General features: G+C 42.1%; 6 protein-coding genes and 1 long non-coding RNA gene across 9 annotated transcripts; all 7 read left to right on the forward strand.

Moving 5' to 3' along the window:
* Window positions 1-23957: 23957 nt before the first annotated feature.
* Window positions 23958-24748, forward strand: LOC146273462 (uncharacterized). The gene is made up of 3 exons (XR_014766697.1): window positions 23958-24100; window positions 24416-24484; window positions 24576-24748. It is a non-coding gene; the product is annotated as an uncharacterized LOC146273462 (long non-coding RNA).
* A 24373-nt stretch (window positions 24749-49121) lies between these two features.
* Window positions 49122-100818, forward strand: cntn2 (contactin 2). Its single transcript, XM_084704697.1, has 23 exons — window positions 49122-49203; window positions 68053-68225; window positions 72126-72267; window positions 73080-73252; window positions 73571-73666; window positions 73983-74195; window positions 74466-74568; window positions 77881-78062; window positions 78829-78965; window positions 81488-81617; window positions 82018-82168; window positions 83126-83253; window positions 83430-83605; window positions 84513-84633; window positions 85148-85306; window positions 85390-85539; window positions 88010-88080; window positions 88265-88499; window positions 88745-88860; window positions 91422-91608; window positions 92633-92745; window positions 99179-99347; window positions 100579-100818. The coding sequence occupies exons 2-23, from the start codon at window positions 68171-68173 to the stop codon at window positions 100686-100688; spliced, it is 3117 nt and encodes a 1038-aa protein (XP_084560823.1). The 5' UTR covers window positions 49122-49203; window positions 68053-68170; the 3' UTR covers window positions 100689-100818.
* Window positions 100819-103508: 2690 nt separating this feature from the next.
* Window positions 103509-108960, forward strand: chia.1 (chitinase, acidic.1). The gene is made up of 11 exons (XM_084704696.1): window positions 103509-103548; window positions 103802-103831; window positions 104021-104225; window positions 104393-104449; window positions 104641-104806; window positions 104941-105065; window positions 105226-105349; window positions 105499-105681; window positions 105767-105883; window positions 107270-107396; window positions 108669-108960. The coding sequence occupies exons 1-11, from the start codon at window positions 103524-103526 to the stop codon at window positions 108875-108877; spliced, it is 1368 nt and encodes a 455-aa protein (XP_084560822.1). The 5' UTR covers window positions 103509-103523; the 3' UTR covers window positions 108878-108960.
* A 3781-nt stretch (window positions 108961-112741) lies between these two features.
* Window positions 112742-116791, forward strand: chia.2 (chitinase, acidic.2). The gene is made up of 11 exons (XM_084704309.1): window positions 112742-112766; window positions 112909-112935; window positions 113087-113291; window positions 113431-113487; window positions 113572-113737; window positions 115286-115410; window positions 115567-115690; window positions 115842-116024; window positions 116106-116222; window positions 116336-116468; window positions 116544-116791. Exons 1-11 carry the CDS (start codon window positions 112742-112744, stop codon window positions 116789-116791), a joined length of 1410 nt encoding a protein of 469 aa, XP_084560435.1.
* A 10680-nt stretch (window positions 116792-127471) lies between these two features.
* On the forward strand, window positions 127472-152885 carry LOC146273466 (chitinase-3-like protein 1). Its single transcript, XM_084706084.1, has 11 exons — window positions 127472-127553; window positions 127898-127921; window positions 128239-128443; window positions 128641-128697; window positions 128913-129078; window positions 143851-143975; window positions 144077-144191; window positions 144393-144575; window positions 151808-151924; window positions 152027-152159; window positions 152275-152885. The coding sequence occupies exons 1-11, from the start codon at window positions 127472-127474 to the stop codon at window positions 152673-152675; spliced, it is 1608 nt and encodes a 535-aa protein (XP_084562210.1). The 3' UTR covers window positions 152676-152885.
* Window positions 152886-185328: 32443 nt separating this feature from the next.
* Window positions 185329-210238, forward strand: zc3h11a (zinc finger CCCH-type containing 11A). 3 transcript variants are annotated; one of them, XM_084704082.1, is made up of 20 exons: window positions 185330-185487; window positions 185911-185961; window positions 187397-187468; window positions 187720-188042; window positions 188211-188330; window positions 192614-192737; window positions 193417-193605; window positions 193717-193773; window positions 194039-194119; window positions 194254-194361; window positions 195438-195512; window positions 195610-195705; window positions 198531-198593; window positions 204585-205094; window positions 205267-205337; window positions 205603-205773; window positions 205916-206240; window positions 206382-206539; window positions 206629-206771; window positions 208564-210238. In XM_084704082.1, exons 4-20 carry the CDS (start codon window positions 187989-187991, stop codon window positions 208742-208744), a joined length of 2526 nt encoding a protein of 841 aa, XP_084560208.1. In that variant the 5' UTR covers window positions 185330-185487; window positions 185911-185961; window positions 187397-187468; window positions 187720-187988; the 3' UTR covers window positions 208745-210238. The 3 variants fall into 3 exon arrangements, with proteins under 3 accessions (XP_084560209.1, XP_084560210.1, XP_084560208.1); XM_084704083.1 differs by having other exon boundaries at window positions 185329-185487; window positions 185911-187468; window positions 195622-195705; XM_084704084.1 differs by lacking the exon at window positions 198531-198593 and having other exon boundaries at window positions 185329-185487; window positions 185911-187468.
* A 2077-nt stretch (window positions 210239-212315) lies between these two features.
* On the forward strand, window positions 212316-215433 carry LOC146273468 (uncharacterized). The gene is made up of 2 exons (XM_084706218.1): window positions 212316-212547; window positions 213031-215433. Exons 1-2 carry the CDS (start codon window positions 212367-212369, stop codon window positions 213945-213947), a joined length of 1098 nt encoding a protein of 365 aa, XP_084562344.1. The 5' UTR covers window positions 212316-212366; the 3' UTR covers window positions 213948-215433.
* The last annotated feature ends 48831 nt before the right edge of the window (window positions 215434-264264 follow it).

The following is a 264264-nucleotide window of genomic DNA, read 5'->3' on the forward strand; positions in this document are numbered from 1 at the left end:
CAGTCCCACGCTAGTCATGCGTCAGTCCCACGCTAGTCATGCGTTAATCACATGCCAGATGTGTCCACCTCGCCCTAGAACACTTTAAGGATTAGAATGTTCAGAGAACGTTGACCAGAACATTATGGTGTGACTTGGCCTTAAGCATGTCAAACTTATTCAGTTATATCTTATCCACCTTTCGGTTCCCACAGTATCTTCCATAATTTTCATATCACTCGTATTTACACTCTTTCTTTCAGCACTAATTCGACTCATTCAATAATTACCAGGCCCAAACGTAATACGCAGATTTTCTTCACATTTTCTGCAGTTATTCGGACTGAAAATCTGCGGAATTCCGCTAGCCTTCCTGTTCTTATGACGGAGCGACCGAAGATGTTCCACAACCGTTTGACGGCAAATATTGTCGATTGAATGTTGACAGACTTTGCAAAAAAGTATCGATCCATCCTCATAAAGATTGTCTAAAAACTCCCTGGCCCTGCCCAGCCCCGGCTGTAATTTTGGTTGATGAGTTCATTTTTGGCAAACGTTTTAATAATAGACGTAAAATGAGTTGAAAAGTGTATTTACATTTTGCCTCAGACCAATGCGTTCTACTTGAAAATCCGGGACCGGGAAACTCGCTGTTGGCCGTCGTGGAGACTGGGTTCCGGTAGACGACCTGGTCCAGCGTTGGTAGACCGACGATCAGGCAGGTCCTGACAGCTCAAACCCCCCACACCACAGGGGATGTGTGGGGGGGACAGAGAGAGGAGAGCAGGGATTAGAGAATGCCAGGAGCAGCTAACAGTTACAGTCATAGTAGAATGAGATCCCCACCGGTCAAGTGTGGACTAGTGCAGCAATTTAACAGAGCTAAGAGGGTATTTGATGCAGCCCCACACACCAAGACAGCGACAGCCCCCCTTGGTTGGAACATGAAATCTGTTCCGGGGGAAACAACTCTAAAATAGGTTATATTTATACAAATAAGGATGAAAACAACCAGTCCCCCGTTGTCTCCCACTAGTAAACTATAACAATAACAATATACAGCAACGGAACTATAACAGTAACAATATACAATAACAGGTTTACTTTATTTGTAAAATCTACATGGGCAGTGTGAACATAAGCTAAAACTAGAGAGGGGGATTTCTGGGGAAATTGTAGAGTGTGCTTGCTTACTTGCGTTGGTTGCAGGGGTCCCTATTTAAATTACATTTTACAACTGATATTTCTGTATATTTTATATTAAAATGCATATCCTACTTATTATTTATAAAGATTACATAGATTTAAAAGCATATTTTTTTCTGCTCATTTACAACTCAAAATACTAAGAGTGAAGAGTAGAATGAAATAGTTGTCTTCTCATTTCCTCTGCAAGAGGGAATGGTGATCAGCAACCTCATAGTTGAATCAAAACTAATACATTTGGCAGACCGGTGTAAAAATGGACCTAATCTCTATGACTTCACTTACGTCATTGTAAGTTTTTCCCTTCTCGTGATATTTTCAGGCATTTAGCCTACTCATATTGCATTCATTCATTAATAAAGAATCCTCTTTGAAATTTATTTTAACAACGACGTTACCAGCATTTGCTATCTCAGATGGAATCGCGATTCAAATAGTATCATCTGCTAACTGAAAATATGCCCCCCAAAACGTAAATAAGCTTGACATTTATTTAGGGGAAAATCACTCATTCATAAGAATGTCAGTGGTAGCGATCATTGTCAGTAACAAGGCAAAATGCGATATAGCCCTGCTGTGTGGAGAAGCTGCCCCGGTAAATTGTAGGCTACAACTACTACTAGACTGTCTTGATAGCGATTGCGTTGATTGAATTCGATTTAACGTTACTTCCGTTGTACGGTCTAGGCTGAAATGAATTATTTTCATGAACAGATTGAAGTTTAGGCTGTGGCAATGGAGTTCAGGTTAGTAGTCACTAGTCAGATAGTTTCAACTATTGAAAGACTTTTGATTTAAGTAAGGGTAGTGCCGAACATGTGCCGCCATTTGACTTCCTAGTAGGCTACTGTAAACAGCTGTGGAGATGGTTTTTTTAGCTACTAGACTAGGCTGCAGTAGCCTGGCTGCCAGCCCAACTTCTCCCGCCCACAAAAAAATGTGTTCGGGAAGTTGGGTCTGGAGGGTCTCGTATTGGGGACAACTACAGAAAACCCAGAATCGGGATGGACCAATGAAATTGCCAGGGCGGGCCTTATACGATGATGGACAGATGATCAACAACGTCACGAAAGAGCCCTTGGGTTGAATTTGTTTTCAACAAACAACATAATACGTTGCTCTGATTGGTTGTAGGTCTATCCAATTGAGCGTAGAGGCATTTGTTTTACGAGTTCGGTTGAAACACGCTCCGTACTCAAAGCCCAACGGAGAGTTTCCAGACTCATATTCTGACTAGAATTATGAGTATGACAACGTCAGGCTAAGGCTACAGTACAGCGTTGCAGTGAGCTACACTGGTTTGAAACCACAGGTAATTTTAATTTCACCAACAAATCGTTTACTTGTAATCTAATGTCAAAAAAAAATAAATGAACGAACCTTTTGACATCGACGTTGTCTATGTAGTCCAAATATTGACTGAGCCTTAGGGTCGCGAAAATAAACAATAATAATAAATAATGATAAATATATATGTGAGATAACAATGGTTTATGCTCGCCGAGGGCAAGCACACCCCAATTACAATTTAAAAGTTACATGTGATACACACATAGGCAAACGCACACCCCAGGTTTACATAGAAAGTACACACATACTTACCTTTAACAATCATAGAATTGACTAAACAAGAACGTTTTTAATCTAGTTTTAAATGTCGAAACAGTATCAGCCTCCTTAATTGAGACAGGTAATTTGTTCCAGAGAAGAGGTGCTCTATATGATAACGCGCTACCTCCAGCAGTTTTTTCTTAATTTTGGTTATTACCAGATAGCCGGCATTATAGAAAGCATGAACGTTGCAAAATAGTTCCAGACAACAAATTCCAGTGTTTCCAATGTCATATACACTGTTTCAATTGCATATATGTATTGCATTTGTACATTTCCAGTGTACTACCAGAGTGTAAGTGTACGGTGGCCCTGAAGTGCAAATCACTAATATGAGTGCATCCCCCAAATGGGATGACGTGCTCACCTTCCCCCCAATACAAAGACACGCTCCCCCAAATGGGAAACAACATTACATTAACTCGAAAACAAAAAGGGTTGGTACTACACTTAGTCGCTGATTGGATGCAGTAGGCTAACTAATAAGAAATAAGAAATTGATCGACAGAAGTACAAAATGCAATAGCCTGACAGAGTTACGTGCACCCGGACATTTGTTTGGCCATCGAAGAATGTAGCAAATAGTAGGCTACTTATGCAAAAGTATAAATTGCGTGTTAAACGTAAAAATCGATAGCCAAACAACCATTATGGCTTTACATTAGCCTGACGTTGTCATACTCATAATTCAGAATATGCATCTGAAACCGCTCCGTTGGGCTGTGAGTATGGGGCGTGTCTCCACCAAACCCGGAAAAAAATGCCTCTTCGCTAAATTGGATAGACCTACAACCAATCTGAGCAGCCTAATATGCTGTTTGTTGAAAATGAATTCAACCCATTACATTACATTTACATTACATTTATGCATTTAGCAGACGCTTTTATCCAAAGCGACTTCCAAGAGAGAGCATAGGTCACTGATCATAACAACGAGGAAGTCCCAAACATTGCAAGCAGCCAAAACATGAAGCATACATTGTGAAAAAACTAAACAAGTGCCAAAGGGAAGAACCATAAGAGCATGCAGTTATACACGTTACAAATTAAAACAACATGAACCACAAAAAGTGCAAGACTGTACCTGTTGAAGAACAATCAACAGTAAAATATTTCACAGCAAGTACAAGAGTTAACTTCGTAATAACTAACCTACAAGAGCAACGAGTCACTCAATAAGAGTAATTGTGATCCTGGAGGAAACTAACATCAGGTCCAATCAAGCATTCCTAAGTGCCGTCGTACTCCCGGAACAAGTACATCTTGAGCCTTTTCTTGAAGGTGGGGAGACAGTCAGTGTCCCGGGCGGTTTTGAGCGGTGGGACCACCAGGCGGTTGTCTGAAGAAGACCGTAGGTGACAGGTGGGGGCGTAAGGCTGCAGGAGAGACTTGATGTAGTCGGGTGCAGTCCCGTTCACTGCTCGGAACGTCAGTACCAGGGTCTTGAATCTGATGCTGGGTAACATGGGAGCGTCTGGGTAGTTTCTAGACCATACGGGCCGCTGCGTTCTGAATCCTCTGAAGAGGGCGGGTTGCACATGCTGGGAGACCAGCAAGCAGCGAGTTGCAGTAGTCCCAAGCGCTCTTTGGTGACGTGGTTGATTTTGTTACTGTTGATCATCTGTCCATCATCGTATAAAGCCCGCCCTGACAATTGGATTGGTCCGAACAGCTGTTGTTCGGGCATTAGTTTCCTGGACCGAGCAACTCGAGACCGAACTTCCCGACCACATTTTTTTGTGGGCGGGACTAAGTTCGGCTGGCAGCCAGGCGAGCATTTCGTACTTCTGTCGTGGACTATTCGTTTTTTCTTCTGAAAAGTCCTGCTTCCTTCAACTGCGTTTTTAGCATGCGCATACTTATATTGATGTTGTGAAATGTTAACAGCATATCAAAGATTATTTAATAGGAATGTCCCTGATTAAAATAAAGAGTAGTGCAAGTCATGACTCTGAATTGTTAAAGGGGTGATTGACTGGGTTTTTGGGGTATTTCACACTGTTCCTTAAGGTTTTAGAATAAGATATGAATCATTGGTTGGGATAAAAATGGCCTGGGTGCTGTTCTATGCCCCCTGATACATCCAGTGAAATTTTCCCAGGAAAAAACGCTAGGTTTTCTCCTTTTAGGGTATGCTCATGAATATATACATAAGCTGCGCGCTGATTGGTTGGTTTACAACGAGTGAAGCTGCAGAGCAAAGACTCAACATGGCCCTCAGCACTCACTGAAACAACAAAGGTGGAGACTTGAAATAAGATAATGCTATTGTGTCTATAACACTGTTTTCAACAGATTGACTAGATATCATTTCAAATGATTACGTTGTTTCCACTTCTGTTGTCGAAGCAAACAGGAATCGATGGGTAACACTAGCACTACAGCTTAGCAAACAAACTATAGTGATTCAACTCAGCTTTAGTATGCTCTAGCTATCTTGCTGAAAAATAGATCTGGACAAACATGCATATTGAATTGTAGATTTACATAGCATCACTGCTTATTTATTTGAATGAAACACAGTCAGTAACATTAATAAACGTTAGCCCCATTGCCAATAAACTAGGCTAAATCATCACACATTCTACCTATGCTCTTGCATTAGCAAGCTTAACTAGTTTACATGCCTACAGTGTAGGTGTTTTCGCTATCTAGCTGTTCTTGCAAATCAGCATTAATAAAAGCAGATGAGGTGAGCTAGTCTAGCCAACATTGACTAGACAGGCATGGCTGATGTTTGTCTATACCGTAACGTAGAAGATCCCTGTGCAGTTCGACCCCCGACCCATTTGCGCAAACCATTTCACCAAGGACGGGTTTTGAAAACCTGGGACAATGTAAAGCAGGATTTGTTATGAAGCTGTTGTTGAAAAGAAGTGCGTTCCGACCTTATGTTCATCACAACCGCAAGCTTTAGTATGATTTTGTCGGTAACAGTTATTAGCAATGCTAACGTATCCTGTATCTAACACCTGACTTTAGCAATAGGCTAGACTGCTATTGCTTTCTGGCAATTTTTTAGGAAGCTTCCCTTCTAATGCCGAGTCTAGCTAGAGTCATTTGCTAATTAAGGTATGCTGGTGTTTTTTGAAAAAAAAAATGCATTCTACCTATGCTACATACAGGAGACGTTAGCATTGCTAATAGGCTAACTGGTAGCGACAAAATCATACTTACAGCTTGCATTTGAGATGAGCATACTGTTGGAACAGCACCTCTTTTCAGCAACAGCGGCTTAGCAAATCCTTCTTTTAATTGTCCAAGGTTTTCATTCAAAACTGTCTTTGGTAAAATGGTTAGAGCAAATGAATAAATGACTGTAAAACTTCACAGGAATCTTCTCATAGAAAAACATCAGCCATGCCCGTCAACTGTCTGGTTCCTTGGGAAGATTATGAAAAGTGTCAGCCTTCATAGTACAGCCTGGAACACTGCATTTACGATGGTCCATTTTCTATATAGGCCCTACTTTAAAAACTTTCAAACTTTCTCCTTTGTTGTTAGACTCGGCTCCCAAAAAAATTAAATGGGGGGCTTTTTTACACAAGGGGGGCACGCATTTACAAAGCATGTATGAAAGTCAAAATAAGAGCAGACCTGTATATTCTGCAGGAAAGTGTAGCCATCTTGATATTTAATTTATAGCCAATGCCAGTATTTCTTATTTATACTTTAACAAAATTATTTTTTGAGGGGGCACAGCATTCCATTTAGGGGGGCATTGCCGACCCTGTTTGTTGTTCGTGTGGAAGTACACAGAGCAGCTCGCAGCTTAACTAGTGTCTGAGATCCTGGGCCAGAACACCATAGGGCTGGTCTGTATAAATGCTGGCGCATGACAAAGTTGATGAACTTGTGACGTCACAAGTTGCATTGTTTCAAAAGCTAGCGTTTAAAAGTTGCAGTTTCAAAATAGTAGTGAGAAGTGAAATTTTGATAGGAAAGTGGTTTCAATGGACTTTGAGGTTCACTGTATGTCTATTTAACACACCAAACTGTCATTTTTCAACTATGACAAGCAGTGTTGGGTGTAACGCGTTACAGTAGTCAGACTACTTTTGTTAGGTAACAAGTAACTTAACCTGTTACTTATTTAATTGAATGAATCCGTTACTAGTTCCTTGTTCAAACAAGTAACGCGTTTCTTAATTTAGTCTTTTGGTCGAGAGCACTCAGCATGTAGCTAAAAGTCTAGGAAAGTTGAGGCTACTTTTCGCTGGGTACCTACAAAAACGTCTTAATCTGCTAGACAGGTGGGTCCGCCTTCATTCTTTTGGTACGCAGTCTCACGATCCTAATTTACCCGGCGTCTTGGAGTCAACCAGCTAATAGTTATTTAAGACTTGCATGTACAGGCCTGTAATGTCACATTAAATAATGTATTGAACTCAAGCTTGTGTGATGTGTTGTTGTATCGTTCAGTGGTTTCGGTTTAGGATTATATTACAGTAAGTAAAATAGTTTTGTTCAGTACATAAGTGAACACCATTTTGCTAGCATATAGCTTAGCTTTGTTTTGCTCCTAGATTCAAACCTAGCCCTTGTAGAGCTAGCTAACTACTAGACTTCTGCCTGACATTTTACAACATTATTTATTGATTAAAGAGTTTCTTGATTGAAGAACTTCATGCAAATATTGCTTTTCATTATAGTGGATTATTACCTTGATCCATCTTGCTGTATAATGAGGATTGATCATGTTATATGCGAGTGACACTGAATATTCAGTACAGTATGTGCTATTGCTGAGGTCAACCCATCAAATGTGCCTTCTGGGCATAAGAGTGACCGAGGTGAATTGTCTTACATATAAAATACTTTTCTTACTATAACGCAAAAGTAACTTAACTCCTTACTCTCTACAGCAAGTAACTAAGTAACATAACTAGTTACTTAACAAGGAATGTAACTAGTAACTGTAATTAGTTACTTTAAAAAGTAACATTACCCAACACTGATGACAAGGTAAAATCGGTTTTGCAATCAATCGCCCCTTTAACATGTTTCTTCTTTTCTTCCAACCAAAACGATCAACTTCATGATAATGACAGTTACGTGGACCAGGATGGTTGTTTGGCTATTGATTTTTATGTTTCACACGCAATTTATACTTTTGCATAAGTAGTCTACTATTTGCTACATTCTTCGATTGCCAACAAATGTCCTGGTGCACGTAAATCTGTCAGGCTATTGCATTTTGTACTTCTGTCGTACAATTTCTTATTTATTTTTAGTTAGCCTACTGCATCCAATCAGCAACAAAGTGTAGTACCGACCCTTTGCGTTTTGAGTAAATAATGTGTTTTTGAGTTACTGTAATATCGTTTCCGTGTCCAAATAGGTTCAACATGCACCCTCAACTTATTCACATGGCCTCTCATGAATAACGACCCCGTTGAGTGATGTAACCAGGTACCAAGAAGTGTAATTTATGTCCAGGGTGTTTGGACATCCTTATTTGGCAAATGAACCCATACATGTGTTCCACATGTGTGTGTCCCCCCATTTTTGAAGCAACCCAAGAAAGTTACTTCAACCACACAGTTTCTGCCTGAAGTCCATAAAAAGATAAATGGCAATTATGGGGACCATGATTGTCAACATGATCATCTGTTTGTTTGCAAACCAGTTCCAATAGCTGCATCACATTAAACGGACTGCTGAGTGGTTCGTGATGGGATCATCTTCAAAACATATGCACGGTAGATTTAAAGGCATGTTAGAGTGCCCTGATCGATAACGCTATTGATTATCACAACACAGCTCTATTCAAGTGAGGCTTGTGAAGGTCTGTGGTTTATGTGTGCTCATAAAATAAAAAGTCAAGGGGAAGATGGGAGGAAGAGAGAACAGAGCATTTGTCTCTGGAGCTGATCTTGTTGTACATGAAGACATTGAACTAATGCAGACTAATGAAAACTCACAGAAAATGACTATGACCTAGTTTTGATTTGACAAATGATTTATATAACACATAAAAACACATACAAGCAGTTTATAGATCTGCTATGGATGGTGAAATAATATTTATCAAGATGTTATGAATTATTGAAGGTTTTATGTATTCTTATGCATACCCCTTTCAACAAGAGTGTTTTTACCCACCATGAAGATAAACAAAGCACATTGTAATCTCCATGATTTTACAACATCAACTAGGTGGTGCTTCAACTAAGAAAACGTGGAAAATCAAATCTCAAAGTTTTTACAGTCAGAAGCAGATGGACCATATCACATTTGTATAAACTCAAAGGGGGGCATCTGTCAGCAACTAGTCAGTAACAGTGTTGTGTAACACTTGTGAGCATTGGGCTTCTCACTACGCCAATCTATTGATAGAAGGCAATACAAAATGGTACCCACAATGTGTACAAGTTTGTAATAGCCCATTTTCACGTAAAACAATTTGTCCCTTCCAGGCTTAATGTACTCTACTTAAAAGGTAAAAGTGCAAAGCTGGAACAAGTTTGCCGTGTTTTTAGCCTTCATGGCTGCAACTGTACAGTAACTTTAAATGTGTAAGGTAGGCAGTGTGTGTGTCCGTTTGTGCATGTGCGTGTGTTTTTACATGTGTATATGACAAGTAACAGCAGGCTGTGTATGACTCAGTCTACTAGCTACACCAGCTGTGCCTAAAGCTAAAGAATCCTCACACACACACACGTCGTCATGTACAAGTCTTCACACACACATATCCATTGACCATTGAGTGTTCCACAGTTAAGCCAAACTCCCTTCATGTCCCTCCTCCACTCTCTTATTTGCCCCTTTCCCCTAATCACCTGATTGTTGCCACCCTTGTCTTGTCTGTTTTGCTGTCTGTGATGCTTGGATTATCCCTTCTCACTCCCAGTTTGTCGCATTTCCTACTCCCCATTAGAAAGCAAAGGTCTCCCCAGACTTCCCACTAACTGGTGTCGTATCTTGATGTAGCGAGGTCTGCCAGACCACACCGAGCCGACATCCTGCTACACCTGTGGAGTATGAACACACCAAACGCCGATCCAAAGGAACCATAGAGAAGGGGGCTGGATCCCTCCACTCTGCATGTGATGCCCTACTGCTAGCTTACAAGCTTCAAAGGGCTTGCTTGAGACAATGTGTCTCCAAGCAACCATTTGTCTCTCTGTTTGTGGCGGGAATTCAAACAAAGGAACATACACTGTAAAAAAACAAGAACAATCTGGCAGCTAGGACGCCAGATTACACCCATTAAATTACGGTAAAAAATTTTTTTTTCATTAACATTAATTAATTTTCCAGTACCAAAGGTACAAGATATATTTGTAATGTCACATTACAGGCTGTTCCTTGCCGGTAAATCTGACTTTTGAATTGGAGAGGAATATATCTCGTCTAACGTTTATTTTGAAAGACAGGTTTGATCGCCATCTAACAGGACAACATTCACACTTAATGTACCCAAACTACAGACCATCACATTACACATATCAAAACAGAACAAACACAACAACAAAACTCCAAACAATGCTTAGCTATCTAACTAACCTTAAACCTTTAACTCTGTAGCTTTTCAGCTTGCCGCGGGGCATTCTGGGTAACAAGAGCGCCGTTGAAAACGGCTTTGTGAAGTCGGACATTTCAGAGGCTTCTTGTGATTTGCTGCGTTGACGTCAGTCACGGCCAATTAAGCAGTGCCAGTCCTAACACATTCGGCGCCCTAGGCGAGATGTATAAACAGCACCCACCCCCCCTTCCCCCCACCCCATGGTGGCACATGGTGGGCAGTCAAAGGATCTGAGGCCTCATGTATAAAGGATTACGCAACTTCACGGCCAAAACTTGAAAAGTACCTATGCACAGAAATATTCACATAAAACTGGTCGTACACCAGGTCCTGCGCACCTTTCCTTTATAAATTACAATCAACGTGAGATTGACCGCATGTGAACGAGCCACTGACCCGCCTTGCGTCCTCCCATTAATGAATATGCAGATAGACTATAAATGCGCTCCTGAGGTAATTTCTTTGTCTGAATTACTGTATTTCTTTGAATAAACGCCGCTCTCAAATAAACGCTGCACCAAAAATGAATGTTAAACTCTGTTGCGTTTATTCAAAGAAATACGGTGACTGACATCGAGGTTTAGACAACCGAGTGTGAAGACGAGAAAATGTGTCCTGTTTGGCGGCCTGTCATCAGGTATTAGCTACAAAAGAAAGTCGAAGAGTGGAAAACTGTCACTATTTGCGCCCTTTCTTCTATCATCAAATGCAGGCCTATTAGAAGTCACCAGAAGCAATCATAAGAAGATTGGTCATTCAGCCGTTGCTAATTACGCCCCAAAACTATAGAACAAATTACCCATAGATATTAGGGAAGCAAACACACTAGACATTTTTAAAAGTCAGCTTAAAACCTACCTTTTTACCGAAGCATTTAAGTAGTTTTATCTCAGAAGGGTTTTACTACTTTTATTAGTTATATTATTGTTGCTATTTTAATTATTACTTTTATCATATATTATTGTTTTTATTAATTTTATGTAAAGCTCCTTGAGCTACAATTCTTGTATGATATATGCTATATAAATAAAGTCTTACTAACTTACTTCTTGTTTTTAACCTGTATCACTTTGAGATTTAGCTAAATGTAAAGTGCATTACAAATCAAATTATTATAGAGCCATTAATGCTGTGGGTTCAGTGAAGACTATGGCAGAAATCAAGAAGAAATGGTTTGATGTAAAACTTTAAATGAAGAAACGAGTGGTGGCGCATCGTAACAGCATGGCAGCTACAGGGTTGGCGTGACATGCATTTCCTGAGTGATTTTGTCATCTGTTTGACACCCTCAAGTTTAACAGAAGTTATTAAGTGGTGGCGGATTAAACAGAAGGCTATATAGCATTTCCCGTTTTGGCATTTTGATGTGATGATCCACATTAATGATCAAACTTTTATTTTTATGTTTTTTGAATAGTCAACGTCATAAACGTAGTAGTGGGAACTTTATTCTGTAATATTTGGTGAGGTTCGGCACTTTTCAGTTCGAATTTGCCACGTTACAGAGCCAGACAAGACTTTACGGACGGTCTGCACAATATTCGCGTCTGCTCTAAAGTTTCCGTGAGGGCCCGCACATTCTCATGTCAAATAAATCTTTATACATCACAAAGTGTGCGTTAAAACCAGCGTACACAAGCTTTTAGTGCGTACGCAATGTTTGTACATGAGGCCCCTGGTCTCCTGGATAGGCAAACTATCAGACCCTCGCCAGTTCTCCACTGGTGTCCCACAGGGCTCCGTCCTTGGACCCCTCCTCTTCTCTCTGTACACCACCTCACTTGGACCAATCATCACCTCCCATGGTTTCTCCTACCACTGCTACGCTGACGACACGCAGCTGTACCTGTCGTTCCCCTGACCGATCCGGGGATTTCAGCTTGGATTGAGGACTGCCTCGCAGACATCTCCGCCTGAATGACCAAACACCACCTCCAGCTGAACCTCGTCAAAACAGAACTTCTCGTCATCCCGGCCGAACCCTCCATCTGCCACGACCGCTCAATCACCCTGAGATCTGCAACGGTGACCCCTTCATTCTCTGCCAGGAACCTTGGGGTTACCATGGATGACGAGCTCTCCTTCACGGCCCAGATTGCTGCGGTCTCCTGGTCGTGTAGATTCACCCTCTACAACATCCGTAAGATCAGGAGATACCTGTCTGAGCACTCCACCTAGCTGCTTGTCCAAGCACTTGTCCTCTCCAAGTTGGACTACTGCAACCGGCTGCTCGCCAGTCTCCCGGCATGTGCAACCCGCCCTGCTTTGGGGCTATCTTGTTGTTATTATCAGTGACCTATGCACTTTGTAAAGCTCTCTCTTGGAAGTTGCTTTGGATAAAAGCGTCTGCTAAATGAACTAGAGAGGGTACAATTTCTGGAGAATTGTAGGGTGTGCTCGCTTGCTTGCTTCAGTTGCAGATGGGTCCGTTTTCCCTTCTAGTGATATTTTCAAGCACTTAGCCTACTCATATTTAGTACTCATATTGCATAATTTATTAAGAACAGCCTTTGAAACAAGGAACCCCTTTGAGACAAGCTCCTGTAACAACGTTGTCACTGGCGGTATTTCAGATGGAATTGCAATTCAAATAGTACCGTCTGCTAACTGAAAATAAGCCCCCCAAAACGTAAATAAGTTCGATATTAATTTAGGGGGACATGGCTAATTCAAAAGCTGTTTGTTAGAGGCAAGCTAGCTGCCGTTGCTATCCACACCACTGATAGTAGTGGTGAAAGTGCAGGAAATTAGAACGTTTCTTTTGTAAGGGATAATGTATAGTCATGGGCGTTGCCGCAATGTAACTGGGGGGGGTCACGTCCCCCCAACTTAAAAAAAAAAGGTTGTTTGGACCCCCCCATTTTGGATCTAAATGTTATCACAAAAGATTTGAGTTTGTGAAAAAAAGGACACTTCGTTGCGTCGGCGGGGGGGGCTGCTCGTCGTGTATTGCATGCCGCACTATCTGATCAAAATGACAGTTCTCTCTACAGTCAGAGTTTGCGCACGAAGGTGGAACGTAAGGGAGATACAATTTCCTGAACTTTTAAGGGCGTAATAGTTGGTGAAAGACCCAGAGAAACACGAATATCCAACGAGGCAAAATCCCGGACAATTTTTGAATCCCTTCCGGACGCATTTTTTAGGTTTCGAAAAGAGGACATATCCGGGTAAAAGAGGACGTCTGGTCACCCTAATCACTAGGCAATAGCATACTTTATTTACCCATTACAAGTGGAACAGCATTTGTTGATTTCTTAATCTGGGTCTGAAATATGTTGTGCTTTTGGCCGTGTTCAGACCTAGGCGTCTGTTTCAGGCAGAAAGAGATGACAAGTATGTTTTTCCCAAGTAGCTACAAAAGAAATTGCTGGTGTTTTTTTATTGCCATAACAACCGTGAGCTAATCTGGAGTTAACCTTAGCTAACATGCTAGTTTTTCTAACGACTGGGAAAAAAAGAAAGAAAAACCCTTTATTTCAGAATTGTCTTCCAAATTTAACAAGGTTGCTCAACTTGTAATTTTGGCAATTAGTAGCATTTCATTACAACATGTTAGTCTGTAACATGAAGGCAAAACTGATTCAACCATTAAAACCATATATCCTCTGAAAGCTTATACCCTCAGGATGTTATCTAATGAGACAATAGACACGTCCTTCTCTCCATATTAGTATGCTGCCCATGCATAATGAATTCGGTATTGGTAAATGGAATATATGGCTGATGGCCATTTAGGGAAACGGATTAACCCATGTATTTTCTGAAAGCTTACATCCTAAGGATGTGATCTGTGGAAAACACTACAGGTTTGAACACACATTTGACCATTTCTGAACTGTCCAGTCATGCTTTAGGAAGATGCAAATGTTTTATGTAGCCTACTTAATTATTAGGCTTCTAAACCTATACCAATTGTGAGTTTGATACGCTGATAACATGATTTACATCTCAGAAATCTTCATATGAACAATCTACATTAAGCTTATGTCAATTATCAATATGAAAGAATGCTCAATGCATCTCCATGTCTCCTGATATAGCCTAGGTGGTTGAGATTGAGAGTGAGTCAGGCAGGGGCAGCATGCAGCGGCAGTGGAGACAGCTCTGTTGCTGAGGTGAGTGCTGAAAGGTGACTGGTAGATGTCACATTGCTTATTGGGAAATTTAGTTTTCAAAATATTTAAATGTCCAGCCTCTCAGTATATGTATAACAATTATGGTAGTAATAGTTGTGGTAAATGCACCAGAATGTGGGAAATTGCATCCTCATCTTTAAAAAAATTATCCCACTTATTACACGGCTACTTTCCAACTAAAATAACTTAACACAGTGTGTCTTTTTACAATGTATTTGTTACCATTCGTTTTGTTGATCAGCAGAGAAATAGTTCGCCAAAGACGTTGAACTGCCCGGTCCCAACACAAGCTCTTCTCCTGCCTGGCCCCCCAATGGTGGAACCAGCTCCCCACCTCCATCAGGGACACTGACTGTCTCCCCACCTTCAAGAAAAAGCTCAAGACGCACTTGTTCCGGGAGTACAACGGCACTTAAGAATGCTTGGCTGGACTTGTTAGTTAGTTTCCTCCAGGATCACAATGACTCTTATTAAGTGACTCATTGCTCTTTTAGGTTAGATATAACGAAGCTAAGTCTTGTACTCGCTGTGAAATATGTTACTGTTGATTGTCTTCTACAGGTACAGTCCTGAACTTTTGTGGTTCATGTTGTTTTAATTTGTAACTTGTATAACTGCATGCTCTTATGGGTCTTCCCTTTTGGCACTTGTTTAGCTTTTTCACAATGTATGCTTCATGTTTTTGGCTACTTGCAATGTTTGGGACAATCTCGTTGTTATGATCAGTGACCTATGCTCTTTTGTAAAGCTCTCTCTTGGAAGTCGCTTTGGATAAAAGCGTCTGCTAAATGAATAAATGTAAATGTAAACTTCATAGACTTTGAGCATTATTTAGGCTTCAAATCAGCTGACGTCGCTAAGCAACAGAGTACGCTGGGGTTGAAAAGTTACCGGACTACTTGCGGAGTGCTACGAAAGAGGTGAATCCGAGGCAAAAAGGCCTTCCCTTAACAGCGGTCAAATATGCATAGCAACGGTCAAATATGAGAAAATTGTTCACCGCAGAACGTTGGGAAGTCCCATGCAAGTGAATGGAGCATTTCTACAGCATTAAGAACACCCGTGTAATAAGACATAAAAGTTTAGCCATAGCTGTGGCATTGAAGACAGTACTGTAGCCTACTACACTGCCAGTGGACAGGCCGAGTCTGTGACTCTGTGGCTAACGTCAAAACAAGACGCAGTCTCACTCAAATTCCAAGTTTTACACAAATAACAAACTATGCTGACCCGCTGGCTGTCTTCGCAATCGCCATATCTTTAAAACACTGCTGTCCATTTAGATGTTGAATTGACCCTGGTACGAAATTAAGAAAATACACACCAGACGCAGATCGACTGAGTGTCAACACTGTTGTCGCTGCCGCAATCTTCAAAGGAGGCTGACAGGCTCTCATGTAGCAAACAAATCAACGTTTTTACAGCAATATATATTAAAATCTCACCACCTGGCTGTTTTCACAATAGTCATATTGTCATAACATTTCCCTCTTTCAGTTTTTTCGGGTAAAATTGAACTAAAAAATTAGCTACAAAAAATACTACTAAGACGTTTTCTAGCATGGCTGCCGCCTAAAAGACGAGGCAGTCTCACGGGCGACCTGCACTCGCTCAAATTTCAAAGACTGTCACGACCTTAAATCAATAATGCGAGATTGCAGTTCCACTCAATCACTTTCTCTACAAAGCCAAATGGTTGTGATTTTTTGGGGGTGGTATTTTTCACTCGTAATCCAAGCTCCAATTTGCAAGCTAGAAGGTCTCTATCACGTTGTATCCATGCGTCGTTGCTAATGTGTGTTGACGTGGTGACGTAGCTAGCACAGGTTACCCTTCGTCGACAAAAGGCACTTTGTCCCCACAAAAACGTTGTAACCTCCTAAACTGTGCAACGGAACGTAAATCCAAATAAAAGCAACGCAATCGAGACCAAGACGAACCTTTTGACATTGACGTTGTCTATGTAGTCCAAATATTGACTGAGACTTTTGGGCGCGAAAATAAACAATAATAAAAAATACATATATATGTGAGATAACTATGGTTTGTGCTCGCTGAAGGCAAGCACACCCCAATAAATGTAAATGTATAGGGGCAGATGGGGTATGTTCTTCAAGGGGCATCCGGTGAGAAGGGGGGGCAGGGTCTCCAAGGGAATGAGTCCTCAGAACAGAGGTAGTATATCCAAAGGTAACCAGACCAGCTAGTCTGGCTTGTCCTGAAGCTGAGAAGAGTTACAGTCCAAGCATCACCTTATCTCTTATTTTGACACTGCTCTCAAAAGCTAAGTAGCCCATTGTGCTCACACCAGTCCCAGAGTGCCACAAACTCGACTCCCATGTTAGCTTGCTTGACCTCGGCATTCCAGCACGCACACCACAGTGTCACTTTGAAAGAAACATATTGATGCCTGATCCACTCTGTTCTTTAATAAATCAATTGATCACAGTTGGATATATGTTTTAGTATTAAGCATTACACATTTGATTTGGTAGTGATTGGTATAGCAGCATTGATTAGCAGTATAGTTATCATTTTTGACTTCAGTCCAAATTGTATTGCATCCGGGTCGGAGTCCGCCTATTGAGTACCCCCATACTAACCTGTTCTTCTTGTGCCCAGGATCATTGTCTGCCAGTTAGCTCTACCTGCCTGCCAACCCACTGGTCCACAGTCCTGTTTGCTCTTTTGTCAGTCTGCCTGCCTGCAGCCTCTCAACCTCCAGCCTAAACCCCCAATAAAATCACCTTGGACTTACTCCTGCCTGTGTATCTCAGTCCCCCAGGATGTCGCGGGCCTTTTTTGTGATAGTTGCGGGCAACTAGGATTTCATGGGAGCTTTTCCAAAAAGTTGCGATGAAAGTTGCATATATTATTTAATATTTCAACTCTAACTCAATACGGAAGTAGGACAGAAGGGAGAGAGTGAGAGGACACTTCTCGCTCAGTATTGGTTTTTGCAATTGGCTGTCAACGGTTGATGCTGCTGATTGGCGTCTCACTGGCATGTCCCGCCTCCTGCCAGTGGCATGTGCTTCCGATGCCACATGCCAGTTAAAGATTTGACCAGTGTTCACTTTCGACATGACTTTCTACAGGGAAAGTTCACTTTCTACATGAACTAGTTCAGTTTATAGTTCACACATTTTAAAATGAACTGGTTCAGTTCATAGTTCATAATTCAAGATTTTGAACTACATTTACAGCTCCAAAAAATGAACAAGTTCAGTTATTTTTTTCAATGTGTTGCGAACTAAATTTTTCACAAACAAAAGACAATAACACAAAACCCCCTGCCCATGAATCAGAGGGTATCAGAAGTAATGCACGCCCAAACAGCGTCTCACAAGTTCTGACCATGAATCAGATGGGATCAGAACCGGAGAGCAACTTGCAGAAGAAATTGATGCCGCTGAGGTACACATGGACTGTGGAAGTGCGTATGGAGATGTGCGTGTGGGCATGGGAAATTAAGCTGGTAATGGAAAACAGGTTTGTACAAGGGGAAGGTGAGGTGGTGAGCAGTGTGGAGAGACTTAAAGCACTTCCAGGCTGTCCAGTAGGTAAAGAGTGTGAGGGGGGCCAGACCTTGGAGAATGGCGTCTTGGGTGTGGAGTGGGAAGGTGAGTCCGCCTCTGATGCCAAGCATCTGAATTTCTGGAGGGAGAGACGGGAAAGGGAGTCAGCAATGGTGTTGTGGTGACCGGGGATGTGAACCGCTTTGATTATAAACTGGTGTGTCACAGAAAACCAAGTGAGGCGGCGGATGAAGGGCATGGCGGAGATGGAGTCTGAACGGACTTTGATGATCCAGGAAACGACAACAGGGTTGTCAGAGTGAATGAGGATAGATTGGCTTGTCCATTTGTGGCCCCAGCGTAGACTTTGTCAAGTGCAGATGAGGGGGTTTGTGAGGGAGAAGGGTAGAAAAGGAGCTCGGGAGGCCATGGGCAAGAGAATCAGCGGCCGTTGTAGTTGCAACCAAAACCAGAGGAGGAGGTGGCGTCTGTGAACATTTTCACGTTGTGAGGACTGGATACCATTTGTTTGTAGAAGAAGGTGATGCCGAAACAGTGTGACAAAAGGTGGTGCCATAGCTCTAATTCCATGAGCAAGGAGGTATCCAGTGTGATGGTTAGGTGGAGAGACAAATAGAAGGGGCTGCGGGGTTGGTAGGGGCAGAGGAAGTGAGGCGGGAGAAGGCGAAAGGTGTGGGGGGGGGGGGGGGGGGCAGGCGCGGTCCCATTGATGTACCATATTACATTTCAGCCAAACGTGTCAAACCCGGCCATATCTTTAGTTTTCCCCACTGTTCCTCCCTTGGTCCTTGCCTACTTCCCCTGCCTGTCCTCCTGCCCTACCCTGCCTACCTCCCCTGCCTGTCCACCTCCCCTACCCCGTCATTAAATACCTTTTAGATCCCTTCATCCTGAGTGCATTCTCCTTTATTTGGGACCATTTCCTGCTACTCCATAACAAAAATGTTTGCTCTTTGTCATGTACTGAATATGATTCTGTACCTTTAAGGGATACTGGTTATAGGAGAGCAATTAAGACATTCAAGTGCAAAACTGGTGTTTGTGATACGACAAAGATAAAGCCTAATTTATGGAATAAGGTGACTGAGAACTATGAAAGAAAGCACAAACATGACATGTCTTGTTTACAGATAGCTCGTCTCCAGAAATGTTTCCCTCCTCACAGCTGATGAAGAGTTACATAAGTACTTCCATGGAGGACTCAGACCCAGAATATAGATATAAACAACACAGTAGTGTGTTTGTCTCATGACCTTCGAATAGAAATGCAGACAATGTGACTAGAATCTCAAACAGTTTCTGCTGTCGTGTAGTCTCCCTGTGGGGTGAATATCTCCATGCAGACAGACAAGCTGTTGGTGTGTTAATGTAAATTTGTTTGAGCTTACTGCTTGTTTTTCTGTGTGGTGTGTAATGTTGGTTGAATCTACTTGTTTGTTTGTCTGCATCTGTCTGTCTGTCTGTCTGTCTACCCATCTGTCAGTATATCTCTTCCTCACAAATCCCCCCCCCCCCCCCTTTGAACCTATCTGTCAATCTCTATCGGTCTAGCTGACAGCTTATCCATCTATCCATCCACCCAATATCTTATTATTATTTATTTTTTGACCCACCCATCAACTATACCGCCCAAGTTTAGTAGTTTAGGGTAGCCAAATCAAATTACCTTAGACAACAGTATAGATTATTTATAGTTACAAATGCTTCTCTCCACCTTTAACAATTAATCTGTGTTATTTGCTGTTGTTATTTGTAGAGGAGTGGGAATAATAAAGTGGAGGGGAGGGCGCTGTGTAATGTCATTACTGTTCATTTGTCAAGAGTGGGGGGTGGGGAATGTCATGCACCTTTAGCAGAGCCTAAAAGCCACGACTGAGGCCACAGTCACTATCTATCAAGGAGGGGCCTGAATAATTAATGTCACTTAAAGTGTCTGATCAGAGAGGAAGGGGTGGCGGGGGTGGAGAAAAGAAAAAGGAGACATAGACAAAGAGAGAGGCAGACAGAAACACATTAGGTAAATTAAATTCAACATACAAATAGAGAGGGTACAATTTCAGGGTAAATTGTGAGGTATGCTTGCGTCTGTTGCAGATGGGTCAGTTTTTCACTTACATTTTAATACGGATATGTTTGAATATAGATGCCTGAGTTCTAAATATTTCCGACGGTCCCCACAGTGTGAGTTATTTTTCCGAAAACAGGAGCTAGCTAGCTTTTGTTAGCTTCTGGGATAACGTACATAGCATAATATTCGTAGCAATGCTACTACCATGCTCGAGTAACTTGTTAGCCTCCTCATTGGTACATTTGTAAGCTATACTAAACCGTTTGTCCCATAGTATTTGTCTATCGGAAAATATTCCATTGGAATGTGAATGAAATCGCATATGTGCGACGTTACGCTGTGGGGCCTGCATTCGAACAATAACATTTGTGCTACACTACTCTTTAACAGGTTAAATAAGTATGCATACTTATTATTTATGAAGATTGCATAGATTAAAAAGCATACCTTGGTTGCAGCTTATTTACACTTAAAAATACTAAGAGTGAAGTGTAGAATGAAACAGGCTTCTCTTCTCATAGTGTGTCAAAACTAAGAAATTGGGTAATCCTGTGTAATAAGCTAATCACGTTTTTATCCTTCTAGAGATATTTATAAGCATTTATTAATGTTGCATTTTATTATGAAGAACTCCCTTTGAAACAAGCTGATTCCAACAACGTTGACTCTGGCAGTATCTTAAAAGTCCCATGACATAATTTCACTTTAGGAGGTTATTTAACATTAATATGAGTTCCCTAGCCTGCCTTTAGTCCCCCAGTGGCTAGACATTTTTGTAGGTGTAAACCAAGCCCTGGGTAAAATGAAAGCTCAAACGCTCCAATTTGAAAATGTTCCTCTCATGTCGTCATAAGAGGAAAGGTTACCTCCCCTTTCTCTGCTTACCGCCCAGAGAATTTGACCCGCCAATGAGAAAATGAGCTACAACCTGCGAACGCAATATAGGTTTTTCCTCAAGAGACAACATGGCTTGCAAATGACCGAAGGCAGAGACAGAAATGGCACGTCCAAAGGAAAGCTCATTGTGGGACTGCTTGCAGTGGCTGTACTTCTGCAACAAGGCTGAATTTCGGGAAAGAGACTTCAGATACAATATTAGGGGACCACTAAGGCACATATAAAAGCATCCAAAAACAGCATGTCGTGGGACCTTGAATTAAGACGTTTCACAGTCAACACGATAACACTAGAGGGGGGGGGGGGGTTAAATCCACCATCGGAAATTACACTGGGTGTAACCCTGGTACCTAGTCCGTCCTCACAAAACATACACACACACATCGGGCATTAATAATTTCGTTTTGAATCACAGTATATCACTTGTTACCGTGCAGAGGAGCTGTTATCTGGAATTGCAATTCAAACAGGACCATTGTGGCAGACGACAGGGAGAGGTGAGGGGAGTGGTGATTGAGGGCAGGTATCTGGCCGCCCGTTGGATCCACCCCCGAGCCATATAGGGACTTCCTGCTTCAATGAGACAGGCTGTGTCTCGTTGGGGGGTTGATTGTTTGTGGGATGGCCTATAAAATGATGTATGTGACGAATTAAAGTGCCTGATACACAGAAAGTGGACTGGGTGTGCTGAAGTCTTTGTTCCGCTTGTTGTTGTGGAAACCCCACACCCCTTGACTTGCTACATATGGTGGAGAATTCGGGCAATCTTTAAACAAGCTCGAAGACTCAACAAGGCAGAATGGAAGCATTACTGAACCAGTTGGCAGAAGCCAACCTCATACAGCACAGTATGCATTGGGAGCTGCTGGAGGAACAGTGACAGCAGAATGCTCTCCTGCGAGCCGAACTTAGCCAGCTAACAGCCAGAATGGCGGGAGGCCCAGCGGTTTCTCCGCCCAAACCCTACTGAAGCTGACCGAGGCGGACAACATTGAGGCTTATTTCCAAGTGTTTGAAAGGACAGCCTTCAGAGAGGGATGGCCCCAGGAGCAATGGGCTAGCTTATTGGCACCGTTTTTGTCGGGAGCGGCACAGAAGACCTATCAAGATCTAACAGCGGACCAGGCGGCGAATTACGAAGGACTGAAAAAGGAAATAATGCGCCGGTATGGGTACACCCTAATCAGCCGGGCACAAAAAAAATAATGATTGGACTTACAATGCCACAGCATCTCCCAGGTCACAGATGCATGACCTGATCAGGCTGACCAATAGCTGGCTGACTGCTGAACCCCTGACGCTCACGGCCATGGAGAAGGTGGTCATTGACAGGTTTATGCATGCTCTCCTGTATAAGGCAAAAAAAATAGCAAGCCAAGCTAACCCACAGAGTGCAGACAAGCTGGTGGAACTGGTGGAAGGACAGCATGTGGCTTCGGAGGTCCTGCGCAGCGGGCCGCCACGGAAGGTCGATCCGGTGCTCCGCCCAAAAGAGCGAAGAAAAACAGAGGGCCCCGTCGACAACCCGGACCATGCCGTGGCATCCCCAGCAGACCACAAGAGGACAACACACTGGGTCAGTGGGAGTCGTCCCGAAGCTACCAGTACTTATCGGGAGAGATTGCCCGATGTTTCACCAATTGTGGGTCAGTATGTCCAGCGACGTGGGGAACCATGGGAACCCCGAGAGGAGGAAGCAGGAAGCGTGGAGGGGCCACCAGAAAAGGAGGGACGCGAATATGTGGCTTCCAGGAAGTGGACCCCCAGACGGCAACGGCGTCCCTGTCCCAACCTGGCCAGCGCTCTCCAGCAGGTGACGGTGGTGAACGGAAAACCCATTGAAGGGGAACGTCAAATCTCGTACCCACATTTTGCGATAGAGGAAATTGCTGTATCAGGTTGTTAAGGCAAATGAGGAGTTTAGGCAGCTGTTGCTGGTACCTCATCCTTTTGTACAAACTGTCCTACACTTGGCTCACTCACACCTTTTGGGAGCTCATCTAGGAGTGGAGAAGACCCTATACCGGATTAAGGCCTGGTTTTATTGGCCGGGGGTGAAGAGGGCGGTGGAGGATTACTGCCGAAGTTGCCCGAGTGACAGCGGGTGGCACCAAAACCCCACTTCCGTAACCCTTTGGTACCCCTACCAATCGTTTCGGTTCCTTTCAGCAGGATCGCAATGGACCTGGTGGGACCGCTGCCCAAGAGCAACCGAGGGCACCAATACATCCTGGTGGTCCGGGATTACGCCACCAGGGGCCTGTACTACGAATCAAGATCAACATGCTCTGGATTACTTTCAGTTACCCGGCTACGCGAAGCCTAACAATTGCAGTCACGATAAGCGGTACTACGACGGCGGTTATCAACTCACTAACTCAACCCAGATCTTTCCAATCTAGAGACGTGCGCGTTCACATAAAGGGGCGGTGTTTGAACCGTACGTCCAATCGCAAACATGGACGAAACAAGAGCCGCATATTTCACGGAGGAGGAGCAGACAATCTTACAAACTTTGTCTACTCCTCCTGCGTGAAATATTGTAATACAAGCATATCAGGAATACAGACATAATACAGGCAAATTTCAACAAAGTCGCTGCTGCCAAGCTGGAAAAAAATAGCATACGCTGTAAATGCGTAAGCTACATGACTTATTGAAGATGTGACCATAATTACACGGGTGCATTCCACAACGTTAAACTTTTGTTGCTGTATTATTTTAGTTGCAACCCTGCAGTGGCAAACGATCGTGGGAGCAAATGCTAAATAAATATAAAACCATAATTCAAAACGGTAAGTAGCAGTAGGCAATACTTGCACATATTTTAAGGCCAACAAGTACAAGGCTGAATTGCCTGAATTAGTCCCTTTTGTAGGATATTGTATAGCTACAAAAGGCCTATAGAACAATGAAATTGCCTGCAGCCAACAGGAAGAAAAATTAGGCAACTGGTGGCAGCAGGTTGGAAGCCCAGGCCTATGTATGTTTCAAGTAATCTATGTGACCATGTTCATTCAACAATTATTTATGAATATTGTAGGAGTGAAATGTATTACTGTTCTCTGCAGTGACAGGAAATACAGTGGTGTTGCTGCCACCACCCACTGTCGTCCCACTGTGGCATACAGAGGTAACAGTGAAACTAATAGTCATATGCCAGTATGTATGCCATATGTGGTTGCTGAATATGGATCAAATATACCATTTACTTTCTCAAGTGGAGGTCCTAGATGATCAGGAAACTGTGTCTGCCTGCTCATTTTGGGGGTACACCTTTGAGTTTTATTTACCACTTGCAACACAGATGGTGAGAGTGTGTGAACCTGTGACTGAAGTGTCTGTAATGACTTACTAATTGTGGTGGTCTCAACATAAGACACAAGTCCTTAAAGTGCTCATTTCAAATATAACTCAATTGATTACATTTCTATGGTGTTGAACTCAGCAGGAAGAGGAACTTCTTCCTCCCCCTGAGCCTAGGGCCTCCACTTCAAGGCCAAGACAAAGACACAAGGTATAAGCAAAAAACCACAGTAGTCAAATGGACACCTTCAACTTTCTCCAAGTGTGCCTTGCAAAGGGACAATGTTCTTCATTTGTTTCAGGTTGGAGCAGACAGTGTGAGGGCCCTGTATAAAAGAACCCTGGAGCTCGATTATAAGGTTTTTAATTAAAAAAACAAGGCTGGAGACAGAAAAACTGGAATATGAGAAGAGATCGTACACGACTGAACGACACTAAACTTAGTTACACTGACATATTTTTCCTGTTCCGAGGGGAGGGAGAACACATGAGGATGTATTTGTTAAACTTTTGTCTAAGTTTTGATATTTTTATACCTTTTTGTGGCTTTTTTATTGTGCCTTTTGAATCTTTTGTGGGGGTTTTCACCACTTCTCTCTTTCAATGTCCTATTTATTATTTTTGAAAAATGCTATAAAAGTGAATGAAACATAAAAAATCAATGAAAGTAGTGAAATGATCATTTATGTATCACTTGTGAAGAGCTTTGTACAGATACCCATTGTTCTTTTTGGTTTGAAAGGTTTTGGTTGAAAGAAACCCCAATTTCTGATATGGAAATGATTAGAAAATGGGTCAAAGCAACCCAAGGACAAAAGGGTTAAGGGGAGACACAGTGAATAGGGATAACATACAACATGAAACCTCCCAAGTTGATAACTAATAGTATGTCAAATAATGTTTTCATTACTAGTTTCCTGTAAATGTAGGCCTATGTTTAAATGAGCAAATGATGACTTTGTAAAATATGATATTATTTGCCTACATTTCCAGAACAGAAATCAGAACATTGAGTGAAAAATCTCCTTTCATTTTATCAACATATTAGGAGTCCAAAGTTTTTACAAAGGGCACTTTGAATATATATTTTTCATCATAAAATCCGTTCAAAATTGAACCTTGCTCAGGTTCTCCGCATCACCCACACTATAAAACTAGCTACCCGTAGCAAAATAACGAAACGCTATGCATTCAGTCTGTGGGACTGAGTGCACAGCTTCAATGCGTCGCATTGGCAACATACGGCTCAAGAAGCTGGCAATATACGTAATTCCCTCTGCTAAGAATCTATACCTTTCAGAAAGATACTCATGAGGGAATGCAAAAGGGTTTTGTCGGTCTCTAAATGTTTTGGCTCTTCTGAACGCACCTCTCACTACAGTATCAGCGCACCAAGCTGCACAGGATCTACTATGAACGGTGACGACATTATCGTCAAGAATTAGTTAATGGGCGGGGTTTTCATACCGGTTGATCTCTGATCTCCAACTTATCCTGCTCCCGACCAGGTTAGCCGTTCAGCATATGTTACCATGGTGATCTACCCCGGTAACAAGTAATCCACCGTCGTAGTACAGAAAACCCTGGGTTGAACCTGAAGTTACCTCGCTAACGCCAAATCTTGATTCGTAGTACAGGCCCCAGGTATCCAGAAGCCATTCCCCTCCGCACCATGGCTACTAAAGGAATTGCACGTGAGTTAGTGATGCTGTTTTCTCGAGTGGGTATCCCAAACGAGTTGTTAATGGACCAGGGAAGTCCGTTCATGTCACGTATTATGAAAGATCTGTGTAAACTAATGAAGATAACTCAGTTGCGCACCACAGTGTACCACCCACAGACAGATGGGCTGGTTGAGAGGTTCAACCATCATTGAGGTGGACGGACGGAATTGGGATCAGTTATTACCTTACCTGATGTTCTCAGTCCGAGAAGTACCCCAAGCCTCAACAGGGTTCTCTCCCTTTGAACTCCTATATGGGAGACGACCCCGAGGACTTCTGGATCTAGCCATAGAAGCCTGGAAGCAACAACCAACGCCCCATCGAACCATGGTGGAACACGTAGAGGACATGAGGACTCGAATGGCAGCCTTGTGGCCTCTGGTACGGGAACACATGCAGGAGGCTCAAGCACGGGTCTACAACAGAGGGGCCCAACAAAGAGACTTCCAACCCGGGGACAAAGTATTGGTGTTGGTCCCCACCTCAGAATGTACGTTTCTGGCCCAATGGAAGGGCCCATATGAAGTCCTTGAGAAGGTGGGAAAGGTTAACTATCGGGTCAGAAAGCTGGGACGCCGGCCTTTGATTCAGATGTATCATGTGAATTTGTTGAAGTGGAATGCACGTGATGTCCTCTACTCTGTTCCCCCCCCCAAAGGCAATCACGGAGGTACCCATGGGGGACCAGCTAAGCCAGGCCCAGAAGCAGGAGCTGACAGAGTTGGTGGGACGGAACCAGGACGTGTTCTCTAGCGAACCAGGACACACCACTCTGGTACAACACCACATTGTTACTGAACCAGGGAAAGTCGTGAAACTGAGACCATACTGCATACCGGAGGCAAGGAGAGAGGCCGTTAGGATCGAAGTGAACGCAATGATGGAAGCAGGTATCATAAAGGAATCAAATAGTGAGTGGCGCGGTCCCATTGTGTTGGTCATGAAACCAGATGGCTCCATTCGCTTTTGCTCCCCATCCAAGCTGATGGAGCTTGAGAGGGCCTGCAGAGAAAAAAAATTAGAACCTGCCCAATAATAGGTTTGCCATCAGTAGCATCATACCCAAAAAGACTTGAGGCTGTAATTGCTGCCTAAAGTGCTTCAACAAAGTATTAAGCAAAGGCTTGGAATACTTATGTACATGTTATATTTTCGTTCTTGATTTTTGCTAATCTATTAAAACCCTTTTTTACTTTGTCTTACTATGTGGTATTGTGTGTCAATTTTGGTATAAGGCTGTAACATAACAAAATATGGAAAGACGTGAAGCGCTGTGAATACCTTCCGGATGCACTGTAGATAGATTGCATTTCCATTTGAGTTTTGAAATCAAAAGAGCGTGATGGCGATAAGTGTTAATGCAATTGACTTGGGGGTGCTGTTTCACTGCCACATTGAATTTCCAACAATATTGTTTCATTTGAAAAAATAAGTTTAGAGGTGACATAGTAGAAAAGTACCCCAACTGAAGCAGCTGCAGGCATACTTCACATTTTCTTCAGAAATTATACCCCCTCTCATTTGTATTACTATACATTATTTTATTTATTATAGGCACCCTAACTCCTCCCAGTTTTTAAATTACCGCACAAAAGATGTACAAATCAGCATCTTGTTTCGCGTCAGGGCAAACCTTCCTAATAGGGCGGGGTATATAGCAGGGATCCCAGCACAGACGCTCTCGGTGTCCTGCAGCCTCCGCCTCCCCGGCCTCCACCCTTTGTCTGTGTCCTTCTCTTTTCTTCTTTCTCAGGGGGAATGCGTTCGCTGCTCTCTGCCCAGATGTCGAAAGAGTGTCTCAGGAGACGTTGTCTCCGTTGGGTGTGGCAGGGAGCCGCTGCGAGCCCAACCATATGCCAAATCAAATATTACAATAATGTATCGTATCCTGTGAAATAAAGTATCAAGTAAACAACACTACTGAGTCCTCCTGCTTGAACCTTATAGTGTTTTCTCCAAGGTTCTGTTGCACTATTCAGGAAATATTTAAGTTTTTTTAATAAAAAAAAAACATTTACGAAAAAAGATCAAGTGGGGCTGAGGGTTGAGAGTTGGAGACTCCTTGTCATTCTTCATAACTCAGCTTTCCTTAGTCCATCTCTTTCTACACCTTCTTTCCTTCTCTTCTGATCTCATTCTTCCTATATATTTTTTTGTCTAAAAACATTTAACTACTCTGTCATCTCTGCTCTTCCATCCATCCCATTCTCCATCTGTTCCATCCGTCCATCCATCCCTCCATTCCTTCTTCCTCCTGCTCCCCATCTGCCCCCCTCTCTTCTCCTTCCTTTGTTTGTCCCTTTAGCTTCTCTGGTTCCCTTCACATTGACACAGTAGTTGAGAAGCTGAAATTCTGGGGCAGAACAACGCATTGATGTTGATGCTGGTTGAAAGATAAAATTAAAAAGTTAAAAAAGGACTATTCTAAAAGCGATAATGAGGCGACACCACATGCAGCTCTTTGTTGCTTGCTAAATACTTTTCCCCCCTCTTTTACTCTTTCTTTCCTTTGCGCTTTCTTTCCATTGTTGTCATTCCCACCTTTTTCTTGATTTTCAAACTCCTTTTGCTATTTCTATCTCTTTCTCTCTTCAACCATCTTTTCAGAGACCTCGGAAGAGTGACTGTTTAATGAGCTTGCTTGAGCACACAACACACACACTAATAAACACGCACACACACATATACATGGTAGATGCAGACGGATGGTCATTAGCTCACTTGACAGAGATAGGGAGGGGGGGGGGGGTTCCTGTCTGCCTGCCTGGACCTGTGTCAGCCTCTCCTCCCCCCAGCCCCACGGTGCCGCATGGCTAGCGTGGCTCTTCTGAGGCTGGCCAGACAGACAGGCCCCCCTGCTGAGACCCCCTGCCTGTCCCACTGTTAGAGATGTGGATGCTGGCCTGCTAAAATAAGAACATATTTTATTCATTTGGAGGAGGGGGGAACTTTAAATGATCTTTATTAATCATTTAAATATGCAAATCGGCAATGTCCTTGTCACTATGACTTGGATCAGTCTCGTCCAGGGGAGAGGATTGAGTGGATACTCAACAGCTTAATGCATCTGATGTCATTTGGAGTCCCATGTTAGTGTGAGGTTAAACAAAGATCATGCATCACTATGCTTATTCAAAATACAGGGTGGCCGCGGGTACTTCAATCAGTCTTCAAGTCTTCAATCAGTTTTCCTAAAAATAAGGCCTTTAAAAGTATTAAATTGTCTTAAATTCAGATTGGATGGGTCTTAAATTTTTTTGTATCATGTCACTGCAAAAATGCAGGCAATCTGTTCTGCCAGGTAGAATATTTTTTTTGTAGGCTATATGTGCTGTGTTGTCTATGGTTAGGTCAGAGCATAGCCTACTGCGCAGATTTTGATGACGTAAAGCATCGGCAATACAGGTAATACAGCAATGGTTGATAGCCACTCAACTTAGAAACATGGGGAAATGAAAGTTCAATTACAAATGGCTTGAAAAGAACAAGTTTTTGGTTAAGGTTGGTGTCTGGAAATGCTTATGAAGCGAACTGCGTGTCGGAAGAATTTCAAACTTGGGACAGTGGGGAGCATACTTGTCAACATTTGAGTTCCAAAATCCGGGCGACCTCAGAACAGGGGGGGTTCAGAGACAAAGGATGCCAGAGGCAGGCTAAATACTAAAATAAATAAATAAATAAATACATCATTATTAATAAAATAAGCCACATTAAAGTTAAATAAGCCCCACCAGAATAGGAGCTTTGTGTTTGTAAATCGGAATACAGGCCGCACTGGAATATAGGCAACACCGTAAACAGGAACAACGCCACCGCAGCGTCGGCTAACGTTGGGTGGAACAATGAACTCTAAAGTAACCTGTGTAGTGCACTTTCAGTTCATCAAGTATACTTCCTTAAGTACTTCAAAGTATACTTTGGAATACTCTAAAGTAACCTGTGTAGTGCACTTTCAGTTCATGAAGTATACTGCCTAAAGAGGCTCAAAGTATACTTTGCAATACTTTCAAGTGCACTTTCATTTAATGTAAGTACTTTAAGAAGTAAACTTCTGAATATAATTTTCCTGTTACTTACTAATGTATTAAAATGTTTAGGGGCCCCTCAAACGCCTCAGATCTTGAGTCACTTGGCAAGAACGGGGCCCTCGCAACATTTCACTGCAGATTCTTAGCTGCTATTCACTGCGCAAGCGTCAACGTTGCAAGAATCCAGCTGTTCTTACAGTTACAGTTATTTAACTCATGGTTACAATGGTAAACCAGCACAACAATGACAATTACCACGCAACAAAACACTACATTCTAAGCAGACACATTTAAAAAACAAAATTCATGAAGTTACATTTGTATTTCGAACATACGGCAAACTTATCAGCAAATGTTAACACTATTTATCGCCTTGCATCATGGAAATTTACTAGCCAATGAGCCACACTATCTTCATTATTTCACGTTGTTATTTCGTTCTTCATTCAGTTTGACAGTATAACCTTCAAATGCATAATGCAACCCTTCTGTCTGCTTCTTTCTCAAGTAGCTTTTTTCCATTACTCCATTACCTTTTTCAATACTCCAATTGATAATTATTAGTATAAGATTATAGGGCTTCAGAATGTTTTGGTAGTAATTAAGGTTACATCTTCAAAACAAAAAAATGTGCAATGCATAACAGATTTTCATAGACATTAATAATTAGAATGAGATGGATCTAAAAATGTAACCTGTAATGTACTTGAAAATAATTTGGACTGTTTTTGCTATACAATAATAGAAAACGTACATCCTACTCCAAAAGAAATGTATACCATTTTCTGTTTCTAAGCATACTTCTTAAAAGTACATCAAAAGTTAACTATTTTCTAAGTATAGTTCTTACAAAAGTGAACTATTTTCAAAGCATACTTAAAAGAATATCAAAAGTGAACTATTTTTTAAGTATACTTCCTAAAGGTATATCAAAAGTGAACTAAAAGTGTACTATCCATATTTTAGCATACTTATAGTATACTTTAATATACTTCTTTTTTGTAAGGGATACTTTACTGGTAAAAATCAGACAGGCCTTTTTTTACACTTTGGTAAAAAAAAGTGTTGTATTGTCAACTTTAGCGAATGGATTTTATGTAATCTTGATAGATAGTTAGCTAACGCTAACTAGCCAGTGACTTCTGACGTTCCTTGTTATTGCCATTCAGTCAAAACATCAGTTCAAGTTCAGCTGTACCGCAATTTGCGTCATTTTTGATGTGTCATGAAATTTTTGTGAATTCCGTTTTGTCTAATTTTGTTCAGGTAGATTGATTGGTTAAAATGAGTGAATATGTGCCACAAGTGACCCAGACCTTCTAAGATTGTTGTTTGTCAGCCATCAACAGAACAGAAGACTAAAAAAACATTATTTGCAGGCGATGAGGGAGTGAATGTGACCGTGTACCGTGTGTGCGCCGTTGAACAGGGGTGTGTGGCCGGAGAGTAGTTCAGCACAGACTTGACATTTTCTCAGGGATTTTGTTCTTTATTTAAGATAAGGGGAACAATATTTCAAGCAGTGCCAAGAGCCAGTCATGAATTCCCAGCCTAAAATGTCCATGGTGGTGTGTGTGTTTGTCTGTGTTGGGAGGGGGGGGGGGGGGGCACAGGGCCCTACTTGTGTACTGGATCAGAATTTCAAGGGGGGGAGGGAGTAAACCTACCCGCAACAGATGAGGCTCCCGTCTAGAGCTTTTATCTTCAAAACCACCCCCCTCCCCATTTTAACTCAGGGTGGATGGGTCCCAAGGGACTGGACCCATTAACTCCATATCCATTATATCTGGACAGACAGAATATGGGGGAACTGTACCATAAATCCATCAAAGTAGGGGGAAGAAGGGGGGAGATGGTATTCTTGTCAAATGAACAGATATTGGTTCATCTCACCAAGACTGCTTTGTGTGTTTGTGTGTGGGGTACCAAATAATTAAGTCACATGGCTTTGTTGAAGAACAAACATGGTGTATCCAATTGTACCAAGCCAAGACCTACTAAAAAGTATATATTAATCATATCATTCAAGCTACTCCACTGTCTAAATCATAGAAAGTTTAGTTTGAGAGAGTATTTCTCATACCCTCAACAAGTTTGACAGCGCCAACTCTACAGATGAAACATCCTCACAACCAATCTCCTCTTCGTAAGAGAGGAGGCAGCACAGAGAAGCGTATCCAAACTTCTTGGCGTCTGATTATCAGATGAAAGAGAGACTCATGGCCATGACGATTAGCTAAGGCCATGGTGTCGGAGAGCACGCGGCAGACCTCCTTTATTCCAGAGAAAGGTTTTCTTTGAACTCCGACAGCAGAGCTTATATGGAGCTAAGGCCAAATGTTTTGTTAATTCAAAAATAAAATCTATGTTGAAAACTAAAGCTTGACACTGAAAATGTAAGTTTTGGACTAAAACTTGAAAAATAAAACCATGTATTCAAAGAAAAAATAAGTACCAATTCTTTTTCAGGTTGAATAACATTTCGATTAAATTCTGGAATTATTTTGAATAAGTTATTAATTTTCATTTTTCACTTTTATATTTTCACAGTTTCACGTTTCATGTTTTCAGATTGAAAACTTTTTTTACGGCTTAAATTTTTGTTCTTTCAGCTTTTTTTTTTTTTTTTTGACTTTTGGCCCCGATTTTGCGTAGGGGGCGTGGCTTCAACTCAAAGGCGGGTTAGTGAGTGACTAACAAAGAGGCAGAAGACTAGGCAGTCGGCATGGCGTCCGTTTCGCCCACCCAGTCTCATACTTCTGCGGATCTATGACACGGGTTTACACATCTATTTAGCGTGCCATATATACGCCAAATCAGTTTTGCATGCAGTTTATTCGCAAATTCCTCCCATTCATTTCTATCAACAGAAAACGCAGAACTTAATGAACTCTTTATCCATTATACGTCATCATTCAAGGGGCAATTGACTGGGTTTTTTGGGTATTTCACACTGTTCCTTAAGGTCTCCGAATAGGGTATGTAACATTGGTTGGTTTGAAAATGGCCCGGGTGCTCTTCTATGCCCCCTGATAGATCCTCTGAAATGTTCCAGGGAAAAAAACACTAGCTTTTCTCCTTTTAAAGTATGCTCATTAATATTTATATAAGCTGCGCGCGGATTGGTTGGTTTTCAACGAGTGAAGCTGGGGAGCAAAAACACAGCCAACAGCAGCACTCGCTGAAACACCGAAGGTGGAGACTTGAAATAAAAACGCGCAAATAGATGTATTATGTCTACACAACACTATTTTCAACAGATTGACTACATATCATTTGAAATGATAACATTACTTGTTTCCACTTCTGTTGTTGAAGCAAACTGGATTGACTTGGGTGGGTAGAACGTTAGGCTTAGCAACCAAACCATATTGTGATTCAACTCGGCTTCAGTTAGCTAGCTCTAGATAACTTGTTGAAAAATAACCTGACAAAGATCTGGACAAACATGCATCTTTAATTGTAGATTTAAATGACACAGGTTATTTATTTGAATGAAACACAGTCAGGAACATGAAACAACGTTAGCCCCATTGCCAATAAACTAGGCTAAATTATCACACATTCTACCTATGCTCTTGCGTTAGCAAGCTAACCTACTACAGTCTAGGTGTTACTAGTAACAGTTAACTACTAGTAAAGCTAACATATCCTTTATCTAGCACCTGCCTTTCTCCAGTTCTTTCAATTAGATTATCTAGACAGGCGTTAGCAATAAGCCAGACTGCTGTTCGTTTTCTGGCAATTTTTCCGGAAGCTTCCCTTCTAATTCCGACTACAGCTAGTCGGGCTAGAGTTATTTGATGTGTGTAGAAATGTATTTAGCGTTCTACCTAGTATGCTATATACAGGACACGTTAGCATTGCTAATAACTGTTAGCACAACATCATACTGTCCTTACAGCTTGCGGTTGAAATGAGCATACGGTCGGAACAGCGCCTCTTTCCAGGTTCAGCTTCCCAGCAAATCCTGCTTGAAATTGTCCAAGGTTGTCAAAACTGTCTTGGGTGAAATGTTCAGAGCAAATGAATGATTGAGTGTCATACTTTGCCGGGATCTTCTCATTAACAACAGCAGCCATGCCTGTCGAATGTTTGGCTCCTTGGGAAGACTGTGAGTGTTAGCCTTCCCCGTACAGCCTGGAACACAGCATTTACGACCGAGGTCCATTTTCAATATCCTTGTTATAATTCAAAACGTTCTTCTTTGTAATTCCTTATAAGTAGCCTGCACAGAGCAGCGCACAGCTAAACTCGTAACGGAGATAGACGCTACCTTGGGCTGGTCTGGATGTACATTTTGGGGCGTGACAAAGACACAAACCAGAGCCAAAAAGGGGAGTCCCCCGTCCTACGTCACACCGGTGGCTTTGTTGAAAAGCTAGCGTTTTAGAGCCAAATATTTTCTTTTGGAGATTTGCATAGGAAAGAGGTGTCAATGGACTTTGATATTCACTGTATGTTCATTTTACCCACCGAACTGTCGTTATTCAACTATGACAAGGTAAAATCGGTTTAGCAATCAATTGCCCCTTTCAGACTTGGATTTTACGGAAATTCACAATATAGAAGCTTCCAAATGTATTTTTTATATGTTTTTGTTGGGTGATTTTCACTTCAACCACCTTTAAATAACAACCATTAATTATTATTTGCCACCAACACCAAGCAGCATTCTTGTAAACATAAATAAGAAAAAAGATGCTGCACCCCATGACAGCACGAGAATTTAAAAAAATGATATGACTTGAAAATCCACCACCGCGGCACAGCCCCGCAGTAGCGGACTTGCCATCGAGAGCACTGGGAGAAGAATAACGATGGAAAACCAGGCTGAGAAACGTAAGGGTGGGGCTGAACAATTATGAGACAAAAAGACATCACTTTCACTAGACAAGGTACCAATTGAAAAACGGCTGTTTATTTTACATTAAGCTCAACTATTTTGCGCTTAAGTAAAGACCCAATGCTTTGCTACGCGTGCTCGCATCAAGTATCAAACACCCGAACTCGCATCACATCAAACACAGAAGGTGTATGAATTAGCAGGGCAGCAGTGGTGTCGTATACGGGGGTCGGTTCTGGTCGGCCGGTCTGGATCAAAGTCCAGGGCCTATTTCTTCTCCCAGTCCGTCCCTGCCGCCCCGCAACATTAAGCCCCACCCCCCCAGCACCCCCTGATAAAATATGTTGCCGCGGCTATGCACACAGGCAATATAAGGTGTAGTCTATACAGGCCAGGTTCTTGCCAGCTATGGAAGGGTTGGCTCTTGAGATATATATTTTTTTTTTCTGATTTAACTCTTTATAACTAAGGAGAACTATCATCTCAATATTTACCACACACGTCTAATTAGTGATCTCCGTAAAATCCGAGTCTGAATAATGACCCCGTGTCATAGATACGCAGAAATATGACACTAGGTGCGTTCGACATGGACTGACTTTATGCAGCGCCGCAGACGCCTGCTGCCCGGCTGACTTGAAGCTGAGAATGCCATTGGCTGCTTCAAGTCAGCCGGGCTGCAGGCAACGCCAGCGTTGCATGAAGTCGAACACACCTACTGTGTTGGAGGAGTTGAAATTGAGTTGAAGCCACGCCACCTACCCAAATCGGGGCCAAAAGTATTTTTAAATTTGAAGTTTTTTTTTTTTATGAAACAAAAAAAAACTAACAAAAATAAAATAAATAAATTAAGCCATAGAAAAAATAAAAATAATTGGAAAACATGAAATGTGAAACTATATGCAAATATAAAAGTGAAAAATTAAAATTAATTACTTATTCAGAATAATTCCAGAATTTAATTAAAATTGTATCCAACCTGAAAAAAAATTGGTACACTTAATTTTTCTTTGAATACATGGATTTTTCAAGCTTTACACCAAAACTTACGTCAAGCTTTCAACCATAGATTTTGTTTCGAATTAACAAAACATTTGGCCGTGATTTAGCTCCCTAAGATTAACAATATGACTAACAACACTTGGTAATAAATACATAAATGGCATCACAGGCGCTCGTCACTGGTGCCTCTCAGTAAGGAGAGGTTGGACGAGGACTTGAGCGGTCAGGCAAACTGACAAAACATCATACAGTATATTTCCTACAGCTAGAAGTAAAAAAAACTCTGCTTGATCCTTGAGAAACAGAAATGGAGAGAAGTAGAAAGTAAGGCAAACAGTGTGACACAGGAAAAGAGGGGGGCAACAAGTAGACAGTATAATAGAGGAGGAAATTGCACTGTTACAAAAGCAGGATACCACAAAAGACAAAGAATGGAAGATATGCGCTTTACTTTACAGTATACAGTAATGTAAAAAGTATTTGTCATGCTCAGTAAATGCTAATATGCTTAGGGTGTGTACAGAAAGTAAACCAGTCTAATTAAGGACTTAATTAACTACAAAAAATATATTAATCTATATTATGACTCTCAAGACAAGTCAATAGGAGCAGCTTTCAATATGAATTATAAGGATGTCACAATCAGTCATAGTTCAGCGTCAGATAAACCATGGCCTATCCATTCATTAAATGACTGACCGGCCCTAACAAACAGCTAATCTGGTTAACCTCTGAACTAGTTAGAATAAGTAATTCAGCATCCCTAGCAAGCAGCTAATAAGGTTACCCTGTGGACCGGTTAGAATAGGTAACATAGCATGCATTCTCCCCAAAGATTACTGCTAGTGCCGGAATCTTTTTACAGAGGTCCAAAACCTTAAAGTTGTAACTTAACAATACTGGCCTGAGAAACCTCCCTGTAACTCCTCTACCTCTCACAGAGACATTAGAAATTATTTCTGTCTAAACTTGTATTAAGCAGGCACATTTCCACACAAACCATTTATCTATAAAATAAAAACTGTGTATTTCCACACACTTTTCAGTCACACAAATCAGTCTCTGTGCATTTTAATTAAGTCGAGTAAGCCTGCCTTATTTGTTTGGACTCTATTCTGAAGTCACAGTGGTGGGCAGTATAGAACACGACCAGAATTCCAAAAATACTATGCTGTAGCTATTGAAACTTCAGACACACAGACTGTAGGTTTAAAAACTCAGGAGTGTTCATCACAAGCCCTGAGGGCCCCGCCCTACATAGCAAAAAACAGACTAGGCCTATCCACCTTATTCTCAGGAAGTCTACTGTAGAAATTATTGTGGGTGCAACTTCCGGTGAGTAGTGGAAGTTGCGGTTTGCTATACGTTAGGGCCAGCCAGCCGTCAACAGTGATTCTTTCTCAAGTAATTTCAACTGTAATTGAACTAAAACTGGTTTGTGTTTAAACATATGTTGTCATTTATAGTAAAGTATTGTGCGCAATTTGGTTTCACTGCCAACATCCTTAATGTAAGAGGCAAATGCGCAAACTTAGTTGGTGGCAGCGTTAAACAAGCAATGGTTGGCTACACACCTCATGGCGGCCTTATACAAATGTGTGGAATGTTGGCAGTGAAACCAAATTGCGCACAATACTGAGGCAACGCAATCGCAGTGCAAGGGAAGTTCACAAAGCTCCAAGCCAGACAGCATTGCAATTGTGACCACCGACTTCATACTAATAGCTAACTAGATAACCAACATTGTATCTCGCACGAGCATCCTAAGACCTACTTTACTTACGTATTAGATGTTACATGTTGTCGTAATTTCCCATCGGAGATTCAAGCAAGCAGACTTTAATTTTCGAAAACTAGACGCTGATTTAGCCAAACCAGACGTTAATTTTGTGTGGTCTGCTCAACACGTCTCAAAAAGCACACGTTTATTTAGAGGCGTGCTTTGAACGTGTCATGTGGCACGGTTCAATTTGAGGCGAAAAAGACGCCAACTTTGTATGGAAGTCGGCGCAATGGACGCCGTCTTTGCACGCAAAGTCAGCGTTAATTACGCGTGGTTAACACACGGGGCGTCTTAATATTTGCCCACAAGGCCTTCCATACAATTCTAGTCAAAATATGAGTCTGAGAACTCCCCGTTGGGCTGTGGGTATGGGGCGTGTTTCAACCGAACTCGTAAAACAAATGCCTCTTCGCTCAATAGACCTACAACCAATCAGAGCAACTTAATATGTTGTTTGTTGAAAACAAATTCAACCCAAGCGCTCTTTGGTGACGTGGTTGATTACGTTACTGTTGATCATCTGTCCATCATCGTATAAAGCCCGGCCTGAAAATTTGATTGGTTCGGACATTTGATTGTTTTTTCCCCAACCGAGGTTCCCCAGACCCAACTTCCCGACCACATTTTTGTGTGGGCGGGGCTAAGTTGGGCTGGCAGCCAGGCTAACTGTGCACCGGTTGCTTTTCGCTTGGATATAACTTGCGTTCCTGTTGCTTTCAGTGCCGGTCCTAGCACATTGGGTGCCCTGGGCGAGTTTATCACTTGCACCCACCCCCACCCCCCCGGGACAAATACATCTCGTGCCGCCCCCTGCCCTGCCGGCCGCCCCCCGAGAGTACACGGAATGAGGACCGCTACTACCTGGCGACACAAACAACGGAAAAGCAAGCAGGGGTGCCTGCAGCTGCCTGAAGGGGCCGCCAATATGCCAATTCCCCACAAAGTGAAATGACAGATAAAAGAAAACTGTGCAGATTCTTTTTTTTTTATGCTTGTGCGCGGTCCGCCTGTGCCTAAAATCGCCCCTGGTTGCTTTCCTAATTGTATCAATTCTGACTGCACGTCACTGCTGTTGCGTGCTCTTATAAGGAGTTGTTGGGGCGTGTATATATGCTAATTCAGGAGCACGAGGACGCACTTTCAACTTAAGAAAGCTCTTCCAGGGGAGCACAGCTCAGAAAACTTCTGCTGCGTAGGAACACATTTTCAAGCGTTCATGAATTTGGCGGATGTTTTTTTCTTTCGTTGTTTTTGCAACATCATACCAGTAAGATGAGCAGTGGAATTGTTATCCAGTGGATCTAACAGTGTGCACACTAAGCAAGGTTAATTATTATAATTATATAAATCCGAGGATGTCCTTTTATGGCAAGCCGTTTTATCATTTAACCAATGAATTGTTGATATCCATAATTGAATTCTTTATAAACTAAATTCGAATTCTTGATATCCAAAATGCAATTCTGGATATCAAAAATTCGAATTTTGGATATCAAGAATTAATTGGTTAGTTTTAAGTTTAAAACGATTTTGCACGAAAACGGAATTGCAACTTTCAAACGCTATTTTGCCCTGCAAGCCTGCATTTCTTTCAAATAAACACAACATCAACCACAACGATGAACAAACATTAAGATACACAGTACTGCCTTCATCTTTGGTTAGGATACACAGTATTGCCCCCCGTTCTGTTCTAATCTTTACAATATACAGTACTGCTTTTAGACAGTGAAGAAATCACACTGTGAGCCATGTTCTACAAGGCCATAATGCAACACAGGAATTAGCTGGAACAATAACACAATCAGTGTATGTAACATTCTAAGGAGCAGAACTTGAAAACGTACTGAAATCTCACCCACTTTCATGCTTGGCTCAGCGTATATTCAGCGTACTGCTTCACAAAGTTTTTTTGGCTGTGTTTGCAGATTTTTTTTAAGGTGACAGAAAGAGACTTGTATTTGGAGAATGAGAAAAACGAGCACAAGCGACGTGCAATATTCTTGTATTCCTGCCCTCCATCAGGAAACCTCTTGAAAGGATGCAGATCATGAAGAGCATGAAAATAAGACCTACGATCTATACAGGGCATTCATGAAATCTCGGCAGTTCTCTATCTTTTGTGTGTGTTTGTGTGTGTGCAGTTGCATTTCAGTATGAAAGACAGCCCACACAGTGGGAAACCAAGGTGTTGGTGTTGTTTTTTGTTCCGCATGGTTTGGCCCAGGTGTGTGCTGACTTGATACCACCCATCAGACCTGAAACACACACACACACCCAACCGTATGTCTCCTAGGCAGATTGCACTGTTGGCAGTGCCAGCGTATCCACACATGCAGCCCACTAGAGGAGGTTCACTTCTCAGGGTGGAATAAGAGGTTCGACAGTGAGGATCTTTCTGTTCTAGGTCTGCTTGTGACATACACACACTCTCTCTCACACATTAGTGCCAGTCAGTGACGTGCGGTGAGGTTCGTGGCTGGGGAGGCACTGAATCTTTCAAAGTCAGATTTACAAATATATTAATTCAACAAAGCAGCATCAATTCACCATACTGGCTGCTTGCACATTGACTAATGGTTATGATTCACATCCCATATCAGCATTCTTTACGCACGCATATTTGGCCAAAGAAGAGCGTTACATTTATAGAGGCTCAGAGAGAGCGCATTTGCTCCGCATCCTCCGTGTTGTTCATTTACCATCACAATTCATACTCATTCAATAGAAATGGAAGTATATACAGTCCATAACAAAAAGACAAATGTTTTATTCTTTAAAATAACGTAATTTTTTCTCATCTGGTTTTGTATCATTTTGTTATCTTCTTTCTCGTCGTTTAAAGCAAATCTTTTAATTCCGGGCATCAATCTTCCATGATTTATCACTTCCAGTTTTGATTGAAAGTCCAATTCAATTGCACGTGCTTAAGTTGAGCAAAAAAAATAGCGTCTCAGCCCAGTTTGTGTGGGATTGCGCAATACGAGAGGAGGCACAGCTAGTCGCTGCCTCCTTCTACTTCTTCCCCCGTATTTGAACTGGAAAATACACAAATTCAGCGATATTGGCTATAAAAATCATTAGAGTCATCCAATAATTGTATTTCTATCACAGATCAGTGGACAAATTATTATTTTACACTGCCTCCCCTGACCGCACGTCACTGGTGCCAGTGTATGTAGGGGTTTTTATATACAAACTTATGGTTTTAAATCTTATTTACTCTATCATGATTATTGTAAATCGGAGACAAAGGGAGAAAGAGGAGAGGAAGAAGTAAAAGCTGAGAAGGACCTTAGGAGAAGAATCTAGAGAACAATTCTTCACATTCCCTTTCTAACCACACTATTATCTGTAATAAAAAACAATCAGAACACATCTTGTTGAACACACTGTGAAGAGTGAGAATGATCATGAAGGTGCAACTGCAGTCTTTCGCATATGAGAGGTGGGGACAGGATATCTCCTAGCCTATATGTACATGTGAATAAGAAGTTGGTTGAACTCCCTCCTGTTTAGCGGCATAGCTGGCTGTGTTTATAGAGGTGGTCGTTCCGTGCGTGCAGGAGTCAAAGGACCCTGGTTCAAACCCTGTGTGGGCAAGAAAGGGAAGAAGATGCTTCTGATACATTGACAATTAACGTAACGCAACCTGTTACAGACACAGTCTCACAAACACACACTGCATTCTGACTAGGGTTGTCCCCGACTAAGATTTTCTTTGGTCGACCAAAACTCGACTAAGGCGTCTAAAAATCGACTAATCGAACTTATAAACACTTTTTTTTCACAAAAAAACTAAACGTACAAACATTTTCGCGATCTGACTCAATGGCTGCTGGACATTTCAGATTCAGCCGACAATAGCCTACTAATAATAAGACTCGTATCACCAGTCCTGTTGTAACCGAATGCCGATGGTATTTAGTATCTTTTACAATGTACTTCAAATTAAAAATATTGTTTGTTTAACATGCATCAGAGCACGCTTATCACTGCCTGAAAACTTGCAGCATGCGAACTTACGTAGAAGCTGAGTGGGGAACGGTGCAACAGAGAAAGATTTTGTTGTCTTGGCTGGAGAAGATAATGTCATACGATTTGGATGTGATTCTTATAATAGGCATATTCATTTTCCAACCCAGCGCGTTAGCATGAGCAACGTAGGGCTAGGCCAACTTACATTTTTCAGGTGGTAGGTTACATCATATTCGACGTCGAACTATGAAAAATAAACCGTTGTTGGCAGAGTTTGCATTCAATGTTTTTCGAGTCACCCGGTACTTTGTAAATTTATTTTAATGAAATGCTGCCATACCACAGATTTCTTTGCCATTTTGACTAATAACACTGACAAAGTTACCAAACCAAAACAAAGTGCAGATTAACGAATGGGAAAACAGTAACACCTTTTATTTTAAATTATATATTTTTAGAGTTGCTTTATTTGTCTTAAATAATATAATCTACGAATTCTGTAGAACTTCTGTATTAACTTCTTTAATTCAGCAATGATGACACAAGCAGGAATCAGATCTCACACTGCCATACTGCAGCTCAAGTAATAAAATCTAAAAGATTTTCGACCAGAAAATCGACTAGTCGACTGAGTGGGGACAATTCTGACACACATTTGTACTAGTGTGCACACTCACACACATTAGTATTAGTGTGTGGGTCTTTGTTGGGGTTCAGCTGTAAAATGTGAGGTAAAGAGGGAACAGTACCTTCTAAATTATAATTGTTTTCTTTTTTCTAGGATCGGCTTCTTAAACATCCCTCAACAGTGTTAAATCAACTGAATGATTTTTCTAGGGCTTCCCTCTGTCTTCCTTCCTGTATCTGTGAAAGAACATAGTCTGTGACAGTGTGTTGCTGACATGTTTTTTGACAAAGACTAATACCTGCGGGGGCTTTCAGCCCAGTGCTGCTTCTCATCCCTGCCCCAGGATCCAGAGGGGGCCGGGGCTGCTGGCCAGCCACGAGCTGTCATATTTTGGGCTCTGGAAGTCTGCGGCCCACTGTGGAGCTGCTGTGGGGATCCCTAGGCTTGTCCCATGTGGCCCGCTTGTAAACAGAGGTGAGTGACATTGAAGGAGGGAGGGATCCTCAAAGGTCTGGGTTGTAGACATGTCTAGGAAAAAAAGATAGAAACAGAATAAAAACACAAACAAAAAAACAAATATAATAATATATAGATAATTTGCATGCTTTGCAGGGCAGTATATTGCACAGGTATGGAATAAGGGAATGGAAGGGTGTGTATGTGCATGGTGTTTGTGTGTGTTGTGTGCTAGTTTTCTTTACTCATAGAATACACACACATACGCACACATTATAGATAAACCATTTATTGAATCTGACCAAACACAATTTAATTCTGCCCTGAAGGCACACGACAATTCTCCTGTATTTTTGTAGTCTGGGCTGTGTGGTCATTTCTTCATGAAATATTTTCCTTTCCTCTCAACCTAATTCCTTTTCCTCCACCTCTGTCTGGAAGCGAAAATGACATGTTCTCTTTTCCCAATCTTCTAGCCAGTGCTGAGAGGCTAGCAAAACTTTATATTTTCCTAGATTGAAGCTTGCTAGTGTTAGTGTTAGAATCCAAATGGTTGAACAGAATTGATTTCTTTCCCCTACCTAAATGCCTTTTTTGCTCAGTAAATAGGATTGCCCTTGACATGGCCTTCAACATGTGATAGCAATACTGTTAGGTTGGTATAAAAAACAAGTCACCAGAATCATGTTTTACCAGAGAATGACAATGCCACTGCTTAACCTTTCACACTACTGAGACATTTCACACTGAATGAAATATTGCCATTGCATACACAGCATGCTACGACTACATCACAATATACTGGACGGAATCAATGGATAATCCCAGGGCGCTGGCGGAAAGACTTCTCCCCTGGGGCTGGTGCTGAGGCTGCAGCCATCTGTTGCTGGGGAGGAGATTGAGAAGATCAATAGTTGTGATTCCTAATGATGTCTAAAAGGCCTGGAGAAACTGGAGATGTCTCCCAGCCTAGGGGCAGCCCAGGCTGTCACACCTGGCTATCACTCATACTGAGGACCAAGGACACTGAGGACCAGGAACACCTTAGACTGAGGACCAGGGACACTTTCAAACTGAGGACCGGGGACATTTTCAGACTGAGGACCAGGGACACTCAGACAGAGCACCGATGACACTGAGGACCAGGGACACCTTAGACTGAGGACCACTGTCATCACTGTTTTATCATAACACTTTCCAAATTAGCTATCTACCGAATTTCCTGTAACTTCACTTCATTATCTTTACTGACCAGGAAGCGACCGACAAGACACAACCCCTTTCCATGACCCTCTCCCCTCCCAATAATTAACTACAACTGAACAACACAGTCACATGACCCCACATACCCTGCCCACCTTTCAAGCCAACTCATCACAGAGATATTCACTCACTTGGGGCCATGATAGATACCAGTCTGGGACTGGTTATCTGAAGCCCTGGTGGTAGCTAACTAAAGAGATTGCTACTTACTACTATCACTAGACAAGCGATAGAAGAGGAAATCGCTTTGGATAAAAGCATCTGCTAAATGCATAAATGTAAATTATATATCATCTTATTAACTTCAATAAGTACATTATACATTGACTCACATATAGAGTGAATATATTTGACTCTCCAAAGGAATACAGGTGTGGAGATGGTCATTTAATGTGCAGCAGCTGAACACAACCTGCTCACTAAGTAGTCTTTGTGCGATCTTCTTAATATAACCCATGGTCTGCCTTTGGGTCACACCTTTTGCACCACGGCGGAGGGTCACAATAACCCAAAGGCAGCACGTTAAATGAGCTCTAGAAATAAATTGCAGATAAAAATACATTATGGGAAGGTGCGTTACATTTTCCCAACGTGGTTAGGATGGTGTAATCAGTCCATTTGTTTTCAGTGCTTGAGTGCCTGTCAATGTTCGTAAGTGAGGAGAAAGGAGGAAGTGGGGAAGAGGGGGGCATCTGGGCTACGTTCACGGAAGATTTAGGTGAACTTTAAAGAACAAAGCTAAGTACATTGGTTTGAAATTGTTCACCACAGACACATCATTTGACATCGTTTGTTTGGTCATTTCATTGTGTGCGTTGTCACTTAATACATTACCTAACAGTTGAGATCATATGACAGTTGAAGGTCCAGCATGGGTAAGCCTTAAATCTATGAGAAATGCTGTTTCTTTTTTTATTCAATACACTTTAGAAAGATGATAACTTAAATGAACAATAACTTTAAAAATATTATGTTTTAACCACATGCACTCTCTTTATTGTCTTTTTTGTTGATTTTGGTGAAGATTTATGATGGATGTTTAAGCATGTGTCCTCCAGAGAATTATAATGATGAGCTTGCAATTGCAGTAGTGTGAGTGCTTTGGGTGGGGCAAGAATATTGTTACCAGCATAGCCAGTAGGCTTAGTATGTATGTAAACTACCATGAGCCATCTAAACAAACGGGCAGACTAGGGGGAAAAAGTGGCCCGGGAGTTTGACGGCCCACTCAATACAAGGCGAGTGGCCCACTCAGTACACTCGCGTTGCCAACTCAATGTATCGCACTTAATGACCAGTCAGTGGCCTACCTGGAAAAATCCATACACTTAACATTATTTTGGATGATAACAAATAAATGACATCATACATATCTTTTCTTATGTTGAACTTCCGAAATCCGTAAGAACACATTTCAGAAGACACTTCAGAACATTTTTGAAAAATAGGCACCATGAGTGTGACTACAGATCACGAGGAGGAGTATAAAACTCAGTCAGTGATTTTAGACTTCTAATGATCTTAGAGCAAATTATACGTGTTCAAGCTGTGTAATATAGAAAATACTTGGAGGTGCCGGCGATGTAAGATTAGTGATGGAAGTGGGCTGGTATTATGGACCATCCCAACCCCGTCGGCCCACCGGGGATTCCCCCGGTATCCCCGATGGCCAGTCCGCCCCTGTCAACAAAGTGTTAAGTCATGTTTCAGAATAAACTGATTTTCAGATATACTATTACACGTATTTACACATGAGGAGAGTACATTTTTAACAGAGGATGAACAGGTTGTCAATACGTCCTCCAAAAATCATAGCAAATTGTATTTTAGAAGAAGCACTCAGTATAAGTAAGGGATAATGCCCAACGAAGTGTACATTATACCTTATAATGGACGATGCAGAGGCGTGAACCGTCCGACGCGTAGCGGAGGCTTCCGCTGAGTCCATGGTCCTGCTTATACCATGGTCACTTGTAGGGCTGGGCGGTATGACGGTATATACCGTACAACGGTAGAAATGTGTCTACCGGGAGAGATTTGGTTGTACCGTTTCAACCGTGGTATACTTTCATACTATATTTTTGTATTACACGTGTCAATTAAATGTCATATTGTATATAAGCCATCATAAAAATCGCATTCTTGCGATATTTAGAATTGTAGTTTAACTTTTATTTGATTTGCTATTTTCGTTTGACCTTGGAGCACAATTGCATTGGTCTGACAGAATTTTCGATGTGGAGTGTATTTTGTCTAAGCGGACCACATTCATGTTGATGCTAATTAATTATATATTTGATGACCCATTCTGCAGGTAACCAATTTGATTTGTTGTTCAAATTTTATGTCTCCTGTTATAAAATTATTGTTGTAAAATTACACTGGTGGCGTTGCTAGCATTCTTGATCTAGGATGACTAGTAAAGGCTACTGAGAGTGAGGTCATGCTGGGAAATATCAAACTGAGGCTTTAACATATCGACCGAGCTTTAACAAGGTTGATACGCCTAAACCGAAGTTAGATATGGATAGTAAAACTCAGACTGATCGTTTTCGCTCATTTTGAAATTTTTGTCTGAGGGAATTAGGATCGTATTGAGCTGTGAGTAGGTCACCACGCGGATGGTATGACTGCGCTTCAGCCAATCGGAACGCTCGTACTCGTAACTTTATTCTTGTTTTTAACTAAAGTGTTGTCTCATGTGAGGCAGTTGTTTTTGTTTGTAAAAAATAATCGAGTGTGATGATGAAGTATGATATGGTTATTTTGTACCATTTCTTAATTGAATTTACAGAACAATTACTATACCGTGATATATACCGTAACCGTGATATAAAAGTACTCATACCGTGATAGAAGACTTTGGCCATATCGCCCACCCCTAGTCACTTGCCCATTTTTTTTTTTTACAACATCAATTTATATTTTCAGGCATTTTGCAATACACATCTAATGTTTTATAACGTCAGCCAACTCTGATATTTTATAGTCCGCTCAACTCATAGAACCAACACCGGCTTTCCCTTGGCTGAGCTATTAGCCCGAAAGCTAACCTTATGCTAGCAAGATTCAAAGGCAATAACATTGTGTACGTTTGACAAACAGTAAATATAATTTTACAGTATGTTTGACAAGAAGATTAGCTAGCTAACCAGCCATGTCACTATCCCAAAATCAATATCAAGATTTTCACAAACAAAGTATCGGCCATATTTATATTGGCCTACCAGTACCCAGAATGCCCTGCGGCAAGCTGAAAAGCTACTAAGTTAAAGGCATTAGCTTAGTTAAATAAGCATTGTTTGGAGTGTTGTGTTCGTTCTGTTTTGAAATGTGTAATGCTATGGTCTTTAGAGAATTTGAATGTTCACCCTGATTGGGAATGTTGTCTAGTTAGATCGCAAGTCATCAATTGAAGACATTGGTCTGCCTAACGTTAACCGGCGTAACATTGTGGCAGTAACAGTGTTTACATCTGTGTTAGTAGGTATAATAAATAATACCTCCACTGTGTAGCCTACTAGCTTGTACACTGACATTCTAAAATTATACATGGGTTTCTTCTCACACAGATTTGATTTTGTCTTGATTTGCCAATTCCAAAACCTTTCTTTGCTATTAGTTAACATAATATATATGAACATAAATATTATACTGTAAATTTGTAATGTTGTTGGGCAGTCCATTTCTGTGTGATTTCTGCTACCTGTCAAGTCAAATTGGAGTGTTTTTTAGGGTGTGTAAATTCACTTTTTTTGTAAATAAACTATGCACTGTGTTATTTCTGTAACACATAAATACTATTATAAATCCCTGCTTGAGCTTTTTTTCCTAAAAATACTTTGGATGTTCCAGCCCTTATAGAGACAGATTATACTGTATATATTAATGAAAACAGTGACTCAAGACTCTGGACTCTGGACCCCCTGAAGTAGCCTTGGCCACCCCTTGGACACCCCATGTATAAAACTCTAGTTCCGCCACTGGCGGTTACGTGACACTGACAAAGTACATTCAGAAAAGTAACATTTTCAAATAGGTCAAAATAAATATTGAAGTCACCACTTGTTGTAAATAGCCTACAAGTTAGTTTGTTAAAGTCTTTGTAAATGGAGGCTTTGACTCTGTCCCTGTTGTTATGGAAACCTAATCTGCAAAGTTAATATTTTTTAACATGCATTTAGGTTTGGCACAGATATAGTCACATTTATTTAAATGTTTTTCTAATTCACACATAGGCTACTGTACCCAATTTACTCACGAGGTATGTTAAATTGCTAATTAATTAGACCTATTGAGAGCTACACCAGCAAGGTATTAGCACTGATACAGTAGGCTACAAAGGTTTTACATATGGGGACGCACCCTTTATTTATGTACTTTTTTTCAAGCCCTGGAACTCAACCTAGCATGTCTAATCGGGGCCTGTGACATGCTAGTGAGGACCGGGGCCCTGTGTGTTTTGTCTGAGTTGTGCGTCTAGGAGCGCAGGTGCGCAAAGGCGGTGTAATCGCTGTAAGAGGAAATCATTAGGGAAGGTCGGCCGTGGTCCGACGCGACAATGAGATTGTGTGCATATTGTGGCATGAGATGTTCATTAGTGGGGCGTGAAGGGGGAGGGGAGCGTGCTCTGCCCACCCGTTCGGGAGGAGCAGAGAGAAATACACAGAGGGAGAGGGGGGACGCTGATTCCCGAACAAAAATGAGCCACATCCGAGTAGAGGAAAAGCAGGTCACAACAAAAGCAAGGCAAGCTGCTGCCGCTGTGGTTTGTCTTCCTCTAATTGGTAGAATTACAGTTTGAATCTGTTCAGGTTTAAGGGAAAAAGGACATTCGTGAAGGAGCAGGTGCGTGTGAGAAAGGAAAGTGGGATGTTGTGTGTGTGTGTGTGTGTGTGTGTGTGTGTGTGTGTTTGAGAGAGAGAGAGAGATTTTGTGTGGTAAAGCATATCTGAATGCGACAAGAGCTGCATGTGGTAGTAAATTGCGTTGCACAGACGGGTGGTAGGCCAGAAACTGCGCAAGAGGAGAGGGAGGGACAATGACAAAGATCCATCAGATGAGAGACGTTTCTGTTATCTGAATATCCAGTGTACCTTCTCTCACAGGGGTAGCAGCATCAGTCTTGCTTCTTGCGCATGATCAGACGTCCACGCATCCCTTTAACCGGGAGTCAACACATTTCCTTCGGAAGGAGATCCGTTCTCTTCCGCTACATAGAGGTAAGAAAAAACGCGTCTTAATTCCTCTCCCTAAAGTCTAGTATTTAAATGGTCGAGTCCGCAACATTGGTATAAAGTGTTGTTATTCTATTTATCCGTTGGAAGGTGAAACGATGTTGAATGCTCGGCGATTGCTTCATTGAGCGTTATGAAAGGGATCCCCTCTTCCGTTAGCCTATTATTTTTGACGCACTAACTGGGATATAATTATTTGGGGATTATTTGGACCCAGTATTGTTTGGAGGAGGGGGGGGGGGGGGGGGTTCACCCACACTTTAGTCTCCGGGACAAGGGCTGCACTTCTTTCACGCCCATTATTCAGGCTAATTTGTAAAAAGGGAGCTTGTGTTTTGGTATAGTGACTTGTCGTTCGCGAACGACTCGATTATTTTTGAACACATCTTTTAAGTGAACGAAATGAACTGAATCCTCCCCCCAAAAAAGATTTGTTCGGTTGATTCTCCGTCTTCCGCCAACACCTCTTGAAGTCTTTCGCAAACCGATGAACAAACCTAAGAACTGACAGATTTTTGCCCGCAATTCCTTTAGTTTCATCAGTTATTTTAGTTCCTCAAGTTATTTTAGTGTTATGGTTACACATTAGCCTATACGACATACTACATGCATGAATCGAATTAAATTATAGTCTAAGTAACATATTTTAAAATATGTAATAAATTCCCGCCTACAATTGTCTACATAGCAGTCGTGTCAAACACTAGTTTTCCTAGGCATTGGCCAGTGTTGTAAGTCCTGATGTATTGTGCATAAAATCTTAACATCTGGGCAGTAGACACACGGTATTGCTTACCTGCCGAGGGCTATTACAAAAGGGAAGTTAGACAGTACAGGGAAAAATCCATGCTGAAGTAAGACAGACATTCTGATCCTATTATACATCCTAAATGTATAATATTGCACCTCTGTAAATGTCATCCCTGGTTACAACCCTCAGTAGGCCCATGTTTATTAATTAAACACCTTTAGTCACCCCTTCTTCTAACATGTACTAAATACAAGGACCCATGAATAGGTAGCAATTTGGTTATGTCTGTTTTTTTATTCAACACATTTTCATTCCAAGCTTTTAAAGGGCCCTCCCATCATTGGGGTCCTGCATAGTCTGTCCCATTTCTCCCCACACTTCGATGCTCCAGCAATCTATACTATAATTCAAGAAATCTGTGTCTGTGTGTATGTCTGCACGTTTTATAGTGGGATTTTAGTGGGACTTTAGAGGAATGATTTGCTCAAGAACCAGGCACTTTGCAAAGTTGTAATTGTGCAGGTATCTATCTCAGGTTGGCATTTATAATAAAATATAAATCATATAAAATGTATATATATATACAATTTCAAAGGAACGCCCATCACTATTTTGGTGTTGAGCTCTTGGCTATCAATTGACTTGTAGCTTGCCATACTGCTCTGACCCAAAGTCTAGTTCACAGTCTATAGTGAAACCGAACAATGTCCATCTGGCATTAAGCACGGGCAGGTGTTACATGCATTGCAGGTGGTGATTTGAGCTTATGGGCAGGTACTAAAGGCATGCATGTATGTTGTAGGGATTCCATAAAATAATACATTGCCCTGGGACTATTGTGGGAGAAACAGAAAGGACACAACCGCAGAGCCACCACAAGTAACTGATTAGACAGCATGCACTAGCTCGCACTAGCTCGCTTATTTCTTGGACAATCTTACTCTGCACATGCTTGTATCTGTTCCGTGCCCTTATTCAAATCCCTGCACTTAGTATAAGATACTCAGCCATATCCACATGATATCAATTTAACTTACATTGCATGCAAGTATTTTTTAATTACAATTAGTGGTTACTCTAGTAATTGTGCTCTTAGGTGATGTTGAAGGGGGTGATGGAAGGACAGAGTGACAGTGTAGAACGTGCCTGTCGTCTCCTTAACATGTGGATCTGAGGGGTTCTGAGTTTTCTATACTCTCTGGGTGCTAAGGTGTATGGGCCCATGTATATCCACAGATGAACTTTCAGAAAATATGTTTAAAAAAAATAAAATAAAACGATTCAAAGTGCCGCCTATGCTGAAAAGGATCTTTCTGGAAACCTTTCCAGTAAGACCCTTTTCCCACTAACATTGTAAACGGTTATACATTGTACCCTTTTGTTAAGGACATAATTTGTTATTACAGGCTTGTTTTTGTATAGCTTTATCGATGTCTTGTTTTTGCATTTTTAAATTATCTTGCTTTTGAATACTTCAAAGGTTAGCTTCCTTAGCAGCTTTTGCAACACAGTATCAACTGAGTTGTAACAGTTGCTGCCCTCCACACCCTCCCATTTATATTAAGTATGATCCATAGTAGCAGAACAGAACTTGAAACCCTTTATCTGAATTTTCCCGTAGCATAGCCTCATTCACAGTTGGTTTCAGCTTCCTGTCCCCCAGGCCGTCAAGCTCAAAGACCTCCTTATCCTCAACCATGGCTCAAACTGCCATGGTTGGAGCTTGTGTCAGATTGATAAGACGATAAATGGCAGATAGATTTGCTTGGAATTCCTTTGTTCCAGTCCGGATTCTCCCACGTCGATCTATGGGAGGGTTAGGGTTATAGGGAAAAGGGAATATATGTGAGATTTCCAGATAGGGAGATTACATAGTATCCAGCTGTCGGGGACAGGCAGTACATTGGACAGTGGTCTTCTGTCAGTGGCTCAGTGTCAGATGGAGAATGCCAAGATTTCCTGCCATATAAGCCTAATTGTGTTTCAGTTTGATGATAAAGTTTCTGAATTTATGGAGTCAAGTGCATAAAACAAGACCAAAGAAATTTAGAGAGAACATACATGTTGTACTTCATTATAGCATTTCTTCTTAATGCTAGCAAGAGTAATGTGATGTGGATGGCCTTTCATTTGTTTGGAGTGCTTCACAGATTTGCTGTTCCGCTGTCTCCCCCTCCCCCCCTCCCGTGTCTTATTACTCCTCTTGTGAGCTGCATCTACCGCAGCAGGGGCCCTGGCCAGAGGGAGCTCTGCATGGCCGATCCCACTCATTATCGCTGCTGTTGAGATGAATGGATCCTGTGGATCCTCACTCCATCTTTTCACACACACACACACAGCATTTTTCTCTACCCACACACATCTCTCTCTGATTAAAGCTGTCCCACACTTTGTTAATGTGGTGTTACTGAGCGGCCCAGTCCAGTGACATGTGTTCTGCAGAGCCAGCGAGGCAGCAGAGTAGAATAGCGGTGTGAGGCATGACCCCGGATGATTGGCTGTGACCTGTCTAGCTCCCATCTGATCTAGGACTTCCAGGAAGTCAAGGCACATCCTGAAAATTACTGGATCCTGCCTGTTGTGTGTAAGCATGTCATTTATGCATTGATGTGTTTGTAAAAGTATGTATTTTGTAAGTATATGCAGGTCGAACAGAGTGTATAGAGGCTATTAATACATGTGTGTGTGTTGGCTTTAGAGTATGTGTGTGCATGTGTGATTGTGTGTAGGACAGGGTTTGCTGGAAGGGCCTCCGAGTCACGGGACTGTCAAGGTAGCTGATAGTGGCCCAGCAGCGTCAAAGTGCAAATTAAAACTCAGTGAAGCGCTAAAGGAGAACATGTAGCAGACTACTAATGTTGGGACAGAGCTATATGGGGACTGTCACACTGCTAACGTTGAGACAGCTAGCAGGGGATTGTAACACTGCTAATGTTGAGACAGCTAGCTGGGGATTTTAACACTGCTAATGTTCCCTAACGAAAAATAGGTATACTTCAAGTTTAATTTGTAAGTATACTTAGTAGGGAGTCAGGTGGCTGAGCGGTTAGGGAGTCGGACTCGTAATCTGAAGGTTACCGATTCGATTCCCGGCTGTGCAAAATGACGTTGTGTCCTTGGGCAAGGCACTTCACCCTACTTGCCTCGGGGGAATGTCCCTGTACTTACTGTAAGTCGCTCTGGATAAGAGCGTCTGCTAAAATGACTTCTTTTTTTTCAAATTAACCAAGTATAAAAAGTATACCATTATCATGGTACTTAAAGTATCCTAGCAGTGTACTTATTTATATACTTTTTTTGTACCAAGTAAACTGACTTGACCCACTTTTTAGGTCATTTAATACACTTTAAAGTACACTTATTGTGTATTTAAGGTTTACTTTTGAATACTTTGTAGTTCACTTTCAGTTCATGAAGTATACTTCCTAAAGTACTTCAAAGTATGACTTGGAATACTCTAAAGTAACCTGTGTAGTGCACTGTCAGTTCATTAAATATACTTCCTAAAGTACCTCAAAGTATACTTTGAAATACTTTCAAGACAGTGGAAATTATTAGCTGGAAGAAGCTAATTACAGTGTATGCACTCATGTCAAAAAATCCAGCTCTGATCAAATGTAACAGTCATTTAACTCAAGGTTACAATGGTAAACCAGCACAACAATGACAATTATCACGCAACAAAACACTACATTCTAAGCAGACACATTTAAAAAACGAAATTCATGAAGTTACATTTGTATTTTGAACAAACTGCAAATTAATCAGCAGATTTTAACACTATTTACCGCCTTGCATCATGGGAATTGACCAGCCAGTGAGCCACTCTATCTTCATTTTTTCACTGCATTTCAATGCATAATGCAACCCTTCTGCCTGCTTCTTTCTCAAGTAGTTTTTTTTTCTTCTTTCCATTAATACTCCAATTGATAATTATTAGTATAACAGTATAGGGCTTCAAAGTGTTTTGGTAGTAATTAAGATTACAGCTTCAGTACCAAAAAAGATTCAATGTGCAATGCATAATAGATTTTCCTTGACATAAATAATTAGAATATACAAGATGGATTTAAAATGTTTTACCTGTAATATACTTTAAAAGTATTTTGACTGTTTTTGCTTTATAGTAATAGAAAACATACATCCTACTCCAGTTTCTAAGTATACTTCTTAAAAGTATATCAAACTGATTTCAAAGTATATCAACTATTTTCAAAGCATACTTAAAAGTATATCAAAAGTGAACATTTTTCTAAGCATACTTCTTAAAAGTATATCAAACTATTTTCAAAGTATATCAACTATTTTCAAAGCGTACTTAAAAGTATATCAAAAGTGAACTATTTTCTAAGCATACTTTTTAAAAGTATATCAAAAGTGAGCTAAAAGTGTACTATCCATATTTTAGTATACTTATTTTATTTTACTTATTTTTTGAAAGGGTTGAGTCAGCTAGCAGGGTATTGTAACACTGCTAATGTTGAGACAGCTAGCTGGGGATTGTAACGCTGCTAATGTTGAGACAGCTAGCCGGAGATTGTAACACCGCTAATGTTGAGACAGCTAGCTGGGGATTGTAACACTGCTATTGTTGAGACAGCTAGCTGGGGATTGTAACACTGCTCATGTTGAGACAGCTATCTAGGAATTGTAACACTACTAATGTTGAGACAGTTAGCGGGGGACTGTAATACTGCTAATGTTGAGACAGCTAGTTGAGTACTGTAACGCTAATGTTGAGGCTAGCTTGGGACTGCTAATGTTGTGCTAGCCAAAAAACTCACGGCTAACAGATTGCTAGCCCCAGCCAGCTAACTGACTAACACTGGGGCTTTTGCCAAGTCATTGAAAATAGAGGCATAGCTCTAGTCGGATAATCAGAATTTCCAAGGTAGAGCAAGCCAGCTAGGCTTTAAATACTGTTACTGTTAACTGTTACTTGCCAGCTGTTCATTGATTGGGGCAACGCTAGACAACATTTTCTTTGCGAAGGCTAATTCAGTGGCAGACAGTTAATCATTGATAATTTTGAAGTAGCTCAAGCCAGCTAGTGGAGTGTCACCACAGGCCTACAGCTTCACATCAGGAAAAAGCATCAACAACAATAGTGTGGTGAGGGATAGATAGAGATACACAGATTCTGGTTCTGCCTCTTTCACAACAGAAAGAGGCAGAACCAGAGAGAGGGACAGAGAGAGCCCAATGAGCAGAAAAACATACTATAAACAAAGCGAGCAGAAAGAGATTCTGCCAATAAGTGAAAGAAAATGTGTATTTTGATACCTACAGTGGGCATCCACTGTCTAAAATGAGCTGACTTGCCCATGATTGTGAAGAGGACGCAACATTCTCTGCCTGCGCTGTCTTATGTACACTTCATGTTCCAATCACTCTCTCATCTGTGCAGCTGATCTGAAATCATTTAAAAATAATGTAGGCTGCAGGCCAAGCACAGACAGGCCTTCAGCTTTATCAACTCAACACCCTAACCTCATGACCCCTGATTGTGCGAACCCTAACCCTATCTATAAAGAGGCATTCACACCAACGCTAAGTGATGATTTTACGTTAGCATTAAATGAAATCTCATGTGGCTGTTGACAAAGTTTTAAGCTACATGCTGCTAGTTACTAACACCCTAACCCTTCAGCTGCACATTCAGCTTCATAAATAAAATGACATTGGGCCTACATGTTTCAAAAGAAATTCCTGCATCAAAATAAGTATCATGACAGTTTGTATGATTTGGTCATTTATTAACACACTAGCATTGAATTATCACGGCAAACAATTAGTGTAAATGTAAAGTGAAAATAACAAAACTAGTCAGTATGATGACTTGAGCGAATATCATTCACGTTTTACTTACTTAAGCGAAAGGGAATGAGGAAACTGTTTCCTCTACTAAAATATGCGGGACACGTGAAAAATGTATCCATAGACTCGTAGAAAGACCGAGTCTGGAAATGAACGAATCGTTCGTTTCCTCGAGCCACCAGTACAGAGCCTATGCAGGTCACGTGAAAAATTATCCAAAGACTCGTTAGCCTACCCGAAGACCGAGTCAGGAAATGAACAAATCATTTCTGTTTACTACGACAACCTAATGCAACAGTCCCGATGCGCGGCCACGAGAAAATGAACGAATCACTCTTTGAGAGGACTCGTTACTCCCGAGTCCTTGTAAGGATTCGTTCAAAATGAATGAATCGTTCACGAAAGACACATTACTAGTGGAAGGCTACATCATATTCGACGTCGAACTATGAAAAATAAACCGTTGTTGGCAGAGTTTGCATTCAACGTTTTTCGAGTCGCCCAGTACTTTGTAAATGTAGATGTACTTTAAAGAAATGCTCCCATATCACAGATGTATTTGCCATTTTGACTAATAACACCGACAAAGAAGGCTATGGCAGAGTTTGTAGTTCTGCAGCCAACTGTGCTTGTGCCGTGTGCAAAATACCTAAACTAAACAAAGGGCAGATTAACGAAAGGGAAAATAGTAACACCTTTTCTTTAAACTATAGCCTATATTTTTGAGAGTTGCTTTATTTGTCTTAGGCTAAATAATATAATCTACTTTTCTGTAGAACATTTAGTTAATTCAGCAATGATGACACAAGCGGGAATCAGATCAGCTCAACTAAAAAAATCGACCAAGTCGACCAAGAACATATCGACCAGAAAATCGACTAGTTGACTGAGTGGGGACAGCCCTAAAGATTAGACCAGCCAGTGCTCGCGATTCGGTCGGGCGGGTGTATGGGCGGAACCTCTATATCGCGGCTCCACCACCTGATCACTACTGCACAGACTCTGGCTCGAAATGACATCACCACCAGCACAAGATGGCAGCACCTGTATCTGGGATATTTTGGCTTCATTTTTGTACAGTGGGAGGAGGTGGAGATGCGTTGTCCATCTTTTCAATACAGTCCATGATTTGAACCTCTACTATAATGTACTCAGGCATCTACTTATCCATCAAGCAGGTGCTCCGTTAGTTTGCATACTCTTTTATACTGAGCAACAGATGTTGTACACACTTGCAGAACATTTTTAACTCTCCCACGCTATTCCTAACACCCTCATGAAAGCATTGCTTATTCAGAGTGCTTTGTTGGCCAGAGTTACTGGGAGGTCATAAGAAAGTTAACGTTGAAAACTGTAGCAGTGCGATAAAGGAACTGAGAGAACGAGGGAAGTGGGATTTCGGGAGGACAGGAGGTAGAAGAGTAGCCTGGTCCTAACCAGACCCTCGTACATTTCATTTGTACAGAGGGTCTGGGATTGCTCCATTGACAAGCGTTAACTTCCTTGAATGTGGGTCCTCTGTTGAAGTTTAAAACTATTGGATCTGCCCAGAGCCACTCTGATCTGCCATAACCAATCGCAAGCATTCGCCTTAGCCAACTCCTTCACCATTACTGTAACGGAGCTAGCTGCCGTAGCTAGAAAATCAAACTTTTCCCGAACCCTGTGGGGAGGAGGGCCACAACATCACGGCCACCAACAAAACTCAGCAAGGAATGTTCTTGCTGCGGCTTTAACTTATATTCGGCAGCGTTGCCACAACAGCAGAATAGCTTCGCTTGCATCTTTCTCCGCCGCCATTACTGGACTACTCAAACTAGTGCACGACATTAACGTCATTGTTCTCAGCCACTCCCTCTGTTCGCTGATTGGACCTACAAAAAAATTGTTTCTGAAAACCGACTTCAAAGTCAAACTCCCAGACCTAGTACAGAAGCAAAATCCAAATTGAGCGGAAGTACGTAGGAGGGCAGAGACAGGTTAGTAGAAGACAGTCTACCTGTCCCTTTCCTCCTTGTCAATATCTGTCTCTCTGTCCTCGCTCCCTCTCTTGTCCCTTGCTGTTAGATGTGGAAGAGGGGACAGATGAGGAGTGGGGTCAATATTGTCCTGATGGTATTGTATGGGGACCCAGGAGTGGATGTGACCCCTCAGAAAGTCCCTGTGTCTGGGGACGAGGGCCTGAGGGACATAACACCTGGGTTTCTTATCTAAAACCCTGCTGGCCACTGGAAATGTCAGTGAGTTGTCCAACTTTGAAATTGCTGTCTGCACACTTGCAGACTCGCTATCTGATTCATTTATTATTTTGAGACTATAAATGTCCTGAAGTTTGTACGGTATATCTGTGCAAGCTGTGCTGGAGAAACAGTATTTTTAAATGCTTAAACGGTGCTGCAGATTTATCTATGTACCTTTGCAGAAATTGGTTTGACTTTTGGAATACATTCAACAATGTTTATTATAGGCCATCATCCATCAATGGATCACAATCACCCTACAAAATAATGCCATGGTGTTAGAGTGGTGGACTATGGCCCTGCAACACTCCACAGTAAAGTGCTTACTTGCTTCACCTTGCATTGGATTTATAATCGCTAGAGGCTAGCGAAATAGCATCATAGATGGACAATGCCAATCCATTAACGAGAGACTTGGGAGGGAGTGCTGTCCAAGTGGTGGTAATATGGAGAGAAAAAGATATTCAAATTTTTAAAAGGCGGAGGTAGTTTAAGATGCTATACTGTCTAGTTGGCTGTTCTGTGTGTTGTTTCAGTAGATGAGCCTGACATAACCATCTTCCATAGCCTCAACAAGCTGGTTCTGGTGGATGATTATTAGTTTTAAAAGCAAACAGTCAGATGCAGTATTACCTGTCATCTACAACTAAGAAACAACAGCACAGTGGGAGTGTGAGAACGGAAGACAGCCCAGAGATGGACACTCAAAGACAGGGGATCTTATTTCACTGTCTGTACTTCTGAAGTTTTGGTGTAGAGCAGGCATTCTTACAATTGTGTCATTGAAATGTCCTGAACTTCTGTCACCCCCTAAGAAGTGCAGATGCCATTGCCTTGGGTCAGCTGTAACTCATATCCCATCCACTGGCCCTGTGTGGAGCCCTGTTGTTCCTGAGTGGCGGAAAAGAAGCACTCCAGTCAGGGTGGGAGGTTTAATGGATAAAGGTCAGAAGTCAGGGGTCGCAGCATTATACATTTGATGATAAATGCACACAGCCATCCTCACACACACAGACACACACTCATTCATGCACTCATGCACTTAGACAGGCACACACACGACTATGTCTATAAAGTTTGTCCTCCAGTAGAGCGGTTATGTGGAAGCAAGATGTTGAGATTAAGAAGAAAAAGAGAGAGAATGTGTATGTGTGTGCAAGAGAGAGTGAGACTATATTTACGTTATCATAGATATGTTCCATTAACGTGTCTGTTTGAGTGTGTTTGTGTTTGGGAGTTTGCCAAAATGCATGTGTCCTTGTGTGATTCCCTGCTATAAAAGCAGAGTGCTCTTCAGTAAAGAGCTCACTGTTTAACTGGAGCAGAAGGGCTCTCATATCATCTCTGTTGTTTCCCCAATGAACTGTAAACACACACACTTTCATGTCCCTCCTGCACACTATATTTCTCGCTGTCTCTCTTTCTTTCTCTCCCTCTCTCTCTAGTTTGCATTTTCACACAGTATATAATGGGTCTTTCACTGCAGCCCAAGTGTACTCCACAGATGAAGTCACACAGTTGGTATCTACCATCCTAGCTCTCAGTCATCTTCCACATCACTGTTATTTACTCCAGAAGTCACACACTACAAGGACATTGTAAATAACAAATAGCAAAAAATACTTATTTTTTCAGGAAGATGCCACAGTGGCCATCCCTTTTATGATGGACACGGACTATAGTTATTGTTTGATTGGCACTTCTCCCATAAAACTTCCATGATTCTCTATCTGTTTGTGTGTTTGTGTGCATGTTGAGTTTTGTGTCTCAATTATCTTGAGAACCGGGCACTGTATGAAGTCTTTGTCTTACACAGGACCCAAAAACTTGCATGTGAAATTGTTTTGATGAGCTATTCACAAAAAATGTATTTCACCAATACGCTGCCTGAATCAGTCAATCAGTTTTTAATTCAGCAAATCATTTCACAGTATTATTACAAATTTTACCCAACCCTCTTAACTAAAAGCAATACAATATAAAGTGGATACTTTATTATCAGTGTAAATAAGTAACTGTAATGTTCATGAATAAACATGTTTGTTAATAATCCAAGTGGATGTGCAGTAATATCTCTAATTGAACTGTGAAAATGCATGCGCACAAACTCCATCTAAGTTAACACCGAATCAACTAACCAACATCTTAATCACCAGCTGCATCACGGGCAGAAAAAATCTATGGCACTGCACTAGTTGGGCAAATTAAATGTTTTCTGATTGGAAATCTGTTGACTCTGTGAAGGTCGACAAACAGTTATGAGCAAACACAGGCATGAGAGAGAGAAGAAGTGAGAGAACAGGAGATCAAAGAACAGATGACACACACACAATCACAGATTAATGCAATAAGTTTGGTAAGACACACCCACAAACACACATGCACAGACTCAGACACATTAGCATACATACCCCTGGTTTGCTCTGTCCTCAACATCAAGCTCTAAAGGCCCAGTGAGACAAAGCCTACCATTGTGATCTTGACATTTTGATTTTGAAGACATAAATATCAGACCTTGCCCCTGAGCAGTCACTCAAGTACCCCCTAGACACTGTTTTTGTTTGTGTTATTTTCACTACCTTTCCTATCACACCCACTAAAAAGCAAAGCCATGTCAAACTCAATAATGGGTACCACAATTGAAAGGTTTGGTCTAAATCAATCTCTAACAGAGAAAGAAAAAGCTTGTTATTCCCTTTCATGCCAAGTTCAAACTGAGTCAATTCTGGAAGTAGCCCTCTCTCCTGTCTGAGCACAGCTCACTGGAAGAAGTTTGAGTATTTCCTTTGTTTTTACCTTGATGTGTGCCACTGTGTGGAAGGGTTTATGAACAGAATAGTTCATATAACCACCATGACTATCTCCATGTCTCCAATCTCAGATAATGCTAGTTAGGCTTAGGGTTATCACAAGCTATTAAGCTCAATGTACATTAAGCATCAAGCTCACTGGTAAAAAAAAAATCTAATACAAATAAAACACGTTACGAGTTTTTAATGTAAAGTTTGTTAATAATAAAGGTCCAGAGTTGTATGCTGTGCTTTCTGAAGGGTATATTTAGAATAATGGATAAAAGATCGAATCCCCAGGTGAAGACAGCCACCCCTTTTAAAACCTGAATGTTTGCTCTGAATGCAAAATGATCTCTCACTTCGTCTGTTTTTAAAGGTCAAAACTATGAACAGCCTTTTCCACACTCTCGTCTTTTCTGAATGTCAACTTGGCATACATTTACATTTACATTTATTCATTTAGCAGGCGCTTTTATCCAAAGCAACTTCCAAGAGAGAGCTTTACAAAGTGCATAGGTCACTGATAATAACAACAAGATAGCCCCAAAGAATTGCAGGTAGCCAAAACAAGAAGCACACATTGTGAACAACCAAAAAAATAAGTGTCAAAGGGAAGAACCATAAGACCATGTAGTTAAGCAAGTTACAATTAAACAACATGAATCTCTAAGTGCAAGTATACTTGCAGAAAAAGCAAGCAACAGTAAAAATATAAATAAGGTTAACTAAAATTGAATATTTCGCAGCAAATACAACAGTTTAAATCAGTTACCACTAACCAACAAGGGTAAGAAGTCTCTAAGCAAGAGTCATTGTGATCCTTGAGGAAACTAGCATTGGGTTCAGAAAACCATTCCTAAGTACCGTTGTACTCCCGGAACAAGTGCGTCTTGAGAGTGCGTCTCTTGAAGGTGGAGAGACAGTGTCTCTGATGGAGGTGGGGAGTTGATTCCACCACTGGGGAGCCAGGCAGGAGAAGAGCTTGTGTTGGGACCGTGCGGTCTTGAGCGGTGGGACCACCAGGTGGTTGTCTGAAGATGACCGTAGGTGGCGGGTGGGGGTGTAAAGCTGCAGGAGAGATTACCACTGCATAACCACCCTTAATGGAAGTTTTGGATACCTTACCTTGTTTTGGCCATCCATCCACACACAAACACACACATACACCCACACACACACACAGATACACAAACAGGCACACAAAAATCAAATTTACACTCTCATAGATGGCTGGACTGTAGCGGCTCAAAGAGTTTTGGACTGTGGTGTCTCCTAGACGTCTGAACCTCAGTGTCTGTCATAGACACCTGGGGCCTCATGTATAAACATAGCGTACGCACAAAAAGCTTGCGTACGCTGGTTTTCACGCACACTTTGTGATGTATAAAGATTTACTTCACGTGAGAATGTGCGGACCGTCCGCAAAGTCTTGTCTGGCTCTGTAACATGGCAAATTCTAACTGAAAAGTGCCAAAACTCACCAAACATTACAAAATAAAGTTTCCACTACTACGTTTATGATGTTGACTATTCAAAAATCATAAAAATAAAAGTTTGATCATTAATGTGGATGATCACATCAAAATGCCAAAACCCAAAATGGGAAATGCTATATAGCCTTCTGTTTAATCCGCCACCAATTTATAACTTCTGTTAAACTTGAGGGTGTCAAACGAACAACAAAATCACTTGGAAATGCATGTCACGCTAACCCTATAGCTGCCATGCTGTTACAATTCGCCACCACTCGTTTCTTCATTTAAAGTTTTAAATCGGACCATTTCTTCTTAATTTCTACCATGGTCCGGTTCTCTGAACCCACAGCATTTATGGCCCTATAATAATAATAATAATGATTGTATTTGTAATGCACTTTACATTTAGCTACATCTCAAAGTGCTGCAGGTTAAAAACAAGAAAAGGCACCAATAGTGACAGTTTTCCACTCCACCGACTTTCTTTTGTCGCTAATACCTGATAACAGGCCGCCAAACAGGACACATTAGGTACCTTCGACTTCATGCAGCGCCGAAGTCGCCTGCAACCACCTTCAGCCCGGCTGACTTGAGGCAGCCAATGGCAGTCACAGCTTCAAGGCAGCCGGCTGCAGCCGTCTGTCAGCACCGCCGTCACTGCATGAAGTCGAACACACTTATTTTCTCGCCTCCACCTCTGTGGTCAGAACCTCGATCTCACAACAAGTGTCTTTTGTTTAAACTGGTCAAATGCTTTAATTTTCAGCTGTTGTCCAGGTTCCTGACCTGTAAATAATGCATGGCTAGTTTTAGACTGTGTGGGTTTATGTGTGTGTGTGTGTGTGTGTTGCCTCACACTTGGCCAGGCCCCCCGTGTCTGTCTGTACCAGGACTAGACTCATAGAGCATGACACACAGATGGCTTTGCCAACAGTGATGGCATCATCCAGCGTCACGCTGTATGAACCGACAGAGGTGAACTGAGGATCGCCTCTTAAGGGAGATTGTACCTCTCTCAGTTCTTGAACATGATAGTATTGATTCTGCAAAGCAAAACTCTGTAATAAAGAAGGTGAGTAGAGGAGTTTTAGACACTGTTCAGTCTCTGAGCAGCATACCTCCCTGCTTGTAACAAAACTGGTAACAACAACATAAGCTGGTGGGTGTGTGTGTGTTTGCAGATGTTTGTGGGTTTGTGTATGTGTTCAGGTGTGGGTGTGTTTATGCAAATGTGTGTTTGTGTGAGTGTGTATGTTTAGGTGTGTGTGCAGGAGTGTCTTTTGTTATTCCAGACATGGTGGTGTTCTTCCTTTTTCCTTCTCCAAGCTCTGTCTTCAATCGTCTCGATCATTGAATAAACAGAGGTGTATGTGCTTGTGACTGTTTGTGTTTGTGTGTCTGCCACATGTATCTGTGTGTCTGTGTACAATAGAGAAAGATTCAGCTGGATATTAATGTGTGGTGTGTTTGTGTGCTTGTGTGTGTGTGAATGTTTCCCCGTCTTCTGTTTGATGTACACACAGAGAATAGTCGGGCCGTCTCCTGCCCTCATCAACAGAGCAGATTAGGAGATGTCTTTCTAATGCTACAAGTGGGAAACTGTTCAGTTGGATACACACACACTCTCACATAGGTGTGTGTGCGTGTGGTTGTATGTGTGTTTCGTACCATCCTACTTCTGAGAGTCTCCTGCTGGTCAGGGTGTTAGCTGATCAAAAATGTCATAGAAATATGAAGAAGATGTGCAATCCCTCTGACACACACATACAAATAACCATACACACATGCACGCACACACAGGCACGCACACACATGCATATATGCACACACACAAGCACCAACATATATACGACTAAACACCCATACTTGTGGGCACTCACCACCTCCTCTTTCTCTGTGTGTGTGAGAGTGTGTGTGGGCCTGTAGGGAGTTAGGGTCCCATTGGCAGATGTCTGGGCAGTCCTAAAAGCACCATGGCCTCGGGCGCTGCTTTCTTCCATAACGGAGCACAATGGCTGTGAGGTATGTGTGTCTCAGTGCGTGTGTGTCTGTGTGTGTCTGTGTGTCTCTCTATGTGTCTGTGTGTCTCAGTGTGTGTGTCTTTGTGTGTGTGTGTCTCGTGTATGTGTGTGTGTGTGTGTGTGTGTGTGTGTGTGTGTGTGTGTGTGTGTGTTTTTGTAGCAATAGCAGGGAAAGATGGAGACATGGATTCAGGGATGAGTTGGTGGACAATGAAAGAGGGTTTTGAAGAACATAATTTTCTGCCTTGGTGTAAAACTACTCTTCAAAGAGCTAAATGAGGAGGGGGAGGGAGAGGGGATTTTCACCCAATAATCAAACCCCATCTTATCCACTTGACCACAGGGTCCACTCACACACATACACACATCCGGCAGATTTTATTTTGCCTTGATTTAAACCCACTCATCTGCACTGCTGGAGGAGTGTGTTGATAAATGTGGATAGATAAATGAAGGCTTTGTAGTTATACTAACACACTCTACTCAACTGCAGATTAATCGCTGTGTGTGCTTGTTGTGTGCATAAGTAGCAGTCTCAGTATAAAGGATGTATGTGTCAGTATTCTACAGTGTCCTAGTATGGTTTTAAAATGTATTGGTTAAAATACATTAATATGATTATTAATCTTATACTACATTATGGTCCAACCAGGTTGCACTTACTGAACATGATCAAAAGCAGTGAAGACAGTGTTTGTAGAGAGCTTGCAGCAGCTCAGGATGCTGCACGACCAGAGAACAATAGGATATTCTCCTCTGTTCTGCTCCTCCATAGTCCATTAAACTGGAAGATGATTTGATGAGCTTATCTCTCTTCTCTTTCTCCTTCTCTCACTTTATTTGTTTTGCATGCTTTCAGCTCACTCAGTCTCTCACCCTTCGTCTAACTCTCCTTTTAATTGCTTTACTCTATCTCTACTTCTCTTTCCCTCTGTTGCACCACTTAATTCAGTTTAGAGGGTTTTCTCTCTATCTACATCTCCCTCTGCTCCCGCCTCTCTCCTTCCACCCCCTTTTTTCTCTCCCATTCTTTTCTCCCTGCTCTCTCTTTCAGCCTCTTCTCTCTTCCTCTAACCCATTCTCTCTCTTTCTCACTCCTCTCTTTCAACCTACTCTCTCTCTCTCCCACTACCCCTCTGGTATATATAACAGTGTAACAGAGGGAGGGGTATATACCCCCAGTGTAACCCTCAGAGGATGGTATTTACCCCCAGTAGACCCAGTGGAAGGAGCATTTTTCGGTCTCCTCTTTCTCCGTAGGACTCTCTCTCTCTCTTGCCATACAGAGATCCCGCATATCTGCCCTAAAGAAGACCCTCATTTTGCCAGCTTTGCTTATGTGAACTTTCCAAACGAGGCTAGCATAATGCTATTGTGATTTTAGATACTGTAGCATTCCAGCATTCTAGAATCAGAGCTCTGAGGTCAGCGTTGTTGCTGGTAGTACTGCCATGCCAGCTCTTTTTTTACACTTTTGTGGTACAACAATGACCCCCCATTCCGTGTTTGTACCTTTTACACAAAACTGCAAGGCAGTTTAAGGCGCAAAATTCCCTATGTGAAAAAATCTTGTGTCTCTCACTCTGCTCTCCCCCCTTCTCCAATCCCCTCGCAATTTCTCCCCTCTGTCTCTCTCTATTTCTTTCTCTCTCTCCATTAGCATCGCAACATAATTTAGGGATTGTATGGAAAAAGCCAATTGAGGCTGTATGTATGCACACACAATCATGAAATGAGGGAAGACTTCCAACAATACTGTTCACTCCACATGAATAGAAGTTGCAGTGGATGTTAGCAGTTAAAAAAGATAGTTTGTATAGTTTGGATACAGTACATAAATACTTTGTATGTCATTGTATGTGTTTGTTTTTTGACAATCAGGGCCGGCCCAAGCCTTTATGGGGCCTTAAGCAGAATTTATTTGGGGGCCCCTCGGCGTCGCCAAGTATTATTTTTCTTTCTTAATTGCCGTATTTTTTCGATTAAATTTATTACACATCCTTTTTTCCATCATTTTTGGTGTGCCGTTTATTCGAGGGCGGCGTTTAATCGAAGAAATAGGGCTATAGTATTCTAGGCTAGCTGCGCTAGCATGCTAACGTGTTAGTTCGCTACATTAAATGTTCTTAGAACAGTACGGTCTTCTAAATCACCGATTAAGCAACGAATAAATGTCAATGTTAGTTAGACTAGCTAGCGCTCTCATGCTTTTTATTAACGCTGATTTGCAAGGAATGCAAGAACAGATAGATAGCGAAAACACCTATACTACCTACTGTAGCCTGTAAACTAGTTTAGCTTGCTAACGCAAGAGCACCTGCTTCCAGTTCTTTCAATAGATAATCTAGACAGGCGTTAGCAATAGGCTAGAGTCTAGACTGCTATTCATTTTCTGGCTATTTTTTTGGTAAGCTTCCCTTCTAATGCAGCCTAACAGCTAGTCTCTAACTACCTAGCTAGAGTAATTTGCCAAGTAAGGTATTGTGGAATGCGGGGAAAACAGACATGACTCAGGACACAAGAGGCAGAGAGCACGTTGTCAACTTGACAGCTCAAAAGCCCAGATATATTTTCGAACACAGCTACCCGGTCAGACCCATTCAAAACCAGAACCCCCCCCCCTCCTGCTTACCCGCCCTTACAAAAAAGAAGTATATTAAAGTATACTATAAGTATACTAAAAGTACACTTTTACTTCACTTTTGATATACTTTTAAGAAGTATGCTTAGAAAATAGTTCACGTTTAATATACTTTTAAGAAGTATACTTAGAACATAGTTTACTTTTAATATACTTTTAAGTATGCTTTGAAACTAGTTCACTTTTGAATACTGCAAAGCAGCCTGTGTAGTGCACTTTCAAGTATACTTCCTCAAGTACTTCAAAATATACTTTGGAATACTCTAAAGTAGCCTGTGTAGTGCACTTTCAGTTCATCAAGTATACTTCCTCAAGTACTTCAAAGTATACTTTGGAATACTCTAAAGTAGCCTGTGTAGTGCACTTTCAGTTCATGAAGTATACTTCCTAAAGAACCTCAAAGTATACTTTGCAATACTTTCAAGTGCACTTTCATTTAATGTAGGTACGTCAACAAGTAAACTTCTAAATTTAATTTTACTATTATTAAGTAATGTATTAAAATGTTTATGGGCCCCTCAAACGCCTCAGATCTTGAGTCACTTGGTGAGAATACAAAATAAACTTGAAGTATACTTCTTTTTTGTTAGGGCGGTCAGGTAAAAAAAAAAAACTGTACGGTAACCCTCCCTTTCAACCTTTCCACCAATACCCAAACCAGGCTAGACATCTCCCCCAATGAACCAGTAACACTTGAACTTGTGTATACCAGCGTTACAGTACGTTGATGTGATATTTGAAACGTATTTAGCTAACAGTGGACCCCTAGTGCAACACAAGAGAATGTTAATTAAAATGACCTGCTGCTACTAGGTATTTCAGGACATGCTACTCCTACCTTATTTCTGGGGTGGCGTTTATTACACAACGTTCATTTTTGGTGCGGCGTTAGAGCAGCGTTTAATTGAAGAAACATGGTACATTAAACTGTAATTTCATATGCACGTGGGGGCCCTCTGGTGGCCACGGGGGCCCTAAGCAGCCGCTTAGTTCGCTTATGCCTTGGGCCGGCCCTGAATACAATAGTTGGTGTTAAATAAAAAAAAGAAAATAGGAAAGGCTTGTCTCTAACATGTTATTCTGTTTGGGTTCCACAGACCTTTTTTGTGTCTGACTTCTGAAGGGTTTCTGATCCAGTCTCATCCAGTTCTAAAGTGGTTCTTATCCAGCTTGATCCGGTTCTGAAGTGGTTCTGATCCAGTTCTGGTTCTGAAGATGGGTCTGCTGTGCTTACTGGTCCTCAGCTCTGCCACTCTCAGCTATGCTGTTGGTGAGTTATTTCTTCCTTATACACACACACACACACACAATGTGGCAAGCCACCAGAGAGACACAGGGTTGACATGCACACAATTCAAACTCTCTAGGCATTGCTCCTTGCCTCACACCTTTCTCTGTCTCTGACCCCCCTCAGCTCAGCTTTAGTGGACCAGCCTACTGATTTAGTGCGATTTAGTCGCAGCCATGCGGGGCTGCTGTTTAATAAAAACGGTCCCTGGTACTGATAGGGCTAACCCTGGTGCTGGGAGGGCTAACCCTAATCCTCACTCTGGGGATACCACAATACACATACATGCACACACATACAGACACACAGACTCATACACACAAACAAATAGACAGATAGACAAATACACGTACACACACAGGCAGACAGACAAACACACAGGCAGACAGACAGACAGACATCATGCATAATTTGTATTGGGGTTATCAGACTGAAGAGTTGAGGAGGGTGTTGGTGTAAGTGGGTGAAAGGGGTTGAGGATAGTGTTGGTGTGTGTGTGTGTGTGTGTGTTTGTTTGGAGTTGAGGAGCATGTTGGTGTGCCTGGAAAGACTAAGTGGGGTGCTTCACATTTAGGGGACTTGGAAGATTACGATATAATGGTGTTTTTTTTGTCCAGGTGTTGGAAGGGAATATAGATTTTGTGAGTTTTTTATTCCACTCAATGTCTAAACTACGATAATTCAGCAATCTCATCAATGATTGATGGACATGTAGCCTTTGTTGGAATAAACAACCTCAAAAACATTGAGGACTTTTCTCTTTTTTATACTATTTTAAAACGACCCTTAGTCATTGTCGCATTACTCACATATTTTTGTGTTGAGCTCCATGCTTCCTTGGTGGAAGGCAGGTTGGAGACAGAGCTGCTCACAATGAAGGGAGTCAGTTCTCTCTCAGTATACAGAAAGGATGTAACTGGAGTTTAATAGTAAATACACATCTACACACATACACATACACACACCCTGTGACAAACACACTGAGGGCCTCATTTACTAACAAAGTTTACGCTGTGTCTCTTTTTGCGAGTTTGGTAATAGCCCTTGTCCTGCATGTTTTAGATGCTTCCCTGCTCCAACACACCTGATTCGAATTAATGGTCATAGCAGGCTTCTGCAAAGCTGGATAACGACCCATTCATTTGAATCAGGTGTGTTGGACCAGGGAAACATCTAAAACATGCAAGACAGGGGTCCCTGAGTACCAAGGTTAAGAACCCCTGCTCTAAAAGAACAATGGACCCTCCCACAAACGGATATTGAAAGCGCAACTTGCCTGTTCTTGCTCATGTGGCAGGCAATCTGCGATTTTACCTAAGTGTGCCCTGTTTGTAAATAGCCCGCATCGGTTAAGTCAATCTTTGCGAACAATTAACGCCTTAAAACATGTTTTTTCAAGAATTAAATCGAATATCGCATTTTGATTTCATTCTTAGACTAAAGTTTTTTTTCAATCCTGAAACATTTCTGTCTATCATGAAATACTGGTTCATGTCTAATAATATTTATATAATATCAATGATATTTCAATTGCAAGAACAAAAAACAACTGGTATAGTGTAATCATTTGCTGTACAGTAGGCTACTGTGATGGTTCAAGTTCTCCCTCTCTCCTGCCTTATCTCATCAGAGACCTTGTTCTTGGTCTTTCGCTCCCTTGTCCTTCACACCTTCTCCCTTTCCATGCCTCTCTTTTTTCCCCACCAACCTGTCTTCCTTGATCCATGTTTCCACACTTCCAAATCATTCCAAAGCTGTCCTCTTTTGTCTGTTTGGTTATGAGACTAAAAACTGCCAAAAAATGCAGTCAGCTTTGTTTGGAATTATTATATATTTTGCTAATACAATATAGAGTTTTATAATTCAATCTGGCTGCTGCAGAAATGCACAACATTTGCCATCATTTGGTTTTGAATGTTGGTAAAAGTGTGTTAGCATTTGAAAAAATATTCTGCAAATACATAGTGTTTTGAGGGTGGTGGGAGTATGAATGAGAAAAGAGTCCAAGGATTTTGGAGAATGTGGTCATTGAATGCATTTGGTGTGAAAGCAGTGAAAAATGATTCACTGTTTTGTCCACGTACACTTCTGTTTGAAAACGTGACTTCAGTTATGACCAATGTATCAAAGCAATTGGAAAAAACTGTAATTAGCTGCAGAGCCAGAACTCTGGAGAGTGATTTGGATGCTGGCTGGTGGCGCTGTCCCTGGTGCTGAAAGACAGGTTGTTTGAGTGCTGGCTGGTAGTACTGTCCCTGGTGCTGAATGCACCAAGGAGCCTCAATCTCAGTAGGGTTGCAACCCATTCACATAGAGCTACTCACGCGCGCACACACACACACACATATACACACACCCACACACCTATAAATATACTCACATATCTACACACACACATAAACCAGTTATCACTCATCTCTCTCTTTTTCTCTCTCAAATCACATTACATTACATCTAATTCAACTAAACACTAGTGCTGTCAGTTTAACGCGTTATTAACGGCGTTAACGCAAACCCAAATTAACGGCGTCAATTATTTTATCGCGCGATTAACGCTCTTTTTGGCCTAGCAAACTTTGTAGTTTTTTTCACATGCTGTTGCAACAACTACCAACGTTAGAAAAACTACAACACCACACCGTATCTAGCTAGACCGGAAACAAAACAACAGGCACGCCAAACACTCGTTTGGCTTGCGAGCTGGCTAAAGAGTAGTAGCAGAGCCCGTTTACGGATATTAGACATTCTCTGGTAGTAGGCTACGTTTTGAGTGGATGACGAGCGCGAGATGCCGAAATGGATGCCAATAAGATTCTGAATGGAAAGTTTGCTTTTAAAAAGTTGCCAAATGGTTCTATTGACAAGACCAGTGATCTGTGTGTTTTGTCGTTGTAAACTGTGCTATCATCGCAGCACGTCCAGTCTGAAATACCACTTGATGGCCAAGCACACAGCTGATACGAATTCTCTGCCCCCTCGTCAAAGCCAGGCGATTGCAATGTTGTTTTCAATTAAAAAAAATATTTGCACAAAGCAATCCGAACCACTTTTCTATGTTGATAAGAGCATTACAATTTGAAAAAAGATTGGGACAAAAAGAAATCAGGGACATTTAGAATAGATAAAAATGTGCGATTAATTGTGATTAATCGCGAGTTAACTATGACATTAATGCGATTAAATATTTTAATCGTTTGACAGCACTACTAAACACTAATGCAAAGGTTTGCAAACAATCATATTAGTTTAGTCAATTCCACCCTTTTTATATTTGAATGTATTTATGGTCAACTCCAAATCATGATCCATAAGACATTTTTTGTTTGTCACAAAGTTTATAAATGTTATCACTAGTGGTGGGCCGTTATCGGCGTTAACACGCTGCGTTAACGTGAAACTCTTATCGGGCAATAAAACAAATATTGCCGTTAATCTATTCTCAAAGTTGGGTTGGGAGCTGGGTCTATACTACGCAAGCTATGATGATTTTCACCTTGATATTTTAGCGCGGATGCCCGTTCTCAAAGACTTACTTTTAGTAATTATTTGGGTAGCACGCATTCTCTGAATGCCTTCGGCGGAATTCAAATGAGTCATTTTAATCTAGATTATTCTAGATTAACGCCAAGATTGCAGTGAGATTAATCTAGATTTTAAAAATGAATCTATGCCCACCACTAGTTATTACATTTGCTTCCATAAATCTATATTTATATTCCTTCCCTTTCCAATGTGTTCAGCAACTTATCGATACAACGTTTTTGTTTGTGCTATGTGTTCCGAAGCTTTTATTTATGTTTCAGGTAATCTTCAGTGCTAAATTTGGTTTGATGGTTGATGACTGGTTCCTGGCTTCTTTTATGTGATTGTGTGTGTGAGCAGGTGGGGACGTGTGTGTGTCGGGGCACGACAGTGGGCCAGTGTTCGAAGAGCAGCCCAGCAGCGTGGTCTACCCTGAAGGTCTGAAAGAGGTCTCTGTCACGCTCAGCTGTCGGGCCAGGGCCAGCCCCGCAGCCTCCTACAGGTAACCTCACACACATTCTATGACACAGCTCTATAACACACACTCCATAACACGGCTCTAGAACACACATTCTATAACACACAATATAACATAGTTCTATAACACGTCTCTATAACACAAACTCTGTAGCACACACTATAACACTGCTATATAACACATAAAACAGCTCTATAACCCACACATTACATTTACATTACATTTAGTCATTTAGCTGACACCCTTATCCAGAGCGACTTACAGTTAGTACAGGGACATTCCCCCCGGGGCGAGTAGGGTGAAGTGCCCAAGGACACAACGTCATTTTGCACAACCGAGAATCGAATCAACAACCTTTGGATTACTAGCCCAAACCCCTAACCGCTCAGCCACTTGACTCCCTGACACACTATAACACATTTTATAACACACACTCTTTAACACACACAATCTATAGCATACACTATAAAACACTCCACAACACACAGCTCTATAACACACAGCTCTATAATACACAGTTCTGTAACATACTGTTCCATAACACACAGTTCTATACCACATACGTAAGACATTTGTGCAATTTATGTCACCGTTAAATACATGCTGTAACGTAAACATGCTGTAAACATGCTGTCAAACTACTGTCAAACACATGGTGGGATGAAAAACTAAAGCATAGAAACAGTACTGGCAGAGCATACTGTGGATAGGGACAAGAACATGATGAACATAGCTGTGACAAACACAATGTTACATTGTTACAATGTTACATTGTTACAATGTTACACATGCATGTTTCTTAACCATGAACAATGTGTGCCGACTCTACCCACCAGGTGGCGTGTGAATGGTACGGAGGTGGAAGTGGGGGACCCCCGCTTCAGGCTTGTAGCAGGGAACCTGGTGATCAGTGGGCCCCAGAGTGGCCGAGATGGGGGCTCCTACCAGTGTCTGGCAATCAACCGCTGTGGGACCATCGTAAGCCATGCCGCCAACCTCAAGTTTGGCTGTAAGTGAGGACCATGATCCATGTTAAAGGACCATTACCCATTCACAAGAACCATGACCATGAAATGCATAGAATATGTAGATAAAGTGATTTTCTTGTGGGGAATTATATATAATTAACTTTTTCTTCAAGTTTCGAGAAAAGATGTCCCATAAATGAGGACTTTGACCCATTAGCTAGTATATATATTTTAAAATAAATATTTTATTTTTAAATATAATATTTCTAACATTAATAGTATATATATGATTATCATATTATTGTAGATAAAGAGGCTCTGTTCTGGGTGTGTGGATCTTTGTACTGTTTCCTCCCCAGACCTCCAAGACTTTCCTCCAGAGAGCAGAAGCCCTCAGACAGCTACCGAAGGGACGGGGGTCTTCCTGACCTGCCAGCCCCCGGCACACTACCCAGGTACACACACACACATACATAGACACACACACCCTCTTCCTGACCTGTCAGCCCCTGGCACACTACCCAGGTACACACACACATACATAGACACAGACACCCCCTTCCTGACCTGTCAAACCCCGGCACACTACCCAGGTACACACACACATACATAGACACAGACACACCCTTCCGTAAATTCCACCTCTCTTATACACACGTGCCTTCCTGTCTGGTTGTCAAGAATTATGCAGAGTTCAACATTTGAAGCCTCACTGATGTCATCAATGGATAAACACATATTTCCTTCCTCCTTTCTCTCTCCTCTTTTTAGCATTGTCCTACCGCTGGTTTGTTAACGAGTTCCCCAGTTTTGTTCAGCCTGGGGGGGGCAGGGCATTCGTGTCCCAGGTAACGGGGAACCTCTACCTGGCCAGTTCCGTGCCAGCAGACTCTGGGAAATACTTCTGTTTTTCCACCATCACCATGGACATCAGCACCAAGAGCACCTTCAGCAGAGCCACACAGCTCACCATACTTCCTGACGGTACAGTACTGTGTGTGTGTGCGTGTTTGTGAGAGAGAGATGGTGTGTATTTGTGTTTTTGCATATTTGCGTGTGTGATTGTGTGCGAGTGTCCCTGCATGCAAGTTGGGTCTATTTCCTCCATATCCATGCATAACATATTTTCTTATTTCCATAATAACCTTTTGTTTCCTTTCTGTGTGTGGGTGTGTGTGCGTGCATGTATGTGTGCATACATGTGTGTATGAATGTATTTGTGCCTGTGTATAACATTCTGTATCTGTCGCACAGTCAATCCCAGGAAGTCAGCCCCCAGCATCAAAGTCCGTTTCCCCACAGAGACGTACGCCCTCGCTCGCCACACTACACAGCTGGAATGCTTCGCCTACGGAAAGTAAGTTATTTTAAATGAGAACTTTTCTGTTAAAGGACAGGGGCCGGTTGCACAAAACACCTTAAGTTTTTTCCTTAATTATGACACTTAAGGGTACATTTCTCCTTAGCTAGGAGATTTACTTAAGGGGGTTACACAAAATCCCCTAAATGGTTTCTTTAGCTAAGGTGAAACGTTAAGGGATTTACTACATTGAACGTGAGTTCACGGCAGTAAAATTAGACCGTTTCCACGGAGACTGTATTTGTTCAATTGTATCAAAGAACTTATATTGACAAGAAGTGAAAGCCAATAGAACGATCCATTGCAACACCAGTGCCCAGTAGGCTTAGACGTATATATTAATAGACACAGCCAAGGGCGAAATAGTCAATCAAACATTGGGGGGGACAGCTGTGGGACTTTCTGTTGGGCTTATTACCCCCATCTTACCCATATACATTCACTCATAATGTCAATTAAGAGCTTTAAATGTCAGTCTGGTGTCCTGTACCTTAAAACATGAACTACTACTCTGTTAACAATGTCTAACATCTCCAGAAACATACTTTTTTCCAAAGAAATAACGGACGTCAGCTGAAGTCATGTTCATTTTTGGCCACTATAGCCTACTGCGAAATACAAAAGCAACGCAAATCCAGACCTAGCTATTATATATGATAGTTCTAAGTACCGCCTTTTATTAGAGATAACAATTATACCTTTTCATCCTAAGAATTTGACCTTGGTTACAAGGGTAATTCTGGAGTTTCCAAAAGGCCCTTTTAGAAAACGCCTGGATGTACTCTTATAAAAATGTGTCAAATATGAATATATTGTGGTATTATGTTTGACTTTTGATTTGAGTTAGGTAAGGCTTCAACCTGTGGTCCAATTCTGTCTTCCAGCTAATACCTACGATCTCTAGGCCTCTTCAGGCCTTTGTTTTCAAAACAAAATCTAGGCGGAAATAGAATTCCTTGTGTTCAAACTTCTGTTACTCAACACCAGTAGGACTGACAGGGGCCCTAACAACAGGGGAAATCCCTTCACCAGCCAGTGAACTCAACAGTGCACTCAACAATAGGTAGACACAAGACAGCTTACACCCTCTACCAGGAACACCTTACATCATCAGATGTTTAAAAACAGTCCAACTCGGATGTTGTGTATTATTTTCAGGGTTTCCCACAGCATTTTCCAGTTAAGGCGGCCACCTTAAGCAACACACACCTGCCGCCTTAACTACGTCTCCCAAAAAAATATATTAATGCTGTGTTACTCTGTCCTGTTTGCTCCCTTTCATTCCAAACCTTCCCTTCTCTGCAGAATGCATTAGTCTATCGTACAAACGACCCCCCCCCCCTGACTTTTTACAGGGTTTTTGGGGATCACTTACAAGGGGTACCCCATTCAGGGTCAGCCAGTGTCGATTTTAAGTCCCCACTAAACACAAGAGGAAGAGCCAAGATTTACATAAACACTTTCAACATGCTACATATTACGGTATTCGTTGCATTATTATTTTTTTTTTCATATTTCTTTGTGCTTTTTGTAGCGCTGTCAAACGACAATTGCGATTAATCGCATTAATGTCATAGTTAACTCGCGATTAATCACAATTAATCACACATATTTATCTATTATAAATATCCCTTGATTTATTTTTGTCCTATATTTTTTACTAATTTTAATGCTCTTATCAACATGGAAAAGTGGATCGGATTGCTTACTGCAAATGTTTTCATTTTTTATTTAAAACAACATTGCAATCGCCTGGTTTTGACGAGGGGGCGGAGAATTCGCATGAGCTGTGTGCTTAGCCATCAAGTGGTATTTCAGACTGGACGTGCTGCGATGATTGCTCAGTTCACAACGACAAAACACACAGATTACTTTGGTCTTGTCAATGCTGTGTTAATTTTGTCAACGAAAAATGTTTGTTAACAACCTTTTTCCCATAACTAAAACGAGACTAAGACGTGACGAAAATTGATCTTTGAAAATAGAACTGTAACTAAATATATTAACTTTCGTTAACGAGACGAGAATGTTGGTGGTTGACGAAGTCACAGTACTATTTTTCTTCCAATAATTTTATATTTAGATAGATTCCTCCTTTCTGTTTCCTAAACGCGCTCTCATCTCTACTGTTGTCAGTGGCCAATTCTCGTCAAGTCTGTAGGCCAAGTTTCGAGCGAGTTGGAGGCGTGTTCGGGCGAGTTGTATCAACCCGGGCAAGATATGTTGTGCTGCCAAAAAGTACACAGGCAGCACGGCTACTTTAGGTAGTCACCTGAAGAGGCTACATGGTATTTGTGTGGAAACGTCTGCCTCCCCCTCGGCTAGCTCCACCGGGACCCCTTGTAAGAATAGGAAGCTATTCTCCGAGAAACCAATTCCTGTTATGTACGACAAAGTAAGACGAGAGATAGCTGAGTCATTGAGAAAAACCTTAAAGTAGGACATGATTTCAATTTAGTGTGTGGTGTTAAATGACAGTGTTTACAGCAGCTTGTGACTGCCAGTAATAGTTTACCCTTTTTTACATTCTGAGAACACATACAACAGGAAAGAGGCAAGGTCCAAGCCTGATGTTATTTTATCTTTTGTCAGACGCTTTGTTTAATATGTAGAGTAAAACTTTCACTTGTTTAGTTAATTGTGTGTACTTTACCTCTGTAACAGGTGGAAGAAAAATTATAATAAGAATACTGACAAAAACAATAGGTTGTCTCCTACCGGAGGAACCTTAATAATAAGAATACTAACAAGCAGCCGTCGAATAAATAGAGTTCATGTTTAGACTGCAGGACAGTAACCTAACAGAGTGCTATAGGTTTGGGATGGGTTCATTTATCTCCATAAACTCAGCCATGTTGCGGTAAAGAATAAGACATAGGGACCTTAAGTTTTCTTCCTTACTTTGTTTGCGAAGGTCTTTCGTGCAACACTTTAACGAACTTTAAGGGAATCCTTAAGTATACAACCAAGATAAGGAGAAAACTTTAAATACTTCAGGGAACATTTAAGGTGGAGACTTAAGGGTGCTTTGTGCAACCGATTATATTTTTAAGGATACCTTAAATCTTAACTTAAGGTGTTTTGTGCAACCGGCCCCAGGGAACCCGATTCCCATCATAGGCAATGCCAGACATAGCATTTTCACCATATCCTCACCTCATCTACCTCTCATCATATCCTCTCCATCCTTCTCTCTCCTCCCCCTCTCCATCTTTCTCTCTTCTCTCATCCCCCTCTCCATCCTTCTCTCTCATCTCCCTCTCTGTCTTCTTCTCTCCTCACCCACCACCTCCTCTCCCACTCCCCTAGTCCAGTGCCCAAGCTGCGCTGGAGGAAGGTGGACGGCCTGCTGCCCTCCAAGGCAGAGGAGAGCTCTGAGGGCCCTGTCCTCACGCTGCCAGACGTGGCCTTTGATGACGAGGGCATCTACGAGTGCGAGGCTTACAACTCTGAAGGCCTTGACACGCACCAGGGACGCATCACCGTGCAGGGTGAGTGGACAATCAGCACACACATGCAACACATACACGCGTGTATGCTGTGACAGTACACACACAATACACACAGCCACATCACCATCAAACACACACTCACATGTGTACAGTCGAGGCCAAAAGTATGGGAAGCAACATACGTTTTATGTTTGCAAAGGTTGCTAGGCCTTGGCATAAAATGACTGCTAACATAATTTCAGTAAGTCATATGCACTGAGGAAAGTTTGGACTAGTTCAAGCCACGTGAAATCACTCCATCATTCTGATTGGATTTTAAGAGCAGATTGATTGCCGTAAAAGGAGGGATTATTTGCATGTATTAAAAATGTTCTTCCCAAAAAGGCTTAAATACGAAATATGCCTTATGTATTCCAATATTTTATAAAAACTCAATTTTTTTCCTCAAATTCTGAACCAGCAAACTTTGCAAAACATAACATTTGCAGGGTTTCCCACAGAAAATGTGTTGTTTAAGGTGGTAGGGCCGGGTTTGCCGGTGGAGCGGAGGGGGGAGGCGCAAACGTTTTTCCTCCAATGCGTTCTGCAGAGAAGGGAGACTGGTGTTGGTCACAGTTTGGAATGGAAGGGAGAAAACAGGACAACTTTTTTTTCATGACGTAGTATTGCAATGACTGTACATCAGCGTGTGTAAAAGTTGCACGCTGATCATGAACACAGTAGCAGACACACACCACAGATGCATTCTTGAACTTGGGAGCTTGTTCACACACACACACTAACTATTGCTTGTTGTGTGTCCCAGCCCAACCAGAGTGGCTCCAGGTAATGAGTGACTCAGAGGTGGAGATCAGCTCAGAGCTGAGCTGGAGCTGTATTGCTTCAGGCAAGCCCAGACCTTCCATCCGCTGGTTACGCAACGGGCAGCCTCTCAGCACACAGGTATGAACACTCCCTGAACACAATCCCTTCAGCCCCTACTGTACACAGCTGAGCCTTATACAGTCAGGTCCATATTTGGACATTGACAAAATTGTCATCATTTTAGCTCTGTACACTACCACATGGGATTTGAAATTAAACAATCAAGATGTGCTTTAAGTGCAGACTTTCAGATTTAATTTGAGGGTATTTACATCCATGATGTAGGAATAATAAGAATTGTTGTAATGTATGAATTACAACAACTCCCCCCCCTTTTAATGGACCAAAAGTAATTGGACCATCAGCTGTTCTGCTTTTCCATGGCCAGGTGTTTGTTATTTCCTCATTATGTCATTTACAAGGAGCAGATAAAAGGTTTAGAGTTCATTTCAAGTATGGTATTTGTTTTTGGAATCTGTTGCTGTCAACTCTCAATATGAAGTCCAAAGAGATGTCACTGTCAGCAAAGCAAGCCATCATTAGGCTGAAAAATCTTAACAAACCCATCAGAGAGATAGCAGAAACATTAGATGTGGCCAGATAAACTGTTTGGTACATTCTTAAAAAGAAAGAATGCACTGTTGAGCTCAGCAACACCTACAGACCCGGAAGACCACAGAAAACAACTGTGGTGGATGACAGAAGAATTATTTCCCTGGTGAAGAAAAACCCTTCACAGTTGGCCAGGGGTGCGTTTCCCGATAACGATGGATCGTAGCTGTTACGATCAAAATAACAATCCATCGTTATTTCTAACGTGCGTTTCCAGAACATGCTCGTAAGGAGAACCATCGTACGTGTCTCTTAAGTTGCACTTAACAGACACTGTCCATTGTACTGAAATGTAATTCTTCTGATGCAACTTTAAGACTTTAAAATTAAAATGTTAACCAAAATAATTGATGAATGTACACCAAAAATATTTTCTGTCACTACAGAAAACTTTACATTTATTATAGGCTACTTATTTTATTACTTACATGTATTATAGGCTACTTATTTTAGTACTTTTCAATGTAGGCTACATTTTATGATGCTACATGAAGGCAAAGACAATGTGAACGTGCAAACTATGCTGCATCTGAGTTTTAGACTGGTGTCAGGACCCTGTAATCAGCAACACAGGACGCTAAATACCAAGAGGAGGTCTTGAAAATTAAGTGGGCTCGTCTCCAAATTGGGGTGAGGAAAATCTTGTTTGAAGAGATGAAGTTCACAAGGCCCTCCATTTCTGTGCCTATTCTTCTGCCCAATCAACAAGGTTAGGTTACCTACGCCTAAGCATATAATGTTTAATTAAATTATGGCTGAATTGTGTATTGTATCATATATTCAGTGTTGCCTGTCCAATCCTTACATGTTTACCTTATAGATTCATGTGAGGAGCAGGAAGAACAAACTACCATAAAACAACTATTTCTCAAATTACTTGTGCCTTGGTTTTGAACTCTTCTTGGTACTCCACTTTCCATAGGCAAATATAAGTATATGAGTCCTATATTTACTACTTGATTAAACTACAAGGTTAAAAACCATGCATATAAATGGTATCACACATGGCATGTCCCAGCTAGCAGCCTTAATAATTCAATTTACAAATACAAGCATCTCAATTCTACATATTTACTGTCTTATTTTCTAGTGTTGACTATATCTACAATCTTGCATAGGCCATCAGCTTTCCAAGACCATGTTTGCATCATGATATCATGGTGCTCCTGGACTTCATAGAACTTTCACAACGTCTGTTTGTATTGTATTGTATTGTGTTGTCTGTACATAGTCTGTGGTTGTTGTGGTATGAGAGCTGTGAGAGATACCTGAATTTCCCTACGGGATTAATAAAGTATCTATCTATGTATATATATATATCTATCTAGAAGCAGACCTGAAGAGGCTAACAAGGAGGTCCTTTGCACTGACCCCTGAAACCCCACTGGCAGTGTTAGTTCTAGGCCACTGGAAGTTTTTGGGAGGTTCTTGGAGATAGACATGGGCTCTGCAAGGCCTTACTGTCAAGATCTGTGCAAGCTGTCACAACTGCATTACTTTTCCACATCCCAGACCACATCCAATTTCCCACAACCAGAGGTGACAAGTCTGTGGTGCAGAACTTAGACTATCTTCAATGGCTTTTATGATTTTTGTATGAGTTTTCACTCCCTTCAACACTGTGGAGTCCTTCCATGTCCTAGGCGCTACCATCTCCCAACATCAGGCTCGGCTCTGCCACCAGCCTCAACAGTCCACATCAGGATTGTTGTAGAATCTGTAGATTCTGATTATGTGATTGCAGGTAACAGGAATGAAAAACTACTTTTTAATAAGCAAATAAAAGTGAAACCATTGCACACATTGGAGAGGATCTTCTAGCTCCTCTGAGTCCTCTGAGAAAACTTCAGAGAATGTTGATGTCCTGTTCCTTTTCTCCTCTTACATTGTTGACTGCGCCTTATCACAGTTGTGTACCTATGTTACGATCCTGACTTCCTTCAATTTTTCTCTGTCTCCTCTCTTTATCCTTTACCCTTCCACTCCAGGACAGAGTGGAGGTCAACGGAGGTCGTCTGAAAATCCTCAGCCTGTCACTAGAGGATACTGGGATGTACCAGTGTGTTGCTGAGAACAAACATGGCACCATCTTCTCCAATGCCGAGCTCAGGGTGCAAGGTAAAAGTTCACACCCAGCAGAGAATCAAACACATTTGGAACAATAGAGATAATTTATTTGGCTAAATGGTTTTAATTGAATTCTGCTTTATTAGTTCAAGAAATTGAATCTTTCCTGTTTTCCTTCGTTCTCACGTTTTACGTTTAATTAATTTCACTCAATCTTATTTTCTCTCTATTTACTTCCTTTCATCTTAAAATCTTCCAATCCTTTCTCTCTTCAATTCCTTCCCCTTTACTGTCTCCTTACCTTTCCTCCTCTCCTCTCTTCCTCTCTCCTCCTCTCTTTTCTTCCGTATTCCTTTTCCTTTGTCTCCCTCCTCTCTCCTCATCCTCTTCTCCTCCTCTCTTCTCCCATTTTCTCCTCTCCCCTCCTTCTCATCTCTTATCCTGCCCCCAGTCCAGGCCCCAGACTTCAGACGCCACCCGGTGAGAAAGCTTGTGCCGGCAGCTAGAGGGGGCCAGGTGATGATGGAGTGCCGGCCACGCGCCGCCCCCAAACCCACGCTATTCTGGAGCAGAGGCACGGAGCTGCTTACCAACAGCAGCAGGTGGACATATACAGACACGCACCACATCATACCCCACACACCATACCACTTACACCAAATACCACGCTCACACACCACATTTGACAACACAGTGACATACACACACCACATCATACCACACACAGTCACACGCATGCACACCACACTTTACCACACACACACTCTCACACTCACCGTATCATACCATACCAAACACACACACACTTCAACAATGCCATTACAAACCATAACATCAGTGTATGGAGGTTTTGATAGACAGAAAATGTACTATCACAAAGGAAAACATCAAACCCACAACCAGTGTCCTATCGGAATATTGCTGATATTGCCGGCGTAGCTGTGTGTGTCTGTTTCCAAGCATTGTTGAACTGTCAGTAAAATAAGGTCTAAGATATTTTATCTGAAGAGGAGGTGTGTAACATTATACTTTCTTGATGATCCCCTTCAGAAGCAAATGTAAAGGCATTAAGGATGTTTCACCAACAAACAAAAACAACTAAATCTGAAAAATGTCTCTGTTAGCCATGGTGAATTGAAAGTTTGATTATATTTATGCAACAATATGATCTGTCAACACAATATTTTCACACCAAAGAGTAAGTATTTAACATTGTGTTGTCACACAGCTAACAGGTCGATCAATTCAATTTAAAACACTACAGACAGATTTCATGTTTCCTCACTTAAAAACAATGAAGAAACAATTTCTTCCTACAAAGCCTTGTTGAAACATTATGTAGCAGGGTCAGGGTAAACCTGATAGAGTTAGCTAGTTAGCCAGATAGTTTGCTAGATAAGTCGGATAGAGTTTGCTAGATAGTTTGTCAGGTAAAGTTTGTAGAGTTACCCAGATAGAGTTAAACAGATGGAGTAAGTCAGAATGAGCTTGCCAGATATAGTTAGCCAATAAATTACTATCATGAATTCCAGTCTTCATTCTCAAACGTTCTTTCTCAGAGTGACAGTGACTCCAGATGGGCAACTGTGGATTCACAACATTAGCCGTGCCGACGAGGGAAAGTACACCTGCTTTGCTGAGAACTACCTGGGGAAAGCAAATAGCACTGGACACCTGTCTGTCAGAGGTAGGTACTTGCTTAGCCACCCATCTCCACTTCCTCCCCCTACCCTAACCCATCTTCACCTCTTCTTCTCTAACTCTCCCTCTCTTCCTGTAATTGTCCGACAGTGTCTCTATTCCCTATTCTTTGTTTCTCTCTTATCCTTTCAATCAGCTCCCTTTTTCTCACCCACTCCCCAGATGCCACTAAGATCACCCTGGCCCCTTCCAATGCTGACATCAACCAGGGGGACAATGTTACCCTGCAGTGCCATGCCTCGCACGACCCTACCATGGACCTGACCTTCACCTGGGTCCTGAATGGAGCCTTACTGGACCTGGAAGAACCTTCCGGGCCCTACCAACGCATAGAGGGAGTGAGTCAGTTCATAATGGACTGTACCAATATCAAAAAAGGGGGTAGTTATAGACGAAAATGTGTCTGCGACTTAAATGAAAGACCATTGAAGATTGGACAAAAGCAAGTTAAGAAGTGATGATCTCCCTGTACTGACTAAAACTATTATTTCACGAGAAGATAATACACATTTTACAGCCTTTTTCACAAACTGTGAGACTCACAACTGTTTCAACATCTTTATGGCTTGCTTGTATTAAAGTTAGGATGGGTAAGTTTGTAGCAATTTTTGCTAGTTTGAAAGGATTCAAACCAAAATATCCCACCCCCTCCCTTAAAAGCCACTCCTCCAAAACACATGAACTGTCTTGCCTGACTACTGCCGGGTGGCAGACAGACTGAAGTATCCCGTTCAATCAATGGATTCTGTCCGAATGCCGTCCAATATTTAGTGCCGGTCCGACCTTAGTTATTGAACGTGTTTATTACAGTCTTCAATGTTCACAGATATTGGATTTATTTTATGGTCAACCCTTTAGATTTTTTGGTTGCTATCAGGATGTGGAGTTTAATTCAGCAAATGTCAAAAATGTTTCAAACAACATTACCTACCCCTACTCAACATTACCTACCCTGCCTTTAAATGTGATATTTGCCATGGTTGGGACTTTTTTTGTAGTTAGTGCTTTCACTCTAATTTTACAATTACATAAATGTTCAAAGTTAGCTTGGATGAAAAAATGCTATCTTATGAGCTGTCAAATGATAGGAATACCTGGCCCATCATTGTATCTCTTTTTTCTATCTTCCTCCTTTCTTTAAATATTGCCCACCCTTGGTCTACTTTTCCCTATGGAACTTCTCTCTACCTATTTATCTTTTTATCTTAGTCACTATCTCATCCTCTCTCTCTCTCTCACACACAGAAAGAGACGATAGGAGACCTGTTGATAGTGAATGGTCAGCTTGGCCAAGCAGGCCTCTACACCTGCACAGCCCAAACCGTGGTGGACAGTGCCTCTGCCTCTGCTAAACTGGTCATCCGAGGTAGGTCCAGGAGACACCACAGCTCCAACATGCTGCTTGTAGCATGTAGCATTATGACTAGCTCTATTTTTGAGCAAGGCTACGGCTGATTCTTGGACTCGGATTGCTATTACATCAATGCCTAAGCAGTGGGAAATACAAGGTACCAGAGCAGCAGCTAGTTTAGATATGACTCAATGTTTTACTTGTATTTTATTTCACATGGGCTTAAAGCATTAAGGAAAAGATCATCTTGATGAAGGGTTGATTTTAATGACTGTTAGGACTGATGAGACAGTTTAAATGTGAAGCCACGCTAAAGGCAAGGCAACTGTTTTAAACTGCACTTTTCTATGCATTGTACAAAACACATGGGAATACTATCCCCATAGTGTCCATTGTCCCCAAAGGGCAAATTAGGTTCAGTTACAGTCATGATAGGCACCTTTGACAGGCATATTTGTATGAGAATGATCATGTTCTAGTTTCCTGTGACATAAATCTACATGATGGTTCTAATCTCTGGGCTGACCAGGCCCCCCAGGCCCCCCTGGTGGTTTGATTGTGAAGAACGTGGCAGACACGTCGGTAGAACTCCGTTGGAGTCGTGGCTATGACAATCACAGCCCCATCGGCAAGTACGTCATTATGGGCCGCTCTGCCCTCACATCAGGATGGAAGAGGATGAGGACAGGTGAGTGTATGTATGTGATTGGACTTTAATCTTTGACATCTTAAAAATACCAAATTTACCTTACTACCAGTTTGTCCTCTTAGAGCCAACCAACATCGAGGGAAACGCAGAGTCGGCTCGTGTGATTGGTCTGCTGCCCTGGATGGACTATGAGTTCCACGTCATTGCCAGCAACATCCTGGGAAGCGGCGAGCCCAGCATGGCCTCACACACCGTCCGCACCCAGCAAGCAGGTCTGAGGGCACAGGTCACAGGGTCAAGCACACCTCCATATACAGTCATGGCCATAAGTTTGGGCAATTAAATGTTGTGTTTTGCAAAGTTTCCTGGTTCAGTATTTGAGGAAAATGTTTTCACATGTTTCTATATATACTGGAATACATTAAGGCACATTTCATATTTTTTTAAGCTTTTTTGGGAAGAACATTTTCAATGTATGCAAATAGTCCCCTCTTTTACAGCAGTCAATCTGCTCTTAAAATCCAATCAGAATGATGAGTGATTTCACCTGGCTAGAACTAGTAAATCAGGAGAGACCTGTGATGAGTAAAGTGATGTTTATTTACAGAATGATAAATGTACTACAAGTGTTTGGAGCTTAGACCCCATGGGGAATTATTGATCAAAGGGCGCCTGCCCAACATCCGAAGAAGAATTCCCCATGGAGTCCAGACACTGGTGGCGGTGGCGGCAGCCGACAACTCAGCCAGAGGAGTCGAAGAACAGAGACAAGGCACTGGGCGGCGATGGGGAAGTGGAGAGTCGCGCATTGATAGCATGGACAAACTAAACAGAGAGAGAATCGTATTTAAAGGCAACGGATCATAGTGATAGGCTGACAGCTACGAGGAAGAATTTACAGCGTTAATTGATAGATGGGAGCTCTAATCAAACTGAAACCCAGATGACAGCCCGACATAGGAAAGAGGGAAAGAAGAGCGTTCTTAGCGGGGGGAGTAAGTAGTGAAACATTATCGGGTATGCCCGAGTGCAGGGATCGGTCTTGCCTGACTGAACTTGTGCTAAGCTTCATTTCACACTTTCACCTGTGCTGATGATGTGACTTACTAAATTATGTTAGCAGTAATTTTATGCCAATGCCCAGCAACCTTTGCAAACACAAAATGTATGTCGCTCCCAATACTTTTGGCCACGGCTGTAGACCACTAGGGGGAGGCTGGGTAGTACATGATGAATCACACCTCCATATAGGCCACTAGGGGGAGGCTGGGTAGTACAGGATGAATCACACCACCATATAGGCCACTAGGGGGAGGCTGGGTAGTACAGGATGAATCACACCTCCATATAGGCCACTAGGGGGAGGCTGGGTAGTACACGGCATAATCTGTAATAAATATATGCCTATAATGTATGCACCCATGTCTTGAATCTGAGCAGTATTGGAAGGCAGTGGGCGGTTTCCTGGGAGAATAACCTTGAGCACCTCAAGACGGCAGTGTCCTGTATATGCCCAAATATACAGAACCAAGGGCTTTGGTCTAAGGAGATAACAACAAGGGTCTAATGACTAAACCCTAAGGGACACCAGTGGTTACAGTGTATGCTTTAGTCAGTAACTGAAAAGAAAAGATGGAATGTGAGACGAGTAAAGGATACAAGGTTGTCCTCCATTTCTCCTCTGCTGCTTGAAACTGTTCTACAGGGCGGCAGAGACTGGAGCAGGTGGAGATAACAAAGCTGGCCTAGTGGCACGTAGGCAGATAAGGTTGTTCTGAGGGGGGAAGAAGAGAAGGATACAAAAATTGATAAGAAAGAAACAAAAGGATGGTCAAAGACTGTGGCAACAATATAGGTGATTGTCTGCCCTGTGAGTGGGTGAAGACAGAGACAGGGTCAAACGAGGAGAAAATTGTCTCACCCAGGTAACCTGGCTGCCAGAAACTGTATGCCTTCCTCAGGTATAGTGGGACCAGTGATGATTGCCCAGGTGTAGTGGGATCAGGGAAGCTAACCAGTGATGATTAGCCAGGTGTAGTGGGACCAATGAGGATTACCCAGATGTAGTAGCTGATGCCACTCCCACAATTTAGCAATTATCACGTAAACAAAAACACGAATAACACTGACACTATGGAAATGGATCACAACAAGCAATAGGCTACTCTCAATTACTTTATGCTGGGTACACACCACAAGATAATCGGGGTGATTTGGGGCCGATTTCCCCCTTCCGACAATTCTAGGTAATGTCCCGACAATCCTAGGTTATGTCCCGATTATCTACAGATTATTTTATCAGCTTTTTCCATTGGTGTGAGGTGTGTTAAGAGTGACCGAACTTGCTCAGAAGAACGTTGTAGCCTCCCTGATAGCGAATCGTAAATATTAAAAAAGGTAAATCTAGGATTTTTTTCTCCTCATGTTTCTCACATTTTAAAAATCATTAAAAGATTTTAAAAAGATTTTGGTGTGTACTCGGCATTGGTTAAAATTATAAAGGTGTTCAAGTTGTCCACTCTTGAAATTAGACAGACATGTCAGTGTTGGAGGCAAAATGTATAGTGTATAGTGTGCTAGAAATAATTCAGATGCTAGCTTGTGCTAGAGATAATTCAGATGCTAATTGGTACTAAGGACAATTTAGATACTAGCTTGTACTAGAGAATTTAGATGTTTGTAGCAGTTTCCTTTGGTAAAGTGCTTGTGTGACTCTCTTGTTGTGATGCATTTGCTTTCTAGCTCCCACAGTAGCCCCTAGTGGCCTAGGAGGAGGCGGAGGAGACCGCAACGAACTCATCATCACTTGGACTGTGAGTGTGTGGGATCATTGGTATAAGGAATTTGTTTTGCCATTGTGTTGTAATGTGTTGTGTTGTATTGTGTTTGATGTGTGTATGGTGTTAAACTTTAATGCTAATGAAACATAAAATTCTGCACAAAACATTCTGCTGTCCTTTCTTCTATGCAAATGTTCTTCTATGCATCCAATTCTAGCCAATGGCACGGGAGTACCAGAACGGAGATGGCTTTGGATACATCGTGGCCTTCAAGAGGAGGGATGCCGAGGCGTGGACAATGGTGCGTGTGCCCAGTGTGGAGTCTTCTCGCTATGTTTACACCAACCAGAGCCTGTCCCCATACAGCCCCTTCGAGGTGAAGATCAAGGCCTATAACCGGAAAGGAGAAGGCCCTTTCAGCCAGATGGCCTTAGTGTACTCTGCAGAGGAAGGTAAGTCTTTTGGAAAGAGCTAAAAAAAAAAAAGAAAAGAGCTACACATTTAACCATACTTTTATTGTGGTTATTGAAAGTGTCTGATAAGATGTTCAGGACCTATCACACACTGTGCAGTAGTGATGTGTGTTTGTGCACCTATCTCTAATGTGCTTACTCATGGCCCATGCCCTGCCTTCACCCTTCCCTCCTCCCTCTCTCCTTCATCTTCCCTCCTCCTCCCTTCTCCCTCCTGCTTCCAGAACCCACAGTGGCGCCATCTAGCATCAACGCCACAGCACTGACGGCCTTTGAGATCCAGGTGTCCTGGGACCCTGTTCACCACCACAGTTCCCATGGCATCCTGCGGGGCTACGAGGTAGCCCGAAGCCAACACAAGCACCCATTTACACACTTGTGTATGCACACACAAACATACACATATTATCACACAGTGCATACGCATATACACACACACATAAATATACACACACATACTCACACACAGTGCACACACACACTCACACACATATACACAAACACACACAACACATACACACAGTGCAGATACATACACACGCAACACACACAACCATATACTGAGACACACGCGTAGATACACATTCACACACATGCATACTTAAAGACACATATTCACACACACATGCGCACACATACACTTACACACACACATACACACTCATATAACTATGCACTTCCAGAGTTGCTACACTTCCATAGCGTCACACTAACAGTAATAAAATCTAAGTGGGCATGTTGTCATTATGTCTAGATCAATGAGGGGACTGACATCTTTTATCACCTGTTTGAGTTTTAAGCTGATAAAGTTATAAATGTTTGTTGCATGTTGCCACAAGGTAGGGCAAGACATTTATAGTGTTTTACAACCACTTTGACACTCATTTCAAACCTTGATGTCCTTTTTCAAAACTCTAGATACAAAACTCAAAACAGTCATTACTTGTGACACAGACTGTCCTCATGTTCAAAGCATAGCATTGTATGTTCATATCTTTAAAGACTCCTTGGGCATGCAGAATCATTAGTTTATATAACGAATTTATGATGAAATACCATAGGAACATTCACTTAGATGAGGGGTCCCCAAACTACGGTCTATGGCCCGCCCACGCATTTGGACCGGCCCTCTAAACAATGCCAGACAGAATATATATATATATATATAAACATTTAAAAATCAGTTCACACTGATTAACATGCATAAGTAAGTAAATGTTGTGATTTCAATAGCAATGAAAATGAAAAAAGGTCATGACAATGGTAATAATTCTTTTAATAGGCTATATATCCCTTGATATGTATGGATGTACGGTGCAAATTATAAACTAATCTAGCATAATAAATACATTTAAAATCATAATAAAATCTCCACAATAATACTGGTAGTCACTACGCCTCATGTAATTTTCTGGGGACCCCTGACTTAGATCATCCACACACAAGATAGCCTACCCATAGTTTCACCATGTAGTTGTTTGTCCAATCATTAAATATTGTACTTGCTTGCGTCAGTTGCAGATGGGTCAGTTTATTAACTGTACTTTTTACAACTGATATTTCGATTCAAACAGTACAATCTTCTAACTGAAAATATGCCCCCGAGAATGTAAATAAGCTTATTTAGTGGGAAATGGCTAATTCCAAAGAAGTTTGCTGGAAGCGATCATTGTCAGTAACAATGACAAATGCGACCATTTGGTCTCAGTCTAGACCCGTGCGTGGAGAAGCTGACCCGAGCAAGCTAGCTGCTGTTGCTAGCCAAACTTCACTGAGGGGATTGTTTGAATGTGCCGGACATTAAAAACGTTTCTTTTGACATAAAGTTTAGGCTGTGGCATTGAAGACAGCAACGCACCACACAAGCTTAAGTTTAAATACATTATTTAATGTGACATTACTTACTGTACATGCAAGTCTTGAATGGATTAAATGTATGATGCTGTTAGTAAACCATGGCACGATACAATACTTGCTGTGCAACAGTCTTAATAGCACATCTATGCACGTCGTATCTATGCGTCATTGCTAACGTGTGCTGAACTTATGACAAAGGGTTGAACTGAGTTTCCCATTGTGCACATAAGGCACTTTTTGCCACGAAAACGTAACCTGCTAAACTGTGCAACGGAACGTAAATAAAAATACAAGCAACACAATCGCTAACAAGATGAACCGTTTGACACCGGCGTTGTCCATGTTGTCCAAATATTGAGGGATCCTTAGGGGTGGGAAAATAAAGAATAAAGAAGAAAATATACATGACAGAGAAAAATGATTGCGCTCGCAGAAGGCTTGAACCTCGTTATACTGAAACTTTCATGTTCTAAACTTGGAATATTGTTTGTCCGTTTCTATAAAACTATGCATTGTAAGAGTAATGCAACAGTTATTTATCATTTTGAGCTGTAGTATCAATTGACAATTAGATCATTGTAATGTAAGGAAATGACAGACATTTCAGATTTTATGCATGAATAGCCTTTTAAAATGCTAATACTTTGATGTTACTGTAAGTTGTGCCATTTTGAACAGATGATTATAGTTCAGTGTTAGCATTGAAAAATGTGCGTTTTGATCATCAGTTGTGAGTTGTGTGTCTAGAGTTTTGAAAAGGACATCAAGGTTCTGAAATTAGTGTCAAAGTGATTGTAAAAAGCTGTAATAGGGAGCTTCATAGGAAGTTGATAGTAATTATATTAGGGGTCTATCTTATGGCACATAAAATCAAAAGTGCACTTTATAATATTATGGATGTGGAATAGAAGATCAGTTAACTTTTGTGCAAACTGTGTATGTGTGTGTGTGTGCGTATGTGTGTGTGTGTATATGTGTGTGTGTGTGTATACATGCGTGTGTATGTGGGGGCGCATGTACTTGCGTATGTATGGGTGAACACAGATTCGATACTGGAGGCAGCATGAGAGGGAGGCGGCGGCTGACCGAGTGCGGACGGCGGGGCTGGAGATGACAGCCCGTGTGGCGGGGCTCAGACCCAGCACCCGCTACCATGTTGCTGTGCTGGCCTACAACAGCGCTGGGACGGGGCCAGCCTCGCCTCGGGCCACAGTCACCACCAAGAGACCTCGTATGTACCCTCACACATCACTATTACCAGAGTACTTTATCCTCACACCACTATCACAGTATGATCCATACTGGAATGGAGTAGTGATTTGTCGCAATGACGTGAGCACAGGCCATGCAGTGTCACTCTTCCTGATAAAAACAGGAAGAACCCTTTCAGCCAAGGGCCCTGTAGGGTCAAACCACTCCTGGGAGAGGGAGAGCACATTGCAGTTCCTCTGTCAGTTGGGCTTTAGGGTGTAAATAGATTCTTGAGAGCATAAGACACTGTACTTTATGTAATTCCAGCAGACCCCTCCCTGAAAGAAAGAAGTTTACAGTATTGTGAAAATATATTACCAGTAACCAACAAAAATCAACCTTAATAACAGATACATTTCCAAATGAGTTCTCCTTACAGCCTAGGATGGACCTTTGTGCATATCCACACCAATTGTGGCTGGTGACTCAAAAAACTGGGTAGGACAGGAAGAAAACCCACCCATGGCATGTTCCAATAATGCTCTGTAGATCCTATTTTATGATTGGATGGACAGCATGTGAAAACACACTGTATAAGCATTGATTGGTTGTATCCTGGTCATAAATACCATGCGTGTCTATGGAAGGGGGTTAGTCTACCAGTCGCCAAAGTTTTGTATTGAAGTCAATATAACCAAAGGAGACCGGAGGTTAGCTGTCCCCGGAGGTTAGCACCATGGTGCTACCACTGTGCTGTTGAGTTACTTTAGCCCTTCTTTGCAAAAAAGTTTATTTTAATACAATTTTTGGTGGCAAAATAACGTATTTAATCTATAGTTTTATCTTCTTTTTTTCACTATTTGTATTTTATGAGGTTTCCCAGAGGATGACAGTCCTCACCTTTCTCCTCTGAGAAGCCTCCACTGGTCCATAGGCGTATTCGGAAAGTTCCTGAAGGATGTAGCCATGACTGTAGAAGTGCTTGGGTTGATTCTGGCCAAACCAGAATCAGGTTGTTTCATCCTTGTAGCTCAACGTCATGGATGACCTGTGTTTATTTACAGCCCCTAACCGGCCTCCAGGCAATGTGTCCTGGAAAACTGAGGGATCCTGGGTGACGGTGCGCTGGGACCCCGTCCGGGCCCTGCATAACGAGTCAGCCGTGTCCGGATACAAGGTATGTGAGTGTGTTTCTGTGTAGTGTTGTATGTGTGTTTCTCTGTGTCTGTGTAGTCATGTACAGTCAGGTTCATAAATATTTAGACATTGACACAATTTTCATCATTTTGGCTCTGTACACCACCATGGATTCGAAATGAAACAATCAGGATGTGCTTCAAGTGCAGACTTTCAGCTTTAATTTTAGGGTATTTACATCCAAATCAGGTGAGGAGTGTAGGAATTACAACATTACCAAAAGTAATTGGACAATTGGCTGTTCAGCTGTTCCATGGCCAGGTGTGTGTTATGCCCTTGTTAATAACATTTACATTTGTGCATTTAGCAGACGCTTTTATCCAAAGCGACTTCCAAGAGAGTTTTACAAAAGTGCATAGGTCACTGATCATAACAACGAGATAGCCCCAAACATTGCGGGTAGCCAAACATGTAGCATACATTGTGAAACCAAATAAGTCCCAAAAGGAAGAACAATAAGTGTGGTAACACTCCACTTATTACAATTAAACAAGTTAACAAGTTACAATTAAACAGCAGGAACCTCAAAAGTGCAAGTGTGTATCTCACCATCATGACCATTAATCCAACTGTGAGGTCAGGAGCAGGAGTCTTCCATTGACCTCTCATCTGCTGGCCAGGTAAGTAATGCTTCACGAAGGCAGTCCAGAACCTGTCTGCAAGCACCTGAGAATGTCTCCACCTCCAACATCCAAGGCATCTGATTGTGGGTACACCACTTGAGGTAGGGAGATGTCACGCGCCTCATCAACGAGTAGTTAAGTGTAACTGGATCTAAATCGGCAACATTGGCTGAAACGTAGCCGAGGGGTTTGGAATTGAGTATGGACTCGATTTCAATGAGGACAGTCCTGAAAACCTCTTCACTCACAGTTGGGAGCCAATGGTGGGGTGTAAGGCAGCCTGAGTGGATTTCTCGCTCTCATGCGCCACCAAAGTGGGTAGCAGCAGGAGGATTAAAGTGGAATGATATCTGCTGAGGAGCCAGCTGCCGCTGGAGGTCAGGTCCTAAGTTGGTAAAGGCCTCCTTCAACTCCTTCTCACCCCCACGGAAATTGGTTCCCTGATCTGAATATAACTCTGCTGGTTTGCCTCGATGAGCTGTAAACCTCCGATGGGCCATCAAGAAGGAGTCAAGGTCAATGGATGACAGGTCCTCCAAGTGTACAGCTCTTGTGGTGAGACACTTAAAGATTATACCCCTTCTCTGTCCTTCTGGCCTGGTTTGGATCTCCATCGGCAACACTCAACGCATCCGCGCTGGTGACGCTTTACTGCCTCACGGCCTCTTAGGATTCACACCAAGCGTCTCAATTCTGCAAATACTCGTTCAGGTCCAGGGTGACGTAACTTGGCATCGTACTCCTGGATGAGCAACCTTGTGGAAGGGTTACTAGGGTCAAGTATGATAGGGTGGACAGCTGATGGATTGAGTCCCTCCCACTCTAATGACTTTATGGGTTGTGTTGAACTCAGTTGAAAGACACAGGAGATGGCTACTGGATGCCACAGGTTTACCTGCCTTGATGTGTTTGTAATCCTCTGCGATGCTCTTTAGCTGAACATTCCTGAATGCCAGCATCTCCGCAGTCTGATATGTACTAACTGGCGGTTATCCAGACAGGCCAGCTGCCCCATGAAGCTCCTGAGCAAGAGAATCCACCAGCTCCTTTCAGGTCTTAAAGCTAGGCCTGTCCATTCCCTGTAGATTGGAGGTCGTACTTAGCCCACAGAAGGCGGAAAGCTTGAGTTCAGTGGTGTCCTCTGACAGAGTGGTTCAGGGGATGAAGGATTGGACACTTCAGGAGATGACTTTAAGAATTCTGGTCCTTGACGCCATCTGTGAGGCTTCACAAGCTCTTGCAGGGTTTTACCTCTTGTGAGGTAATCTGCCGGATTCCTAGAAGAATTGACATATATCCAGGCCTGGAGATCAGTGAGCCACCCTGGTGCCTACAAATACTTTGAAGCGACATGACTCAGAATGTAGCCAGGTAAGTACTGTGGTTGAATCACTCCAAAGCACCAGGTGGCGGATCTCAAAAGTGAGCTCATTCTTTAGCAGCTTTGCTAAAGAATGCAACCGCAAGTAGGCAACTGATCCGTAAGCCCTTTCAGAAGCATCACAAAAGATGTGTATGTCTCTTTGGTGTCTGGATGATCCATGTCAGCTGGGGCCACTGGGGCATCTAGGAAACTGTATCTGAGGTAGGTATTCAAGCTCAGTTTCCCAGGTATGCCAAGCCGTCAGAAGCTCTTCAGGGATATTGGGGTCATCCCAGTCCCTCTGCTTCTCCCACAGCCACTGGACCAGTACCTTTGCCTGTGTAGTGTAAGGAAGGATAAACCTAAGAGGGTCATACTGACTAGCTAACACACAGTAGAGTTGCGCATGGTGATATCTTGATAGATGATTGGCTTGTGCTTGTAACTGAAGGTGTCAGCATCATATTGCCAGCTAAGCCCTAGCGTTGACTCGTGTGCTTCTGTCTTGTCATGGGCCAGCCACAGCTCCACCTTATCTGATCTGGCATCTGCCGGCAATTGATTGATGACTTCAGGCCAGTTACTGGCCCACTGGTGGATTTCAAAGCCTCAGGAGGACAAGAGGCCTCTTAGACTGTCGATCAACTGCCTTGCTTCCCTGGTAGACAGTTCTGTAAACCGTTGTCTACATAGAAGCACCTGTCTATTGAAAGCCGCTCTTTACTATTGGTCCCGCTGTGGTTAAACACATGTTGCTGCAGTGCATAGGTAGCACAACAGGGGCTGCATGTGGTCCCGCACGGGAGCACCTGCCATTCATTGACCTGCGTTGTTAATTCCCTCCGCATGTTGCCCCAAAGGAAGTGAAGAAGTGGCTTGTCTTCAAGCAGTAACAGCACCTGGTGAAACATGCCTTTGATGTCACCGGTAATGCTGACACTGTGCTCTCTGAACTGCAGAAGGACTCCCAGTAGGGAGGGCCTCAACGGAGGACCAGGCAGAAGAGAATAATTTAGGCTAAGGCCTTTGTACTGAAAGGAGCAGTCGAACACAATCCGTCTTTTCCCATTATGTTGTACCATGTGGTGGGGGATGTACCAGCTCTCATCACCTGCTAGTGTCTAGCGGTAACCTTCTTACAGTACCAGCCACTTCCAACTTCTCTATTTCTGCTTCTGAAGTAGCTGAACTCTCTGGGTCCTTTAGTAGGCGTTTCTCTAAGCCTCTGAGCCGTGGCATTGCAGCCTCCATGTGAACATGGAAGACAGGGAAGTTCTTTCTACGGAGCAATGGGGTGGCGTATCTGAGAACGCCATTGATCTTAACTCAGGTAGTTTTCGAATCAAGCAGGTCAATGGCTTGTTGGTCTTCTCTTGAGCGAGTCACCTGCTTCTCACCTCTAAGTGGCAATGCATCTAGTTGCCAAAGCTTCTCCACATTCCTCTGCAGCTCCACTTCCAAGGGACTGAGTGAAGTGAAGAAACACTGCTGGGGCGATACTTGCAACTCCGTTAGCATAGCTGGACCTGGAGCGTCCAACCAAGCCTTGTCTTAATGGCTGCAGGGCCACCTAGGGCTCCTAGACAAACTTGTTAGACAGGGGTTATCAGGTGAGGGTGGTCTGCCCCAATGAGCAGCATAGGACTTACTCTGTCAAAGGACTGCAGGGGAATGTCCTGGAGGTGCCTAAACTTTGACTTAAGGGTAACGACAGGATACGTGTGAAGACTAAGCAAGACTAAGTCGTTTGGCAGTGAAAGCATCACCAATCACAAAGGCTTTGCTAGGCTGGATGATGGAGGAGACTTCAGATCAGGAGACGTCTACCTTGACACTTACTGCAGGGCTTCTTCAGATTACACTCAGCTGCCTGATGTGATCTCCCACAGCGCCAGCAGCGTCGTTGGTCTTCATCCACTGTATGATCTGGTCTTTATCGATGGACTTAAAGCGATCACACTGGCTCAAGAAGTGCTCCTCAATCTCACAATATGGGCAGTGAGCTTGCAATGTTTTCTTTTTGCCTGTGCTATCTGGCTTCTTTGCTGCTGGCACCGCTGAATGCTTGGCAGAGGTGTCATCAGCACAATGAAGCACCGTAGCTGGATGAAAAGATCTAGAATCATGCGTCTGTGCCTTCTTCCACTTACTGTATGGCTTGGAATTTCTCATACTGGCTTGGCCTTCACTGTCCTGGCATCATGCTTTGTATTGCAGCCATTCCAATAAATCTACCAGGTTGTACCCTGTTCCACATCGCCAAAACATGCGTCTACACAGGAAAACAAAAAAAAACTTGTTTTTTTCTGTATTTCTGAATTACAGGAAATACAGATAGAAAGACAATGGCAACTGTAAATGTATAATTTTACATAAGAATTACAGCCAAATGTTGTTACTTAAAAATACACCAAAATGTCAGTTTTTTATTAATAACATTAATAACATTTTCACGAAAATGTTCTGTTAAAACACATGACTTCACTTTATCAAAACTAGCTATTTCAACAGTTCTCTCTCGTCATCTTCCGCTTGTCCGGGGATCGGGTCGCGGGGGCAACGACCTAAGCAGGGAGGCCCAGGCTTCCCTCTCCCCGGCCACTTCCACCACCTCTTCCTGGGGGACCCCGAGGCGTTCCCAGGCCAGCCGAGTGACATAGTCCCTCCAGCGTGTCCTGGGTCTTCCCCGGGGCCTCTTCCCAGTGGGACGTGCCCGGAACACCTCACCAGGGAGGCGTCCAGGAGGCATCCTAATCAGATGCCCGAGCCACCTCAGCTGGCTCCTCTCGACGCGGAGGAGCAGCGGTTCTACTCTGAGCCCCTCCCGGATGACCGAGCTTCTCACCCTATCTCTAAGGGAGAGCCCGGACACCCTGCGGAGAAAGCTCATTTTGGCCGCTTGTATTCGCGATCTCGTTCTTTCGGTCACTACCCATAGTTCGTGACCATAGGTGAGGGTAGGAACGTAGATCGACTGGTAAATAGAGAGCTTCGCCTTTCGACTCAGCTCCTTCTTCACCACGACGGACCGATGCAGAGCCCGCATCACTGCGGACGCCGCACCGATCCGCCTGTCGACCTCGCGCTCCATTCTTCCCTCACTCGTGAACAAGACCCCGAGATACTTGAACTCCTCCACTTGGTTCAGGATCTCCTCCCCGACCCGGAGATGGCACTCCACCCTTTTCCGGTCGATAACCATGGCCTCAGATTTGGAGGTGCTGATTCGCATCCCAGCCGCTTCACATTCGGTTGCGAACCGCTCCAGTTTCAACAGTTATTTTGCAGATATTTACTTTCATCCCACGGACAAATAACTTAATAACATCATTTTTGGTTTAGACATAGGAACCTTGAATTGTGAACTGAGCTCGGATAGTTGACATCATGCCATCCCAGGATGCACCAGTCAATATCAAAGACTACAAAAGCCTGCAAAAGCTTTTTTGCGGCTATCTCGTTGTTTATGATCATTGACCAATGCACTTATAGTAAAGCTCTATCTTGAAAGTTGCTAAATGAATAAACGTAAAGACCCCAGAGTAGGACGAAGGAAAGTTGATTAGATAGTTGTGTAGTGGCAACACTCCTGTTAACCAGAATGCCCCATGGCAAGCTGAAAAGCTACAGAGTTAAAGGTTTAAATTTAGTTGGATAAGCATTGTTTGGAGTTGTGTTGTTGTGTTCGTTCTGTTTTGATACGTGTCATGTGATGGTCTGTAGTTTGGATACATTAGGTGTTCACCCTGAGTGTGAATGTTGTCCAGTTGTCCAGCCAATCTAACCTGTCTTTTGAAATAACGTGTGGTGAGATATAATCCTTTCCAATTCATACAGCTAGCTGGCGCTACAGGTATAATCCTAAGCGCCGGTAATGTCTGTAGTATTTGGATACTGATTACAGCATCTGTGTGTTGTGCACACGAGTTGCTTTGAATTTTTGATTTGCCGACAGGGAAACGGAAAAGCACTTTAAGGGCCGGAGGCACGGATTGACTATGAGGGGGCTTAGACCGCTTTCCCTGGTGTTGGGAGGCCTGAGCAGGCACAGTCTCTCTTGGGATGCCACAGTGTTCAATTATAAAGATAATATCAATGAATCAAGGTATTGTGCTGTAACATGGCCTTGAACCTGGTACTGAACTGGCAGAACACATAGCATAGCAACACCATAACATCAACAGTGTGTTATGTTCCCATGCCAATGACTTTGTCAGTGGACGTAGTACATGGAAACTAGGGCCTAGATGAAATGGCGCTCATCCACCACTTCAAAGCGTACTGCACCTTCATTAAAGTATGTTAAGTCTGAAATTGTCTTTCTCTTTCTTTTTTGTGTTTCCTTTTTCATGTTTTTTATTTTAATTATTTCTAAAAATGTCTTCTTGTACATCTCTATACTGACCTGTGCTCCTTCCTGTGGCCAGGTCCTGTATAAACACGAGGGCCAGACTGCTCTGAAGGTTCTGGATAAGACCAAGACATCTGTGAGCTTGCCGCTGCCCCAGGACAACGGCTATGTGGTGTTGGAGATCCGGTCCTGGGGGGAGGGGGGCGATGGGGCTGCGCATGAGACCATCGTGTCCCGAGACTCAGGTAGTGAAGTTCATCAGGAATTTGCTTTATTGTGGAGATACATGTTACCTGGCACCATTTAGCCGAGGGTGGACTATCAGGGGGGAATATAGAAAATATTTCAGCTCATTTGGGAAAATACCTTAGCTAGCACCTGATGTTTTGGTGTGTACTGTAACTACAAAGTGCAGTTTCTGTATACATTTGCCACCAATCACCACTCTGAGATCCATTCCTACATAGGTCCTCACTACTGAGTGTCTTCAGGGGCCTGTCTGAACAGAGGGAATTCTCCTACCTCATACTCATTACTGTTCAGGAGTGGTGAAACATCTGTGCTGTGATTGGTCTTACGCATCCGTACGCATTCACATACATTCACAAATACACACACACAAACATACACAGGAGGGCGAGAGGGTTCAGGTACACCTAAGGGGAAATCTACTGGTGTTCATGTGTCCCCGGTCTGTGACAACCACTTTTCTGTCTTACATCTTCAGCGGTCACACTCCACATAGTGCATTACAAAGTAATGTCCAGTTCCCGCAAGTACTTTTGTGTTAAATGCTATCATTTCTACTTTTACTTTGGTTTTGTCAATGTGAGTAAAATGGCCAAATCGTCTTATTTTATTCTGGAAGTACAGACAGCTCAAAGGGCTGTTGGGAGGCTAGCTTGATTAGCGTGTAGTAACACACACCAAGAGCACTGACTGAAACCCAAATATTTGACAAATTAGTGGCTAACTTTACTCTGCAGCTAAACACTGCAACTAACTCTTAATTAACCATGTGTCAGAGCTATGAAAGATGTGCCACTGTCAGTCACAGGTTGCTGGGACTGGTAGCAGTCCTGATACCTTGCAGCTGGGTGGTCACTAGCAACAGCAGTCAGTTACATTTTGTGTGTAGTCAAAGTGTTTCCTTAAGTAGACAGTGTGGACAGTATAACACAAGGTACTCTTAACAGCTACGTAGTCATATAAACAAATATATGTAGTAATTTAAAAACTGTTACAAATAGGGGCTGGAATATCAATAAAACTTATAGCTTGGATGAATGGGGTCTCATATGTGCTGAGATTGGCATTTTTACTGTAACAGGACCATGGCCTGGAGCGGTAGGTGGATAGTTATAGTCCTCTAAGCCGCATATATATATATATATAACAATACAAAATCTAATGTATTGTAAGGACAATGGTTACGAATAAAGAAACAATCTGTCTTCTTGTTTTCTCTGGTAACAGGAACTGGAATGATGGTCCAGAGCCATGTGAGTCCTACTGGGTCCCACCACATGTCTCTCTTGCTCGGTATTACATTCTCCATCTTCACCACTGGTTCACTGGGCCTGTGATCTCAGCCTGACCCTCCTTCCTCCACTTGGAGTACATTTCATAGCCAAAGCCTATGGTCACCCAACTAGATTTTGGGAGTTGGGTTTGGATTTGTATTGCAGGGGATAACGTGTGGGGTAAAGGGATGAGCAAAGGGAGAGTGAGGGGGGGGGGGGGGGGGGAGGTTGCGGAAGGTACACCACCACTAAGTGTCCAACAATAATTTTAATGTTGTTTTTTATAAGAAAATCAATAAATGATTTTTTAAAATTGTGTGAGTGGGAGCTTTCAGCGAGGGGTCAGACTACTTGATTGTGTACTTTTCTGGTGCCCCTGGCCTTATGGGGAGCATGCTAGCAGCTGCCTCTAGCCATCTCCAGTATCCCCTGGCTAGCAGCCAACTGTTTATTACACTTGTAAATACAGTCCTGTAGAGTGGATATCTCAGTATTCATGAACATTTTTTCTCTGCCTTTGTGTGTGTGTTTGTTTGTATGTATTTGTTATTTCCAGCTGTAATTATGGCAGTGTCAAGATTAACTTATGATAGCTTCACTTGCCCAAATGAATGTGTACCTTTTTGAATGATACTGTACAATATACTAGCAAGGTTGTGCAAGGAAAAAAGTATTCATAGTTTTTGGTTTGCACTTTCTTTGTGTCTGCATTGATGACAGCCTTTTGCAATGGGGCTAGTTGCGCAGACTATAAAAACTCAGATAAAGGTAATAATTGCCAAAGGTATCTCAGAGAACAGTGTTATCAGTTTTATTATTACCGGTCTCATTACATGTCCTTTTTTATCAGCATTTTTTCAACATATAAATCATAAAAACAAACTTCACTATGTTTACTCAAGCCACTAGCTATAATTTCTGATGTAACTTGTCATTAATTAACTGTCAGTACCAAGACAACTTCAGTTGAGCTGAAGAATACAACTTTCAGAAACAAACCTTCCTCATGGCCTGATAATAATGATATGGTTGTCACAGCTAATCATCAAACAGTTGTTTGTTAAACTACTTATTTCTTGTTCTTTAACATCTCTAGCACAATTAAGTAGCTCCAATCTTGTGCTTTAAAAGCTCTAGCACAATTAAGTAGTTCCAACCTTGGGTTAAGCTCTAGCTCAATTAAGTAGTTCCTATCTTGTGCTATTGAGCTACTTCATTAAAAAAAATCTGTATTTATATTTCAGACCTTTCATTTGTTGCATGACTTAATGATCAGCACAGAAGTGACTGGTGTGGGAGGAGTCAGGGCAATGGACGTCATTAAGTAATTAATAAAAGTATAAATACACATAATCATATAATTAGTCTTTTGAGTGAGTGGCCTCTTGACCCTGGTACAGTATTGATAAAAACATTAGATCTCACACTAAACATGCATTGTAAAGAGAGAATTCTGTTTTGCCAGATAAAATAAAAATACAACACACTGTTTAGTCAAACATGATACTATTGGATGATTGTTTAGTCACCTCACAAACACTAGTAGGTTTCTTGCTGCTTCACTGTGTGAATTATTGAAAAGGTTCATGGGAAGATTTAAAGGAAGTAATGGAACATTGTTACCTATGTGGGGTTATGTACTTAATGCAGCTTTTCATTTTTGTGTATGTGTATTGTAACCCCATGCCTTTTCTTCTTTCAAGCCTTTTTGCAGAGAGGACAGTTGAGTCACTACCATGCTACTCTGTAGAGGGGACAGTATAGTTAGTACCATGCTAATCTGTAGTGGGGAAGGTATAGTCACTACCATGCTACTCTGTAGAGGGGACAGCAGAGTCAATATCCTACTATGCTACTCTGTAGAGGTGACATTGGAGTCACTACCATGCGATTCTGTAGAGGGGACAGTAGAGTCACTACACTACCATGCTACTCTGTAGAGGGGACAGTAGTTGCTACACTACCATGCTACTCTGTAGAGGGGACATTGAAGTAATTACCATGCTATTCTGTATAGGGGACAGTAGAGTCATTACCATACTACTCTGTACTGTATGTCACCATGCATCTTTACAGAAAGGACACTAGAACCATTACCTTGCTACTGCACCTCTTCAAAGGGAAATCACTGTCCAATCACTGTTTTCAGAATTTTACAGCTAAACTGCGCGGGGATTGTGATTGGCCGGTCCGTCTCTCACTTCCTGGATTTGAAGCAAGTTTGTCTTTGGCCTGAGGATGGCACTTGTCAATATTTAATAAACACCATGGGATTGTATTTAAGAACCACTTGACTGGGTATTTTGTCATTTTTGCAAAAGTGTCTTCATTATGCACTTGGTAGAATGCAATGAAAAAAATCCACAGAAATATTGTATCATGTGAAGCAACGTCTAATGACATTGGTCATTAGCCTTTCAGGTTGGTTGTGAAACACCAGTAGGATCAACACAGCCCTGGTTGTTGGTCTTCTATGAAACCTATCACATCATGAAATCAGCCTAGTCTCTGACTGATTAGTCTTGACTTGCCCTTTGGTACCTATTAGCATTATTAGTGAAGAAGTATAAATCTGCAAGGACACAGAGCAAGCCTGCATTCACCCTTTACCACTGCTTCAGACAGGTAATGTTTTACAGTATGTGAGATAGCTTCTGATAATACAATAGTTAAACACTGAATATCATATTTAGCCATATGTTTTCCTGCATGGAATTTATGTTTTCATAGGTGTATGTACAAACACTAGTTTATGTATGTATCCAAGGATGACATTAATTAACTTTTTGAGGATGTTCAAATTATAACAAATTATTCTTTATTATCCATTTTAGGTGTATCTGATACAGAGGTAAAGTCCGTTGTTACCCAGGTGAATTCTGTTATTATTTCAACAATATGGCAAAACTGAGTCTACTCACAGGTGAGAGCTGATTCATTCACTATTTATTTTATGTTCATATATTTGTTTGTTGTTTGTTTATTTGTGTATTCATGTATTTATTCTTCTGAATTCATGTATGTATGCATTCATACATTCTTTTCATTGTCTACATTTGTTTATTTTTCACTTGTCCAACAGTCTTAACCTAACCCTGTTTCCTCCTCTCCGTCTAACCTATCCCTGTTTTTGCTTTTCCATCAACCCTAACCCTGTTTCTGTTCTGTGTTTACAGCCCTGGGGCTTCTGCTGATGCTGCAGATTGGTAATAACATGGGTCCACACTATTTCATCAGTCCTTTATAAGACGACAGCTGTAATTAGTTAATAATAATCATCATCAATGACGGTTTGAATAATTGCTGATAATGATCACATTTCAGAGCACACCAAAAATAAAAGGGGGAATTACTCAGGTATTCTATGACTAAATAGATGTCCTTTATGCCATCAGCCTCCTCCACCAAACTGGTGTGCCACATGACCAACTGGGCTCAGTACCGACCCGGCTCTGCAAAGTTTGGCCCAGAAAACATAGACCCGTTCCTCTGCACCCATGTCATCTACAACATGGCCACCATCAACAGCTTCAACCAATTAATCCCTGTGGAATGGAATGATGAGACCATGTACAAGGACCTAAACAATCTGAAGAATATGTAAGTGTATTGGTTGTTAAAGATGTAGATTGTAGTTAGGTTATTGCTATCTGTAGTGTTTACAGTTGAGGGGTTACACTCTCGTTTTGTGTCTTCTGATGCACGTGGTGTCTTTCCTGTCTGAAAGCTTTGACTTATGTTCTTTGTCTTGTTCCGTTCTGCTGCAGTAACCCAGTGATGAAGACTCTGCTGTCTGTGGGAGGCACAGTCAATGGAATCAGCCCGTAAATTAAATGAAAAAGTCATTTATTATATTCAAATATGCAAATATTATATACACACAAACATTCACAATACAATACGACAACAGAGCAACATCATTATTTGACTTTGTAAATTGAGTAGCCAAGGATCTTCCACTAAGTTATGTGTTCTGTGTTCACCTGCCCTTAACGGTCCCACTTTGACCATTTAGATTCATCTCCATGGTTTCCAAGCCTGAGAGCCGTGCAGACTTCATTAAGTCCTCCATTAGCTACATACGTGCACACAACTTTGATGGTTTGAATTTGGACTGGCAGTACCCTGGACAGAACGGAAGCCCATCTAGTGACAGGATGAAGTTCACTGATCTTGTCCAGGTTACTTTCTCATTCCCTCTACAACAAGTATTTAATAGCTGTGTTTGTGTTAATCAGATGGGCTCTTTCTGGCACATGATAAAGGACGCAATAAAGGTTGCAAACGTCTTTTTCTTTTACGTTGCCCGTTCCAGGAATTGGGCAAGGCCATTGAAGATGAGGCCAGAGACACCAGGAAGACCCAGCTACTGCTGTCAGCTACTGTTGCAGGCCTCGTCCCCGTCCTCAACACCAGCTACGATGTTCCTGAGATCTCCCGGTACGACCAAGCAAATTAAGAGAAATTGTAACTCACATACAGAAAATGGCCTGAGACAGATTTGAACCCAGGCCCCTACATTAGGCATTTGCATCAATGGTACACACTATTTACCCAGTTGTATCCAATCAAGCAGCTTAGTTGACTATGTTGCCCACAGCCACCTGGACTTCATGAATGTGATGACCTATGACTTCCATGGCCACTGGGAGTCTGCTACTGGACACAACAGTCCTCTGTACAGAAGCAGTGTGGACTCAGGGTCTCACATCGACCACAATGTGGTAAGAGATTCAAGTAAACACACACACACAAAGCCATGCACCATTCACACACGTTCTGAAACTATTACCATATGGCCACGATGGGAGAGGATCACATACAACAATACAACTGGGAAAGAAGATCTTCCTGTTGTTCTGCCCCCCTGCAGGATTCCTCCTTGTCCAAATGGCTGAGTCTGGGTGCCCCTGCTGAGAAGCTGTTGATGGGGTTCCCCACATACGGCCGCACATACCGCCTCACCACCCCCAACCACAGCCTGGGAGCCCCCTCCAAAGGCCCTGCCGACGCCGGCCCTTACACTCGCACCGCTGGCTTCTGGGCCTTCTACGAAGTAAGGAATTGAACCCCCTGACCTCTAAACCGTCCCTTGGTGTTGATGGGCCAATTCAGTAAACTGCAGATTTCTGTATTGCCAGGTGTGCTCCTTCACCTCTAGTGCTACAGTGGACTGGATCCATGAGCAGAAGGTGCCCTACGCCACCCAGGGCAGCGCTTGGGTGGGCTTCGACAACAAGGAGAGCTACGCTGCTAAGGTGCCCACCATATATTAATAGGTCAAAGAATTTGGCAATTGCTCCACAATTAAGTTTAGGAAGACCTCCCTAATGGATGTAAGATATCTTACATCCATTAGGGCGGTCTTCCTAAACTTACACCATATGGACAAAAGTATTTGGAGACCTAATCATCTTCACACATGTAACCCTGATCTGCAGGTGAGACAAACGCTTTAGCAAGGCAAAGTAACAGAGAAAGTTATCAGAGTTGTTGGAGACATGGAGGTAGATTGAGTTGAGAGGAGTAGGTGGTGAGAGAGAGAGAGAGAGAGAGAGAGAGAGAGAGAGAGAGAGAGACAAAAAGAGAGAGACAGAGAGGTGCCTTGAACAGAAATTATTTTAACTTTTGATATGCCTTGGAAAAATGAAATATGAACAGATTTACACTATGTATTCAAGTTAATGACTTGGCAATATGAAATATAACTAGATTTACACTATGTATCCAAGCTAAGTCACATTGTTAAACACAACAGTTAAACTCACAGAAATGAAATTCTAAAGAATCTAAAGAACATTTTTGTGTGTTTTCAGCATTTTAAACTTACACCTAACTTACACCATATGGCCAAAAGTATTTGGAGACCTAATCAGAACACAGACACCTGCTTGCCTCTTCTGGAAAGGCTTTCTAGGTTTGAAGCATTGATATATTCAGCTCCAAGGACATTAGTCAGAGAGGGCATGGGTGTATGCTTAGCTTGCATATGCTGTCAGAATTCATCCCAAAGGTGTTTTATGGGGTTGAGGGTAGGGCTCTGTGTAGGCCAGCAAAAACGTTTCCACAGCAAAGTCGATTAACCATTTTTGTATCGACATACATTTATGGCCTTCCTGCAGAAACAAGAAAGGGCATTCCTCAAGACCCTTTTGGCCAGGGACATGTACAGCAGAGCAATCAGTTCCATATGCTTTTATATTGGGGTTATTTTTACTGAGGGAACCCATCTGAGCACGGGAAGAAGATGCTGCACTCACAAAGGACACCCACAACTTACACATAAAGGCCCGGGAGATAGCCCAACTGAACCCAGGACCTTTTTGCTGCAAGGCGACAGTGCAGTGACGTGGATTCTTTAACTGATTAGTTGTAATTTCAATTAATTGCCAGTGGTGAATGTTAGCAACCAATCTCATTCATTTCTAAGTGTTTGTGTCACTGAGTTAAATTGGTTTAACTAACTTCTCAGTATAAATAGCGTTTATATTTTTGTTTTTCGGATAAAGCAGTGAAAGATGGTCAGTGTGTGTGTGTGAGGTAGACAACTATGGATGAAGCCCTGAGAGGGCTAATGAGGGAGGACACTGACTAGCCAAACAAGGAGATGAGTGACGTGTGCCCCTCCCCTCTTCACTCCTCAGGTCCAATGGCTGAGCACCAACAAACTTGGGGGAGCATCTGTGTGGACGCTGGACCTGGATGACTTTGGAGGATCCTTCTGTGGTGACGGAGCTTACCCTCTGGTCAACCACCTACGGAACTCCTTGGGTAAATGAGCTATAATGGAAAATGTTGGATTCCGGATGGAATATTTCTAAAGTAGAAACTTTTGAAATTAAGAATTTATTAATAATTAACTGTAATGTAATTACAACTGTAAAATGTAATTACATTTACATTACATTTATTCATTTAGTTTTTATCCAAAGTGACTTCCAAGAGAGAGCTTTACAAAAAGTGTATAGATCAATGATCATAAACAACGAGATAGCCCCAAAAGACATTGCGGGAAGCCGAAACATGAGCATCCATTGTGATAAGCAACCAAATGCCAATGGGAAGAAACATAAGAGCAAGTAGTTAAACAAGTTACAAATTAAACAACACGAACCTCAAAAGTGCAAGAGTGTACCTGTAGGAAAGCAAGCAACAATAATATAATTTACAGTGAGTACAAGTAGTTAACTCAGTTATAACTAACCAACAAGTTACAACTAACCAACAAGTGCAACAAGTCCCTTAGTAAGTGTCATTGTGTTCCTGGAGAAAATAAACGAACATTGGATCCAACAAATCTTTCTTGAGTACCGTTGTACTCCCGGGACAAGTGCGTCTTTAGCCTTTTCTTGAAAGTGGGGAGACAGTCAGTATCTCTGATGGAGGTGGGGAGATGATTCCACCATTGGGGGGCCAGACAGGAGAAGAGCTTGGGTTGGGAGCGGGCGCTCTTGAGAGGTGGGACCACCAGACGGTTGTCAGAAGAAGACCGTTGGTGGCAGGTGGGGGTGTAAGGCTGGAGAAACAATCGCTCGGAAGGTCAGTACGAGGGTCTTTAATCTGATACGGGCTGTAATGGGTAGCCAGTGAAGGGAGATGAGGAGCGGGGTGACGTGGGAGCGTCTGGGTAGGTTGAAGAACAGGGGGGTTGCTGCATTCTGAATCCTCTGGAGAAGGCGGGTTGCGCATGCTGGGAGACCGGCAAGAAGCGAGTTGCTGTAGTTCAACTTGGAGAGGACAAGTGCTTGGACGAGCAGCTGGGTGGAATGCTCAAACAAGTATCTCCCGATCTTTCGGATGTTGTAGAGGGTGAATCTACACAACCGAGAGACTGCAGCAATGTCGGCCGTGAGGGAGAGCTTGTCATCCATGGTAACCCCGAGGTTCCTGGCAGAATTATTATAAGGAATTATTATGGCTAGAAAAATGTATTGAATATAAACAACAACATGAACATGTTTTAGAATGCAAGCGATGTCAGGAAGAGTGGGCCGAGGCTGGTCAAGCTGTCCTTCATTCCTCCTCCATCCCCCCTTTCCCCAGGCTTCGCCCCAAAGCCCACCACAACACCAGGCCCCACCACCACAGCTGACCCCATCTCGACCTTCTGCTCTGGACGCCCTGACGGCCTGTATGCCAACGCCGCTGACCAGACCACCTACTTCCAGTGCTTCAGGGGAAACACTTACCTGCACAGCTGTCAGCCTGGCCTGGTCTACTTGGACTCCTGCAAGTGCTGCAACTGGCCCTGACCTAGGAACAACCCATTCATCTGTTAACTAACATTTGGCAAATCCTAAAGCCTAATGAAAGGTTTTATCAGTTGATTTTATATTGGTCTAATGTACTATTAATAAAAATATCCATATTTCATCAAAGGACTGGATCATTAACTGTGCTTTAAGACACCTTATCAAAACTACCCTTATGTAAGAACATGGTGTCTTAAAATGATTCATAAATTCCAGTTGTATAAAAGGATTTATGAAAATGTATTAATAATTTTAAGACATGCATTGTTTGCATACTATGGGTACACTTTAACAACATGCAAGCAATAGATTGGACTTTTCAAGTTGTTTTGGTCACCCTTTATTGAGATGAATTATTTGGTAAATGTGAAATAAACATAAATACTGTAATAAATACATAAGACTAACATAGAATACACATAATATTGTGATGTAAAAAAATATTGTTTTCAGTAGCAATTTATAAAAGCTATGGGTGTAAACAATGGAAATCCAGGACCATTTTGCTATTGCATGTAATTTGAAGAATCTGTTCAAGAAAATGTTCTCCTCTTTAATAGTATATCCTATCATTTTTGAGCACACCAGTGTCAGGCTGTGACTGCCACTTGTATAGTTATGAGACCGAGGGCCTCATTTATCAAGCCGTTTGCGCCTGTTTCCAGGTGTAAATTGTTTGTGGGGTGGAGTGTGTATGATCGCGGAAACATTAAACTATTTCAAAGTGGCAGTGAAAAAAGAAATAAGAAAAGGGAGAAGTTAAGAGAGATATTACCTAAGACAGTAGTTCTCAAACTTTTCACACCCCGTAGCACCTCAGAAAACATTTGACTCTCCAAGTACCACCATTATGACCAACGTTAATATACAGTAGTGTATACCCAATTGGGCTCCAGACAAACTTTTTTTACTAGAGCACTGTAGCCCCTGACTGAAATTTTTTGGAGCGCAAGCAGAAAATTAGGGGTACATCTTATATTGACCTGCAATGTAATTATTAACGTAGAGGGTGGAGTGTGCTTGCGTCGGTTGCGGATGGGTCCGTTTTTTTACAACTGATATACAGCGACGCACGACACAAACTTGAGTTTAAATACATTATTTAATACCGAGGTGAAGTTAGTTTCATATTCGACATTCGTCTCACATTCGGAAGACGCTACTTTGCAGCGTCGAGTTAGGGACCGGGTGAAAATTACCCATACAATTTAGAAAAATTGACATTTATAATATTTGTATTAATATAAAACCTAAAAAAAACAGCAGAGAATTCCAACAATGTCTGACCTACTTCCACACCCTTTACTTTTTCAATAAAACGTTTTTTGAAATGATAGAAAATCGCTAATCTCTGAAAATAGCATGAAATAATTTTTCCAAACTTGTTTCAAAAAATCTCGAATATACACCAGATTATTCTAATAGTATCTGGACTACTTCCACATTCTTTACTTTTTCAATAATGTTTTTTAAAAATGATAGAAAATCGCTAATCTCTGAAAATAGCATGAAATCCTTGATAACCTCAATAACTTTTTCAATCTTGTTTAATATTCATTGATGATTAGCCAGTATAGTACTTTGGTTGTTTAGTCCACGTATCAAACAAGCTTTATCTTTCGCATCAAGAGTTTGTGCTTTGAATAAAATCAAACCCTATTGTTGTTTTAGATTGTTTTAGATGCTTCAAAATGCAATCGACTTGGATTGTGTATGTGTGTTCAAATGTATAAATTGTACTAAGTGAAAAACAGTGGTCATGATTTATCACTCTTAGTCCACAAATGTGGGACCGCAACCAATAAATCATCCTTATCAATACATTATCAATGTCCTGGATCATCATCCAATGTGTAAGCCATTTCATAATTCATGTATTAATGGTGGTCCAAACTCATGATTGTAAATCAGAATGGTACAACAATCAGGTGCATTAAGTTTGTGAGTCCATTCATTATATAATACAAAATAACTCCTCTCTGTACTTTAGATCTATTAAAAACATTATTAGGAGACGTGATTAGGTTCAATGTACAGGCAATACGAGTAAGACGTTAACACTATTCCACTGTTGCCAACTGCCCCTACTAACCACTGTTTACATTGTTATTGACAGATTAGGTTGTTTATCTTGGCCTAAATTGCTGTCATTGTCTAGAGGGATCATAAATTCTTACAGCTTTTGACTTGACAGCACCTATTTATCTTATCCACCTATTTTCCACCTATGATCTTCTTTTTATCTATTCCACCAGCGATGAGGAGATACACTTTTACCTCTCCCTACTCACCTGGATCAACTGTATAAAAACCCAGTCTGCCTGGTCTTCTTTGGTTCTCTCATTACCCAAGGTAAGAAAACAGGCAACTCTTCTTAACCTTTTATTTTTGATTGATCTCTTCAAAAAAAAAAAACTGTCTAAATGGTTTATCTTTTAGCACTGGTGTAGGTTTTAAGACATTTTATGGAGTATTTACTTAACATACAGTATAATGTAGTTTAACTTGTAATAGTAATTTAATTAGTAAATAGTATTTAACAAAAAGTTTAAATAGTTATTTTCTCCTTAAATCTGTATATAAGGATCTTAAACCCTCAATTTTTTATTTTGAGTGCTTTTCTTTGTATGTTATCATTTTACAGATGATTTCCAGACTGCCTAGTATTATTTCGTGATGTATTCCTATAATCCTCTCTCTAAAGGGTTACTATAAATATATGTATGTTTGTTTGTTTTTTTGTCAGTGCAGAGAACTCTTGGAAGTCTAGAAGTAATTCTAGAAAGTAACTCTATAGCTAAATAAAGATAAATGTAAAGGTAAATTTATGTTTAGATGATAGATGCAAACTTTATTGCCACACAACAATGTTGGTGGTATTATTTTGTCATTGTTTGCTCAGTCCAGTTTAGGAGGGGGGAGATTGGGATATGGAAAAAAAATATAGAGAAAAAGTCCAAAGACCTGTTCCATAAAGCGAGTTTACCGAATAAGGCAGACTTATGTCAGTTAGTCTGACTCATTTCTAGTTCATTCGGTTCCATAAAGCTAGCTCAACGTAGGTCGAACTTGGTTACTATGGCAACTTAGGCTGCAAAACTAGTCTGGTCAGGGTCAGGCTAACTGTCAGGCTTACTTAAAGGGAACATCCTTTCTGGAAGAAGTCAAGTGGCCGTGTGCATTGATTTTGCCGTGGTAAATTGTATGATCCATGTTTTACCTCTCGGGCTACTTAAGAATAGGGTGCACAGGCAATTCGCTTGACTACTTAAATCTGACTTGAATTAGTAGGACTGCGTGAGCTGAAATTGGCCTTTATGGAACCGCTTTAGCCCCGCTTGACTTGTTAAGCTAATTCAAGTCTGGTTTGTGACTTTAAGTTCAACTCACTTGAGCGGCCTTTATGGAACAGGCCCCTGGTCAGCTTTGGGAGTTCAGGAGTCTGATAGCAGAAAGGAAGAAGCTGTTATTGAGGCGCGTCATTCCAGCTCGCATAGATCTGTAGCGTCTTCCGACGATAGGGCCGCTTTCTGAACCCGACGATGGTATCGGAGGGGCCTTAATGTCTATGGTCACTCATTGAATGCCCAAATGTGTTCCGACTTCGTGCCGTTGTCTTTCTTCCGCATCTCACTCTCACTCCAACTCTGGTACCTCTTCTGTGCCTTTGTATCTCCACAGGAATATTAAGCAGGGGAGCGCTCACAGCCTGGCATCTTAAAAGCCATGTGACAATCTTATGCCATTTTATGCCATGTAAAATCTAGAAAATCTTTAAATTTACTGAATAATAGCATACCTCTCTGCACTTCACTTTCAGTATCAAACAAAAGGCTTTCTGCCATTAAAAGCTTTGAGATCAAGATGACCAGACTTACAATCCTAGCAGGTAACTGATCTACAAAAGCACAAAATAACAACGCCGCATGGTAACAATGAGTGTTGTCAATGCATTTTATTGTCTCCACATCTGCCTCTATTAGTAGAAGAGTGTAACTCAGATGCTTACTTCTGTTTTCTCTTTGTTACAGGCTTGTGCCTGGTGATGTGCCATCTGGGTAAGTAAAAATTATAATATTAGCATTACTTGCATTAGATGCCAAAATGTTTTACTAGATGCCAAAATGTTAACATTGTTAAAATTATTGCAACCAGTCTTTTCTAAATGTTCTTTAGGCACTGACCTCAGATCTGTTCTTTCCCCCAAAGCAACATCCTCAAAGATGGTTTGTTACTTCACCAACTGGTCCCAGTATAGACCCGGGACGGGGAAGTACATGCCTGCCAATGTGGACCCTTTCCTTTGCACACACCTGATCTACGCCTTTGCTATGATCAACCATGCTAACGAGCTAGTCACCTATGAGTGGAACGATGAGACCCTTTATCAGGCCTTTAATGCTTTGAAACAGAGGTGAGCTACCCTAATCCCTAACACTGTGTTGAGGTGTTTACAACCAGATGCTGCCAGATAGTTTTTCTAATGCTATGTTTCTCTTTGAGTAATGAATGACTTGTTCATCTCCATTGCTCTCGTCTTAACAACTTTTTAGGAACCCACATCTAAAGACTCTGCTGGCTGTTGGTGGGTGGAACTTTGGGTCAACCCAGTGAGTACCATACACAAGTCTCACCTCAATACTGCCACTATTGATGTTGTTTGTGTTTTTTTAGAAACATTTAATTATCTTCAGGTTCTCGATCATGGTTTCCAATGCTGCCAACCGCCAGAAGTTTATCCAGTCATCCATCAGCTTCCTGAGGATGTACGGCTTTGATGGTCTGGACCTGGACTGGGAGTACCCGGGATCACGCGGAAGCCCTCCTGAGGACAAGGAGAGATTCACTGAACTCTGCAAGGTGCGTTCATATGAAATCACACTTTATTTATATTGCGCATTTCTTACCTGAAGGCAACACAATGTGCTTCAGACGGGAAACGGGTGGGGGAGTCAAACACTTATGTTTAACACTAAGAGGGAAGATATTGAGAAGAATTGTCATACAGAACATAATTCTATATACTTCCCTGACCTCTCTGAAATAAGACAATCGAGCACTCTCCTGGAGATAGCGAGGTGCCAATATATAATAAAGCACACACATAGCATGAATTAATACTCCCTCATGAAAAACATGACGTGTTATATAAACAAAAAAATATTAAGTGAATAAATAAAATAAATACAACATTTTACAATGAACGGTAGGTTGAAAATATGTGCATTAAGAGTATATACATTACAAAACACACTAAGCATTTAAAAGTAAACTACTGGAAAATATTGGATTAACAAGAGGCCTTTATACTTACCTGCCTAGAAGTGCCTATATTACCTGAAAAACAAACAGCATTATAGAAAGCAAAAAACATTGAACCGCAAGCTTGTAAAGCTCATAATGCAGCAGAGGTAAAGAGCTAGTGGAAATGCTACTGGCTTGTAAATCCCGCTCAGCAGCAACAGTAAATAGACAGTACAGACCACAAGTAGACAAAGTATCTATCCGCACCGCTGGTTTTTAGATCCCCCTCAGCAGAATGGTGAAATGACACTGAAGACTACGGCATCCCTATCTATGCCGTTTTTTGTTTTTTTGCAACAATACATATTAAAGGGAATAATAGGTGAGATCCAAGAGGTATGTCTTACGATCTCGCTTAAAGGTTTCTACAGTTGTATCCTTTCTTAGAATCTCTGGTATAGAGTATTCCAAAGGCTGGGAGCATAAAACCTGCCTCTCCATATCTCTTGGTCCTGGCCTTTGGAACTGTTCAGTGCCAAAAGACCTCAGGGATCTACCGGGTGCATATCTTGAGAGCTTACCGGAAATATATTCAGGTGCATGACTATGGAGTGATTTATAGACTAGTAAAATCATCTTAAAATCGATTCTGCAATTAACAGGTAACCAGTTAATTACCATTATAAGATTTGTGTGATGTGCACCCTCCGTCTAGTCTTGGTGAGGACTCGTGCAGAAGTATTCTGTATCATCTGAAGTTGACTAATAGCTGTCTTTGGAAGACCAGACAAGAGAGTGTCTGCCTGCTTTTGATAAAAGCACAGTCATCAGTCTTTCAGTGTCAGCCTGGGAGAGAAAGGGTGGCACCATAATATCTCTGTTTTATCTTTATTGAGCTGAAGAAAGTAGTGTGACATCCATTCATTCACATTCATATCAGCCACGCAATTTACCAAACAGTCAATAGAGCTATAATTGTTGGGTGTCATAGAAATATAGAGCTGTGTGTCATCTGCATAGCCATGGTAATTAATGTTGTGCCTCCTAATGACAAGCGTCAACTCTCATCCTGTTTTGTAGTTTTCAGACCCAAAGGTGGTCAATACATGTTCCACACCCTTAAAAAAGCACTAAACCATAATTCTTTGTGGTGTATGTTTGCAGGAGCTCAAGGCCGCCTATATTGCTGAAGCAAAATCTACAAAAAACTCACAGCTGTTGTTCACAGCTGCGGTGTCTGCTGGCAAGGGAACCATTGACGCAGGATATGAAATCTCTGAGATTGCAAAGTGAGTCTAGAGGACAATTTAAATGTCAACATCTCTTGCTATAAGATTTGACTGACAAGTTAATTGCCTGCATCTTTGGAAATTCTGTTCACTTTGCATCCAAACATTATATCTCCTTAGTGGTATACCTTAATATGTCTCTTTGTTAATCTCCAGGTATCTGGACTTCATCAATGTGATGACCTATGACTTCCATGGAACTTGGGAAAAGTTCACAGGACACAACAGCCCCCTGTACCGTGGCGCTCATGACAAAGGAGACCTCATCTACTTCAACACTGTAAGGCAAAAAAAAGCAGAAAAGATGTTCTTATCTCACAATGCTACTACTTAAAATTATTATTAAGTCTCAACCACAACTACTTTATTTTAGCAATCACCAGTCCCCTCTACTCCTGTCTTTCCTTTTCATCCATTTTTTTTATTCTCAGGACTATGCCATGAAGTACTGGAGAGACAAAGGCACCCCAGTTGAGAAGCTGAACATGGGTTTTGCTTCCTATGGTCGCACGTTCCGCCTGACATCTACAGAAAGTGGTGTGGGAGCCTCAGCAAGTGGCCCGGCCTCAGCTGGGCCCTACACACGCGAAGCTGGCTTCTGGTCTTATTACGAGGTAGGAAACTGAATGACTGACACCTATAGTCAATGGATCATGTGGACCACCACTCCAAACTCATAATTTGGTTCTCTTCAGATCTGCAACTTCCTAAAAGACACAAAGATACAATGGATTGAAGACCAAAAAGTTCCCTATGCTACTAAGGGCAACGAGTGGGTAGGATTTGACACCAAGGAGAGTTATGAAATCAAGGCATGTATATCTTGGACATTAACCATATTTGTATTGCTGACAGACTTGCCAGTTCAGGTGAAGGTCTTGCAGATATAACATTTGTCTTTTCTTGTTTCCATGTCATCCTACAGGTTCGCTACATGAAAGACAACAAGTTCGGAGGTGCCTTTGTTTGGGCTCTGGATCTGGATGACTTTGCTGGGCAGTTCTGTGGAGATGGCAACCACCCGCTCCTTGGTCACCTTCGCACCCTCCTGGACATTGGTAAGTCTCTGGGACATTTCGGTCCAACACAGGTCATTGACCACCGCAATTCTCTGAAACAGTTTTGTCTTCCAGAGCTGCCCCCACTGCCTCCCACCACCACCCCCAAGCCTGGTGCTAGCACCACTCGACCAACCACCACTGCCACCACCACCACCCACGCCCCAGGACCGGGATTCTGCAACGGCAAACCCGACGGCCTGTATCCCCACCCAGATGACGCCAGTAGCTTCTACATGTGTGCCGGAGGCATCACCCACATCAGGCCCTGCGGCACTGGCTCTGTTTTCGACGACAGCTGCAAATGCTGCGTTTGGCCCTGAGCATAACAGAAGGGATGGCTGCTACAGCTAGCGTTGATGGTTTTTATATCCTTCATTATCAAACCATGCAAATGTCAGTGTTTTTGACTGATGTCAACTCCGGTGCTAAAGGTTCTGGTAAAAATAAAGTCCTGCTTGAGAAGAAGGTGAATAAGATGCTTTAATCTTGTGCTTCCTTTTAAAGCTTTATATCCTCTTGTTTACTTTTCTGTGTATTTCTTTTTTTTCCTGTAAAACCCACCCACCCAAGTTCCGTATTTTGAACTCACAAAGTTCACAACCGGACAGTTAAACACATTTGTTTTTAAAGGTAGTTAAATTAAATTATGATAAACATCTATTTTGTCCCTAGTCCTTGTGACAACACCTAAAGCATTAACCATTAAGTTTGTCTATGTCTATTAGTGATATGTAAAATTACATTTCCGAATTGGAAATGCAGTATGATGTCAAAGTGCCTTTATATTTTATACTCAAAAGCAATTATGTCTGAATACAGGAATTTGGTGGAAAAAATTATCAAAAAAATGGGCTTTCTTATTTTAACTCTCACGCCTGCTTACCTAGTTTTATCTGGTTATCCAAATAAGGAGAATTTCAGATATATTTTTTTAAACTTTTAAAGTTTAAGTTCCTTGACAATGAGTCTCACACAGCATTTCATACAATATTATAGATATTTATGATAACAATTTAGTGATATTATTATAATAATATATAATACATATATACCAAATAAAAAGAAAACGCAAATGGCAGAAGGGTTATCCCAATGGCAGGGATGCAAACAGCGTGCTTTCATCATTTCAATCATGCAGATCCAAATAGTTTTTTTAGGGGGGGGGGGGGGGGGTCTGATTATAATTGCACCAACAGTAATTATGTATTGCCTCCACCAAACAAGTAAATAGGAAATAAGCAAATTAGTAGTAGCCTATCCTCGCAAGCATGAACCACTGTTTCTTCTTGCTGCGTATCTTTTACTGTCTGCGGTGGGTACTCATTAAACGGACTCCGGTCCGGATCCGGACCGCAATACCAAGACGCAATTCATTGGTGTGTGATTTTGTGCTATAGCCTATATTTTTTCCTAGTAGATGTGTTTTATATCTCCCGTGTCCAATCTTAGGCTCCAATCAGGAGCTGTAATAACTGTAATCACCATGACAACTTACTCACTCAACGTTGGCCATAACCTCTGTGGGTCATGCAGGTTGTGTGTCATTCGCAACAACGCGATCGAATTGCTAACGGTAGCTAGCCTACCTTTTTCTTCTTTCGCAAAAATCATGGCGTGACAAAACCCAGCAAAAAGTTGTTTCCGAAAATCGCAAATTTCAGACAGAATTGACTGGCAAGTACGCATTTGTGTTGCCGGTGGGGAGCACAAAACCGATGTGTTTAATCTGAAATGAGATGGTTGCCCTTGTCAAAAGTGGGAGAGCTAACGTGAAATGTCACTATGACACAAAGCATAGACACTTTGAACAAAATTACCCCCAGAACTCTGGTCTATGGGAGAAAGATGCCCAGGGGCACGGGCACTGTGCCCTCCTAAACCAAAGTCAATTTTGAATAGGAGTCAATGGGAGAGGGAAGGGCCAGAAAAATAAACCATGGTCCATTCCGGACCTTGGAATGAATGGAAATTTGGTGAGTGGACCTTTTGAGTTTCTAACTGAGTACCCCTGTTTTAGGGGAAGCCAAACTTCCCTTGCAGTCTTAAAGAAATCTCCTACTGTCATGGATTTTATTAGGAAGGTGACCAAGGCATAAACAGCTTGGGGCAAGTAGAACAAACTACCTCTCAAAAGTAAGAACCTACAGGCCTTGTCCTCCATTGATCTTGTGGTGATGGGGGCTAAAGCAGTTCCATAAATGCCAAGTAGTCAAGCTAATTGCGCGTGCACCCTATTCTTAAGCAACCCGAGAGGTAAAACATCATACAATCCACCACGGCAAAAGCAATGCACACGGCCATGTGACTTCTTCCAGAAAGAATGTTCCCTGTAAGCTTTGTACTATGACAGCTCCCTCATCCACCGCTTCATACAAATTAAACAACACGCCATGATTGACGTGAACTATAGGCTACGTAGGTTGAGGTCCTTTTTTAGACCTGTATGTGGCGTGTATCAAATCATTGTTCATCATCGTTAAATGCATTAGGCTAAATGTTGTAGCCTATGTAGGCTATTTAAGTTGATTTTCTATCAATGTTGAACAAATTGAACTGATGAGAATAACAAAAAGAGAATATACGTGATAAATCATCGTTTTCCCATTGGGTCAGTGTTACAGGAAGGTCTGGTTAAGCACCAAGCACCTATCAAACGCCTTCTCAGCGTCAAGACTGAGAAGCATTGAAGGAAGAGCAGAGTCTCTTGCTACTGATTGTAAATGTAGAACTCTTCTAATATTATTTGCACCTTGACTGCCCGGTATAAACCCAGGCTAAGATCTTATTCCCTCCATTTTCACCGTGATTGGTGCTTCCTCTGGTGCATTGTATAGATTATTGTAAAAAGTTTGAAATGCCTCTGCCACTTTTAATGGATGTGAAACCTCAGCTAAGGATGTTGGATGCCTTATTTTTGGAACAATGGAACGATTTTCCATCTCATAATATCTTTGGTTTGTATATCTGAGCGCTCCCTCAGCTTTGCGTGTATGTATTTCATCCATTGCAGTCCTACACTCCTGTAGTTGTTTCAATTTTGTCCCCAGTTACTCTATGCTCATGTCCCAATCTTTTTATATTACTTTCCAATTTTTTCTCGCCTTTGCCCCTTCCCAAAGCGTGGAGGGGGATACTGCTCCATTATCATTTATTGTAAAGTATTCTTCTACAGTTTGTTTTAAATGTTCTTGGGTTATCGGGTCTGTTAGCAAAGAAATATTAAATCTCCAGTATTTAAAATGCCTTTTGAAACCCAAGTTCAATTTCAGACTTACTGGGTCATGATCAGATAGCATTATAGGTTCTATAACACATTCCTTAATTGTATGAATGCTCTGCTTTGAAATGCAAATCAGATCAATTCTGGAATATGACCCATGAACCATAGTCAGAAATTTAAAATCTTTTGTTGTTGGATTCTTGGCTCTCCAGCCATTTACAAGCCCCAACTCATCCAACATATGTTTTGCAGCTTTATATTTCCTGCTAGGGGGTCCATGGTCTGTGGGTCATTTGTCTAATTTCGCATTTAAGACACAATTAGTCTCTTCCTAAAATGATGGTACCTTTCTTTAGCTTCCCTTGCCAAGATGGATGCAATGTCCTTAAAAAACAAAGGATCATCTTCATTTGGAGCATAAATATTCATGAGGGTCAGGTCTATCCCACCTATTTTTCCTATGATTGCTTTATACCTGCCCTGAATATCCTTTAGTTCCCTATGTACTGCAAGTTTGCTGGGTCGACTAATCAAAATTGCCACTCCTCTGATATTTGGACAAGATGCATAGAACACCTGCTCCACCCAATCTCTTCTCAATTTCTTGTGTTCAGCCTCATTTAGGTAAGTTTCCTGTATTAACCATATTGAACAACTGAATTTTTTTAACTGAGCTAGAATCTTTTTCCTCTTCATGGGATGATTGCTACCTTTAACATTGTAACTGACAACCCCTAAATCAGACATAAATAATCTTCTTTCTCGTTTTTTTTCCTTCCCCTAAAATCCTGTGTTTAAAATAAAAGGCTTTACTTTAAAAATTACCTGATGTACTTGTGTGAACAGACATGTCAAGAATATAAGAACAAACACATTTAAATTAACCAAATAAACACCTTTGACTTCCAAAAACCCAGCTGGCTGAAGAAATGTGTCTACCAGCCCCTGCGGTATTATAGGCAGAGAGTTGTGACCTCTAACTCTCTGGGGAATATGCACAAAGTGCCAACCAAACCACAAACCAAAGAAGAAAAAAAACTACCTTGTGAGGTTTTTGTCCCATCTTGGGTATTATCATAAAAAATAAAATGGGAGCCTTTCACTCTCCCTTACCTTCAATAACACTCACATCCAGGCCTTTTTTAAATTTTCCAGACCGTGTTCATCCTTCACCGAGAATCAAACACGCCATCTCTGACTTCCCAAGTGCCACCACTACCAGCTACGCCAAAGAAAGCTATTCATTGACGTGGGTGGCCTGTTACATACTTAAGGAGTGAGTTTCACCGATTCACACCGGCTACAGTAGCACCGCTTCTTTCACTGTGTAGTCCAGAAATCTCACAATGATGGAGCGCGGACGTGCGGTGTTGTCTGGTTTTATCCCCGAAGATCTGTGCGCCCTCTCAATGTGCACGTTAATTTCAGGCGGTAGCTGCAGCGTGCCTTCAGGGGCGCCATATAGGGGGGAAAAGGCCCTTAGATTCGTCCTAACTTTTCCCCCCTATATGGCGCCCCTGAAGCACCAAAAACTAGGTAATAACTCATATGAAATTACATTATATACAGGGGTGCACATAAGTGATACGCAGGTACGCATGCGTGACAAAAACCAGGAATGCGTAATGCCACTTGTGTTACGGCACGCCTTTGCGTACTTGACTGATATCATCTAACTTTACACTGTTGGTTGTCAACTATGGTCAGAGATGTCCAAAAATCAACAGACATTCAGCAGCTTCCTTGGCGTTTCGCCATCTACAAAGAAACGCCAACTGGAGCCAGAGCCCCAAAAAATACAAGATGTGCAGCTCTAACGGTGCGTTCACACTGCAGACTTTTTTACCGCTCTGCACCGCCGGCCTTCCCACAGTGCACCACGCTTGGGGGCGTGTCAGACAGATTCATTCAGAGCTGTAGTTCTCTTAAATCACTGTTGTAGTTCGTATAATGTCATGGCAAATGTGCAGACAAAATACAACTTTTACACACATTAAGCAAAAATCCGATATGCATTCTGGATCTGACATGATCTTATCTACAGCACACAATAAGTTATCTTTTTCCACACTTTTTTTAGGGCAAGTGAAAGATTAAATGCCACCCGCACTCTATGTACAGTAACGGGTCTTGTTCCGGCTGGAAAAAAAGATGCATCAGACATAAACGTTGACATGTGTAACCTTTTATTATATTACTCGAAATCTCTGCAAATCAATCGCTAGATTATGACTTGCCACTACACATTCACTGTATGGATAGCGAGTGGCTGCCAGCCAGCATTTCAGCGTTGAATGTCAATCGTGTGCCGGGTGAGCTAGCTAGACTATGCAGCTAGCACAGAAGAAAGTTACGTAATGTGAAAAACTGAATTAAAGTACAAAATACAACACACCAGGGACGCCGACAACCTCAGAAACCCTGCGCCAGGCATAATTATTTTTGTTTACATCTCTGTAATTGAACATAGATGTATCATACAATACTGGGTAAGAAGACACACATACGATGAGTTGATCTTCCATCTTGAAATTGTCAAACCTAGAAATGTTTACCATGACCAACAGTTGCTACGTTACAAGAAACAAGAAACCAACCCGATTGGCCATCGCTGGCTTTTTCACGCTCCTCATTTACATAAAGTTGAGAAAATCCAACTTTCGCCGCCCCACTCGCCTTCCCACAATGGCCTACGCGGGCGTCAACGCCTGGTTTAATTGAAAATGAATGGGAAGCCAACGCCCCGCTCCGCCTGCCCCGCTGCAGTGTGAACGCACCGTAAGATGTGCAGTGGCTTGAAGCTAACGATGATGAGCACACTGAAATGTGGTGCAAGCTTTTGAAAATGACAATCAGGCGAAAGAGACAAATTTAGGCGTTTAGCTCCATAGACTCCCATGCAAAATGCACTCGCTCGCGATCAACCCCAGTGGAACTCTGGTGGAACTGCAGCCAAATTCGGTACAATGGGGTTTAATAGGGAGTGGCAAGGCTCTCCTTAAACAGGCTCTGGCACTAATCACTGACGGTGTTTAGTTGTTGTCAATAGACACGCTAGTCTCCAGAAATAGTGATCACAATGTCGCCTAGTATACATAAATCAGATTTTCAAAAAAGGCCAGAGAAAAAAAAGAGAGAGGAAAGACGACAAAGCAGAGATTTTCAATCTATAACCCAGTTTTTAAGTCTGTGGTATTAACCTGTTGGCTTAATGTCCATAGTGAAATAAGATACAGCCTAGTTGCGCCTACATTTCAGCAACATTTAATCAGTACAGGGAAACGTTTAGCAAGATATTCATATTAAATCATTGTCCAGACTCCCTGCCCCTTTTAGCAGACTTAACAACAGATGAGTCAGCAGCACCCCAGTCTCCCATAACTGTACCCCTCCCTGTCCCAGTGAAGAATGTGAGCAACATGTGTTAACGACATGCCAGTTAGCATCATTCCATGGAGTCTGTGTGGATTTCTGTCTCTCTTGCTCTTTTTACCAGAACAAAAAATACAATTATTTTCTCACATAATGATCATTATGAAATTATAAAAAGATTAACTACTGTCTGTAGTTGATGATGGACAGTTGGAAACAGTGAGTATCTTACCTCAGCCGGCATGTAAATGACAGACAATATTAAAATATTCCAGTTTTATACATTCATTTAGATTGAATTATGGACGTTAAATGCCATCTATAGATACAGACTTTATGATTCCCATCATGAAGGGCAATTAATTTGAGAAACTTGCACACACACACCCAAAAAATTGATCTAATTTATGTAATCAAGTGGTGGTGATACAGAACTGTACGTAATTTGGGTCAATGGTCTGTACTGTTAGTGTCATTTATTTATTATCACAGTATATATGTATATATCACATGCATTCACATGCACAATACATCCTACAGGGCCAGGGCCCTCTCAGGTAGAGCAGATCTAGAAGGAGTGGAAGCAGAAGAAGTGTGGAAGCACATGAGGAAGGGAAAGAAAGTTACAGTGATGATGAGGATGAGAGATGCATGGTGGAAAAAGACAGAAGTCATAAAAAGGATGTTGACCCATGTTTGTGGCCAGCAGATTTGACTGACAGGGACAGGGAGGCTTTTGTGATGGCACTGACCAGCAGAGATGATGATGATGTACACAAGCAGACTTGCTTGTACAAATCACCAGCAGTAAATATTGTGCTAGTATTGAACTACAAGAAGCAAGACAGTTGCAAGCCTTTAATTTGAGTTATGTAAAGCTTTTGATGGGACAGTTAGGTCCTACATTTGTGGAAGCAACAGCTGCGCAGAGGGGGCCCAATTAGATTTTTTTGTCATGGGGCCCAAAATTCCTGGTGGCGCCCTTGCGTGGCTTTAATAGGTTGTTTAACAAATCCAGCCATATCTCCTTTTCCACTTCCTTCAGGGACTTGATAGATTCTCAGATTGTTGCGGTGCATTCGGTTCTGCAAGTCATCACATAGGTCAGTGAGGGCCGCCTCGAGTCTCACCAGGTGCCAGAGCACCCGCTTATGTCGTTGACTAGTGTCTTCAGCTACGCCGACTCTGGTCTCCGTCTCTTCTACCCTCTGTTCAAGTTTCTCCTTCCGTTGTTTTAGATCCATTACCGACGTTCCCAATCTAGACAACGAAGCCTTGGTTTCGGTAAACGACTCCTGATTTTCTTTCCTTAATTTTTTCAGTTCTCAAAGTATCTCCGCCATGTTCATTGCTCCTTCTTCCCCACTAGCTTTGCACGTTAAACAGCGGCCCTTTTTTTCCTTTGGCCTTTTTGGAGATATTTGCTGCTTCCCTGCGTTTCTTGTATCTCTGAACGTGCTCATGTCTTCCTTTATGACTAAACTTGTCCCATTTATCGTCACAATATTATTATGATCTTGCAAACAGCCAAGCCACACCGAATTTTGAGGGAGCTAACAGTCCTTGTGACCTTCTCAAAACATGGCGTCACCGGAAGTCAGAATTTCAGATTTTAACTTAACTTTCCCATTCCAGGGTTGCTGTGAATAAGAAAGGGCACTACTGCTTGGAATGGTCTACTAAAACATTTGCACTATGTTTCCCAGACTGGATGGATTAAGTCTAGTCCGGAACTAAAGGGAGTTTGGTAACATTATACATTGCAAGGGCGTAAGTTCGGTCTCAGCTTTGGTAGGGACACTACTACTACACCAATCTCCACTACCAATTGCAAGACAGCCACCTCAAGGGTTCAGATACCATGGTCCCCCCAGGGTTCAGTCACCATGGAGCCCCCAGGGTTCAGTCATCATGGAGCTCCCTAGTGTTCAGTCACTATGGTGTCCCCCAGGGTTCAGTGCCTTGTCATCTCCTCTTCATTGTGACATTCTTCATTTCCACTGCTGCACTCATGACACTCAACTCTCCTCCAAAACTATCACATCAGGCACTCACTCTATCCTCATCACGTGCCTGGAAGACTTAAAATATTGCATGCATCAGAATCACCTGCCCTAAATCTGAAATTATCAGCGCACATTCTCTCGCCCACTCCCCCCAGACCTTCCGGTTAGTGTTAGCCCTATCCCTAGCTCACGGTTAAACACAGTATTCACTTTAAAATATTACTCACCACCTACAAATACAAAATAAATAAATTTGTTAGCTAGCTGTTGAGTTATTTAAATAGGTTTTCACATGGTAAAAGACAAATAATTAATTGAAACTTTCTTTGAGGGAAAACTAAATGTAATGGAATGTTGTACATGTAATCTTGCTGGCTCTCATTTGATGACAAACAAAACAAGTCTTAATGTAATAGCCAACTCCACGAAGGTACATTATAAAATAAACAATGCAGTGTATAAAAAGTCACCATCCAATGAATGTACTGAAATACATATTATCCCGCCTCAGGTTTTAAAGACAAAGTTGAAATTCCTGTTATCCAGAACAGATCTAAACAGAACTTAGCACACAGAAACGTGTGCTAACATTTCTTAGCAGTTTAGAGGGGAACTGTGCAATGTTCAGGACACATTCTGTTCCTGTTTCTTGTTTCTTATAACCATGCAGTCACAGTGACTGGAGAACAGATAAGTGACAGCATGATGCCAGAAGCACTCAAAGGTGTTACCAAAGGAAGTGACGAGATATGAGGACAGCGTCACCCAACACTACGGAGAGTGGGAGACCTATTCAACAAGAGGACAGGCGGCCTCAAGGCCGGCTCCAGGTTACAAAATACAATACCAGTTTTACATATTGACATAATTCTAGGAGATTTATAGCCTATGCTTTACTGTTGTGGTATTTGAGAGCATTATTTAAAGTTGTGCATGCTTTTATTGATCTATTAATCAATTTCAGATTCAGAAATAGAAAACACTAAATGACCATTACTGAAAATCCAAATCTATTTAAGAGAAAAGCTTAATAAAAAATGGTGGAAAATGAAAAGTAATTATGGTTTAGTGGTACTTGATGTACTGTATGTTATGTACATCATTTTTTTACTGTATATCCATGGGTGAGATGTTGCAAGCATCTCTATGATGAGACCCTGTAGCTGAGGGTGTCTACGTTTAGTGTGACACTCCCTTTGTTTAACCTGTCTTTCCATCTCTGATACTGTGACACCAAAACAGATCACATTTTTCACTGACAATATTAAAAGATGGAGCTACAGTGTCATGTTGGGTTCCCCCTGCTTTTAAAAAGCCCCTTGTGCCCTGGGTGTAAAAGAAAAAATAGGTCACTCTGACACTTTTAAAAATTCAGAGGAAAAAGTGTGGAGCTCTGTTGACTGTATTGTAGTATGCACTTATACACCATGAGAAAATCTGCAGCATATAGAACATCTTACTCATAGGATTATAAATGGCTTTACTTAACAAAATGAAGGCTTCCAAGTTAATTTGACAATATCTGATTATAATGAATTAACTAAACATCTTAGACAACAAATGCATACAATTAACTGAATGCATACATTTTAAAAAAGAAGAAAAAAAATAGAGCATCCTACCTAAAAAATTTTTTTTTTGTGGTGGGCCGTTATCGGCGTTAACGAGCTGCTTTAACGTGAGACTCTTACCGCCGATAAAAAAAATACCGCCGTTAATCTATTCTCAAAATTGGGTTGGGAGCTGCGTCTATTCCATGCAAGCTATGATGACTTTCACCTTGATATTTTAGCGCGGATGTATACCTAGCCGAATTGCACTGTAGGAGGCGAGAACGAGTCTACGAACGTGTGTGTAGCCATGTGTATGAAATTACCACATCAAAAGTGACGTGCTAACATGGATGCAGCTATGGAGCCGCCGGATTTGCTTCAGGGAAAATATATAATAAAGAAGCTTCCCAATGGAAACCTCGACAAGACTAAGGTTGTTTGCACCTTGTGCTATGCAAAATTAGTTTACTGTAGAGTTCCTCCAGTCTCTAATAGGCTACCACCTAAACGCAAAGCATCCCTTAGTTAATGCGTAAGATGCCGGGTCAAGCACTGATGTAGCGCCGGGGAAGAGTCGGCGTCAAACTACTGTTTGAGTGCAACCGAGGCAAGCCCGTCAGCACAGCTCTATCAGCCAAGCTAACTAATTACTTTTAGTCATTCTTTGGGTAGCACATATATTCTGAATGCCTTTGGTGGAAATCAAATGAGCCATTTTAATCTAGAATAATCTAAATTAACGCCAAGATAACAGTGAAATTAATTTTTAAAATTAATCTATGCCCACCACTAGTATTTTTATAATGGTTATTCATGTATTTGCGTACCATCATAAAAAGTATCTCACATATGCTTGATGACACCTCTATAACCTTAACCTATCCCCTGACCTTTACAAAGTCCACTGTTCATTACCTATACTCTGCTATGGGTATGTTTCATGGCCATAATGACACAGTTTTCATTAGGTTTTTCATCATTCTGTAAATTGAGACATCAGTGGGACGTTCCACTGTATGTTTACACTGTCCTCACATTCCTGCCCTCTCCCTCCTTCCCTCCCCTCGCTCTCCTTTATTCCTCCCCTCTCGATCTTTCCCCAGACAATGGGACTTGTTCACTTGCCAAAACACATTGCACAAGAAAGAATAAAAATGAAAGGAGTGATAAAATGTTTAATCTGTGAGTTTTTGTCACTTTTTATATTATGGTATTTTGTGTTCTACATCATTCTACATATTTTGTTCAGTACAGCAGTATATTTGTGTTTTATAGGTCTGAATCTACTCATTAACATGGGTGAGTAACATTCTCTGAATAGTATTGAAGAAATGTATTTTAACTTATTATTGTTTGTGATGAATATCTCAATACAAAGATATACTGTAAAAACCTCACAAGAAAAGGGCTAAGAACAGATTTAGGTTAGCTTTTCAGTTATTTATTTAAGAAAATATTTTTGCTTACTTAATTGTTATTTTAAACTTTTGCCTGAGACTTTTGCACCGTACTGTAAATGCTTAATAATGGTTTGCAGACTTGTATACAATATAAATATATTTATCTGCATGCTTTAGAAACATACTTTTTCATTCATGCTTTTACTTTCTCCTTAGTGACAGCCACCAAACTGGTGTGTTACTTCACTAACTGGTCCCAGTACCGATCTGGAGAAGGTAAATACCTGCCTGAGAACATAGACCCTCACCTGTGCACTCACCTGGTCTTTGCCTTCGCTGTCATTAATTATGCTAACAAGCTTGAAATCTCAGAGTGGAATGACCCAACACTCTACCGGTCCTTCAACAGCCTCAAGACGCGGTAAGAATTTAATTTAATTAACTTAGTTAATGCTGATTCACATGTACCTCTTTGTTTTTATTGGTTAATTTAAACGTTTGTATTATTGTATTTGAATAGATATGCAGTATTAAAAACAGGCACACACAGATATTGTGAACTTTAATATATTGTCTGAAAGTTGGTGACTTCTCTCCCATCTCCCTGAATTTGTGCAGAAACCCCATGCTGAGGACTTTGCTGTCTGTGAGAAAGCACAGTGATGGAGATGCCCAGTGAGCTAGAGCTCTCAGCCTTCCATGCCTTCCCTCCAGAAATAAAACTGGCACACACTTAGCTAGATTCTGTTGCCTTCTACAGTGTACTATTACATATTTCCAGCAGCATCAGTTTTACACATTCTGCTGTACATATTTTGGCGTCATAATTTGTGTTTTTATTTTATGTTTTATGGTTGTTCAGCGTCCAAAAATGTCAATATTTTGCTTAGGTTCTCCATCATGGTTTCCAATGCTGCCAACCGTCAGACGTTTATCCAGTCGTCCATCAGCTTCATGAGGAAGTATGGCTTTGATGGTCTGGACCTGGACTGGGAGTACCCTGGATCGCACGGAAGCCCTCCCGAGGACAAGCAGAGATTCACTGAGCTCTGTAAGGTGCGTTATCTATCACCTCCAGCCACCATCACAGCTAGTGTTGTTTTGGCTGCCTGTTTTAATTTTAGTTTTAGTCTTTGTGTCCAGCTGTCATTTTAGTTTTTATTCATTTTGGTCTAGATTGGTATATTTGGCCAACAAGAGATGCTTAGTACACATGCAGTCAGTCAGGTAGAACTAAGAACCCACTTTATACTCTCTCACAAACAGACACACACACGCTAGTTACACACGTTTGACTCAGACAAGCCAACGTCTTAAGCCAACGTTAAAATGAGACACATTAAGCACAGCCTCATGAATTAGCTCATAATAATAACGCGACTAATCAAGACGAAATAACGTTATAACATTTTGTCTCGTTTTTATTTTGTATACTACATTTAGTCTCGTTTTTATTCATCAACAATATTGCATTATACATTTAATTATTAATCATTGTCACATGACCAGGATTTACGTTGCGTCTCGTCTCATTTTGGTCACTTGATAAAAGGTTCGTTGGCAACAATGTTCAGTCAATTTTCGTTGACGAAAGTGTCGTAAAAAACAGACGTCCTTTTAAAGGAGTAGTAAAAAGTAGCCGGAGGCAAAATATATTTCAATAGCTCAAGGCAGCTTGATGGTTTATTTGGCAAGGCAGATGTGCGTTCTCAAACACATATAGGAGAAGACAAAGACATAAGCCCCAAACTCCCATTATAGCCCAAATGACGATAATTCCCCCGCCCTGGGAACTTCTATGACGGTTTCACACCCACATCCTGCGGGCTTGGTGTTTTGGCTGCTAATGTTGTTGATGAACTTCTACAACAGCTGGAAAAGCCCATTTTGACTCCCCCTCAAATGTCCCAGGCCTCGGTCCTTGAAGCAACACAACTCCACTTCAACTTTTCTCGACCCAAACTATTCCATCCTTTATCACTAGTTCTGGCAACCCTAATTACTTAATATTTCACCATACCGGATGCACCCACTCAGACCCCCTTTTTCCCCGCAGACCCTATCCAATTGATTTAGGATACTTGTCACTGGTTGGACGACAACAACCTATTTTTTACCAGGATCCAGATTCCTTTCTTATGATGAAGTTGGCCTTTTACGTTCCGGTCAAAACATGTTTTGATGAATGTAGTTTTAGGAACTGCGTAGTATCATAACTGCGTAGTAGTCAGCCATTTTAGGCCCATCACTCTGACCTGGTGTAACCCTGCCTGTTACTTGCCTAGCTTTCCCATAATCATTAATTTCCCACGACATACCCTCTGGGGGTTTACCAACCCCCACACAACTTCAGGTAATGATTATGGCAAAGATAAACATAACACGAATATAAAAATGTATTATAAGAAAAATAATTGAATATAGAATAACAAGCTTCAACCTAAAGCGTACCCTTAACCTACAAAAGGAAAATGGTAATATAGAAAAATAGTACTGAAATATAGGGTAACACTTTAGATGAGCTCACCAAATTCATAATTTAATAACCAATTTGTTACTTATTAGTTATGGTTTGTTCACCATTAGTATTTGTTGTTCATACAAAATGTATCATTAGTAAAGCATTAGTAAAGCTAAACCCTAACCAAAACTTAAACCCTATACCCTAGCCCTAAACCCAAACCCTAACTGTGTGAACAAATGCTTTAATAATGATACATTTTGTATAAACAAGAAATAACTAATGGTGAACAAACCATTAACTAATAGGTAACACATTTGGTTAATAAATAATGAATTTGGTGAGCTCATCTAAAGTGTTACCAAAAATAGTAAGTACTAGACACTTAATATACTGTGTTGTGCTGAGTGTGTGTGAATATCCCCTAACTTGTTTGGTCCAAAATATGTGTAGTGTAACTGAGCGTCATTGTTTGGAACAATGCTCAGGTGCTAAGTAAGAGCCCTCATGAGGGATATGTGGTTATAAGCAAAATAAAAAGCAAAATAGAAGTAAAAAACCTTTCTGAACAATCCCTTTGGATGTAAAACAATCACAGTTTCCAAGTTCCCAGGTTCAGTCGTATCTTACTAACAGAACCTTTAAACAAAACAGTTAATGAATAAGGTCAATACTCCAATAGCATCACATACACAATCAACACAGATTGACTTTAACCCACAGTTCTTTATGAACTGAACATATCTTGCACAAGATTTCTGGACTAAAACCATAGATTCAAACCACTTTCTTTGGATAAAACCATGGAATCCCGTCACATTCAATGAGAAGGGCAATCCTTCTCGAACCCTTCATACAATACAAATGAATATAATGAAATGTAGCAGAAATCAAAACACATAAATGTAGTGCGGTGCATCAGAAATCAAAGAAATAACAAAACGATCAAAATGGGACGTCATGCATAACCTGAGTCTCGCAGTTCTGGTGGACAGTAGATTAGGCCTCTTTTCAAACTTCACCCTCCTCAGAGGCCCGATATGCCTCTTCAGCCACAGACCTGACCCTACCTTGCTTTACTCCATTCGCCGCGCTGGGGAGGTCATAGAAACTCAGATACAACTGGGCGTCCAGGTCTGCGAGAAAGTCAGAGTTAGTTTTGTAATTCTATGGCATGGATTACAGCTATGGTGGATGGGCGTTGTGAGACCACCAGGGATCGGAATATAGGAATGCAATAACTCCAACAGCATTATCATTATCAATATACCTAAACAGATCAACACAACTACCCCAACTTTAGCAAACTGAAATCCTCATTTTTCTTCATTAATTTCTTCAGCCCAGAGGAAACAATCTTTCCCATGGCTGGCATTCTCCTTAACCTCCTGTCCGAATGACTTCAGTTTGATCATGGCTCGTGTGAAACTGACATCTGGCAGTGTGATCAGTGCAGCATACTCACCGAGTGCCAGTAGTGCATTTATCTATGTAGGGTATAACCCTCTACTGGTTTTAGTAGATGTAGTTAACACATTCAGCGTTCCTTGTTTATGGTGGTCCATGGAAGAATGGATTCCCAACCTAATACTATCTCATTAGTTTAAACTCTTCAGATATCCCTCCTGGCTGGCTTATTGCATCTGTCACTTTGCCTGACATGTTAGCTTGTTTTAAGCAGCTGGGCCCTTGGAAGGGTTGTCAGGGGTTAGTTCAAACTTTAAAACATCTAGTTACAACTTTCACAACTCCATAGGCAGGTTTAAAGTTACATTGGTTTACTTTTATGGGTTGGCATTAGAAATTACTTTAGTTATATACTCATAGAAACATTGCTGTGCATTCCTTCTTCCGCTACAATCCCCTGGCTCTCACTAACCACCACCTCTTCCAGCCACAATGTGGTAGGAGAAGAGTCAAGCTGTATGGAAGTTGATGGCCAGGAACTCAAGAGGTTGAGTGTCCGCTCTCCCGGCTGGCCTGGTAGTTCCTCCGGGCACCAGCTCGAGTCATTCATTGACTTTGAAGGGGGACTAGTCACTAGTCCTCAGGCAGTTGTTGCTTTAGCCCAAATGGCTTCCAGCAGTTGCGTTGTCTGGTCTGCTGGCAGAGACTCATGGTGTCTCTGACCTTAACTGTGCCTCAGCCCTCCAGCGCCAACATTGGGCCTCATTCTCGAACGCAGTTGAGAAGAATTTAAGAAGGAATTTCTTCTTAATTGAACATTTGGCATTCATGAAAGTTCTCATCTGGGATTTGTTCTGAATTTCAGAAGACTTTCCGAACTCAAAATAGCAGTCGTAAATCGTCCAGAGTTGTCTCAAATGCGATTCCTTAAAAAATCACAAGGATCAAAGGAATCACATTTAAGAAAACTCTGTGTTTGAAGTGTTAATGAAGTTATGAGAAAACGTAGGTGATTGCGTTCACATCAACTCTACAGACTATGGCAAGCCGTTATATCATTTAACCAATGAATTCTTGATATCCAAAATTAGAATTCTTGATATAAAGAATTGCATTTTGGATATAATAAATTCAAATTTTGGATATCAAGAATTCAATTCTGGAAATCAACAATTGGAATTCTGGTTATCAACAATTCAAAAAAGCTTAGAATTGTATTTTTGATATCAAGAATTCTAATTTTGGATATCAAGAATTAATTGGTTAAATGATAAAACGGCTTGCCATGACAGACATCCTCAGACTTAAATAATTGTAATAATTAACCTTGCTTAGTGTGCACACTGTTAGATCCAGTGGAGAACAATTCCACTGCTCATCTTACTCTTACTGGCATCTTACATTGCTTTTCGCTCGTACTTAAACTTGCGTTCCTGTTACTTTCCTAATTGTGTCGATTCTGACTGCACACGTCACTGCTGTTGCGTGCCCTTATAAGGAGCTGTCGGTGCGTGTATGTATGCAAATTCAGGAGCACGAGGACGCGCTTTCAACTTAAGAAAACTCTTCCCAGGAGCACAGCTCAGAAAACTTCTGCTGCGTAGGAACACATTTTCAAGCATTCATGAATTTGGCGGATGTCTTTTTCTTACGTTGTTTTTCCAAAACCCGTAAGAAACAATTCAGAAGAAACTTAAGAAAATGTTCGAGAATGAGGCCCATTGTCCAGATTCAGTGCAGATCTGGTTCCTCCAACTTGGTAGTGCTCCAACAATAGTGGCTTCTTTTGACTTATTATTGTTTAAATGTATTATTACTTAACAAATCCTAATTTTATTTTCCCAACCTCTTACAATATACCTCAACAAGTTTCACCCCTCTCGATCAGGCCTGCCAATTGATGTGTATGCGCCATTATCCCATGCCCCATAACGATGACAGTGGCTTTCTCAGACATTTACTTGAGAAAGCCTTAAACTGCTGCCACCCCCCTATATCAAGATGGGAATCTCTCTACTCTGACAATGCTACAGATTAGTGAACTACGGGTTGTTTCCTACCCCCCTGATACCTGGGTGAACATAACAGTGGCATAATGATGGCAGTTTAATAAATACAAATGGAAGGGTTGGGTGTAGTTGGGTACGGTCACTGCAGATGCCTGTTGTACATGCCTGTTGGGTAACATTACTTTTTAAACTAACTAATTACAGTCACTAGTTACATTCCTTGTAAAGTAACTAGTTAAGTTACTTAGTTACTTGCTTTAGAGAGTAAGGCGTTAAGTAACTTATGCGTTACATAAATTATTTTCTTATATTTTTAAGACAATTCACCTTGGTCACTATAATGCCCAGAAGGCACATTTAATGGGTTGACCTCAGCAATAGCACATATTGTACTGAATATTCAGTGTCACTCGCATATAACATGATCAATCCTCATTATACAGCAAGACGGATCAAGGTAATAATCCACTATAATGAAAAGCAATATTTGCATGAAGTTCTTCAATCAAGAAACTCTTTAATCAATAAATTATGTTGTAAAATATCAGGCAGAAGAGTAGTAGTTAGCTAGCTCTACAAGGGTTTGAATCTAGGAGCAAAACAAAGCTAAGCTATAGCTAGGTATATGGTAACAAAATGGTGTTCACTTATGTACTGAACCAGATATTTTACTTACTGTAATATAATCCTAAACCAAAACCACTGAACGATTCAGCAACACATCACACAAGCTTGAGTTCAATACATTATTTAATGTGACATTACGTAGGCCTGTACATGCAAGTCTTAAATAACTATTTAGCTGGTTTTTTTATTTAGCTCCATGACACCGGGTAAATTGGGCTTGTGAGACTGCGCACCAAAAGAACGGAGGGGAACCCACCTGTCTAGCAGATTAAGATGTTTTCGTAGGTACCTTGCGAAAAGTAGCCTCAACTTTCCTAGACTTTTAGCTACATGCTGAGTGCTCTCGACCAAAAGACTAAATTAAGTAACACGTTACTTGTTTGAACAAGGAACTAGTAACGGATTGATTTAATTAAATAAGTAACGCGTTAAGTTACTCGTTACCTAACAAAAGTAGTCTGACTACTGTAAAGCGTTACATTGCTGGTGTACGAATGCCTCCTCTCCAGTCCAGGTCAACTTAGCCGATAGCAGGATACCGCCTGCTTTCATGATCATGTCCCATAGTGGTGCTACCATTCCAAATCTTCTTGCCAGATGCTCTTTCGGTTTTTCAGTATTACAGTTTCTTTAGGGAGGTTTCATTTATAAATTCAGATTTAAAGGGTGAAAGAGTCTTGGACCCTGTCCTACCATGACTGACCTCAAAAGGAGCATGTCGATATACACCACAAGAAAGGTGTTGGACAAAGCACTTTGGTCATCGCGGTACATTTAGCAAACTAGATGCGTGGGTCGGATGCTACTGTCTCAAGTGCATCTGAGTAAGCTTTCTCTCTTCACGTCTGTCCTTTTCCCTTGTCTTTGCCTCATACTCTCTGAACTTTTCTATTGCATGGACCACATAATCAGAGAATTTAGCAAAAGTCATTGATGTCAGACCCACTACCTCATCCAGTCTGCCTTTCACCTGGGCTGGGAGCTTGTTGATCACAATCTGCCTGAACATTGCTCTCTGGAGTGCATCCTTCTCCGGGCTGTCTCCCAGCTCAGTTCTCCATATCATCAGGGTTTTAATAATGTGAGCTAAGGGAGTTTCAGTGTCTCCCAGGAGCTCTCCTGTGAGGAGCTCAAGTTTCACCTGAGTGGGGAACTTGTTCCTAAGATGCTGTCACAGTCCTGGACGGTAGGCGTTAAACAGACCCCCATCCTGTGACTGCGTGAAGGTCAACCGATGGAGTGGGCATCTCTCTCATCTCCCCCACTCCTAAGCTCCTGCTCAGGATGGCCTTGATGTCACCAATGGCCAGCAGGTGGCCCACAGTCTCTTCCTCGAACGCATGGATCCACCTCCCTGCTCCCTCCCGGAGGTCAGGAATCCGTTCCATCAATCCAATCATGTCCATGGCTGCCCAGGGAATATAGCGCAGGGTCGTGCGTCTGACCACTTGGCACTTGATTGGTGGTCTGACATTTCCCCATGGCCCCAGATGCTTGGATTTCTCTTCATCAGTACTGGAGTGTTCTATATGGTCACTTCCTAAGTCATTCCCTGTCTTTCCCTGGAGCCCCCCCTTCCGCATAACAGTCTTTTTAGTGCGGGGGCATTCAGCTTCTTTCAGCTCAGGTCTGACATGAGCATAAGCTCCCTTACTAACCCTCACTGGTATGTCATCATTATCAAAGTCACTGGGCGTGGCATCTTCTTGGTCAGAGACAGCACTTTCTCTGACCTTGCCACTGAACATGACTCTTGGCTCTAGCCCCCGTACGACCACGGCCTGCACGGTGGCAGCTTTTTTGGGGGTGTGGGAGTAGGTAATGTCTTAGGGTCCTGGAGACTCTCTCAACAGGCCTTGGCGGCAGCTCTGTAGTTCGTTCCTTCGTTGAGGTAAAGAGCAAGAATACCTAACTCCTTCTTTCTCCGTCGTCTCACCGCTGCTCCTTTTCCAGGGAGGTTCTCGATGAGGACCTTCAGGTCCTCGCAGAGACTCACATCGAAAGTGCCAACCTCAGGCCAGGAAAGGACCATGTCACAGGTCTTCTTTCTCCATTTGGATTTGGCATTGGCTGTAGCTGGCACAGTGGGCGGACTCTTCTTGGCTCGGGCGCGGAATGGCATGGTTCAGGTGGGCACCTGCAGACCTAACCTGGGCGTGGTGATCTAGGTTTTGACAGAGATCACATGATTATCTAGAACTCTCACCTTGTATCTCCTTACATGGTGATTGCTTAGTCTCTATCACATGATGTGGCGGGGGAGATGCTTTATGTTCATATGCTTAAGGTTTATCATGTTCCTTTTATCATCCTGTTCCTCAGGGGATATATCTAGTCACCTCATGTAGGGAACTTCTTTATCTATCTTGGTGTCTGAGTGAGTGAGTGAGTGAGTGAGTGAGTGAGTGAGTGAGTGAGTGAGTGAGAGAGAGAGAGAAGCCAGGATGCACTCCACTCCTGCGGAGCTCCTCATTTCCTTAATTTGTGATTGGTGGGCCATCCCTGATAAACAGAAATTGCATTATTATTAAATTTGTATCCTCTGCTAGCTTACAGGCCTCTATAAGTGCAATCAACCCCCAATTGAGCTGAGCACGGTTGGCTATAGGGGCCTGCCTTCAATGAGGTGGCTTCCATACCTTCCTGCATTCGTACCAGTGCACACCAGGCTCTTAGCTTGTCCAGCTCTCTTCAACAAAAGAGGTGTGTTATTGCCAGGTTCACAGTGGTACATGCAGCTATTGTTACATTGGGGTACTGCAAAAGTACAGAATATTCCCTGATTCTGTGTTCGTGAGTTTTTCCCTACACCAATTTTAGTTCTGAGGAGCATATGCCGGATGCAACAATCAGGCTGGGTGTTTATCTTAAACACTCATAAACTGACTCCATTTTCTTTTTCCGTCTCTGGGGATCTTTCAACAAACAAAAAGGATATTATTCTTTGCTGTTAGGCAAACATGCAGTTTATATATCTTCAAACCCATATTCATTCATACCAATATATCTAATGATATTCATTTGCTGGAGCACCTTCATTTAGGTCTTAAAGCAAAGACAATGTCATTTTTATTTATTAGTTCCATCTGACAATTATTTTAAAATGATCCCGTATCTAACCTATTTTTTTATCAACACATTATCTTCAAGCTCTTGCTCGGCTGCTCCACCTGGCACTGTGCCGTGCACAGCTCAGCACAACCCCCATGGTTCTCTTACTATTCTATAATATGTTGACATTCTTCCCTTACACTGTCACTAATTTACAGCCTTAATGCTATACCTGTTGCTAAAGTTTTCTCAAATAATTCCTCATGCAGGGTCAGTAGTATACATGGTTTTCTTTTCAAATTCATTTTTTAAATTCTTACCTCCTCATTCAATTTAAACAATCACAACTTTTTACAGTTTACTTGAGCGCATAAGAGAAAAAGATGCTTAAACAAAACATGAGCTTGTGTGTGAGATCTGACCAGACCCTCTCTAGCCCGTCCCAGACCACACAGTTCCTACTCACTCACTCACTTAAAATGTCTAACATACGTTTCCTTCTAACACACGGCCTACTTCATGACCTAAATCATAGAGACTCACTCTGTATCTTTCTTAAAGCCTATGCTCCCTTATTTCCTGACCTAGCAGCATTTCTTTTTCCTCAACTCCTCCTTGGTCTGAATGTTCCAAAACAACATGACAGCGAGCCTATGATAGTGACAGTTCTTGGAGAGAGGGAATGTGGGAAGAATTTAGAGCGAGAGAGAGAGTAAAGAATTTCAGGCATGTTCTTCTCCTGCTTGGCCCCTGCCTCTAAACCAGCAGCAGGAAAAACTCTGGGTTTTACCCTGTTGCCTCCCATCGAACTTCCACCAGTAGAAGCCATACAACCCCCGACCTTCAGAGGCAGGTCTGTCAGCATCCTTGATTCGTATAGGAGCCTTGAACAGCCGCTGAGGGCCCACCATACTAGATGGTGAGACCCCCCAATGACTCCTTGAACCAGGATGCAAGCTGGCTGGACCTTTTTGAACTCACTCCGTTCCGGAATGTTCTTAGAGCAGTTGAAATGTAGAAAAGGAAACAGAGACAGAGAGAGATGTGGGTGTATGTGTGTGTGTGTGTGTGTGGTGTAGTGCAGAAATAAAAAGCTTCAGCTTGCCATTGTTTCAGAACATTTTTCCAAAGCCTTTTCTCTAAAGCACATTTAATCCTCAAGCTAACTGTAGCTAACTCAGCTTAGCTTCCAGCACAGGGACTTTCCAGGAGTCTGAGAAAGTAACTTTCTTCCTTAGTGCGAGGAAAAACACCTACGGCAATGTCCTTTTCCCTAGAGACACAATTTGTCCACCTAGCCACTCAACGTTACGAACATCAAAACTTTTGTACAAATGCATGTCATATAAAACCGGGTTTTCCACAATAAAAACCTCTTTGTGGTGGCTGTCTCGTGAAAGTTTGTCTTTTACACGAATCTGTCTACACATTGTTTTAAATAACAATAATTTCAGCAGAGAGACTCCTTACTGCGTTTAAACACCAAATTCATACATAACTATGATTCTTGTCAATCTTCTCGTTTCGACCAAACTGATTTTACTCGAGCTTCTCCTTTTTTGTAGTTCATCTACCTATTTCCAAACCAGACAGATCAATATTTATTGAGGCCAAGGATTCTAATACTTGCCTCACTGACGCCTGACTACAAACAGAGGTCATAGTTTCAGCGCGCCAGCTCCTAGCTCCTCAGCACCTTGGCAGATCTCTGCCCAGATTGGATGCTTTCCTCTCAACCCCAGTTCTTGACTTTGCAATTTCTGGGATTCAAGCCTCTCTAAGCTGGTCTTTGAAAAACTTGGTCCATATAATACTTTGTTACAAACATATAGACCAATTATCACCCGACGTCACACAACTGTCAAGCAAGCTCAACTGCGCATGTCGGTTGCAAAAGACTAACTTCTTCCTGGTCTATTACACTTGGAGTTTCGATCAGGTCATCATATATCTCTGGCCACTGGATTGCAGGGCTTGATATTAACTTTTTGAGGCTCTTGGCCTTTGGACAAATACATTTACGTTTCACTTGTCTATGCACAAAGGTCACTTGACCCCGATACCCTTAAATAGCCTGACCAAGTGATCGGGCAAAACTAGCCTGGCTAACGTAACGGAGGTCGCTTTCTCAGGCAAATGACTAATGAAACAGGCTTGGTTAAATAAATCTGAGATGCTGGCTATCTTCATCAGGCTTGTATCTACATTAGGCAGTCCTCCCTGACGTTTCTGGTGTAGTATGGAGTGAAATACAACATTGTGCACACTGCCAGTGAGCGAGTCTGACTGAGGCTAACGTCAAAACAGTTTAACGGGGATGCAGTCTCACTCAGATTGCCAGTTTAAACAAATCAGAAAAATAATCGGACAGCTGGCTAAAAGCAGAATTCCCATATCTCTTGAAAGCTGCCCTTCGACTTTTTAGATGTAGAATAGACTATAAAACTGTAAAATTATGAACTTTGTGACATGACGTGAAGACACGGTTGCCGCTCGACTATGCAGTCTGTACCGGGCGACATTCTCACTCAAATTTCAAGACTTTCGTGACCCGAATCAATTCTGATGCGACAGATCAACGGGTAATCGCTTTCTCTCTTAAAGGCTGTCCTCCTCAACCTTTTAGTTCTTTTTAAATCTAACTATTTGTATTATCCGTGTGGTCTTTTTGCCAGTCTTATCCAGTGTATAAGAACAGGAGTTGTTTTTGTCAGTGGGGACATCTGTAATTTGATTATCCAGCTGTCTTCCTTTTGGAACTTAAAGTTAAAGTTGCATCCCCGGTTCCAACCTCCTTTGTAGCACAGGAGAGATCTTAGTCATAACAGTTAAACCCCCTTGGGCCATAGGGTAACATCCATCTCTTTCACAAGTTTTTCATTCACAATACATGTTCAAGAATAAGTAAAGTGCCTTTCATCCTTTTTTATGACTGAAAACAGTTTCTCGTCTCAATAGTTCTTAAAATATCTAATTTCTAGATGTTTGAAATTTTTACATTTAGTCATTTAGCAGACACTCTTATCCAGAGCGACTTACAGGAAGTACAGGGACATTCCCCCGAGGCAAGTAGAGTGAAGTGCCTTGCCCAAGGATGCAACGTCATTTGGTACCGCCACCTTCTGATTACAGTTTTTCTCCATTGGTTTGGCTCATTTCTTGAAACAAATGACATTCTCAAAACTCTAAGATCATTTGGCAAAACAGTCTTACAGTTCAGCACAACATTAAAGCTCACCAGCAAAAGCTCATATCGCTCCCAAAACTGTTCACTCATCCTCAAATAAATTCCCTTCCGATATAAAGAGTCACTGCCAGAAAAACGGCAAAGATCCTTCTCAATTGCTTTGGCTAATTTCTCGAAACAAACCGGACATTCTCAACACTCTTGGTGCTTTTGCCAAAATAACGTGGATGGTTCGGCACAACACCATGGTTCACCTGCAAAAGCTTATACTTCTCCCCAAACAGTTCACTCATGTCAAAAGTAAACTTCCTTCTCATTTAAACAGTCAGTGCCCCCAAAATGCTTCGTCCCTTTGGCATAGTGTAAGCACTGCAAGTCAAAATGTTTAGATGTTTTGTCACTATGGCAGAGGACTGTTGAAATATCCCTCTTGTCCACCTTTCAGTCTTAGCCCAGTTCTTAATTGACAGTGGTTACTGTACTGTTTTTGTCTAGTAGACAAAGAGAATATAGTCGTGTATAAAACTGAAATAAATAAATAGGATTTTAGGGTTGGAGTAGACTCCAAGGTTTGACATAAACATTGCACTCATACGGGCTATTTACAACATATGATTTCATCATTGACTGACTACATACCTCTTTTCTCTGCAAAAGGTTTGGATGATGGAGGAGACTGTAGAGCGAGGCACATTGGGCTGCACCCAATGTGTGAGGCCATGGATAATTACACGGTCTATAATTGTGGCCCAAATTTCATCCGGGTCAGCCTGTGCTCCTCGGCCTCTTCCCCCTATTCCACCACCACGCACCCTTACTACTCCTCCTCTTCTTCTTCCTCGAGCAGGCAGTTGCCCTTGTTGATTTATTTGGCCAGGTGCTTCCATGTTCAGAAATTGTACTGGTGCTGTATGGTCAAGCTCTTTAAATACATGTTGGCAGCATTCACAGTCATGGACAGCACCTGTTGGGTAACTAAACATACTGTTTGATTGGTCATCTGAGTTGTGTGAAACTCAGTTCTAGTTTCACCTGACTGTCAATTGCTATCATCAATTTATCAAATGTTCCAAGGGATTCATTTATGGTATTCATGGTATTATGTTCTTGACCAGTTTTGACAATTGAACAGACTATTGTGCAAGTAATGATTTATACAATGAAATTACGCAGACACATTTTGGAGTGAACAACCATTAGACTGAGAATCAACAATCAGTTTCGATCAACAATATCTATTCACTTGGAAATTGTGCTAAATGTAAGCTACCTATAATCATTTGCAAAGATGTGCTGAGACATTGAGATATGTGCTTAATTATTTGCAATTTTGATTAAATGAATGAGAAATTCACTTTTGTTGTGAGCAATTGCCAAGTGGTTTGGAGTTTTGTCCATGTTGTTTTGAGAATGTAATTTTCCCTAGAGGGCCGCAAAAAACTTTCAGTTTTTCACCTGTGGGCCTCAAGGGCCGCAAGACTGCATGCAGCTTTTGACCATGTGGTGGCGGTAATGTATCATTCGGTTGTTTAGTTAAAAAGCGCCAATACACAGAGAAGACTGTCTACTTCACAGCAAAAATTCAGTTTTTTAAAAGAAAAAATAAAGACGAAAGTCCTGCCAACACCCCCACCCAAAAGACAACGTTTTTGCAAAAATACAATCTCAACTTCATTAAATACGGTTTTGTAAATGGAGGAACAGAGGCAGTGCCAAAAGCCCAGTGTGTGGAGTGTGGGCTACTGTTGTGCAATAATAGCCTGGTCCTTACCAGACTCTCGTACATTTCATTTGTACAGGGAGTCTGGCCTCGCTCCATTGACAAGTGTTGCCTTCCTTGTAGGCAGGTACTCTGTTGTAGTTTAAAACCATTGGATCTGCCCAGAGCCACTCTGATATGCCATAACCAATCGCTAGCGTTCGCCTTAGCCAATTCCTTCACCACTAACGGAGCCAGCTGCCGTAGCTGGAAAATCAAACTGTTCCCGAACCCCGTGGGGAGGAAGGCCACAACATCATGGCCACCAACAAAACTCAGCAAAACTTGTTCTTGCTCTGGCTTTAGCTGTTGGATATTCGGCAGCGTTGCCACAACGGACTGAATGGCTTGGCTCGTATCTTTCTCCGTCGCTATTACGGAACTCCAACACAAACTAGCGCACGACATCAACGTCATCGTTTTCAGCCACTCCCTCTGTTCGCTGATTGGCCGGTTAAAAAGTAACCTGCAAAATCTGACTTACCTACTGAACGGCCAGACCGAGTACAAAAGCAAAATCTAAATTGAGCGGAAGTACATAGGTCAGCAGAGCCAGGCTAGTGCAATAATGCTGTTGAATACAAATCCAACCGAGAGCGAAGTCAATTAAACCTATACATCAGGGGTTTTCAACCGGGGGTCCGCGGCCCCCTGGTGGTCCGCGGCGGCATTGCAGTGGGTCCGCGACACGAGCCTATGGTGATCAGTCCACCATTTTTTTTTTGCTTTGATATTTCAACACATTTCCAGATTACTCTTGAATATCTTGAACAATATCTAAAATAAGAAAAATATGTCTAAAATAATATAAAGGTGATGAAACCGGCTTGGGGCTAAAACAACAACTACAAACTGCTATTGAATTTAGTAATAATTTAATCGTTTTCAAATCTTAAGCACTAAAAATCAACAATTTTTGTTGTTTTTTATACATATTTTTCAAAATTGTTCAGAATCTATCTATATACATGGAAAACAAAATTTTTACTATTTTAACTTTAAACTTCCTTCTATCCACATGCACGCACACACACATATGTAGGCATGCGTGCGCAGGCACAATATTGGGATTATTGGGCCGCGGATTACTTTCTAGTAAGAATGGTGGTCCCTGGGACAAAACCAGTTGAAAACCCCTGCTATACATAGTTAATATTTAATGGGCCCCGGGCCACTTTTTACTATAAAATTGGGTCTCAAGGTCAAAAAGGTTAAGAACCCCTGCCCTAACCACCCCCCTTTTGTGTTGGGTACCGTCAACTACAATTGGATATTGTAACAGCAGTTACCACAAGCATTAATTTCTTTACATTTTGGGTCTCCCCAGGAGCTTTTTGTGGCTTACGAAGCGGAAAACAATGCCAGTGGAAAAACACATCTAATTATCTCAGCAGCAGTAGCAGCTGAGAAGGAATACATTGATATAGGATATGAAATCAATGAGGTGTCCAAGTAAGCCTGGTTTATTTGCCTGATAAAATGGTCTCCGTTTTATAATTGTTTGATCCTATTGATTAACTTTATTTCCACTTTATGTATGTGTGTGTGTCTAGATACCTTGATTTCATTAATGTTAAGACATTTGACCTTCAAAACAATCAAGCTAATGTCACCCGCCATCACAGTCCTCTCAATCAGGGGCATCTCAACAGTGACCAAGCCAGCACAGTAAGTCGCTAAAAGTAAAATGTCTCCATCATAGAACACTTTGCATTCATCCCTTACCTGGAACAGCAAGCCAATTTACAAGGTTCTTTTTTGAAGACAACTTCCTAAATCTTTATTTTTTTCGATTGCATTTTCAATTATTATTTTTGCTGAGCTGAAGGGGAACATTTCCTGGTATAGTTGTGTTTTCCTGCTATTCAGGACTCTGCTATGCAAAACTGGCAATCCAAAGGGGCCCCAGTGGGGAAGTTGCTGCTTGGCTTCTCTACCTACGGCCGCTCCTACACGCTCTCATCAGGGCAGACGGGGGTGGGGGCCGTAGCCAGCGGTCTAGCCAGCCCGGGGCCCTACACTCAGGAAATAGGATGCTGGTCCTACTATGAGGTGAGACACTTGACTTGCACACACAACACACACGCTCTCTCTTGCTCTCTCTGTTTCTCTCCCACTTTCTATCTCTTTCTCCTTTTCACCATACAGTCAGGGGCGGTGCGTCCCATTGGGCAAGTCGGGCAGTAGCCCAGGGCCACGGCCACCTGGGGAACCTCGTCGTATTTACAAAGTATTTTTTAATAATTAAAATAAATCACTTGTCATTGCAAATGAATGACAATTCAAAATATAGCAGCAAGCAACGATGCGGGTTCCTCCGCAAAATGGCAAAATATTATAAAAATGTACATTGTAGAAGGTCAAGAGTTGGACAACAAGAGAGCAAAACTACTTCATGTTGGGCCAACTACAATAGTCTGAATGGGGATTTGAACTCATGAGCATAAGGTTACAAGGCAGACTCTATGCTCTCTGCTACACACCAACTGTTAAGAATGTATGAGTAGAAAGGGCATAGAATTAGCTTTGGTCAGCTTTGGGACAAAGGTTAAGAAGCGGTTCACATTTCGAACTGGAATTGCATGAAATTGCGCATGGTATTTCATAATGATGTCATCCTGTTTAACTAAACAGATATTCAAATTTAAGACAGGCTTAAAGACTGCGGCTGGATTCAAACCTGCAACCTTATACTTTGTAGGTCACTGTCCCAGTCCATTGAGCTATTCTCAGTGTTGATTATTGTCATGTTCAGTAACGGTATAAAAAAGTATGCTGTTTCTTCTGTGGTAAGAGTTGTTAGATTCAGCCAAAGTTTAAACTACTCAAATTCAATAATATTTTGACATGCCAACATGAAATTGTTGATGGTACTTCAGAGTGATGTCATCTTGGACCCAATAAGGTTTGAAAACCATCAGTCAAAATGATATTTGATTTATTGACACAAAGATATTGAGGCAATGTGGACATTTACATAAATACACCCCTTTCAGACATTTTGTATTACATTTCTCATTCCATTTCACCCTATATAAAAATACACCTGCCCGCACACTATCCCAATCCATGCCGTTTACCTCCCTCCCAGCACAAGTCACGCCTAAGCAGAAATGCTGTAGCGGACGCATGAGGTTCAGATGACGACCAAAAATTGCCTCTCACAGTCAAAACACATTGCTCTCAACACTGTTTCCAGAATTTCTCAAAGATGGCTTGAAGACCGCTTTCCCAAACCACAGTCAACTTACGGTCAAGAATAGCCTCATTGGCAAAAGGTGTATGGCACAGGCTATGATCAACTCCTTGCGGACATTGATGTACAATGGCCGACTCTCACTTCCCATTAAACCACACAACATGCACTCTCAGAGTGACCGACAACATTATTTTAACTAACAAACAACAATATTAAAAAACATCTATCTGAACGAACGCAACAACTGAAAACCCTTGCATAGCTGTTGTAACAAAACTATTTTCCACAAGTTTTGGCGTTTTTTGACATGCCACACTGCATGCTGTGTAAATCTGACTGCAGCTTTGTATACCATATGTACTGTGTTATGGTTGATTGAGTTAAACAACTTGCTTAATGAATTAAATGGCTGTTAAATGTCAAATCCAAATCAAATCTGAATTCTTTTTAAACCTAAAGGTTTAAAAGACAACCTTTGCCTAAACTGACATGCACCAACTCAGAGAACTGAGTGTCAACATCCATTTACATCCACATTTAGTCTCTATTTTTTACTCTACACTTAAGGCATAACTATGTTTAACTTAATGTCTGCACCTCTCTGTCACCAACTGTCGCTGGAGTGGGGGGTGGGGGCTTCACAGGGTGTCTACAGGTGTAAACAAGTAAAATGTAAGACTTTTTAAGACCTTTTAATAACACTTCCAATTGAAATTAAAGACCAAATTTACGATGGAAATACAAATCAAAAGTGGAAATAAACAGTAATCTTCCCAAACACTGATGTCTGTTCAATATGAACAGTATGGTAAAATGACAACGATCGGTGGAGTTCAAGAACATTGACTAAATGTGTGTAATGTGAAAGGATAACACAAAAAGGTAATTGCTGACCTAAATTATATTTTTTATTATACAATGGTGGAGCAGAAACTAGCAATTCCACGAAACAAAGGCAAATGTATGAGATGTACTGAGGTGGAGCACAAGTCATCCAAGAAGCAGTACTTCTCTTGAGTGGTTTTTATTCAGATGACTAATCATTGGATTCAAGTCAAAAGTCTATAACTTGAACTGGTTTCATTACTTAAGACCCTAAAAGTCAGCAGCTTGGCATGCTATGACATGGAAAAGATTAAACATTTAGACTTTCATCAAAGTAAAAAATGCTGGTTTGTCCTTTTTCATCAATGTCCTCAAAAAAGCAGTCTGCAGAGCTACTGTGTCTGTGGGGTGACTGTCCGTCTCTGGAGGGCTGGCAGGCAGGGGCAAGCAGGGCCTGCAGGCAGGGGCAAGCAGGGCCTGCAGGCAGGCAGTCAGGGCAGGCCAGCTGGATGAAGCTGTCCTGGGGTCAGGGCTGAAGAGATGCTGTCCTGATTCTGATTCTGTCAAGCTAGAGGGGGGTAGTCCAGCAAGGGATCAGTTTTTCTCTCAGCATCCTCTGTTGAGCAAGCCTCTGCATGACCCTCCAGACCTGTAAAAGTGAAGAAAGGATCCATGTCAGTTGTGAAAAATGAAGCTTTTTACATCTACACTCGACATAAACTACAGTTTTGACTGTGAAATGCAATGGCATTACTTGAGCTTGAATCCAGGCCATGCAAAGTCACTCAAAACATTTGGCTCGATTCCAGGCTCTGGCAAGAGTATTTGGCTCTTAACTGGTCAATATACACATCTGACCAAAGAGCAGCTCGACCTTTGCCTGTAAACAGTGATTCTGACTGTCAGAGACCTTTAAATAGGCTGACGAGTGAAACTAGCCTGGCTAATGAAGGTCGCTTTCTCAGGAAAATTACAAATGAAATAGGCATGTATTGAAGGATCCTATATACTGGCTATCTTCAGTAGACTCTTGTCTACAAAAAGCAGCCCTCCCTGACGTTTTAGGACTAGAATTTAGTGAATTACGATATTGTTTACACACTGCCAGTGAGTGAGCGAGCCGAGTCTGTCATTGAGGCTAAGTCAAAACAATGTACCCTCGGGACGCAGTCTCACTCCACTTGCAAGTTTTCCACAAATCACAAAAATATTCGGAGCATCTGGCTACAAGCACAATTCCAACATCTCCTAAAGGCTTCCCTCCTCGAGCTTTGGTAACAAACACATTTTTGGTGTCGACCGAACTGTAAAATGGTGAACTTATGAACATGACGCGACCAAAACATGGCTGCCGCCTAAGCCTATGCGGACTCCCTGGTGCATAGGCTTATTACAAAGACTTTCTCGACCCAAATAAAAATTCTGAGCCGATAGGTCTGTGGGGAATTGCTTGTTCTCCTAAAAGCTGCCCTCCTATACCGTTTTGATGAATTCGCCGAGATGCTACATGATTCAGTAATTACACAGAGGGAAAAAGCTAGCTAGAGTAGTGTACTTTCACGAACCCAATCATTGATTCTCGCTTAAAATGTGTAAAAATAGGACTTACCGAACGTGGCTGCCTGCAACAAGGCTTTCAGGTGATTCCAGTTGATTACAACAATGGCCGCCAAAAAATAATTTATATTCGTAAAGGCGAGTTGCGATTGGAAGCGAAATGAGGGTGAGGGTGGGGCTTGGTCAGCACACCATTTCCAGAAAGGATGTGTGTGCGTGTCGCCAAGCTCACGCGTGTCATTAGGTTGACCACCTGTTCCCCTTTGCGCTGTATAGCACAGCATTTTCAATATGCGACGTGCGGAACAAGGGGTGAAAATGCTGTGTGACACAACGCAAAGTGGTCACCCTAGTGTCAAGGGGCAGGATGAGTCTGTGAGAATTTGGAGCGCGCGCACTGTGGAGCAATTCAATTGAATTCAATCATATATTGACATACCAAGGTGAAATTGTTTTTGTTTCTAGAGATTGATGTCGTCTTGAACCCTATTAGGTTTGAAATACAATCAGTCAAAATTATATTTGATTTATTAACAAAAACAATATTGAGGTAATTTGGACATTTACATAAATACACTTCTTTCAGCAATTTTGTATTGCATTTCTTACACAATTTGACCCTTTATAAAAACATGTATTCTACACATCTGTAACAAATTTCAAGTCGATTGGATCTATGGTTCATGAGGAGAAGGGTTTTGAAGGTTGTACCAAATTTGAACAGTACAGCAAAATCTATCATGGCAGACCTTATGGGTTCTTGAGGCTTTTTTGTTCCCCATGAGAAATAAGGCATGTATACCAATTTTCAGGCATTTTGGAGTAATGGGGCGCTGGGGAAATCACGTTGACTTCGGGCGTGTTTTATAGTGCCACCTATGGGCGCACATGGGCCACTAGCTGTGAGGGAGTAGTGAGGGACCTGTTGTATCATTGGGCCAAATTGTAAAAAATCGTGTCCAGAACTTTTTGAGCTGTTGGGCCATTTAGCGGAGAAATATAATAATAATAGGAATACTAACAAAAACAATAGGTTTCCTCCTACCGGAGGAACCCTAATTAAGCATGAAAACACAATTCTTTAATTCTATACTTTATTGCTAAATTTGATCATATGTTCCATGAAATCCATCATGGAACATATGAGTCAGGTCATGACATTTCTGTCCGGAGAGTGTGGTGGAGTGTGTATGATCGCGGATACATGAAACAAATTCAAAGTTGCAGTAAAAAAAGAAATAAGAAAAGGGAGGAGAAGTTAAGGCAGAAATTACCTATAACTGGCCCCTAGGAAGAATAGTCTCTACCATGGTGTAGACTAATGGGGATCCTTAATAAACAAACAAACAAACAAACCTAAGATAAGGCAGTTTTTCCAATCAAAGAACGCATCCGTAGCCTGGCTGCCAGCCCAACTTGCCCCGCCCACAAAAAAATGTGGTCGGGAAGTTGGGTCTGGAGGGTCTCGTATTGGGAACAACTAAAACCAGGATCTGGGCGGACAAATGAAATTGCCAGGGCGGGCTTCATACGATGATGGGCAGATGATCAACAGTAACGTAATCAACAACGTCACGAAAGACCCCCTGGGTTGAATTTGTTTTCAACAAACAACATATTACGTTACTCTGATTGGTTGTCGGTCTATCCAATTGAGCGAAGAGGTATTTGTTTTACGAGTTTGGTTGAAACACGCCCCATAGTCACAGCCCAACGGAGAGTTTTCAGACTCATATTCTGACTACAATTATGAGTATGACAACGTCAGGCTAGCATCCGTGGAAGATGAAGACATTTCTGATAATATTTCAAGTGCTGCTGGGCCAAGTTAAGCTATTGCTTTCAGCAGCAGACAAACAACCACTTCAACACCAACTACCGTATTTTACGGAAAATAAGCTGCGGCTTGTACTGCGGCTTTTTTGACAGTTTTCTTGTGCGGCTTATATTTCGCAGCGGCTTATAGTCTGGTTCAGGCAGGAGGACTCAGTAATGTTATGTTACTTGATACTTTATTACACGTTACAATACATTATTGTAATATTTGATTTGGCGTATGGTTGTGCTCGCAGCGGCTCCCTGCCGCACCCAACTGAGACACTGTCTCCTGAGACACCGTCTCGACATCCACGCTTAGCTGTGTTGCTCATTCCACGAATGCACAATCCTTACAAGTTGTACCTCGTTGTAAAGGACCGCCCCTGCATACGGTGTTTGGGTTATATTTTGGAATCACAAAGGATGCTGGGTACTGCTTAAATGCAACAGTCACATGACAAGCAGAACAGGAAAATCTTTCGAATTTTGGTATCTTGCTGGCGCAATTTACCATACCACATATTTTCATGTGGGTGGAATAATTTAATCGTTGAATTGTTAGGCTTGTCCCTATAACCAATCAAATGCTCTCCATTTACAAATGGGGATTGTGTAAATCAAATGATTGTAACTATGGAGAGAGATTAAGACAAGCCACATTCACAGAGGCTTAAATGGAAATGCTCTGCCAGTGAGGTAATATTTTCATTTTTTTTCAACTGCTTACACACTTTTTTTTTCCAAGATCCAAGTATTGCACACAAAAAATGCTAAATGCCTTGCATCTCTTGCAAAATTAAGCAATGCATTCAAAATATCACAAACACGTTGCAAAAGCAAACATTTGTCTTACGTTGCAAACACCTTTTCCATAATATTACATTTTTGGATATATTACACACAGTTATTCAAAACCTAAAACTATTCTATCATGAGTTCCTATGTACATTTTTGTAATGGCAGAGATGTTGAAAAACAAGATCGAAACCCACCCTTTTTTTTACAGTCAGCTTTTGTGGCTGTGAATACATTATTACACAGTACGAAAGAAAGAGTGTAGTAGGACAGAAACCAAACCTAATTTAGAAAAAGGAGATTACGGAATGGTGTGTGTGTGCCATGAACTGTAGCATACAGTAATATATACTATTTTCGACAATATTGTCAGAATGTCTTCTTCTTACAGTCACGGTACTGTGGCACAGTATGATACAGTAATCGACCAGACTGTGACAAATCATGCAGTGCACTGCAGTCAATGGATGCATGGGTGCTAAAATATATGTATGTGTATAATATACTGTGTGTTGTGCTGAAACAGCTGTTATGTGTACATTAGAACATGTGTACATTACAGTAGATTGTTACATACCTGTTGTAATTTCTACAGTAAAGGTTCAAACTATACCCACCACTGTAAAACTGTAAAGCTATTTATAGGCCTATTCTAAAGCCATGATTGGTTGGTGTTGTGTAAAGCAATGAGTGTGTGCACATGTGAGGAGTTAATGTGAGGCACTGATGAATTAGTGTGGTATTTTGATTGATTGTGTTTAAAAAAGGAAATCAAAATGTTTCCTGTTAGAATTGTATGTGTTATGTGGAGAATTGTGTGTTGTGTTTTGCAAAAAGTGTTTTATGAAATTGAAAACTGAGTCAAAGGTCAAATATTTGCATATGGTTTTTCAGATTTAATGTGTGGTTCTGGTGTTTGAGTGTCAGGTTTCAGAAATTGTGTGACAAGTAAGGATTTTGCATGTAAGCAGTTGAAAAAAACTGAAAGAAAATATCATTTGTACAGCTGCTCATCATGCTCCATAGATTGCTGCGTCTAGAACCAGGTATGGACATGCTGGTGGTAAGTTTACCATGATTGTCTCCCTAGATCTGCTCATTCCTCAAAGGGACCTCTGTTCAGTGGATAGATGAGCAGAGTGTTCCATATGCTATCAAAGGGAACGAATGGGTGGGCTACGACAACATGCAGAGCTACAGTGCCAAGGTATCTGCCCAAATACATTTCCTGGATTTTTATTTTCTTTCAATTCTTCAATTAATGTATTGGCCATTCAAACAGAAAACAAAACCCTGTCTTCGGGAATAGGTCAGCTATCTTAAGGATAGACAATTTGGAGGTGCCTTTGTGTGGACTCTGGACATGGATGACTTTTCTGGAACATTCTGTAATCAGGGCAGATACCCACTGATTACACATCTGAAGACTATTTTGAATATTGGTAAGGCAAATGCTTGAAAAGGTCATAATAAACATATGACATGAAGCTGACTAGTATAATGTCTACCTTTTCAAATTGAATTGATTGATTTTGACCACCTGCTTTTCTCTGTTAGGTTGGACACCGCTTACAAGGCCCTTGGAAATTACGTTGGCAGCCTCTATCCCTAGCAGTACCTTCTCATTCACCTCCAGTACCCAACCCACTTCAGACACGCTGGCCTATACCAGAACCATGACCACAACCAAAGAGGTCATCAACTGTCCACAGAACATCATAGTCACAGACACCAGCAACAGCTTTTGTCACCATAAACCAGATGGGGTCTACCTCAGGTCAGAAAACCCCAAGTCGTTTTACAAATGCAAACACAGTCAAACCTATCTTCTGAGATGCCACAACCAGGGAATGGAGAACAGCAGTAGAAGGCAGAGTCAACTGTCTTATGGTGTCATTATTTTACATCTTGGGATCAACTTGCTCCTTCATCTCTTGAGCACATGGAGCAATAGGTGATTGGTTTCTCAGAGCTTAATGTGATTGTTCATAACTAACTTTGGACATGAGATTGGAATGTTTCTGCGTATGATATAAGATCAAGGGTTTTCAAAGTGTGGGGTGCGCCTTCACTGGGGGGCGCCAAAGAGTTTTAGGGGAGGCGCGCCAAAGAGTTTCAGGGGAGGCGGCATTTAAAAAAAATATATTATTATTGATAAAAAAATAAAAAAAACTGCTTTCTGGAAAATAATAATTTGGTAGATGTATGGAATATACATATTTTAATGTCATTTAATCACTCTGTCAGTCCGGACAGCATGTGAAGTATAGAGGGTTTCACCGACGTCACGTTCTGGGCGGTAACCCGGATGCGAGGCCATTGTGGAGGCACTCGGTATAAAAAACTGTACGGAGTAATGGAGTATTGTGCACTTTGGATACTTTAAGTGAATGTAGCCATGTCCAAACAACCGAAAAGCTCATCAAAACGCGTCCAAGATGCAAAGGCATATATGGAAGGACTTGGACCACAAGAAAATGCGCAATATTTTGAGAAATTACGATTTATTGGCGGTGCAGATCCCTACGAGTTAGCTAACTCTTGGATCCGTGATGACCCGGTGATTCTTCCTTCAGTTGCATATCCCGATATAGTCAACTACCTGGTTTTCTCGCCGAGCCCATACACAGCGGAAGAACTTAAATCCTACAAAGGTTTGGAGGCCTATAACCAGATGGTGTGTGGATGGGTGAGGGAGACGCAGTACCAAGTTATCAATGACCGTTGTGTTGTGAAAGCCAAAGTAAGTAATGCAATAACGTCTTTAAACAACCTAACTTTAACTGTATGATATTGCGATACTCAAGGTGTAACCAAGTGACTCTCACTCGTGTTAATTCCCTGGTAGAAATTGGTTGAGCATTGCCAACCACAAGCGCCTCCTTTACTTTGATAATCTCTGACATTCCTCTTCCTGGTTTTTAATAACTTTTGGAAGTCGATAATATTGCAAACGTTTTTCTCGCTCTGTCCTATTGGTACAACCTGAAACACGGCAATAATTAACCATTTTCCTTGACAACGTTATGTATATACTTCAGTGCCTGTGCTTTGTTGTGATGCGGAGTGCCTCCAATATGGCGACTTCCAGTCTGATGACGCGCCGTGAAAACCCTCTATACTTGACACAAAACATCTTTAGCTAGCAGTGACAGCAACTTTGCCGATAGAAAATGTCTGACCACAGCAGAAAGCGCAGAAAATATGACTAGGTATATATAAAGTTTGGATTTTCTTGGATAGGGCTATCCGATGTTCAAAAGCCACAATGTGTCGTCGGCAAAGAGGCTAACCCTAACTGAGACATCATATCTCGTTGCATTACGTAGGCCTATTGCAAAGGCGGGTAAGCCCCACAGCATCGGCAAAACGGGCAGCGCTAGGGAGGGGCTAGCAGGTGCTTCAGCACCCCCAAGAAAGACCAAAGCACCCACGATAGCACCCCCCAAAATATTGCTCGTTTATTAATAGTTTTCAGGCCATCGGGAGAATCCACAGTGGGCCGCTCTGCCCGCTTATAAAATCGCCTGCTTTCTCGATGTTTTTGAATGAAAGGATATGTGTTAAATGTGTTAAGTTACTGTGTGACTGATAAGTAAGCTAATGGGTTACACTAGATTTAATCTAAATAAGCACATTATCACACTGTGCATTAAAAAGTGCTGTTTCAGTTGTCGCGCATGCTTTCTTTCTCAAACACAAGTGCCTGTAGTCTACCAAGTGTTTGCTATGGAGACGATAAACCATCATTTATTGTTGTGGAGGGAGTAAGCTAGATTAAGCTGATAAGAGAAGAATAAAATAGAAGGGAAAAAGATGCCAGGAGGAACTGAAAAAGCCAGGTAAAAAAAGAAAGATCTGTCACTTCATAAATCTAGGTTCCTGCAAGGGTGAAAAAAATATGTTTTCTCAAAAGCCCTGAATCTTTCAGCTAAACATTTGGGTTGTAATTTCCGGAAAATATAAGAATATGAGTCCAACTTAATGTTCATATTAGGCTACATAAAGCTAAAAAAAACTATTTTGCACTGAAATTAATGTGAAATTCGGATTTTACCTCACATCAAAAACCTTGACTAGGTCTTAGGTTTGGGTGTGCCCTTCTCATCGCCTCTGCTCCTGCACTCTGAAGTCTGCTGGTTGTCCCGGGGCAAGGTCCTCACCCGCCTGTGTGACTTGTGTCAGGAAGTCCTCCTGTTTCTCGCCTAAATCAACTCTCTGTTGGTGAAACACATGGAGGACATGAACTGGGTGGCAAGGTTAGCCTATTTGTCTGATATGATTGAAAAGATAAATGTGCTCAACACTTTTCTGCAGGGAAAGGAGTGCCATGTATTTTTGGTACATGATAAAGTCGAGTGTTTTAGTTTTTTGGGGGGCAACATCGTTACTTTCTTGAGCAATTAAATACATCTCTTGTTCTGGCTGTTTTGTGATATGCATGCCTAAGAAGAGCATACTATTTCTATACTAAAATAATATCTGCATTATAATTATTATGACTATGATGATTTTTCATTAGGCTATTTTTGGAACCCCCTCAGCACTTGGTGCCCTACACGCGATGCGCGTGGCGGGAGTGGTGCCTATGTTGATCCCGTTTGCTCGACAACAGAAGTGGAAACAACTAACGTTATCATTTCAAATGATGTCTAGTCAATCTGTTGAAAACAGTGTTGTGCAGACACAATAGATTTATTTGTATGTTTTTATTTCAAGTCGCCACCTTCGATGTTTCAATGAGTAATGTTGGCCATGTTGCGTTTTGCTCTGCAGCTTCACTCGTTGTAAACCAACCAATCAGCGTGCAGCTCATCTATATATTCATGAGCATACCATAGAAAGAAGAAACCCTCTCGTTTTATTCCAGGCCTATTTCACAGGGTGCATAGAACAGCACCCGGGACATTTTCAGCCCAACCAATGTTACATACCCTATTCGGAGACCTTAAGGAACAGTGTGAAATACCCCCAAAACATTTATTCTATGACCCCTTTAAATGGGGGAGGCCCCAGTGACTTGATGTTCTCTCAAAGGAGGCTCACTGTCTTACACTTTGAAAACCCCTAGATCAATAAGACAGAAGTGATCAGACCCCCTTAGGATTTTTTACACGTGACAACTTTGTCTTTATTGCTTGAGCACATGACATTTGTTAAGAAATATACTGAATGACTGAAGGAATAAAATTGAGTGAGTGAATGGACTAAAACAGATATCAATTGTTATTGTAATGTAAGATTTTCATAAAGTAAGATAGTCAACTGTATTTACTGATTAGGATTATGCATGGACTAAAACAGATATCAATTGTTATTGTAATGTAAGATATTCAAAAGGTAAGATAAAGTCAAACTGTATCTACTGATTAGGATTAAGCCAGAGACTAATCAATCAGTTTCTCCAACAGTGCCAACGTAAGAACCGGTCTGTATTTTAACCAGACATGACTCAATACAACACTAACTTCCCAACTACAATAATGCATAAGTAAAATTAATGTGTCCACTTTAGAGTCTTCCAGTGTCCTGAAAGAGACTAGCTGGTCGCTGAGTTCATTTCAAGTGGTGGAGGATGCTGCTGGAGGAGTCACCTTCCCTTCAAAATGTACCCTGCAGTCATCAGCAGTGATAATAAAGGGGAGGAGGAAGTGTGAGGAGGGAGAAGTTGGAGAAGAGATGCAGGAGTTGATTTTGGAGTGGAGGAACAGAGTTCTCAGATGTTGCAGCTGTGTGAGCAGTCAGCAGGGAATGATAGGAGGCCAGGCTGTTGAGGGATCTTCTCTCCATTCACCACCTGTCAGAGTTCTGTCTGAAGGGAGGGTGACAGAGCACACTTTCCTGATCAGCTTGTTACAGAGCTGTGTATAATTGGTGTCCAACTGTTTTGATACACTGCTGTAACACATCTTCCCCGGATGAAAAAAAGTACTATCTATCAAAGATTGAGAAAGCCTGGGAGTGATTGAAACAGAGAAGTGGCGACAAGAGAAGGGAGGTGTTAGTGAAACATAAGGTGTTGAGCACCTCCCGGTGGAGACATTTCTAGTTGGTTTCCAGCCTTGTGGGAGCAGGGGATGGAGAGAGAGCTCCAGGTAAATGTCAATAAGTCCGGATTTTTTTACCCTACCCAGAGCTTTTGCACTAATGTGAATCAGAGGTGCCATCACCACTGTAAAAGTAGGATTGCCTAACTTTATTGTCAGACACAATATGATGGATGCATAAAATAATCATGAAGCTATATATTTTTCTACTGTATTTATTGTATATTGTGTGTATTAAGGATCATATTCATACAAATGTAAAAGAGGTGCTGTTAGCTCTACTGGGGCAAAGCCCATATTAAAAAAAAGATATATACTTCCAATCTTGCAAGAAGACATAAAGCTCCTACTCAATATATGTAGTGTTACGGTCGTCGTTTTCTGGGGGGTATGCTAGTCGATTGAATCTGAGGATAAAGCTAACCGCGGTGGGCCCAGACTGGTGAAGAGTGAAAGGAGAACTTGGAACACTCACCCCAGCCAGGTAGACTCCCACCCCGGTCTCCAGGACAGCCCAAGCCGCCGTTCAGGTCGATGGACAGCTCGCTCACGGTTGGTAGAGTTGATCAGTTTATATAGATGGTCGTTACATTAAGCACTGCGTGTGCAACAGAAAGACAGATCGGCAGGAGTGGGAAAACAGAAACCCAGGGGGACAACCGGACGGCATCGACGGTGACGTTCTCTCACCGCAACACTGAGGTTCCCCCCCATCTTTCCGCCATCCGGGAGTTCAAAAATAATCAATTCCTCCCCTTAATTACCTGGGCCCCAATCAGGACACCGTTCCACTCCCCTTTCCAATCAACACTATGTGCAAGGCCGCCGTGCCACTTAAGTGTTATATTTAAAAGTTACTCCTGAGAAAGGAATCTGAACCTCCCTCTCATCCTGCCACTTTTATTTGAACCTTTCATTAGTTTCCAAGTGTTTTCTTAAGGCCAATTTAGGGTTCTCCGTTTCAAAAAATGGACATATGCGTTTACGTGGAACTCTCCGAGCTCTCCGAGAACCCTTGGAGAGCTTGACGTGCACCTCCTGAATTTTTTTACTATCCCACGTAATTTTGGATAGTATGATACCCCCTTGGCTGTGATTGGTCAATTGCCCCTTTAATCAACATTTTGGTCACAATTTGCTTCCATAGTTAAAGGGGCACTTGATTGCAAAACCGATTTTACCTTGTCATAGTTGAATAACGACAGTTCGGTGGGTAAAATTAACATACAGTGAATATCAAAGTCCATTGACACCTCTTTCCTATTCAAATCTCAAAAAGAAAAATTTGGCTGTAAAACGCTAGCTTTTCAACAAAGCCACCGGTCCTATGTAGGACCGGGGACCGCCCATTTTGGCTCTGGTCTGTATCTTTGTCACGCCCCAGAATTTACATCCAGACCAGCCCGAGGTAGCGTATATCTCCGATACTAGTTTAGCTGGGCGCTGCTCTGTGTAGGCTGCTTATAAGGAATTACAAAGAAGAACGTTTTGAATTATAACAAGGATATTGAAAATGGACCACGGCCGTAAATGCTGTGTTCCAGGCTGTACAGGGAAGGCTTACACTCACAGTCTTCCAAAGGAGCCAAACATTCAACAGGCATGGCTGCTGTTGTCTATGAGAAGATCCCGGCGAAGTTCGACACTCAATCATTAATTTGCTCTGAACATTTCACCCAAGACAGTTTTGACAACCTTGGACAATTTCAAGCAGGATTTGCTAGGGAGCTGAACCTGGAAAGAGGTGCTGTTCCGACCGTATGCTCATTGCAACCGCAAGCTATAAGGACAGTATGATGTTGTGCTAACAGTTATTAGCAATGCTAACGTTTCCTGTATATAGCATACCAGGTAGAATGCTAAATACGTTTCTACACACATCAAATGACTTTAGCTAGAATAGCTGTAGTCGACATTAGAAGGGAAGCTTCCGAAAAATTGCCAGGAAACGAACAGCAGTCTGGCTTATTGCTAACGCCTGTCTAGATAATCTATTTTAAAGAACTGGAGAAAGGCAGGTGCTAGATACAGGATACGTTAGCATTGATAGTAACTGTTACTAGTAGTAACACCTAGACTGTAGGCATGTAAACAAGTTTAGCTTGCTAACGCAAGAGCATAGGTAGAATGTGTGATAATTTAGCCTAGTTCATTGGCAATGGGGCTAACGTTGATTCATGTTCCTGACTGTGTTTCACTCATAAATAAATCTGTGTAATGTAAATCTACAACTCACGATGCATGTTTGTCCAGATCTTGTCATGTTATTTTTCAGCAAGTTATTTAGAGCTAGCTAGCTAACTGAAGCCGAGTAGAATCACAATATGGTTTGGTTGCTAAGCTGTAGCCTAACATTCTACCCACCCAAGTCAATCCAGTTTGCTTCAACAACAGAAGTGGATGAAAAAAAAAAAAGTAATGTTATCATTTCAAATGATATATTGTCAAACTGTTGAAAACAGTGTTGTGTAGACACAATAGATTTATTTGCGCGTTTTTATTTCAAGTCTCCAACTTCAATGGTTCAGCGAGTGCTGCTGTTTTTGCTCCCCAGTTTCACTCGTTGAAAACCAACCAATCAGCGCGCAGCTTATCTAAATATTAATGAGCATACCATAAAAGGAGGAAAGCTAGTGTTTTTTCCAGGGAACATTGCAGAGGATCTGTCAGGAGGCATAGAACAGCACCCGGGCCATTTTCAACCCAACCAATGTTACATACCCTATTCGGAGACCTTGAGGAACAGTGTGAAATACCCCAAAAACCCAGTCAATTGCCCCTTTAACATGCTTGTTTGCGCTGGTCAGTTTTTTCTGGATAGTTTGCATTAAAACTGGCAGCATGAATAGAGTTAAAGCTCTCAGCGTGGGCCAGTCATTTGGCTATTGCGGGCTGGATCTGGCCCACGGGCCGCTAATTGGGGATGGCTGCCATAAGGTCTGCGAAAAAGAAGTAGCCTATTGCCTTGCAATACTTTATTGCAGGGCCGGCCCAAGGCATAGGCGAACTAAGCGGCTGCTAAGGGCCCCCGTGGCCACCAGAGGGCCCCCAAGAGTACATGAAATTACAGTTTAATGTACCGTGTTTCTTCGATTACACGCTGCCCTGGATTAAACGCTGCAACCCAAAAATGAACATTGTGTAATAAACACCGACCCAGAAATACGGTAGGAGCAGCATGTCCTGAAATACCTAGTAGCAGCATGTCATTTTAAAAACATTCTGTTGTGTTAGTGCACTCGGCGTCCACTGTTAGCTATGCGTTTCAAATATCTAAATATAGTTAGCTTACTTAGCAAATGACTCTAGCTAGAAGGGAATAGGCATTAGAAGGGAAACTTACGAAGAAAAATGCCAGAAAACGAATAGCAGTCTAGCCTATTGCTAACACCTGTCTAGATTATCTATTGAAAGAACTGGAGAGAGAAGCAGGTGCTCTTGCTTTAGCAAACTAAACAAGTTTATATGGCTACAGTAGGTAGGTGTTTTCGCTATTTAGCAGTTCTTGCATTCCTTGCAAATCAGCTATAACAAAAAGTAGATAAGATAGAGCTAACTAGTGTAACTAACATTGACATTTGATTGTTGTTTAATCAGTGATTTAGAAAACCGGCGTACAGTACTGTTCAAACTATCTGTACGAACATTTAACGTAGCAAACACGTTAGCATGCTAGCACAGACAGCCTAGAATACCATATTTCTTAGATTAAACGTTGCCCTCAAATAAACAACGCCTCGAATAAACGGCGCAGCAAAAATTAACAATGTGTAATAAATCGAATTTTAATCGAATAAATACGGTAATTAAGAAAACATTATAATAACTGGTGACGCCAAAGGGCCCCCAAATCAATTCTGCTTAAGGCCCCATGAAGGCTAGGGCTGGCCCTGCTTTACTGAGACGTAGAATCAGAATTGCCATGGCAATACTGGCAAATGGCAATACTGACGGCGGCTGTCATGATGTGAACTGTGGAATAGGGGTGGGCAGATTGATCTAAAGTATCGATAGTATCGATACCAATATTGGTATCAATATTGATCACGTGAAAAGATCGATACTCAAGTTTAAATTTCTCTTCTCTACATCCAGCACACAACTCCCTACATCAGTGGTGGTCCTCGGGACCCCCTGTCCTGCATGTTTTAGATGTTTCCCTCCTCCAAGGCACCTGATTCAAATGAATGGTCGCTAATAGGCTTCCGCAGAGCTAGATAATGACCCATTCATTTGAATCAGGTGTGTTGAGCAGGACCAGGGTTGGGAACCACCGCCCTACATCATAGTAATTGTGCAAACACTGCTCCTCTAACTTCGCTCAAGCTCATTTGCCCCTCCCCCGTCTCCCCTGCTATGCTGTGATTTGTTGCCGGCGTGCACATGCAGTACATGGCTTAGTCAGCAGCACACTGATAGCTGCATAATGTCAGAGCAAAAGAGAAGCGCCGTCTGGAGTTACTTTACAGCTAAAGACACAAAAGAGAACTCCGAGCTGCAAAATAAACGGAAGGAGGAGGAGGGGGACCCCCAAACCAGAACCCCGGCACAGAGACAAGAGCTCACTGGCAGAGGCCTTTCAGCATGGTCAGAAATATCCAGGTAGCTGATTTATAGCAGTGAAAGTAAGATTTAAGCATCTCCAGCATAAGTTCATGTTATTTATTGGTCATCATAATGGTCATTTTAGCAGACTGATTCAATAGGCTACAGACTATTCAGTCAGTCATACTATATTCAGTATAATAATAATAATAATATAATAATAGCTAATAAATCTAACAGAATTATTTTACAAGAACTGAAAAATGTATTTCTTTATAAAGATATTGTTACGTCTGGACCAGCGGCTCCCCGTCGACGCTCGGATTCGCCAGAGTACTAGGGCGGCGCTGTCAGTGCGTTGCGCATCATTGCGCACACCTGTGTTACCCTTTGCTCACCTGTTTTTGATTATCATTTGTAGAGTATATAACCTGGGTTTTTGTTCTACTTAGTTGTCGGTTATTATGCGTTACACTGTCCTGTCGTGTCAGAGATTTAATTTGTGATCCGGATCATGTGCCTCGGTCCGTGTGAACTCTTGGAAGGTTATTAAAACGGACCATCAAATCTGCACTTGCCTCCTCATTCCTGCAACTACCGTAACAGATATACCTCAAACCTGAAATATGAATATGGCTGAATTAATAACCCTTTTGTGTTAACTGTCAAAGGAACATTAGTATTACAGTATATTTAGGCTACATGCAGATAGGTTATACACTTAATTATTTTGTTATTTCACCTAGGTGATTCCCCAAGAGCTATAGATATCACAAGGAGCCTTGCTGAAATGAATAAAGATGAGGGTTTTGTGAACTTTGTGAAGACACTTGTTCAACATTACAAGATTCCAAGTACAAAAACCTTAACGGGAGGGAAAATACCCACATTGTATGAAGAGTGTCGCTCAAAAGTGAAAAAATCTCTGGATGTTGCAAACAGTGTTGTACTCACAACAGATATGTGGACATCAAGAGCCACAGAGGCTTATTTAACTGTCTCATGCCATATCATTGATGAGAACTGGCAAATGCAAACTTATGTCCTGGAAACCAGTAGTTTTTCAGGAAAACACAGTGCTGACAACATTTGCTCGGAATTCAAAAGAATCACTGATGAATGTGGCATAACTGCCAAAGTTCAGACTGTAATCACAGATAATGGCGCCAAGATGGTTGGTGCTGTGCGCAAAGCAGGTTGGGCACATTATCCAAGTTTTGCACACACCTTAAATTTAGTTGTAAAAAACTCCTGTAGCGCCTCTCTGGTTTGATTTAGTTGTCATAAGAGGTGGCTAACCTGAATTTGTTAGTAGTGGTTACTAATCTAAACCAATTCACTATATGAAAAAACCAATACACCCAACTGTTAAACAGAAAAACAGAAAAGATTTACTTCAGACAAAAAGATCCGTTCTTCAATTGTTGTTTCACATTAACATGACATCGTATGCACATTGAAACACAATACAAACTAGCCGGCAATGCTAACTACACTAATACCTTCGTTCAGTACAGTTCTACGGTGCAGGCCTGAGTGCAGCAGCTTGTGTGCGTTGTAGCCGTAAACAAAATGGCTGTTTCGCCACAATGGCACAAAATTAAAGTGAGCTGGTACCTTGGGTCAACAGTGCGGTAGCCACACGCACTGCAGAAGGGTGGTAGCAGGTGGAAGAGAGACCGACCAAAACTCTCGTGGATTTACGAGACGAACCAACTCAGGAAGAAGACTAACGGTGCGTTCACACTGCAGCGGGGCGGGCAGAGCGGGGCGTCGGCTTCCCATTCATTTTCAATAAAACCAGGCATTGACGCCCGCGTAGGGCATTGTGGGAAGGCAAGCGGGGCGGCGACGCTCGCGGAGGGGATTGTGGGAAGGCGAGCGGGGCGGCGAAAGTTGGATTTTCTCAACTTTATGTAAATGAGGAGTGTGAAAACACCAGCGATGGCCAATCGGGTTGGTTTCTTGTTTCTTGTAACGTAGCAACTGTTGCTCATGGTAAACATTTCTAGATTTGACAATTTCAAGATGGAAGAGCAACTCATGTATGTGTGTCTTCATACCCAGTATTGTATGATACTCTATGTTCGATTACAGAGACATAAACAAAAAAAATGATGCCTGGCGCAGGGTTTCTGAGGTTGTCGGCGTCCCTGGTGTGTTGTATTTTGTACTTTAATTCAGTTTCTTCACATTACGTAACTTTCTTCTGTGCTAGCTGCGTAGTCTAGCTAGCTCACCCGGCACACGATTGACATTAGACGCTGAAATGCTGGCTGGCAGCCACACAGTATCCATACAGTGAATGTGTAGAGGCATGTCATAATCTAGCGATTGATTTGCAGAGATTTCGAGTAATATAATAAAAGGTTACACATGTCAACGTTTATGTCTGATGCATCTTTTATTCACTCGGCCTAAAAAAAAGTGTGGAAAAATATAACCTATTGAGTGCTGTAGAAAACATCATGTCAGATCTAAAATGTCAGATCTAAAATGTGTATCGGATTTTTGCTTAATGTGTGTAAAAGTTGTATTTTGTCTGCACATTTGCCATGACATTATACGAACTACAACAGTGATTTAAGAGAACTACAGCTCTGAATGAATCTGTCTGAAACGCCCCCGAGCGTGGTGCACTGTGGGAAGGCTGGCAGTGCAGAGCGGTAAAAAAGTCTGCTGTGTGAACGCACCGTAAGGACGACGACTATCCCGACCTCCACCGGCACTCCTGTTGCTAGCCTGGCGGCAAAACCCGTGCTTAATCCAAAACCGCCAACAGTCAAACTCCTCTTTCTTGGTTATTGTTGTTGGTGGAGATATTATATATAGTGTTTTTACTGAATGTACGTTGTGACTGCCTCCTGACCAAGTAAGTGACTTTAACTTGTAGTTTTGTGTTGTGATGTTGCTAATTCTTGTGTCTGGGCAGGGTTGTTAGACAGCAGCTATCCAGGCCGTTAAGTTATGTAGGTACTTGCCGCCGCGTGAGACCCTGACCTTTGTTTACATAATTAGGGTCATTGTCAGCTGCGCCTTGCATATTTAAGGCGGTTAGCACTACAGAGGCAGCCTCGTCTGGCAGCCTCGTCGCACGAAGACTCAGTTGAACAAAGACAAACGAGTCTACCTGCGGGAGTCCACCGAGGAAGACCGATGGGGCCGGATCACCTCTTCTGATAAGTATCAACCTATTTATATTCATAATTAGATTATATTCTACCTTGAACCTATTCTTAGCTAGCATGTGTTTATTTAGCATTCCTGTTCATTACACTACCTGTAGACGTAGATATGTCACAAAGTATATACGGTCAACTTCTAACCTTCACTACCTATCCATACCTTCTCCACCTGCCCTCTCTCTTTATTTAGGGCTCTGGAACTGCCAGTCTGCTGTGAACAAGGCAGACTTCATCTCGGCGTTTGCATCCCATGCTTCTCTTCATGCCCTTGCGCTGACAGAGACGTGGATCCGCCCAGAGAACACTGCAACTCCAGCTGCTCTGTCTGTCAACCACTCCTTCACTCACTCACCACGCTCAACCGGACGGGGTGGTGGGACAGGTTTGCTTCTTTCCCCTCATATTAAATACACATCCACACCACTCTCGTTTACTGCCAAATCATTTGAACACCATTATGTGATGATAACTAATCCTATCAAAGCATGCTTAATTGTTCTTTATCGCCCGCCAGGACCGCTTGCTGACTTTGTGGAGGAGCTGGACATGCTCCTCAGCGTCCTCCCGGATGATGGAACCCCCCTGATAGTCCTTGGGGACTTCAACATCCACTTCCAGGGAACGCAGGCTGTCGACTTCTTGTCCCTCCTGACTTCCTTTGACTTGACGCTGCTGAGCACACCGACGACCCACAAGGCAGGCAAACAGCTAGACCTCATCCTGACACGTAACTGTATCAATGACTTAACCTCTGTAACCCCACTGCACATTTCTGATCACTTCTTTATCAAATTCTCTGTCTCTCTCCCTCCAACCCCTCCCACCTCCCCTCCCCTCGTAACTTTCCGGCGTAACCTCCGCTCCCTATCCCCCTCCCATTTCTCCTCTGTTGTAACAACCTCCCTCCCTCCCATTGGCGAGTTCTCGTCCCACCCCACTAACACTGCCACTGACACCCTGTTAACCACTTTAACTGCATCACTTGACTCTCTCTGTCCCCTGTCAACCAGGCCTGCGCGATCTTCTCCCTCCTGCCCGTGGCTTACGGATGTTATTCGTGAAGAGCGGTCCACCCTTCGAGCAGCTGAGAGGAGATGGCGCAAGTCCAAAGACGGTCTGGACCTCGATAAGCATCACTCTCTCCTTAAATCCTTCTCTTCTCACATAACTGGTGCTAAATCCCTCTACTTTCTTAACAAAATTAACTCTGCTTCAAACCCCCACAAACTTTTCTCTACCTTCTCCAGCCTCGCAGACATCTCCGCCTGGATGACCGAGCACCACCTCCAGCTGAACCTTGCCAAAACTGAACTTCTCATCATCCCGGCTAAACCCTCCATCTCCCACGATCTGTCAATCACCCTGGGATCTGCGACGGTGACCCCCTCATCCTCTGCCAGGAACCTTGGGGTTACAATGGATGACGAGCTCTCCCTCACGGCCCACATCGCCGCAGTCTCCCGGTCTTGTAGATTTACCCTCTACAACATCCGGAAGATCAGGAGATACCTGTCTGAGCACTCCACCCAGCTGCTAGTCCAAGCACTGGTCCTCTTCAAGTTGGACTACTGCAACTCGCTGCTCGCTGGTCTCCCAGCATGTGCAATCCGCCCTCTTCAGAGGATTCAGAACGCAGCGGCCCGCCTGGTCTACAATCTACCCAGACGCTCCCATGTTACCCCGCTCCTCATCTCTCTCCACTGGCTACCCATCAACGCCTGTATCAGATTCAAGACCCTGGTACTGACCTTCCGAGCAGTGAACGGGACTGCACCCGTCTACATCAAGTCTCTCCTGCAGCCTTACACCCCCACCCGTCACCTACGGTCTTCTTCAGACAACCGCCTGGTGGTCCCACCGCTCAAGACTGCCCGGTCCCAACACAAGCTCTTCTCCTGCCTGGCCCCCCAATGGTGGAACCAGCTCCCCACCTCCATCAGGGACACTGACTGTCTCCCCACCTTCAAGAAAAGGCTCAAGACGCACTTGTTCCGGGAGTACAACGGCACTTAAGAATGCTTGGCTGAACTTGTTAGTTAGTTTCCTCCAGGATCACAATGACTCTTATTAAAGTGACTCATTTCTCTTTTAGGTTAGATATAACGAAGCTAAGTCTTGTACTCGCTTTGTATTATTTTACTGTTGATTGTTCTTCTACAGGTACAGTCCTGCACTTTTGTGGTTCATGTTGTTTTAATTTGTAACTTGTATAACTGCATGCTCTTATGGGTCTTCCCTTTTGGCACTCGTTTAGCTTTTTCACAATGTATGCTTCATGTTTTGGCTACTTGCAATGTTTGGGACAGTCTTGTTGTTATGATCAGTGGCCTATGCTCTTTTGTAAAGCTCTCTCTTGGAAGTCGCTTTGGATAAAAGCGTCTGCTAAATGAATAAATGTAAATGTATTCACCCAACCATATAAACATAACACCACTAACGATAATATTGAATCTTCACTCTTGGTATTTTACCGTACGTTACAATTCACTTCTCCCTTCAACTCCTTCGCTCACTCTGTCTTCCCACTTCCCGCGTTACCCTGTCCTTTCACCTCAAACCGGATTGGCTTATCATCATAATCAAAATTAAAGCAACAACATCAATTCACAAAACATTCATTTTACTCTCTTCATATTTGTAACCAATACATTTTAACATGTGTTTTTAAACAACAGACATACATTTCCAAATGCTGCATTCAGTAAAACATGAACAATATGCATTTCTCATCAAATCAAATCATAACTTTCAAACTTTAAAGTCTATTTATTAAACTTTTAACCCTTAAAGTCTATTTATTAAACTTTTAACCCTTATTAAACTATGAACTTAAGTATTATTTATTCACACTTTTATATTTATGTAATATGATAGTTTAAACAGAAAACTGTATGTCCTAAGGTTTACCACCCGGCAAAACTCCATTAAGGCTCTCCCTGATCTTCTTGACATCCAGCAGAGATGCAGTGCTATTATAGCTTTCTTTCACCACAGCGCAACAGAAAAACTCAGAAACAAATGAAGAAATTCAGAAACAAATGAAGTTTCCTGAACACAGTTGGAACTCTGTGTTTTACATGTTCGAGAGACTACTTGAGCAAAAGGAAGGAGTTACTACAGTACTTTGTCTTCTTGGAAAAAACTGTGCTTGAGTGAGGAAGATTGGTCCCTGGTTAGTCAGTGCATTTACATGTATTCAAATTACTGGCTTGTCATGTCATGATCTACCGCTTGTCCGGGGGTCGGGTCGCAGGGGCAGCAACCTAAGCAGGGAGGCCAAAACTTCCCTCTCCCCGGCCTCTTCCACCAGCTCTTCCTGGGGGACCCCGAGACGTTCCCAGGCCAGCCGAGAGACATAATCCCTCCAGCGTGTTCTGGGTCTTCCCCGGGCCTCTTCCCAGTGGGACATTCCCAGAACACCTCACCAGGGAAGCGTCCAGGAGGCATCCTAATCAGATGCCCGAGCCACCTCAGCTGGCTCCTCTCGACGCGGAGGAGCAGCGGTTCTACTCTGAGCCGTCCCGGATGACCGAGCTTCTCACCCAATCTCTAAGGGAGAGCCCGGACACCCTGCGGAGAAAGCTCATTTCGGCCGCTTGTATTTGCGATCTCATTCTTTCGGTCATTACCCATAGTTCGTGCCATAGGTGAGGGTAGGAACGTAGATCGACTAGTAAATACAGAGCTTCACCTTTCGACTCAGCTCCTTCTTTACCACTACGGACCGATGCAGAGCCCACATCACTGCGGACGTCGCAGCAATCCGCCTGTCGATCTCGCGCTCCATTCTTCCCTCACTCGTGAACAAGACCCTGAGATACTTGAACTCCTCTGCTTGGGTCGAGATCTCCTCCCCGACCCGGAAATGGCACTCCACCCTTTTCCGGTCGATAACCATGGCCTCGGATTTGGAGGTGCTGATTCGCATCCCAGCCGCTTCACATTCGGTTGCAAAACGCTCCAGTGAGAGCTGAAGGTTGCGGCCCGATGAAGCCAACAGGACCACATCATCTGCAAAAAGCAGCGACCCGATCCTGAGGTCACCAAACCGGACCCCCTCAACGCCCTGGCTGCGCCTAGAAATTATGTCCATATAAGTAATGAACAGAATCGGCGACAAAGGGCAACCCTGGCGGAGTCCAACCCTCACCGGAAACAAGTTTGACTTACCGGCAATGCAGACCAAACTCTGGCACCGGTCGTACAGGGACCTGACAGCCCCAATCAGGGAATCCGGTATCCCGTACTCTCGGAGCACGCCCCACATGAGCCCCCGAGGGACACGGTCAAACGCCTTTTCCAAATCCGCAAAACATGTGTAGACTGGTAGGGCGAACTCCCATGTACCCTTCAGGGTATAGAGCTGGTGCACTGTTCCATGGCCCGGACGAAAACCACACTGCTCCTCCTGAATTCGAGGTTCGACAATCCAACGGACCCTCCTCTCCAGGACCCCTGAATAGACTTTCCCAGGGAGGCTGAGGAGTGTGATCCCCCTAAAGTTGGAGCACACCCTCCAGTCCCCCTTTTTAAAAAGGGGAACCAACACCCCGGTCTGCCAGTCCAGAGGCACTGTCCCCAATGTCCATGTTGCAGAGTCGTGTCAACTAAGACAGCCCTACAACATCCAGAGCCTTAAGGAACTCCGGGCGGACCTCATCCACCCCAGGGGCCCTGCCACCGAGGAGCTTTTCAACCACCTCGGTGACCTCAGCCCCAGAGATAGAAGGGCCCCCCCCGATGTCCCCAGACTCTGCCTCCACGGCGGAAAGTGTGTGGAGGTGGAGGTCTTTGAAGTATTCCTTCCACCGATCCAGGACGTCCCCCGTCAAGTCAGCAGCGCACTATCCCCACCATATACAGTGTTGTCAAAGCACTGCTTCCCCCTCTTGAGTCGCCGGATGGTGGTCTAAAACCTTTTTTAAGCCGTTCGGAAGTCATTCTCCATGGCCTCGACAAACTCCTCCCATGCCCGGGTTTTAGCCTCCGTGACCGACAAAGCCGTGTTCCACTTGGCCTGCCGGTACACATCAGCCTCTGGAATCCTACCAGCCAATAAAGTCAGATAGGCCTCCTTCTTCAGCTTGACGGCATCCCTCACCTCCGGAGTCCACCACCAGGTTCGAGGGTTGCCGCCGTGACATGCACTGGTCAGGCGCTTTGACAATGGAGGCCCGGAACATGGCCCATTTGGACTCAATGTCCCCCGCCCCCCTTAGACATGATCGAAGCTCTCCCGGAGGTGGGGGTTGGAGCTCCTTCTGACAGAGGGTTCTGCCAGCCGTTCCCAGCTGACCCTCACATTACGTTTGGGTCTGCCAGGCCTAACCGGCATTCTCCCCCACCATCGAAGCCAACTCCCCCCTCCACCTGAAGGCGGAGGGAGGCTACCCTCTCGTCCACCGGGGTGAACCCCAATGTACAGGCACCGAACCGAGGGGAAACAAGTATTCCCACCCCAGCTCGACACTTCTCACCAAGGGCAACTCCAGAGTGGAGAGTCCAGCCCCTCTCAAGGAGACTGGTTCCGGAGCCTATGCTGTGCGTCGAGGCGAGGCCAACTATATACAGCCGGAATCTCTCTACCTCGCGCACCAGCTCAGGCTCGTTTCGCGCCAGCGAGGTGACGTTCCAAGAGCTAGCTTCTGCAGCCGAGGATCGGACCGACTTCGGCCGCCGCCCGTCTCACACTGGCCCGCTTCCGGGCAGGGGCAACTGAGAACCATTGTTATTTTTCTTCATGGTAAGTTTTTGAGCCACGCTTTGTCTGGTCCTTCGCCTGGAACCTGTTTGCCATGGGTGACCCTACCAGGGGCATAAAGCCCCCGACAACATAGCTTCCAGGATCACGAGGACACGTAAACCCCTCCACCGCGGTAAGGTGGTGACTCAGGGAGGGTCACTCAATTACTGGCTTATTTGTACTGAAATATAATTATCCGTTTCTTGTAAACACTATTGTTTGAATAATTGCGGTCCAACTAAGATCCCATCGACACCCCAAGATAACTCAATCCGAGTCGGTTGATAATTTGGACATTGCACGCTTGTAAACGGTGAATTGGACTATGAACTGGACTCTGCGTCTTTGTGCATGCTTGAGATCCCACCGCCCTCCCTCCCAGGTCGTGACCTGGACGTCGAAAAAGACGATAAGTTGTCGCTGGCCCCGGCCCCGGCAGAAACAAACAAACCATGCGAGCCAATAGCGTCTATAGCGCCGTTTGCATTTGCAGTACTCCTATAGACCAATTATCACCCGACGTCACACAACTGTCAAGCAGGCTCAACTGCGCATGTCGGTTGCAAAAGACGAACTTATCCCTAGTCTATAACACTTGGAGTGTCGATCAGGTCATCATGCATCTCTGGCCATTGGATTGCAGGGCTTGATATTAACTTTAGGCTCTTGGCCTTTGGACAAATACATTTACGTTTCACTTTTCTATGCACAAAAGTCACTTGACCCAGATACCTTTAAATAGCCTGACCAAGTGATCGGGCAAAACCATCCTGGCTAACGTAATGGAGGTCGCTTTCTCAGGCAAATGAAGAATGAAACAGACTTGGTTAAATAAATCAGAGATGCTGGCTATCTTCATCAGGCTCGTATCTACATTAGGCAGTCCTCCCTGACGTTTCTGGTGTAGTATGGAGTGAAATACAACATTGTGCACACTGTCAGTGAGCGAGTCTGACTGAGGCTAACGTCAAAACAGTGTAGCGCGGGGATGCAGTCTCACTCAGATTGCCAGTTTAAACAAATCTGAAAAATAATTGGACCAGATGGCAAAAAGCAGAATTCCCATATCTCTTGAAAGCTGCCCTGCTCGACTTTTTAGATGTAGAATTGACTGTAAAACTGTAAAATTATGAACTTTGTGACATTACGTGAAGACATGGTTACCGCTCGACTACGCGGTCTGTACCGGGCGACATTTTCACTCAAATTTCAAGACTTTCGTGACCAGAATCAAAATTCTGATGTGACAGATTAATGGGTAATCGCTTTCTCTCTTAAAGGCTGTCCTCCTCGACCTTTTTGGTCTTTTTAAATCTAACTATTTCTGATCCGTGTTGTCCTTTTGCCATTTAAAATGCTATCATTTCCCGGTTTTCTGCAGCCACATTGCGCGCGCATCCCGAATGTTTACAAACAAATAATGGGCTATTGTCATCATGCATGAAATGTAGAGGGACGTAGCTTCACCCTGCTCTCCGTTCGCCGTCTTCCTCGAAATATTTATGCTGTTGTTGTTGGTAGTGGTGAAGAGCTCAAGCGGAAAGGGCTGTATCACCACTAGTCGTAATGAAAACAGCGCCACGTATCGTACTGGGATATGACATGATTTAGGCCAATGATTCGGTTTATTCACTGCCATATACATTTGGATAATAGCAGTTGCCCCAAAAATTTGCATTATCCGAATAAAGCTAGATTCGAATTGATACCATCATGTAAACGCAGTCAGTGTATCCATTGATGCCCTGAGACCATTTGAAGAAGTAACACGAGAGATATGGCAGCTGTGACTCGGGGTGGAGAGGGTTGTCTGTTAATCACAAAGTTCGCGGTTCGATCCCCGACTCCTCCCAGCCCATGTGCCGAGGTATCCTTGAGCAAGACTGTGAACCCCAAGTTGCTCCCGATGGGCAGAGCGGCCCCTTGCATGGCAGCTCGCCGCCGTCGGTATGTTTGAGTGTGAGTATGAATGGTTGAATGAGAGGCAAAATTGTAAAGCGCTTTGGGTGCCTCTATAAAAACGCGTTATATCAATGCAGTCCATTTACCATTTATATCCACTGACAAACATGTTTCAGTTTCAAAAGTGATTCCCCTGGTTAGACTACTTCTGAGATCAACTGTATCTCATGAGTACCAAGGTAGCAAGCTAGCTGCTGAGCTGTCAGCACAATGCCATAAGCATTTCAGTAGTATTGAATCATTTTATGGTCTTGCTGTCAGCACCTACCTGGACACAAGATTTAAAAACTTTGGGTTCTGTGACATGGCAAATGTTGAAGCTGTGAAAAACAACTCATCACTGAAATTCAATTTGTGAACCAGACCCCAGGCCTTTCATTGTCAGCTCCTCTCAGCAATGGCTCCTGCAACTACCTCACGCTCCCCTGAAGAGGCATTTCCATCTCCACCTTCAACAGTTTGACTCTCAAGTCCTTGCATCCCAGCAGCATCGCACAACTGGCACTGATACCTTTATTGAAATGTGCCGGTACTCAGAAGAGAAGCCAATTCCACGGGATTGAGACCCACTTCTTTGGTGGAAAACAAATATGCCAACATTCCCCCTCTGAGCAAGCTTGCCAAGAAACACCTGGGAGTTATTGCAACATCTGTACCTGCCGAAAGTATTTTCTTCAAGGCAGGAGAGTTACTAAGTCAGAGAAGAAGTGCCATGAAAGGCAAAAATATACACATGTCATTGTTTTGGAATAAAAAACGATAAATCTGTTGTTCTCAACATGGGAACACAGCCCAAAAAGGGGACCTCAGGGAATAATTCCTTGGACACGGGAGGGCATTGGGGGCAAAAAGCCAAAGGTCGTGAATGAGAGCCAATAGGAGTTTTTGCTTTTGATCAGTTATTTGCACTTTCTAAATTTGCACTATTGACTTTATTCACCACAAAAAATTGTGTGTAATGAAAGGACATTTTTGTTACACTGTTATATTGTTGATATTGTTATATTGTTAATTTAGACAATATTTGTTATTTGCTAAAACTCGTTGTCCTGTGTTTTATTTTGATAATTATCATGATCAACAATTAAAGGAAAAAATCATTAAAGCATTCAATGATCATGAAATTGCAAATCAGAATGATCAGAATCAGAAATGTGTTTAATCGCCAAGTAAGTGTATACAAACAAGGAATTTACTTTGGTGGGCAGGTGCATACAATAAACATAATTATAACACTTATTATGTTTTAAGCAATAAGGTACGAGAGGCAGTACTTTATCGTCAATAAAGTACGTGTTTAAGGGTGTTGTTAGGCCCGACCCGCAGTGGGGGGCCGGTGTTGTGTCCCTACCAAGTAAAAACCAAGTAAACTCAAAAGTTACCTGGATGTTAGATGTAATAATTGTTTATTGTTCTTCATACAAACATGTGTAGTGCTTCACATAATAAAGACAATATGATGGCATTACATGAGTGTTGAGTGTTTGTTTGACATAAAATACAAATGAAGCATAGCGCAAGTTCAGTCAGGCAAGACCGATCCCTGCACTCGGGAATACTCGATAATGTCCACTACTCACTCCTCCCGCTAAGAGTGCTCTACTTCCTCTGTTCCTATGTCGGGCTTTCATTTGGGTTCAATTCGAGTTGCGCTCCCGTCTATCAATTAACGCTGTCACATAATCCCGTGCCTTTTAACTACGAGTCTCTCCCAGTGTAGTTTGTCCATGTTATCAAGTGCGCGACCCTCCACCTCCCCGTCGCCACCCGGTTCCTCGTTGGTCGTTGGCTACCGCCACTGACACCAATGTCTGGAATTCTTGTCGTTGATCTATAATTCCCCGGGGTCTAAGCTTCACACACTGCAGTACATTTATCATTCTGTAAATAAACATCTTTCACTCATCCCAGAGGCCTGTTCCATAAAGCGAGTTTACCGAATAAGCCAGACTTATGTCAGTTAGTCTGACTCATTTCTTCTTCATTCGGTTCCATAAAGCTAGCTCAACGTAGTTCGAACTCGGTTACTATGGCAACTTAGGCTACGAAACTAGTCTGGTCAGGGTCAGACTAACTGTCAGGCTTAGCGTGACTTGGTGCTTAACCAGACGTCCCTGTAACACTGACCCAACGGGAAGACGATGATTTACCACGTATATTCTCATTTTCTTATTCTCATCAGTTCAACATTGACAGAAAATCAACGTAAATAGCCCACATAAGCTACAACATTTAGCCTAATGCATTAAACAATGATGAATAATGCTTTTATAGCCTACGCACCATAGCCGTTAAATGTATGGATGTTAGTTTGTGATTTCAAATGTTTAGGCATCAGGCATAGGCCTACATCTCAATCTTAATTATCCGAGTATAATTATCATAGCAATATAATTGTTAACAGTAGCCTACAACGAACCTAAATCCGCCCCCCATTTCCCCGACACAAAACCCATGTTAAAAAGTTAGCACTAGGCTACTGGATGTTTTAATTAATAGTAGGCTATTTATTTTAAACAATGTCAAAAAAGTCAATTTAGATTAGTTTAGAGGGTATTTTTTAATCAACGAAGGTCTACGTTCACGACGTCAATCATGGCGTGTCATTTTACATTGATTGAAGCGGTGGATGAGGGAGCTGTCATTGTACACGATTTAAAGGGGACGTTCTTTCTGGAAGAAGTCATGTGGCCGTGTGCATTGCTTTTGCCGTGGTGGATTGTATGATCCATGTTTTACCTCTCGGGCTGTTAAAAAATAGGGTGCACGCGCTATTAGCTTGACTATATGTAAATCTGACTTGAATTAGTAGGACTGCGTGAGCTGAAATTGGCCTTTATGGAACCGCTTAAGCCCCGCTTGACTAATTAAACTTATTAAAGTCTGGTTTAGGACTTTAAGTCTAGCTTTTTTGAGCGGCCTTTATGGAATAGGCCCCTGGTCTCTCCTGATTGAAATGTATGTATCATAGAAACCTCACAAAGTTACGTGGATGCTGGTCACAAATAAATTCGACACCTTCAGCACTGTGTTGCGGGTAGAATATTACTACATATACAGGCTACTACGCGATGAGTAGCCTACATTCGTGTAGTGTCTACGGAAACTAGTTGATTACAACAATGGATGTGTTTTTGCTTGTGGGATCGAATCCCACTCAAATCTTTTTTTCTTAGCTTCCACGTATTTTGGCGTAAATGGCTGTAATGTTGTGATCACTACATTTGGTCAGAATATAAAATTATGAAATTAATTGATTTCAAAAGATATAGCAAAGAAACACTCAGCCTTAGTCTAGACGAAATGGCATGGGAAACAAATGTTTCGATGTTGTGTTACGCGTATTTTGATCGTATTGTCTGGGATAACAGATACATATTGATACATTTCGCCTAGGGCGCCAGATGTGCTAGGACCAGTACTGCTTTGGGTCATGTGACCGGAAGGCAGCCCAAGGTATAATATGTGGTGTCAGAAGGAGCCTGGGAACAAACCCCAAATACTTTATTAGTAGTCTACATTTGGGTAGTGTCTATGGTAACCAGTTGTTCCAGAAGAAGCCAAATCAAGATGTTTCCTGAAAGCCAAGGTGGCTATGAAGTACAAAACTAATTTGATAATTTCCATGAGCTAGAATGGCTCACGGTGTTAAGCAAGGGCCTTTGTCTCCATTTATTTTGTCGTGAATGGTAATGTAGTGCGCACGTAGCCTATACTTTCATATTTGCCGCAGCAAATATGAGATCCAACTTGAAAATCGCCAGTAATGTTTGTGAATTTGTGATGAATCTGTTGATAGAGGCAGACTGATAGGTGCATGCACTGCTGGGAAACCAGTTAGTTCGGAACATAGAGTTAATATAACTAGAGTAAGCTACTTTTGTCTTTCAAGATGGCGTCCCCATTCATTTCTATGAAAAGTGCTCAGTGGCGCAGTGAGGCAAGCGAGAGCGCACGCGGCCATCTTTCTACTTCCGACTCTTCCGGTCTAGCTTTAAACAGTGGCTCTTTTTTTCCCTAGCTCGAGACCTCGTGCACGCTTGCAACTAGCTGTACACGTCATACTTTGCGACAACCAGTCGCGAGCATAGATTTATATGGTTACGAGCGTGTGAGCTAAGGCAGAATCAATTATATTCAAATGAAATGCCACGCAATTCACACTGCCTTCAATTTATCATCAGTGTAGAAATGTGGCCTGTGTTTTATATGTTCATGCTACAAAACCAAACGCCTATTAATGGATATAACGTGACATAACAAGACTTGGTAATAATGTAGCCTAATAAATAAAAGGTTGAGAACTGTGTCTAAAATATACTTTATTGAACATTTGCCTTTGAAAGGGGCATATTCACAGAACCATATAGGCTACAAGACGTTTCCATCAGATGTAAGTGGGGGTGAAACATAGTAACTGAGGACCTTCATTGTCCCACAAAGGCAGTCTGGCTTGATGACACGATCAAAAAAAGAATAATGGGTGTGTTTAACAAAAGCTTCTGAAGACAAGACTAATATTATTTAAATATATATCATTTCCTATAGTGGGTTAACAGATTAAGTATTAATCTTCGTCTTTGCTCCAGATAGACGTGTCAACAATCTATGCTCGTGCTTAACATAATATATTTGCCATCTTGTCATGAACGTTTTTACGAAAAATCTAATCTGTTTTAAAATAACGGTAATAAACTATATTAACAACATTTCATGTATGTGTGACAACCATTTGCTAAACTTGCTACAACAAGGCAGGTAACTCAAGCCATTTCTCTCTGTGTTTTTTCAATATAAGTCTATGGCTCATTCAGCTCAATGTAAATCGGCTATCGGCCAATGTAAACTTTTGTGCTTGTGCCCTGTTAGTATCCGCGAGCACATTTGCAGGTAACTTTTTTTGACGTAGGCAAATAAATGGGGTGCTAGTTTACCCATTTCGAATTGGTTTCAAACTTAGCAAAAATGATTCTAGGAATAAGCTAGTAGTATGAGCTAGGTTCGAGAATCGAACAAAAATTATGGGGGGAGATAGTTTTGTAAATGTTGACTGGAGTTAATAGAATAAAAACGACCGGAAGAGTTGGGAACCTAACCCTAAATGCAATACCACCTACATCCACCGGGGCCGTTGCTTCAAGCCGAGGGGCGAGGGTCTGGTTCTGAAACAGGTTCCCACTTTTGGGAGGGCTAAGCCCCAAGATAAAACCTATTATTTTTCCTGTGACCCAGAAAAACTAGGGGGTCTGGGGGAATGTTCCCCCCCAGAAGAAATTTTTAAGAAAATGTCCTTTTAAATAGTGTCTTCTAGTGTGTTTTAGTAAGAGAAATTAACACATTTAGGAAAAAAAATTGTGGGGGGAGGGGGTACTGAAACTTTTGGGGGGGCTCCAGCCCGATAAAGTACTGCTTCGAGTACCTTATTGCTTTTATAATACAGTTACCAGCGACATTATGAACTGTAAATAATTAGTAAGCTGCCTTTCAGCACAAAACAGTTGTAGCCAACAAACGTTGTGTATCGCATTTCAGTAGCCGAGAGAAAATAGTCCCGTACATGTGGCTGTTGCTATGCAACGGACAAACAACATTGTGAACATCCCGTTTGTTAGCCTAGCTAGCTAGCTAGAGATCTCACACCATCTCATTCATTCACATTGCTTATTTAATAAAAGTTGCATTAAAATAACAATGACAATGGGACACTTTCAATAAAATATTATTTAATTTAAACATTAGGTCTAAATATTCTAAATCAATCATAAATGTTTCGTTGGCACTGGTATGCTATGTATGCTGTAAACTATTGTACTAGTGACTTGGGACTTGAAGGACTATTAGGTTGTTGTGAAGGTTTGCTTAAATGTTGATTTGGATCTCCATTAAGTGTGCATGCGTGGAAAACGTAGTTTTAAGAAGGCAAGACCAAGTCATGTAATTGCGTGGCTACGAAGCTAAAATTAAATAAGTGGATAGTTAGCTAGCAACTAATGGCGAGACCTGAGCTTCTGTGCAACGTTTCAGTAGCTAGACCAGCTAGTTAGCACTGATAGCACGGGACAGTGCAATATTTTTGCAAAAAAATGCCGAATGTTGCTAGTCTATCTTGCTAACCAATAAATTGCTGAACATGTGTACTTGTTGTCTTTTTCTTCTGAAACATTTTAGTTATTTTGAGTGCACACTAATATGGAACCCTCCCCTTTAAGGTAAATGTAAACAGGCGTATAATACTTAATCACTCATTATAATACGGGTGGTTGAAATCAAGCATTTTGATTGGTTGAGAGTGAGTCACGGGGTGTGCTTTATTGAGCATAAAGTACTGTTGGCATTTTTACATTTACCTTAAAAGGGGAGCGTTAGTGCGCACTCAAAATAACGAAAGGGTTGCCGAAGAAAAATACTGTCTACTAGTACTGGTGTGCAGCTGTTTATTGGTTAGCAAGCTAGACTAGCAACATTCAGTTAATTTTGGAGCAATAATATTGGATTGTCCCATGCTTTTAGTGCTAACAAGCTGGTCTAACTACCAAAATGTTGGACGGAAGCTCAGGTCTAGCCATTAGTTGCTAACTTGATATCCACTTATTTAATTTTAGCTTCGTAGCCACGCAATTACAGTACATGACCTGGTCTTGGCTTCTTAAAAGGACGTTTTCCATGGATGCACAGTTAATGGAGCTATCCAAATCAACATAAGCTAACTTTAACAACAGCCTAATGTTAGTCTACTGAGTCCCAAGTCATTCGTAACTTGTTTACAGCATATGTAGGCTAGCTAGCTACCATATACCCAGTGCCTACGAAACATTTATGATCGATTTAGAATGTTTAGGCCTAAATTAAATATTATTTCATTGAAAGTGTCCCATTGTCGTTATTATTTTAAAGGCAGCTTTTATAAAATGAGCATTGAATGAATGAGATGGTGCGAGATCTAGCTAGGCTGACAAACGTGAAGTTCACAATGCTGTTTGTCCGTTGTATAGCAACAGCCACTGTTTACAGGGACTATTTTCTCTCGGCTACTGAAATGCGATACACAATGTTTGTTGTCTATAACTATTTTGTGCTGAAAGGCAGCTTACTATTTATTTACTATTTATAATTTCGCTGGCAACCGTATTATAAAAGCAATAAAGTACGAGAGGCAGTACTTTATCGCCAATAAAGTACGTGTTACAGGGTTTGCTGTTGTTTGTAACAACACCCATGAACACGTACTTAATTGGCGATAAAGTATATAGACATATTAGGTACGTTCGACTTCATGCAGCACCGGTGTCGCCTGCAGCCGCCTGCTGACTAGAAGCACCCAATGACATTCTCAGCTTCAATGCAGCTGACTGCAGCCGACTGTCGGCGCCGCCGGCGCTGCATGAAGTCGAACGCGCCAAATAAAGAGTAGACGCCACATTGGCTGCTGGGCGCGAAAAAATGCGTCCGCCATCTTGGAAAGGTCAAATTCTCAGTTGCGTAGCAGCATAAAAGACAAGATGCCGCAACACTGTGCAGCATATTCATGCTCTAATCGACGAACCATCTTAAAAAGGGCTCGGGATTACTTTTCACAAGTAATATATACCATTACAGTACTATTTGTTGCATTTTGTGAATAGAATCTTTCCTATCTTGCTGACAATACATATATTTCCCCCTCCCAGTAACCCCTAACCAATGACATGTACTTTGAGCTTAAGTTGTCATGAGTATCTGGCAGTTTTCAGAAATAAAATCGGCAATTGGACGTCAAAGATATTGACGCGGGAACCATGGGCATTTTAATGCCCATATTTGAATGGTCCGGCAGGAAAGGGTTTAAAGGAAAGACCCACTATGAATATTAAAGTAGGCCGAAACATGTGGCCTGTATCATAGCTACATGTGTGACCTTTGCAGCAAAAAAAAACGTGTGAAAATCCGTTTGGTATTCAGTGCGGTATGATTAATTAAATGCGCTGACAGCTCATTGCTCCAACCAAACAGATTACACTGAGTCTATTTTAGACATTCTCTGACTGAGTGGAGCGATCGGACCTTTCCAAGATGGCGTCCCACGTCTAGTCAGCGCCAGTAGGCAGTAGCGTTCGATGCAGCGTCTATTCTTTATTATGTCTATGATAAAGTACTGCCTCTCATACCTTATTGCTTAAATAAAGCACACCCCGTGTAGCCTGGCTGCCAGCCCAACTTCGTGCACAAAAAGATTTGGTCGGGAAGTTGGGTCTGGAGGGTCTCTATTGGGAACAACTATAAACCCAGGATCTGGGCAGACCAATGAAATTGCCAGGGCGGACTTTATACGATGATGGACAGATGATCAACAGTAACGTAATCAACAACGTCACGGAAGAGCCCTTGGGTTGAATTTGTTTTCAACAAACAACATATTACGTTGCTCTGATTGGTTGTAGGTCTATCCAATTGAGCGAAGAGGCATTTGTTTTACGAGTTCGGTTGAAACACGCCCCAACGGAGAGTTTTCAGACTCATATTCTGACTAGAATTATGAGTATGACAACATCAGGCTAGGTCTTTAGAGGACTCATCACGGATCATGGCGCTCCCTGAAATTGTGCAGACACTGTTAGAATTAGCTGAGCTGGTAGAAACTAATAATATAGTCTGATGCCCGTGACCAAGTTAGTTGCTTGAGGAAGACCCAGATCATCTGGGATAGCACACATAGGCCTACGTCTTGCCGACGTCGGCCCGATGTGTAGAAGATACGTCGGCAAGATGTAGTATGGCGATAGTTGGTAGGCCTATTTGATCGAAACTGACTTCCAGACGATGTGTGGACGATGAATCAAATCACACCCGGCCGCACTACAGATATATTCTGATTAGTGCTGTCAGTTTAACGCGTTATTAACGGCGTTAACGCAAACCCAAATTAACGGCGTCAATTATTTTATCGCGCGATTAACGCTCTTTTTGGCCAAGAAAACTTTGTAGTTTTTTTCACAAGCTGTTACAACAACTACCGACGTTAGAAAAACTACAACACCACACCGGATCTAGCTAGACCGGAAACAAAAAAACAGGCACGCCAAACACTCGTTTGGCTTGCGAGCTGGCTAAAGAGTAGTAGCAGAGCCCGTTTACAGATATTAGACATTCTCTGGTAGTAGGCTATCGTTACGTTTTGAGTGGATGACGAGCGCGAGATGCCGAAATGGATACCAATAAGATTCTGAATGGAAAGTTTGCTTTTAAAAGTTGCCAAATGGTTCTATTGACAAGACCAGTGATCTGTGTGTTTTGTCGTTGTAAACCGAGCTATCATCGCAGCACGTCCAGTCTGAAATACCACTTGATGGCCAAGCACACAGCTGATGCAAATTCTCTGCCCCCTCGTCAAAGCCAGGCGATTGCAATGTTGTTTTCCCCCAAAAAAATTTTTGCACAAAGCAATCCGAACCACTTTTCTATGTTGATAAGAGCATTAAAATTTGAAAAAAAGATTGGGACAAAAAGAAATCAGGGACATTTAGAATAGATAAAAATGTGCGATTAATTGTGATTAATCGCGAGTTAACTATGACATTAATGCGATTAATCGCGATTAAATATTTTAATCGTTTGACAGCACTAATTCTGATAGATAACTCCTTATATGCTGTTAAATACTAGGCTATGTCCGATCGCTCAGAAAGCAAATATTTCACTATCCATAACCGATATGAAATGTCACTTAGCAAATGAACATATAGCCTATAGGCTGAACATTGACTTTGATAGGAATAAGGAGACAATGAAAAATATGCTTGACCATCCAAAATTGGCTATTAGAAATACAGTAGCTAGCTAGCGTGACTTGATTCAACCTGGATTTTCTGTGTGGGTAGGCTATTATAATTAAGAGACACAATTGAAGTTCATGATTTTATATATCAGGCTGGATGTTGATGGCATCAAGCTCTTAAAATAACTCCAACACAGAAAAGAAAACAACGAAACATAAATATATAGGCTATAGCTTTGCCAGTTGTTCCACGTCTTCCATCGGTCTCCGCCGCCCTCCGAGTCTGTCTCAACTCACTTGGTAACAGTTACTGTCGATTTTGGCAAAGGAGAAGACAAGTTTTTACAAGTTTCATAAGCACTTGCTCCATACTGTTCCTCCAACAAGCAACTGAGCTTTTGTTTTGAGGTAAAGTTCAGTCGATCTGAAATCGTCTACTTTTCCCTGTGAGAGCAAGCTGTTTCACCTCGCCTTTTCAGCAATCAGAATTTCAAGAATCAGAATTCCTGCAATTCGAATTTCAAGAATCTGAATTCCTGCAATCTGAATTTTTGAAATAATTCAGATATTATATATTAAACAGCAAAATATTTCAGTTTTATGAAATTGGTCTGGTGGCCTACGCCGAACAGCTCCGATATGTTCTTTATTTTTGAACCATTAAATAAATAGTTTTTGATGGACTCGAACGGGATGTGGATGGTCGTTCCCGTCCCATTCGAGGCTCCAGAGCATCCAGCCGTTCCAGGACTGAAGAGAGGTTTACTATTGCAACCTCACGTCTGTGACCATAGACATTTATATGTCTATGTCTGTGACGGCAGAGTATGCAGCCAAGCTCTCTGTGACTTGTTCTACTCGGTCAGGGCCATCAGACTCAGATATATTATTAGTTTCTACCAGCTCAGCTAATTCTAGCAGTATGTAGCCGACTGTTTGGGTTTGTTTATGTTGCATTAATCATTAGAGACGGACACGGTCTTCGGGCACACTTTGTACATCTTTACTGTATCTCCCCCACACATAGCATTTCACTCCACTCACTTTCTTCCAACGTCAGAACCACACACCCCTGTCACAATAAAAGCCCACAAGAAAATACCTTACAAGTATCTGCACAATTTGAGGGAGCGCCATAATCTGTGATGCGTCCTCTAAAGACCCGGTAATTCAGTCAATTTCCCGGCAAATTTTGCCATGTAATACAATGCGTATGTGCACACCGCCCCCTACCGAACAAGATGGGTAGCTCGGTCAGCAGGGAGCTGAAGAAGAGGCTACTGACGTCACTCTGCTGCGCCACTCAGAATGCATTTTCGTTTTCGAATTATGGGCAGTTCCAGAGAATGTCAACGTCAGAGATGTCGCTATTCCACTGCATACTTATGAATAATTCTGTAATTTAAAAAAAAATTAATAGAAGTATGCAGTGGAATAGCGACATCTCTGATGTTGATAACAAACCAAACCGTTTAAAAATCGGTTGAAAATTTAGCAAGTTATGGTCATTTAAAAAGTACATGTAGCATCAACACAACGTTATGCTTGAGCGAGTTGCCTGTGGCAAGATGGCCGCCATGTGCGGACGTTCGACTCCGTTGTCCAGTAACGCGGACGAAACATCTATTGTTTATATATATCTATGGAGAGAACTGCCACTCTCGGGAAACTTCCGGGTTCTGAACTGGTTGAAGTTCCATGTGAGGGCGCTAACGAGCGAGTGCAGAATGAATGGAGGTCTATGGAGCTATACCCCTCAAAATCCACTTTTCTCAGGATATAATTTTTTGTCTAGTAATTTGAATTCTGAATTCGAAAGGGGAGGCAAAAAAATACACACTGCTGGTTGTTAGATTTTTTTTAAAGTCGCCTTTCTGTCCTAAAAAGCTTTTGAAAATGTGATTGACGTCATACACATCGTACGACCAGAGCTACTGCTTTACGGCAAGCTCTGGTCACTTTTTTCTCTCAGGGCATCGACAACACAGCTGACAGGTTAGGCTCTTCCTGTCAATACACATGCTAGAAAGAGTTTGGGCTTGCTAATGTTGTTGCTAATGTTGCTAATGCTCTGACATTCTGCTTCGGATGCCATCAAGCAAGAGCTCTGGTCGTATCAGTCCTTCAAGGAGGGACTGATACGACCATCAGGGAGTCAGATGGCTGAACGGTGAGGGAGTCGGGCTAGTAATCAGAAGGTTGCTGGATCTATTCCCCAGCGTGCCAAATGTGTCCTTGGGCAAGGCCTACTTGCCTTGGGGGGAATGTCCCTGTACTTACTGTAAGTCGCTCTGGATAACAGCGTCAGCTAAATGTTCAATAACTTATCAGCATTCATTAGCAGAATGCTAGCGTGTTATAGGCAACACCCTGTAAGAAATCAAAAGAACATAAGTACTCGTTCATTCAACTTTCGACCTATAATCCATGTTGAACATGCAAAAACTACAATCAAATCGGAGATTTCTCAACGACAATCAGGCAAAAGAGACAAATGTAGCCGTTTAGCTCCATAGACTCCTATTCAACATGCACTCGCTCGCGATCACTCCCAGTGGAACTCTCGTGGAACTGCAACCAAATTCGGTACAATGGGGCTTAATAGGGAGTGGCAAGCATATATCTATGGTGGCAAGGCTCTCCTTAAACAGGCTCTGGCAGTTCTTTGCGGGCAGAAAACGAAAATGCATTTCTGGAAATGCATTTGAATTTGAATTGTGGTCACGATTTTGCAGCCACGTTCTTGAAAATGAAAATGCATTTCTGGAAATGCATTTTAATTTGAATTGTGGTCACGATTTTGCAGCCACGTTCTTAAAATGAAAACGCATTTGTGGAAATGCATTTTCATTTTCGAATTTTACATTTCAAATTGAATTTTGGTATCTATTTGCCTGGGCATATTTTGAAAATAAAATTTCAAATGTCTTTTTCGTTTTCCTTTTAATTAAGTGAAAGAATGAGCAGTCTTAAAGAAGAAAATTAAAATGCAAATAGGATGATTGATTACTAATTTTATTTATGAGTCAAATAATGCAGCCACATTCTTAAAATGAAAATGCATTTCCACAAATGCGTTTTCATTTTAATTTTGGTCACGATTTGCTTCCATAAACCCCTACTGTGAACGATATAGATTTGCCGGCCCGTTCTGGATTTGCCTTTCTAAATCACTTTTATATCACATGGACTCAGTTTGCTAGAGTAGAGACAGCAAATTTTCACCTATAGGGGGTGGAGTTTGACCATTCAAAAAACGTATTCCCAACTTTATTTAATTTAGGCTATCTTTTGTGCGAGCATAGTACAGCAACTACCAAACTACCCAATAGCAAATAATTAGATTGACGTGGCTTGCCTTGACCTAGGAGGATCAGTCGTGGCAAATTTTCTCATCGGTAAAGAAAATGAATACTGTTATGATGCGTTTCCTTACCCAAGTCGACGCCATTTTGTTCTCAGTTCGAGAAGGCAAGAGAACGCGGCGGTCGTGTTGTTCTTTCAAGAACCAATGTTTTAACTCTATATGTAAAACTGGTAAGATATTTCGGTATTTGTTGGTGTCATTAAACAATTCGAATATAGGGTTACTGATTAGTTTACGGGCTGGCTACAGAACATTGACTTAAGGATAATAAAGACTTCAGGCCACAGGTCAGACTTGCCAAGGGCCTTAGTGACGTTCTTAGTAGCCCGCTAGCTGGATAGCTCACTTAAACAGCTAGCCAACTATCTTGACTATTTTACTAAGCAACTGTTATAACGATAACCTTTTCTAGCCAGTTGCTGGGTAGGTACATACCTCCAGAGAATGTGATGAGTACGTGAATTACGTCTTACATATGATCAGATGTTAGCTATCTAGAGCTAATGCTAGCTACATTGTCAGATAGTAATGTGTGTACTTTACTAGCGTTACGTCATAAAAACTATATTCTAAATGGGATTTTGTGCTTTCAGTAACTGTAACGTACCGCTGAAGATGAAAATCTCATGCGCCGAGTAATTCTGGTAAATTTGTCTTGATTTGTTTCGTGCAAATGCATTTTGATCTTGCTAAGCAGATGTTTGTTGTCTAGCTATTTGCCATAATTTCACTCCGTGGACAGTTTATTAGGTTCCACCCCGTTTTAGAAAAACCCTGTGGTGCCATGCAGATACGCAAAATGCATTCGGTTACTATTCGTCTGATGAATAGAAAGGTCAAAACGAGATATTTAAACGACTCCCAGATTATGGCTGGTGCTATACGTGCCGGTTACACTGTCCGTGAAACGGCAACCCCGTTTGTTCATGTACGACAGTGTCTGGTGTACCTAGAAAGGTGTGCAAAACTCAAAACATAGTAGGCCTAACAGTCGTGGGGTCGCAAACATCTCTGATGATTCAAGTCGGAGAAGTACAAGGTTGTGCCAGCGAGGATGATGCGACCTGCGAACAAATAACAGCACAGTATGACAATGGTGTGCAGAACGGCATTTTGGGACCTCAACCTAGTAGAGCATCTTTGTGGAGAGATGGTACGGGCTACGTGGATTTTCCAGTATGTAGTAGGCCATAAATACCTGTCTCTTAACCTAATAAACTGGCCACTGATGGTATAGCTAACAAGATTGGAGTTGACTTGGCTCAGTGGTAGTAGTTTATGGTTAAACCTAATGTCTAGCTTATCACTTAAAGATAGTTACTCAGCATCCGTTTCAAGATGCAAGGTCAACATGTGTTTGAAAATTGAGAGTGAGTAACTGTTTAGGTCAGATGCTATACTTTTACCTCAAAGCTTTGCAATGGCGAAAGTCCTCCTAAATGTGAAGCTGCAACATGACTCATTGACTCACATTGATGTGAAATCTTATTGATGACAGCTGCTGTGTGTTTGTGTGCCAGTGTCTGCCCTTTAATGACCATTCTTTTCAGCTGCCTGGGGAGTCTTCTTGTCTTTTCAAGGTTTAGCAGCGGCTCCTCTTTTCGGTGGACCTCTGGAAGTGGATAGGAAAGAATGTAGATACCGAGAAGATTCCCCCCCTTAAAAAAAAAGCAGCGTTTTCCCTCTCCCCACCTTGTCTGCCCTCCACCTTAGCCCACCAAGTATTGGAAGACCTTGGAAGATTTTTTTTTTTTTTTTTTTTTTTTGATCCACAATTATTTTCCCTAATTGCCCCCCTCCCATTTTACTTGCCAAATCTTGCCAGTCCATCCCTCCCAAGTAATTTTCTTGGATGAAAACCCAGAGAGGAGATGCAGCTTTTTCCCTTTTCATCTCGCTTTTTAACCACCTCAGTTTCTCTATCCAGTTATTCCTTTCTATAAAAAAAAAAAAAAACCATGGACACTCTGTTAAGCTTTATCAGTCTGGCGACCAGACCAGGTGTTCTCTGGAGGTCCTAGGACGACTATCTCTGGCACACCTTTACCCTCTTATCTCACGGACCAAGTGTTCCTTCAGGACCTCTATTGCCACGGAGACGCCCAGTCAGAAGTGCTCAGAGAGGAGGAGAGATCATCTCAACCACACCAGGTAAATTTACTGCTCACATTGAGCATCCAAACCCTGTTAGGTGTCACTAGTCTCTCAGGCGTGGTCAGTTGAGGTTGTAATGGCTCCAATCATCACCTTCCACCTATGCATTGACTTCTTATAGAACCAGGTGACCAAGATGCTGCTTACTAACTGAGTGACCAAGACGCTGCTTACTAACCAGGTGACCAAGACACTGTGTACTAACCAGGTGACCAATGGAAGACCTTCCTTTCCTGCTGTGTTTCTAGGGAGATTCCTGCGGATCCTGAATAGACCCACCCTGCCGCCATCCCACTAAACAGGGCCTTGACACCATCATCCACCCCCTGAAAACACCAGCCGTGACGCCGTCATCCACACCCTAAGAAAAACACCAGCCGTGACGCCACCATCCACCCCCTTAAAAAAATACAAGCCGTGAAGCCATCATCCACCGCCTGAAAAAAACACCAGCTGTAACGCCATTATCCGCCCCTGAAAACCCGTCAAGAAGTTTACCAGTCCTAAAGGTTTGATCATGACGAACAATGGAGATGACTGCTACTTCTTCTACTACTCCACCTGCACCAAGGTAAGAGTCCTAAGGACGCAGTGTCACAGCTCCAGAACCAGTAGCAAACCTCCACATAGTTGGACATATATTTATTAATCTCAGATTTAAAACTCTTCATGAAGAGTTTAGGAGTGGTGAGTAATGAGAGGATTGTGTATTTTATGTGCTTGCCTGTTGGTCGCCCAGGGAGACAGCTGTCCGTTCAGACACTGCCAGGCAGCCATGGGCAGTGAGACGGTCTGCAGCCTCTGGCAGGAGGGACGCTGCTTTCGTATGGTCTGCAAGTTCCGCCACATGGAGATCAAGGTCAGGATGAGTGTGTGTCTATCTGTGGCGTTTAGGAACATCTTCAAGAACATTTTTATTGAAGTGTGAAGTTACTTGATGGCATGGATGCTGTGTAGGCACAGCTGCCAATAATTATTCAGGAAATGGAAAATGGCCCTCTTCAAGCTTTGCTGTGTGTGTCTTGAGGTGCAATTAGTGAGGGGTGAAGAGCGTTCCTCTTTTGAACCATGGGTCAGGGGCTTTCCATTCCCAACTCTGGACTTTTTGGGAGAAAGACATGGCCGCGGGAACTACTCTTATCTTCCGAATAAAAGTACCCCCCGGAATAAAAGTACCCCCGGACCAATCCTCAAAATCTAATAAAAGTACCCCCCGGAATAAAAGTACCCCCTGGAAAATTGCCAATTCAGCACGCAAACTGTGTCACTTGCAATCAGGAATAGAAATGGACAGCAAATATACCATTGCTACAAAAAAACTTCAACACTTGTAGTTCGGAAATACATAATCATTATTCGAAATTTTCAAAAAAGAGGCTGTTACAAATATATGGTAGTACTTTTCCTCAAAAACGTAGTCAACATGACTGCAACATAACATGAAAACCACTGGACATACTTAGTTGTTACAAAGTAAAAAAAAAAAAAAGAGGCTGTCTAGTTACAAACATACATGTACTATCAAATAAAGCATTGCTAGGAAAATACTTCAATGCCTGTAGCTTGGAAATACATAGTTACAAATCTGTCAAATAACAAACATGCCATGACTCCTGGTATACGGTACCTCAACAAACTTATAGTAGACACGACTGCCGCGCAGCACAATTGCAGGTGCCGTGATATTTCTAATGACATCATCTCGCAGCACCTTATATTCCGCGTCTTGTGGGGCATACAATCCTGAACTTGCACCAGTACTAGTTACACCTTCAAAGTATCTACTGTACTTGAGTTTGCAAAATAAAAAAAAGTTAATGCCCTGGGATTTCTATTTGACGATGAGAGGGTCGTTGTCTATAGGTTGTGACTGTCATGCTGGTGTGCTGAATGGGAACCGTTATGTGCGTGTACAGTAGCTAGAGCTAACATCAGAGCCATAATGAGGCTCTGGCTAACATTTACTAGCTTGCACTGACAACCAGTTGGTAGCTAATGTCATTGGCTAATGTAAGCTACTTGCCAGTAGCTAGCTAAGGTAGCTAACGTTTTCACATCAGAGTTCAAATTTATCTTCCCTTCCAAAAAAAAATGGAATTTTCTTAATTATGTCTCGATTTTCCCCCCCAAAAATAAACGTACCGTCCAAAATAAGAATGTACCATGCAGATTTTTCGGGTAAAAAAAATGAACGTACCGGTACGTTTATTCGGAAGATGAGAGTAGGGGTGCTGAGGGTGCTGCAGCAACCTCTGACAGTACAAGCATTTAAATTGATATGACTTATGAATCGACCAGCGTGGCACAGCTCCGCAGTAGCGGACTGGCCATCGGGAGCACCGGGAGAAGAACGATGGAAAACCAGGCTAAGAAACGTAGGATGGGGCTGAAAAATTGAGACAAATAAATCACTACACTAGAGGTTTTACCAATTGAAAAACGGTTATGTTTATTTTACATGAAGTTCAACTATTTTGCGCTCAAATAAAGGCCAAAAAATGTGAGCGCTCGCATTAAGGATAGAACTCCCAAAATTGCATCACATGGGGGGCCGGTCTGGATCAAAGTCCAGGGCCTATTTTGACTCCCAGTACGTCCCTGCCGCCCTGCAACATTAAGTCCCCCCAGCACCCCCTTGATAAAATATGTTCCCGCGGCTATGGAGCAAGACACTGGCCATATTGACACCAGGGCCCGTTTTTCGTATGTCACTAACTCAGTTAGCTGGATTTGATTGTTGACGATTTTTCATTATCTTGGATTGTTCGGTTCTTCGAAGCTCATTCTGGACTTGCTGTCATAGCAACAAGTCCTTTAGCTTAAACCTGCCTTGGAGCAGGTTTATTTTATGTAAACAAGATTTGATTGCGGCTTTATAAGGAGAGGTGATACAGAAAGTCTATCACAGCCATGTTTTGTCCGTTTTTAGGACAACAACCCTGCGGAAGGAGCAAGAATAATTATCAGGATTTACATTTATTAATTTAGCAGACGCTTTTATCCAAAGCGACTTCCAAAAGAGAGCTTTAGGTGCATAGGTCACTGATCATAACAACGAGATAGACCCAAACATTGCGGATTTAACATGAAACCGAATTAATGTCGCATCGCGTGATAGATCCTTATGCACAGCCCTTATTTTCCGTGAGGGTATCATTTACTATATTAATTTGTTGAAATTACATTATATGACATTAAAGATGATAATTAAAGTAATTATGAAAATACAAAAACATAGGCCTAGCTTACTATAATAAGTAATAAAACATCTAACATGGTCACTACTATACATTTAATTTGGTCTGCTACTTTTTGCCAGCCCTCTTGCCCTTTTGCAGGTTTAGAGGTGTTCCCTGGCGTTCTGATTAAATCTTAAATTCGGAGTACCTTTGAGCAAGCTCTTGCTCTGTTTGGCTCTGTTGCGGAAAAAACGGGGCACTCTTTTTGGCCACGGTGAGCAGACATAGACTTGTGTGAGCAGCCAATAGCAGCGTGGCTGTTGAAGGTTTCTACTATCGATACATACCCCATTTTAGACCAACGCATAACTCAAGCCAACTATACTAATCATAAACAACAAGGGTGTTCGAGGAACCCAATTAGCCTGATCATGATTAGCAAGATGATGTCATCTTGGACGTGTCATTTGATCTCGGATGTAATAAGCAACGTAGGGCTGCCCTATTATGGCCAAGATGGTAATCACGGTTATTTTGATCAATATTGAGATCACGATTAATTATCACAATTATTTGTTGATTTTAACCTAATCAAATTTGATTGTCACAATGGATTGTACCTGCAGAATGGATGTGAATACAACTCAAAATGTACAATCAATCAAAAACCAACAATCTCCGTCCACATTAGCGTTTTCATATCGTTTTTTTCCAAATGTTTGCCGTCCACACTAACACGGGTACTTGACAATTGTTGTCATGGTTACGCCACTCCTGCCCCTCCCTCCTGCCACGGTGCCCTGTTAACATACTCCTCTGGCAATGCTATTTGGTGTTTTAAAATTGTGCCTCCAGCTAGCTGTTCAGCCAGGTCTCACCCAGAATCGCCGCTCTGATTGGTTTAAACCGTCTTCTCTGCCCTATCCCCCTATCGTTCAGGCACACAGAGTACAACACTCGCCTTCTGCGTAGGAGTAACGCTATTAAGTGATAATACTTGTACCTGAAGTACACTAACTGGAGATGGAGCAGCATATCTCTCAGCTCCCATGTTCATCTTGACATTATAGCTATAGAGCGAAAGCTACCCCCAATACCATAGCAACTGAACGTCATCATATCTGAAAAGCTCCGTGGACCCCGTCCACACTACTACGCAAACCCAGCGTTTTCAAATGTCTCCGGCTAGGGGAGCGTTTTCAAAAAGTTCAGACATATGTATGCGTTTTTAAATTTACTCGGGCTAGTGTGGACGGGGCCTCTGTCCTCTGTAACTGTCTACATCTAGAAACTAAGCTGCGTGGTGCAGGGAACATCTTGTGATCAGACATAAGGTGTATTCGTCTCCATGCAGCTCCGCAGCTGGCTTCAGCCTACAGATTGGAGAAAGAGTTTATCATAGCCCAATACATAAAATGACACATTTTCCGACTTTACAGAGCCGTTTATAACTCCTCCCCGACTGCAAGCGGCAACTCTCGCTGATTGTTTCATGCAGCCGATGTTGAACGCACCTATTGGTTTACGGAGCACTAGATTGGCTTTGCAAAAAATTACTTTGATACGGAGCATTCTATTAACGGAATGACGCATTTTAAATATCGTTCGATAACGTGAATTTGATCGTTCAGCCCTAAAGCGACGTACGAAGAACGGAACCCAGGAAGTGAAAAGTACAACCCATGAATTTTGTCTACCAACACAGACAAACTGGCCAGCCATACACAACACAGACTTGACTGGCCAGCCAGACACAACACAGAATGGCTAGACATCAACACACATACTGGCCAGGCTGTCTGTATTAATTGGAAGACTTAAATCATTGTTTTTACATATCCTAGGACAGTTTTGGGTCCTGGGCTTTTATTTTATTTTAGAAGATTTTAGAAGATTGACATGAGTACCTTGCAGCTGACCCTGGGAATTGCCCCATCTGCACTCTCTTGGTTTCCTCTCACAGAAAAATCGCAGAGAGATTGCGTGCTACTGGGAAAACCAGCCGGCCGGCTGTCAGAAGTCACACTGTGCGTTCCACCATGAGAAACCCCGCTTCATCGATGGCCACTTTGTCCCCGCAGATAAAGGTAAGAGGGACGGATAGTGAATTTTGCTCGATTATAAAGCAGAGGAGATGGGTCAGGGCTTGAAATTGACGCATATTCTCCCAAAAAATTGTATCTGTGCAACCTCAAAATATATTTGGGATCATTGGGATAAAAAAATCATTGTGGTGCAACCAGTTTTCTTTACAAAATGCTTGCTAATTAACCTTCTGCACAGTATGTGCCTACTGTGAGCTGATACCTCATACCCTCTACCTGTCTACCATTTTATCCAACTTTAGATAACCAGTTAATCTTCATCTTCACGTTCTTAACTTTAATGCAGATTTGAGATTGGTTAAAATTAGCCGTCAGTCTCTCCTTGTCACTGCGCTCTGTTTTCACATGACAGGGAGCTAACTAGCGCTCAACATTGGACAAGCTGAAAAGACTATGTTGGTGGGTGCTCCAAAATATTTGCTGGTGCTCCTAACTTTTAAAAGTTGGGAACACCAGTGCTACCAAGTAAAAAAGTGAATTTCCAGCCCTGTGGGCGAGTCACATGGGATATTACCAATGATAAGTGATTATACCAGAGTGCTATTCCTACATAGATTTTTGTTTTCTTAGTTTTGTGTAAAACATTTCAAATGCTAAAACTGTGTTAAATGTAAATGTAGTTGTGGCTAGTGCTTGACTGGAAATGTTGGGGTATTTTCAGGCTCTGCCTCTAAAGAAGTGGAACAGCCCCAAGAAGAGCCTGCCCCCCCACCTCCTCCCGCCCCTCTCCCCAGTGCAGCCAATCCCCAACTCCGAGGGGTCATCAAGGCGGAGACTCAGGAGAGTGTTCCCAGCCCCACCCACCCGCCTGTGGTCATCAACCCAGCAGATGACGATGAGGATGAGGATGGTAAGCCCTCTCCCTTAGCTTTCCCACTAACCATGCCAGGTTCATTGTGTTGACCCATTATTGTATCTCCATGAAAGTAAAGTGGGTGACTGTGTTGTGTGCTGCCTGCAGATCAGTGCTCCGAGGACGAGACTTCTCCCAGGAAGCTGGCCAAAGTCTCCAGCTCAGGTGAGAACTAATGCAGCCTGACCATCCAACATGTTGATTTCTATTCTTTACTCACTGTTCTGAGAAAGTGTCCCACTTCAAGCTATTCCCACCGAGGGTGTGTGTCTTGAGTGGGCATTAGTGTGGGAGTGGAGAGAGTTCCTCTCTTGAACCCTGGGTAAAAAGCCTTCTGTCTTGTTGCTGGACCTGTCAGAAGTAATACTGGTCCCATAAGCACCACATTTGCGTGTTAACATGTTTTCTTATTGCTTTATTTTGTCCACAGATGACTCTATGAACTTTGGCATCCGGACCCTGGAGGAGATCCGCCTGAGGAGGGCCCTAAAGGCCAGCATGAAGAGATACGGTACGGTGCTCCATAGGCCTGAGTGCACCTGCAGCTAAAAGCAGATGTCTGTTTTGTCACTCAAAGACAAATATAGCACCCAGACAGACAAGCTTGACAGTTAGTGTTGAGGCTAATGTCTGCTGTTACTCCAGGTACCCCACTAGAGAAGGCCCCCCTGTCTTGCCAGGTGACCAACGGAGGCAGTAAAGAGGAGAGCATGAGCTTGTATGGCGGCCCCGCCCTCTTCTCTGCCATCAGCGGTAAGCACCCACAGCCTCAGTTTTGATATGTTGGTACCTGACAAAGATTAATTGGTTTTTTTTGGTAACATGCCAGTTTCCTCCCTTTAGGTTAGCATAGGTAATATTTAGTGCTGTCAGTTTAACGCGTTATTAACGGCGTTAACGCAAACCCAAATTAACGGCGTCAATTATTTTATCGCGCGATTAACGCTCTTTTTGGCCTAGCAAACTTTGTAGTTTTTTTCACATGCTGTTGCAACATCTACCGACGTTAGAAAAACTACAACACCACACCGGATCTAGCTAGACCGGAAACAAAACAACAGGCACGCCAAACACTCGTTTGGCTTGCGAGCTGGCTAAAGAGTAGTAGCAGAGCCCGTTTACGGATATTAGACATTCTCTGGTAGTAGGCTAACGTTACGTTTTGAGTGGATGACGAGCGCGAGATGCCGAAATGGATGCCAATAAGATTCTGAATGGAAAGTTTGCTTTTAAAAAGTTGCCAAATGGTTCTATTGACAAGACCAGTGATCTGTGTGTTTTGTCGTTGTAAACTGAGCTATCATCACAGCACGTCCAGTCTGAAATACCACTTGATGGCCAAGCACACAGCTGATGCGAATTCTCTGCCCCCTCGTCAAAGCCAGGCGATTGCAATGTTGTTTTCAATAAAAAAAATATTTGCACAAAGCAATCCTAACCACTTTTCTATGTTGATAAGAGCATTAAAATTTGAAAAAAGATTGGGACAAAAAGAAATCAGGGACATTTAGAATAGATAAAAATGTGCGATTAATTGTGATTAATCGCGAGTTAACTATGACATTAATGCGATTAATCGCGATTAAATATTTTAATCGTTTGACAGCACTAGTAATATTGCATTATGGTACTTCACTTGTCTTAGGTTAGTATAGGTTTATAAGGTTAGTATAGGTTATTATTGTATTTAGAGGTTTAGTATACTGCATTGAATGTTGTATATTAGGTTTACTATATTTTAGCTTATCATGGATGTAATCTATGTTGTGTGCCCAGTCTGACCCTGTTTTCTGTGCATCTGACAATAAATGACTTGAACCCTCATCCAGACGTTGCCACCTGCAGAGAAGTAACTGGAAGACGCAACGTTGCCGACAGACTGGGGAAAAGAATCCACAGAAGAGGTAGGGTTGGAAAAAAAAGAAAGTATAATCTTTCTACAAAAAGTGTTTACAACATGTTATGGTCCCAGTCACAAACAGTCATCTCCAACATTTCCAGATGTTCTTGCAGATGACTGTGACCTGCCGCTGAAACGCTGCCTGGCAGTACGCCTGGGCGGGGTGGTGGGTGAGGACGAGGGCAACCCTTCTAAAGGTGAGGGAAACACACTTTCTCTCAAACCCTTAAGCTGATGGATAGAGAAGATAAGCAGTTCTGTTGGACACAGCTAGCAACCTCAAGGTTGATTAGTTCAATCCACCAATTGAACATTGTCATGCCCACTCTAAGTGACGATGACAACTGAAAATGTATTTGTAACAGGGTTTTTATTGGCTCAAAATGAGGCGGAGGTGGTAACATCCTGATCATGTGCGCACCTGCATCTGTAGGCTACTATGCGTTCAACTGGCTCTAGCAAACTGCAAAAAGTTGCAATTTATTTGTTAATTATGATGAAAGAAAATTATCACATTAAAGCATATTTTATTAAATATAAACTTTCCTTTACACATTTCATAACCTGTCAAATGTGGCTCTGTCACAGGGTAGTTGAACATAGCCATTGTTTTCCCCAACACAGTTCACATCCAGACGCAGAACATTTCACGTACTATTTTTCGTTTTATAAAACCTCTTCTTGAACTCCTTGTATTCCAAAGCCTGCAGGTCTGGTCAATCGATGGCCACCTTGCAACAAGACTTTATAACTCATCTATGGAAGAAAATCTGTGACATGTTTTGAATTTTAAAAGGCATTGAATACTTAATATTGAAATTTAAACGCAACCAAATTCATAGCATCAAAGTATTTTACTGTATTTTGTTGAGTTTGAATTCACCACAAACAATTTAGCCGTGCGGGCCCGCCTACATTTCTGCCGCCACGGTATCAGAAATAAGGCTGTACAAAATGTTTGCTCGTCTATCAGCCGTGATTGTTAGAGTGCATGTCGGAGAATAGCATGTACACGCGCTTCACAGCGCAGTTGAGATTGCGTGTGTGCGTCCTTGAGAACTAAGTCGTACAACTTATGTTGTTCCTTCAAGCCTGTCTTTGTATTAGTATATAGTTTTTGCAAATTTAAATTAAGTTAACTGGTGATTTTCGTTGTTTGTATTCTGCCCCGCTTGCAAAATTGCACGTCTGTTGATTCAATAGCGATTGCTGCCCTTGATCACATTTGCATTTTAGGTGCATTATTATGCTGAAGTAGTTTTAATGAATAAATAGTGGGTATATTGCTATTATTTGCTACAGAATGCTTAGCCTATCAAGATCAAATGAAGCAGACAGTGTACATGCTTCCGAGTGGACTACCTTAATCGATAGGCTAGGCCACTGACCATTTACAAGCATTTAGAACATACTTAATAAGGTGTCTTTAAGTATGCTAAATGTTTTTTTGGGGGGAAATATGTGCAAATTTACATTAGCTATTAGACTATTACATGCTAGACTATTATTGCTCCGAAATATAGGGTTAGCACTTTGTTTTGGCCGGGGGGGGGGGGGGGGAGATAGACCTGCCCCCCGAGGAAACACTGAAGATCCACATATTCAAGGTTTGGAAATTCTGCAGAGTTGCCTCTGTGTCTCACTCACACTCCTTCAATATGCTCGCTCAATTTAACATGCTACGTGCTTGCGAACCTCAATCTCAAAACACACTCAAACTCTTTATGTATGACTGCCTGCAGCTACACTGGAAGTTGAAATATATGCTAAAAAGTATGCTAAATTAAACCAAAAAAATGTTTTCCCTTTATTTTCATGAACTATGTTAATGGAATAAATGTGGGTCTAGCCAGCTAATTTAATCATGTAAAAACATAATGTTTTGTGATGTTCACCATATATAACGCATGGTTAATGATAACATGGTTGGTTAATGATAACATGGTTGATTTATGCTCAAACCGAAGTTCAACGGAAGTTGTTCATTTAGATGCAATACATCCTCCAACCAGTGGTGGCGGTAACACCTGGATGAGAGGGGCCTGAGGAGAGAGGTCCGGTCTGAGGCATTGACTGTAAAAAGAATGGACCGCATGCAGTGTTTCCCCTAGGATTTTTTTTTTAGTAGTGGGGGCAGGTCTGTCCGACCCCCCCCCCCCCCCCCCCCCCTCGCCTAGGCCGAAATAAAGTTTGAACCCTATATTTTGGAGTAGGTTAGTGTAATAGTCTAATAACAAATGTAATATTGCATATATTTTTGTCCTATTTTCCGTAAAGCAATACAGTTAGGCTACTTAAAGTATGTTCTAAATGGCAGAAATGTACTGCCAATAAATAATTGACGTAACCACTTAATGTAAATGGTCAGTAGTCTAGCCTATCGATCAAGATACTCGAAAGCATGTACACTGTCGGCTTCATTTGATCTTGATAGGCTAAGCATTCTTTAGCAAATACTAACAATATACCCACTATTAATTAAAACTACTTCAGCATAATAATGCACCTAAAATACAAACGTGAGCAAGGGCAGCAATCGCTATTGAATCAACAGGCATGCAATTATGCTAGCAGGGGAAGAATACAAACAAAGAAAATTTAATTTGCAATAACTGTAGACTAATACAATGACAGGCTTTAATGAACTGAAAACATAAGTTATACGACTTACAGTTTTCAAAGACGCACACACGCAATCTCAACTGCGCTGTGAAGCGCGTATCCTTGCTATTCTCCAACATGCACTCTACCAATCACTGCTGATAGACAGCCTGCCTTGTACAGCCCTATTTCTGATACCATGGCGGCAGAAATGTCGCCGTGGCGGGCCGCCACGACAAAATCAACATAGGGGAAACACTGACGGCATGACAGCTCCTCAAAAGTGAATGCACCGTCCATTTTTTTTACAGTTTATGGTCTAAGGGCCCTAAGGAAAGAGGTCTGCAGTTGGACCCCTAATTACCTGTGCAAGAAAAAACGTCAGTCAATCAAACCTAAACCTTGCTTGTTGTTTCCCCAGCTCCTAAACCCGTCAGGGATAGACTGGGGAGGTCAGTTCCACCAAGTGCTCCAACAGAATCAGGTACACCTTGTGAACACCTTGTTTTATATGTATGGTTATTGGCAATGGGTAGGTGTATGGTTATTAGCAGTAGGTAGATGTGTGTTCAGTATGTATTAGCTATGGGACGATTTTGTTTTTCTCACAATTTGATACAATATTCAATACAAAGTTTACGCTTCGAATATTTTCAATAAAGTTTGGCAAAACCTCCAAATCTCTCTTAAGAAATGTCTTTCCAGGCCCAAGCTTACAAAAAAAATCAACAAAAACATTTTAGACATCCTCAGAACAGGGTTCTGAGTAAATGCAGTTTTGAACCTATCAAAGATTAGCTGTGATACGACCCAACTTCCTGTTTACCGGCTTTGCCACAGACTTTGATTGGCTGTACCGATCAAACAGTTATGAAAATCTAAAATCATTTTGATAGTCATGGCAATCCTCAAACAAACTTGTACCTGGCTTCCTTTGCAGTGGCTTACAGTCTCGCTAAACAGAAAACCAGTGACATGGCAGGCTCGTTGGCTTTGGCTGGATTTGAACCTTTTACGTTGCCCTTGCCAGGACACTAATTTATCCTAGTGAGCTATTTTCAGTGCTGGAAATTACTGTGTTCAGTTACTGTGTAAAAATATAAGCAGTTTTTCAACTGGCAAGCGGTTGTCAGATTTGGCCCAAGTTTAAACAGCTTCAATTCAGTACTATTTTGACATGTCAAGTTTAACATGTCAGACACAGGATCTACTAAGATATCATGAGACAAAGCAATCACATAAATAAGACAAACAAATCAACAGTTATTGGTCAACACACAATCCTGCCTATTGTAGTGCCCCCTAGAGGTCAAATGACACTACCTATCTCTAGGGATGGGTATCGAGATCCGGTTTTAGTTTAGAACCGGTTCCCAGTGAATCGATTCCTTGGAATCGTTAGCAAAATTCCTTAACGATTCTGTTAACGATTCTCTGTGCCGTTGTGCATGCGCAAACTTTTATAGTTTATTAAGACTGCAGTAAACATGGCAAATACGAAAAAGCGTTCTAAAGTTTGGTTGTATTTCACACGACAAAATTACAACAACGCCACTTGTAACGTGTGTAAAAAGTATATTTCGTCAAAGGGAGGAAATACTACAAATATGAAGAAGCATTTGAACACACAGCATGGAATGAAGTTACTGGAATGTCATGTTTGATGCATGCAACAGCGCAGCTAACGTTCGCGATTCATCTCTAACTATCTAAGGTAGAGCTAAAGTGATCAGAACCACTTGTTACTGTGTGAAGCAATTTGCCTTTATTGTGTGTTCCGGCGTTTGAAGCATACATTTTAGCTCCAGCATTTGTCTCCCATTAGTATTGATCACTTCACGTTATCGGGCAGCATGTGTTATCCGCAAACGTTTGCGTTTCCCATTATTAAACTGAGCATATCGATTTTTAATCCATTATTAAACTTAGCATTTTAATTGTTTAACCTTTTAATAGTCCTGTTAAATGTGCCTGAAAACACCTAAACAACATACCCAAAGTACGTTGAAAGCTGTTGTTGAACCATTTGGAGTACATGCATGTAAATGGTCTCTTTTGAAAGGTGACACACTGAAGTTATTTCCCCTGTTGTTAGGACCCCTGTAAGTCCTACTGGTGTTCAGTAATAGAAGCTTGAACACACGGAAACTGTAAGTTTCTATCTACGACTAGATTTTGTTTTGAAAACAGAGGCCTGAAGAGGCCTAGAGGTGGTAGGTAATAGCTCATTTCAAAGCCAGTTTGAGAAATGTGTTTAGAATTAATGTGTGTGTGTGGGGGGGGTGCAGGACGCACATACCTAGTTGGCTGTAGAGGGGAGAATCAATAAGCAGGAATTGATAAGGAATCTGAATTGTTGAAATCTGATCAATACTCATGCCTACCTGTCTCAGACCTCTTAATAATGGAGTCCTGAGTCCATACACCAAGTTTGGAGTCAATGCATCAAAGATTGGCTAAGATATGACCTCCCATCCCCTTTTCCGGATCAATTTGCTCAATTTGATTGTCTGTAACTAACAAACAATTTTGAAAATAAAAAATCCATACGATAACTTTTGTGAGGCTCGGTCTGAAGAAGATTTAACAAGAAATGGAGGAGTAGCGAAAAAAAATAAAATAAAAAGTTTTTCCTTCAAATTCAAAATGGCTGAAAATCTCAATAACTGGGTATGGCGTTATAGGACTCATCTTGATCCAGGGAATACAACGATACCTAATTTTCTAAATTGAGGCATGTTGTTCAAAAGTAACGAGTGTAAACACACCTTCAACTTTGACCCATTGGTGGCGCTAGAGGGTTTGAAATGGAGACATGAAACTTGGTGAAATTGATGAGGGGACTGGCTGCAAAGCTGGCCCCACAACTTCTGACAATATGGTTCTAGGGGCTGCCCATAGACACCAAGAGGCAGAAGTTTAGACATAATAATAATAATAATAAATATAGCTGCCAGCAGCAATGGAGCGGCCAAGCAGTCCAGAGCAGGACATGGCCTTCATAGCACTTTTGTAACAATTGAGTCACAACAACCTGTTGCACTCATGCAACACACCAAGTTTGGTTGAAATATATGTTTGCGTTCAAGAGTACTGGGAGTTCAAAGTTGTTATAACACTGCCTCCTCTGCTCCTCATGGGAACAATGGAATCCAAGTTTGGTGAACAAATGGTTGCCGAGATATGCCCTTGCGTCTCGTTTGGTGGCTTCGCCACCGCTTTTGATCGGCTCTACCAAATAAACAGTTTTGAAATTTGAAAATCCATCTGATACCTTTTGTGAAACTTGGTCTGAAGATCATCTGTGCCAAATTTGGTAAACATTGGATAAAATTTGGAGCATGCAAAAGGTTTTTACACTTTTCCATGAAATCCAAAATGGCGGCCGTGTCCATTCAACTTTTATGATAAGTTATCAATAGTCAGGCTTGATGTCTCACAAGACATTAACAGACAAAACAGCAAAAAATGACTTAATTAAGGTAAACACTTCAACAGTTATTAGCCAAAACACGTTAATGCTTCTGGCCACGCCCCTTTCACATGACACAATCTTTGGAGGACATTCTCAGAATAAGGTTCTGAGGCGGCGTACCAAATTTGCCTCACTGCCTCAAATAACTGCTTTTATGCTGAATTTGATTGGCTGTCACGGACAAACGGTTGTGGGGATCAAAATCCTTTACCATAATTGTTTTCAGGGTTGGTCTGAAGAGTAAATCTGGTAATTTTGAAGATTTGACAAAAATTGTTGGAGGAGTAAGCTTACAAAGGTTTTTGATAAAACTGGAAATGGCGGAAAATCTATATAACCGGAAATTGACGCCAGGGTGTGCGTTGAACTCTGCTTGATCGAAGGAATCCAACGGTATCTCATTTTTGACAATCGGACATGCGCTTCAAAAGTTATTTGTGTAAACGCAACTCCAACTTTGACCTGTTCGTGGTGCTAGAGTGCCACGAGTATGACACATGAAACTTTGTGAATTGAACCAGGGGGACTGTCCCCAATGTGTGCCAAATTTCTAAACTTTCGACCAAGTGCTTCTAGGGCCTGCCATAGGAACCCATGGCAGAAGGATAATAGTATTATTATTATTATTATTATATAGCTTCGCTGCTTGGCCCCTAACAAATATAGCTGCAAGCAGCAATGGCGGATTCCTCCAAACATTGCGAACCATTGAAAAATGTGTATTCTTCACTAGGGCTGGGCGATAAATCGATAAAAATAACTATCGAAATAATGACTTCCCTCGATAAAGATATCGTAACATTAATTCATTTTCAATAATATCGCTAATGTCGATTGAGAAAAAATTAGGAACAGCAGCAATTTAATTTCTGTGATGCAGCAGGAAGTTGCGGAGAAATGGTAGCCTACACTCACTAAAATATACTGAGCACCTCGAGTGGAGTAGCTAATGTTAACCTCGGAAAATTAGTGTTATTGCCGAAAACAGTGGCAACTTCCAATGAAGAAATTACTGATAAAAGAAGTGCTGTCAAACGATTAAAATATTTAATCGCGATTAATCGCATTAATGTCATAGTTAACTCGCGATTAATCACAATTAATCGCACATTTTTATCTATTCTAATTGTCCACTGATTTCTTTTTGTCCCATTCTTTTTTCAAATTTTTATGCTCTTATCAACATGGAAAATTGGTTTGGATTGCTTCGTGCAAATATTTTTTTTTATTGAAAACAACATTGCAATCGCCTGGCTTTGACGAGGGGGCAGAGAATTCGCATCAGCTGTGTGCTTGGCCATCAAGTGGTATTTCAGACTGGACGTACTGCGATGATAGCTCAGTTTACAACAACAAAACACACAGATCACTTTGGTCTTGTCAATGGAACCATTTGGCAAGTTTTTAAAAGTAAACTTTCCATTCAGAATCTTATTGGCATCCATTTCGGCGTCTCGTGCTCGCCATCCACTCAAAACGTAACGTTAGCCTACTACCAGAGAATGTCTGATATCCGTAAACGGGCTCTGCCACCACTCTTTAGCCGTCTTGCAAGCTAAACAAGTGTGTGTGGCGTGCCTGTTGTTTTGTTTCCGGACTAGCTAGATCCGTTGTAGTTTTTCTAACATTGGTAGTTGTTGCAACAGCATGTGAAAAAACGAAAAAGTTTGCTAGGCCAAAGAGCGTTAATCGCGCGATAAAAAAATTGACGCCATTAATTTGGGTTTGCGTTAACGCCGTTAATAACGCGTTAAACTGACAGCACTAATAAAAAGGGTTTGTCTTCTTCAGTTATTTGGAAGTTGCTTGGCTTTTTGAAATCCGACAAAGAGCAATGTTCGGTGCAAATTGGTGTAGTAAACAAACAGGTGGCTACCAAGTCTGTAATTACGACAAACTGCAAACGTGGACTTCTTGTTGACCTCGACCTTTGGTCTCGGTTAACAAATGTTTTAACAATTCTCTGCTTACAAAGGTGTTAGTAGATCTGTCCATATTTGTTTTTTTATATAATATAACAACACATAGGAAAAACCCAAATCAAACACGACAAATCTGGAGCATACGCCATGTTGTCAACATCTCAAAGGCAACCGTTTGCAAGGTCGGTAAATCGTTAGCGGATTTCTTAGGACGTCTCTGGACCACTAATAACGGCGTATTGGTCCAGTTATAATACAATATATAAAAAAACTTTTTTACCACCTGAAGCAAAATCACTCATTGGAACATACAGAAAGTGTGAGTTTGCGCCAAGGTATTGATAGGTAGGCTCTTGATAAAAAGCAACGTTTTAAAAAGCTTAAGTTACTTGACCCCCGGTACGTGCTCCCGAAAAGTAAAAATGTGATTATTTGTATGGTTATTTGCTGTAGGTAGATGTGTTAAATTCAAGGTTCCCTCAATTTTTTTCCGCACTGACCAAATAGAAATCTGTCTGAGCGCAAATCGCAGTAGTATGCCCTACTCTGAGCAAAGTTTGCAGAGAACCTGCCTACTTGGACCATTGCTTGTGTCCGTTTGAATGATTTCATCAAGCCATTCGTGTTTAAATGTAAAACAGCCCTTTTTTGGGGGCGCCTGTAAAGGTAATGTTCCTGATTTGTGTTCAGCCATTGTTGCGTTGCTAGTCAAAGCTTTAGCTGAGCACAAAATTAGTTCGATAGAATGTAAAAATGTAACATTATTATTGTAATTGTATTGTAATTGGCTGGTAGCCTTGAGTGACATTAAAACGTATGAAGTGGGCTTGGCCGATCAACTGAACATTTCTAGGTTTTTTTTAATAATAATAAAAAAAACAGATTTGATTTTGTGTGTGGTCTGAAAAATCTGGTGCGCGGGTCTTTCAACTGGTCTGCGCGGCTGCGCATGCGCGCAGCTTAGAGGGAACATTGGTTATATGTAAGGTTTATTAGCAGTAGGTAGATGTATGTACGGTTAATAGCGGTAGGTATGTGTCAAAGGTTTTCTGTAATGTGATTCTGTGCACCTCCCCAGACTGCCTCACAGCAGAGCCTCGTGGTGAGCCTGATAAGGCTCCCCCAGAGATCCACATCAAGACACTGGAGGAGATCAGACTGGCTAAGGCAGCCAAATCCCAAAATCTGAAAACTGCACCTCCCATCACCACCACAGCCACCAAAACCTCTCCCAAGGTTTCCAAGAGGTCCATTATGGTCAAAACGGCCTCCATTGTCCAGGTCAAGACCTTCTCTGAGGTCCTTCATGCCAAGAAGAAGCTGGAGAAGGAACGTCTCCAGAAGACCACGTCACAGTCCTCTTCTGGAGCTCCCAGTGGCTCCCCCACCAAGGGCCCTGCGGAGGAAGCTGTGCCCGGCCACGGGCTCCCTCCCAGGGCAGGGGTGAGGGTGAAGACCCTGGAGGAGATCCGCTGGGAGAAAGCAGCCAGGATGCAGGCCAAGTGCCAGGGGGAGGACGAGGGGGAGGCTGGGGGCAAGGCGGCCAGCAAACCCCAGTTACCACGCATCAGAAAGCCTACTTCCCCTGGTGAGATATTTGTAACTCATAATGTGTGTGTGTGTGTGATATTTTCTTTACAGCTACAACATATAACATCCTCTTTGTGGAAGCCTTGCCCTTCGCCACTGGGTTATCGGGTGTACTTTATCGTGAGCAGCCTTGCAGGTGTGTGACTGCTACTGTGTTTCCCCTCCTGCAGAGGGCAGCAGTAACTCTCAGAAGAGCTGTGGGCCGGCTGAGAGGCCAGGAGAACCTACCATCACCACAGAGGTAAGACCACCCAACCACGTTCTCATGAATACTATATCCTATATTCCATTATTATAATTTAAAGGATTCAATTCAGAAAACGTTATTGTCCATCCCCATAGGGGTAGAAATTTGTCTTTAGACAGAAACTTAAACAAACATACAAAACAAAGGTGAATAACAATAATATAAGCAAAAACAACTCACAACTGTGGGTTGTGAGATCAGTCATGTTCGGTTTAAAGCTTTGGTTTAAAATATGTATTGTGTGTATGTTTGCATGCAGGTCAGGGTCTGTGGTGCGCCTGGGAATGGCGTGAAGGTGAAGACCTTCCAGGAGATCATGCATGAGAAGCAGCTCCGTAGGCAGGAGGACCTGGCAGCCTCCAACAGCCCTTCAGAAAGCTCGGTGGAGGCAGAGACCGCTCGGTCTGAGCCCCCGGCCATCCAGAGGAAGGTGATGGCCTCCTTTCTTTCTCCTCTCTCCACCTCTCCTTCTCCTATCTTCCTCTCCAGCTCCCCTTCACATTTCTTCCTTTCCTCCACCTCTTCTTCCCTCACCTCTCCCCCCAGTTTTAACCCTCCTCTTCTTCTCTCAGGTCAGAATGCTGGCAAGCCCCTCCAGCTCCTCCTCTCCGCGCCTCGTTCCGGAGCTGGCCCCCACTATCCCTAAGGCTGTGCCTGTTGGCCAGCGCGTCCCCCTCAGCCCAAAGGTGACTCCCCCCACAGTCACCACTGCGACCTCCCCCCAGTGGGGTCCCCCCCCAAAGCTGGCGGAGTCCTCCAGCCCTGCTCCAAGGAGGAGGGGCTTCCCAGGGCCCCCCCAGGAGGCCAGAGGAGTGGCCCCGCCTACATTGGACAGCACTCTGCTGAACCAAGATGGCACCCAGCATGAGTCCCTAGCACCAGCCACCGCGGCCAAAGGTAAAAACTATATATTTTTTTTTTTTATGTACGATAGGTTTATATATATAAAAAAATATATATATATACAATATTTTTTTATTGAAGGGGGGGGGTTTCCAGGCTAATATTTACGTTTTCTGTTCTACTGTGGTTTTTCAGTGCGGCCCAAGCTGAACGTGAAGCCGTCAGTAGTGAAGCCAGCAGCCCAGGTGAAACCGGGTCAGAAGCGCAAGGCAGCCGAGTCTGCTGTGGCGGCGGTCAAGCCCCTGAACAGCGCCTCCAGAACACACGACAACTTGCCCAGCAAACGGACAGCGGTATGGTCCTATACTTAACCAAACACATTTTCTGACGAGCTGAAAGTCATTTAAAAAAATAATCCTACCCTGCATGTTTGCACCCCCAGGTGTCCACACCCTCCTCCCCTCAGATGCCACCAGCGCTGGGGCCGAGCCCAGGCATCAGCCCCCTGGAGGAGGAGCTCCAGGCTGCCCACCCGCTCAACACTGTCCTCCCCGGCAACACAGCTGCCTGCAGTGTCCCTCAGAAGTAAGTCTGCCTGCTGGAGGAAGAGGAGAGCGCTTAATTTAGGATGGATTACAGTATGGATCATAGAATTATTAGAATGGGTTTCTTTGTATGGATTTGAATGTTTGATAGTATGGATTAGTGTGTGTTTCTTAATATGGATTAGTGTATGTTTGTTAGTATGGATTAGAGCAGTGGTTCTCAACCCCGGACCTCGTGGACCCACTGTCCTGCATGTTTTAGATGTTTCCCTGCTCCAACACACCTGATTCAAATGAATGTTGGTTGTCAGGCTTCTGCTGAGCTTAATAACGACCCATTCATTAGAATCAGGTGTGTTGGAGCAGGGTAACATCTAAAACATGCAATAGGGTCCAACTGCAGACCTTTCTCCACAGGCCCCTCTCATCCAGTTGTTACCACCTCCGTTGGTCAGAGGATGTAATATGCTAGACTTGGTTTTAGCATAAATCAATAGTGTTTAACATAGAAAAAGTTAGCTTTGCGGCTAGCGTTACCATTGGCGAAGATTATCACAAAATATTACGTTTTTAAATTATTAAAGTAGCTGGCTCGACCCACATGTATGTCATAAACATAGTTTATGAAAATAAAGGGAGGGAATTTTTCGGTTTCATTAAGCAGACTTTGTTTTTAGCATAGTTTGGTGTGGTATGCTTTTCTACTGTTCCCACATTATATATGATCACAGGGTGATCCACTTGTGATACTGTAGATGGCACACTTTTTAGTTATGAATACAATAAAAAGAAATTACGGTTTAATATGTGTCTAAAAAAAACGTCTATCTAAAAATCTAAAATGAAACCGAAAAATGATCTACTTTATTTTCATAAACTGTTAATGGCATAAATGTTGGCTACTTTAATCATTTAATACTTTTCGTTTTCATTTAGTAGACATCTAACAAGCATGGAAGGAGCAACCAACCCTGATGTAACATAGTTAGAAATTAAAGCAAACTGTAAATGTAACTTCAAACACAGAGCTTACTGATGGTTAATATAGCCAGAATTGTATGTAGTTTCTCCTTTGATTCCAAATATGCTTTCATCAGATTTGATCCAACAACATCACAGTTTTGCCTTTAATGCAAAGTTCTGACCTATTCCAATTTCTAGCATTTTGAGCCTTTTACGCCCTCTTACACAGTCATTTACAAGGTGATGTCAAGTAAATATGTTTGGGGGCCTGCGGAAACCATTCACATGGTAAAAATTTGACTTTCTGGGTATTATACATATTTGGAAACTAGTAACTCTCCTGAATACAAATATGTTTAAATCACTCAGATATCTTTATCACAGTTTTTGGGGTATTTCACACTGTTCCTTAAGGTCTCCGAATAGGTTTAGGGTTTAGAGGGGAAATTGGGCCCTAGATGGAGAAGAGTTTGTGGTTTAACCATAGGGAAGTGCACATTTTTTGAACTGGTTACATAGGCCTAACCCTAGTTTTGTAGCTTCAGGAGAGAGGTCATATTTGAACCCCATTGGTTCACAGAACTAGGGGTCTCAGGAGGGAGGTTAATCTCAATCCCCATTGGTCACAGACCTCTAGGGGTCTGAGGAGAGAGGTCTGTAGTTGTAACTTTCTCAAAACATGCAGCACAGTGGGTCTCGAGGACCAGGCTTGAGAAACACTGGATTAAAGTGTGTTTGGTTTGATTTTTTAGAAGGTAGTGCTTGACATTTTGCTACAATGCCAAAATATTGAGGTGGTGTTCCATGATTCCTAGATGTGTTTATGGTTCATCTGAGGATGTTGACCTGTTGTCCTGCTCCTCCCCCAGTCCTGTGACCAAGGTGGCGGGCGAGGGTCGCTCCCGACGCCTCAGCCTGGCCACCTCCTCGGGGCTGGACACATTTGAGGATCTGATGAACGAGTTCACCGACAACCTGGAAGACGAACAGGACCGTGGCAAGGCCGGGGATGACCTGCTCCGGGAGCTGTCTGAGATGATAGACAACTAAAGGACAGCTAGAGGACAAGCCTGCTTCAGTATCTGTCTCGGATGATAGACAACTACAGGACAGGAGCTGTCTGAGATATACACAACTAAAAGACAGCTAGAGGGCAGGCCTGTTGCAGAAGCTGCCTGATATGAAGACAACTAAAGGACACACACCGCTACTCTCAAGCTTAATCATCTGAATATGAAATTGAAATTGGACTCGCATTTAAAAACCCATTGTTGAACATAATGAGTTTCAGCTGTCAGAACTCATCTACTGCCACAGCCTTCCCAGCACCTTGTAGTCATGGGTGTTAATGAAAATAATTTGCATATTACCAGACTTACACCAACATGGACCCATTCCACGTCAATTAAAGTTTGTAGTATTTCCTACTTTAGACAATTTATTTTTGTTTTTATTCTGTCTTTACATTTTAGTTGTTTCACTCGTTTGTTTTCTCAGGAACAGTCTTAAATGCATTTACCTTTTTCTGTACTTCTAATTGGTTTAAATGATACTAGTGATGTACTCATCCCTTAGGAATTGTTTTGGTTCTTTGTGTTTTTCTGGTGTTCTTATAGAGAACCAAACCAACCATATGTCTACAGAAGAAAACCTGTCTAGTAAGCATTCTCAGGCAATTGGTGACCTTATTATTGGGCATATTTGGTCATAAAACTGATGTTGAATCATGTACCATTGTTGCAGAAAGACTCAAACATGTATACTGTGTATGCTCGAGTGAATTAGCTTTTTAAAGGCACCCATAGGAAGCGGCCGGACACAGTGCAACGCTGTCAAGTCTCATCGAGAGACTCGGATTTGAATTCTCAACAATCATGTACAGTTTTGTGTCCTTTTTGAGGTTTGAAGTAAATGGTGTTGAGAATATAGAAACATTACTTAAACGATTGGTTAAAGGGGTACCTGTCCGAAAGCAAGTATTTTTATGTAAAAATTTGAATTGCTTGTTTTAGATTCTTCACTTTTGTGGAATGGTCTACCTTTGTGATACATCCATTTGAGCATTAGCCCTACTTCCTATAAAAACAATATTTATTAGCTGCACATTTATCATAAATGTATATCTTGTGCCACACATTTAGCACGCAAGTCATGTATTTGGTACCTGCTTTTATCTTGAGTGCTAGAATTGTTACCAACATTTTGAAACATCTACTTGCTGTTCTCTCCCCCCTCCCCCAAATGGAAAAAAAAAATAAGAGGGGGAAAGAAAAAACAACAAAAACAAACAGTCTTTAAATGTGAAACAATCTCAGGGACTCTGTTTCTGTCTTGGCCATATTCATCCCATGAGCTAAATCGAACTGATGCTTTCTATTAAGCTATGCTATAATGTGTACTGCACCATTAGCCATTGAGGTTGACTGGTTTCATCATGATGGGTCTGGATGGAAGCTGTTCTGTACTTGCTTGCTGCACTTGGTCTGATGAGCTCAACTAACTGTTATGAAACTGTTTATAATAAAGTGATTTTATGACACCTTACTTGCTTATTTCTCGAATCTATACAAATGGGCTAAGATACATGATGACCAGAACTGTGGACTGACTGGTTTACCTGCAGTGCTAGTTGACACATTATCCAAGATGACCAATTTGAAACCTTTGAAGGTCAGAGTTGTAGCTGGCTAGGGATCACCAGGTGTGTCACCATTCTGAGGGAATAATAGAGGCCAGATATGGCTGTAACGTCACCATAATGAGGGACCTTAGGTCCCCCATAAAAAAGGTAATGTCATGTTATTTTCTGGTGCTCAGTTGTGTCCTGAACTATAATTGCAGATGAAACAGTGAAGCAATGAAAATGTGATTCTGAAAATGTGAAGTTATTTTGTTTTCTCATTACCAATTTTGTGTTTGTGATGGTATAACCTATAAATTGTAACATTTCAGTCATTGTATCTAACCTAAGACAATGCCATGCATTTGAAGTTTGATTTACACAACACCAAGTTGTAAAATAAATGTGCTAATTATGTTTAAACAAGATGTAGGTTGTTTGCATTAGATTGTAAACCAATATTGTATATGCCCTTCACTATTAAATATTGTGGTTTTAGACTTTTCACTGATAGCCTTTGTCTCCACAACAACAATGCAGTGAGACTAGATGAAGCCTCCACACTTCTCATTAACAGTATGGGGCCTATATACTGGCACACTGCTAGGATAAGATTCAGATAGAGATAGGCTGGAGGCGGAATAGATTTTGTGGATCAGTGTGTCGCTATCCCCACAAACTCAAAAACAAACGGTGGTACATCCTGGTGTTTTTCACTTCTTGGATGTGACCACTGAGAATGCCTGGCCCCTTTACAGAATGCCTGGCTTGAAAAAGAACGATCTTCTGCATTTCAAGGCATCTGTAACTTGTGCGCTAATCAGTGCATGTTCCATCCAGACACCCACAAGAGGAAGACCCGGTGCCACCTCACCTCCTTTGAAGAGCAGAGCAGTGTCCAAGACACCCTCTGAGATCAGGTTTGGCCCTGGAAAACACTTGCCCCAGTCACTGAAGCAAAACATGCAAACAGATGCCATGATGCTGCATGCACATGTGAAACCAAATACATCTGCATGCAGTGTCTTTGTGCTTTGCAAATTTTTGTAGAAGATAGACTTGGTGAACTGATGTATGAGTCAGTAAAACTGAAAGAGACTATCAGTCTGAATAACATCTGAAAGAGTGAGGTTCAAAGTGTTTGCATTGCATTGAAAAGGATGTTTAAATATGTACTTAAACTATGTAATTACTTTAAACAGCTTAATATATGATTTTTTTTAATTGAATTAGAATTTTTGATTATTGGTTTGTTAAATCCATATTTTTTCAGTTTCTTATTTCTCCACAACCCAAATGCATGCAGGAAAAAAGTAGAAAAAGTATTGTGTGAAAAAACGTGTTCAAAAAAAGTATGTTCAACTTTATTTTTGTATTCTAAAGAGGAATAAAACACTTGAAAAAAAAATTTTCTAACGAAGTTAGTTCCATAATTATGGAAGCCCATGTCGTTATGTCATAATTATGGAAGCCCAGTAAAAAACAGACAAAAAAATATGAAAAATTAAGTCATAATTATGAGATACTAAGTCAGTAGTATATCATAATTTCGACTTAGTATCTTATCATTAATTATGACTTAGTATCTCATAATTTCGACTTAGTATCGTTATGACTTACGTGTCTCATAATTATGACTTAATTTGTCCTTTTTTTTAACTAGCGGAAATGGATCCATACATAATTTATGCATGAAAGGCCATTCCTAAATTGAAATCATGGCTGGTTACTCCACTTTATGTCATATATTTTGTGCGTCTCATCATAAATCAGTTTGCTCTAAATAGATGCATATATTACGTTTGGCTAGAGCACTTCATATATCTATTCCAATTATTATTCATTTCCATTTCACATCGGCAAATTGTGAAATGGATTATCAGATTTTAAGAAATCCGGCGGTGCAAAGATAGAAAGTAATAAACGTTAGAATAACCTTCGCAAGATTTTGTTTCATTACGGTAACAGCAGGCATTCCTTGTCACGTGACCTCTCCAAGCATCTTTTTGGTCCATTTTAGATGGTAGTGAGAGCCCTGAACGACACCCAAAAATGACCAAGTTGCAGTTTTTAAATGTGTTTTTGACCGAACGCCTTATGCTGGCAGCCCAAGAGATCTATAAATCTGTCGAAGACACGATTTTGGAGTATCAAGAAGAAATTGCGCTCAGAGAGAGAGAAAACGACCATCTGAGACGCAGACTGCGAGACGCAGGAATTGAAATATGGCCAGGTCAGTCAGCGCCGAGCTAACCAACTAGCATTAGCTAGCAAGCTAACTAGCTTGTCGCGCATTTCTTAGCTATCTAGCTAGCGTTAGGTAGAATGCAATTTAAATAGGCGTCTGGCTCCATTTAAACGTGTCAAATTATGTGAACGTGATTAAAAATGCATCTTCCATTTGCGTACTGTAAAGATGGTTAAACATTTAGCTTAGACAGATACTGACGATGTCTAGTTAGCTAGCTTCACCTCTAGCATCCGGCTAACTTGCTAACGTTAGTTAGCCACCTTTGTTCGTTAGCCAACCAGCAAGTACTACAGTAAGCTATCCCCATATTTACAACAATAATTATAGCCAGTTATATAACATGGATCTAATATCAATCATATGATCGCCGTTACAAATAACGTAATGGTATGCTATGCACTTGTTTTCCACTATTGTCTTGCACTATAAATCACATTTGCCACGTCCCTCCCTCTTCCTCTCCAGACCGCCAGTCCATGGCGCTGCTGGATGAGGAGGATGCTGAACATCCGCGTCGTGAGTGGAGTCCCAGCATGGGTCATGAGGAGCGACTTCCTCTGCAGATCAAAGACAAAAGAGATCTCCGCAGCAGCCAGGGAGAAGAGCAGCTTCGTGGGCATGGCTCTTGCAGCACGCCTGAGTCCATGTTCACTCCTCCCCGTGTGAGCAACGAGTACCCCCAGGACCCCCCACACACGTCTAGCCTCCCCCAGAGCCAGGGCGTGGAGAACAGGGAAAGGGACCCTGGTGCCAGGAGCTCCAGGCACGTGAAGGCTGAGAGCGGGGGAAGCCACAGAGGCTCGTCCTCCTCCAACAGCGGACCTCAGCCCCTCGCACCGGTCAACCCCAACTGCTCCAACGAAAACAACATTGACATCATAGGGGTGGAGAACGGTGGACAGTTGGTGGGCTCCAAAGGGGGGGCTGGGGGAAGTAGGGGAGGCCAGGGCTCGCACATGCGAAACCAGGGTGGGAACCCCGCCGTGGACTGCCATCAGAAATCCCCCCTCCAGATCCACGTGTCGGCCTTTTGCTGCAAAGTGTGCGGCGAGGCGTTCAGCCAGGCAGGACACCTCCATGTGCACGTGCAGGTGCACACGCGGGAGAAGCCGTACCGCTGTGGTGTGTGTGGGAAGTGCTGCAGCTCCTCGGGACGGCTGCAGGAGCACCAGCGCAGCCACACAGGGGAGAAGCCCTTCCGTTGCCAGATCTGCGGGAAGGGGTTCACTCAGATGGCCCACCTGAAGGTGCACATGAGGATCCACACGGGCGAGAAGCCCTACAGCTGCCCCGTGTGCGGGAAGTGCTTCAGCCGCTCCGACAAGATCAAACGGCACCTGCAGACCCACAGCCGCGAGGGAACCTACTTCTCAGGCCAATAAAGGAGGACAAGACGGGCGGAAAAACAACTCCAACTGAAAATTCTGTTTTGGGATAATGGGAAATTGTTCACAAGGAAAAGCTAAATTCGCTGCCGCTAAGATGAAGCTTTTTTAATTTCAAAGAACTAGGGATTCTTCGACTCTGTTTAGAGAATGTTGTATCCTAACACTTCATGCCATAGTCCCATGCAATAGGAGTTGCATTACATAGTCAATTTAGTATGTTCCATTTCCTTTTTATTTTATTTTTGTACTTGTCACTGAATGAAATAGGGAATCTTTAAGACACAGAATTTGATGAGTTTATAGATAGCTTTTCTTAATTATTTAGTCTTTCTGTAGTAATAAATTTAGCATGATTATGAAGTCTTCCATATGCGCCTTGAAACTGAGATGTGTTCAGAATTGCAACAACGAGCAGCATTCCAAAACTAAGTTTTGTCTGGAACTATTGGCATTGGGCTGTTAGGTCATAAATGAAGCACTGTTTGACACTCTTCAATTTGTGGAAACAGTGGAAATATTTTTTGTTCAATTCTCAAATTTGTCCAACGTACAGATGTGTCGTGAGGTCATTCTGAGCCCTCTATGGGAAGCCTTTGTAGTCTGGTGACATGACTCTCTGTAAGAGGGAGTAGTGTTAACCAGACTAATGCTTATGTACAGTTAGCCATCAATAGCCTCCCAAGCACTTGATAGTGACTGAGCATGAGCCTCCCTATGTCATTGTTGCATAACTGACTACTGCCATCTAAGTTTATCTAGAGCTGGTTGTTTTATATTATGAGGGTTCTGTTGCAAGACTGCTTTACTATGTGTATGATAATAATGTGTCGATGAGGATGATTTTTAGTTCTGTAAATGACCACTTTTCCCCCAGTTCTCCTGTATAGGGTCTATGTGTCCTGTGTATGACCTGTGCTATGGCTTACAGCCAACATGGTGCAGAGAGACACTCCTCAGCCATATAGTATTACCTTATCCTGAAATCTTAGCAAGACGCTTCTTCATGAGGGTAGGCAGGGGCAAGATACTGCATACATTCACTTAGCAAAATCTTATAACATCGATTATTTCCATGTTGTCTCTATTGACTGGGATAGTTGGAGCCCGAGGGTATTGGCCCTTCAAATGTCCTGTAGCAATTAAGCTAGCAGCAACCAAATTAATTGTAGGAAGCAGTTTCTGTCTCTGTCCCACCCTCCTGAACAGGCTGTTGTACAGTTTTTATCTCCACTCAGGACTGAGGCTACGCTAGTACGCCCTCACACCCGACCAGCATACCCTCCCACCTCCCCCACACATTCCCTCCTCCCTCCCCCACACATCCCCTCCCTCTCCTTTCCTCCCCCACACACTCCCTTTCCTCCCTCCCTAACACTCTACTCCGGGAAGCTGCAGCTCCCCCACACACACGCAACATTACTGTACAGTGTTGAATCATTGTGTACTAAATGTTATTTTTTAATAAAGTAGTAATTGAGTACCTTGTTATCGAAACAACCTGTTTTCATCACGGCACACATATTTAATTTACAGTGACAGTAACTGTTAAATTGAACATTTCCTTGTTTCTACAATATGAAATTCCAAAATGTAGTTTTGAAGACAATTTGGTGGATATATTTAATCTCGCTATCCACAAACCATGTTACTTCTTACTTCGGTCTACATTGTTTGGAGCTATTTATGAAAAATATATAATAATTGAAAACGTGCAATTGGATGATTCATGTACGAACTATGCTATTGATGACAATTAATTGATTATATTTAATTCATGACATTCTCAAACATTAAAGAGAATAATCTAAAATCAGGAGACGATTCCCAGCTTTTACGGTAATGGAGGACAGGTTTTGCATACGTCACTAGAAAGCGTCCACTCCCGACGCAAGCTGCTTGGTTTGTTGTGAGGTGGATGTGGCCAGCAGCCAAGCTACCTTAAAAATGACAAAATTACAATTTTTAAATGTCTTTTTGACTGAGCGTTTGATGTTGGCTGCACAAGAGATATATAAGGCGGTGGAAGACACAATATTAGAGTACCAGGAAGAAATAATCAGAGAAAAAAGGGAGAACGATCAACTGAGACGCAAGCTTATCGAGGCAGGGACGGAGACATGGCCGGGTTAGTAAAATAAAACATGATGAAATAGGACACATTAGCGTAGTTTACTATGTAAGACTTCTATACTGAATTGTTTATTTAATTATTTTGTAAATTATATTCAAATAACTACCAATTCAACGTAATATTTCACAAAGAATGTTACGTTGGTTGGAATATCCTTTAATTTCGCAGTAGCATTGTTACAGAGACGGATTAGCGAAACCCCTACTGTTATATGTTGGATGTGATTCCTTAAGAGTTTAGCTAATGTGTCTGTTCACCAATGTTTTGCAGAAGGGCCATCCTATGAGTGTGAGCAGCAAGAAAGGGGATTCAGTGAGCAGAAAGTGGAACCGGAACCTACAGAGACAAAAGGAAAAGAAGCCTGCACAATTAAGGGGGGAAGCCACTCCGTGTCCAGTCTCACACGTCAATTGCTTCTACCAGAAATGTTAACTATGATCCAAACTCTCCCCAGTCTACCTCACACCATCTGCAAAGCATCTCTCAAGAAGGGAGCGGGGACCCAGTGGCAAACTCGGCATATAAACATGTCAAAACAGAGACTGAAGGCCTGTCCTCAGCAACTCCCACTGACAGCCCAGGTGGCGATACGAGTCTGAATCTGGACTGTTCTTCGGCTCAGAGTGACACCTGTGTAAGTATAATAGGTTTAGAAGGTGACATTGGACTACTGTCTGGGTTTGAGGCCCTTCAGATTCCTCACTCTGAGCATTTTCCGCAAACACATGACTCGTCGTTGCGATGCACGGTGTGTGGGAAGTCCTGTAGACATTTAGGCCACTTGAACGCCCATGCACGTGTCCACACCAAAGAGAAGCCCTTTCTCTGCGGCCTGTGTGGTAAAGCATTCAGCTCCTCTGGGCGACTGAAGGGGCATCAGCGCATTCACACGGGGGAGAAACCTTACCAGTGTCACTTCTGCCGGAAGCGGTTTAACCAAACAGCCCATCTCAAGGTGCATCTCAGGGTTCATACTGGAGAGAAACCCTTCAGCTGCCCCGTGTGTGGGAAGAGCTTCAGCCAGTCCAACAAAGTGAAACGTCACCTCGTAACTCACTCCAAGGACAGGACGTAGCTTCTTTATTTGCAAAGAGGGTCACTTTATAAAGTGACACACTTTATACATATGTATGCTCAATGTTTTTCTTTGCTGATCAAGAACATTTTTGGTCATAAATTAGGCCCCCCAAAAAAAGAGACGTGGTTAGTGGAGTATTTATTCTGCATGAGGTGATGACATCACCTCTCTCATGAGTGAGTTGCTGTGGTTGGACTAGCTGGTTGTTGTAAACAGAATGTTTTTGGCACGGCCCTTTATCATGATTTATATTTTTGTAAATAAATGCTGAAATTAAGCAAACATGTTTTTATTTCTTGATTGCTTGGATGGATTAATGATTGGTGAAGTGCAGCTACCCAAAGGGTTTTGTTTACATTTTAGATTATATACAGACATGCTCAAATTTGTTGGTACGCTTACAGCTCACTGAAAAACTTCCCCCTGAAGTGATGACATTAAAAGCTATTGCATCATGTATACATGCATGCCTTTGGTATGTCATAAAATAAAGGAAAGAAGCTGTGAAAAGAGATGTTATTGTTAATTCTACAAATAAATGCAAAAATTAAAAGGTAAAAACCATCTCCAAGCAGTTTGATGTTCCTGTGACAGCAGTTGCAAATTTTAAGTTTAAGGGCTATGGAACTGTTGCCAACCTCCCTGGGCGTAGCCGTAAGAGGAAAATTGACCCCCGATTGAACAAAAGGGTAGTGCAAACAGTAGGAAAAGAACCAAGGATAACTGCCAAAGAGCGGAACTCCAAGGTAAAGGAATGTCAGTTTGTGATCACACCATCCGTTACATTTGGAGCAAAGTGGCTTCCATGGAAAAAGACCAAGGAGGATTCCACTTTTGAAAGAAAAACTTTGCAATTAGCAAAAATGCATATTGACAAGCCACAATCTTTCTGGGAGAATGTACATTTAAAAGATGAGTCAAAACTGTAGCTTTTTGGCAAGTCACATCAGCTCTATGATCGCAGACAAACAATGAAGCTTTCAAAGAAAGAACACTATACTTGCAGAGAAACATGGAGGAGTCTTGGTTTTGTTTTGGGGCTCTGTGCACAGGGTGCATTCAAATGACTGCTGAAGTTTTGAGTGCGTTAACATCAGCTCAAAAACTGCTTGTCTGGAGGATCACGCAATAACTTTCAATGGGCCTAGCATGATGCGAGACCTTTCTCTCGCTGCCATTGGACGTCAGAGCAGTGGAGTGGAGTTATAATCCACTGAACAGCACATGCCCAAATACATAAAGGAACTACAATTGGGTGTGGTTGTTCAGGATAGGGCCCATAGTTCCACTGAAGGAAGTTTTAATGCTAAAGCATGCAATGACAGCCCAGCCCCCTCTGTTATCTTAAACTGTGGCAACTGTTTGAATGAATGCCCTGTCCTGTTTCAGATTGATAAGACTTGTGCAGAAATGGGGACCATACTGAAATGTTTTGTTGAGTTTGGTGCTTTGGAATTTTAGAGCTTTACCAATTGGAATATGATTATCAAACTAATGTAAATCCAAACTCAAAATAGTTGTTCTATATAGTTTGGGTGTTTTTTCTTTCTTTTCAATCCTCTTGGCCATATACATTTTGTGTCTGCATGTAGTCCTGTTAGCCATCTTACAGAACAGGCGTGGAAAGAACCAAAGAGCAAATCCCCAATTAAGCAGAAAGTTGCCATCTTGTTGATTTCTTTATCAATAAAATATAATAAATGGCAAATGTTGCTCTGGCATTGGATGTGGGCAAATGTGTGCAAATGTGCAAATGCGTGTGCAAATGCTACAAACAATTTGGACAAGCTCAATGTTATAAACCACAATGTCTATGACAATTGAATGGCTTGTATTTGAAGTGCCTTCTTACACTTTTGTAATAACCTATATCCCTAACACTTAGGGATTTATTTAATTAAATAACAGTTCCTATTTACCTGCAACGTTTTACTACAAGAATTGCTATGTAGTTACATGGTTGTTAATGTAACCTTAATGTAAAATGTTCAGTTATCTTTATTTTCCTGTTCAGTTGAGGGCTGTCAAATTTTGTAATTCTTCATTCAAACACCTGGGGGCGCTTTAACATTGTCTATGTCCTCTTGGGTTGTCCAAAATAGTTTGGGTCATGATAATGTTCAATCTCTAATGTGATAATGTTCAATTTAGACTCTAACACCCTTCCTTGTACCAAGAAATCATAAGAATAAATAAGAAGCCCTTACTTATAGATAGAATTCCTGCTGCAAGCTTTTCTTATCTTCAATACAACTAATTTTTGCATACTGATATCACAAACCTTTTATGAGCTTAAACAATTGCGTTGTGCATTCCTTCAAATAATGTCACCTGCTTTCAATTGCGACACTCAGAGAATTGGGACATGGGATGATATATACAATTATTAATTTACATTTTAGAGGATGGCAATCCAAGAACATTACAAGATTTAATGAGTCAGCTGGTGGTAAATATGACATGATTGAACAACACCACCCTGTTATTACCCTGCTAATCAGAAGCATCCCCATTGAGAAATCAGGCTTGTATATTGGGAGCTTGTTTTTAATCATAATAATCTAGCAAGAAGATGGCTTCAGTGTTCTAACAGTCCCTGGTTTGATTTTAATGGTGGTGTTAAAAAAAACAAACACTGTACAGTGGAAATATGTTTAAAAATAAACTATGTACAGTATGTTCAGGGATGGAATTTAAGGATATATCACTACCCGCTAACCCTATATAATATCTACTACCAGCTACCTTTATATAACAATCACTACCAGCTACCTCTATATAACATATACTACCAGCTACTTGTTTCATCTACTAACAGCTACCTCCATAACATCTATTGCCAGCTTTCTCTTATCTCTATATCACGCTTACTAACAGCTACCTCTATATGACATCTACTACCAGCTTTCTCTTATAACATCTACTACCAGCTACCTCTACATAACATTCAACGCCCGCTACTATAATATATATAGTATAAGCTACCTCTATAACATCTGATGATGATATTCCTTCACATCAGCATCTGCCCTCAAACCTCTTATGCTTTCCAGAGTAGAGTTGCATGTAACTTCATTCTGATAATGAAACATTTTGGACAGTCCATTCTGAAAGGAAAGCCCTCACATAAACCTGATTAGTAACAGAGTAAACCAGAGATGTGGCTCATGTTGCAAAGTCTGTTTTACATACTTAATGCTCAGTTTTGAGATTAAATTGTAACAGCACAACTCTTCCAATCTTACTCCATGAGGAGTGTTTGCCAAAGCTTGTTAGATCCTGCTAGTCTCATTGTTAACAATTGCTAATGAGCTCATTAACTGTGAATGAGATTAACATTGGGCTGAGGTGTCTCCATACAGAAGGTACCATCTTCCTCTGCACCCCTCCCTTCCCCACCCACTTCCCCTCTGCTGTGAGATGGAGAAAGAGAGAGTGAGAGAGGAAGAGAGATTGGAATGTGTTTATTGATTAAGTTCTCTGTCATGTGTTCATAATTGTGTGTGTTGTCCCTTTACTACTGACTATGTGGATAACATTGAATAATTTAAACATTCATGCCATGAAGTGTATAGTAGCCTATAGCAGTGCTTCCTCTATGTTGATTTTGCTGTGGCGGTATCAGAAATAGGGCGGTACAAAAGGCTGTCTATCAGCAATGACTGAGTGCATGTCGGAGAATAGCCAGTCACAGAGCCAGAGGGGTGGCCGGGGTGGCACTGGATCCCCCTGATATTGGACTGGCCACCCCAGGTGCCACCCCAAAATGTCATTTGCTATCCCTGGCGATTGGATGCTGATTGACATTTAATTTATCTTGTTAAAAGAAGCGTTTTTTTTAAACATCTGGCAGCGCATTTTTTCAATCAAGGATATTCCACAGTTCACCAGTCATTCCAGTCAGTCTCAAATCACTACCCCAGCATCTGATACAGCGCCAGCGATGGAACACTAGAGCATCATATTACAGTTATCGTTTTAAAGGGGCAATTGACTGCAAAACCGATTTTACCTTGTCATAGTTGAATAACGACAGTTTGGTGGGTAAACTGAACATACCGTGAATATCAAAGTCCATTGACACCTCTTTCCTATTCAAATCTCAAAAAGAAAGAATTTGGCTGTAAAACGCTAGCTTTTCAACAAAGCTACCGGTCCTACGTAGGACCGGTGATCGCCCTCTTATTGGCTCTGGTCTGTATCTTTGTCACGCCCCAGAATTTACATCCAGACCAGACCGAGGGAGCGTCTATCTCCGATACTAGTTTAGCTGCGCGCTGCTCGGTGTACGCTACTTATAAGGAATTACAAAGAAGAACATTTTGAATTATAACAAGGATATTGAAAATGGACCACGGTCGTAAATGCTGTGTTCCAGGCTGTACAGGGAAGGCTAACATTAACAGTCTTCCCAAGGAGCCAAACACTCAACAGGCATGGCTGCTGTTGTCTATGAGAAGATCCCGGCAAAGTTTGACACTCAATCATTCATTTGCTCTGAACATTTCACCCAAGACAGTTTTGACAACCTTGGACAATTTCAAGCAGGATTTGCCAGGAAGCTGAACGTGGAAAGAGGTGCTGTTCCGACCATATGCTCATTGCAACCGCAAGCTATAAGGACAGTATGATGTTGTGCTAACAGTTATTAGCAATGCTAACGTTTCCTGTATATAGCTTACCAGGTAGAATGCTAAATAAGTTTCTACACACATCAAATGACTCTAGCTAAACTAGCTGTAGTTGGCATTAGAAGGGAAGCTTCCGAAAAATGGCCAGAAAACGAACAGCAGTCTGGTTTATTGCTAACGCCTGTCTAGATAATCTATTTGAAAAAACTGGAGAAAGGCAGGTTCTAGATACAGGATACGTTAGCATTGCTAGTAACTGTTACTAGTAACACCTAGACTGTAGGCATGTAAACAAGTTTAGCTTGCTAGTTAACGCAAGAGCATAGGTAGAACGTGTGATAATTTAGCCTAGTTTATTGGCATATGGGGCTAACGTTGATTCATGTTCCTGACTGTGTTTCATTCAAATAAATAACCTGTGTAATGAAAATCTACAATTCACAATGCATGTTTGTCCAGATCTTTGTCATGTTATTTTACAGCAAGATATCTAGAGCTAGCCTAGCTAGTTAACTAACTGAAGCAGAGTAGAATCACAATATGGTTTGGTTGCTAAGCTGTAGCCTAACGTTCTACCCACCTAAGTCAATCCAGTTTGCTTCAACAACAGAAGTGGAAACAAGTAATGTTATCATTTCAAATGATATATATTCAATCTGTTGAAAACAGTGTTGTGTAGACACAATAGATTTATTTGCGCGTTTTTATTTCAAGTCTCCAACTTCGGTGTTTCAGCGAGTGCTGCTGTTGGCCGTGTTGCGTTTTTGCTCCCAGCTTCACTCGTTGATAACCAACCAATCAGCGCGCAGCTTATCTAAATATTAAGGAGCATACCATAAAAGGAGAAAAGCTAGTGTTTTTTCCCGGGAACATTTCAGAGGATCTGTCAGAGGGCATAGAACAGCACCCGGGCCATTTTCAACCCAACCAATGTTACATACCCTATAAGGAAGGCCTTAAGGAACAGTGTGAAATACCCCAAAAACCCAGTCAATTGCCCCTTTAAGTTTTAGCATTGGGGGTTGAGGCTTCCTGAACAAAATGTTATGAAAGTTGAGTTGCTGGGCCGCAGAGCCATAGATAAAGATGCATATTGGCAATTTGGTTCCATAACAGATTCAGATAACAGAAATGTCTCTGTTTTTGTTTAGCACTTAGCACTACCTTAGTGGCTAACAGCACAATTGTCGTACTTTGGTGTAGTTGATGCAATTTCGTTTTTTTCATTTATATAGCATACTTTTAAAACAACAGTATCATTTAGCCATTTGTAATGTATTGTAATGACCTGACTAGGTCAGAAAGGAACAATCGTCCAGGCATAAGATGAAGTTTATTAACCACACGGTACACAGGCTACTAGTAGTTTGGCCCTAACCCATGCTAAATAAAAGAAAGGTAGCCCACCAAGGGTGTAAACATGGTTTAGACATTGAGGGGGTCCACCCTTTCCCATCATTTTTGTTAAGTGCATTGCCTATAATTCTATATATATGAAAATGTGCATATTTAGAACATAGTTTCGAGGACTACATTGGCCATTTCAATTCACATCTAAAGGAATAGTGTAATTTCTCCGATACAGTGAATGCCTGCATTGTGACCACGTAATTTTATCAGAAAAATAGACTCATGCTTTTATGAGGCTACTCGTTTTATTTGCTTACACATTTAGCTTGGTATCAAGTTACTTACTGTCTGAAAAAAAACCTTTATGTTTGGCTGCTGGTCCAGTTTTCTCCGCTTTTTAGGTAACCTCAAATCCTCTATTACGCTACCTCCTCTCCAACAAGTTAACTAACGTTACTTTCTTTGAACTCAACTGACTGACGAAAAAGTGTTTGGTAACCATGACAACGCAAAACGGCGCAAGGTGGATTCAAACAAAATCACACAAGTGCAGGGTGGGCGGGTGGGCCGACGCGGTTGGGGTGGTCCAAAATACCGGTCAATTACCAACCGGTCCTCTGCCGTCACCAGCATCCCATATTATTTCACATGTTACAGCTTGAATACGTATAAATTGCTCTAAGACCTTTTAAAGTGTAGAATCACTGACTGAAATTTATACTGCTCCTCGAGATCTGTTTTCACACTCATGGTGCCGATTTTATGACAATTTTCTGACGTGTCTTCGGAAATGTGTTCTTACGGACTTCAGAATTTTTACGTAAGAAATTTAACATATATTATGTAATTTCTTTGTAATCATCCAAAATAATGCTAAGTGTATGGGTATTTTTCCAAGTAGGCCAATGATTGGTCGATACGTGCGATGCATTGAGTGGACAACGCGCCATGTTTGAGTGGGCCTCACGCCGATTACTGAATGGGCCTGTCTGACAGTATAACCCATGGGCGTAGATTTAGGGGGGGACGCTAGGTACTTGTCCCCACCAATATTTTAGCGAATTGTGCTCCTATTTGGATCGATTCCAACGGCCAGGACGCGACAGTACAAGAAACGCCATAATTTGATGACGTGTCTGACACGACACGCACGGGAAGAAGTACATGCTACTTTGCTTGCTTGCACTGGCAGTCGCTGACAAGCTAGCGGGTGTGTCGGCGAGAACAGTACAGCTAACTTATTAGGGCTGTCTGCTAACAATACATATATAAAAGGCCAGAATAACACATTTTAATATTCCCTTTGCCCTTCAGCATGTACATGTTTGCCCCTTTTTGTGCTTTGTAGAAATGCCTCCACCCAAGAAGAAGAAAGGGGACATACGAAGCTTTTTCAAAAAGCAGTGTAAGTCAGGCTAAATAACTAGCCATACTAGCAGTGGTAGTGACCAGGCTTTCAAATGCAGATTCTACTGTGGAAAAAGTATTAACATTTATGCATTTATTAACTGGTGATATTATATGTTACCCAGGGTATTGTTAGAGCTAAACCTAGCTTTTGTAGCTAATCTTTCAACCAAGGTTAGGAGTCTAGCCTCGGACAAATTCACAGTTGATGGACTGTCACTGCATTGCTAGATAGGTGCTGGAAAAAACAGTTGGCAATGTGAATAAGTTAACACTGTTGGTTATTCAAATATAATGAATCATTATTTGATTATTAATGTCCAAATAACACTGTATACAATATGGTAGGAGGGTTAAACTTGCTAGCCATAGGATAGGCTACAAAATGAATGAACCATTTTGTATGCAGGAAAGACAGCATGAAAACACTCCAGATGCAGAGCAGGCTGAGGAAACAGCTTCAGGGCTTCAGGTGAGGTTTATCATAATAAAACATTTTGTTGTTCAGCATTACAGTCTCATTATCGCAGTCTCTGTTTTTGGAGAGTGCAATTTCTAGCTCTTTAGGGATAGTATACAGACTGGCATTTTGATTTGCGCTCCGGGGGGGGGGGTGGGGGGGTTGATAGGTGGATGTCCCCACCAAGTCTGAGACCAAACCTACGCCCTTGGTATAACCAGAGAATGTCTAATATAGAGAGAACTCCCACTCTCGGGAAACTTCCGGGTTCTGAACTGGTTGCAGTTCCACTGAAGTTCCATATGAGGGTGCTAATGGTCGAATGCAGAATGAATGGAGGTCTATGGAGCTATACCCCTCAAAATCCACTTTCTCAGGAAATAATTTTTTGTCTAGTAATTTGAATTCTGAAATCGAAAGGGGAGGCAAAAAAAATACACACCACTGGGTGTTAGATTTTTTTAAAGTCGCCTTTCTGTTCTAAAAAGCTTTTGAAAATGGCATTGACGTCATACAAATTTTACGACCAGAGCTACTGCTTGACGTTAAGCTCTGGTTACTTCCACTTTTCTCTCGAGGCATCGACAACACAGCTGGCAGGTTCTCCCTGTCAATACACATGCTAGAAAGAGTTTTGGCTCGCTAATGTTGTTGCTAATGTTGCTAATGCTCTGACATTCTGGTTCTGCTTCGGATGCCATCAAGCGGGATCTCTTGTCGTGGTCAGTCCTTCACTAACCAATCAGCATTCGTTAGCAGAATGCTAGCGTGTTATGGGCAACGACGACTTACCCTGTAAGAAATCGAAAGGAAATAAGTACTCGTTCATTCAACTTTTGACCTGTAATCCATGTTGAACATGCGAAAACTACAATGAAATCAGAGATTTCTCAACGACAATCAGGCGAAAGAGACAAATGTAGCCGTTTAGCTCCATAGACTCCCATTCATTTTGCACTCGACCGCGATCACTCCCAGTGGAACTCTGGTGGAACTGCAACAAAATTCGGTACAATGGGGCTTAATAGGGAGTGGGCAGGCTCTCCTTAAACAGGATCTGGTATAACTCCCGGGCCACTTTTTCCCCCAGTCCGTGCCTGCACAAGTGTACAATTAGGAGGGGGGATTCACACACTTATGTTTTTCTTAACAAATGGAAATAAATTGAAAATAAATAAGACATAACAAGAGACCAATCCATTGACAGGGTTCATAAAAGGAGAACATATATTTTACATATTTTCTGCTGTATATTGGGGGGGACAGATAACTAACAGCCTAACATATAACTTACGCACGTCTTTCTGTGTGGGTCGCTACACTATTTTTTTTACTTTCACTGCAAATATTCCTTGATGAGATGCCTTATCAATCTATTAATGTTACAAAAGATTAACACACTGCAGTCAGATTGCTACCCTGTTTACTATTGTATAATGCCTGTTTGAAATACGTATTTCAGAGATGGGCTAGTCATGATCTAGTAACTTAAAGGCTGGTAGTTGATTGAAGATAATAATGGGGATATGTTTAAGATTGTGATTAAATGACTCGAATTAAATTGGATTCCATGGATTAAATTTAAGATTATGACGCGTGCTTTGAACGTGTTACGTGGCACAGTTCAATTTGAGGCGACTTTATATGGAAGTCGTTGCAATGGACCCCGTCTTTGCATGCAAAGTTGGTTTTAATTACATGTGGTTAACACACGGGGGCGTCTTAATACTTGCCCACTCTGCCTTCCATAGCGAGCGGGCACGGGCGCCACTCAGCGTTAAAGGGAGAGAAAGAAAAAAGAGACGTGTCCGGAGGATAACTAGCCAGTTGAGATCGTGTTTGTGCGTCCTTGAGAACTTTAAATTGTATAATTTATGTTGTCAGTTCATTTAAGACTGTTATTGTATTAGTCTGTAGTCTTGCTAATTTAAACTAGAAAAGGCTGTTCCTGCGAAACAGCAGTGAGAATGCTGAAAACCTAAATGGGGATAAAAAAAAAAGCTTTTCAGATTTTCAGAAAGTTATAAACTGAAGCTTCAAAGCGACCGAAAGGTATTTCAAATTAGGGCTGGAGCTGGACGAAGGCATAAAACTACAGAAAAGAGAAGAAAAATGCTAAACAAAGTGAAAAAAATCAGAAAGAAGAGAAACAATGCATAAAAATTTGAACATTTATAAAAAAAATATTTGCTGGAGTTTCAAAAGGCCTGAAATGTATGTTAGAAAGACCTGCAGCATGATGAAGGCAGAAAAGTACAGAAAAGAGGCAAAAAAATGCAAAGGTACTGGCAATTGGAAGATACTGCTGTGAAAGGTATTTTTGAAAGGACCTGGAGTAAGATGAAGGCAGAAAACTGAAGAAAAGAAGAAGAAAAATGCAAAACAAAAAGGGGAACATTTCAGAAAGATAAGCTGCAGGAAAATGTGAAAATGTAGCAGAAAACCAGTTGCTGAAGTCTAGGTTGAACAATTTTGAAGGTAAGAGGACAACACTGGAATGACTTGAACTTGCTGGAAAAACGTATCAACCGCTGGTCATTGGCAACAGACTGGCAACATTTCTAACCTAGAATCTCAAGACGGAAGAGAAACTAATCATGCGTGCCTGCACACCCAGTCCTGTTCAGACACTTAATTTAAGATGACATCAAAATAATAATTCATAGTGCAGGGTTGCTGATGTTGTCGTTGTCCCTGGTGAGTTTTTTATACTTAAATAACAAGATCATGCTACATCTAACCAGCGGATCATTTCTTGCAAGTGTGTCAAAGTGGTATGTATTAACACCGTAGGCTTGAATAATAACCGAAGGCGTGAAGCTAGAGAGGATGCAAAGGAAGATTTCCTACATAAGCTAGATCTACAACTTCAAATTGAAAACGGAGAAGATATTTAGAGTAAAGACAAGTTACTTTACATACGTGTTCAATATCGTCAATTAAAAGTAAAAGCTTTCCAGTTACGAAGCGTTTGTTCGTAGGATTAACACCAGCTGCAGCAAACACTTACCCCAGCCCTGGTTTGGCTGTTCGTGACGGTCAGCTATGACAGTCGAGCCTCGATTTTTGCAGATTTCTGTAAAACTTGCTAAAATAAAAACGATCTAGCTAGATTATGTACACTTTAAGTTCAATGTACATATCTTGTTTGGCCAATTTGGTCGATTGTGGAAAAAAAGTCGAACAGTTTTTAGTTATGGACAGCCATCGCGCTAGCTCGATTGTGAGAAATGTTGCTAGAAACCACACTTCAAACAAGTTAACCTAGACGCAAAACTGTACGTCCAATCCAAAAAATAAGGATATTTTCCGAGACCCAAGACTCTGCCGAAACCATTGATATCCTTTATGTGTCTGTGCGGTCAGAAATACAACTCTTTTGGCAGTTTCCGAAACGTCACACAATTCTGCTTTCATGGTGCGTGTCTGTTTGGTTGCCACGGTGATGGCGCAGCTGTGATCGCTAACGAGCTGGGCAGAGAGAATAACACATTTAGCTGGGATCCACACCTCAAACAAGTTAACCTACACGCAAAACTGTACGTCCAATCCCAAAAATGAGGATATTTTCCGATACCCAAGACTCTGCCGAAACCAGATATGTACTTTATATGTCTGTGCGGTCAGAAATACGACTCTACCGGCAGTTTTTTAATCGTCTTCCTTTCGGCCTTGTCTGACAAATTTTACCCACCTCTCCATTGAAGTTAGTGAGAGAATTTGAAAGGCTGCTCTCGCTTCAAGGCTCAAAGCTGAAAATCTGTAAATGTGAGCTCTTTAGTAGTTACATTGGCTGAAAGAAGTGTTCCTACATTTTAAGGTATAACTTGTTTCTGTAAGTTAAACTATATGAACGTCGGAGGAATTTGTTTGACAATTTAGTTGAATATCAGAAAAAGAGCAGCCAGCAGTGTGCCACTCCGCTGGCTGCTCAATCCTAAAAATCAAGAAGGAGCTACATTTTTCATGTATTTAAACTGTCACAATTCAAAATTGGCTGAATATTTGAAAAAGCTGAATCATTTGGAAATAGCTGAATGTCTTGTGAACATTTTAAAGGTTGAATGGTGTCTCTAGCTGAAAGTATGCTGAAGTAGTTAAGTTTGAAAGAGGAGGAAGCTTTTTAATGATTTGAAAGGATTTACCATTACTTTTAATGGGAGAATAATTTGCACAAAAACCTTCATTCTTTAAAAAGTATAAAAGTGAGAAATACCAGAAGTCATAGCCAACATCTCCTGAAGGAGCTGAACATTTTGATTCCAAAATTGTAGGAATCGGTGAAAGTATGCAGGACTAGTTAAAGGCCAAAAAACGTCGGAAGAACTAAGAATATTGTTTATTATAGTATTGAATTTAATTTGATGGGAGAGAGAAAAGCAAAGATTAATAAAAATGTTTTAATGAGAATACAACCCAAATGACAAATTCAAGTTCTGGAATATTGCCGAAAGAAAGGAACGAAGCGGGAGTGGAGAGAAAAAGAGAGTGGAGAGATAAAGGCTCAACCCAGAGTGAGAAAAAGAGAATGGAGAGAAAGAAGCACAAACCCAGAGAAAGAGAGAAAGAGGCAAGAGAAATAGACTGAATAGATAGTTTAATTTTGTTAAATATAACCCAGAGAAAGACGGATGTGTCAAAAACAAGTAACAGTAGGGGAATGGAGAGATGGAAGAACAACTGATGGAGAGAGTGGAGTTTCTCTGGGTTTACAGGAGACCCTGGTCCTGCAAGTCATAGAGCTACAGGTTAAAAAGAGACACAAATCACCTCCCGCTCTAATGAGGAGACTTGACTGCACCAACAAGCTCAACCAAACAACAACAATGAAATTCCACCAGCCAGGCCCCAGGCCCCTCTCTCCTTGCCTCTCTCTCTCTCTCTCTCTCTCTCTCTCTCTCTCTCTCTCTCTCTCTCTCTCTCTCTCTCTCTCTCTCTCTCTCTCTCTCTCTCTCTCTCTCTCTCTCTCTCTCTCTCTCCCCCTCCCTCCACCCCCCCTCCCTCTCCCTCCCCCTTTCTCTGTCCCTGGAGCTTAATTGGGGACATATTTGGAAATATAGATAGATTGATAATGAAACATACACATTTTCTTTTTTTCATACATTGATCATTTAGTTATATTATTTTGCATTTGGAAAGCCTGTTACCATTTATTGCCTTAAGGGAGCAAAATATTGATTGCATTAGATCAGGAACTAATTTTCACAGAGGGCCACATCAGCATTATGGTTGCCCTCAAAGGGCCAGTTGTAACTACGAGGTAAAAACATAATGTTTTAGTAGTAGCTTTTGTGAACATAGGGCCTATTCTGCTTCAATTGCAGTCCGCCTTTTAATTCTTGGACAATCTGCTGTTTTTCTTGGAGGATAGATTTGGCATATATATGGTTTGGTGTCAAAATGCTGACGGAGATTGTACTCTTTCACGGCCGACATCGCCTTACAACACAAAATACATTTAAGGTTTTTCTCTTTGAAGCACAAACATTCGCTTTCCCATCTGTATTGATGTTACGGCTCCCAATCCTGCCTGTAGGGTGTGTGTTTTCCTGTGAGGGTGCTGATGATGAAGTCGGATTGCGCGCCCCGACGTCAAGATCCGGACCTGTGTCTAATCGGGCCTAATTAGACGTTGTCGTCATCGATAAAGTGTGTTCTGGTTGGCGTATGAGGGAGAGGGGCGAGTCGGGCTGAGCGGCTGTTTATTTGTCCAGATGTGTAAGAGGAGAAGGGAGATAGTGTAGAGAGCCATGGGTATACTCCTCAACACGTAGATAACCAATGTTATGCACAGTAGTTTAGGAGCGGTTCCACCTGCACCTTTTGTAACTTAGAGTTTAGTGTAGTTAGGTTCGGAAATACTAGGTTAGTTAGTGGTTTTCCAACAGGGACGTTTCGGTCCTTAGCGTAGTGCACTTTGTTTGTCTCATCAGGAATCGCTCATAGTCCCTTCTCTGTGTCTTTATGTACTGGTACGTCCCTTGTGTATTGGTCATTGTTATTTGTTCACGTGTTGCGGCTTGCTGATACCTTTTTGCAGCTGTATTAATAAATGTACATAATCCGTATGACCCCGCTGCATCGTTTGTGCCCGGCTACACCGTTGACACTCTTCGCTGGTCCAGTACTGTCAGTCAAACATTGTTACCTTTAACATCATACGTAACAATTGAAACTGCCTTCCATCCAGGTCCGGATGCAGCCTGCTTTGACTGGTGGTGCAGTGAAATTTTGGGAGGGGATATCATGTGTGATGATTCGTTCTCTCCCCCCGGGTGCAGGACAGCAAAATGAGACGCTGAGACGGACAGTTTGCAATAATACTTCTCTTATATATTTTTTCTCTTTTTAGCGGAGACAGAACGCTAGCAGGCACACTGCCGTACTAAGTAGTCAAAACTGGTCAACAAAAATACTTCGTAAATTAAGGCATATAACTGTTTCAGTTTTAAACGGCCCCTCAACCGCCGTTGCGCCAGTCACTCTCCGGCTCCACTCTCCCCTCCTTCCTCTAATCGGGACCGTTTAAAGCAAGCACAATCAGGAATATGAGTTACACCTGTTAGTTACCTCAATTAAGCGTCTTTAGGCCTACCTCCCCGGAGAGGGTTCCCCCGGACCCTGTATTCCACCTGACCCTTCACACATGATTACGGAAGGGGATCATATTCTTTTTTATATTGATAGGCCTACCATTAATGAGACGAATTATGAATCCGAGTGTTAATCAGGCGCGGAGCCAGGCATTGCAAACATTTGGGGATTAGCCCAAATCTAGGATGTATTCTGGGTTTTTGTGATGCTAGAAAGGGACTTCCACACTTAATGCTAGCGTGCACAGCCCGAAAGCGAATTTTTTTGTCCTTCATTTGAGCGCAGAATAGCTTTTTGAGCTTTATGTAAAATAAACATTGCCGTTTTCCAATTTATAAAACCTTGTCTAGTGAAGGTGATGTCTTTATCATTTCTGGCTCCAAATTTTCGACAGGGGAAGCAGAAACATGCTAGCTTGGCTGAGTACTCTAACCAAGTTCGAGAGCGATACCAAGGGTTGAATGCCCAAGGACCTTGGCTGAAAATGTGCATGGGGTTTGCAGAACCGGCTGCTGTCATTCAAACCATGCTCGCCTTCACCCAGTTGAACTTTGCGCTAAACACAAATGTGTATACACTGCTTTCTAGAGGAGCGATCCTCACCGTCGCCACCCGGTGCCTTCGTTTCCTGCTCCTCTGCTCCCCTGGCTGGGTCATCGGTTGCCACCACCACCAACAGTGTCTGGACTCTGGGGGGGGGTTCCTCTTCATATGCTGGGCAGATGCCCTTTGACAATCCAATTCCCCATGGGGTCTAAGCTCCAAACATCTGTTAGTAAATTGATCATCTTTGTATATAAACATCACTTAACTCATCTCAGGTCTTTCCTGATTGAACTACTTGTGAAACATTATATTTAGTTTAGATGTTTCCCTGCTCCAACACACCTGATTCAAATACATGTTCGTTACCAGGCTTCTACAGAGCTAGATAACAACCCCTTTATTTATCAGGTGTGTTGGAGCAGGGAAACATATAAAACAAGCAGGACAGGGGGTCCCTGAAGACAGGGTTGAGAACCACTGACTTAAAGCATAGATTTCTGAAGTTTTCTCAACATACCGGGCTGGAGTTCACCCTCGAACCCTTGATTCAAATCAATAAAAGTAGGTATGTTGTCATTGATAGCTAGTTGCAAATCTCTTAGAAAATTGCTGAGTCCTCTCATGTCAGAAAATCCGTTTCTTAGCTCCCTTAGCTCAGTCACTGACCATGGGCGATAAAGGTACATAGGCTTTCATACATCAAGACCTGGATATGCACACATAGGGTTCATTGATACCTGGGGGTTCAACTGTTACAGGCCTTCCTGATTAACCTCGCCCATAATTTTTACTGTGATATGAACTTCAACCTTCTTTTGTAGGTTCTGTGTTGGCTGTACCTGACCTGCTGCTTCCCCTAACAATGCATTTTCCCTGTCCCTGGCTCTCTTTTGCATAGCCACAGCTATAGCAACAACATCATCTTCATCGTCGGTAAATAGGCTACAAATCTTAGGTACACTCTCTTGTTTCCCTTGAGAATTAGCGCTACCTTCAGCCTGTTTCACAAGTACTGGTTTCACAATTGGTTTTGGCACTGTTCGTCTGTTCAAGCAACTTCAAGTTAACATGTTCAAGTAATGTCTTGAGTTCCCTCACTTTATGACTTTGTTCAGTCTGATCACATTTTAACATGACTCCCAGACCCTCTGTCTCTCAGAACTCCTCTAGTTAAATTCTAGCAGCCTCTTGTTTGTCTAGCTCAAATGTTCTAACTCACTTTTCTGTTCATTTTGTCTCTGTCTCAAGACTCTCCGGCTCATTTCTTGCTTCTCTATCAGAATCAGTTTTAGCTTGATCTGACTGTATTTTCTCAAGATAGACAATGCCACTTCATCTCGTAGCTTCAGTTAACCATATCATAAACATTGGCCAGCTGACAAATTGTTTACACTTCCGACTTGTTTCCTTCCAAAAAACACTTTTAAACTCTCCTATATTTTTTACATCAAACGTTCCCTCCAGCGTAAAACAATGTCTCGGGTCATGATTAATCCATGCATGCCATCTCTTAATGCTTGACACTGCTTGAATTCCATGTAAATCAAACATATATCGGGCTGGACTAACGTCTCTATCGCTCCAGTACTGGAAGCTAGATTACCCATACTGAATTACAATGTATCTGAATACAAAGTATCTGTAACAAATCTCATAACTGTAGGCTATGTAGCCAACTCTTTTGATTTACTGCAGCGAGACTCACACAGCACTTTAGAATATAGTCACAAAATCACATAGCACTGTAAAACAGTCACACAATCTCATAGCACTTTAAACGGTCATAATATTGAAGAATAAAAGAACTACAATATCATGTGGTAGTGAACTACAAATATGGCCTTTTTCAAGCCAAACTATCCTCGCCCTCCGGCTTGATCATGGGACGCGCCTACAAAGACCCAACTCTTTGGGAACGCACATACAATGATTTCCACAACTGCCTCAAGTTGAGAACACAAGTGTGTATCTCGTTTATTTTTACAAGCAGTAAACGAATGAATGATAAGATGGCGTTGCCCTGTAGTCTAACAAGCATGGGGCTCAACGTCATCACAACAATAGAATATTTAAAGGGACCGTGATCCCGGAACATTCATATTTACGTGTATAACACATTACTTGAATAACTGCATGAAACAACAGTGTGTAGAACCACACTATGAACAAGGGTGAATTATGAAGTCACATTCACTACACACGTCCCCCCAGAATTCACCATATAAGAAAAGAAATCATCGGCGAGGTGGTCGTATTAGCCGGCCAGAATTGCTGTGTGTAACAGGGGGTCGAGGAGACACTACCGTGGCAGATGTACCACCATGACAAGGGTGTGGGGCATGGAGTGAGGGAGTGTTGGGGGGGAGGGGAGCAGGGGTTGGGTGCAGAGCTGGAGGACGCCCGCGTCGTGGGGGCTGGGCCAATTCAATGGGTCTAGCAACGTCCAAATGAGCTGGTTTGAGGCGGTCAATGGAGAGTCGCTCCGGTTTACCACCCATGTCCACCACAAAATGTTTGTCTCCCGTCTCCAAAACACGGAATGGGCCCTCGTAGGGCGGGCGTAGCGGTCCCCTGTGAGCGTTGTGGCGAATAAAGACGTATTCAGCCGTCTGAAGCCCAGCAGGGATGTGCGACTGAGGGAGGTCGTGGCGGGAAGTAGGGACAGTTGCGAACAACCTTGCATTGTCCAGTAGTGAGGCCCGCTGGAGAGTCGCAGACCAGGGAACGGTGGAAGTAGGAACAAAATCCCCTGGAACCCGCAGTGGCTGCCCATAGACAAGCTCGCGGATGAGGACTGTAAGTCTTCCTTCGGTGCAGTCTGGATGCCAAGCATCACCCACGGGAGCTTGTCGACCCAGTTGCTGTCCTGGAGGCCGGCACGGAGACAAGCCTTCATCGACCTTTGAAATCGTTCACAGAGTCCGTTAGCTTGCGGGTGGTATGCAGTCGTGCGGTGGAGTTTCGTTCCGAGGCTCTGGGCCACCGCATTCCACAGCTCAGATGTGAACTGCGCGCCCCGGTCGGAGGATATGTCCGAAGGGGTGCCGAAACGGGCAACCCAGGTGCCGATAAATGCTTGTGTCATCTCGACAGATGCCAACGATGTCAGTGGCACAGCCTCGGGCCAGCGGGTGGTCCTGTCAACCATGGTCAACAGGTAGGTGAAACCATGAGAGGAGGGCAGAGGGCCAACCAGATCCACGTTAACATGGTCAAAACGCCGCTCTGGCAAGCTATTCTGCGGTTGTGGCACTGCTGCCGAATATCCATAAGTTAAAGCCGGAGCGAGCACATTCCCGGGAAAAGTTCGATTTTCCAGCTACGTGTGCTAGCTCCGTTACAGTAGTGGTGAAGGAGTTGGCTAAAGCGAGCGCTTGCGATTGGTTATGGCAGATCAGAGTGGCTCTGGACAGATCCAATTGTTTTAAACTTCAACAGAGGACCCACCTTCAAGGAAGTTAACGCTTGTCAATGGGGCGATCCCAGACCCTCTGTACAAATGAAATGTACGAGGGTCTGGTTAGGACCAGGCTAACGTTTCTTAGGAGCTGTCCACCTTTATTACTCATTTAAAAAGTATTAGATTAATCGAATATAAAAGCATCATAGAATGTAAAGTAAAGTAACAGCTAGCTGGCGTCAGTTACTTGTCAAATGCATAGATAATGTTTAACAGGAAAATCTCAATTTAGCTTGCACCTAACATATTTGAGTGTGCTAACATTAGCAATAACGTCAGCTAGTTCGAGGTGTATGCATGGGCTAACCATTAACTTAATTAGCAGCACATTTTCCGTATTTAACAATGATTATGGACTACCTGAAAGTGATGGACGGGCATCATTTCGCAGTTTTTCTTTTCTTTCTTTTTTCTGCCCCTGACTCCTGTTGTCTTTTTGAGGCCATTTTCGGAAAGTTAACCTAGCCTACTGTCAAAGTTCGTTAGGCCACTGAGATAGGAAAGGGCACCCACGGCGAGCTTGGAAAGTTGAGTGTGTATTTGTTTTTTCTATTGAGGGGGGGCAATTAAATATATCTAGTTTTGTGATATGACACGAAGGCTGGCTAGCAGGTAGACCCAGGAGGTAAATTAAGATTTATTTTACAAGAAAAAAATCCAGTCAGAGAAAACAAAAGGCAGGGCTGCGGTAGCAGAGAATCCGGGGAGAATGCTGGAATAACGAGACGAGCCTGGAGCAAGCAGAGCAGGGGTATAAACCGGGTCGAGAAAAAGGCAGGAAAAAAAACTGGTTATTAACAGAATTCGATGTAAGACTGACTAAGGTAATTCAGACGGCCGACTGACGTGGACGATAATGACGACATTGAACTGGCGAAGAGTGGATAGGAAACCGGGGTTAATATACAGATAGTGATTGGTAAATGATCCGAAGATGTGCGTTGTTAACACGGGGCGTGTGGACAGGAATGCAGGAGCCTGTAATTGAAATTAAAGGGACTAACAGACAAAGAACAGACAGAACGAAAAGGGCAGGTCCAACCCAGGGACATGACAATATATTAAAGGTGACATGACATGTTGTTTTTAGATGCTTTTATATAGGCCTTAGTGGTCCCCTAATACTGTATCTGAAGTCTCTTTCCCTAAATGCAGCCATGGTGCAGAATTATAGCCACTACAAGTAGTCCCACAATCAGCTTTCCTCAGAACGCGCTGTTTCTGTGTTTGTAGCTTTAAATGCTAATGAGGAGGAGAGAGGCGGCAACATGCGCTAATGTTTACAACGGATGTATCGCAATGGCTCGTATCCCCCGTTGCTGTAAGATCAGAACGGTTATCCAAATAACAAAGAAGTGTACAACACTCACGTTACAGCGTTTGTATTCACACACACACACTTGATGCCATCTACCTTTACATTAGCAACAGTAACTCAGCTGTTAGCTGCAGAGCTAATGTTACAGCCACATTCTAAGGGTAGCAAGCTAGGTAACCACATACAGTGAAGCAACAAAATGATATAGCGTTAGTTAACTTACTTGTCCAAGGTTTGTAGCTTGACCAAGGAGATTTAGTAATGATCCAGAATTTAATTTCAGCAAGGCCAGCTATGTGTTGGCTCAAGTTGAGGAAACAGTAGTGGCTGAAATGTTTGGCGCAGACATACAACACTTTGGGAAGTTGTGTCGGCGCATTTCCACCGAAAATACAATTAAGATACGGGTTGTGCAGAGGCTCGGATGAAGGAACTAAAAAAAGATGTGTGCTTGCATTTGTACATCCAAGCACTGAGCAACTGTTATGCTTCGTTTGTTTGCTCGCCATGATGTCTCTCCAGGAAAAACCGATATCGCACTCGCCCTTGCACGGTGGTAGCTCAGTTTTTCATGTGCGGGCCAGATGATCTGGTCGGGCAAAGCAGAGAGAGGGGAGGTAACCTTCCCCCGATCTACGTCACTCGGGGAGGATTTTCAAACAGCGCAATTGAGCCTTCATTTTGTCAAATGCGGAGAAGAACACGCAGGGCTTGGTTTACACTTATCGAAAATTCTAGCCACTGGGGGACCAAAGGCAGGCTAGGGGAACTCATATTAATGTTAAATAATCTCATAAAATGAAGTTTTCATGTCATGTCACCTTTAAATAATATCAGCATTATAATTATAATAATTTTTCAGGTGGCAATTTTTTGGTGCCCTATACAAAGCGCATGGTGCGCGTTATGGGAGCGGCGCACTGGTGCCATCACAACTGTAAAAGTAGTTTTGACAAACTTTATCGGCAGACATAATATGGTAGATGCATTAAATCATGGGTCCCCAAACTACGGCCCGCCCAGTATTTGGACCGGCCCTCTGAGCAATGCCAGAGTTCACACTGATTAATATGCATACGCAGTGCCGGTCCTAGCACATTCGGCGCCCTAGGCGAGATCAGAGCCACAGAAAAAGAGAGTTGGGACATGCTTTGATCTCCCCGACACGTGATCACGTGGTATGTACATGTAGCTCGCTGTAGTTCCAAAAACCCCACTGCTGTCAACTGGTTTGAATGGTTTTCAATGAAGCTGGCCAACGGAAGTTGATTTCTCAGGCAAATGACGAATGAAACATAACATTGAAACAAATATTAATTGCATTAAAGTTTTACAGTATAGAACCGTCATTGAACGCTCCGAGCGAGCTGTGCTATGGTAAACATGGAGATGTAGCCGTGCTAGTTGTTGAATGGTAAGCTAACTCTAGCTTACATAGTTTACACACTACTTTAGCTGTAGGCTCAACAAGTTACCCATCAACTGACCAAAATCCGAAATATTTCCAGACATCACTCTTTAGATTTTTTGGGGTTACAATCACTTTCTCTGCTGCAGTCAAGCTGGGTTCTGCACTTACTGCCATCTTCCACGCAAGTCAACTGTCAGCAGTGATGCTCAGGCGTGCGCCCACCTGCAAAGCAGACAGAACAATGTAACATTGGTTGGGTTGAAAATGGCCCGGGTGCTGTTCTATGCCCACTGACAGATCCTCTGAAATGTTCCCGGGAAAAAACGCTAGCTTTTCTCCTTTTATGGTATGCTCATTAATATTTAGATAAGCTGCGCGCTGATTGGTTGGTTTTCAACGAGTGAAGCTGGGGAGCAAAAACGCAACATGGCCAACAGCAGCACTCGCTGAAACACCGAAGTTGGAGACTTGAAATAAAAACGCGCAAATAAATCTATTGTGTCTACACAACACCGTTTTCAACAGATTGACTATATATCATTTGAAATGATAACATCACTTGTTTCCACTTCTATTGTTGAAGCAAACTGGATTGACCTGGGTGGGTAGAACGTTAGGCTACAGCTTAGCAAACAAACCATATCGTGATTCTACTCGGCTTCAGTTAGCTAGCTAGCTCTAAGTAACTTGCTGAAAAATAACATGACAAAAATCTGGACAAACATGCATCGTGAATTGTAGATTTACATTACACAGGTTATTTATTTGAATGAAATACAGTCAGGAACATGAATCAACGTTAGCCCCATTGCCAAAAAACTAGGCTAAATTATCACACATTCTACCTATGCTCTTGCGTTAGCAAACTTGTTTACATGCCTACAGTCTAGGTGTTACTAGTAACAGTTACTAGCAATGCTAACGTATCCTGTATCAAGCACCTGCCTTTCTCCAGTTCTTTCAAATAGATTATCTAGACAGGCGTTAGCAATAAGCCAGACTGCTGTTCGTTTTCTGGCTATTTTTTGGAAGCTCCCCTTCTAATGCCGACTACAGCTAGTCTAGCTAGAGTCATTTGATGTGTGTAGAAATGTATTTAGCATTCTACCTGGTATGCTCTATACAGGAAACATTAGCATTGCTAATAACTGTTAGCACAACATCATACTGTCCTTATAGCTTGCGGTTGCAATGAGCAAACGGTCGGAACAGCACCTCTTTCCAGGTTCAGCATCCTAGCAAATCCTGCTTGCAATTGTCCAAGGTTGTCAAAACTGTCTTGGGTGAAATGTTCAGAGCAAATGAATGATTGAGTGTCGAACTTCGCCGGGATCTTCTCATAGACAACAGCAGCCATGCCTGTTGAATGTTTGGCTCCTTGGGAAGACTGAGTGTTAGCCTTCCCTGTACAGCCTGGAACATTAACTCTGAACGGAAAGGGTAGGTACTACACTTCAGCGCTGATTGGATGCAGTAGGCTAACTAACAATATAAGAAATTCATCGACAGAAGTTCAAAATGCCATAGCCTGACAGAGTTCATGTTGTTTAATTGTAACTTGTTTAACTACATGCTCTTATGGTTCTTTCCTTTGGCACTTATTTTGGTTGTTCACAATATGTGCTTCATGTTTTGGGGCTATCTTGTTGTTATTATCAGTGACCTATGCACTTTGTAAAGCTCTCTCTTGGAAGTCGCTTTGGATAAAAAGTGTCTGCTAAATGAATAAATGTAAATGCACATGTGCTCAAATGAGTGAGATTCAGTTAATTACTTGTCAAGTCCCTTCCCTTGTAATTCACACGTACATTTGAAAGGTCAACTGTTTAGGCTTATCAATAGGTAACCACTGTGCTGCCTCTATATTGTCCCAGCTTAACAGGGTTAAGGTTTGCCTGGTGTTGGCCTTGCCGATATTTCCAACTTGGACCGGTTGGAACAGGTACTCCAAGTTACCTTAGCATCCTTTCCAGGTCACACTATCCAGTCCCCCCCACTGTATCTTACCCACAATGCCTTGCCCTCCCAGTGCGTGCCCTCAGAAGCCATGCCGGTCCCCCATCGGGTGACAACATGACTTTTGACAACTTCCTAATGAGTCTCCGCCTCCTCCAGCTAATCCTCCTTAAGGAGGGGGTTCTGGTACACCTCTGGACCCCACGTTAAAGAGAATTTACTGCCTGGGACTTTGACCTGTGAAGGACGGATGTTTGCGTGTGCTGTAATCTGGTGCCTCCTGGCACTGCGTGGGTCCTGTCACAGTGTATAACCCTCAGGGTCACAGGTTCATTTCAGGAACAAAAAACTCTGAGAACACTGGAATAATTTGGGATATCCCACACAAACATGTTCCATTAAGTCATCATCAGCAGACTGAGAAATAAACTAGTTTGACCAGTGCCTCTGGCACTACACACAGCTTTCTCTCTCTTTCTCTTCATCTCCCCTCAATCTCTCCTGCAATCTGACTCTCTAACACCTCAAGGTACTTCATTGTTAACTCAGCCGAATGAAGAGAGACACCACATACAACTGTCTCTCTCCCTTTCTCTCATTCTCTTCCTCTCTCACTCCCTCTCTCAACCTCGGTTGTGGCTTTTCTCTCTGTTCTTGATCTGGTCAAACATGCTGAGAAAGGTACTGTGTAGGACATGTTGCTTAATCTTTTACAGAACCAACTTTGTCTGCTGTCAGAATAACAAAAACTAAGCCCCTTCCACCGTGGCCAAAATACAACCCGAATTCCGGAAAAGTTGGGACGTTTTTTAAATTTGAATTAAATTAAATCTAAAAGACTTTCAAATCACATGAGCCAATAATTTAGATAACATAACAAACGTTTAAACTGACACATTTTACACTTTTATCCACTAAATGAGCTCATTTCAAATTCGATGCCTGCTACAGTTCTCAAAAAAGTTGAGGGAAGCCTGGGCCTAAGTAATGTCAAAACCATTTGTTTAAATTTATGTATTGGTCTAGAATAAGGTATTCAAAGTCATATTGTTGATGCCAAATTCAGTTCAGTGTGATTGCTTTGTGAAAGACAAAACTAGCTACAGTATTTGGCGAACAAGGTATGCTTAGTACACATGCAGTCAGTCAGGTAGGAACTAAGAACCCACTTTACACTCTCATACAAACAAATATACACACAGTGCACACACTAGTCAACCCACTTTACACTCTCTCACAAATAAACACACGCTAGTCACACGTTTGTCTCAGACTCTCAGTCATTTTCAGCTCCAGTGGCTAACGTTTAAAGCTAACGTCTAAGGCTAACGTTGAAATGAGACACTTTAACCACAGCCTCATGAGTTGGCTAATAATAATAACATGACTAAAAGAGACAAAATAACGTTAGAACATTTAGTCTCGTTTTTTATTTTGAAAACTACATTTCGTCTCGTTTTTATTCGTCAACAATATTGCATTATACATTTAACTAGAGAGGGTACAATTTCTGGGGAAATTGTAGGGTGTGCTTGCTTGCGTTGGTTGCAGGGGTCCGTATTTAAATTAAATTTTACAACTGATATTTCTGTATTCTGAGTGTCAACACTCGTTGACAACACTGTTGTTGCTGCCGCAATCGTCAATGGAGGCTGACGGGGCTCTCACGTAGCAAACAAATAAAATTTTTTACAGCAACCTACATTAAAATCTTACCACCTGGCTGTCTTCACAAAAGTCATATCGTCATAACATTTCCCTCTTTTTGTTTTTTTTTGTGTAAAATTGAACTATAAAATTAGCTACGAAAATACTACTATGATGCTTTCTAGCATGGCTGCCGCCTAAAAGACTAGGCAGTCTCACGGGCGACCCGCACTCGCTCAAATTACAAAGACTTTCACAACCTAAATCAAAAATCCGAGATTGCAGTTCCACTCAAAATCGCTTTCTCAACAAAGCCAAATGGTTGGGATTTTTTGGGGGTGGTATTTTTCACTCGTAATCCAAGCTCCAATTTGCGTGCTAGAACGTCTCTATCTCGTTGTATCCATGCGTCGTTTCTACTGTGTGTTGACTTGGTGACGTAGCTAGCACAGATTACCCTTCGTCGACTAAAGGCACGTTGTCGCCACAAAAACGTTGTAACCTCTTAAACTGTGCAACGGAACGTAAATCCTAATACAAGCAACTCAATCGCTAGCAAGACGAAACTTTTGACACCTATGTTGTCCAAATATTGACTGATCCTTAGGGGTGGGAAAATAAACAATAATAAATAAATATATATGAGAGAGAACAATGGTTTGTGCTCGCCGAAGGCAAGCACACCCGAATTATAGTCATCATCACATGACCAGCATTTACGTTGCGTCTCGTCTCACTTTCGTCACGTTATAAAGGTTTGTTGACGATGACATGTAGTCATAATTTTCGTTGACGAAAGCAACACTATTACACAGCACCCGTGATGCAGTTGGTGATTAAGACATCAGCAAAACACACAAATACCTATTACTTGAACAATAGATAGTGGACAGTGATCAAATTGGTGGCACACACACACACACAGATTCCTGAAATTATACACAGATAGTCGAGTGCCCATGATGCAGCTGGTGATAACAGTTCTTCTCAGTGGCTTTGGTATATTTCTCAGATCACAAGTGAAATTCTGTCATCTCTGAAGTACTTTTCAACCTCCACACCATTTCTCACGCTGAGAAGTAAGGGTTAACTTGTCCCGCTATATGCATACAGCACTGGACGAGGCACAGCAGGCTCGGCTCCAGAATGAATTGGATAGGGGGGCATTTGGTTTCCACAAGGGGGGGTTTGTATATAGTTTTCTTATAGAAACTTATCGCTAAAATAATGGGCATTCCATTGGGGGGGGGGGGGGGGGCATTGACAGGCAATTTTTATAAAACTTGAGATCCCTTTATACTATTCACTTTTGCACATCATAAAAGCCCTTTCTCAGACTTCTGACACATTATTGGGTAAGGGATACAAGCGACACATTGGCAAGAATGCAATGAATGAATAACGGATGGATCAAGAAGTGATGCAATTTACTGGCGCCTACGTCGCAGTAAAAATCCTATCCACCAAAAGCAACTATGTATGTAGTACGTCATGTGCCTTGTGCCCCACTAACATCATTTTTTATTACTAACATGCATTGGAAGTCCCTCAGACAGATCAATCAGTTATGAGATAAAGTGAGCCTTGCACATTCTAATACGCTGATTAAGCCATTAAATCATGGAAGTTGCACTGATAAAAGAGTTAGAGAGAAAGATGAGTAGAGAGTGAGGAGAGAGAGTGAGATGGGGAAGAGATAGAGGGAAGAGAGGAATAGAGGGAGAAAGAGGGGGAGAGTGGCTGGCAGATAGAGGGGGAGAGGGATGGGGATAGAGGGGGAGGGGTGGATAGGGGTTAGAGAGAGGGGGGAGAAAGTAACAGACAATGTTAAAGAGGGAAACTGGAAGAGATGTTGTCAGAGCATTAGTGAGAGAGACCGAGTGGTAAAGAGAGAAGGAAAAAAAGGGAGTAAGAGGGGCAGAGTGGTAGAGAGAGAAGGAAAGATAGGGTGGGAGAGAAAGAGAGGATAGAATGCTACGGGAACATTTTGGCAAGTTTTACATCAGAAGAAAAGATGTCTCTTCTTTCATAGCAGGAATGTTGTTTACATAACTACCTCTCTATTTACAGGCCTATTATTGGATGGAGGCCTATTCTGTCCCTTTGTATCCTTACAAATCAATGTTGAAGCCATAGTGTGAAGATCTAAAGAGCTGCGGCCTCATTAGCTGTAAGGAGGTTAGTATCCACACTGGTTTTGTGGGACACACTCACAATCACACACACACATATGCACGTACACTCACATGCACACACACTCGCAGCTTCTCTATGACTAGAAAAGTATGTTCAAGTAAAAAGTGAGATGCACATTTAATGCTCAGAAACACATAATATCACTGAAAGAATGGTCTTTTTTTCATCTTATAACTGTGCCCTCAGAAAATGTTATGATTATCAATATAATTGTAATTGTGTTAGTAATAACATAATTAGAAATTGTAATAAAGTATTGTATTAAAACTTTTGTACCTAAGCCTTGGACAAATGACACTGATACTAAATAACCATGATATAACCAGGTTATACAGACTGGTAACACATCTAACTGGTTTACACATCTCAGGTTATATAGACTTGTAACACATCCTACGTTATATACTGTGGACTGGTAATACATTCCAGGTTGTATAGACAGGTAACACATCCCAAGTTATATCGACTGGTAACACATCCCAGCTTATATAAACTGGTAACACATCAAAGTTTATATAGACTGATAATAACACATCCCAAGTTATATAATCATTGTGGAGCCCTTGCTCTGTGACACGCTTTCTCCCTGTTTACTAGGGCAGACGAGGCTTCAGAATTTGGATGCTCAACAAATCCAATTATCCCAACTTCTGTCCAATAACGGGTGTTTCCATTCCATCGCTTCCATTGCTCTACTGCACAAAGATACCATGGCAATGATGGCCACCACTTGATGGCCGATGTCATTTCATCGGAACTCTGCCCAGTTTTCCCGGATTCAGAACACCTAGCTGGGCAATCACTTCAAAATCACCTACGTCGCACGGCAAAGCCTTTCAATTTTCCAGCACACAGCACAAGCCCTCTCATCTCCCTCTACATCTCTTTCCCTCCCTCCAGGCTCAGCGTACTCCCACCCAGGCAGCAGGAAAGGTGAAAGTGTCTCAGAAACAATTTACAAGACTCTGGGGCCTGGTTGACCAATGGCCATCGACCATAACAATGAGTCGTGCCATCGACCATCGTAACGAGTCATCTCGGTTTCCCTCCCTTTGATGAGCTTACAGGCTTGGAACAGAAAAATGTGCTGTGGGTATGCGCTACGGCGGTATCTGATGTTGTAATAGTTAGTCGTTATTAGTATTAGCAGAATTATATCGCCTACATTGATTTTGTACTGTCAAATTTAATAGGTTGCAGGGCTCGATCATCTGTTCCTGGTGAGCTTAGGCTACTGGTTCAAACAGTTTTTACAAAGATCATTCTACCTATCAACCTACTAATTATTAGAATCAGGGCTATCTCTCTTCATGTAGTACAAGCAAAATGCGGAAATCTGGATTTCTCGAAGATACTTGATATATGAATGTCTTATAACTGTCCTACTGATATTTTATCACACACCCATCATGCACCCTCTCTGGTTGTATGGCCCTCCTTAACTTTAATCTTGACGCTGAAATGAAATCCTTCAAACAAAACTCAATTATTTGGCACTTTCAATGAGGTGACATTTGGGGTTTCACGATAAACCGCTCTCTTCTGACTGGAGCAAGATGGAAGGGTAAGGATTACAGAATCACAACCACTAGCATTTGTCAATGGACCTAGCTTGTTATATACAATGCAATTGTAGTTATTTCACTGCACAGACAGATGTTGCATTGATGAACCTGATATTTTCAGTATAGTTAAAAATTGCATAGTCAAAAAATGATTAAAAAAATATAAGCTTATTCTAGTTAGAGTACATCATTTCCATTGGGAAATTAAATATCTTGAAGAAAGCTGTTTTTGAGTCATTAAATCCTTCCTCAGCTGACAATATTAGACCTGTCTCCCACTCTCACAGCCGTTTAGGACCTTCTGCATGACCACAAATCAGCTGTGGGATGCTGGAGCGGTGAGGATTCACATTGTGGAACTGTTCCCCCAGGAGGTACCATAACCATTCAGATCAATCACATTCTAGCTGTCTGGAAAGAGTCATCTAGGAAACTGGCTTTTCTACCTAATCTGCAACCAAATTGAATTGCTATAATAAACTGTATTGCTAGACAATCTGAATATTTCAGTCCTTGGCGAATTAATGAACCTTGTTCTGTGACACTATTGTTAAAAAATTTTTTTTTTGAAGACCTCAGATCTGATTATCACACATACATGCATATACACATACATAAACTCAGAATCAGCTTTAAGTAAGTGTCCACAAACATTGGGCCTCATTCACCAAATGTTCTTACGAACAAATGTGTTCTCAAACCCCACTTACGCAGTTTTCACAAAGATTCTGGCATTCACCAATATTTTATTATTTGGGATTTTTTCTCAGGTAAGAACAAAATTTACGCACACCCAAGAGCACTCTTACGCACAATTGAGAGCTGACATGTTTGCGCGAAATAACTAGTTATAGGCCAACCTTTTTCGTCCATTCTAATTTAAAATTGAATATTTCTCTCCTTTATAATTTCAACTAATCATTTTCATAATTGTAAAAAAAAAAATGGTTTGTTTTAATAAATACACACTACACTTACACTTCTGCTCATTTGTAAAGCACTTGGAATTTCCCTTGTGTATGAATTGTGCTAGGTCTATATAAATACAGTATTTTACAACTGCTTTGACAGTTTTTTCAATACCTTTAACAAGTTTCCTAAACTCTTAACACAGTGAGCTCAACATCCGTCTGTGTAGGCTATACAATTAACAGAGTTCTTGTTGCTTTGACACAAAATGCATAGAGTAAATACACATTTTAAATGCTTGAACTTCTTTTACACACAAGCTCAACCAAGACCAAAACAATCGATTTTACTGCCCAATTTACCAATGCTTTCACACTGTCAGCAAAACAGATAACATCATGTTCAAAACCTAAATTATTGGCTAAAGTCAAAGTGAACAGCTGTTTATATTGTGAATTGAAACATAAATATATCCCCTGTATTTTATTCCATTGCTACTGAGAAACAGCTGAAGTTATGCTAATACTGTACGTCACAGCTGATTCCCAACTAGGAAACACTCAGGTGTTGAGGTTCTTTCAATTGCATGACCATATGGTATAGACAGTAAAGAGGACCTCTTTGGGCTCATCTGGTGTAGAAAAAGAACAATATAGAGCAACACAAGAAAGAAAGAATACAGTAATAACTGCACAAGGGAGAAGAGTGGGACAAGGGAGAGGAGTTAGAATGTGTGGTGACGCTCAGAGAAGAGCCAGAGCTTGGGTAATACTGTTGATGGAAGCTATATTGCATATTTCTTGTCCTATTGCAAATGAAGCCTTTACTGCAGCAATTATGTTATGTATTATTTTTTTCAATACAGTAACCATACATTCTCTAAAGCTACTTTGAGATGGGTCATTCAAAAAACTGTAAACTAGCCTTGCTTTGCCTTCAATTCAAATCTATTCTGTTAACAGGGAACTTTGCCATCAAATACTAAGTTACTTATCATTGTATTTATAGACCCAAAGTAGGCTTATTCCGCACACTAGGACTACACCACACAATGGCGTATTTATTGCTGCTGCAAAATGTTGCAGATCGTTCACTGAGGAGGGATCAAATCTTCCTTGACCATACCGATTTATTTGCAGAGAGCGACGAGTAGACTACATGTTGTAACGCTTTAGGCTACCAAGAGCAGTCCTCATGAATATTTGTAACAGTCAACTGATTTCTGGGCTGTTTTTTTTTGCTTAAGAATTCAGATTAAAGTTATACCATTTAATTTTTAACTTAAATCAGTTCTGCGCACTTCTGTAGAAACAGCGTTCACTGCATGAGTAATTGCATACCATACATCGGTTTTATTTACTGCTTTGTATCCACAGCTGACGCTATTAAATATGACGTGACGTTTGTCCCTAACTTCTTGCAGCTGTACCTCCACTTCAAAATTATAATTACGTTTTTCTGTCTTTTGTCGAGGCCTCCACCATCTTTACCACGTCCTTTTGACATTTCTCTGAGTGTGCACACGGCCCTGCCATATCATGCCCTTTTATGGGAATTAACGGGGCGTTTACCTATGCTAAATAGGAGCAACGGGGCACAAGCTTTCAACTTACGAAATATTGGGATTCATCATTCTAAGAACACACCTGCGAACATTTCTACTGTTTAAGAACACTTCATGAATCACACGTACATTTTTCTTAGGAACTTTCTTAATAACAAATTTAAGAAAGAACTTAGGAAGATATTAGTTAATGAGGCCCAATGGGCTCACTCGGCTGTGCGCCGAGTGGCACGGCATACCGTTTTCACATTCTATTACAATGAGGTGGACACGTCCGCCGCTCTCCAGTCTACTTGTGGCCCCTTGGTCGGGTTCGGGGGTTACCTCGTCGAGAGTGGTTCTGTGCTGCGTGGCCCGCGGGGTTTATTTCACAGGAGCACTATTCGAATGCGCTCAACAAATTGTATCCAATTGTGTTTTCTTGTATTTGTGGGGGCATTTATGGTGTTGGAACCGCTAGATCAGGGGGTTTTCAACCAGGGGTCCGCGCCCCCTGGTGGTCTGCGGCGGCATTGCAAGGGGTCCTGGTACGCTCTTATCCAGTATCATTATACAGTAAGCACAGGGACAGTCCCCCGAGGCAAGTAGGGTGAAGTGCCTCGCCCAAGGACACTACGTCATTTGGTACGGCGGGGAATCAATCCGGCAACCTTCTAATTACTAGCCCGATTCCCTAACCGCTCAGCCACCTGACTCCCACATACACATACTTAAATTTTTCAGATTCTATGTATATTGTTTGAGGTTGTTAAGTAGATATAACTAGATTTGTTTGAGGTTTTTAAATAAAAGCTACATGGAAAACAAAATGTTAAAACTTCCTTCATCCACATGCACGCACGCACACACACGTAGGCGCGCACCCAGGCACATCAGTGGTCCGCGGATTACTTTCTAGTAAGAATGGTGTGGTCCCTGGGACAAAACCAGTTGAAAACCCCTGCGCTCGATGGTCAGCGCTGTTCTAGAGGTGGCTCTCTGCCCGCCGTTGGATGAGAAGGGCACCGGGAGATGGTCGGTGTATGGGTCTTGGTTGCAAGCACACGTCTCATCGAGCACTGGGACTGGACGGGCTCTGTTGATTGCACATCACATGGTATGCAACATGATGTACATTGTTCAGCTCTTTAGTATATTGTTTAGCTTAATATTAGACTTCTTTAAAAAAGTATTTATTTATACATTCAACTTTTTCCACGTTTAAAATGTTATTATTAAGATCCATATATGTTTGTTGAAACTTACATGGCAATAAAAACAAATTCTGATTATGTCAGGATCTTAAGTCATCCCCTCCAGACTTGTCTCCAAGCTTGTGGACCTAGCTGGGACTAACACCTCCCTCCGCAAGTGGATCTTCAACTTCCTGACGGGGAGGCCACAGATGGTGAGAATCGGTGAACGCACCTCATCCACACTGATCACCAAAACAGGCACCCCCCAGGGCTGTGTGCAGTGGTGCCTTAATGCAAGGGCTTACCTGGGAGGTATTCCAGAAAGCAGGTTATGTGACATACCCTGGTAAGTTAACTCCTCAGCTGACACCCAGCGTTGTAGCAACATTGCCAGTAGTTTGCAGCAACATTATGAATTAGCTGGTGGATTAACTTACCCGGTTATGTTGCATAACCTGCTTTCTGGAATACCCCCTGGGCTTAAGCCCGGGGCCTCAACTAATCAGGGGCCTCTTAATAATACAAAATAATAGTAATAAGCATCGCGGTGTCATTACTCTGCTCTACAGCGCATCTGGTGGTGGATGTGGAGGAAGGCCCCCCCTCCCACTTATCTAAACAAAATGTAACAAAATGTAACAAAAAATAGAGAGGGTACAATTTCGGTGTGATTGTTTGCGTCTGTTGCAGATGAGACCATTTAATATGAAACAAGCTGAACTACAGTGGCCCTGAAGTGCAAATCACACCCCCTAATATGAGTACATCCCCCAAATGAAAACACTCCCCCCGAATACGAGTCAACTCCCCCCAAATCGGATGACTCCCCCCAATACAAAAACATGCTCCCCCAAATGGAAAACGACATTACATTAACTCAAAAACACATTACATTAACTCTGAACAGAAAGGGTATGGATTAAACTTCAGCGCTGATTGGATGCAGTAGGCTAACTAACAAGAAATAAGAAATTGATCGACAGAAGTACAAAATGCAATAGCCTGACAGTTACGTGCACCATGACATTTGTTTGGCTATCAAAGAATGTAGGAAATTGTAGGATAGCCTACTTATGCAAAAGTATTAAGTGTTAAATGTACAAATCGATAGCCAAACAACTATCCTGGTTTCAAGTTTCAAGTCTTTTATTTGTCAGGTACACAGAACAACACGAGGTTAGACTGGGTACTGAACTGAAATTCTTAAGACAACGCAAGCACCTGGCATAACATAACATACAAGTACACGGAACAAAATGTACATCTGTGCTGAGCTTAAATAAGTGAAACTTCCTAAATATACAGATAGCAATAAATAAATAATCGACTATACTAACCCTAATACTAAAACTTCCTAAATTACAGATAACAATAAATAGTACGCTATACTAACCCTAATGCACAAAAAACCTGTTTCAACCCTATAACCTATTCTAACCTAAGTGGAGTACAGTGCAATAGTGCAAATTCGCAGATCACTGACTATGTCAATGACCAAACAGGAGCCTGGTGGCACGGTACAGTGAGGTACAGTAGTGCAATGTTACTGAAAGAGCAAACAGTAGCTGAAAGTGACAGTGTATAAGTGACTAGTGTGCAGTAAAACAATGTCCATATCAGTGTCCATTCAGAAGCCTGATGACCCTTGTGTAGAAACTGTTGTCCAGTCTGCGTGTGTGCGACCGGATGCTGCCGTAACGCCTGCCAAAAGGCAACGGGGTAAAGAGACTGAAGGATGGGTGGGAACAGTCTCTTAGAATCCTGCTGGCTTTCCTTAGGCAACGTGTGTGGTAGGTGTCCTGTAGGGCTGGGAGCTTCCTGCCGATGATGAACTCAGCAGAACGGACCACTCTTCGTAGGGCCTTGCGGTCCCGGTCTGTGCAGCTCCCATACCACACTGTAATACAACCAGTCAGAATGCTCTCTATAGTGCATCTGTAAAAGTTGAGTGAGGAGGACTGAGTCCATACCAAACTTCTTCAGTCTCCTCAGGAAGAAGAGGCGCTTACGGGCCGCTTTGACCACCTTGTCCGTGTGAACAGACCAGGTGAGGTCATTGCTGATGTTCACCCCGAGGAACTTGAAGCAGCTGACCTTCTCCACTTCCGATCCATTGATGAGTAGGGGTGCATGCTCCTCCTCCTGCCGCCTCCTATAGTCCACAATCATCTCCTTGGTCTTGCTGATGTTAAGAGAGAGGTTATTGTCCTGACACCATGATGTCAGGGTGTCAACCTCTTCTCTGTAGGCTGACTCGTCACTGTCAGAGATGAGGCCCACGATGGTTGTGTCGTCAGCAAACTTAACAAGGAGGTTGGAGCTGTGCGTTGCCGCACGGTCGTGGGTGAACAATGAGAACAGGAGAGGGCTGAGCACACAGCCCTGGGGGGTGCCTGTGTTGGTGATCAGTACAGATGAGGTGCGATTCTCACCACCTGTGGCCTCCCCGTCAGGAAGTGGAAGATCCACTTGCAGAGGGAGGTGCTTAGTCCCAGGTCCACAAGCTTGGAGACCAGTCTGGAGGGGATGATGGTGTTGAATGCAGAGCTGTAGTCAATTAACAGCATCCTCACATATGTATTCCCCTTGTCCAGGTGGGAGAGAGCGGTGTGCGTAGTAAGGGTGATGGCATAGTCTGTAGACCTGTTGGACCGGTATGCAAACTGCATAGGGTCCAGTGTGGGGGGCAGCGAGGAGCAGATGAATGATTTGACTAGCCGCTCGAAGCACTTCATGATGACAGAGGTCAGTGCTATTGGGCGATAGTCGTTCAGACATGTGACCTTGGTGTTCTTGGGCACAGGGATGATGGTGGTCCTGTTGAAGTCCACGTTACTCTGTCCATGTTATTCTGTCATTGTGGCGTTTAGTTCTAGTTGTGGACACTTAGTTTTTTCTTCTGAAAAGTTCTGCTTCCTTCAACTGCGTTTTTAGCATGCGCATAGTACTTATTTTAATATTGTGAAACGTTAACAGCACATCTAAGATTATTTCATAGGAATGACCCTGATTAAAATAAAGAGTATAGTGTCATGACTCTGAATAGTTAACACAAATGTTTCTTCTTTCCTTCCAACCAAAACGACCAAGTTCATGATAGTGCTTCGATAACCAAACAAATGTCCTAGTGCACGTAACATTTTGTACTTCTGTCGATCAATTTCTTATTTCTTGTTTGTTAGCCTACTGCATCCAATCAGCGCTGAAGTGTAGTACCTACCCTTTCCGTTCAGAGTTAATGTAATGTGTTTTTGAGTTGTAATGTCGTTTTCCATTTGGGGGAGCGTGTTTTTGTATTGGGGGGAGGTGAACAAGTCATCCGATTTGGGGGGAGTTGACTCGTATTCGGGGGGAGTGTTTTCATTTGATTTACTCATATTAGGGGATTTGATTTGCACTTCAGGGCCACCGTACTGAACCCCCTTTGAGACAAGCTATTCTAACAACGTTGTCACTGGCAGTATTTTTCAGGTGGAATCGCGATTTAAACAGTAGCTACCATCTGCTAACTGAAAATATGCCCCCAAACACAACTTTTGGTCTCAGTCAAGAGCCCTGCGTGGAGAAGCTGAATTGTGCTACGAGCAAGCTAGCCCTAGCTGATGTTTGTCATGGAATGATCACATGCAGAATATGTTGGGACTCATGACGTGACGGAGGGGATGTTGGGGGGTTGTCGAAAACTGAGTCAAGTAAAAGCAACGTTAAGATAACGCTCAGTGTGGACATTCGTTATTCTATTAATAAGAGCTATTAATACTTATTACATGGTGTCAGAAGTGACTTCGAACCGACGATGCCGAAGTTTAATCCACCAGATAGTTTCTGCTTCGAGAGACCTGCCGAATGGAACGATTGGAAGAAACGTTTCTTGCGCTACCGAACGGCTACCAAGCTGGACCGGGAGGATGGAGAGGTACAGGTTAGCACCCTCATCTATACGCTAGACGGGGAAGCAGAACACATTTTCGAGTTGTTTACTTTCTTTGAAGAAGAGGAAGATGACTTTGATGTTGTACTGGCTAAGTTCGATGCTTACTTCATAACGAAACGGAATGTTATACACGAGAGAGCATGCTTTTATCAACGTGTGCAGAGTGCAGGGGAAAAGGTGGAGACTTTTATTTGCGCGCTTTATGAACTCTCTGAGCACTGCGATTTCGGAATGACTCGCGACGAGCACATTAGAGACCGAATTGTGGTGGGCATCAGGGACAAAGAGTTATCCCGGAAATTGCAGATGATACCGAATCTGACGTTGGAGGTGACCGTACAAGAGTCTCGTCAGCATGAGGAGGTGAAAGCCCAAGTTAGCCTGCAAGGGGAATCTGCATGCGCTGTGGAGGAGGTCGCGCGGGGCTACAGACAGCACAAAATAGATGATCGAAGACAACGTAACGAAACGGAACAACAACACAGACACAACGAACGCGGTGAGACATGCAATAGGTGTGGGAAAATAATGCACTAAAAGCAGGAATACTGTCCAGCAATTAAGTCCATGTGCAATAGATGCAGGAAAGTAGGACACTGGGAAAGGATGTGCAAAAGTAAAGTTGTGAACGAAGTTACGGAACAGGAAGGAAATACAGCTTACTTTTTAGGCTCAGTAAAAAGCACCCCTTTGAGCAGTGGCAAACAATGGACAGTTAAGCTGAATATCTGCCACAAGCAAGTTTCCTTTAAAATAGATACTGGGGTAGACGTGTGCATTATGAGTGAGGAGACTTTTAAAACCCTCAAGCGAGTGACTGACCTACACCCTTCGGAGGCCATGCTGTGCAGTCCAGGTGGACAGCTGAACTGTATGGGCCAGTTCAAAACATGTACTTGGTACAAAAACAAGAAGCATTCACTTCAACTCTACGTAGTTAGAGGTGAGAGAGTGAGCAATTTACTAAGCAGGGCTGCAGCACAGGCAATGGGGCTTGTGAAGAGAGTCTACGAGGTCAGTGGCAGCGGAGAATTTGGCCTGCTCAACACGCAGCCAGTAAAAATAATGGTCCAGGATGATGCCCAGCCCTATGCCATCCACACTGCACGCAGAGTTCCCATTCCTCTCATGAAACCTGTTAAGCTGGAGCTGGACAGGATGGAAGCAAACAGCGTCATAGAAAAGGTGACCGAGCACACGGAGTGGTGTGCTCCCATGGTGCCTGCACCTAAGAAATCAGGCCAGGTGCGTATCTGCGTCGACTTGAGAAAGCTTAACAAGACCGTCAAGAGGGAGAAGTTTGTTCTGCCAACGGCGGAGGAAATCACCGCTGAGCTGAGCGGGTCCACTGTGTTCTCCTCCCTGGACGCAGCATCAGGGTTCTGGCAAATACCGCTAGACAAGGACTGCCAGAGGCTGACGACCTTCATCACGCCATTTGCCAGGTATTGCTTCAAACGCCTTCCATTTGGGATATCTAGTGCTCCCGAAATCTTTCAAAGATTATGGAAACACTAGAAGGGCTCCAGGGTACAGCTGTTTACATGGATGACATCATAGTCCATGGAAAAGATATGAGCCAGCACAATGAACGTCCTCAGAAAGTTATGGAACGTCTGGAGAGTGCTGGGCTGCAGCTAAATTCAGAAAAATGTGCTCTGCGGCAGAAAAGACTCCACTTCCTGGGTCACGAGATTGACGCAGACGGCACACGGCCAGACCCAGCTAAGGTGTCTGCAATAGACAAGCTGAAAGCACCTCAGAACGTGCAGGAGCTAAAGAGAGTCCTTGGGATGGTAAATGATTTAGGGAAATACATCCCGAACTTGGCTGAAGTCGGACAGCCCATGTATGAGCTGCTGAAGTCCAAATCTGCATGGACATGGGGCCCGCCACAGCAATCAGCGTTCAAGCGCATCAAAGAGCTCCTCACGAACCCACCAACACTGGCGTTCTACGACGTCAACAAACCCACAGCTGTCTCTGCAGATGCCAGCAGTTACGGCATTGGGGCCGTGCTGATGCAGCAACACAGCGAGGACTGGAAGCCTGTCGCCTACTATTCCCGGCGCCTGAATGAGGCAGAAACCAGGTACGCCCAGATAGAAAAGGAGTGTTTGGCGAGCGTCTGGGCGTGTGAACGTTTTGGGAAATATTTACACGGTCTAGAGGGGTTTTGGCTGATAACAGATCACAAGCCGTTAGTCCCCCTGATGAACTCCAGAGATCTGGATAATGTTCCCATTCGCTGCCAGAGACTACTGATGCGACTCATGAGGTTCAATCCTACGGCTGAGTACGCACCAGGAAAGACCCTCGTGACAGCGGACACGCTATCCAGGAGTCCGGTGGGAGAGCCACAGGAGGGAGACTACACGTACACAGATGTGGAATGCTACGAGGCATCCATCGTGGACAACATGCCAGCGACACAGCGGAAGATGGACAACATCAGAGATGCCACCGCTGCTGATGACACACTGCAAGCTGTGAGCAAATACATCCAGTCCGTGTGGCCCGACCACGTAAGTAGGGCACACCCCACCGTTAGGGAGTTCTTCCCCATGAGAAGCGAGTTGTCGACACACCAGGGCCTGGTGATTAGAGGCAATAGGATAGTAATCCCGGAGAATTTAAGAACTGAGGTTCTGGAGCGCATCCATAATGGCCATCAGGGACTGACTAAATGCTGCGACAGAGCTAACTCTGCTGTCTGGTGGCCGGGTATATCAGCTCATATCAAACAGACAGTCTTATCCTGCCAGGCATGTCAAGAACATAGAAGAGCTCAGTCCAGAGAGCCATTGATCTCCACACCGCTTCCTGACAGACCATGGAAACGAATTGGCAGGGATTTGTGTGAATACAACCAACAGAATTACTTAGTCATATTTGATTACTATTCACGGTTCATCGAGATCCTTCATATGACCACCACCACCACCGCCCAAGTGGTCACAAAGCTAAAAGCTACTCCCGCTATGGAGTAGCAGACAAAGTGGTCAGTGACAATGGGCCACAGTTTTCCAGTGAAGAGTTAAAAAAACTGGCCTGTGAACTTGACTTTACGCATGTAACATCTAGCCCACACCACCCGCAAGGCAATGGGCATGCTGAGAGAGCGGTGCAGATAGCAAAAGGGATTCTTAAGCAAAAGGACCCTCTCCTAGCACTCATGTGCTACTGATCCACACCGTGCAGCAGCACTGGAGTTAGTCCAGCAGAGCTGTTGATGGGGCGCAAGATTTGGACCACTCTGTCGACACTGGAGAGCAACCTGCAACCCAGGTGGCCCAGCATTCGGGAGGTTGCAGCCAAGGACGCGGCTGAGAAAAGGAAACAAACCCTCTACTACAACCGGCCTCACGGAGCGAGGTGCCTTCCACCACTACAGCCAGGAGACCATCCTCACCAAGCTAGACAACCAGAAGTCCTGGGCCACACCAGCCGTGGTGAAGGGTGAGAGCATCACACCCAGATCTTACCTCGTCGAGACGGAGCGGGGCGCCACGCTCCGCCGTAACCGTCGCCACCTTCAGGCGGTACCCAACTTGAGACCCGCGGCATCAGAGACACTGGTGCTCACACCAGAGCATTCATCTGGCGAGCTGGAGAGCCCAAGGGGGAGCCCTACAGCAGTCAACACAGGCATTGCCACAACCACTGATGGCCTGAGACTGACCAGGTCAGGCTGGGTCAGTCGTCCAGTTCAGAGACTGGACTTGTAATAGATGTCGTTTGACACCGGAAAGGGTTCCGGCAATGGATGTATTGTGACAAAATAGTTCCAGCATGTATCTAATATCAGTGTTGAATGTATTGAATCGATTGGGCCTGCACTCGAGTTATAGTATACAGGGCACCAGAGATGACCTTTTGTTAACCGAACAGTGGGAATTTGGGTTTGATGAGGCTCACAGACGTAATCGCCTTTGTTTTGCATTTCAAGAATACTCTTGCCTATTGTTTCAAGATTAGATCGCAGACATTAGCAGGTGCTTTAAAAGGGGGAGATGTATGGAATATGTCATTTGGGACGTGAAGCAGGATGTCAAATTAAAAGAGGCAGATGTCATGGAATGATCACATGCAGAATATGTTGGGACGTCATGACGTGACAGAGGGGACGTTGGGGGGTTGTCGAAAACTGAGAGTCAAGTAAAAGCAACGTTAAGATAACGCTCAGTGTGGACATTCGTTATTCTATTAATAAGAGCTATTAATACTTCTGTTCAAGCCAAATTGCACTGAGGAGATTGTCTGACGCTATTGGTATTTATCACAATATATTAGTTATTCTTAAAATGTCATGACAATGCAATCTCTGCATCGGCAATTTCAGCCTAAACCGTGTAACAGAACGTAAATAAAAATACAAACAACTCAATTGCTACCAAGACAAAACTTTTGACATTTGCGATTAGCCGCAGGGGGGCCTAAAAAAAGGAGAAAAAAAAGTCCATAGCCCAGGCGCCTCAAGTGCTATTAAGACGCGCCTGGCTGAATTCTCAGCCCTCTCCTGTTCTCCTTGTTCATGCACGACTGTGCGGCAGGCACAGTTCCAACCTCCTTTTTAAGTTTGCTGACAACACAACCAATGTGGGCCTTATCCCTTACCAGAGAATATGAGTGGAGTGAAGCGGTGAGAATCTCCGCTCCTCGCTCACAGATGCACAAGGCCAGCCCGCTCAATACCGCTCAGCACCCAATGCTGATTGCCTCCCGCTCCACTCAAATCGCCCTCCCGCTCACTCCAAAAACGGAAAAAAATCTGCGTGTATTTAACTTTTAGCTTAAACCACAGCCCAAATATCTAAAGAGCAACAATTACATTTTTCAAATGTATCTAAAGACCCCGTCACACCATAACGTTCTGGTCAACGTTCTCTGAACATTCGAATTGTTCAATTTTGAGCTTTCAAGGGCGAGGTGGACACATTTGGCGTGTGACTAACGTGTGACTATAACCCATGACTAGCGTGGGACTGACGCATGAGCGTGTAACAGCGACGAAGTAAGACACCCCTGAAAACTATTAACGTGTGATGACATGTCACTGGGTTGCCACGACGTGTGACGAAAGCAAACTATGAAAACGTTTTCAAAATCGTGTCCTTTAAAACCTTATTGTGTCCATTTGGAGAGCAATGTTTCAAAACATTTTGAGTATGAATAAAGGGATTAATTAGGAATTATTTGATCTGGCAGCAACTTCACTTTGGAAGGAAGAGCCTCAGCATACAATTTTGGTACAACAAATGTACTTGACAATGTGACGTTGTGAAGGTGAAACAAAAATACTGTTACTGTTTTATTGTTTGATATGGATACAATGTCTCCCATTCTAGAAATGAACACTTCTAAACTATTTTGTAATTTGAGATATCAGTTTACACACACGATTATGCTCTTCAGTTGATGAAGACTAGACTGTCTGGTTTATCCTTCCACATTTTTCATGATTCTCTTTTTAAGATTCACCTGTCATGCTAGCTACATCTCAGCAAGACAATGAATGAAGAAGACCAAAGACTATTTCTGTTTATCTCTGCTATATCACTGCCTGACATTAAACTACCGTTTGTGTTGACTGATGGGATGTCGGGTAAACGTTCTGATCAGATACAGACCTTCAGAGCAACTTAGAATCACATTCTTTCTCGAGTCATGTTTGCATTTTTCTCATCTTAAAGAGCTACACAGGGTCAAATATTGCACATCTCTTTGCTATCGCCTCATCACCAGACTTCACCTTCCCAATTTTTTTTACGTAGATCTGTGTTTTCAGACATTGAATGTGATCTTTAGATGGACTAACTTCAGTTAGCAAACTCTCTAAAACCTCCTGTGATTGGATTTATGGAATAATTCATGAAAGGTTTAGGGTACACACACTTTCCGACCACTTTTTTCAAACATAATTAGATAAGTACTATGAAACAGAATCACATGATTGTAGATAAATCACAGAGTGCATCACAGAGGTAGGGGCCCTAGTTCTATTTTCGGTCAATATTTGTGACCAGATCCTGAGCGTGGAGTAGTGTTGTTTTAGGCGGCCTGTTTTAATTTTAGTTTTAGTCTAGTTTTTGTGTCAAGCTGTCATTTGAGTTTTTATTAGTTTTAGTCATGTTCATACTCTTTTTAGTCGAGTCAAGTTTCAGTCGACTACAAGTCTGAGCATTTTAGTTGTATTTTAGTCAGACTTTTCCATGACTATTTTCGTCTAGTTTTAGTCGACGAAAACTGATGACATTTAGTCTAGTAATTTAATGAAAATTGTATTTTAGTCTCTTTTTATTCAAAACAGAAGTAGTCTAAGCAGTAGTCTCGAGATGTTAATGCCAAAACCATTTGTCTAATGTAGGCCTATTGGTCTAGAATAAGGTAGGCCTATTCAAAGTCAATTTGTTGATGCCAAATTCAGTTCAGTGTGATTGCTATGTGAATGACAAAACTAGCTACAGTATTTGGCCAACAAGGGATGCTTAGTTCACATGCAGTCAGTCAGGTAGGAACTAAGACCCCACTCTCATACAAACAAATACACACGCACACACACAGTAGCTACACACACTAGTCACACATGGTAAACCACTTTACACTCTCACAAAAAAACACACACACGCTAGTCACACACGTTTGTCTCAGACTCTCATTCGGTTTTAGCTCTAGCTAATGTTTAAAACTAACGTTAAAATGAGACACATTAAGCACAGCCTCATGAGTTAGCTAATAATAATAACGCGACTAAACGAGACAAAATAATGTTATAACATTTTCTCTTTTTTATTTTGTAAACTACATTTCGTCTCGTTTTTATTTGTCAACGATAATGCATTATACATTTAATTATAGTCATTGTCACATCACCAGCATTTACGTTGCGTCTCGTCTCGTTTTCGTCACTTGATAAAGGTTCGTTGACGACGATATTTAGTCATAATTTTCGTTGACAAAAGCAACACTAGTGTGGAGTAGGCAAATTTGGACTCCTTTGTTTTTGTACTCAGCAACTTTAACAAAAGAAATCTCAGCCTTGAACTCCCCAAATACAGACAATTTATTAAATGCCCTAACAGAGAAGGGAACACTTTGGATCGCTGCTACCGACAGTAAGTAGAGACTATCACACTGCCCCCCAAGCAACACTGGGAAACTCTGACCACGCCATGATCTACCTGATTCCTGCATCCATGGAAATCATCTTTCAAACTTAAATCAAGCTTTTCAACCATTTTCAAAATTGACCCCATTTTGACCCCAAAATGGCTCTTGACATCAAACAGGTTGCCGACCCTTGGGCTCGTTAAAAACATTCTATAGGTTGTTTCTTTGTGGCATGTGGTTTTTATGTACCTAGTTTCCAATTAGTGAGAAGACACTCCAAGTGCACTGACATCAAAGAGTTTGAGGGGACATCATGCTAAATTAAAAACTGTTTTTGTTGAACTTGAGATTTACAAGGGCCGTCCCTTTTTTATTTAATGAAAAATGTAGGCATTAACTTCATGCTCATTGTTCATGATCATCTTGATCTTGTTTCTAAAAGGTAATTATCTCAAGTGAATGAATATTATACTGACCCTGAGACACTCATCATGAAATGTCATACCCTTTTAATTTAATTTCTGTATCATTACTTTCCTAACACATGCAAAAGAAATAACAGAGCCAGATACAAATTCCATGCCAAATGCCAGTTATTTCTTTAGAAATAATGAACCTCACAAATCACAAACGCATTTAAAAAATACACATTTTCCAATACCTCCCAGATCTCTCATGCCTTCAATATAAAAAGTAAACTGCTTTTCCAAATTCAAGGATTTTTCACATGCTGAACTGTTTAGACATGACTCCCATGAAGTGATGAATATGCATGGCTACACCAGTCCAGATGGTGTCTCGGTGGCGTGTGATTGACACCCCTACAAGTCGTGAAGATTCCATTGTGTCCTATTGAATCAATTTCTGAATTACAATGAGGATAGTTACAGCCATCCCCAAGGCCTAGGAGTAAACAGAAACTATTCTGCTCTGCATTCCAGCACAGGCCAGGGTTGCTTCATCATATAAGTTAAAAATAAAGTATGATACAAGTGAAATGCACACTGTATTTGGCTGGACAAGTGATATTATGTTCTGACAAGTGATTTATTATTAACAGACACCTACATACATGACTAGTAAAGGAGTAAATAAAATACATACATGGAATATCCCTCCTCCTCCCTCATTCATTCCTCCTTCTCTACCTCCTCCTTCTGTTTCTCCTTGTCCCCTCATTCATATTCAGGCTGCAACTCTATACACACCCTCTCTGTATCTCTCTCAATCCTGCTTCCCACCCCATCTCCCTCTCTCATTCTGACTCCTGTGTTACCTGCTTGAATTAAATATGTGGGATTTGTCCTGAAGGTGAGCCACAGGAGGTCCCCTAGACACTGTACTTGAAAGACAGGTACTTTTACTTCCTGACATGTATTCAGTCAAGAACATAAGTTAGATAGAAGCAGATTATTATTCTCCATAAATATTATTACTCTATTATTATTCTAAACCAGCTTGGTAAACACTGAACCCCTTTTGGTATTTTTTTTCATGTTTGTTTGCTGTTTTTTGTGTTTGTATCCACGTACACTACCTTGGCCCATCATATCAGGGGGTAAAGAGTGGAGTAAACTGCTGGGAGGAAAACAAGGCTAATATGGAGTGGGGGTTGGAGAAACCTTGCCTGTGATGGTGGTTCCCCTTTTCCTAAACACAGTAAAAACAGTATATTGCAAGATGCTTCACCACAGTCGTCATTGACCCTTCACCCAAGGCCTCTCTGCCATCACTGCCCCTCCCTGTCCCCTGAGCACTGAGATCCGTCTGGTTTCATCAACACAGTGCTATGCTGCTCTGTGTCACTGCAGGTTGAAGTCTGCTGAAGTGATGCTCAGGGTAAGAATGATTTGACTAAAAAAGTAATTTTGATGAAATACTTTGTTTCCTGGAAATGTCCAAGGCGTGGACTGCTCCTTTCAAAGGAAAGAGTTAGGGATTAGGTTAGGAAATAAACTGTGGCCGGTGGAATAGTGTGACTATACAGACAGAACAATACAGGACAGACACTTTTTTTTGTTTTAGACTAAACCATTTCATAAACATTTACCTGATCTGTTTTGTGTATAGAGCTTGTGGTTCTGGACTTTCTTTCATTTTGGGGTAGGCTGACTGATGCTGTTAGAGATAACGAGATCAACATACAGACAAACATAGTCATAAAAGGACATTTCCGTTTAGTTCAAAATCCGTAATGTTCATAATCTCCCCAGTCAAAAATGTGTCCTAATTTAATTTCCTGGATGTCTGTCTGACCAGCGTGGGCATGTACAGGCATACCTCTGTACATGTCATCCTCTTATCTCTTTCCCCTATCCAAACAAATGTTCCTGCCAGATTTATTGTTGATTCAACTCTTACTTAAGCAGAGCAATGCTTTTCAGACAGCAATAACACCCCATCCCTCCAAATGGATGGTAAAATCTTCTATAACTGCCCTATCCTCGCAACACAATGATCCTGATGATATAACTGCCTAACCTTACACAATGATCAGAATCAAAATCTGGTTTATTGTAAAGTCAGTTTACACGTATGGAAAATGTACGTATGAGCACTAAAAGTGCGTTAATGTAATGCATTAAACATGTCTGTTGATTTCACTTTAATTTAAGTCAGTGTCAGTGGGGTCTTGTTAATAAGCCAGCTGCAGATGGGAAAACACTGTTATTGTGGTATGAGGTTTTGATTCTGATGGACTGAAGCCTAGTGTTGGACAGCAAAATTTGTGTACAGGGTGAGAGGGGTCAACCACAATCTTTCTTGCTGACCTGGGGTCCTGGAGGCGGACGAGTCCTCGAGATATTGCAGGTTACAGCCAATCACCTTCTCAGTAGAGCGAATTATGTGCTGCAATCTACCCTTGGTAGCGGCAGTAGTGTGACAATAGTGATGGAGGAGGTGAGGATGACTCATTGATGGTTGTGTGGAAGTGCACCATCATTTTCTTTGGAAGGTTGAATTTCTTCAGCTGCCACAGGAAGTATATCCTTTGTTGTGCTTTCTTAGTAAGGGAGCTGATTTTAAGCTCCCACTTGAGGTCCTGGAGAGGATAGTGCCCAAGAAGTGTAAAGATTCCACAGTGTTGACTGGTTAGTCACACAGGGTGATGGGGCAGAGTGGGGCTGGGCTCTTTCTGAAATCCACAACCAACTCCACAAATGACTCAATGTCACATCAAACACTAAAGATGGAAGTAAGAAAAAGATTTTCAAGAAATTTGAGGCAACATGCTTCTTGTCTAATTCCAGCACAAATGCAACATGTTATGTCACAGATGTTCCCAACACGCCTGACAGAGGCCTCCCTCACCACCACGAGGTACTGACCCTGTCCTTAGTTGGAATACACAAATAGGAATGCTTCAGCACAAGGACGTGCTTGGACGGTCTCGTACCATTCGTCCACAGTGATCAAACAATCTGTCCATTCAGAGAGGGCCAGAGAGGGGTGACAGAGTAATGCACTCGTTTTGCCAGCAATCACACTTCCAAGCACAACTCAACCCAACTTGACCACATGTCGACCCGATTGAACCGCAAATGATTGTTTAAACTCAAATGTGTAGTTTGAGGTACGGTGAGTGGTTGTCTCATCACAAGCCAATAATAAAATAAAAAGAATGTGAGAGTGCATTTATTCTATTCATTTGAAACATTAGATCATGGGATTGTTCAAAAGCCTCTATGATGTTAAACCAGTTTCACAAACCCAACATCTTTTTGATACGTGTAATTTAAACGTCTGTCAAATCACCACACCACAGAGATAAACTTAACGAGGCTCAGAAAATTCAAGTTCAGGTGTGGAGCTGTGGTTTTGTCTTAAATGTTTTTTTTTAATGTTTTTCTTTTTGAAGACCATTTTGT

The sequence above is a fragment of the Hypomesus nipponensis genome, chromosome 9 (assembly GCF_054491055.1).
Source record: "Hypomesus nipponensis isolate SF chromosome 9, ASM5449105v1, whole genome shotgun sequence".
Lineage (NCBI taxonomy): Eukaryota > Metazoa > Chordata > Actinopteri > Osmeriformes > Osmeridae > Hypomesus > Hypomesus nipponensis.

Excerpts from the sequence above, each read along its gene's own strand:
- zc3h11a (XM_084704082.1), top strand. The coding sequence starts at position 187,989 with ATGACGAACAATGGAGATGACTGCTACTTCTTCTACTACTCCACCTGC. Across the intron at positions 195,513-195,609 it reads GAAAAGAATCCACAGAAGAG|ATGTTCTTGCAGATGACTGT; the intron begins GTAGGGTTGGAA and ends CAACATTTCCAG. Across the intron at positions 205,774-205,915 it reads CCCCGGCCATCCAGAGGAAG|GTCAGAATGCTGGCAAGCCC; the intron begins GTGATGGCCTCC and ends TTCTTCTCTCAG.
- cntn2 (XM_084704697.1), top strand. The coding sequence starts at position 68,171 with ATGGGTCTGCTGTGCTTACTGGTCCTCAGCTCTGCCACTCTCAGCTAT. Across the intron at positions 81,618-82,017 it reads TGCCGAGCTCAGGGTGCAAG|TCCAGGCCCCAGACTTCAGA; the intron begins GTAAAAGTTCAC and ends TCCTGCCCCCAG. Across the intron at positions 88,081-88,264 it reads AACTCATCATCACTTGGACT|CCAATGGCACGGGAGTACCA; the intron begins GTGAGTGTGTGG and ends ATCCAATTCTAG.
- LOC146273468 (XM_084706218.1), top strand. The coding sequence starts at position 212,367 with ATGACCAAGTTGCAGTTTTTAAATGTGTTTTTGACCGAACGCCTTATG. Across the intron at positions 212,548-213,030 it reads AGGAATTGAAATATGGCCAG|ACCGCCAGTCCATGGCGCTG; the intron begins GTCAGTCAGCGC and ends CTTCCTCTCCAG.
- LOC146273466 (XM_084706084.1), top strand. The coding sequence starts at position 127,472 with ATGCTTGATGACACCTCTATAACCTTAACCTATCCCCTGACCTTTACA. Across the intron at positions 128,444-128,640 it reads TTCAACAGCCTCAAGACGCG|AAACCCCATGCTGAGGACTT; the intron begins GTAAGAATTTAA and ends GAATTTGTGCAG. Across the intron at positions 152,160-152,274 it reads GAAGACTATTTTGAATATTG|GTTGGACACCGCTTACAAGG; the intron begins GTAAGGCAAATG and ends TTTCTCTGTTAG.
- chia.1 (XM_084704696.1), top strand. The coding sequence starts at position 103,524 with ATGGCAAAACTGAGTCTACTCACAG. Across the intron at positions 104,450-104,640 it reads ACAGTCAATGGAATCAGCCC|ATTCATCTCCATGGTTTCCA; the intron begins GTAAATTAAATG and ends TTGACCATTTAG. Across the intron at positions 105,682-105,766 it reads GCTTCTGGGCCTTCTACGAA|GTGTGCTCCTTCACCTCTAG; the intron begins GTAAGGAATTGA and ends CTGTATTGCCAG.
- chia.2 (XM_084704309.1), top strand. The coding sequence starts at position 112,742 with ATGACCAGACTTACAATCCTAGCAG. Across the intron at positions 113,292-113,430 it reads TTTAATGCTTTGAAACAGAG|GAACCCACATCTAAAGACTC; the intron begins GTGAGCTACCCT and ends ACAACTTTTTAG. Across the intron at positions 113,488-113,571 it reads TGGAACTTTGGGTCAACCCA|GTTCTCGATCATGGTTTCCA; the intron begins GTGAGTACCATA and ends AATTATCTTCAG.